This window comes from Trachypithecus francoisi, unplaced genomic scaffold (assembly GCF_009764315.1).
Source record: "Trachypithecus francoisi isolate TF-2019V2 unplaced genomic scaffold, Tfra_2.0 Lachesis_group12, whole genome shotgun sequence".
Lineage (NCBI taxonomy): Eukaryota > Metazoa > Chordata > Mammalia > Primates > Cercopithecidae > Trachypithecus > Trachypithecus francoisi.
In genome coordinates, this window is record NW_022681457.1 from 78860726 (window position 1) to 79146747 (window position 286022).

At 44.7% G+C, this 286022-nt stretch overlaps 7 protein-coding genes and 1 non-coding gene across 26 annotated transcripts; 5 read left to right on the forward strand and 3 right to left on the reverse strand.

Moving 5' to 3' along the window:
• The first annotated feature begins 10185 nt into the window (after positions 1-10185).
• Positions 10186-21325, forward strand: PRDX1 (peroxiredoxin 1). Of its 2 annotated transcripts, none has more exons than XM_033226616.1 (6): positions 10186-10370; positions 13304-13420; positions 16210-16363; positions 17318-17440; positions 17677-17807; positions 20953-21325. In XM_033226616.1, the coding sequence occupies exons 2-6, from the start codon at positions 13315-13317 to the stop codon at positions 21036-21038; spliced, it is 600 nt and encodes a 199-aa protein (XP_033082507.1). In that variant the 5' UTR covers positions 10186-10370; positions 13304-13314; the 3' UTR covers positions 21039-21325. The 2 variants fall into 2 exon arrangements, with proteins under 2 accessions (XP_033082507.1, XP_033082508.1); XM_033226617.1 differs by lacking the exon at positions 10186-10370 and adding an exon at positions 10451-10560.
• Positions 21326-22880: 1555 nt separating this feature from the next.
• Positions 22881-32454, reverse strand: MMACHC (metabolism of cobalamin associated C). Its single transcript, XM_033226618.1, has 4 exons — positions 32183-32454; positions 24632-24826; positions 23827-23979; positions 22881-23383 (listed from the first exon to the last, which is right to left on the reverse strand). The coding sequence occupies exons 1-4, from the start codon at positions 32261-32263 to the stop codon at positions 22964-22966; spliced, it is 849 nt and encodes a 282-aa protein (XP_033082509.1). The 5' UTR covers positions 32264-32454; the 3' UTR covers positions 22881-22963.
• Positions 32455-32981: 527 nt separating this feature from the next.
• CCDC163 (coiled-coil domain containing 163) lies at positions 32982-36727 on the forward strand. The gene is given in 6 exon segments (XM_033226619.1): positions 32982-33059; positions 33104-33181; positions 34171-34228; positions 34231-34254; positions 35995-36110; positions 36362-36727. Coding segments are annotated over 6 exon segments (462 nt in total). The 3' UTR covers positions 36470-36727.
• A 3879-nt stretch (positions 36728-40606) lies between these two features.
• On the forward strand, positions 40607-200688 carry TESK2 (testis associated actin remodelling kinase 2). 3 transcript variants are annotated; one of them, XM_033226620.1, is made up of 11 exons: positions 40713-41233; positions 80916-81223; positions 121809-121930; positions 158152-158200; positions 188374-188520; positions 195937-196019; positions 196244-196328; positions 196897-196980; positions 197180-197266; positions 198576-198693; positions 199011-200688. In XM_033226620.1, the coding sequence occupies exons 2-11, from the start codon at positions 81002-81004 to the stop codon at positions 199730-199732; spliced, it is 1719 nt and encodes a 572-aa protein (XP_033082511.1). In that variant the 5' UTR covers positions 40713-41233; positions 80916-81001; the 3' UTR covers positions 199733-200688. The 3 variants fall into 3 exon arrangements, with proteins under 3 accessions (XP_033082513.1, XP_033082511.1, XP_033082514.1); XM_033226622.1 differs by lacking the exon at positions 188374-188520 and having other exon boundaries at positions 40607-41233; XM_033226623.1 differs by lacking the exons at positions 40713-41233; positions 80916-81223 and adding an exon at positions 94908-95003.
• LOC117094110 lies at positions 185265-185365 on the forward strand. The gene has a single exon (XR_004441429.1). It is a non-coding gene; the product is annotated as a small nucleolar RNA U13 (small nucleolar RNA).
• On the reverse strand, positions 200600-205098 carry TOE1 (target of EGR1, exonuclease). Of its 2 annotated transcripts, none has more exons than XM_033226640.1 (8): positions 204262-205098; positions 203351-203493; positions 203225-203265; positions 203000-203096; positions 202463-202621; positions 201932-202191; positions 201573-201732; positions 200600-201493 (listed from the first exon to the last, which is right to left on the reverse strand). In XM_033226640.1, exons 1-8 carry the CDS (start codon positions 204311-204313, stop codon positions 200873-200875), a joined length of 1533 nt encoding a protein of 510 aa, XP_033082531.1. In that variant the 5' UTR covers positions 204314-205098; the 3' UTR covers positions 200600-200872. The 2 variants fall into 2 exon arrangements, with proteins under 2 accessions (XP_033082531.1, XP_033082532.1); XM_033226641.1 differs by lacking the exon at positions 204262-205098 and adding an exon at positions 203961-204137 and having other exon boundaries at positions 200604-201493.
• On the forward strand, positions 204096-217170 carry MUTYH (mutY DNA glycosylase). Of its 15 annotated transcripts, none has more exons than XM_033226628.1 (16): positions 204096-204347; positions 209555-209675; positions 210507-210658; positions 210747-210786; positions 210900-210973; positions 211111-211152; positions 211236-211307; positions 211383-211496; positions 211582-211679; positions 211760-211904; positions 211984-212047; positions 212221-212412; positions 212517-212653; positions 212739-212891; positions 214956-214997; positions 216977-217170. In XM_033226628.1, exons 1-16 carry the CDS (start codon positions 204312-204314, stop codon positions 217106-217108), a joined length of 1614 nt encoding a protein of 537 aa, XP_033082519.1. In that variant the 5' UTR covers positions 204096-204311; the 3' UTR covers positions 217109-217170. The 15 variants fall into 15 exon arrangements, with proteins under 15 accessions (XP_033082519.1, XP_033082520.1, XP_033082530.1 ...); XM_033226629.1 differs by having other exon boundaries at positions 210510-210658; XM_033226639.1 differs by having other exon boundaries at positions 210574-210658.
• A 1011-nt stretch (positions 217171-218181) lies between these two features.
• On the reverse strand, positions 218182-219998 carry HPDL (4-hydroxyphenylpyruvate dioxygenase like). Its single transcript, XM_033226642.1, has one exon. The coding sequence runs from the start codon at positions 219546-219548 to the stop codon at positions 218391-218393; it is 1158 nt and encodes a 385-aa protein (XP_033082533.1). The 5' UTR covers positions 219549-219998; the 3' UTR covers positions 218182-218390.
• Between the last annotated feature and the right edge of the window lie 66024 nt (positions 219999-286022).

The following is a 286022-nucleotide window of genomic DNA, read 5'->3' on the forward strand; positions in this document are numbered from 1 at the left end:
TAGAGACCTCAAACTGGGGTCCGTCTGTCAGGCCTGACGTTTCTCTAGGGGAAGGTGGAAGGAGAGAATTAGAGATGTCTCTAGTTGCAGAATTATGGCCTGCAGTGGGCCAAAGGAACATGACTAAGACCTCACCAAAGACAGGATTCTATCTTGTGGTGAGGGGTGTGGTTGGGATAGGAATGAATCAGAGTGAAGCATTCTTGCCTAGAGGTAAAGCTCTCCTTTTTCATGTGTATGCTTTTTCAGAGCCTTTTGTCATTTGTCAACCTGACAAATTTTGGGCAGAGTGGTGCTCAAGAGCAATATGAAGACAGATTACAGTGGGTGTGAGTCTTTCTAGTCCCAACATCATCACTCTCCTAATTGCAGTGCTTTTGGCAAGCAAGCTTCCTAATTTCTGGAAGCTTTGGCCAGGATGGATAGCTAGAAGTAACGTAGTCATACGTGGAAGAAGTAAAAGATTTTTCCCCTGCCTCTAGGCAGAGCTGACCCTGCCAGCCAGGACAAACAGGACAAATAGGTCAGAAGTTTAGATAGACTAGGAGTCGTCTAGTCATTTTTTTGACCTTCTCTAACTCAGCAGTTCTCAACCTGGGGAGACAGTTAGCACTGTGTGTGGGGGGTGCTACTGGCATCTAGAGGAAAGAGGCCAGGATACTACTAAACATCCTATTACATATAGGACGGCCCCTCCATAACAAAGAATTATCAAACCTAAAATGCCAATAGTGTTGAGATTAAGAAATAACCGAAAAGTGCTTCTGCTTATAGAGACTTGGTTCTAGAAAAAATAATCTGAGAATTAATTAGTTGCTGAAGCATCAGGTAGCTAGAGGTAAAAACCAACGTTAGTGTTCCAAGTCAGCTTCATGATTGATCCAATTTGGACATGTTCCCTTTACTGCTCTGGTTTAGACTGTATCTGAACATTCATTCTTGATCCCCTAAAATTGGAGGGGAAAGAAGATGGAGAAAAAGAAGAAAAAATCAGTATTTTATGTTTCTAGTTTCATCTTCTAGGAAGATGAAAACTTGAGGCTAAAATCCGTAGAGTCCAATATCCTAAATGGGTGCCTTATTTAATAATGAAAAGCAGCATAGTATAAAACAGGACAACAGGCCGGGCGCGGTGGCTCAAGCCTGTAATCCCAGCACTTTGGGAGGCCGAGACGGGCGGATCACGAGGTCAGGAGATCGAGACCATCCTGGTGAAACCCCGTCTCTACTAAAAATACAAAAAAACTAGCCGGGCGAGGTGGCGGGCGCCTGTAGTCCCAGCTACTCGGGAGGCTGAGGCAGGAGAATGGCGGGAACTCGAGAGGCGGAGCTTGCAGTGAGCTGAGATCTGGCCACTGCACTCCAGTCCGGGCGACAGAGTGAGACTCTGCCTCAAAAAAAAAAAAAAAAAAAAACAGGACAACAATAGAAAAACAATTATCAAATCATATTTGAATTTAAGGTTGGTATCTGATAGAAAATATAAGCATTGAGGCTGGGCGTGGTGGCTCATGCCTGTAATCCCAGCACTTTGGGAGGCCGAGGCGGGCAGATCACAAAGTCAAGAGATTGAGACCATGCTGGCCAACATGGTGAAACCCAGTCTCCACTAAAAATACAAAAATTAGTTGGGCATGGTGACACATGCCTGTAGTTTCAGCTATTCAGGAGGCTGAGGCAGGAGAATCGCTTGAACCCCAGAGGTGGAGGTGGCAGTGAACCAAGATCACACCACTGCACTCCAGCCTGGCAACAGAGCAAGACTCTGTCTCCAAAAAAAGAAAAAAAAAAAAGAATTGAAATGTCAGATTTGTAAAAATAAAAAACAAAATAATGAGTGGAAGTCAATGTAAACCCAGAAACAAGTTCAAGCCTGGCAAGGTGACATACTCCTGTAATCTCAGCTATTCAGGAGGCTTAGACGGGAGAATTCACTTGATCTGGGGAGTTTAAGGCGCAGTGACCCATCATCAGCCACTGCACTCCAGCCAGGGTGACAGAGCAAGACCCCATCTCTCTTCTTTTTGGTTGTTTTTGGAGACAGGGTCTCACTCTGTTGCCCAGGCTGGACTGCAGTGGCATGATCACAGCTCACTGCAGCCTTAACCTCCCAGGCTCAAGCAATCCTCCCACCTCAGCCTCCCAAGTTCCTGGGACTACAGGTACATACCACCACACATAGCTAATTTTTAATTTTTTGTAGAGATGGGGTCTTACCATGTTGCCCAGGTTGGTCTTGAACTCCTGGGCTCAAGTGATTCCACTGCCTTAGCACCCTGAAAATGCTGCAACTATAGGCATGAGCCAGCACTCACAGCCTGCTTCATCTCTCTAAAAAAAAAAAAAAGCCAGGTGCAGTGGTTCATGCTTATAATCCCAGCACTTTGGGAGGTCAAGGTGGGTGAATCACTTGAGCTCAGGAGTTCAAGACCATCCTGACCAGTACGGTGAAACCCTGTCTCTACTAAAAATACATTAGCCAGGAGTGGTGGCAGGCACCTATAATCTCAGCTACTCGGGAGGCTGAGGTTGGAGAATTGCTTGAACCCGGGAGGCAGAGGTTGCAGTGAACCAAGATTGAGCCACTGCATTGTAGCCTGGGCAACAGAGTGAGACTCCATCTCAAAAAAAAAAAAAAAAAGAAACTCAGGCTTCTTTTTCTTTTTTTCTTTTTTTAAGACAGAGTCTCCCTCTGTCACCCAGACTGGAGTGCAGTGGCGCAAGCTCAGCTCACTGAAACCTCCAACTCCCTGGTTCAAGCGATTCTCCTGCCTCAGCCTCCCAAGTAGCTGGGACTACCGGCATGCACTTCCATGCACAGTGTGGTGGCTCATGCCTGTAATCCCAGCACTTTGGGAGGCCGAGAGGTCCCCATCTGAGGTCAGGAATTAGAGACCAGCCTGGTCAACATGGTGAAACTCTGTCTCAACTAAAAATACAAAAAGTACCCAGGTGTGGTGGTGCATGCCTATGATCCCAGCTACTCGGGAGGCCGAGGCAGAAGAATTGCTTGAACCTGGCAGGCAGAAGTTGCAGTGAGCTGAGCTTGTGCTACTGTACTCCCGCCTGGTCAACAGAGCAAGATGCTGTCTCAAAAAAAGAAAAGAAAAGAAAAGAAAACTTCAAATAAATATTAGGTAGGCTGGGTGCAGTAGTTCACACCTGTAATCCCAGCACTTTGGGAGGCCAAGGTGGGAGGATCTCTTGAGCGCAGGAGTTCAAGACCAGCCTGGGCAATATAGATGAGGTCTCATCTCTTAAAAAAAGACTAGGTAAAGAACGACTTATATACATTTATTTATTTATTTTTTTAATGAATTTACATTTTTTTTTTGAGACTGGGTGTTACTATGTTGTCCAGGCTGGAAGTAGAGCAGATATTTTGTGACTGTAGGGTTATAAAAATAAAAGTAGGCCAGGCTCACGGCTGTAATCCCAGAACTTTGGGAGGCCGAGGCGGGCAGATCATGAGGTCAGGAGATCGAGACCATCCTGACCAACACAGTGAAACCACATCTCTACTAAATATACAAAAATTAGCTGTGCATGGCGGTGTGTGCCTGTAGTCCCAGCTACTCAGGAGGCTGAGGCAGGAGAATTGCTTGAACCAGGAAGCTGGAGGTTGCAGAGAGCTGAGCTTGCACCACTGCACTCCAGTCTGGGCGACAGAGGGAGACTCTGTCTTAAAAAAAAAAAAAAAAAAGAAGAAGCCTGAGTTCCTGATAGCAGTGTGGAATGATCATACCAGTTTTTAACTTTTTTTTTTTTCTAATAAAAAAACCTGTATAGTCACAGCACTTTGGGAGGCCAAGGGAGGAGGATTGCTTGAGCCCAGGAATTGAAGACAAGTCTGGGCAACATAGTGAGGCTCTGTCTAAACAACAAAAAAAATTTTTTAGGTCGGGCCTGGTGGCCAGCACTTTGGGAGACCGAGGCGGGTGGATCACCTGAGGTCAGGAGTTTGAGACCAGCCTGGCCAACATGGTGAAACCCCATCTCTACTAAAAATACAAAAAATTAGCCTGGTGTGGTGGCGAGTTCCTGTAATCCCAATTTCTCAGGAGGCTGAGACAGGAGAATCTCTTCAACTCAGGAGGTGGAGGTTGCAGTGAGCAGAGATTGAGACACTACATTCCAGCCTGGGCAACAAGAGCGAAAGTCTATCTCAAAAAAAAAATTTTTTTTTTAATTAGCCAGGCATGGTGGCACCCATCTGTAGTCCCAGCTACTCAGGAGGCTGAGGTAAGAGGATTGCTTGAGCCCAAGAGTTCCAGGCTGCAGTGAGCTATGATCGTGCCACAGTACTCCAGCCTGGGCAACAGAACAAAACCCTGTCTCTAAAAAAACTAAAAGATAATGTGTAAAGACACATTTAGTAGTGTGTTAACTATATTAAAAAGACAGTATATAGTTTAAAAACAAGGCCGGGCGCGGTGGTTCAAGCCTGTAATCCCAGCACTTTGGGAGGCCGAGATGGGCGGATCACGAGGTCAGGAGATCGAGACCATCCTGGCTAACACGGTGAAACCCCATCTCTACTAAAAATACAAAAACGAGCCGGGCGAGGTGGCGGGCGCCTGTAGTCCCAGCTACTCGGAGGCTGAGGCGGGAGGATGGCTGGAACCCGGGAGGCGGAGCTTGCAGTGAGCTGAGATCTGGCCACTGCACTCCAGTCCGGGCGACAGAGCGAGACTCTGCCTCAAAAAAAACAAAAACAAAAACAAAAACAAAAACAAATCCTACTTTTTTTTTTTTTTGAGATGAAGTCTCGCTCTGTCACCTAGGCTAGAGTGAGATTGCGATCTCAGCTCACTGCAATCTCTGCCTCCTGGATTCAAGAGATTCTCATGACTCAGCCTCCCAAGTAGCTGGGATTGCAGGCACACACCACCACACCCAGCTAATTTTTGTATCTTTGTAGAGATGGGGTTTTGTCACGTTGGCCAGGCTGGTCTTGAACTCCTGACCTCAGGTGATCAGCCCACTTTGGCCTCCCAAAGTGTTGGGATTACAGGCATGAGCCACCGAGCCCGGCATCAATTTTTTCTTTAAAGGGAGTAATTTGTATACAGAAGAGTTAAATGCTTTTTAGACAGAGAAAAAAAATGTGATAGAATCAACTTATTAATCATCTTCATCTTCCTCCTCCTTCTCCCCTTCCTTCTTTCTCTTGCTTTTGAAAGCCTTGATGACTCCCTTTTTTTTTTTTTTTTTTTTTGAGGCGGAGTCTTGCTCTGTCGCCCGGACTGGAGTGCAGTGGCCAGATCTCAGCTCACTGCAAGCTCCGCCTCCCAGGTTCACGCCAGTCTCCTGCCTCAGCCTCCCGAGTAGCTGGGACTACAGGCGTCCGCCACCTCGCCCGGCTAGTTTTTGTATTTTTAGTAGAGACGGGGTTTCACTGTGTTAGCCAGGATGGTCTCGATCTCCTGACCTCGTGATCCGCCCGTCTCGGCCTCCCAAAGTGCTGGGATTACAGGCTTGAGCCACCGCGCCCGGCCTTCTCCTTTTTTTTTTGAGACGGAGTCTTGCTCTGTCACCCAGGTTGGAGTGCCGTGGCGGGATCTCAGGTCACTGCAACCTCTGTCTCCCGGGTTTAAGTGATTCTCCTGCCTCAGCCTCTTGAGTAGCTGGGATTACAGGTGCCCGCCACCACGCCCAGCTAATTTTTGTATTTTTAGTAGAGATGGGTTTTCAACATGTTGATCAGGCTGGTCTCAAACTCCTGACCTCGTGATCTGCCCGCCTAGGCCTCCCAAAGTGCTGGGATTACAGGCATGAGCCACCACGCCTGGCTTTCGTTCTTAAATTAGATAAATAAACTCAAGTGCCCATCCCAATGCCTGGCATATGGTGAATACAATAGGTGGCAATTTTCTTTAGGCTGAAGTATGACTGTGTGTACTGTGTATTGGTTTAGCCTGCCCATAGCCAATAACCATCCATTATTAAGCTCTGAACTTTTATGCTGCCCTCGCTCCTGCAAGAAAGAAAGGGGAGTCTCTCTGAGCTTACACTGGCTCGGGTGGCTGCCTGATAAAAAAGAATAAAAGTTACACAAAATTTAAAAAAACGAATAATGCCAAATAACTATTCAGCCTCAGGCAAAGAAGGAAAAAGCAAATAAATCACTTCTATGCAAAGCAGTATGATAAATAACAAAAATTGAGATGCTCAATGAGCATGACACAGCACTTCTTCATTCATTATCCTACTGTAAGAGCCAAGGCAGTTGGTGGGGGAGCTGGGGACAGAAAGAGAAACATAATACTATTGACTGAATGCTCACTGACTGAGCTCCTATTTTATATCAGATGCTTTGTTGTGACTTGGGGGACACAGAGACAGATGTCACCCACATCCTGCTCTCCAGAAAGTCACTCTAGCAGGCAGAGGCAGAAATGTAAAACTAAAATTGCTGAAAATATATTCTTGGCTATACAAGCTATTGTTTGGACACAAAGGAGGGGAATTGTAAGTCCTGGGAATGAGTGAAGGTTAAGAAACAGCCGGAGAAGGAGTAATGCTTCAGCTGACTCTTAAAAGACATGTTTTCTCTAGGGAAAGAGTTTTCCAGGTTTGAACAAAAGTCTGAAGGCAGCCAGGCGCAGTGGCTCACTCCTGTAATCCCAGCACTTTGGGAGGCTGAGGCAGTTAGATCAACTGAGGTTAGGAGTTTGAAACCAGCCTGGCCGACATAGTGAAACCCCGTCTCTACTAAAAATACAAAAAATTAGCCAGGCGTGGTGGTGGGTGCCTGTAATCCCAGCTAATTGGGAGGCAAAAGCAGGAGAATTGCTTGATTGCTGGAGGTGAAGGTTGCAGTGAGCCAAAGTCGTGGCATTACACTCCAGCCTGGGCAAGAAAAGCGAAACTCTGTCTTAAAAAAAAAAAAGAGTCTGAAGTCTTGAAACAGCTACACTGTGTTCTGGGTGTTATAAGTGTGAAGGATGAAAGAATTATAGTAATAGTAGCTAATATTTCTAATTTATAATAAGAACTAAACACTGGCTGGGCTCAGAGGCTCACGCCTGTAATCCCAGCACTTTGGGAGGCTGAGGCGGGTGGATCACCTGAGGTCAGGAGTTTGAGACCAGCCTGGCCAACATGGTGAAACCTCATCTCTACTAAAAATATAAACATTAGCCAGGCGTGGTGGCAGGCACCTGTAATCCCAGCTACTTGGGAGGCTGAGTCAGTAAAATTGCTTGAACCCGGGAGGCGGAGACTGCGGTGAACCAAGATCACGCCACTTCACTCCAGCCTGGGTGACAGAGTAAGACTCTGTCTCAAAAAAAAAAAAAAAAAAGAAACAAGTACTGTACTGAACTACATAATCACAATAAAGTATTAATAGTATTCCCATTTTACAGTTGAGAAAAGTAAGATTTAATGGGTTGAAGACTTGCCCAAGTTCACACCTAAAATTACAGTGAGGAGTTTTTGTGTGTGTGTGTGTTTTTTTTTGAGACGGAGTTTCACTCTTGTCCAGGCTGGAGTGCAATGGCGCTATGTCAGCTCACTGCAACCTCTGCCTCCCCGGTTCAAGCAATTCTCCTGCCTAAGCTTCCAGAGTAGTTGGGATTACAGGCATGTGCCACCACACGTGGCTAATTTTGTATTTTTAGTAGAAACGGGGTTGCTCCACATTGGTCAGGCTGGTCTCGAACTCCTGACCTCAGGTGATCCACCTGCTTCAGCCTCCCAAGTACTGGGATTACAGGCATGAGCCACTGTGCCCGGCCCTGACAGTGAGAAGTTTTTTTTTTTTTTTTTTGAGGCGGAGTCTCGCTCTGTCGCCCGGACTGGAGTGCAGTGGCCAGATCTCAGCTCACTGCAAGCTCCGCCTCCCGGGTTCACGCCATTCTCCTGCCTCAGCCTCCCGAGTAGCTGGGACTACAGGCGCCCGCCACTTCGCCCGGCTAGTTTTTGTATTTTTAGTAGAGATGGGGTTTCACCGTGTTAGCCAGGATGGTCTCGATCTCCTGACCTCGTGATCCGCCCGTCTCGGCCTCCCAAAATGCTGGGATTACAGGCTTGAGCCACCGTGCCCGGCCCGACAGTGAGAAGTTTTAACTCAGTAAATTGACTACAGAGCCTCAGCTTTTATTTATTTCTTTTTATTTTCTTTTTAAATTTTATCTTATTATTTCTTTAGCCTCAGCTTTTAAACCACAAATAAGAGTGACATGATCAGATTTCAGAAAAATTTCCTTCGGCTGCAGTGGAAGGGATGGATAAGAGATAGTGTTAATTGAAATGAGTGACTAAACAGACTAAACCATGTCACAGACGCTTCTGTGGCTGCTTACTCCGGAGAGGTTCTCAGGAGGTTTTTAGCATTTATACATTTTCCTTGAAAAGTGGGGGTGGGAAAGTGAGGTGAAGACTTTAGCTAATGCTCAGTAAATCTACATTTTGTTTTTTGAGACGGAGTCTTGCTCTGTTGCCAGGCTGGAGTGCAGTGGTTATCTCGGCTCACTGCAACCTCTGCCTCCAGGTTCAAGCGATTCCCCTGCCTCAGCCTCCCAAGTAGCTGGGACTACAGGCGCGCCACCGCGCCCGGCTCATTTTCTGTATTTTAGTAGAGACGGGGTTTTACCATGTTGACCAGGATGGTATCAAACTCCTGACCTTATGATCCGCTCCCCCGTCCGCGGCCTAAATCTACATTTTTACACAAGATAAGGTGAATGTTTGAGGAAAATGGGTATAGCGGAAGAAAACAATTATGTGGTGGACTCAGGGTAATCTAGTAGTAAGGTACTACTAGAAAGGTAGAAAGTAGTCTAGTAGAAAGGTAATCTAGTAGTCAACGTTTATGGAATTTGTGGAATAGAGGCCAGGTGAGGTGGCTCGCGCCTATATTCGTAGCACTTTGGGAGGACAAGGTGGGTGAATCACCTGAGGTCAGGCGTTGGAGGCCAGCCTAGCCAACATGATGAAACCCCGTCTCTACTAAAAATGCAAAAAATTAGCTGGGCGTGGTGGTGCGTGCCTGTAGTCCCAGATACTCTGGAGGCTAGGCGGGAGAATCGCTTGAGCCCGGGAGGTGGAGGTTGCAGTAACCCTACACCGTGCCACTGCACTACAGCCTGGGCGACAGGGTGAGTGAGACTCCGTCTCAAAAAAAATGTGGAATACAACAAACTTTCGTTTTAGGAACTAGACTTTAGATTGCAGATCTAGTTACAATTGACACGTCCTTGTTTTATGGGAGGTTACATACTTTAAAGGTTTCCAAGGTAGCAAATAATTGTGATTTTGTGTATGTGTGTTTGTGGGGGGTAATCAGGAAGTGTCTGAGGCCTTTTGCCTTACTGTGTGGGTCTGGCTAATGTGTAATGTTTTGACTCAAGATTGTAAAGTCAAGTTATTTATCCGGGGAGAGGATGGTCGTGTAGCTGAGTCAGCGTCCCAAACTGAACTTTCCCTTTGGCATAAGTTTAGGAGTCCTGGTATTTTATTTTCCTTTACAACAGAAAGCAGCAACCCTGTAATCAAAGAGAACAATGAAGGAAGCTATCTAACCCATGAGGGTTACTGAGGATCTGCGCTGGGGTTAAGGCTGCTTAACTTAAGAAATATTCGGACAGACAGTTCTCATGGCTTGATGTGGTTAGACGTGGTCCTCCGTGGGCAGCAGCTAGGACGCTTACTCCGGTTTGGGCATTGAGGGCACAGTGCGTAGTGGTCCTGGAAGTAAAGAGAATCCTGGTTTTTCAGGGCCGGGCGCGGTGGCTCAAGCCTGTAATCCCAGCACTTTGGGAGGCCGAGACGGGTGGATCACGAGGTCAGGAGATCGAGACCATCCTGGCTAACACGGTGAAACCCCGTCTCTACTAAAAATAAAAAAACCTAGCCGGGCGTGGTGGCGGGCGCCTGTAGTCCCAGCTACTCGGGAGGCTGAGGCAGGAGAATGGCGTAAACCCGGGAGGCGGAGCTTGCAGTGAGCTGAGATCCGGCCACTGCACTCCAGCCCGGGCGACAGAGCAAGACTCCGTCTCAAAAAAAAAAAAAAAAAAAAAAAGAGAATCCTGGTTTTCCGCAGAGACCTTGGATTAACCTAAGCGTTTGGCTTTGCGAGCGGCCACAAGAGCGACTAACTCCAGCCTCAGTCACCCGCAGCAAGGAGGGGGATTAGTATTTCCGCACCCGCCCCCACGAAGAAAAGCGCCGAGTCATTCCGGTGGGGCGCGCCGGGCGGGGCTCGGGTCACATCCCCCTCCTCTTTCTCCTCCTCCAGAACCCCCGGTCCGCTCCGACTCTCGCGAGAGCCCTACTGGCTATAAAGGGAGCGCCCCGGGCGGATTTTGCGCGTTTTGTTCTTGCCTGGCTTCGGTGGTTTGTTTCTGTGACTTGTGTTAGGACTGGTGAGTGTGGGCAGCGCGGCCTCTGCGGAGTAAGGCGCGGCGCGCCCTTCTTGCCTGTTGCCTCTTCCTCCTCCTGTCCGGGGCTCGTCCGCCCTCGGGTGGGGGTACTGTGATGCGTGAGGCAGCCAGGGGAGACCCGGAGCCCGAGACTGCCTGAGCGCTACGCGCATCCCTTTCGTGGGCCCCCCACGTAGGTGCGGGGACGTGGTTGAACCCCAAGGCTAGCGTGGACTCGAGTCGAGTCGTCCCCCAGCAATTTGAGCACGTGGCGCGGCATCTGGGCGGGCTGGTGGTGGGGTCTCCAAGACTAGCCTCCTGCCGGGCGGGGTGGGTTTGGGAAGCTTCTGGAATGGACCTGTATCTGGACTCGTGGCTGTAGAAGACAGCCAGTATTTGTCTAAATGCTGTTGCGGGTCCTGAGCCTTGACTAGCTGCGGAGCTTCGGGTACCCTTTCCCCGTCTTTATTTTCCTGTACGTAGAATGGAGTTAGTGATGTGCCCAAATGTCCCCGCTGAAGCAGTCTTTCTGCTGGTACTTTACCCAGTGCTGGGGAGGGACGGGGGTACCTGAAGTGGGGTTTAGGGGTGTGGCCCTCGGCACTGGGCAGATCCCCTGAAGGGGCCCGTCGCCGGCCTGAAGCAGCCTTTACCCCGAATTGGTTGGGTTTTGTACTTGGGGGCCACCTGGGAAAGTAGGATGGGACGAGAAGGCCATTTGGGGACACCCAAGTTGCAGCATGCGTTAGTTTTTGGTTTTTGTTTTTTGTCGTTGAAGGTGTTAAGGACTTTTTAAAAAACAGTTTTTAAAGAACTTTAAGACTTGGAAAAACTTTTAGACTGCGGCTTAGAGGGTTAAAACTCTGTTTTTTGAGACAGAGTCTCGCTGTGTCGGCCAGGCTGGAGTGCAGTGGTGCGATCTTGGCTTACTGCAACAACCTCTGTCTCCCGAACTCAAGCAATTCTCCCTCAGTCTCGCGAGTAGCTGGAATTACAGGCGTGTGCCACCAAGCCCCGGCAAATTTTTGCTGTTTTTTTTTTTTTTTCTTTGAGATGGAGTCTCTCGCTTTGTCGCCCATGCTGGAGTACAGTGGTGCGATCTCGGCTCACTGCAAGCTCCGCCTCCCGGGTTCACGCCATTCTCCTGCCTTAGCCTCCGGAGTAGCTGGGACTGCAGACGCCCGTCACCACGCCCGGCTAATTTTTTTTTTTTTTTGTACTTTTAGTAGAGACGGGGTTTCACAATGTTGGCCAGGCCTGTCGCGAACTTTTTATTTTTTTTTTTGAGAGGGAGTCTTGTTCTGTCTCCCAGGCTGGAGTGCAGTGGCGGGATCTCGGCTCACTGCAGCCTCCGCCTCCCGGTTTCAAGTGATTCTCCTGCCTCAGCCTCCGGAGTAGATGGCACTACAGGCGCATGTCACCACACCCGGCTTTTTGTATTTTTGTTAGAGACGGGGTTTCACTATGTTGGCCGGGCTGTTCTCGAACTCCTGACTTGAGGTGATCTACCTGTCTCAGCTCCCAAAGTGCTGGCATTACAGGCCAAGATCTCGATGCTTATCTTGGTGTTGATCTGGGTGAATCCAGCGCAACCTTCTTTTTCAGCAGTAAATTGATTCTTGTTCTACTTCTTTTCACCCTGGGATATTAGCCCAGAAATCAGGAACCCATTTGTGAAGGGACTTCTAGGGCTTACACAATACCTAAAGATTTGAAATTAAGCAGAAGCCAATATCTTGGTCTTCCCGCCCCCGCCCACCTGCTTTTTTTTTTCTGCACTGTATCGCCCAGAGTGAAAAGTCTCACTCTGTCGCCCAGGCTGGAGTGCAGTGGTGTGATCTCGGCTTACTGCAACCTCTGTGTCCCGGGTTCAAGCGATTCACCTGCTTCAGCAGCCTCCTGAGTAGTTGCGATTACAGGCATGCACCACCACTCCCGGCTAATTTTTGTATTTTTAGTAGAGACAGGGTTTCACCATGTTGGCCAGACTGGTCTCGAACTCCTGACCTTGTGATCCGCCTGCCTCGGCCTTCCAAAGTGCTGGGATTACAGGTGTGAGCCACTGCGCCCAGTGGTCTTGCCTCTTAAAAGTTGGACTGGCTGGAAGGGTGCAGTGGCTTATGCCTGTAATCCCAGCATTTTGGGAGGCTGAGTTGGGCTATCACCTGAGGTGAGGAGTTCGAGACCAGCCTGACCAACATGGAGAAACCCTGTCTCCAATAAAACTACAAAAAAATTAGCCGGGTGTAGTGACGAGCACCTGTAATCCCAGATACTCCGGAGGCTGAGGCAGGAGAATCACTTGAACCCTAGAGGTGGAGGCTGCGGTGAGCCGAGATAGCGCCATTGCACTCCAGCCTGGGCCCCAAGAGCGAAACTCCATCCAAAAATAAATAAATAAATAAAACAAGTTGTGTTAGTTATAGGTCGTGTGCTGTCTTGGACAAAGCTACCTGGAGAAAAGTCAAATATGCTTCTGACGTTATTAAGGCGGCAGGTGGAGGCACAGTAATGGGAAAGGTCAACATGACTTTATGAGCCAGACAAAAGTGTTTGTGGCATTGTGCATTTGGATTCTGGTTTGAGAATCTTCACCTGCCTCCCTCTCTGCTTCTGTATAATGAATAAGATGCCACTGCACTAATTATGGTTCAGAAAGAGTGAGAGGTTATCTTAGTATATAAAGAAATTGCCTTGTCGTTTTTAAATGAAAACAAAGGCTGAGATTCAGAGACTTGTTTTGTTTCAAAAGTTGGAAAGCTCTGATTGTGACCCTTGACTGCTAGCCTGAGCTTCTTACTAAAATAACATTTAATGTATTCAGGGACACTGGACAATGCTTTGATTGTTCTACAGCTAAGTCTCTTAAGTAGGTGAAGGCTGCTGGTTATCTAGAAAATTAAGGCTTGTTTCTAATTCATTTCTGTTATTTCTAGCTGATAGGAAGATGTCTTCAGGAAATGCTAAAATTGGGCACCCTGCCCCCAACTTCAAAGCCACAGCCGTTATGCCAGATGGTCAGTTTAAAGATATCAGCCTGTCTGACTACAAAGGTAAGAGAATTTACACTGGGCTCAGTGAGATGGAGTTATTTTATATTCTAGGGATGGCTTGTTAGATTTGTGTCAGTGTTATGTTTGACTGTAAAACGTTTTGTCTCCTAGAAAGAAGTATTTAGGTTGTTACCTTCATGTTGAAGTGGTGATTATCAAGTGATTACAGGGTATATATCCTAGGACCAAACCACTTCTGGAGAAACCACATGCTTCATTATGTCCGGACATACTAGCTCAATTATCTTTTTAGTATTCCTTCTCTATTTTCTTTATTTATTTTTATTTTTGAGACAGGGTCTCATTCTGTCACCCAGGCTGGAGTGTAGTGGCGCAGTCATGGCTCACTGCAGTCTCTACCTCTCTGGACTCAAGCAGTCCTCCCACCTCAGCCTCCCGTGTAGCTGGGACTGTAGGGGCATGCCACCATGCCCGGCTCATTTTTGTGTTTTTTGTAGAGATGGGCACCATGTTGCCCAGGCTGGTCTCCAACTCCTGGGCTCAAGCCCTCTACCTGCCCCAGCCTTTCAAAGTGCTGGGATAACAGGTGTGAGCTACTGCATCTGACCCTCCTCTATTTTATTGTTGGAGAAATTTGCATTATCTCTTGTTATAAGAGACATTCTACATTTAAAGTCTCAGAACTCATTCAACTCTTGGAGCTGTGACACTGCTTGTTCAGTTTGTTTGGGTCACGTATATATTACAGCTGTTAATATTAAGCTGAGGGCTAGGCACTTCCCCTTGCCTGTTTTGACCCCAGAGGAGGGTTGATATTACAGATGGAACAACTCTCCTTTCTGTTGTCATAGTTTCATGCAGACACTTGGCAAGTTCTGTTGAGGCTCCTCCTTCCTTTACCTTGTAGTCCCAGAGCAGCTGGATCTCCTGGGACAGTTGAGGATATAGATTCCTTAGAATGCAAACCTGAAACTCAGGTGTCAAGTGTCCTTTTCTCAGTGGTGTAGCATCAGTTCCTGAAGTTAGTTTTTGGTAGAACATTTGACTAGGTTTCCTGACATAATCACAGTTTGTTGATGGGGCTTCTCCTAGCAAACAAGGTAAGTTGCACCGTAGGGAGGTGACCTTGGCCCAGGAGTATAAGCAGGAGGTCTAGGAGGAGCTGCTCTCTGCCCTCCAGGGTTTGACTTGCTGAGGCCCCATGGTGCTTGTTAGGCAGAGCCCTGCAGGGGTTGTTTAGATGAGTTAGTTTCCAGTGATACTGCAAAGTGGTAATGTCAAAAAGGGCTGCTTGTTTGACTTTTTTTTTTTTGAGATGGAATTTTGCTCTTGTTGCACAGGCTGCAGTGCAGTGGCATGGTCTTGGGTCACTGTGACCTCCATCTCCCCAGTTCAAGTGATTCTCCTGGCTCAGCCTCCCGAGTAGCTGGGATTTCAGGCCCCCGCTATCACGCCCAACTAATTTTTGTATTTTGTTTTTTTTTTTTTTTTTTTGAGACGGAGTCTCGCTCTGTCGCCCGGGCTGGAGTGCAGTGGCCGGATCTCAGCTCACTGCAAGCTCCGCCTCCCGGGTTTACGCCATTCTCCTGCCTCAGCCTCCCGAGTAGCTGGGACTACAGGCGCCCGCCACCTTGCCCGGCTAGTTTTTTGTATTTTTAGTAGAGACGGGGTTTCACCGTGTTAGCCAGGATGGTCTCGATCTCCTGACCTCGTGATCCGCCCGTCTCGGCCTCCCAAAGTGCTGGGATTACAGGCTTGAGCCACCGCGCCCGGCCTAATTTTTGTATTTTTAGTAGAGACACGTTTCACCATGTTGGTCAGGCTGGTCTTGAACTCCCGACCTCAGGTGATCCACCTGCCTCGGCCTACCAAACTGCTGGGATTACAGACGTGAGCCACCATGCCAGGCTGAGCCAACACACCCAGCCTATTTGACTTTGCAAACATTGCTGCTACCTGGAAATGAGTGAATATTTGGAATTGTTCTAGTATTTAAGCCCGCTGGGTGTGGTGAAAAGGCTAGGCTGCCTGACCAGTTTGAAGACCTGTTATTTCAGTGGCTAATCCCGGTGACTTCATTAAAATTGCAGCTAGAAGTTCTGTTACTCACTAGTACTTTTGTCTTTTCTTTCTCTCTCTCTGTGTATATGTATATATATATTTTTTGTTGTTTTGAGATAGTCTTGCTCTGTTGCCCAGGCTGGCCTCAAACTCCTGGGGTCAAGGGATCCTCCCACCTCAGCCTCCCAAGTAGCTGGGACTACAAGCACGCACCACTGTGCCTGGCTTAAAATTTTTCCTGTCCTGTCAGGCACGTTAGAAACACATGTGATCACTTAAACCATGCTTGTTCCATTACTGTGGTTCATCACGGGAGAAGTGCAAAGGCTCTGACTTCTTATTGGTGTCTTATCTCTACAGCAGAGGAGTGCTGCAATTCAGCTTCTCTGGGCACTGTTTGTTAAGCGTTGGTATTAGGCCATGCTTATAAGTGCATCCTTGCTTTTGCTATCTTTGGAGAACTTGGTGTTTATGCTAATTTTAGCCACTCAGAAAAGATCAAAATTAGACTGAACAGTGTTTATTCTGTGGTTGGCAGCTAAGAATATGGAGGCAGGAGAATAAAGCATAGGATTGGAAGTTTCTTTCATTCAGGTCTTCCTAATGCACCAGGTTCTAAAAGTAGCTACTAGGAGACATCTTATATCGAGCATCTTGGCATTTAGTGGTTATTGTGGCAGCCATCAACTTGCTTCTTTTTGTATAGGAAAGTATAAAGCAAGGAAGTCTGTGTCAAATGCTAACCATGACTCCTGTTTTTCCCCCAGGAAAATATGTTGTGTTCTTCTTTTATCCTCTTGACTTCACCTTTGTGTGCCCTACGGAGATCATCGCTTTCAGTGATAGGGCAGAAGAATTTAAGAAACTCAACTGCCAAGTGATTGGTGCTTCTGTGGATTCTCACTTCTGTCATCTAGCATGGTAAATCTCTTGGTTCATTTGGCATATGAACTTTTTTTTTATTTTTTGAGATGGAGTCTCGCTCTGTCGCCCAGGCTAGAGGGCAGTGGTGTGATCTTGGCTCACTTGCAAGCTCCGCCTCCCGGGTTCCCGCCATTCTCCTGCCTCAGCCTCCAGAGTAGCTGGGACTATGGGTGCCCACCACCAGCCCGGCTAGTTTTTTGTATTTTTAGTAGAGATGGGGTTTCACTGTGTTAGCCAGGATGGTCTCGATCTCCTGACCTCATGATCTGCCCGCCTTGGCCTCCCAAAGTGCTGGGATTACAGGCGTGAGCCACTGCGCCCGGCTGGCATGTGAACTTTTTTTTTTCTTTTTTTTGGAGACAGTCTTGCTCTGTTGCCCAGGCTGGAGTGCAGTGGTGCGATCTCCGCTCACTGCAAGCTCCGCTTCCCGGGTTCACGCCATTCTCCTGCCTCAGCCTCCCGAGTAGCTGGGACTACAGGCGCCCGCCACCACGCCTGGCTAATTTTTTGTATTTTTAGTAGACATGGGGTTTCACCGTGTTAGCCAAGATGGTCTCGATCTCCTGACCTCATGATCTGCCCACCTCGGCCTCCCAAAGTGCTGGGATTACAGGCGTGAGCCACCGCGCCCGGCCGCATGTAAACTTTAAAACAGCAACTGGGAAGCTTTGGCAATAGACTTTCAAGTATTGGCTTCTCATGGAAGAAGTGCAAAGTCTGACTTTCTCTTACTGCTCTCGTGACCTGGCAGCAGAGAAGCAGCAGCTTCAGTTGCAGTTGAGTGTACCCTAGTAACCTACTTTAACTGTTCTCAGCATTCACTTTATTGCTGGAAAAGGAAAATAACAGTTTTTTTGGAAAGTTAGATTAGGAATATGGGAAAGGGGGAAAGAGGAATAGGTACAGTTAAGTGAAGAGTTTGCATGTAACTGTGTTTGCCTTTTGCCATAGGATCAACACACCTAAGAAACAAGGAGGACTGGGACCCATGAATATTCCTTTGGTATCAGACCCGAAGCGCACCATTGCTCAGGATTATGGGGTCTTAAAGGCTGATGAAGGCATCTCATTCAGGTTTGTCATCAGGACAAGTATCCAGTTGGCTGAAAGCCTTTTATTTGGAGAAATCTAGAGCCCTGATCTGTAGAGACTCCTTCATCATTTCATTCCCTTATGCAGGGGCCTTCTCACTAAGCCCAGGCCAGTACGAATGTGGAGACCAGTCCATTTCCTTAAGACTTCAAGCTTCTGTATTCTAACAAAGCACATCTCTAAACCTGTATTGCTTTTCTTTTCATCTCTTTTCCCAGGGGCCTCTTTATCATTGATGATAAGGGTATTCTTCGGCAGATCACTGTAAATGACCTCCCTGTCGGCCGCTCTGTGGATGAGACTTTGAGACTAGTTCAGGCCTTCCAGTTCACTGACAAACATGGGGAAGGTAAGCCATCTGTCTAATAAAAGGACAACAGAGTGGTGGTAGAATGGGAAAGATAGTAGGAACAGAAGCTACCAAATAAGAAAAGGGGTATCTCTTCAAGATATTGAAGCCCCTGGATTACAGTGTATGAGGGTGAGGGTAATGGAAAAGCTTGGGAAGGAGAATATAAAGACTTTTTATTCGAAGTGTACATACTCCTCTCTTCTGCCCTGCTCATTTAGAATCAGTCACTCCTAAAGATCTAAATGTAGGATGATCTCACAGATGTATTAGGGCAAAACAAAATGGTTGGGAATCACATCTAGAGATGAAGCAGGCCATTTTAAAAATAACTTTGTTGAGAGAAGAGGTTAATCCATATAGTTCATATTTGTATTTATTGATTGATTGATTACAAGACAGAGTCTTGATCTGTTGCCCAGGCTGGAGTGCAGTGGCGCAGTCTTGGCTCACTGCAACCTCCACCTCCCATGAGCCATCACACCCAGCCCAGACTAGCTTTCTAAGGCCCATTTTAGCTCTGATCCTGTGATTTAAAGAAAATGAAGTTACTAGAGTCTGGATTAGTGGTATATGTTTGGGAAGACCCAAAGGTGCTAGTTTGGCTAGCGCCAAGTAATCTTTTTACAGGGATTACTTTTTAATCCCTGTAAGAGTCTGATTATATAGGGATCAGTGAGCACTGATAACCAGGAGGTACCCTTTTCAGAAGGATGTGTGGGCAGTTAGTCTGGACAGATAACACATGGCTCAGCTGACACCTGCTGAGACTGCCCCCTTGTGGGAGATGAGGTTCAGCATTAAGAAGGAGCGGGCAGTGGCAAAGTAGGCCCTTTAACTGGACTTTCCTGGGAACCTACATATAGGTTAGTCTCCCAAACACAAGCTTTCATGACTCAGAAGCTTGCTTCTTCAGGCTGTTGGTCTCTTCTGCTTCCCATCCCACTGGAACATGTACAGCTTCTTAAATAGGCACCATTTAAGAGCCTGTGAATGCCAAACACTATATATATATATATATATTTTTTTTTTTTTTTTGAGACAGAATCTTGTTTTGTTGCCCAGACTGGAGTGCAGTGGTGTGATCTCGGCTTACTGCAGCCTCCACCTCCTGGGTTCAAGCGATTCTCTAGCATCAGCTTCCTGAGTAGCTAGGACTACAGGGGCCCACCACCACGTCCCACTAATTTTTGTATGTTTTGTAGAGATGCGATTTTGCCATGTTGGCCAGGCTGGTCTCAGAACTCCTGAGCTCAAGCTCAAGCAGTCCTCCGCCTTGGCCTCCCAAAGCACTGGGATTATAGGCATGAACCACTGTGCCCAGCTGCCAAACACTTTTTTTTTTTTTGAGATGGAGTCTCGCACTGTCATCCAGGCTAGAGTGCAGTGGCGTGATCTCAGCTCACTGCAACCTCTGCCTCAAGCAATTCTCCTGCCTCAGCCTCCCGAGTACCTGGGATTACAGGCGCTCACCACCACGCCCAGCTAATTTTTTTTTTTTTTTTTTTTGAGATGGAGTCTCGCTCTGTCGCCCAGGCTGGAGTGCAGTGGCTGGATCTCAGCTCACTGCAAGCTCCGCCTCCCGGGTTCACGCCATTCTCCTGCCTCAGCCTCCCGAGTAGCTGGGACTACAGGCGCCCGCCACCTCGCCTGGCTAGTTTTTTGTATTTTTTAGTAGAGACGGGGTTTCACCGTGTTAGCCAGGATGGTCTCGATCTCCTGACTTTGTGATCCGCCCGTCTCGGCCTCCCAAAGTGCTGGGATTACAGGCTTGAGCCACCGCGCCCAGCCCCCTAATTTTTTATATTTTTAGTAGAGACGGGGTTTCATTATGTTGGCCAGGCTGGTATTTATTTGCTTTTATGCTGTTCTTTCCAACTTGTTTATCTTTAGGACCTGTATTGTAACCCTTTGATATCACTAAAGCCAATAACTAACAATCAGATGGAGATTTTAGGAAAATAATGGCAGCTGGTCCTTCTATTTAGCTCTTGTTCCATCTATACCTTGTGCCTAGAGAGCTGTTTGTAGAGTCTTGATATCTGAGGTTATGATATCCTTGGACCAAAGAGGGGCCTCCCTATGTCTCACTTGAGCAATTGAGACTCTTGCTGCTCTTGCTGGACTTTGATGATTACGTGTCTTGTAGAATATGACAGCACATGGCGGTGGAAAAATCAGGCCAGGTGCGGTGGCTCACGCCTGTAATCCTAGCACTTTGGGAGGCTGAGGCAGGCAGATAACCTGAGGTCAGGAGTTTGAGATCAGCCTGGCCAACATCGTGAAACCCCATCTCTACTAAAAATATAAAAATTAGCCAGGTGTGGTGGCGGGCACCTGTAATCCCAGCTACTTGGGAGGCTGATGCAGGAGAATCGCTTGAACCTGGGAGACCAAGGTTGCAGTGAGACAGAGGTGGGGATCACGCCACTGAACTCCAGCCTGGGCAACACAGCGAGACTCTATATCAAAAAAAGAAAAAGAAAAATCAGAGATTAGTCCCCTTGCCTCATTTTCTTCAGGCTAGCCTGAGACACATTCTTAGGCATTGTCAGGAAAAGGTTGAAGGCTGTGCTTTCTGTATTTACATTCATGAAAAATCTCAAACTTTGCCTTTTGCTTACCGAGGGGTAGATGGCAGTTACTTAATGAAACAAGCAGGGGCTTCTGTTAAGTTCTTGATCCTTTATAAGGTTCAGGCTATCCAGTTTGGTAGAGTTAGAAGAATGCTGAGAAGGCAGACTGAGGTTGCTGCCTTCAGAGTTCTGAAGGGCTGTCAGAGGGAAACAGTTTAGTGTTAAGGGTTTACATAGTTCTATGTGTATCATTTATTTAGCTTTTTTTTTCCCCTTAAGGATTGGAGAGTGTTGGCAAATCATTTAAACTTGCCTTTTTTGTGGAAAATTTAAATTTTAAGTGCTACATGAATAAATTAGGCATAATAGTATTTTAAGGCTGTGGTGATGATTATATAATGTTTGTAAAATTGTTAGGTTACACTAAAAGGCTGAATGATCTTAGACCGATTGCAGGGGTAGGTTTCCTGGGGTAGGCTCTTTAGGGTGCAGAACTGGTTTTGTCCATAGGAGAATGGTGGTGCATACCATTGAGAAGGTTATTAATTAGTGGTACCTTTCTTTTGCAGTGTGCCCTGCTGGCTGGAAACCTGGCAGTGATACCATCAAGCCTGATGTCCAAAAGAGCAAAGAATATTTCTCCAAGCAGAAGTGAGCGCTGGGCTGTTTTAGTGCCAGGCTGCAGTGGGCAGCCATGAGAACAAAACCTCTTCTGTATTTTTTTTTTTCCCCATGAGTAAAACACAAGACTTCAGATTCAGCCGAATTGTGGTCTGTTAGAAGGCAGGCCTTTCCTACATGGGGTGGAGAGACCAGCCTTTCTTCCTTTGGTAGGAATGGCCTGAGTTGGTGTTGTGGGCAGGCCACTGGTTTGTATGATGTATCAGTAGAGCAACCCATTAATATTTTGTAGTTTGTATTAAACCTGAACTGAGACCTTGATGAGTCTTTATTTTAGGATGTATATTACTAGCTTTTGATTTTAAGAGGAATTTACTCTGCTTTCCCTGTTTAGGGAAAATGAGAGCTGCCTCCAAATCGGGATTATATTGACACAGGTAGACACAGGGAATGGAACTGAATGAACCCAAGGTGTTAACATTTTGTTTCACTACACATGAGGGAGAAGAATAAGCCCTGCTATAGTGTTGGCCGGAGCATGGCGACTTACGCCACAGGCTAGGTTGCCAGTTAGTCTCACTGTGACTACTTGGACACCTATTTTTACTTGGACACACTATTCAAAGGGCTGCATGGGAACCAGAAACTTGGCCTCTTCTGATAAATGCCTGGTACCTGCTATGTAAAAGAGAGTTGGAGGTTTCTGTTTCTTTTGAACTGATAGAGGAAAGAGGAAGACAGAAAGGGCTGGTGGCCTTGGGTAGGGCTTTCAGTAGTTGTATAGTACTGGGCAATTCTTAGCCTGCTCTGGGTTCTAGCCTTGATTAGAGATAGTCTTTTTTAGTGTCACTATGTTGTCCAGACTGGTTCTGAATTCCTCGCCTGAAGTGGTCCTCCGCCTCAGCCTCCCAAAATGGTGGGATTAGAGGTGAGAGCCATAGTGCCTGGCCAAAGCCCGTTTTGAGCCTCGTTCATATGTCATTGTCCTTAGAGAGGTTGTCAGCTGGGAAAAGTTATTCTGGGCCCTTGAGGCCAGGGTAGATTCAGAACTGAGGATACTTCTGTGTATCATGTGATACCATTCCAGCCACTTGTCTTCTTCAGCTACTCCAACCTGCCCACCCCTCTAGAACCCAGACTACACCTATGAGCAGCAGTACAGAATTCCCAGGGCCTTTCATAACAGCCAACATACAGCTTACTATATGTCAGGTACCTTCCAAAGTGCTGTACACATGTTAATTCAGTTCCCACGTGAGGCAGGTACTTTTTTTCTTTTTTTGAGACAGTCTCACACTGTCGCCCAGGCTAGAGTGCAGCTGTGCAATCTCGGCTCACTGCAACCTTTGCCTGCCTGGTTCAAATGATTCTCCTCAGGCCTGCGCCACCATGCGCGGCTAACTACATTTTTAGTAGAGACGGGGTTTCACCATATTGGCCAGGTTGGTCTCAAACTGACCTCATAATTCACCTGCCTCCGCCTCCCAAAGTGCTGGGATTATAGGCGTGAGCCACCATGCCCTGCAACGACATTGGGGCACTGCTTAGAAATGGGAACAGATGAAGAGTCTTGGCTGAGCGCCAACAAATTAGCCAGATGTGGTGGCAGGCACCTGTTGTTCCAGCTACTCGGGAGGCTGAGGCAGAGAACGGCTTGAACCCAGGAGTCAGAGGTTGCAGTGAGCGGAGATTGCGCCACTGCATTCCAGCCTAGGTGACAAGAGTGAGACTTGGTCTTAAAAAAAAAAAAAAAATCGCATTTGAAGGGAGATGGGAATTCTGGTTCCCTGGCCTTTATCTTGGCCAAACCTAACTAACTTGAGCCTTGTTACCTTCATGGAAGATCTCTACGGTATTATCAAAAATAGTAATCTTGTACTCAAAACCTTTTCTTTTGCCAAAACCAATTAAGTCCTAGCAAGTACCTCCATGAATCAGGGTCTACATGGGAGAAAGGTATCAAGGGCCAGGGGATGCAGGTGGTGAGACCCTGGGGCTGAGCCAGCTCCGGGCTCTGCTGGGATTCCCAGGCTTCTTGGGGGTGTGTGTGGTAAAAGGAAAGTCTGGGGAGGGAGAACTAGGCTTCTCTGAGGGCTGAACCAAGCCCAGCAGGGCCAATCGTTGGGCAGGCGGAGTGGAGAAGTAGGCCTTCTGCTCTTCTGAGTAGCGCTCCTGGGGTGTCACAGCATCCCGGTAAGTCCAGTCTCGCCAGTGGAAATTGAAGCCTTCGAGTAGGGCGATACGGGCAGCTCTTGTAGGTACACAGTCATGAGGTTTTCTGGGTGGCAGATCTGGCACCTCTATCCCTGGCAGCAGCACTACCCCTCGAATGGCAAACCAGCCCCCAAATCGGGGGTGTATGCACACACCTGATATGTGCTGGGGAGAGGGTGAAGAAAAGCAAGGTCATAGAGGTCCCCTTGGCACCAAGTCCAACTGCCATCATTGCAAGCTAGGCCTGTTCATTTATTTCCCACTCAGTGTACACTGACTACATAAACTTCTGTCCCTTTCTTGGCAAACCCTTTCATAAACTATTCTGAGCACAAGGAAGGGCTTGGGCTTCCCAGTCTCACCACTATTTGGAACACTGCTGTGCCCCTTCTATCCTAAGATGGTTCTGCAGACTAGGTTTTCTGATCTCACCAAGTTCCCAGTCAGACAATCACATGTGACAGGACTGCCCCCTTGTCCAGGACAAAGCTTATTTGTTCTGGGTTGTGTCAAACAAATCCATCCAGGGAAGGCTGAGGAATGTGGGACCTGGTAGGGAGAGGCCTTTACCAGTCTGTCTCAGTCTCTATTTACATTTTCCCTCTCACCTGGTTCCCCCATGGGTCAGCCTCCACATCTTGTCGTTGGTAGTAGTAAGCAGCCCCTGCCACATGGGCTGCTGTCTGGGCCAGGATCTTAGGGCGTCGGTTGGGGTGCACTTCGTAGTCAGCAATGACTTCTATCTGCAGCTCTGGGAGGCTCTGGAACAGTGGACAAGATACAGGTACTGTCAGCATGAGGGGAGTTATGACCTTATCCTAGGGAGCCCTAGTTTGTTTGTGAACATGGTCCTGTCCTCAGAAAGGAAAACATGACCTTAACTTGGAAGGCTCCAGTGTGGACATAGTTATAGTTATTTCCAGAAGTGCCCATGTTTGAAGGGAAATACCCAAGTCCTGATGTGGAGGAAGGCATGGCCAGCTTTGGGGAGATCCAGTGGGTGTGTACATAGTTATGTGTATATGTGAGTGTTTGTTGGGAGAATATTGTTCTGTCCTCAAAAGGACAGCATAAAGCTTGCAGATCTAGGGCAAAGCAACACCTGGGGAATGTTGGACTCGTTCCTATTCCACTTGGAGGCCAAGGAAAAGCTGGTCTGAGGTTCATATAGTTGCCCATCAGTGTAGGGTGAGAGAGACTGATTACACAATGGGGTACTGGTAGAGGAGGGTGGTGGAACTTGGGTATGTGAGAAGGCAGAATGAGGAAAGATCACAGAATGTCAAGCCTGACTTTAGGACATTATTTCACCTTTGAAGTGGCTCCTAGCCCTAGGTCTAGATCCTGCATTGAGCCTGGAGGAACTGGAGGCAGCTGTGGCTTTGGGAGATGGGGGAAAACAGCCTTCCTCACCTCTCTAACACGGCCCAGATGGTAGGCCACACACTGGTCCACTGGGTCGGTCAGCATTCGGAGGTGGCAGCTCTGCAAGAAGGGCTTGAGGGCCTGATCAAACATGGCAGGTGTGCTGAGTACCAGGAAGGCCAGGGTAGGTCCTGGCAGCAGTAGGTGGAAGGCTGGAGGCAAGAGTTCATTGTACCATGCCACCTGAAACAGAAAGTTCAGGCCAGGCTGGAAAAGGCCAGTCTAGGCCTGGCCCACACCTTAACCTTCAGGCCTCCCACTTTTGCCCCAGCCTCCAGCTCACTCATTCAGTGAATTTTCACTGATGCTATGTGATTTATTTTTACGAGCAATTCAACTGAATTTGACAGGGAATTAATTATTTTTTGAGACAGTCTTGCTCTGTCACCCACGCTGGAGTGCAGTGACATGATCTTGGCCCACTGCAACTTCGGCCTCTCAGATTTCAAGTGATTCTCGTGCCTCAGCCTCCCGAGCAGCTGGGATTACAGACGTGCACCACCATGCCTGGCTATTTTTTGTATTTTTAGTAGAGACGGCGTTTCGCCATGTTGGCCAGGTTGGTCTAGAACTCTTGGCCTCACTAGGACCCACCTGCCTCGGCCTTCCAAAGTGCTGGGATTATATAGGCGTGAGCCACCGAGCCTGGCCCAGGGAATTATTTATTTATTTATTGAAGGACTGACTGATAACAAATAATTCAGGCCTCATCCAACTACAAATGAACCAATGAAAATGGAAAACCCTGCTGGGCGTGGTGGCTCACAGCTATAATCCCAGCACTTTGGGAGGCTGGGGCAGGTGGATCACCTGAGGTCTGGAGTTTGAGACCAGCCTGGCCAACATGGTGAAACCCCGCCTCTACTAGAAATACAAAAATTAGACAAGCATGGTGGCGCTCGCCTGTAATCCCAGCTACTCAGGAGGCTGAGGCAGGAGAATCGCTTGAACCTGGGAGGCAGAGGTTGCAGTGAGACAAGATCGTGCCACTGCCCTCCATCCTGGGCGACAGAGTGAGACCCCGCCTCAAATAATAATAATAATAAAAGAAAACCCAGGAATGAGGCCCCACAGAGCAGAGTTCCTAAATCCACAACTGACTGAGGTGCATGAGGGCACAGGAACAGTCAAAGTGGCTGTCAATGCACTTGTCCTCCAAGTTCAACACCTTGAAGGTATTCTAAGACAAAAGCAAGATTGGAGATTTCTCAAAGCAGAATCAACATATGTTGCTATAACAGTTGTTCAGAAAAGTATTGTTCATCTGGAGAAGCATGTTGCTGCAGCCGAGCCTGAGAGGGAGAAAACCACCTGCCCTCAATGCTGTTTATGCCACAGCCCAACTCATCCTCAAATGACACAAAACGATGTGGTTCCACCAGTCTCTTCCCAACCAGCACTTCTTTACCCTTTTGATATGTCGCCAGGGGAAACTATCAGCAGCAGCAAGCTATGTCTCCGTTGAAGATCAAGAGGTTATAATAGATGAAAACTTCACTATGTCCAGAGCATCTCCATATAGACAGATCAAAGACAACACCATAGTTCCAGGCTATATAACCCTAACTCTAGAGATGAATTTGGAGAGAACAGGCAGTTTCTTTCTTTTTTTTTTTTTTTGAGACGGAGTCTCGCTCTGTTGCCCAGGCTGGAGTGCAGTGGCGTGATCTTGGCTCCCTGCAACCTCCGCCTCCCGGGTTCAAGTGATTCTCCTGCCTCAGTCTCCGGAGTAGCTGGGACTACAGGCGCGTGCCACCACGCCCAGCTAATTTTTGTATTTTTAAGAGAGACAGGGTTTCACCATGTTGGCCAGGATGGTCTCGATTTCCTGACCTCATGATCCACCTGCATTGGCCTCCCAAAGTGCTGGGATGACAGGCATGAGGCACTGCGCCCAGCCCAGGCAGTTTCTTAAAATATTGTTTTTAGGCTGGGCATGGTGGCTCACACCTGCAATCCCAGCACTTTGGGAGGCTGAGGCAGGAGGACTGCTTGGGGCCAAGAGTTTGAGACCAGCCTGGGCAACAGAGCAAGAACCTGTCTTTATTTTTTTATTTTAATTAATTTTTTTTTTTTTTGAGATGGAGTCTCACTCTGTTGCCAGGCTGGAGTGCACTGGTGCAGCGTCGGCTCATTGCAACCTCCACCTCCCAGGATTCAAGTGATTCTCCAGTCTCAGCCTCCTGAGTTGCTGGGACTATAGGCGTGCGCCACTACGCCCAGCTAATTTTCGTATTTTTTAGTAGAGATGGGGTTTCACCATGTTGGCCAGGATGGTCTCGATCGCTTGACCTCATGATCCACCTGCATCGGCCTCCCAAAGTGCTGGGATTATAGGCGTGAGTCACCGCGCCCGGCGAGAACCTGTCTTTAAAAACAAAACAAAGCCCCCCCACCCTTTTAAAAAAATGTATACAGTCTCACTGTCACCCAGGGGCTAGGGTGCAGTGGCATGATGTTGGCTCATTGCAACCTCTGCCTCCTGGGTTCAAGTGATTCTTGTGCCTCAGCCTCCCAAGTAGCTGGGATTATGGGCGTGTGCTACCAGGCCTAGCTAATTTTTTGTATTTTTAGTAGAGACAGGGCTTCGCCATGTTGGCCAAGCTGGTCTCGAACTCCTGGCCTCAACTGATCTGCCCACCTTGGCCTCCCAAAGTGCTAGGATTACAGGCGTGAGCTTCCATGCCAGGCCAAAAAAACCATTTTTATCAGCTGATGAACTGACGCTGACAAACAGGCTAGAAATATACTTAACCTCTGACTTGAGCCCATCAGGGGTTTTCCTGCTTTTTTTTTTTTTTTTGAGACAGTCTTGCTCTGTCACCTAGGCTAGAGTGCAGTGAGGTGATCACAGCTCACTGCAGCCTCAACCTTCCTCCCTCAGGCAATCATCCCACCTCAGCCTCCCGAGTGGCTGGGACCACAGGTGTGAACCACCACACCTGGCTGGCTAATTAAAACAAAAAAATAATTTGTTATAGAGACAGGGTCTCCCTATGTTGCCCAGGATGGGATTTTCCTCCTTTTGACAGACTTTCTTGTTACCACGCTCAACACCCCTAACAGGAATCTTGTATTTGTTTTTTTTTTTTTTGAGATGGAATTTTGCTCTTGTTCCCCAGGCTGGAGTTTGTGGCGCGATCTTGGCTCACTGCAACCTCTGCCTCCTGGGTTCAAGATATGTCTGATTCAGTTTTATTTTGTTTTTGAGATAGTCTTTCTCTTGCCCAGGTTGGAGTGCAGCGGTGCCATCTCAGCTCACTGAAACCTCCGCCTCCTAGGTTCAAGCGATTCTCCTGCCTCAGCCTCCCGAGTAGCTAGGATTACAGGTGTCTGACAGCACGCCTGGCTCATTTTCTGTATTTTTAGTTGAGACGGGGTTTCGTCATGTTGGTGAGGCTGGTCTTGAACTCCTGACCTCAGATGATCGACCTGCCTCCGCCTTCCTAAAGTGCTGGGATTACAGGCGTGAGCCACCGTGACTGGCCAGCAAGCTTATGTTTTTGAGGTTGACCAATCAGCAAAGCAAATATGTGATTAATGTAAACTTTATTTTCAGTTTTAGAACACACAATATTTGCTTTTGTCCACTTGGCCTGGACATCCAAGAAATTGGATTCACCTATAACACACTGTCTACACCCACATTTACGCACTGAACATGGAGAAGAACTGTCACAAGAAGCCTGAACCAAAGACCTGTAACATAACCTGCAATGAACTTGCTAAATCACATAGTTGTGGAGGTTGCTGCTGTTCACACGAAGTGCTATGGATATACCTGCATCACTTACTGGGGATTTCTGACTCATAGTGCAGAACACTTGACACAGGTCTACACAGGCTACCTGGGGTTGTGCATTACTGGGACAGAGTGGGATGACCATTACTCGTTTGATTGTAGCTGGTTTTACTGCTGTAACAGATAAGTGAAGTCTGTGTCGGTGCTCAACTAATAATGTGACTGTTGTGGTTAGGTCTCTTCCCCTCATATCTACTATAGGTTCATGTATTATATGACAGGGAACTTAGAATAGAGAGGCAGAAATCCCAGCTACTCAGGAGGCTGAGGCAGGAGAATTGCTTGAACCCAGGAGGCAGAGGTTGCAGTGAGCCGAGATGGCGCCATTGCACTCCAGCCAGGGCAACAGAGTGAGACTCCATCTCAAAAAAAAAAAAAAAAAAAAGGAAGAAAGGCAGAGAGTTATTGAGTTATTATTATTACTATTTTTGAGATGGAGTTTCGCTCTCTTGCCCAGGCTGGAGTACAATGGTGCAATCTCGGCTGACCACAACCCCCACCTCCGGGGCTCAAACAATTCTCCTGCCTCAGCCTCCTGAGTAGCCAGGATTACAGGTGCACACCACCACGCCCAGCTAATTTTCTATTTTTAGTAGAGACGAGATTTCACCATGTTGGCCAGGCTGGTCTTCAACTCCTGACCTCCAGTAATTCACCCACCTTGGCCTCCCAAAGTGCTGGGATTACAGGTGAGAGCCACCACGCCCGGCCACAGAAAGTTCTAATAGGCAGAACCAACTAAGAACAGCAGAAATGACTGTACTATAGCTAGTACAATGACAGGGTCAGATGGGGTCCTCTGAAATTAGAAAAGGCTTCCTTGTGGCTGGGCACGGTGGCTCATGCCTGTAATCCCAGCATTTTGAGAGGCCGAGGCAGGCAGATCACCTGAGGTTGGGAGTTGAAGACCAGCTTGATCAACATGGAGAAACTCTGTCTCTACTAAAAAAAAATACAAAATTAGCTGGGCGTGTTGGTGCATGTCTGTAATCCCAGCTACTCTGGAGGCTAAGGCAGGAGAATCACTTGAACCTGGGAGGCAGAGGATGCGGTGAGCTGAGATCACAACATTGCACTCCAGCCTGGGCAACAAGAGCAAAACTCTGTCTCAAAAAAAAAAGAAAAGAAAAGAAAAAAAAAGAAAAGAAAAGGCTTTCTTGGATGCTAAGTCTTGAAGGCTAGAAAGTCAACTGGTCAACTGTCAGGTTGATGTGGGGAGGAGAATCTGGTGTGCATTTATTTATTATTTATATTTCACCAAAAAAGGCATAAACTCACTGGTATGTATTTTAAAAAGAGGTCACAGACTGAGTGCGGTGACTCATGCCTGTAATCCCAGTGCTTTGGGTGGCCAAAGCAGGAGGATCACTTGAGGTCAGGAATTCAAGACCAGCCAGGGCAACAAAGTGAGACACTGAGTGTTGGTGCATGCCTGGAGTCAGTTACTTGGGAGACTGAAGTGGGAGGATCACTTGAGCCCAGGAGTTTGAGGCTGCAGTGAGCTATGATTGCACCACTGCACTCCAGCCTGGAGGACAGAGTGAGACTTTGTCTCTAAATAAATAAAGAATAAAATAAACAGAAGTCACAGCATAAGCAAACACACTGGCAGAAAATTCCTGGGCATATTTGAAAATTGTCTAGTTTGGTGGAAGTGAAGGGTCTGTAGAGGGAATCAGAGGGAGAGAAGGCTGGAGAGATCAATAGGAGTGAGATTTTGATTGGCTTTGAATAACAATTTAAAGAATATGGATTTAATTTGGTGACAGTGAAGAGCCACTGATGATTTAAGAAGTAAACTAGGGCCGGGCGCGGTGGCTCAAGCCTGTAATCCCAGCACTTTGGGAGGCCGAGACGGGCGGATCACGAGGTCAGGAGATCGAGACCATCCTGGCTAATATGGTGAAACCCCGTCTCTACTAAAAATACAAAAAACTAGCCGGGCGACGAGGCGGGCGCCTGTAGTCCCAGCTACTCGGGAGGCTGAGACAGGAGAATGGCGGGAACCCGGGAGGCGGAGCTTGCAGTGAGCTGAGATCCGGCCACTGCACTCCAGCCTGGGCGGCAGAGCAAGACTCCGTCTCAAAAAAAAAAAAAAAAAGAAGTAAACTAGCATGATCAGTTTTAGATCAAACTGGCTGCAGTGTGGAGGATGGACTGGAGGTAAAATGACAGCAAGGAAGTTATTACAGTAATCCAAGTGAGAAATGGTGGCCTGGACCACAGCATAGACAGGTGGAATAGAAGGGAATGGACTTGGGAGATTCAGTAGACAGTCTTATAGGTCTTGTGGCTGATTGGATGTGGGGGTAGGGAGGTGAGAGGTAGGAGCCTAGGGTGACCGGCAGGGCTGCAGTTGGCTTTGTTCAGTACAAAAACTCCTAATACCTAGGTCTACTCAACTTGCCAGATAGGTATTTTCACTCTCCCACATACCTGCCATCCACTGAAACAGTGTCTCAAAGAGTTAAAGGTTGATCTGCAACAAATAGCTTTTGTTTTCTCAAAAACCCAGTGTCATAATATTGGCTTCTAGCACATCAGGCATCAAGCCCTTTTACTTAGTAACACCACACCACTATCTCCACACTTTTACTCAAGCCTTTTCTGATATTTGGGATGTACATAACCCTCCTTCCTTCCAATCTATCTTTTCATATATAGCTCAATTCCATTTTTTCTGGCAAGACCAGTCTCAAGCTAGACCCAACCTACTTCTCCCTCTATATCCTCTCCCAGGTCTGCTGTGAGCCACTCGGTGGAAGGAATGGGAAGTGGGTAGTCTCTTAAGCAACAGGCAGAGGGTTCAAGCTGAGTTGATTTAGCTTTGTAACTTAACTGCTCACTGCACAGGGCACTGATGTGGGGAAATGTAACTGTGTAAATGGGGGTCGGGGTGCGGTGCTGAGATTGCCGTGCCAGGCGAGTGTACAAAGTTTCATTACCCAGTCCAGCACTGATGACTGAAAATATCATGAATTATCCTTCTGTTGGTAGAGGGAACAAACCAGCCAATTGTTTGCCTGTTCATCACCAGGAATGCCCGTCCCTCTTCAGCTGACCTAAATCATAGTTATGCAAACCTTCTAGGCTTTGACCTCTCCTAAATCCTTTAGGAAGTTCCAAGGTGACTCTGCCTCACAGGTCCCTTTCTTCTTGTAAATTATATAGGTGACAATCTGAGCCACACACGTTACAGGTCATATGGTGTCTCCTGTTAACCAATCCAGCATTATACTATATGGGGGTAAAAGGACAAACATGGGACAACTTTTTTTTTTTTTTTTTTGAGACGAGTTTCGCTGGTTGCTCAGGCTGGAGTGCAATGGTGCAATCTCAGCTCACTGCAACCTCCGCCTCATGGGTTCAAGCGATTTTCCTGCCTCGGCCTCCTCAGTAGCTGCGATTACAGGCATGCACCAATACGCCCGGCTAATTTTGTATTTTTAGCAGAGATGAGGTTTCACCATGTTGGCCAGACTGGTCTCGAACTCCTCACCTCAGGTGATCCGCCTGCCTCGGCTTCCCAAAGTGCTGGGATTACAGGTGTGAGCCACCACGCCCGGACTCGACCATTATCTTTTTAACCCAAGCCCCCACTGAAACCCTGTCCCTGTTGTCACATGGACACTGGGCTGCAGGAACCCAGGAGGAGCAGAGGCTCCCGAGGCCTCACGCCAGTTGCAACGAAGCCAATCATATATCTCGCTCTAGAGCAGCAGGAGGGATAAACTAACCTGGAAGGGGTAAACCTCGAAGCCAAAAGGACATAGCGTGTCCTCGATCTTCTGCTTCAGCTCTGCGACTTTCGGCTCCATGGCGCACGTTATACGCTGAGCTTGCCGGGGAATGAAGTCTCAAGGACAATTGTTACGTTTTGAGTCAACTTGGACTCCATTTCCCAGATAGGAAATGGGTAAAATAGCGGGACAGGATTGGCTATGCGCGATGCTTCATGGGATGCGTAGTTTGTTTGATCCCTGGAGACAGCTATACGGAATCAGGAAGACTCAGTTTCCCGGCAAGCTACACGGTGGGGGTGTGCACGTACGTGTCTCTTCCAGGGAAAGGTAGTTCCACCACCTCCATCGCCAGTTGTGTTCGCGAGAGGCGAACTCAGTTTCCCAGGTGGCGCAGCGGCAGCCAGTCCAAAGTCGGACTTTCAAAACCAACCCGAAGTTTTGAACCCGGCGGCGGTAGTTGTCACTGGCACAGGTTTGGCGTCGTGGCGCCAGTGTACTGCTTCTGGGGAGGTCTCGACCAGGTTCTGGCACCTTCAACCCCCACCTGATATCTGCGTATCATCAGGGTATCCCGCTTTCCCCCCAGTTTCCCAAGAGCGTCCTTCCTTTCCCTAGTCCCAGGATCGCAGTTTTCGTCTGATAGTGCATGCCCCTACTCCAAGTTGCATCCCCACTACCCTCTTTCCATCTAACGTGGTGGCTTTTCCTGGGCTGTACCTTGGGTATCCCCCGCTGAGAGAGTAAGCACAAGACACCAGGGAGCCAGACCCCTGCCGCTCCCCTGCCACAAGATATGAGTAGGAGCCTCAGCTGGTTTGAGCAGCCGGATGTGCTTCTCAACACTACTGATGGAAATGTGGCCCGGATTAAGGTGAGGGGTTGGTGGAAGTCCCCAGTTTGCGTGGGCAGGCTAAGGGACTCTCAGAGCTCATTGACCTGTGCAACTGTTTCTTTTGTAGCAGTGGCTGTATCCTCTTGGGGTCTCCACCTCAGGTAAGTAACTCTTTCTACTTCCAAGCCCTTTCTCTTTCTGTGCCTTCCTCCAGTGCCTGTATCATCCATTACTCCTTCCAAATTCCAACTCTGTCCTTTCCTTAACTCTGTTTCCCCACACAGACCCTGCACTTAACCCTTCCTTATTCCCTCAGCCGGGGACCTGGCTGGGACCTGGATTTCCTCTCATCACTTGCCTCTGCAGTCAGGAGTCCAAGCTCGACAGCCTTGGGCTTTAGAGACTCCCACAGTCCTACAAAGGCTGAGCTGCCCTGAGTCCTAGAGCCCATCCTCTCTCTGGGATGAGGTTACTATTCTTTGATCCCAGCTTCAATCTCAGGCTCAGGTGAGGCTTGGAATCCTTGGTGTGTATATGTGATGTTTGTGTGAGATGAGGATACTAGGGATTGGGAAAAGCTGTTATACAGTAGCTCATATGTTTTTTTCTGCCTGGGTAGGTGACTGAGGTACTAAGGTAGGCAGTGCAGGGCCTGCTAGAAGAGTGAGAGCAGCAGAAGTACCAGATCAGTATCTTGGAATGTATCTGGCCAGTTATTTTCTTCATATACACAGCTTCATACATATGCACACAATTTTGCCACACACCTGTTGTGTGTGCACATGTGTCTTGTTTTGCAAGTAGAGTATCTAGGGTCTTGTGAAACTCTTAGAGAGGATGATTCCCAACTTGTCCCACTACAGCATCACTAAGGTGGCTGCAGGGGGCCCCAAAGGGGAGGGCTCTTCTCCTGGAGGAATGCCTGGAGGAGCTGAGAAGGTAACTGCAGGGCCTTCGGAGCCAGGTGTGGGAGCAAGCCCAAGCCCAGATGCAAACAGGACCAGGAGAATGCAGTACTACCAATGGCCTTCCTCAGGAGCTGCAGACTGAATAAGTGATGGGCAAGACCTTGCCTTCTTGAGGCCTTTGAACTTTTGGCATTCTGGGAGGCTGGTGGCCTTCTTACTCTGGATTTGTTGATTCACTCTAGAATAGCACTGCTGTCACTCCTACAGTGCTGTGGAAGGAGTCAGAGATTATGCAGAAGGAATGAAGTTGCTGCAGTACCAGCTGAGTAAGTAAAAGGTTGGGGGTGAATATGTGTTTCCTTGTCCGCTTTTCTGGAAAGTCTTCTTCTTCTTCTTCTTCTTTTTTTTTTTTTTTTTTTATGAGATGGAGTCTTGCTCTGTTGCCCAGGCTCACTCTGTTGCCCAGGCTCTGTTGCAATGGCGCAATCTTGGCTCACTGCAATCTCTGCCTCCCGGGTTCAAACGATTCTTCTGCTTCAGCCTCCTGAGTAGCTGGGATTACAGATGCCCGCCACCATGCCCGGCTACTTTTTTTTGTATTTTTAGTAGAGATGGGGTTTCACCATGTTGGTCAAGCTGGTCTCAAACTCCTGACCTCAAATGATCCGCCTGCCTCAGCCTCCCAAAGTGCTAGGATTACAGGTGTGGGCCACTGCACCCGGTCTGGAAAGTCTTCTTGCTCTCCCATTAAGTGGCCATGGCTCCAACTGCCTGAGCTACTGAGAAGTGTGGCCAAGTATTTTGTTGCACTCTTTGCCTCTCATGGTGTGAGTTTAGTCTTTTCAGTCAGCTTGGAAGCTTCCCAATGGCTGAGCCAGAATGTTTCTGTCTCAGTTTTCGGCAGCAGGCTGGTCACAGGCAGGGAGGGAGAAGGAAAGAAGTTGGGGAACAGCCCCCTTACATTCTCTCTCATCTGCGGGCCAACGCCAGCAACTGCTGCTGAAACTGAGCTGGCTAAGGGATGACAGGCTCAGTTTGGCAGTTGGAAGGTAGGACTAGGTTCATACTTCTCTCTGCATATTTCTCTGTGGAGGACCCTTCCTTTCTCTGTCTATGCTGTTCTGCAGGGAGGCCAGGATACCCTCTCCTGCCCCTGTCTCGATTAATCTCTTCCCTGTGCTGACTCTCTCTCCAGAGCTCTTCTTCCTAACCCTTCTGCTCCCGGCCATGAAAAACTGTCCTTGCCCACATGAGGGTTCCAAGTGTGCTGAAGGGGACAGTCATGGCGAGGGAGAGAGGGAGAGGTTTGGTTCCACCTGAGCCCATGATCTGGCAGATGTTGGAGCAGCTGCAATATGGCCAGGAAGGCAAGGTTCATACCCTGGAGGCTGCCAGGACAGAGGACCAAGATGCCTGGAGGGAACACAACCTCCTCAGGTCAGGGGGTGTGGGTGCTGTGCCAGTGGAGGGGAATTGTCTCACAGGTCAGACACTGGGGACCAAAGTTCAGCTATCCTAGATTTGGCATGGGCTGATGGGGGCAGTATGAGTATCTGGTTGTAGCCCATAAGGGCATTCTCTACTTGATATAGAGTCACTGAGGTACCTTTGTATGTTTGGATGTTAAAGAGGGAGGAGAGATCGGCAGGGCGCAGTGGCTCACGCCTATAATCTCAGCACTTTGGGAGGCCGAGGTTGGCAGATCACCTGAGATCAGGAGTTCAAGACCAGCCTGGCTAACATGGTGAAACCCCATCTCTACTAAAAATATGAAAAAAAGTAGCCGGGCATGATGGCGGGCACCTGTAATCCCAGCTACTTGGGAGGCTAAGGTGGGAGAATCGCTTGAACCCAGGAGTCGGAGGTTGCAGTGAGCCGAGATCATGCCATTGCACTCCAGCTTGGGTGAGAGAGTGAGACTCCATCTCAAAAACAAAATAAAACAAAACGAAAAAAGAAGGAGGAGACCAGAGTCCTAGCCTCAGGAAGGAGGACAGTTCTGTGCTGGTAGGGCCCCCTTGACACATCATCATCATCTCTGTTTCTGGTTCTGTTCCCCTTTCCAGGACCTCCATACATGTTCTCCAATCTAAGCTGCCTCTGGCCACTACCATTACCATGTCTGTTTCTTCATTCAGTCTTCTGGACAGTAACAGTAGCTGGGAACTTTTATGGAAGCCAGGTGAGGATAAGGACAAGGATTTCCGTTTTGGGGGAGGCTAAATCTGAATGGTACCTGAATGCCAGCTGCCTAATTATTGAACGCTAGGTAGAATGGAGTCTCTGCCTTTCTGTGAATTCATTGATATCTGTTGCTATTTATCCTGTCAGTCCTGTATGTCCCTCTCTATTAGAAAGGTCTAGGGCGTAGTTCTGTGCATATCACAATACTTGCTGATGACTTGTTTTCTCTTCCCTTTTCCTTCCTCTTAGATCCCCAGAGGAGCACCCTTTCTATACTGGAGCCTGGCAGCTTTCAGCTCCATGCCCAGAGTCTTAAGCAAGAGGGCCTATTCCTTTGGGGCCTCAAGATGCTCCTGAATGACTTGTAAGGACTCGTTAAGAGTAGTGGGATGAAGGCTTCTTTGCCCACCCTCCCCACCAAGGCCCTGTTTCTGGACTGCCTGCCTCTACCCTCTTGATGTAGCTATTATCTGTCCTCTCTACTGAGGCTTTTCACAGCTTGCCCATCCTTGTTGCCCGGCTTCAGTAAAATGGTTTAACTCTCCCTGATGTGTTTTCTGTGAGTCAGCACCCACATGGGATAGAATCAGCTGTACCTGTTTATCTTCCTGTTACTTGAAGTGCTTTTTTTTTTTTTTTTTTGAGACGGAGTCTCGCTCTGTCGCCCAGGCTGGAGTGCTGTGGCCGGATCTCGGCTCACTGCAAGCTCCGCCTCCCGGGTTCACGCCATTCTCCTGCCTCAGCCTCCCGAGCAGCTGGGACTACAGGCGCCCACCACCTCGCCCGGCTAGTTTTTTGTATTTTTTAGTAGAGACGGGGTTTCACCGTGTTAGCCAGGATGGTCTCGATCTCCTGACCTCGTGATCCACCCGACTCGGCCTCCCAAAGTGCTGGGATTACAGGCTTGAGCCACCGCGCCCGGCCTGAAGTGCTTTCTATAACCTCTACCCCTGAAATCCAAGTTCATAGACATTTATAGCTATATCTTTTTTTTTTTTTTTTGAGATAGAGTCTTGTTCTGTTGCCCAGGCTGGAGTGCAGTGGTGCCATCTCAGCTCACTGCAACCTCTGCCTCCTAGGTTTAAGTGTTTCTCCTGCCTCAGCCTCCCAAGTAGCTGGGATTACAGGTGTACGCCATCACGCCTGGCTAATTTTTGTATTCTTAGTAGAGACAGGGTTTCACTATGTTGGCCAGTCTGGTCTTGAACTTCTGACCTCAAGTGATCTGCCCACCTTGACCTCCCAAAGTGCTGGGATTACAGTTGTGAGCCACCGTGCCCAGCCTATAGCTGTACCTTCTGAGTGCAAGCTCAGTTGAACTTGAAAAGTAATGGGAGCTCCCATTCTGATGAGGAGAATGAGGTAGGACACTGCTCTGGGGAAATAGTGCTAGGGGGTGCAAAGGAGGATGAGATATTCTGATGGGACCTGGATCTGGACAGTAGGAGGCTACCTTTCCTCATCTCCAGCGTCTGGCATTTTTTTTTTTTTTTTTTTTTTGAGACAAGGTCTTATTCTGTTGCCCAGGCTGGAGTGCAGTGGCATGATCTTGGCTCACTGAAGCCTCTGCCTCCTGGGCTAAAGCAATCCTCCCACCTTAGCCTCCCAAGTAATAATATATGGGACTATAGGCACACGCTATCATGCCTGGCTAAGTTTTAAATATTTTTTGTAGAGACAGGGTTTCACCATGTTACCATGGTGCAACTGATGCACCAACTTCAGGCTCCCAAGTGTTCGGATTACAGGTGTGAGCTCCTACCATGCCTAGCCCCAGCTTCTGCTGCTTGAGGCTCTCTTTGGCATCTCCACACATCATCCTTAGCAGCCCAGATTGCATTTCTGTAGCAGCCTGTTCCCTGGTCTCTTCTTTTGCTCTCTCTGCCTCTAATACAGTGGCTTTAAGAATTTTTTGGCTGTGACTTCCAGTAAGAAATACAATTTACATTGTGACCTAGTAAATATGTGTGTAGATTTATTAACTGAAACAAAAATGTTATGATTTAATTTTTATCCTTAGTAGGAGTGATATACAGATATTTTCTATTATATTTTATTAAAAAATGCCTTGTGACTAATGATCCTGATCCTTTCACTACTTGGACATCACGGAACATGAACTGCATGGGTCCACTTTTTTTTTCTTTTGAGATGGAGTTGTACTCCGTTAGCCAGGCCGGAATGCAGTGGCGAGATCACAGCTCACTGCAGCCTCAACTTCCCGAGCTCAAGCGATCCTCCCACCTCAGCCTCCCATGTAGCTGGGACCACAGGCATGCGCCACCACACCCGGCTAATTCTTTGTTCTTTTTGTAAAGATAGGGTTTCACCATCTTGCCCAGGCTGGTCTCGAATTCCTGGGCTCAAGTGATGCTCCTGCCTCAGCTTCCCTAGTAGCTAGTACTACAGGCATGTGATACGACACCCAGCTAATTAAAAAAAGATTTTTGTTTGTAGAGATGTGTGTCACTATGTTGCCCAGGCTGGTCTCAAACCCTTGGGCTCAAGAGATCCTCCTACCTCAGTTTCCCAAAGCCCTTGGGATTACAGGTCTGAGCCCACACACCCAACCTCAACAGAAATATTAAACAGCAATATGGAAAATTGTTATTTGAGCTGTCACCAGGTGGCAGCACATGATTTGTTGCCAGAAGAATGGTACCAAAAAGCCTTTGGTCAGGGGAACTGGGCTGGGGTGATCTCTCTTCTACCTTCAGAGATCCTGTGAGCTACCAATTAATCTTCCTAAAACACTGCCCTGTTTAGTTTATGGTCCTGCTCAAGAATAGTGCTCACAGCATAAAAAAGGACAAATTTGAATATTGGCATTTAAACCCAACCCGCATGCAGCCTCTTCTTTCTCCAATTATCTCCTACCACATTTCTTTCTTTATTTTTATATATTTTTTGGGACAGGGTCCTGCTCTGTTGTCCAGGCTGGAGTGCAGTGTCACCATCCACAGCTCACTGTAGCCTTGACCTCTAGGCTCAGGTGATCTTCTGGCCTTAGCCTCCCATGTAGCTAGGACCACAGGTACATGCCACCATTCTGGACTATATATATTTTTTTCTGTACAGACAGGGTCACGTTATGTTGCCCAGGCTGGTCTCAAACTCCTGGCTTCAAGTGATCCACCTTGGCCTCCCAAAGTGCTGGAATTACAGAAGTGAATCACCATGCCTGGCCATATTTCTTTCTTTCTTTCTTTCTTTCTTTTTTTTTTTTTTGAGAGGGAGAGTTGTTCTGTCACCCAGGCTGGAATGCAGTGGTGCGATCTCGGCTCGCTGCAACTTCCGCTTCCCGGGCTCAAGCGATTCTCCTGCCTCATCCTCCTGAGTAGCTGGGACTACAGGCGCGTGCCACTACACCCGGCTAATTTTTGTATTTTTAGTAGAGACGAGGTTTCACCATGTTGGCCAGGATGGTCTTGATCTTCTGACCTCTTGATCCCCCTGCCTCGGCCTCCCAAAGTGGTGGGATTACAGGCGTGAGCCACTGCTCCTGGCCCTGGTCATATTTCTTAAACTTTACTGCCACCAGGAATGCATACCACCTATACTTTTCCAGGAGGATGGAAGTCTTAAGATGTCTGAGAAGGGGTCTCTAACCCCTGGGAGTTTTAATACAGTAAGGCCCATACTGCTTGCTCTTGCCCTCTTTCTGTTCCAGTCTCTTCAGGCATGAGATTATGAGCTCCTGATGTCCAGGCACGTGCAAAGAGAGAATAAATATGTGCCTTGAACAGTGGGCAGAATTCTTAGCTGGGAGCAGTAGCTCACGCCTGTAATCCCTGCACTTTGGGAGGCCGACATGGACAGATCACTTGAGTCCAGGAGTTACAGACCAGCCTGGACAACATGGCAAACCCCGTCTCTATAAAATATACAAAAAATTAGTCGGGCATGCTGGCGTGCCCTTGTAGTCCCAGCTACCCGGGGAGGTTGAGTTGGGAGGATCACCTCAGTACAGGAGTTTGAGGCTGCAAGTGAGCCATGATCGCGCCACTGCACTCCATCCTGGGCGGCAGAGTGAGACCCTTCCAAAAAAAACAAAACAAAACAAAACAAAAACACACACACAAAAACCCAACAGAACAAACAAAAAATCCCAACTTATTCCCCACCAGCTTTCTTTCAAAATCTGTTTTCAAGCTAGCTGAAGTGTTACCTCCTCTAAGCCTTCACTTAACCGAATCTCATAGTCCTGATTAATTTCTTCCCTAGCATTTTTTTAGCTCTACTGATTGCTCTTACTATTTCAAGTCGCTATTATTTATATATTTTTTCCTCACTATACTGAGACCCTGTGGGATGCCGCATTCTTACCGCTTTTCCTTACTCAGCTATACCTTGACCAACCCGAAAGCCGCGCCAGTCTAGTCCATTTTCAATTGGCTTTATCAATTACCAATCATTTCTGTGTTTAACATTTTTATTGGTCCATCTTGTGTTTACTGCCCCGCCCTCTAAGAGCCGCCTGGGCTTGGGTTTCCCCCAGGTGTATTCCCTCCTCCTCCGTTCCGCCTTTCCCCACACACTGCTTCTTCTGTTTTTACCTCGACTTCCTTCCTATTGGTTCCTTTCTTCCTCCGGAGTTGGCGCCTACGCCTGTTGATTGGCTTTTCTGGACGCCCATTGTGCCCACCCTCAGACCACGTGGCATTCCTAGCGCTAATTGGGTAATCCCACTAGCTCGTTTGTCAGGAGTTGACGGTTGATTGGCTACTCTGAGGGAGGGCTTGAGGGAGGGGCGTGGTCAATCGAGACCCCGCCCCCAGCCCCCCTGCTGGGCGGGGTAGGCGTTTCAGTCTCTCGCTGCCCGGGAGCTCAGTAGCGTTACCAGCTGCCCTCTTGGTTTCGCTGGTCGGATTGTCCTCCTGGCCCCGCCAAACAGGCGGGGGGAGCGGCCCCGACTGTGGGGCCATGGCAGTGGTCTCCTCGTTCTCCGCCGCCACTAGCCCAGCTGAGTCGCCGGCTTCTGCGCTAGGGGCTCCCACCGCCTCCGCAGGCTAAGGAGCCGCTGCCACCAACGAGCTGTGAGGGTTACTATGTTCCCTCTTTGCCGGCGTCTCCTCCTCTCGCACGCGCAGGCACCCCTCTGGCTGCTCAGTCCTGCCTCAGGTAACGTGAAGAGAGGACGGGGGACACAAACTCGGGCATCCTGCCCGTCCCGCGCGCGCGGCCGCTCCACCTCCTCTGCCCCGGAGCAGAGGCGCCTGCGCCCCTCCGCACCCGACGGGACCCCTCGGCTTCCTAGAGGTCCCCCTCTTAGCGGCGGCGGACGTTCCCTTCTCGGCCGCTTTCCCCTTTCCTTCTCACTTCCCTCAGGCTCCCCGCCACGTCTGCTCCCCCTTAGAACCTGGGAACCCATTAGAAGTTACCTCGCTCGCATTAGGGATCTTTCGTTTTCTCGGAAAACTCTTGTTTCAGGGACTTCCAGCTCCCCACTGAGCGCCTCCCTGCTCGCATACCCGCTCCGGCCTCAGAGTTCTGGGTTCCTTCACTTGACTTCCCTCCGACACACTCTTCCCTCGAAAACATTCACCTCTACCCGGGAAAACAGTTCCCTCCCCTCAGACCCTACTGCCTTCCCCCTCTTCTTTCCTCCCTTGTCATCATCTCCCTTCCTTTCCCCTCTCTGCTTTTTACTCTTCACTATGAAGACTGGACTAAGCCAGTGTTCAGATTTCGCTACAAGTGCAACCCAGGTTTGTGTAATGTAAAAATCTTTAAATTGTATACCTCTGAGAAGAACTTGCTGAGGAATTTGGACTTTATGCTGCAGGCATGGGGAGCCGTTGAAGGTTTGGTAAGCAGAAGCTTGGTATGATTGCATTATCTCTGGTGAAAATATAGAGGAAGGATTGAAAGTGAAGACCGTGTGCAGGCGGAAAGGCCAGGTAGGCAGAAAACGAGTGTGCTCATCTAGGCGGGAGGGAATGGCACGAAATTCCAAGAGGTTTCAAAATAGAGTTGAGAGGAATAGTAGGACGTTTCTGACATGGCTGATGGTGTGAATCGGTAGTGTTAATTGAAATAGGGAACACAGTCTCTGGTCATACCACCCTCAACGCGCCTGATCTCGTCTGAAATAGGGAGCATAAAGAAGCAATTTTGAGGGAAGGTAATGAACTTGGTTTTGAACAAGTTAAGTTTCAGGGTTTTTTTTTTTTTTTTCTAACGAAGTCTCGTTCTGTCACCCAGGCTGGACTGCAGTGGCGCGATCTCAGCCCACTGCAACCTCCTCCTCCCAGGTTCACGCGATTCTCCTGCCTCAGACTACCGAGTAGCTGGGATTACAGGCATGCGCCACCACACCCGACTAATTTTTGTATTTTTAGCAGAGACGGGATTTCCCCACTTTGGCTAGGCTGGTCTCAAAAGTCTGACCTCAGGTGATCCGCCCACCTCGGCCTCCCACAGTGCTGGGATTACAGGCGTGAGCCACTGCTCCCAGCCGAGTTTGAGGTGTTTTTATATCACTGTGGGTAGCTGGAAATTTGGGTCTGAAAATTGGGAGAAAGCTTGGAGCTGGATACATAAATTTTGAGGGTCAAGAGAATATATGGGGGATATTTGTATGCCTTAGTATTTGGAATGGTAATACTGAAAGATGAGAAGAGCTGTGGACCAGAAGGAGCATCATTGTTTGAAAGGTAATAGACACTGAAAAACAGAGATTAAAGGAATGGGACAAGAACTAGAACATAACAGCATTATAATAGGAGCCAAAGAAAGGATTTCAAGAAGGGAGGGGGATGACTGTCAATGTCATGTGCTCCCGAGGTCCAGCTGAATGAGAATTAAGCAGCTTTTTTTTTTTTTCTTTGGTAGCAGGGTCTCACTCTGTCGCCCAGGCTGGAGTGCAGTGGTGCAATCTCAGATCCTCCCACCTCAGTCTTCTGAGTAGCTGGCATCACAGGCAGGAGCCACCACACCCAGATAATTTTTTGTATTTTTTTGTAGAGACAAGGTTTCTCTGTATTGCCCAGGCTGGTCTTGAACTCCTGAGCTCAAAGCTATCTGCCTTCCCTGGCCTCTCACAGAGCTGGGGTTACAGGCATGAGCCATCATGCCCGGCCTGCCCTGAATTTAGCAATCAGGAGGTCACTTGTTTCCTCTGAAATGCAGTTTTGGTAGGGTGGGGATGGCAAAGAAGGCAGTAGTGAGATCTTGATGGATTGAGGAAGAAATGAGTAAAATTATTCTCCAGAGTTTGGCTGTGAAGGAGAGCTGGTTCTAGTGAAACTCATTTTTATTGAGAATATACTATATGCCAGGAACATAAAGATGCTTTATAGATCACAACAGCCTGTGGTTAAGATGTCAGGCAGTGTCCCTCTTTTACAGTTGAGAATACTGTGGACAAGGATTTGAGCAGGTATGTCAAGTTCTGAAACCTGTGTTCTTTCCATTATGGCACATGTGTGTTTTTCTTTTCAGTACAGGTGAACAGTTCTGTAAGTGAGGGGAAAGTTTATCTAGGAAATATGTCAGTCAGGCATTTCGTCCTTTGACATCAAAAGGATAGAAGTGAAGACGGGGCCGGGCGCGGTGGCTCAAGCCTGTAATCCCAGCACTTTGGGAGGCCGAGACGGGCGGATCACGAGGTCAGGAGATCGAGACCATCCTGGCTAACACTGTGAAACCCCGTCTCTACTAAAAAATACAAAAAACTAGCCGGGCGACGTGGCGGGCGCCTATAGTCCCAGCTACTCGGGAGGCTGAGGCAGGAGAATGTCGTGAACCCGGAGGCGGAGCTTGCAGTGAGCTGAGATCCGGCCACTGCACTCCAGCCCAGGCGCCAGAGCGAGACTCCGTCTCAAAAAAAAAAAAAAAAAAGAAGTGAAGACGGATAATGATGTGGTAGAAGGGAAGGAAAGTGAGGGAGTTTGACAGATGGCCTTATTGATGTGATCACTTATCTGTGGAGAAGTCAGTTTGGAGACTGAAGACACTATGGTGAGTTTCTGACTTGAGTCAGAATCTTTATATTCCTGGAGGCTGAGGTTGCGGTGAGTCGAGATTGTGCCACTGCACTCCAGCGAGCGGGGGCAGGGGGGAAGCAAAAGAAACTCAGGAGCTAAAAGATTGTTGACCACATTGAGGGTCCCGCTACTTAGAAATAATATATTTGTAATGGGCCCAGTAGCATGGATTTTACACTTTATTCAACAACCTAAGAATAATAGTAGGACAGAAAAGATGGTTGGATTGATTCAAAATGGAAACTTGTAGGACAGAAAGATAAAATGGGAAGCAACTTTACACTGCTATTGATAGTGTAGGAGATACGTTTGATTCCAAGGGACCAAGCTGGGAGTGATAAGAAGCAAAATCTGTAGGGAGGCTGGTGTACTTAGAGAATAAAAAGACAATCATAAATGTGGTTGAAGACCAGATTTTGTAAGAAATCTATAATTGGACAGCTCAGAGTTCATTATTTCAAGGTAAAGACAAAAACTGGCTTAACTGTCTCAATGCTGTTGAAAGGGAACGGAGGAGGTCAGGCGCGGTGGCTCACACCTATAATCCCAGCACTTTGGGAGGCCGATGCAGGTGGATCACGAGGTCAGGAGATCGAGACCATCCTGGCTAACACTGTGAAACCCCATCTCTACTAAAAATACAAAAAATTAGCCGGGCATGGTGGCAGGTGCCTGTAGTCCCAGCTACTCGGGAGGCTGAGGCAGAAGAATGGCATGAACCCAGGAGGCGGAGCTTGCAGTGAGCCGAGATCGCGCCACTGCACTCCAGCCTGGGCGACAGAGCGAGACTCCGTCTCAAAAAAAAAAAAAAAAAATTAGCCGGGTGTGTTTGTGGGCACCTGTAGTCCCAGCTACTTGGGAGGCTGAGGCAGGAGAATGGCGTGAATCCGGGAGGCAGAGCTTGCAGTGAGCTGAGATAGTGCCACTGCAGTCCGGCCTGGGCGAAAGAGTGAGACTTCCATCTCAAAAAAAAAAAAAAAAGGGAATGGAGGTGTAGGTTATTGAAGTAGTGGGAGATTAAGGGGCTGTGTTGAATATGTCATCTATATCAATGTCACAGTTGTCCAGCATGATAGCAGGAGATTGAGCAGAGGAGACAGTAAGTCCTGCAGATGAGCCTGCTCTCCAAGGAGGGACCCAGAGTTGGATTGGTGGTTCTTTGGCACTTGTTGAAAAGTAGTACCAAATGGTACAGATGTTTGTATATGAATTAATGGTGATATCCTCAGATACTTGATGCCCTGGATGTATGATGTGTTATTCTCTCTTACAGATATATGTTTGGGATAGACCCTCAAACATAAAAATTCCTTTGTAAGCTTGACATATGATGGGCTTTGATTCTGTTTAAAATATATGTGCTGGCTGGGTGTAGTGGCTCACGCCTGTAATCCCACCACTTTGAGAGGCTGAGGCGGGTGGATCACCTGAGGTCGGGAGTTCAAGACCACCCTGACCAACACGGAGAAATTCCCTCTCTACTAAAAAATAAAAAAATTAGCCGGGTGTGGTGGCGCCTATGTGTAATCCTAGCTACTTGGGAGGCTGAGGCAGGAGAATTGCTTGAACCTGGGAGGTGGAGGTTGTGGTTAGCCGAGATCGTGCCACTGCACTCCAGCCTGGGCAACAAGAGTGAAACTCCGTCTCAAAAAAAAAAAAAAAAATATATATATATATATATATGTGTGTGTGTGTGTGGTGTGTGTGTGTGTGTGCTGGGAGGCTAGGGACTCTCTACCTCAGGATCCTCAGTAACTTTTTTTTTTATGGTTTTAGTTAATTGTGTGTGTGTGGTGTGTGTGTGTGTGTGTGTGTGTGCTGGGAGGCTAGGGACTCTCTACCTCAGGATCCTCAGTAACTTTTTTTTTTATGGTTTTAGTTAATTGTGTGTGTGTGTGTGTGTGTGTGTGTGTGTTTTAATGGAGTCTTGCTCTGTCGCCCAGGCTGGAGTGCAGTGGTGAGATCTCGGCTCACTGCAAGCTCTGCTTCCCAGGTTCACATGATTCTCCTGCCCCTCAGCCTCCTAAGTAGCTGGGATTACAGGCCAGGGCCACCAAGCAGGGCTAATTTTTGTACTTTTTGTAGAGATGGGGTTTCACCATGTTGGCCAGGCTGGTCTCAAACAGTTTTAGTTAATTGTAAAAATAAAATTGCACATTACATGTGCTTATCCTAAACTTATTTTGAGGAGAAAACTGACTTGCTTTTATGCTTTCTTCCCTGTATAAAAGTATTTACAGATATATTCTTAGTGTCATACATTTCATTTTGTTTTGCAAAAAGAATGTAGTGTTGGAATTTGAAACCTATGATAAGGGCATTTATGGGAATTTCATCTCCTTCTGGTAGATGAAGCCCAATTATTACATTGTATTGTGTGGGTGATGGTGAATGTTTTGACCCAACAATGGCTATTATACTATTTACCAAGTCATCATATGGAGATGACTTCAGTGTAGTCTCACTAATGTTATTTTCCCTGAACAATCAGAGGCAGTGGCTGTTTCAGAGAAAAGCCTGCTTGTAATGAGTTTTATGTCTTCCATTCCTGAAAATTTCCAAAAGACAGTGTGATGAAAGGAACATTAGGAAAATCTTAGTCGTATTCAACTCTATTGTTATTAACTATATGATGGTTAATACAAAGGCAAATTACTTATCTTTTGTGAGCTTTAGTTTCTTTTTTAAAGACACATTTAATCTTTGAATAGATAATACATTCAATTGGTTATTAAATGTAAACATTTTTTAATATATAAATTTAGGGCTGGGTGCTGTGGCTCATGCCTGTAATCCCAGCACTTTGGGAGGCTGAGGCAGGTGGATCACTTGAGGTCAGGAGTTTGAGACCAGCCTGGCCAAAATGGTGAAACACCCTCTCTACTAAAAATATGAAACATTAGCTGGGTGAGGTGGCATGCGCCTGCTATCTCAGCTACTTGGGAGGCTGAGACAGGAGAATCGCTTGTACCCGGGAGGTGGAGGTTGCAGTGAACCAATATCACGCCACTGTACTGCAGTCTAGGCGACAGAGTGAGACTCCTTCTCAAAAATAAATAAATAAATAAATAAATAAATAAATAAATAAATAAATAAAATAAACAAATTTATATAACAGTGAAAAGTCGGCCGGGCGCGGTGGCTCATGCCTGTAATCCCAGCACTTTGGGAGGCCGAGGCGGGCGGATCACGAGGACCAGCGATCTAGACCATTCTGGCTAACAGGGTCAAACCCTTCTCTACCAAAAATAGAAAAAATTAGCCGGTTGTGGTGGCGCATGCCTATAGTCCCAGCTACTCAGGAAGCAGAGGCAGGAGAATGGCGTGAACCTGGGAGGCGGAGCTTACAGTGAGCCAAGATCACACCACCGCACTGCAGCCTGGGCAACAGAGAGATTTCGTCTCAAAAAACAAAAAACAGTGAAAAGTCTTCCTCCGATCCCTGTTCCCTATTACCTGGTTCCATGCCCTCTCCTAAACACTTTGAATAGTCTCTTTATATTCTTTTAGATATTCTTTTTTTTTTTTTTTTTGAGACGGAGTCTCACTCTGTAGCCCAGGCTGGTGTGCAGTGGCGCCATCTCGGCTCTTGCAACTTCCACCTCCCGGGTTCAAGCTATTCTCCAGCCTCAGCCTCCTGAATAGCTGGGATTACAGGCACCTGCCACTACGCCCTGCTAATGTTTGTATTTTTAGTACAGATAGGGTTTCACCATGTTGGTCAGGCTGGTCTCAAACTCCTGAACTCAGGTGATCCACCTGGCTGGGCCTCCCAAAGTGCTGAAATTACAGGCTGGAGCCACCGCGCTGGCTCCGGCTAATTTTTTTTATTTTTAGTAGACAACGTGGTTTCACCGTGTTGGCCAGGCTAGACTTGAACCCCTGACCTCAAGTGATCTGCCCGCCTCAGCCTCCCAAAGTGCTGGGATTATAAGCATGAGTTACCGCACCCAGCCTCTTTTAAACTTTCTTTAGGCAAATGCTTACAAATAAGAATATACGGCTGGGCGTCATGGCTGATGCCTGTAACTCCAGCACTTTGGGCGGTGGAGGCTGGTGGGTCACCTGAGGTCAGGAGTTTGAGACCAGCCTGGCCAACACCGTGAAACCCCATCTCTACTAAAAAATACAAAAATTAGCCAGGTGTAGTGGCAGGTGCCTGTAATCTCAGTTACTCGGGAGGCCGAGGTAGGACAATCACTTGAACCTGGGAGGCAGAGGTTGCAGTGAGCTGAGATTGCCCACCACTGTACTCCAGCTTAGGCGACAAGAAGGAGACTCCATCTCAAAAAAAAAAAAAAAAAAGAAGAATAAAAAAAGAATATACAGTTGGCCCTTGAACAAAACAGGAGTGGGGAAGCCAACCCCTGTGCAGTAGAAAATCCAGGTATAATTTTTTTTTTTTTTTGAGACAGAATCTCTTGCTGTTGCGCAGGCTGGAGTGCAGTGGCAGGATCATGGCTCACTGCAGACTCAACTTCGTAGACTCAAGTGATCCTCCCCTTTTAGCCTCCTGAATGAGTAGCTGGGACCACAGGTGCATGCCACCATGCCTGGCTAATTTTATTTTTTGTAGAGACAGGGCCTCCCTATGTTGCCTAGGCTGGTCTCAAACTCCTGGGCATCAACAATCCTCCCATTTCAGTGCCTCCCAAAGTGCTGGAATTACTGGCATGAGCCACTGTGCCTTGGCCCCAAGTATAATTTTTGACCCCCCTCCGCCGCCCCCTCCCGGCAAAACTTAACTACTGCTGTTGTTGTTGGTGTTGCATAGCCTGGCTTCTTTAATTTCCTTTTTTTTTTTTTTTTGAAATGGAGTTTTGTTCGTACCCAAACTGGAGTGCAATAATGCGATCTCAGCTCACTGCAACCTCCACCTCCTGGGTTCAAGCAATTCTCCTGTCTTAGACTCCTGAGTAGCTGGGATTACAGGGGCCCGCCACCACGCCCAGCTAATTTTTGTATTGTTTTTTTTTTGAGACGAAGTCTCACTCTGTCGCCCAGGTTGGAGTACAGTGGCCGGATCTCAGCTCACTGCAAGCTCTGCCTCCTGGGTTTATGCCATTCTCCTGCCTCAGCCTCTGAGTAGCTAGGACTACAGGCGCCCACCACCTCGCCTGGCTAGTTTTTGTTTTTTTTTTGTATTTTTTTTTAGTAGAGACGGGGTTTCACCATGTTAGCCAGGATGGTCTCGATCTCCTGACCTCGTGATCCGCCCGTCCCGGCCTCCCAAAGTGCTGGGATTAACAGGCTTGAGCCACTGTGCCCGGCCAATTTTTGTATTTTTAGTAGAGACAGGGTTTCACCATGTTGGCCAGGCTGGTTTCAAACTCCTGACCTCAGGTGATCCACCCGCCTCGGCCTCCCAGCATGCCTGGATTACAGGCCGGAGCAACCATGCCTGGCCCCAGGTATAATTTTTGACCTCCCCCAAAACTTAACCGCTGCTGCTGTTGGCATTGCATAGCCTGGCTTCATGAATTTCCTTTTTTTTTTTTTTTTTTTTTTAAAGTGGCTGACCACTACTGCTGCAGATCTCAATCTGTGGTACACATCATGCAATTCAAATTTTTATTTATTTATTTTTTTGAGGCAGGGGCCGTTGCCCAGGCTGGAGTGCAGTGGTCTGATCATAGCTTACTATGGCCTCTTCCTCCCAGGCTCAAGCCATCCTCCCATCTCAGTAGCTGGGACTACAGGTGTGTGTCACCACTCCAGGATAATTTTTATTTTTTTGTAGAGGCATGGTCTCACTATGTTACCATGGCTGGTCTCAAACTCCTGGGCTCAAGCGATCCTCCTGCCTCAGTCTCCCAAAGTGCTGAGATTATAAGTGTGAGCCACCATGCCTGGCCAACTTTTTCTTGTAATGTCATGACTTTTCTGTGTCTTGAGAGCACTTCCAGCATTAGCGACACTTGGTATGGATCTCATGGTGTTATTCAGGGTTTACAGTATTGCACTAAGCATGATGAAAAATACACATGAACTTTGAGAGATCACTTTTTACTGTGACACTTTTTACTGGAGGAAGGAACTGCTCACGTGGAGATGATTAGCATCACACAGCATTTTAAGGGATACTCAACACTTGCTCAGTGAAACAGCAACAGGAAGTGGCTCCAGAATTATTACAGAAGTACAGTATGTACTACAGTTAATTTTATGTAGTTACGATTTAATACTGTATCTTTCCATTTGTTTACTGTTGACTATGAATGGTACCATGTATGGTTTGTATTTGTGTGCATAAGTTTTTATAAATTTTAACTTTTTATAATAGATTTGTGTATATCTTATAGTAAGTTATAAAATAGATTAGTATCTACATATATTTTTTGCATTCATGGCATACTTAATGTTTTCTTAATTTATTTTTGATATTTCTAGGCTAGGTGTTTTGTTTGTGAGTTTTTTCAAAGTATTACACATCTCCAAAAATTTAAAAAATATATTTGTTGAAAAAAATCTGTATGTAATACAGTTTTGCCTGTAGTTTCAGCTACTCCAGAGGCTGATGTGGGAGGATTACTCGAGACCCGGAGTTTGAGACCATAGTGTGCTATGATCACACTTGTAAATAACTACAGCGCATGAGTGGACGCATATGGTTCAAACCCATGTTGTTCAAGGATCAATTGTATAATCCTGTTTTTCCCACTTTTCATGTAAAGTTGCCCATGGTTCCCCACTAGTCTGCACTTCCCACCCCCAATCTTGCTTATTTACTTTATATGTCTTAGAGACCTTTCCAGATCAGTACATGGAGAGCTTCCTCATTCTTTTTTTGGTTATATATATTAATATTATTGTTTTTTTGAGACAGAGTCTCACTTCATCACCCAGGCTGGAGTGCAGTGGTGCAATCTCGGCTCACTGCAACCTCCATCTCCCGGGTTCAAGCAATTCTCCTGCCTCAGCCTCCTGAGTAGCTGGGATTACAGGCGTGTGCCACCACGCCTGGCTAATTTTTGTATTTTTAGTAAAGATGGGGTTTAATCATTTTGGCTAGGCTAGTTTCGAACTCATGACCTCAGGTGATCCACCCACCTCGGCCTCCCAATGTGCTGGGATTACAGGCGTGAGTCGCTGTGGCCTATATATATTATTTATTTATTCATTATTATTATTATTCTCTTTTTAATCACCTGCATAGTATTCCATTGATTGGATGTATCATAATTTATTTAACTAATTCCTTATAATGGACATTTATGTTTTCAGCGTTTTGATATTATAAACAATACTGTAAAAAGGACCTTTGAACATGTCATTTTATATGTGTGCAAGGATATTTGTGGGATAAATTCACAGAAGTGAGATTTCTTTTTTTGTTTTTTTGGAGATAGAGTTTTGCTCTGTTGCCCACGCTGGAGTGCAGTGGTGCAATCTCGGCTCACGGCAACCTCCACCTCCTAGGTTCAAGCAATTCTTCTGCCTCAGCCTCTGAAGTAGCTGGGACTACAGGCGCGTGCCACTACGCCCAGCTAATTTTTGTATTTGTAGTAGAAATGGGGTTTCACCATATTGGCCAGGCTGGTCTTGAACTCCTGACCTCGTGATCCGCCTACCTCGGCCTCCCAAAGTGCTGGGATTACAGCCGTAAGCCACTGCGCTCGGCAGAAGTGAGATTTCTGTTTTTTTTTTTTTTTTGAGACGGAGTCTCGCTGTGTCCCGCAGGCTGGAGTGCAGTGGCGCGATCTCGGCTCACTGCAAGCTTCACCTCCCGGGTTCACGCCATTCTCCTGCCTCAGCCTCCCGAGTAGCTGGGACTACAGGTGCCCACTACCGCGCCTGGCTAATTTTTTTTTTGTATTTTTGGTAGAGACGGGGTTTCACCGTGGTCTCGATCTCCTGATCTTGTCATCCGCCCACCTCGGCCTCCCAAAGTGCTGGGATTACAGGCGTGAGCCACCGCGCCCGGCCTTTTTTTTTTTTTGAGGTGGAGTCTCACTCTGTCGCCCAGGCTGGAGTGCAGTGGGGTGATCTTGGCTCACTGCAAGCTCCGCCTCCCAGGTTCACGCCATTCTCCTGCCTCAGCCTCCCAAGTAGCTGGGACTACAGGCGCCTGCCACCACGCCCGGCTAATTTTTTCTATTTTTTAGTAGAGACAGGGTTTCACTGTGTTGGCCAGGATGGTCTCCATCTCCTGACCTCGTGATCCGCCTGCCTTGGCCTCCCAAAGTGCTGGGATTACAGACATGAGCCACCGCACCCGGCCAGAAGTGAGATTTCTAAGTTAAAAGATGTATAGGCCGGGTGCCATGGCTCATGCTTGTAATCTCAGCACTGTGGGAGGCTGATGCGGGAGGATTGCTTGAGTCCAGGAGTTCAAGACCAGCCTGGGTAATATAGTGAGACCTTGTCACTACAAAAAAATTTAAAAATTAGCTAAGCATGGAGGTGCACACTGGTAGTCCCAGCTACCTACTAGGGAGGCTGAGGTAAGAGGCTTGCTTGAGCCTGAGAGGCAAAGGTTGCAGTGAGCTGAAATCACGCCACTGCATTCCAGCCTGGGAGACAGAGCGAGACCCTGTCTTTAAAAAAAAAAAAAAAAGGATATATGCATTTATTTCTATGAAATATATTGCTAAATTGCCTTCTTTATGGATTGTTTTATGTTTCCTATTTACTCACTAACATTGACTATGTCATAGCTAATACCTACACAGTGCTTACTATGTGTCAGGTGCTGTTCTAAGTGCTTTATATACATTATCTCATTCAATCTAATAACATTTCTTTGAGGTAGGTACTATTATTATCTCCTTTTTTCAGATGAATACATTTGATGAATAGAGAATACAAGTGACTTCCCCATATCCCATAGCCTCTAAGTCGCAGAAATTCAAACTAAGCACTCTGACTACAGGATTAGTGTTGTTAGCATTATGCCTTGGTGTTATGGTACTTGGATTTTTGCCAGTCTGATAGAAATGATAACTCAGAGTATTTTAATTAAAAAAAAAATTTTTTTTTTGTTTTTTTTTTTTGTTTTTTTTGAGACAGTCTCACTCTGTAGCCCAAGCTGGAGTGCAGTGGTGTGATCTTGGCTCACAGCGGCTTCTGCCTCCGGGGCTCAAGCAGTTTTCATGCCTCAGCCTCCTGAGTAGGTGGGATTACAGGCATGTGCCACCATGCCTGGCTCATTTTTTGTATTTTAGTAGAGATGGGGTTTCACCATGTTGCCCAGGGTGTTTTCAAACTCCTGAGCTCAGGTGATCTGCCCACCTTGGCCTTCCAAAGTATTGGGATTACAGGCATGAGCCACCGCGCTGGGCCTTTTTTTTTTTTTTTTTTTTTTGAGATGGAGTTTCGCTCTTGTTGCCCAAGCTGGAGTGTAGTGGTGCGTTCTCGGCTCACTGCAATCTCCACCTCCCGGGTTCAAACTATTCTCCTGCCTCAGCCTCCCGAGTAGCTGGGATTACAGGTGTGCACCACCATGCTGGCTAATTTTTTTGTATTTTTAGTAGAAATGGGGATTCACCATGTTAGCTAGGCTGGTGTCGAACTCCTGACCTCAGGTGATCCTCCAGCCTTGGCCTCCCAAAGTGCTAGGATTACAGGCGTGAATCAGCATGCCTGGCCTAAGTATTTTAATTTTTAAGAACATTATCTGAAGGTTAAGCTTCTTTACACACGCACACACACACTTTTTTTTTTTTTTTTTTGAGACAGGGGTCACTCTCTTGGCCAGGCTGGAATGCAGTGGCTTAATCACAGCTCACTGCAACCTTGACCTCCTGGGCTTAAGGGATCCCCCCACCTCAGGCTCTTAAATAGCTGGATCTGCAAGCATGCACCACCATGCCGGGCTAATTTAAAAAAAAAATTTTGTAGAGACAAGGTCTCGCTATGTTGCCCAGGGTGGTCTTGAACTGCTGGGCTCAAGCGATCCTCCTGCCTCAGCCTCCCAGAGTGCTGGGATTACAGGTGTGAGCACTGTGCCTGGCCAATCTTTTTATATTGCAGTCACTCATATTTCCTTTTCTGTGAACTGCTGTTTAAATCCTTTAAACAGCATTTAACCTGTTTTTCTGTTGAGTCATAGGTCATTTTCCTATTGAGTTTTAGGAATTTCTCTATATAAAAAGATAAATATTTTATCTGTGATATGTATTGGAGATATTTTCCTCAGTTTTATATTTGTCTTCTGACTTATTTCATTTCCAAGCAGCTGGATTACAGGTGCCCACCACCATGCCCGGCTACTTTTTTTCATATTTTTAGTAGAGATGGGGTTTCACCATATTGACCAGGCTGGTCTCGAACTCCTGACCTTGTAATCTGCCCACCTCGGCCTCCCAGAGTGCTGGGATTACAGGCATGAGCCACCACGTCTGACCCTCAGTTTTTTTTTTTTTTTGGTAGCTTTTGGATATTGAGTAAGAAATATAGAAGAGCCTGGCTGGGTGTGGTGACTCACGCCTATAGTCCCAGCACTTTAGGAGGCCGAGGCGGGTAGATACATGAGGTCAGGAGTTCGAGACCAGCCTGAACAACATGGTGAAATCACATCTCTACTAAAAATACAAAAATTGGCCGGGTGTGGTGGCATGTGCTTATAGTTCCAGCTACTTGGGAGGCTGAGACAGGAGAATTGCTTGAACCTGGGAGGCAGAGGTTGCAGTGAGCCAATCTCGCCACTGCACTCTGGCCTGGGCAACAGAGTGAGACTCCATCTCAAAAAAAAAAAAAAATAAATAAATAAATAAAAATAAAAAAAAGAAGGGCCTTCTGCATTTCAGTCCTTTATTTTTTAATCTATCGAATGGGAACAAGAAAACAATTATTGTGAAGGTCAAAGTGCTCTGTGAACTGTAAACTGTAAATCATTATACAGATTAAATATGGTGTTATTATTCATTTGTCTTTGGAACAAGTATGGAGGCTACTCTCTCTTCCTCAATTAAATAAAATAGAATAATATATATTTTTTTGGACCGGCATGGTGGTGCATATCTGTAATCCCAGCTGCTTGGGAGGGTAGGGCAGGAGAATTGCTTGAACACAGGAGGCGGAGGTTGCAGTGAGTTTAGATTGAGCCATTGCACTCCAACCTGGGCAGCAAGAGCAAAAACTCTGTCTCAAAAAAAAAAAAAAAAAAAAAAATTTTTTTTTCTTTCTGCAGTATGGAAAACTAGGATGGTATTGATCTGTGGTCAGTGTTTTCCTTGGACAATTGCACGGAATCTTCTTCACAATGACTTCCACAATGATTTCACTGTGGAAATCATAAAGTTTTTTTTTATTCTTTATTCTCCTTATTCTTTGTATTAGGTGTAACTAGAATCTGACTGAATGTTCTCAACATTTGTTTCACTTTCACATTGCATAGTATTTACTTTGGGTTTTGTATTGCTACTATTTGGTAGGAATTTGTATTTTGGAAGAATGTTAAAAATTTTTTGGCGATTATAAAAGTAATGCATATTCATTAAGGAAGAATTGGAAAATAGAGAAGATTTTAAAGGAGAAGATATACATTATTCATAATTTGCCCATGATTCAAAAAGTTAAAAACAGGCTGGGTATGGTTGCTCACCCCTGTCATCCCAGCACTTTGGGAGGCTGAGACAGGCGGATTATGTGAGGTCAGGAATTTGAGACCAGCCTGGCCAACATGGTGAAACCCTGTCTCTACTAAAAATACAACAATTAGCTGGGCATGGTGGTGTGCACCTGTAATCCTAGCTACTCAGGAGGCTGAGGCCGGAGAATCGCTTGAACCCAGGAGGCAGAGGTTGCAGTGAGCTGAGATCATGCCACTGCTCTCCAGCCTGAGCAGGCCATGGAGTGAGACTCTGTCTCAAAAAAAAAAAAAAAAAAAAAGTTAACAACTATTGTTAACATTTTGGACTGTATCCTCTCAGAATTATTTGTCTGTGTATGTCTATATTGTCATCACCACCTCTCTAGGATTTGGCATAGTGCCTGGCCCGTAAGAAGTGCTAAATAAATATATGTTGGCTGAGTGGATGAAAGAATGAGTATGTTTTTTACATTGAAAATGTGGAATCTTGATGTCCTATTTATTTAATTTTTTCCCCACTGTACATTTTGACTCAGTATTGTTAGTATTACACTTTGTATTGCCATAGTTTGAAGGTAAGTTTGAGTCCAAACCCTTATGAAGCTCATAGTCCAGTGAAAGAGATGATAAGCAACAATTAAAATACTATATGATGACTGTAATAACTAAGACTTGTGCCAGGTGATATCAAAGCATAGAAAACGAGATTGAGGGGTCAGAGAACACCTCCCACATGAGATGATTACTGAGAGAGTCATGTGGAAGGATCTGGGAAGAACACACCAGGGAGAAAGAATATTACATGCATAGATATTGAAGTGTGAGCAGGGCTCTACAAATATAGCAGTTCTCTATGTTTGGAGTAGATCGTAGCTGTGGATAGAGGAATGGAGATAGATTGGTGATGTGGGTAGGGGTCAAATGAGGCAGAACTTTTGTATGACACATGAATGATTCTCAGAAGTTTACTTAGCCTGGTGAAACAGATTGGAAAAGGTGTGAGAGTGGAGCTAGGAAGACCAAAAAGACATTAATTGAGTGCCAAGTAAGTAGTATAGTCAGATTACTACAAGAGCTAGAATGACGTGAACATCATATGAGCTGAGGCAGGAAGTCAACACTACATCAGAAAGCTACGTTAAGTGTGGGGAATAATAATTAGGCTAATTATAGTGGAGCAGAGTCTACGAATGCCAGGCTAAAGAATTTTATAAGCAACAGATACCACTGAAGTTTTTTAACTGTAACCTGTATTGTGTGAACAGTTATAGGTTGCAATATGCTTCCTTCTGGCTAGTCTGAAATGCAGTTGAAATCTTTCTTTTTTTTTTTTTTTGAGACGGAGTCTTGCTCAGCTGCCCAGGCTGGAGTACAGTGGTGTGATCTCTGCTCACTGCAACCACCATCTCCCGGGTTCAAGCAATTCTCTTGTCTCAGTAGACAAGAGTAGCTGTCCCGAGTAGCTGGAATTACAGGCACCCGCTATCATGCCCGGTTAATTCTTATATTTTAGTAGAGAGAGGGTTTCACCATGTTGGCCAGGCTGGTCTTGAATTCCTGACCTCAGGTGATCCACCTGCCTCGGCCTCCCAAAGTGTTAGGAGTACAGGCATGTGACCCTGTGTCCAGCCCAATCTTTCATACCTGTGAAATAGTAGAAATATTACTAAAGAAAATTATATCTTAAAAGGAGTAGAATTTTGGACTGAAAAAGATACATATCATGCAGGAAAAAGGCATCAAGTTAAAAAATATATATATGAAAGACTTATGAAAATTGGCATTAGGTGGAAATACCTTTTATAATAAAAATTTGTGCTTGTCTCCTTTGGATTTTTTTTTTTTTTTGAGACAGGGTTTTGCTCTGTCACCTAAGCTGGAGTACAATGGCATGATCACAGTTCACTACTGCAGTTTCAATCTCCCAGGATCAAGCAGTGCTCCCATCTCAGCCTCCCGCATAGCTGGGATGACAGGTGCATGCCACTACACCTGGCTGATTTTATTTTTTGTAAAGATGAGGTCTCACTATGTTGCCCAGGCTGCTTTGGATTTTTTTTTTTTTTTTTTTTTTTTTGAGACAGCCTTGCTCTGTTGCCCAGGCTGGAGGGCAGTGGCGTGATCTCTTCTCACTGCAACCTCCGCCTCCTGGGTTTAAGCTATTCTCCTGCCTAGTTCAAGCTATTCTCCTATCCACAGCATCTGGGATTACAGGCATGTGCCACCACACCTGGCAAATTTTTGTATTTTTAGTAGAGACAGGGTTTCACCATGTTGGCCAGGCTGGTCTCAAACCCCTGACCTCGTGATCTGCCCGCCTTGGCCTCCCAAAGTGCTGGGATTACAGGTGTGAGTCACCATGCCTGGCCTTGCTTTGGATTCTTAAGACTGGATAACTCTCCTAGCATGGTAAAGTTCTGGCCTTGTTGAGACTTCACAACTAGTTTAGGAAAATCACATTGAAAGCCCTTTTAAAGCTCTTTAACTATATTACAAAGTACATTCTTAACTGAAACTGAAATTTACTTTCCTGAACTTTTATCAGGAAAAAACATTAAAGGAAGCAAACCTCTACCAGAAAGTGAAAGAAATTCCATCTGTTATATATCAGTTAGTATGAATTCAGTTTAATGACTATATCTTTTGTATTTGATTTTTTAATTTATTATTTTTTTCTTTTTTGAGACAGAGTCTCACTCTTTTGCCTAGGCTGGAGTGCAGTGGCGCGATCTCAGCTCACCGCAACCTCTGCCTCCTGTGTTTAAGCAATTCTCCTGCCTCACTTAGGCTCCTTGGTAGCTGGAATTATAGGCATGTGCCACCATGCCTGGCTAATTTTTGTATTTATTTATTTATTTTTTTGGTAGAGACACGGTTTCACCATGTTGGCCAGACTAGTCTCGAACTCCTGACGTCAGGTGATAACGCCCACCTTAGCCTCCCAAAGTGCTGGGATTACAGGTGTGAGCCACTGTACCCTGCCGTCTTTTGTATTTGTATTTCTGTGCACTCATAATTGAATGTTTTAAGACATCTGGGCTGGACATGGTAGCTCACACCTGTAATCCCAGTACTTTGGGAGGCCAAGGCAGGCGGATTATTTGAGGTCTCAGGAGTTCAAGACCAGCCTGGCCAATATGGCGAAACCTCATCTCTACTTAAAGATACAAAAATTAGCTGGGTATGGTGGTACACACCTGTAATCCCAGCTACTTGAGAGGCAGAGGCAGGAGAATGGCTTGAACCCGGGAGACAGAAGTTGTAGTGAGCTGAGATAGTGCCACTACACTACAGCCTGAGCAACAGAGCCAGATCCTGTCTCAAAAAAAAAAAAGACCCAGTTTCAGTATACATTGTGAAATTATGTGCACTATGCTACATTTATTACGTCAATAAATTGATATTTTTATAATTGTCAATGCTGTATAACATAGAAAGTTTAGAATAATGGTACAGAATAAGTTGTAATCCTTTCACCCCCAAATAATATTATCATTTTGGTGTAATTTTTTAATTTTACCAAATATTTGGTATAATTTTATTCAGTGTATAATTTTCCACACTCATGATCGTTGATTTTCTTTGGTGCATAAGGTTACACACTTACAATCATTGATTATTCAATTTTTACATTCTCTGCCCATCCATCTTCCTATTTAACATTATATCATACATTTTATCTTATGTAGCTGCTAGTCTGAGCTACTATGATGGGAAGGGGAAAGAATGATTTTTAGTTATTCTAACCTTTTTATCTTTTTTTAAAAAAGTAATGTGTGACTTTTTTTTTTTTTTTTTTTTTTTGAGACAGGTTCTTGCTTTGTTGCCCAGGCTGGAGTGCAGTAGCATGATCAGGGCTCACTGCAGTCCCAACATGTTGAGCTTAAGCAATCCCCCACCTCAGCCCCCTGAGTAGCTGGGACTACAGGTCATGCCATTATGCCCAGCTAATGAAAAAAAAAATTTTTTTTGAGGCAGAATCTTGCTCTGTTGCCCAGGCTGGAGTACAGTGGTGTAATCTCGGCTCACCGCAACTTCTGCCTCCTGGGTTCGAGCGATTCTCATGCGTCAGCCTCGCAAGGAGTTGGGACTACAGGCGCGTGCCGCTGTGCCCAGCTAATTTTTGTATTTTTAGTAGAGACAGGGTTTCACTATGTTGGCCAGGCTGGTCTTGAACTCCTGACCTCATGATCTGCCCCACCTTGTTCTCCCAAAGTGCTGGGATTACAGACAGGAACCACCATGCCTGGCCAATTTTTAAATTTTTTGAAGAGGCGAGGTCTTACTATGTTGACTAGATTGGTCTTGAACTCCTGGGCTCAAGCTGTCCTCCTGCTTCAGCCTCCAAAGGGCTGGGATTACAGGCATGAGCCACTGCGCCCAGCTGCATGACCATTAATTTTAGTCAACCTTACAGAAATGTATTCTATAAAAAAGCAGCCGCACGCAGTGGCTCCCGCCTGTAATCCCAGCACTTTGGGAGACTGAGGTGGGTGGATCACTTGAGGTCAGGAGTTCGTGACTCGCCTGGCCAACATGGTGAAACCCCATCTCTACCAAAAATACAAAAATTAGCCAGGTGTGGTGGTGTACGCCTGTAATCCCACTCACCTGTAATCTACTCAGGAGGCTGAGACAGAAGAATCGCTTGAACCTGGGAGGTGGAGGTTGCAGTGAGCCGAAATCATGCCACTGCACTCCAGCCTAGGCAACGCAGCAAGACTGCATTTCAAAAAAAAAAAAAAAAAAAAAATTCTTATAAGCACCTCCTTCACCAAGATGACATTCCTCTAAATTGTTGTCCAGGCTTTCAGTAATGCTTACTAATATATTAAAATGTAAAAACAAGATCACTGTACATTCTATTCTGCAGCTTGCTATTGTCACTTAGCCATGGAACTTGGATATCTTTCCATGTTAGAGTATGCATAAAATTTACCCCATTCTTTTTTAAAACAGTTTTTATAGAGATGGGGCCTCACTATTTTGCTCAGGCTGGTCTAGAACCTCTGGGCTCAAGGGATCCTCCCCCTTGATCTCTCAAAGTGGTAGGATTACAGGCATGAGAGACTGTGCCTGACTACTTCATTCTTTTTTTGAGATGGAGTCTTGGTCTGTCACCCAGGCTGGAGTGCAGTGGTGCGATCTCGGCTCACTGCACCCTCCACCTCCCGGGTTCAAGCAATTCTCCTGCCTTGGCCTCCCAAGTAGCTGGGACTACAGGCGCGTGCCACCATACCTGGCTAATTTTTTGTGTTTTTAGTAGAGACAGGGTTTCACTGTGTTAACCAGGATGGCCTCGATCTCCTGAACTTCTGATTCGCCCACCTTGGCCTCCCGAAGTGCTGGGATTACAGGTGTGAGCCACTGCGCCCGGCCAGCTACCTCATTCTTTTAATGACTACATAATATTAAGTTGTATGGATGCATATAGATTGATTGATTGGTCTTGCTTTAGTGCCCAGGCTGGAGTGCAGTGGTGTCATCTTGACTCATTGCAACTTCCGCTCCTGGGCTCAAGCGATCCTCCTCCCTCAGCCTCCCAAGTAGCTGGGACTACAGGCATGGGCCACCACACTTGGCTAATTTTTGTATTTTTTGTAGTCACAAGGTCTCCTCATGTTGTCCAGGCTGGTCTCAAACTCCTGAGCTCAAATATCCACCTGCCTCGGGCCTCCCAAAGTGCTGGGATTACAAGTGTGAGCCATTGTGCCTGGCCTGTACTGTAATTTATTTAATCTATCTCTATTTTTGGATATTTGGATTGTCTCAATTTTTCTGTTACTGTATTAGTCAGGGGTCTCTAGAGGGACAGAACTAATAGGATATATGTATATACGAAAGGGAGTTTATTAAGGAGAATTGGCTCACATGATCACAAGGTAAAGTCCCACGATAGGCCGTCTGCAAGTTGAGAAGCAAGGAAGCCAGTGACAAATCAGTCCAACTTCCAAAACCTCAAAAGTAGGGAAGCTGACAGTACAGCCTTCAGTCTGTGGCTAAAGGCCTGAGAACCCCTGGCAAATCACTGGTGTAAGTCCAAGAGCCCAAAAGCTGAAGAAGTTGGAGTCTGATATTCTTGGGCAGGAAGCATCCAGCATGGGAGAAAGATGAAGGCCAGACGACTCAGCAAGTCTGCTCTTCCATCTTCTTCTGCCTGCTTTATTCTAGCCACACTGGCAGCTGATTAGATGGTGCCCACCCAGGTTGAGGGTGGTTCTACCTCTTCCACTCCACTGACTCAAATGTTAATCCCCCTTGGCAGCACCCTCACAGACACACTAGGAACAATACTTTGCATCCTTCAGTTCAATCAAGTTGACACTCAATATTAACCATCACAGTTACCAACAATGTATACTTTAATATTCTTGTACATATATCTTGCTGATAGCAACTGTCATTTTTCATGTCTATAAAAATATTCTCGGCCGAGCGCGGTGGCTCAAGCCTGTAATCCCAGCACTTTGGGAGGCCCAGACGAGTGGATCACGAGGTCAGGAGATCGAGACCATCCTGGCTAACGCGGTGAAACCCCGTCTCTACTAAAACAATAACAAAAAACTAGCCGGGCGAGGTGGCGGGCACCTGTAGTCCCAGCTACTGGGTAGGCTGAGGCAGGAGAATGGCGTAAACCCGGGAGGCGGAGCTTGCAGTGAGCTGAGATCCGACCACTGCACTCCAGCCTGGGCGACAGAGCGAGACTCCATCTCAAAAAAAAAAAAAAAAACATTCTCTTGGCTGGGTGTGGTGGTGGCTCACGCCTGTAATCCCAGCACTTTCAGAGGCCGAGGTGGGTAGATCACTTGAGGTCAGGAGTTCGAGACCAGTCTGGCTAACATGATGAAACCCCATCTCTACTCAAAATAAAAAAATTAGCCAGGCGTGGTGGCACATGCCTCTAGTCCCAGCTACTTGGGAGGCTGAAGCAGGAGAATCACTTGAACCCAGGAGGTGGAGGTTGCAGTTAGCCAAGATTGCGCCACTGCACTACAGCCTGGGCGACAAAGCGAGACTCAAAAAACAAAACAAAGCAAAAGTCCGGGCTAACACGAGGAATCTAACTTCCTCTTTCCTCTTGATTGCTTTCTTTGCCACAGTCTCTGAAATAGCCCTCTAACATCAGAAGAAGAGGTGAGTTGCCTGTTTTTTGTTTTTTTTTTTTTGAGATGGAGTCTTGCTCTGTTGCCAGGCTGTGCACCCAGCCCGTGAGTTGCCTTTCTGCCCCAAGTGGTCCTGTTCAGGCCTTCTCATATTTACCTAGAAAAATTGATCAAAGGAGATGTTATCCTAGAAATTAATAAATCCACCTAGTGCTTTACCATCTCACATTATTTGCATCGGGTCCAATATTAGTTAGTTTTGTGTTATTTCATATTCCAGCATATAAAGTTATAGATACATTTAGTATACACAGAAGATCAGAAACTGCATTAAAAAAAAAATAGAGATGGAGGCCTGGTGTGGTGGCTCATGCCTGTAATCCCAGCACTTTGGGAGGCCAAGGTGGGAGGATCACAAGGTCAAGGGTTCGAGACCAGCCTGACCAACATGGTGAAACCCCATTTCTACTAAAAATACAAAAATTAGCCAGGCGTGATGGTACGCGCCTGTAATCCCAGCTACTCAGGAGACAGAGGCAGGAGAATCGCTCGAACCCAGGAGGCGGAGATTGTAGTGAACTGAGATCATACCACTGCACTTCAGCCTATGCGACAGAGAAAGATTCCATCTCAAAATATAATAATAATGATTAAAAAAGAGATGGGGTCTTGCACTCCATCCTGGGCGACAAAGCGAGACTCAAATGTTGCCCAGGCTGGTCTCAAAGTTTTGGCCTCAAGCAGTCCTCCTGCCTTGGCCTCCCAAAGTTCTGGGATTACAGGAGTAAGCAACTGTGCATGGCCCAGAAAATTTCTTTTTGAAACAGAGTCTCACTCCATCACCCAGGCTAGAGTGCAGTCTTGGCTCACTGCAGGCTCTGCCTCCTGGGTTCAAGTGATTCTCATGCCTCAGCCTCCTGAGTAGCTGGGACTACAGGCATGCACCACCACACCCAGCTAATCTTTTGTGTATTTTTGGTAGAGATAGGGTTTCATCATGTTGGCCAGGCTGGTCTCGAACTCCTGAGCTCAGGTGATCTGCCTGCCTCGGCCTCCCAAAGTGTTGGGATTACAGGTGTGAGCCACTGCACTTGACCAAAAAATGTCATATATAATCTTAATATCATTATTATACTTAACTAAATTAACAGCAATTTTCTACTATTATCTAGTAGTAGTGCTTATTAAAACTTTCTCAACTGACTGGTCATGGTGGCTCATGCCTGTAATCCTAGCACTTTGGGAGGCTGAGGCGGGAGGATTGTTTGAGCCTAGGAGTTTGAGGCTGCAGATGAGCTATGATTGAGCCATTGCACTGCAGCCTGGATGACAGAACAAAACCTTATCAAGAAAAAAACAAAACAAAACAAAACCCTAATTGTCTTTTATAGCTGGTTTGTTCAAATCAGGATCTAGCTAAGTATCACTATTGCATTTGGTTGTTTTAACTGTTAATTCTTCAGAGTCAGAATTTGAACACAGTAGTGTGTACTCCAATGCCTTTGCTTTTTGTTGTGTTGTTGAAAAGAAGAAAAGCTTTTTAACAACCAGAACTTTGCAATAATAGAAGAGACTGCTCTAGTGAGCTCTTTATTACTGGTATTGTTTTAGTAGGCCAGGCTGACTCTGCCTTCTGTAGTGTCCAATCCAGTGGACAGTTTTCTTCATACCGTATACTACTTTGTGGTATTTGATATGTTTGCTGGTTCCACTTTTGGTTTCTGTGACATATTAGGTTGGTGCAAAAGTAATTGTGGTTTTTGTCATTACTATCAATGGCAATATACTTTCTTCTGGTTTTGCTTTTTTCCTTTTTAGTGTCATTTGTATACTCTTCCTTTTTTTGTCCTGTATATGTTTATGTTCCCTTGACCACTTATCTGCTTTTACCTAAGCATAACAAGAAGGGGCCTGGGCTTTGGTACGTAGTAGGAACTCAGTATTACCTATGGTCATATTCTCTACTTTGGGAAATTCTTTAGTAAGTGCTAGTGACTTTCTTTTTTTTTTTTTTTTTTTTGAGATGGAGTCTCACTCTGTTGTCCAGGCTGGAGTGCAGTGGCATGATCTCAGCTCACTGCAAGCTCCGTCTCCCCAGTTCATGCCATACTCCTGCCTCAGCCTCCCGAGTAGTTGGGACTACAGGTGCCTGCCACCATGCCCGGCTAATTTTTTTGTATTTTTTTTTTTTTTTTTAGTAGAGACGGTGTTTCACCATGTTAGCCAGGATAGTCTCGATCTCCTGACCTTGTGATCCACCCACCTTGGCCTCCCAAAGTACTGGGATTACAGGCGTGAACCACCGCACCCAGTGTGCTAGTGACTTTTAAGTGTACATCTTCAGCCTAGTCCTCTCTCCTAAGCTCCAGTGTGGTGTCTCCAACAACCTCCTGGACATTGTTAACTGGTGTTCCTTCAGGCAACTTAAACTCAGTAAGATCTGAGAAGAATTCGCATCTCCTTACACATCATATCCTTTAGGTGAATGGCTAGCCATTCTCCCAGTTACCCAAACCAGAAACATGGGAGGGATTCTAGTTAAACTTGGAGTCATCTGGGTACCTCTTGTACCTCATATATCCAGTTGATCACCTTTTTTTTTTTTTTTTGCTTGAGATGGAGTTTTGCTCTTGTCCCCCAGGCTGGGGTGCAATGGCGCGATCTCGGCTTGCTGCAATTTCTGTCTCCTGGGTTCAAGCGATTCTCCTGCCTCAGCCTCCCGAGTAGCTGGGATCACAGGTGTCTGCCACCATGCTTGGCTAATTTTTGTGTTTTTAGTAGAGATGAGGTTTTACCATGTTGGCCAGGTTAGTCTCCTGACCTCAGGTGATCTGCCCGACTTGGCCTCCCAAAGTGCTGGGATTACAGGTGTGAGCCACGGTGCCCGGACTTGAACACTTTTTTTTTTTTTTTGAGATGGTGTCTTGCTCTGTCGCCCAGGCTGGAGTGCGGTGGTGCTATCTCGGCTCACTGCAAGCTCCGCCTCCCGGGTTCGTGCCATTCTCCTGCCTCAGCCTCCTGAGTAGCTGGAACTACAGGTGCCTGCCACCATGCCCAGCTAATTTTTTTGTGTTTTTGGTAGAGACGGGGTTTCACCGTGTTAACCAGAATGGTCTCGATCTTCTGACCTCGTGATCCACCTGCCTCAGCTTCCCGAAGTGCTGGAATTACAGGCATGAACCCCCGCGCCCGGCCAGAACACCTTTTAAAAAATGTCACTTATCTCTGCCCAGCATGGTAGTGCTGAGGAGGCCGAGGCAAAGGGGATCCCTTGAACTTAGGAGTTTGAGGCTGTAGTGTGCAATGATCATGCCTGTAAAGTCCAGCCTGGGCAACATAGTGAGACCCCCATCTCTAAAAAAATAGGTCACTTATCTTCTCTCACTTCTTTTTCCTCACTGCTAGTACTTTAATTAAGCCTTCTCTCTTATCTGTCATTAACAATTATCTTGTTCAGGCATGGTGGCTCATGCCTATAATCTCAGCACTTTGGGAAGCTGAGTCAGGCAGATCACCAGGTCAAGAGATTGAGACCATCCTGGTCAACATGGTGAAACCCCGTCTCTACTAAAAATACAAAAAAAGTTAGCTGGGCATGGTGGTGCGTGCCTGTAGTCCCAGCCACTCGGGAGGCGGAGGCAGGAGAATCGCTTGAACCTGGGAGGCGGAGGTTGCAGTGAGCCAAGATCGCATCACTGTACTCCAGCCTGGGTGACAGAGCAAGACTCCATCTCAAAAAAAAAAAAGTTATCTTATTGCGCTGTACTATATTCATTGATTTACATGTATCTTTCGGGAGACTGAGCTCTTGGAAAGGTGGAGTCATGTTTTATTCCATTTTGTACATCCTCCTACCAGAGAGGCAATATTAACATAGGGATTAAGAGTACAGGCTCTGGGTTTGAATTCTGGCTCCTCCACTTCTTTTTTTCTTTGAGACGGAGTCTCGCTCTGTCGCCCAGGCTGGAGTGCAGTGGCGTGATCACAGCTTACTGCAACCTCCGCCTCCCGGGTTCAAGCGATTCTCCTGCCTCAGCCTCCTGAGTAGCTGGGACTATAGGCACACACTGCCATGCCTGACTAATTTTTGTATTTTTAGTAGAGACGGGATTTCACCACATTGGCCAGGATGGTCTCGATCTCCTGACCTCGTAATCCACCTGCCTCGGCCTCCCAAAGTACTAGGATTTACAGGCATGAGCCTGTGTGCTCAGCCTTCTACCACTTCTTGGTTATGAGATTCGGCAAGTTAATATCCTTAATGCCTTCGTTTACACATTTGTAAATTGGGGGTAATAATAGTATCTATTTTATGGGACTGTTGTGGATATTAAATGTAAAGCACTTGGAAAAGCATCTGGATTATAGTAAACGCTCAGTAAATACTATAACATCTGTCCTGATGCCTTGCACCTAGTGGCTACCCAATTAACATTTGAGTCAGCTAATAGAGGGGATTCCTGAATTGGTCGAAAGATTAAACTAGTTCATCTCTAGCTGCCTTTATAACTTTCACCCTAAGTTTCTGTTTTATGTCATAGCTTAGGGCCTGGTCGATTGAAGTTACACAGCAAATATGATGCTTATTTAGAAGAGCTAATACGCTTTTAAGAACTGGCTTTTGATCTGTCTGGTACTAATATATGCCATTGTGTATATTCGTGGTTAATTAGTTAAGGGATGCCAGTTTTTATGCTAGATTGCCTTTGATTTGAATGGAAACTGCAACTCATTATTTCACAGCAGGATGGCAAGCTCAGCAGTATTGCTTTTATTTTTAATTAGACAGTCATCCTGAAATGTGTCTGTATTAGCTGTGTTGGTCCATAGACAGGATAACAGCTGAGCAGACTTGTCATGTAGATTTCCCATGTGTTTGGTATTGATACCCAGCTAATGTGCTTGTCAGTATTCCCATTCTAGAAAATAAATGGCCAGTTTTTGGGGCTACATATTACTCATAATGAATCCTTAATTTATTTTGGATTAGGTGGGGACTTTTTATGATTATAGAAAGAAAACAATGTGATGTATATTATGTTTGCAGTCTTTTTCTACTCTTTATATCTAGGGTGAAAAATCCACTGAATTCTCAGAAATCCTTTCTGATGACTTTGTGGGATAATATTACCAACTTGGTGCACACATGATTCCATATTTGGATGGACATTGACAATTTTTGATTGCTGGCTGACACTTTGCCAAATCCAGCTACCTGTTGGTAGATAGCTTTCGAGTGCATTGCAGGATTAAATTTGTGTCTGGACTATTGTGAAGTTTTATCTACTTTGTTTCGGTGAAATGAAAGGGTGAGAAACAACAGATACTGTGCATTAGAATGGAAAATAGAGAATGATTGGGATTTGGCATATTTTCCCTGTCAGCATGGCATCCATTCTTTAGAAATTCTGTTTAAATCAATATTAATTTTTCTGTCTGTAGAATGTGATTGAATGAATGAAGGAAGGCTTTTGCCTCATAGACTGGTAGAGCTATCATTTGTACACTTTTTAGTTTCCCTGTTGAGGAAAGTTGGGGCATAGCAGTAGCTTTCTACATAGCTAACCCACAGATCATTTTTCACAGAAATTTGACTGTATTTCTGAAGGAAACATGTTATAATGGGAAGTGTTTAGGTTTGAAACTACTGGATTTGATTCATGAGTCTCACTAGTTGTTCATGTTTGGAGAAATCATAATCTCTCAGGATTTTGATTTCTTTCTTTAAATTAGAGATGATAATACATGCTTTGCAGAGTTGTCACAAAGATTAGCGATAACATACAAAACCCTTGGTAGAATGCATGGTCTATAGTAAATAGTGGCTGCAGTTTTTATTTCCAGAAGCATATTTCATACAGGAGTGTGGTCTGAGAGTCCTAAAAATTTCCTTGATTTTTCTGAAAAATGATTTTTGGAATTCTTTTTTTTTTTTTTTTGAGACGGAGTCTCGCTCTGTCGCCCAGGCTGGAGTGCTGTGGCCGGATCTCGGCTCACTGCAAGCTCCGCCTCCCGGGTTCACGCCATTCTCCTGCCTCAGCCTCCCGAGCAGCTGGGACTACAGGCGCCCACCACCTCGCCCGGCTAGTTTTTTGTATTTTTTAGTAGAGACGGGGTTTCACCGTGTTAGCCAGGATGGTCTCGATCTCCTGACCTCGTGATCCACCCGACTCGGCCTCCCAAAGTGCTGGGATTACAGGCTTGAGCCACCGCGCCCGGCCGATTTTTGGAATTCTTACTTTGAAAAGATAAAAAAAAAAATTGAAGATAGACTATTTAGTTCACTAACTTTTTTTAATTGGTAGCTTTTCAAATTACTTTCCCCAACCACAGTTTTTAATTGTATTTTCTTTGTGAAAAACAAATCAACTCCTATATAAATGAAATTAATATTTGAAAAAACAAACCTACCTATGTAGAAAAGAAAAAGTTTTGAACTTCCAAGTTTTTAGTATTTAAGTTGAGAACATAGTTACTAAAAAATTACTTGTATCCTTATAAGCCACATAATTTGGGCATTTTTGAAAGACTGCTAAATGCTATTTCCTAGTTTAAGAGCAAAAATGATTAAGCTTTTCTAACACAGTGTTTCTCAACCAGGACACTATTGGCATTTAAGGCAGGACAATTCTTTGTTTTGTGCATTGTAGGACATTTAGCTTCCCTAACCCCTGCCCACTAAAATACCAGTAGTGCTCATCCCACATCCCCATCATTGTGACAATAACGCCTTATGTTTTTCTGGTAATGTGATGGTAACTGTAGTTATCTCTGTTCCAAAAAAAAAAATGTATATTAATACTTTAAGGGACACTATTAGTATCAATAGGTAATAATAAATAAGACCAAGAGAGGTAATCCAGAGGCAGAAACCATCATAAAATGTCATATATTTCAAATAAAGTATTTTTTTTTTTTTTTTTTTTTTGAGATGGAGTCTCGCTCTGCCGCCCAGGCTGGAGTGCTGTGGCCGGATCTCAGCTCACTGCAAGCTCCGCCTCCCGGGTTCACGCCATTCTCCTTCCTCAGCCTCCGAGTAGCTGGGACTACAGGCGCCCGCCACCTCGCCCGGCTAATTTTTTTGTATTTTTTAGTAGAGACGGGGTTTCACCGTGTTAGCCAGGATGGTCTCAATCTCCTGACCTCGTGATCCGCCCGTCTCGGCCTCCCAAAGTGCTGGGATTACAGGCTTGAGCCACCGCGCCCGGCCATGTTTGTGGACTTAAATAAGTTAGGCTATCCAAAAATTCACCCATGATTTTGAAGTTTTAGCCTAAGATATATATATTCCTAGGACCAAAAACTACAGTGGAAATTTAGCAGAATAAAAGTTTGAGAGTCTAGAGGCTTGGCTTGCACACTGTTATGCTGTTTATTTGCCAAATTGTTCTCAATGTTTTACCTTAAACATGCTACGTAGCTGTTGCATTAGCAATAGACTTAAAAAAAAAAAAAACCTGTGAAGGCCGGGTGCAGTGGCTCACGCCTGTAATCCCAGCACTTTGGAAGGCCGAGGTGGGTGGATCACGAGGTCAGGAGTTTGAGACCAGCCTGATCAACATGGTGAAACCCCGTTTCTAGTAAAAATACAAAAATTAGCTGGGTGTGGTGGCTCACGCCTCTAGGGAGGCTGAGGCAGGGGAATCCCTTGAACCTGGGAGGCAGAGGTTTGGTGAGCCATGATCGCACCACTGTACTCCAGCCTGGGTGACAGAGCAAGACTCCATCTCAAAAAAAAAAAAAACCTGTTAAACTTTTTTGAAATTAAAAAAATTTAAATGCAGAAAAGAGTACAGTATAATAAATACCACCCAGAATAACAAATATTTATTAATGAAAAATGGTAAAATTAACAAATATATCATTTTTCTTTGTTTGCCATAGGTTTATTTTTCTTTTTTTTTTTTTTTTTTTTTTTTTTTTTTTTGAGACGGAGTCTCGCTCTGTCGCCCAGGCTGGAGTGCAGTGGCCGGATCTCAGCTCACTGCAAGCTCCGCCTCCCGGGTTCACGCCATTCTCCCGCCTCAGCCTCCGAGTAGCTGGGACTACAGGCGCCCGCCACCGCGCCCGGCTAGTTTTTTGTATTTTTTAGTAGAGACGGGGTTTCACCGTATTAGCCAGGAGGGTCTCGATCTCCTGACCTCGTGATCCGCCCGCCTCGGCCTCCCAAAGTGCTGGGATTACAGGCTTGAGCCACCGCGCCCGGCCAGGTTTATTTTTCAATAAAAGGAAACAAAAATATTATTGGCAGTCCATCACCTTAACCACTTGGCCACTTCATCACATTAAGGAAACAAAATCTTATTGGCACAGTGGATGTCTCTTTTGTTTCCCTTCCTTGTCATTTCACTTCCTTCCCCCGAGACAAATACTGTTATGAATTTAGTGTCTACATTTTTAGTTCATGCTTTTAGGTGTTCACTATAAATATGTAATGTCTTTAATAATTATAATAACAAACAGGAGTTGAATGCTTATTGTTTATTAGGTACTATCCATTTAATCAATAACTTTGTGGTTATTGTAAGGATTAAATGAGTTAGTAGATATAAAATATAATGTAGGCACTGTTTTTATTTTCATTTTACAGATAGTGAACTAGAGAGGAAGAGAGGTTAAATAACATATCCAAGTTCATATAACTAGAAATTATGGAGCAAGGATTTGAACCCAGATTGTTTGGCTGTAGATGTAGATGTCATACCGTTCATCACTATGCTATTCTGCTTTTCTATAATATATAATATATAATATATATTATCATTATTATTTGAGATAGAGTCTTGCTCTGTTGCCCAGACTAGAGTTCTGTGGTGTTATCATGGCTCACTGCAGCCTTGACCTCCTGGGGCCCAACTAATCCTCCTGCCTCAGCCTCCTGAGTAGCTGGGACTACAGGTGCATGCCACCATGCCTGGGTAATTTTTGTTTTTGTTTTTGTTTTTTTTGAGATGGAGTCTTGCTCTGTTGCCCAGGCTGGAGTCCAGTGGCATGATGTCAGCTCACTGCAACCTCTACCTCCTGGGTTCAAGCTATTCTCCTGCCTCAACCTCCTGAGTAGCTGGGACTACAGGTGCGCACCACCATGCCCAGCTAATTTTTGTATTTTTAGTAGATACGGGGTTTCACCATGTTGACCAGGATGGTCTCAATCTCTTGACCTTGTGATCTGCCTGCCTGGGCCTCCCAAAGTGCTGGGATTACATGTGCAAGCCACCACGCCCAGTCAATTTTTGTATTTTTTGTGGAGATGAGGTTTAACCATGTTGCTCAGACTGGTCTCGAACTCCTGGGCTCAAGCAATCCACCGCCTCAGCCTCTCAAAGTGTTGGGATTATAGACATGAGGCACCGCGCCTGACTAGTATATATTATTTTGTGTATTTTTTAAATACATTTTTATAAAAATGGTATACTATAGGGGTGGTTGTGCAGTTTTTTTTAATAACTTCTTTAAAAACCTTTTTTTGAATTAAATTTTAATAATATTGCTAATTACAACTTGCTTTTCCTCCCAACTCTACATTACTTTTTAAATACATCCACATTGCTACTTATAATTTATTCATCTAAGTGCTGTATGTTTTATTGAGAAATATGCTACAGTTTATTATCTATTGCTCCTACAGATGAACTTTAGGTTGTTTCCTTTCTTTCCCCTAATTACCCACAGTGGTAAAATGAAATGAATATCTTTATTCAGGCCTCTTGTGTTTATGTGCAAGAGTTTCTCTATGCATATAACATTTAAGAAATACATTTATACCCCTTGAAAAGTGCTGTGAGCCAAGATACAAATACCAAAATTTAGTCTATTGTGCTATTGTAAAACTTCTAACAGGACTCCTACCAAAGCAACTCAGTTGCAATTAGCATTTCGTCCCCTCCCCTCCCCTCCCCTCCCCTCCCCTCCCCTCCCCTTCATTCTCTTTCTTTCTTTTCTTCTTTCTTTCCTTTTTGGAGTCTCACTCTGTCACCCAGGCTGGAGTGCAGTGGTGCCATCTCAGCTTACTTCAACCGCTGCCTCATGGGTTCAAGTGATTTTCTTGCCTTAGCCTCCTGAGTAGCTGGGACTACAGGTGCACACCACCATGCCTGGCTAATTTTTTTTTTCTTTTTCTTTTTTTTGGAGATGGAGTCTTGCTGTATCTCCTAGGCTGGAATGCAGTGGCGTGATCTTGGCTCACTGCAACCTTCACCTCCTGGCTTCAAGTGATTCTCATGCCTCAGCCTCCTGAGTAACTGGGATTACAGACATGCGCCACCACACTGGAGAAGTTTTGTATTTTTAGTAGAGATGGGGTTTCACCATGTTGGCCAGGCTGGTCTCGAATTCCCAACCTCAGGTGATCTACCTGCCTTGGCCTCCCAAAGTGCTAGGATTACAGGCGTGAGCTACTGTGTCTGGCCTAATTTTTGTATTTTTAGTAGAGACAAGGTTTTGCCATGTTGGCCAGACCAGTCTAGAACTCCTGACCTCAAGTGATCCACTTGCCTTGGCCTCCCAAAGTGCTAGGATTACAGGAGTTAGCCACCGTGCCCTGCTGCAATTAGCAGTTTCTTACCTCCTCCTAGCTAGCTGAGAATGTAAAACCAGACCCGTTGAGCTGCAATGAGCAATTCTGTCTTCTGTGCTGTAATATGGAAAACTAGGATTTGCCACTCTCAGGGAACCCTGAGGGCATTGAGGAGGTTAGTAAGGTATTTTGTTAGCAATGAAACATATCTTGATAAACAATTCAGTAAAGTTGTAGGATACAAAATCAGTATACAAAAATCAGTAGCATTTCTGTATGCCAACAGCAAACAATCTGAAAAAGAAATCAGGAAGGTAATCCCATTTACAACAGCTTCAAATAAGATAAAATACCTAGGAACAGTCTTTCTTTCTTTCTTTTTTTTTTTTGAGACAGAATCTCTGTCAGGCTGGAGTGCAATGGTGCGATCTTGGCTCACTGCAAACTCTGCCTCCCGGGTTCACGCCATTCTCCTGCCTCAGCCTCCTGAGTAGCTGGGACTACAGGCGCCCGCCACCGCGCCCGGCTAATTTTTTGTATTTTTAGTAGAGACGGGGTTTCACCGTGGTCTCGATCTCCTGACCTTGTGAGCCGCCCACCTCAGCCTCCCAAAGTGCTGGGATTACAGGCATGAGCCACCACACCCGGCCACCTAGGAACAATCTTAACCAAGTAAGTGAAAGATCTTTACAATGAAAAGTGTAAGACCTTTTTTTTTTTTTTGATCCAGTGTCTTGCTCTGTTGCCAAGGCTAGAGTGCAGTGGTGTGATCTTGGCTCACTGCAACCTCTGCCTCCCGGCTTCAAGCGATTCTTGTGCCTCAGCTCCTGAGTAGCTGGGACTACAGGTGTGCCACCATGCCTGGCTAATTTTTGCATTTTTAGTGGAGACGGGGTTTCACCACATTGGCCAGGCTATAAACTATAAAACATTGATGAAATTGAAGAGGACCCCAAAAAATGGAAAGATATTGTTCATGAATTGAAAGAATCGATATTGTTAAAATGTCCATACTACCTAAAACAATCTGCAGATTCAGTGCAGTCCCCATCAAAATACCAGTGACACTCTTCACAGAAATAGAAAAAATAATCCTCAAATTTTAGAACCACAAAAGACCTAAAATAGCCAAAACCATCCTGAGCAAAAAGAACAAAACTGGAGGAATCACATTACTTGACTTCAAATTATACCACAGAGCTATTGTAACCAAAACAACATGAGAATACTGGCATAAAAACAGACACATAGGCTGGGTGTGGTGGCTCATGCCTATAATCCCAGCACTTTAGGTGGCCTAGGAGGGTGGATCGCTTGAGCCCAGGAGTTTGAGATGAACCTGGGCAACTTGGCGAAACCTTGTCTCTACAACAAAAAGTACAAAAATTAGCTGGGTGTGGTTGTATGCACCTGTAGTCCCAGCTACTTGGGAGGCTAAGTTGGGAGGATCACCTGAGCCTTAGGAGGTCGAGGCTGCAGTGAGCTGTGATCACACCACTCCATTCTAGCCTGGGCAACAGAGTGAGACCCTGTCTCAAAACAAAACAAAAACAAAAAACCAGACACACAGACGAATGGAACAGAATAGAGAACCCAGAAATAAATCCATATACCTACAGTTAACTCAATTTCTTTTTTTTTTTTTTTGAGACGGAGTCTCGCTCTGTCACCCAGGCTGGAATGCTGTGGCCGGATCTCAGCTCACTGCAAGCTCCGCCTCCCAGGTTCACGCCATTCTCCTGTCTCAGCCTCCCGGGTAGCTGGGACTACAGGCGCCGCCACCTCACCCGGCTAGTTTTTTGTAGTTTTTAGTAGAGATGGGGTTTCACCGTGTTAGCCAGGATGGTCTCGATCTCCTGACCTCGCGATCTGCCTGTCTCGGCCTCCCAAAGTGCTGGGATTACAGGCTTGAGCCACCGCGCCCGGCCAACTCAATTTCAACAAAGGTGCTAAGAACGTACACTGGGGAAAGGACAATCTCTTCAATAAATGGTGCTGGGAAAACAGGATATCCATATGCAGAAGAAAAATCTAATAACAAATCTGATAAAAATGGATTAAAGACTTAAATCTAAGACCTCAAGCTACTACAAGGAAACATTGGGAAAACTTTCCAGGATAGTGGTTTGGACAAAGATTTATTGAGTAATATCCCCAAAGTACAGGTAACCAAAGCAAAAATGGACACGTGATCACATGAAGTTAAAAAGCTTCTGCACAGGAAATGAAGCAGTCAACAAAGTGAAGAGACAACCCACAGAATGGGAGAAAATATTTGAAACTACTCATTTGACAAATAATTAATAAGCAGAATATATAAAGAGTTCAGACAACTCTATAGGAAAAAATCTAACAATCTGATTAAAAAATGGGCAAAAGATCTGAACAGACATTTCTCAAAAGGAGGCATACAAATGGCAAACAGATCTATGTAAAGTTGCTCAACATATTGATCATCAGAGAAATGCAAATCAAAACTATAATGAATTATCATCTCACCCTTAAAATGGCTTTTATTCAAAAGATGGGCAAATAATGCTAACCAAGATGTGGAGAAGAGGAAACCTTTGTACACTATTGATGGAAGTGTAAATTAGTACAGCCACTATGGAGAACACTATAGAGGTCCCTCAAAATGGTAAAAATAGAGCTACGATGTGATATAGTAATCCCACTGCTGAATATATACCCAAAAGAAAGGATATCAGTATATCGAAGAGACATTTGCACTCTCATGTTTATTACAGCACTGTTTACAATACCCAAGATTTGGAAGCAACCTACATGTTCAATAGATGAATGTGGCACCTATACAAATGGATTATTCAGCCATAAAAAAATGAGATCCTCTTTTTTGCAACAACATGGATAGAACTTGAGGACATCATGTTAAGTGAAATAAGTCAGGCACAGACAAACTTTGCATATTCTTACTCATTGCTAAAGCTAAATATTAAGACAATTGAACTCATGGAGATAGATAATAGAATGATGGTTACCAGAGGGTGGGAAGGATAGTGTGTTGGGGTTGTTGAGTGGGAAATGGGATGGTTAATAGGTACAATAATATAGTTAGATAGAATGAATAAGATTTAGTATTTGATAGCACAACAGTGACTACAATCAGCAATAATTCATTGTATGTTTTAGAATAACTGGGAGAGTACAATTGGAATGTTTGTAACACAAATAAATGATGAATGCTTGAGGTGATGGATACCGCATTTACCCTGATGTGATTATTACACATTGTATGCCTGTATTAAAATATCTTGTGTATCCTATAAATATATATACCTACTATGTACCCATAAAAATTAAAAAGAGTATATATCTCAAAAATGAAAAAGTCAGTTGATGGCAAATTTATCGAATTGTTCAGTTTCGCAGACAACTATGTTTTATATAGTCAACAATGTTTTATGTACTTTACATATGTTTTGTATATTACTTTAATATCTTTTAGTTTTCTAAAGTTTCTTTTTTCTTTTCTGTCTCTGTTCAAATTATAATCAGCCTAGCCTTCCTCTGCACTTAAGTCTCTGTTCTTTTTTCTACCCAGATGATTAACTTAACTCCTACAACTCTCATAGTGGAAAAATACTGAGCGAAGTAATAATGAAATGGAAGAAGTTTGAGCTTTGGTGCTGGATAGAACTTGGTTCCAGTTCTGGTTCTACTAGCTCTGTGTCCTTAGGCAAGTTACTTCATCTTCTGAGCCTATATTTCTTTTTTTTTTGAGATGGAGTCTCGCTCTGTCGCCCAGGCTGGAGTGCAGTGGCCGGATCTCAGCTCACTGCAAGCTCCGCCTCCCGGGTTTACGCCATTCTCCTGCCTCGGCCTCCCGGGTAGCTGGGACTACAGGCGCTGCCACCTCGCCCGGCTAGTTTTTGTATTTTTTAGTAGAGACGGGGTTTCACCGTGTTCACCAGGATGGTCTCGAACTCCTGACTTCGTGATCCGCCCGTCTGGGCCTCCCAAAGTGCTGGGATTACAGGCTTGAGCCACCGCGTCCGGCCTAGCCTATATTTCTTTTTCTGTAAAATGGAGATCAGATCTATCTTGCTGGTTTTTGTTTTTTTTGAGATGGAGTCTCGCTCTGTCGCCCAGGCTGGAGTGTAGTGGTGTAATCTCAGCTCACTGCAATCTCTGCCTCTCAGGTTCAAGGAATTCTCAAAGTGCTGGGATTACAGGTGTGAGCCACTGTGCCTGGCCACATTTTGAGATTAAATGAGGAAATGCTTGTAAAATTCCTGATGTTTAAAAAAAAAACAGTGGCCAGGTGCAGTTCACACCTGTAATCTTAGCACTTTGGGAGGCTGAGGTGGGAGGATCACTTGAGGCCAGGAGTTCAAGACCAGCCTGGGCAATATAGTGAAACCTTGTGTTTCAAAAAAAAAAAAAAAGCTATCAAGGGTGAGACCTATGACTCTGGGTTTTAAACAAGCTTCTCAGGTAGTTTGAAGCACATTATCAAGAGATATACTTTGAGAAATGCACTATCCTTGGCTCCTTGGTTTCAAGTCTAGCTTTGCTAGTAAATAGGTTATAGCATTGACTTTTAGCATTTCCACTTTCTGGGCCTTGTGTTTCTTCAAATATAAAATGAATGACTGAAGTTGATGTTTTCTACTGGCTCTAAAATTAAGAAAATTTGTTTTTTAAAATTATTACTTTTTTTTAGTGATGGGGGTCTTGCTGTGTTGCCCAGTCTGGTCTTGAACTGTCAGGCATGATGGCACACGCCTGTAGTCCCAGCTACACGGGTGGCTGAGGCAGGAGGATTGCCTGAGCCCAGGAATTTGAGGCTGCAGTGAACTGTGATAGCACCACTGCACTCCAGCCTGGGCTTGGATTACAGGAATGAGCCCCTGCACCCAACCCTATTTTATTTTATTTTTATTGTTATTATTTAATTTATTTACTTTGAGACAGAATGTCGCTCTTGTTGCCCAGGCTGGAGGATAATGGCATGATCTCGGCTGACTGCAATTTCTGCCTCCCGGGTTCAAGCAATTCTCCTGCCTCAGCCTCCTGAGTAGCTGGGATTACAGGTGGCCGCCACCAAGCCCAGCTAATTTTTTTGTAATTTTAGTAGAGACAGGGTTTTGCCATGTTGGCCAAGCTGGTCTCGAACTCATGACCTCAGGTGATCTGCCTGCCTCAGCCTCCCAAAGTGCTGTGATTTTACAGGCGTGAGTCATGTGCCCAGCCTCTATTTTATTTTTAAAATTCCATTTATATTTTAGATTCAGGAGGTATGTGTGCAGGTTTGTTACAAGGGTGTATTGTGTGGTGCTGAGGTTTGGGCTTCTATTGATCCCACCACCAAGATAGTGAACATAGTGCCCAACAGGAAGTTTTTCAGCCCCTGCCTGCCTCCCTCGTTTTGGAGCCTCCAGTGTCTGTTGTTCCCAACTTTATGTTTGTGTGAACCCACGATTTAGCTCCTAGTTATAAGTGAGAACATGCGATATTTGGTTTTCTGTTTCTGCTTTGGTTCACTTAGAATAATGGCTTCCAGCTGCATGTTGCTGCAAAGGACATGATTTCATTCTTTTTTGTGACTGCAAATTTTTTGTCTTATAACCCTAAAATTTTTTGAGACAGGGTCTTGCTCTGTTGCCCAGGCAGAGTGCAGTGGTTCTATCACAGCTCACTGCAGCCTGAAACTCCTGGGCTCAGGCAATCCTCCTGCCTCAGCCACCTGTGTAGCTGGGACTACTGGCATGTACCATCATGCCTGGCTAATTTTTACATTTTTTCATAGAGATGAGGTCTCACTATGTTGCCCTGACTGGTCTCAAACTCCTGAGCTCAAGTGATCCTCTTGCCTTGGCTTCCCAAAGTGTTAGGATTATAGGTATGAGCTACTGTGGCCAGCTAACCCTAAATTTTTGTTCTTGTGGATGTAAATATATTTGGTCTGGTGGTGCTGATGCCACTTTTTGGCATAGGTTCAATAGAGGTACTTAAATGTTTTGTTATTTGAGAACTCAGAGTGTTCTTCCTCCTTTGAAGACTGTGGTAGAACTAGATTAACTAGATTCAGGGAGATCTCATGGAACCTCAGGATGCAGTTAGGCCTTAAGATTTGGGGATTAGAGCAGAATAGGGAATTCAAAAAGTTCCCTTTCTTTCTTTTTTTTTCTTTGAATATTGGCCCAATCTCTTGACTTCTTCTGCCTTCAGACTGTATTATAGAAAATGGCCCTGGCCGGCAGCTCCTGAGTTTACATGGCTTCTATTTTAGAAAGCCGCCATATTGAGACTGGACTATCTTAATTCCAATTGCACATTGCCAGGAAAGAAACTGTGGTTGTACACACTGGGTACAGTGCTGACTTCTGGCAATGGATAAGGAGGCAGACTCATGTTGCTAAGATGGCCCTGGGATTCCTGCCACTTTTCTTTGAGTTGCAGAGCTGGTTAGAAGTGGTGGTGGTAAACTGAGTAGGTATCCACCTCCTTTATGAAAGCATTTCACTAATTGAGGAGTCACAATATTGTATTTTGCATAGAACCCTTACAATTGAGTCTCATGGAAAAAAGTAGAAATAGGGAGAGACAGGCTAAAAGAAAAAGTAGGATTGTGCTTTTATTCTTAGTTATGTACCAGATGGGATGGAGCCTTCTATAATTACTTCTACTGGACTATGCTTTTTCATCAACAGTGAATTTTTAGATTGCTTTTGGATATAGTTTTCTTTTTAAAAAATTATATAATATGTAATTTTGAAGTTTCCTTGTAATGTTTGTTTTATATATTTGGACAGATAGAAAGTCCGGCACGAGGAGGTAACCGCTTGAGCTAACTCCGACCCTGTTTTATATATTTGGAATTAATTTTTGAAATAAAGAGAAAATTAAATGAGGCTATAAAGGGTATTGGTAGAAAGAAGCACAGGCTTTTGAGTCAGACGGGCTTTGTACTTTAATTTTTTTTCTTTTCTTTCTTTTTTTTTTTTTGAGACAATGTCTCACTCTGTTGCCCAGGCTGGAGTGCAGTGGCACAGTCTTGGCTCACTGGAACCCCTGCCTCCTGGGTTAAAGTGATTCTCCTACTTCAGCCTCCTGAGTAGCTGAGATTACAGGTGCTTGCCACCATGCCTGGCTAATTTTTATATTTTTAGTAGAGATGGGGTTTCACCATATTGGCCAGGCTGGTCTCAAACTCTTGACCTCAAGTGATCCACCTGCCTTGGCCTCCCAAAGTGCTGGGATTACAGGCGTGAGCCACTGCACCCAGCTTCCATTTTAATTTTATCTCTGCCTTTTAGTGACTGATTTCTTGATCTCTCTGTGAAATGAACATAATCCTTATATCATGGATTATCTGAGAATCAAATGACATATGTCAAGCTCTTATACTATGTTTCCTAGAAAGTAGGTGCTCAATGAATGATAGATATTATCATTGTCATTTTGTTTCTTAGAATGTAATTGGTGATCTTCATGATATTCTACTCATGGTAAAGACTGGCTATATCTTGGTCTTTAAATATATCAGTGTTATTTGAGGGTAAAGACATACAGCATTTTTTAGATCTGAAAACCAGAAGCTAGAATGTGAAAGGAAATATTTTTGCATTGAGTATTTACTGCTTTGCATGTATTTATTTATTAAAGATTTCAGTGGAAATTTTTTTGATCTCTTGTTTAGTGTCAAACCAGAAGAGAAGTACAATTCAACAAAAATTTATGTGTGGAGTTCCTTCTTAAAAGAAGAAAAAAGTGATTATTGAGACTATGGATCGGAGCAAACGGAATTCAATTGCAGGTTTTCCTCCACGTGTGGAGCGTCTTGAAGAGTTTGAAGGAGGTGGTGGAGGAGATGGAAATGTGAGCCAGGTGGGAAGAGTTTGGCCATCTTCGTATCGAGCTCTTATAAGTGCCTTTTCCAGACTGACGCGTTTGGATGATTTCACCTGTGAAAAAATAGGGTCTGGCTTCTTTTCTGAAGTGTTCAAGGTGAGTGATACTTCAGCTTTTCTCATATTGTCTTGCTGTGGTCACATTTACTGCAGGTTGACAGCTGTGTTTAATTAGGATGTAGGATTTGCCTAATCAAGGTGCTGTGGATCTTGAACACCGTTCTAAATTCTCCTTTCAAGCTATTTATTAACTTATGTTAAGATATTTTGTTTGAATCCCAAAAATAATGTGCTGGTTAAAAATTCAAATAACATAGGGGTCTCTTCCACCTCACCTCTACCCCCAGCCACACATGTGTGTATGTATCCACACATACATTCTCCAGTAATAACCACTATTAACAATTCGGTGTGTATACTTCTGAACTCTTTCTGTGCTTATACATATATTATTCACACACCTTATATACATATATTAAAATTATATATATACACACCCACATATATAGTTTTTGTTTGCTTATCTTCAGTAAAATTGATAGCTGGGTGCGATGGCATGCACCTGTAGTCTGAGCTACTCAGGAGGCTCGCTTGAGGCTGTGAGTTTGAGAGCAACCTGGGCAACATAGCAAGGCCCTGTCTCAAAAAAAATATGAGCTCATAATGCTCCTGAGCAATCATATTTCTCTAGTTCACTCACTCCCTCAAGAGAGTATTTGGTACCTTTTCTTCTCTCATCAAATCCCGGTATTTCCTCTCTAGTCCTCATTGTCAGTAATTAATGAATTGCTTCCCAATTCACTGAGAAAATTGAAGCAAGCAGAAGATAACTTCCACAGACTCCCATTACTACAAATAGCTATCAACACACATCTTTACCCAGTTACTTGGCCTTTATACCTTGTGCTATGGATCAACTACCCATGCTCCTAAGTCCATTATTTCTGTTTATATTGTACATTCCATTTCCACTTGCCTACTAATAGACATTGCCTAAGAAATTCTCCCCTCTCTTTTCTGCATTGTATTTTCATTACTGTTACCATTAAAATGTTAAAAAAATTCTTTTTTTTTTTTTTTTGAGACGGAGTCTCGCTCTGTCCCCCAGGCTGGAGTGCAGTGGCCGGATCACAGCTCACTGCAAGCTCCGCCTCCCGGGTTCATGCCATTCTCCTGCCTCAGCCTCCCGGAGTAGCTGGGACTACAGGCCTCCCGGAGTAGCTGGGACTACAGGCGCCCGCTACCTCGCCCGGCTAGTTTTTGTATTTTTTAGTAGAGACGGGGTTTCACCGTGTTAGCCAGGATGGTCTCGATCTCCTGACCTCGTGATCTGCCCGTCTCAGCCTCCCAAAGTGCTGGGATTACAGGCTTGAGCCACCGCGCCCGGCCAAAAAATTCTTTTAAGGAAACAAACAAACAAACAAAAAAACCCCAACATTTTGGCTCGGTTATTTCCCCTTTATTTTATTTTATTTTTATTTTTATTTTTTTGAGATGGAGTCTCAGTCTGTCGCCCAGGCTGGGGTGCAGTGGCACAATCTTGGCCCACTGCAACCTCTGCTTCCCAGGTTCAAGCAATTCTCCTTCCTCAGCCTCCCTAGTAGCTGGGATTACAGGTGCCCGCAACCATGCCTGGCTAATTTTTATATTTTTAGTAGAGACAGAGGTTCACCATTTTGGCCAGGCTAGTCTTGAACTCCTGACCTCAAGTGATCCGCCCACCTCAGCCTCCCGAAGTGCTGGGATTAAGGCATGGGCCACTGCACCCGACCTATTTCATTCTATTATTTTATTTTATTTTTTGAGACAGGGTTTCGTTCTGTCGCCCAGTCTAGAGTGCAGTGTGGTATGATCATGGCTTACTGTAGTCTTGACCTCCCTGGGCTCAGATGATCCTCCCCCCTCAGCCTCCAGAGTAACTGGGACTACAGGTGCATCACACTATGCCCAGCTAATTTTTGTATTTTTTGGAGATTTGGGGTTTCACCTTGTTGCCCAGGCTGTTCTTGAACTCCTGAGCTCAAGTGATCAGCCTGCCTTGGCCTCCCAAAGTGTTGGGATTACAGGAAAGAGCCACCACATCCAGCTCCTATTGTTTCTTTTATTAATAGGTATACTTTCCTATGTCTTGTTGTTGGTTTTTTTTTTTTGGACCAAAACAACTCCATAGAGTTGTCTCTATGTACCATTTCCAGCTTCTTTCTTTCTAGTCTGTCTTTCTCTAAAATATTTTTTATTGTAGTAAAATATATATAACATAAATTTACCATCTTAGCCATTTTTTAAATGTGGAGTTCAGTGTCATTAATTACATTTACAATGTTGTACAACCATCCCCATTATCCTTTTCCAAAACTTTCTCATCATCCTAAACAGAATCTCTGTACCCATGAAACATTAACTCACTAATTCTCCCTTCTGTAACTGTAAATAGGTTCATTGCCCAATGCACACAGCAAGTCAATAAGCTGAGACACCAGGTTGCAGCAGAGAAAGGTTTAATCATAGGGCCACCAAATGAGGAGATGGAGGGAAACCTCAAATTCATCTCCCCTAGAAGACTGGGGCTAAGGTTTTTTTTTTTTTTTTGAGACTTAGTCTTGCTCTGTCGCCCAGGCTGGGGTGCAGTGGCCGGATCTCAGCTCACTGCAAGCTCCGCCTCCCGGGTTCACGCCATTCTCCTGCCTCAGCCTCCCTAGTAGCTGGGACTACAGGCGCCCGCCACCTCGCCCGGCTAGTTTTTTGTATTTTTAGTAGAGACGGGGTTTCACTGTGTTAGCCAGGATGGTCTCGATCTCCTGACCTCGTGATCCTCCCGTCTCGGCCTCCCAAAGTGCTGGGATTACAGGCTTGAGCCACCGCGCCCGGCCGGGGCTAAGGTTTATAAGGGTTTGAAGTGGGCTGAAGTGTGGCAATTGTTTATTTGTTAAAGAGTACAGGCTGAAGTCATGGGACAGGGAGATGAAGAAGCTGTATTCTCTTGCAGATCCTGTTCCTCTGTGGGGGTCTTCAAACTGGTTGCTGGAATTCAGGGGTGTGAAAAACATATTAAGCAATCCGTAAACAAAAGCCTTACGATTATGTCAGAGATCCTGTTATAGGAAAGATGGGGATGGAAATAAAATCTTAAATTTTATGACCCTAATGTCAAAAATCCTATTCTGTAGGAACAATGGGGATGCAAATAGTCAGTATCTAGTGCTATATGACTTTTTAGCAACCAGGAAGTGGGCCAAAGTGAGTCCTGATTAATGCTTAATTATAACTATATTTCTGTCCAGAACCTGGCATGCACTCCTTGTGAACCCCATGGGGCGGTTTCACTCCCACCCCCTAATATCTTCTTTCTATTTTTATGAAATTTGCTTATTCTAGGTACCCTATGTAAGTGGATTAATATAATATTTATCCATTTGTGTCAGAGTTAATTCACCTAGCATAATGTTTTCAGGGTTATTCATGTTGTAGCATATATCAGAATTTCATTCCTTTTTATGGCTAATACTGCTTTGTATGTATAGGTCATATTTTATCTGCTTGTTGATGGAGTTGTTTCCACCTTTTGGCTATTTTGAATAATGCTGCTATGAATACCGATATACAAGTATCTATTTTGTTCTTTGCTTGCAATTCTTTTGGGTATTTAGCTGTAAATAGAATTGCTGAGTCATATGAGTAATTCTGTGTTTAACTTTAAGAAAAGATTATGGTAAAATACATACAAAATTTACCATTTTGCCTGGGTATCGTGGTTCACACCTGTAATCCCAGCACTTTGAGAGGCCAAGACAGGAGGATTGCCTGAGCCCAGGAGTTTGAGACCAACCTGGGCAACATGATGAAACTCTGTCTCTGGGGGAAAAATAAAATAAAAATAAAAAATAAATAAATTTTTTTTCTTACTATCTTAACAGTCTTTAAGTATGTTAAGTACATACTTAACACAACTATTAAGTATGTACACATGGATGTGCCTCCAAACTCCAGAACTTTTTCATTTTGCAAAACTGAAACTCTGTACCCATTAAACAACTCCCCATTTCTCCATTCCCCCCAACTCCTGGCAACCACTATCCTACTTTATTTCTAAGAGTTTGATTACCCTAGATATCTCATGTAAGTGAAAACATACAGTATTTGTCTTTTTTTGACTGCCTTATTTCACCTAGTCAGTCTATGTTTAACTTTTTTCCGTAGCAATTGTGCCATTTTACAGTTCTACATAAGGGTTCTAGTTTCTCCACGTGCTCACTGGCACTTATTTTTCTTTTTCATGATAATAATCCTATTTGGTGTGAAAAGTGGTATATCATTGTGGTTTTGATTTGCATTTTTCTAAACAACTAGTGATATCTAGCATCTTTTCATGTGCTTATTGACCTTTTTTGTATATCTTCTTGGAGAAACGTGTTTTTGAATCCTTTGCTCATTTTTGAATTGCGTTGTATTTATATATTTTATATATAGGGAATATTTATCCCTTACCAGATATATGATTTGCAAATATTTTCTCACAATTTGTAGTTTGTCTTTTCACTCCCATGATGGTGTCCTTTTTTGCACAGAAATTTTAAATTCTGATTAAGTCAAATTAATTTTTTCTTTTGTTACCTTTTGCTTTTTATGCCAATCCAAGGAATCATCACCAAATCCAATATCATGAAGATTTTCCGCAATGTTTTCTTCTAAGAGTTTTATAGTTTTAGCTCTTACATTTAGGTTATTGATCATTTTAAGTTAATTTTTCAATATTGTATAAAGTAAAGGTCCTATTTCATTCTTTTGCTTGTGGATAACAAGTTTTACAACACTATTTCTTGAAAAGACTGTCCTTTCCCCATTGAGTGATTTTGGCGCTCTTCATGTCACAATCATGTTAGCGAGGGTTGATCTCTCTCTCTCTCTCTCTCTCTCTCTCTCTCTCTCTCTCCCTCTCCCTCCCTCCCTCCCTCCCTCCCCCCCCCTTTTTTTAAGACAGGGTCTCATTCTGTTACCTAGGCTGGAGTGCAGGGGTGCTATCTGACTGCAGCCTTGACTTCCCAGACTCAAGTGATCCTCCCACTTCAGCCTCCCGAGTAGCTGGGACTACAGACACACCATCATGCCTGGCTAATTTTTGTATTTTTTTGTGTGTACAGTTGTGGTTTCACCATGTTGCCTAGGCTGATCTTGAACCCCTGGGCTCAAGTGATCAGCTTGCCTCTACCTCCCAAAGTGCTGGGATTACAGGTATGCACCACCTTGCCCAGCCTCTTTTTTTTTTTTTTTCTTAGAGACAGGGTCTCACTTTGTCATCCAGGCTGCAGTGCAGTGGCATGGACATAGCTGACTGCATCCTCAAATTCCTGGACTCAAGTGACTCTCCCATCCCAGCCTCCCAAGTAGCTGGGATTACAGGCATGTTACTGTCACGTCAGCTAATTTTAAAGTGTTTTGTGCAGATGGAGTCTTGCTGTATTGCCCAGGCTGATCTTGAATTTCTGGGCTCAAATGATCCTCCTGCTTCAGTCTCCCAAAGTGCTGGCATTATAGGCATGAGCCACTGCACTCAGCCTTTTCTTATTTTTTTGAGACAGGGTCTCAGCTCACTGCAAGCTCTGCCTCCTGGGTTCATGCCATTCTCCTGCCTCAGCCTCCCGAGTAGCTGGGACTACAGGCGCCCGCCACCTCGCCCGGCTAATTTTTTGTATTTTTAGTAGAGACGGGGTTTCACCGTGTTAGCCAGGATGGTCTCGATCTCTGACCTCGTGATCCGCCCGTCTCGGCCTCCCAAAGTGCTGGGATTACAGGCTTGAGCCACCGCGCCCGGCCCCTGATAGTAATTCTTTTTTGAAGTCATTATTATGTTAATTTGGCTTCTAGATACTTTCTTATTCAAGCCACCATTGCATTTCATAGTGAAAAACACAAAGCCTCTCCAATGTATTTGCATACATTTAATGCAGAATTTGATCCCAACACTCTAATCAATAAACATCTAGGAAAATGTGGTGAATATTACTGATAAAATAATGGGAAGAAACTGAAGAATTTTGTGCAGGCTGAGTTTTAACTAAGACTTAATTTTTTTTTTTTTTTTTTTTTTTTTTTTTTTTTTTTTTTTTTGAGACGAAGTCTCGCTCTGTCGCCCAGGCTGGAGTGCGGTGGCCAGATCTCAGCTCACTGCAAGGCAAGCTCCGCCTCCCGGGTTTACGCCATTCTCCTGCCTCAGCCTCCCGAGTAGCTGGGACTACAGGCGCCCACCACCTCGCCCGGCTAGTTTTTTGTATTTTTTTAGTAGAGACGGGGTTTCACCGTGTTAGCCAGGATGGTCTCGATCTCCTGACCTCGTGATCCGCCCGTCTCGGCCTCCCAAAGTGCTGGGATTACAGGCTTGAGCCACCGCGCCCGGCAAGACTTAATTTTTAATTAAAAGCAAAACTTACATTTTCAAAAGAGTTTGCCCGTCCAAAAACAACAGATTAGATAGCTTCTAAACTATATTAAATTATGCCAAATAAATTTTTTTTTTTTTTTCGAGACAGAGTCTTGGTCTGTCTCCCAGGCTGCAATACAGTGGTATGATCTTGCTCACTACAACCTCTGCCTCCCGGGTTCAAGTGGTTCTCCTGCCTCAGCCTCCTGAGTAGCTGGGATTACAGGCACCCACCATCATGCCTGGCTAATTTTTATGTTTTTGTAGAGACAGGGTTTCACCACGTTGGCCAGGGTGGTCTTGAACTCCTGACCTGCGGTGATCTGCCCACGACCTCCGGTGATCTGCCCACCTTGGCCTCCTGAAGTGCTGGGATTACAGGTGTGAGCCACCACTCCCAGCCACCAAATAAAATTATTATAAAACAAAGGTTAGTGCTTCAAAGAAACCACCTCCATAAATGTCGAGCCAGTTCAAGTGCTGCCAATAGAATCCTAAAGAGTGATGTCTCTGGTTCATGTGAACAATTTCCGCAGTCCATGTGCTTTGAGGACAATTCAGGCCCTAAGGCAGACCATGCTCTACAGAGCTGCCCCTTCCCCACCCCAGTTACCACCCTACCTTGTGCTGGGCAGGCAGCACGTGGCTAGGAATGCTGCCTCCCTCAGGCGTCCCAAATCAAATCAAGTGCATATATGGCTCAGCCACACTTTTGCACTCGTGTTTACTACATACTTCTGCTTAACTTTACCGGTGAAAAATCTTAGACGGTTTGCTGTCACACATCACCTGCTCCAGATGAGTTATGTGGATGTAGCAATGGGCACATCCTCAAACACAGCATGAAAAGGGTACAGGAAGACTCTGGTCTAGCCCACTCCCACTTCAAAATAATTTGGCCTTGGGTTCTTCCTCTAAAAACACAGGTAGATATAAACTCTAACTATAAAATCATGAATCTATAGAACTTTAGAATAATTAACAGCTCCCAACACTAAAGTCCAGCTGTCAGGCTGTGTTTGTGCATGTTGATGAGGCACCATCAGCACCAAACCCAGACTCCAGTGTGCTGGGGACATCTGACGCCTGCCTGATAGTAATTCTTTATTACATATGTTGCAAGTATTTTCTCCCTGCCCATCTTTTATCATTTTAGTTTTTATATAGTTAAACCTTGGCTTGGCAGTGGTAACTTACACCTGTAACCCCAGCACTTTGGAAAACTAAGGCAGGAGGATTGCTTGAGCTCAAGAGTTCAAGACCAGCCTAGGTAACAGTGAGACCCTGTCTCTAAAAAAAGAAAAATAAATAAATAACACAAAATAAACCTATCAGTCTCTTCATTTACAACTTGTGGATTTTGCGTATAGCCCAAGAGGTTTTGAAAATATTGTTTTCCTCATGCTTTTATGATAGATTTCATTGAATATAAGATGCCATTGATTATAAGATGTACTTCTTGCCAATTAAACTATGACAATTCCTATTACTTAGAAGTTTAATTTTTTATTTAAGAGATCTTTATGGGCTTGATGCAGCATAGTTGTGGGTTTTGTGAGTCTCCTATTGTTGTCCAGGGTAGAGTGCAGTGGCGTGATCTCGGCTCACTGCAGCCTCGACCTCCCGGGTTTAAGCAATTCTACCTCAGCCTCCCAAGTAGCTGGGATTTCAGGCACATGCAGCCACGCCCAGCTAATTTTTGTATTTTTAGTAGAGATGGGGTTTCATCATATTGGTCAGGCTGGTCTCGAACTCCTGACCTCAGGTGATCCACCTGGCTCAGCCTCCCAAAGTGCTGGGATAACAGGCATGAGCCACTGTGCCCAGCCTATTAATTTAAAAAAATTAATTCTTCCATATTCTGCTATAGAGCTTTTATAATTTTAATTTTCATATTTAAATTTTTGATCCATTTGGAATTTATCCTAGTATAAGCTATAAAACATTGATCCAATTCTATTTGCTTTTCAGATGACTACCTAGTTATGTTAACATCTTTTGACTAGTTCATCTTTTCCTTACTAAAGAAACTATCTCTATCATACGCTAAATTAGCATATATATTTGAGCCTATTTCTGGATTTTCTGTTTTATTCCATTGTTCTGTCTATTCAAATGTCAATCACACCAGAATTCAAGGATAAAAATGAAATTTCAACCCACTGGGGGGAGAGTAGACTAATTAAAAAATTGTATTTAGACAATTAACTTTCTGAAAAAAGATGAAATTAGATGTTTATACCTAATTTCAAACACTGAAATAAACTCGAGATGAGTTAAGCATAAAAAACTGTCTACTACATTTCATCATTTCTAACACTTTCAATATTTTGAAATTGAGATGTCTTAAAATTACTTCCAGGCACCTGTACATGTGCATCAAAACTTGTGAAATGGGTGTCAGTGGTTAAAGAAACACCTGGATATAATAATGTAGCAATCTCTTAAGAAATTATGCATCACCACACTCTTGATAGCTTGAAATTAATTAATTAATTAATCTATCCTCCATGCTTTTTCATGGCTTAATAGCTCATTCCTGTTTAGCACTGAATAATATCCTATTGTCTCAATCTACCACCGCTTATCTGCTCACCTATTAAAGGACATCTTGGTTGCTTCAATATGTTGACAATTATGAATAAAGCAGCTGTCAACATGCATGTGTGGGTTTTTTTGTGGATATAAGTTTTCAGTTCATTTGGGTAAATATCACAGAGTGCAATTGGTGGATTGTATGGTAAAAATATGTTTAGTTTTTTTTTTTTTTTTTTGAGATGGAGTCTTGCTCTGTCACCCAGGCTGGAGTGCAGTGGCCGGATCTCTGCTCACTGCAAGCTCTGCCTCCCGGGTTTACGCCATTCTCCTGCCTCAGCCTCCCAAGTAGCTGGGACTACAGGCGCCCGCCACCTCGCCCGGCTAGTTTTTTTGTATTTTTTAGTAGAGACGGGGTTTCACCGTGTTAGCCAGGATGGTCTCGATCTCCTGACCTTGTGATCCACCCATCTGGGCCTCCCAAAGTGCTGGAATTACAGGCTTGAGCCACCGCGCCCGGCCAGTATGTTTAGCTTTATAAAAAACTGCCAAACTCTTCCAAAGTGGCAGTACCATTTTGCATTCCTTTTTTTTTTTTTTTTTTTTTGGAGACAGAGTCTCGCTCTGTCTCCCAGGCTGGTGCGCAGTGGTGTGATCTTGGCTCACTACAACCTCTGCCTTCCGCATTCAAGCAATTCCCTCCCTCAGCTTCCTGAGTAGCTGGGATTACGGATGTCTACCACCACGCTCAGCTAAGTTTTGTATTTTTAGTAGAGATGGGTTTCACCATCTTGGCCAGGCTGGTCTTGAATTCCTGACCTTGTGATCCACCTGCCTCAGCCTCCCAAAGTGCTAGGATTGCAGACATGAGCCACCATGCCCTGCCCCAGTTTGCATTTCAACTAGGAATGAATACAGAGTTCCTGTTGGTCCATATCCTTGTCAGTATTTGATGTCAGTGTTCTGGATTTTGGCCAATCTAATTAGTATATAGTAGTATCTCACTGTTATTTTAATTTTCAAATATCTAATGGTATATGATATAGTTTGGATGTTTGTTCCCTCCAAATCTTGTGTTGAAATGTGATTTCCAATGTTGAAGGTGGGGCCTAGTGGGAAGTGATTGGATCATGGAAGTAGATCCCTCATGAATGGTTTAGTACCATCCCGTTGGTGATAAGTGAGTTCTTGCTCAGTTTGTTCATGTGACATCTGGCTATTTAAAAGAATCTGGGACCTCCCCCTACTCTCTCTTGATCTCACTCTCCCCATGTGACATGCTGGCACCACCCTGTCACCTTCCTCCATGATTGTAAGCTTCCAGAGGCCCTCACCAGAAGTAGATGCTGGCACTGTGTTTCATATGCAGCTTCCAGAACAGTGAGTCAATTAAACCTCTTTTCTTTATAAATAACCTGATCTCAGGTGTTTCTTTATAGCAATGCAAGAATGGCCTAACACAACATATGATGTTGAATATTTTCTCAGATACTTACTTGCCATATGTGTGTCTTATTTGGTGAGATATCTGTTCAACTTTTTAAGGGGAGTTGCGCTTATTTTTTTTTTTTGTCTTTTTTTTTTTTTTTTTCCTTTTGTGGAGAACGGGGTCTTGCTGTATTACCCAGGCAGGTCTCGAACTCCTGGGCTCAAGCTATCCTCCCGCCTCTGCCTCCCTGAGAGCTGGGATTACAGGCGTGAGCCACCGCGCCCGGCATCTGTTCAACTTTTTAATCAGGGTTTTTTTCGTTTTTTATTTTTTTGAGACAGAGTCTCACTCTGTCTCCCAGGCTAGAGTGCAGTGGGGTGATCAGGGCTCACAGAAGCCTTGAACTACCAGGCTCAAGTGTAAAGACAAGGTCTCTACAAAAAAAAAAAAACAAAAAACAAACAAACAAACAAAAAAACACACATTCAGTCTTCCTATCTGTTAACATGAAATATCTCTCCATTTTATTTAGTTCTTCTTTGATGTCTTTCATCAGAGTTTTGTGGTTTTTCTCATATAGATCCTATATATACAGTCATAATGACATTTCAGACAATGATGGACTGCTTATAAAATGGTGGTCCTATAAGGTTATAATAGAGATGGAAAATTCCTATGGCCTAGTGACATTGTGTACCTGTGTACCTGTTTGACATCGTAGTGCAATGTATTACCCATGATGGTGGTATTGCGGGTGCTAATAATCCTACCACAGTGCCAGTTGTATAAAGAATAGCACATATAATTATGTACAGAATGTAATAATTGATAAAGATAATAATTGGCTATGTTAATGGTTTATATATATACTACATTATACTTTTAATAGTTATTTTAGAGTATACTCCTATTAATTAAAAAAAAAAAGTTAACTGCAAAACAGTCTCAGGCAGGCCCTTTAGGAGATATTCCAGAAGGCATTGTTACCATAGGATATGATAGCTCCATGTGTGTTATTGTCCCTGAAAACCTTCTGGTGAGGCAAAATGTGGAGATGAATGACAGTGATATTATGATCCTGACCCACTGTAGGCCTGGGCTAATGTGTATGTTTGTGTCTTAGTTTTTAACGTAAATGTTTAAAGAGTAAAAAAAAAAAATTAATAGAAAAAACTTACAGACTAAAGAAAGAAAATATTTTTGTACAGCTTGGTACAATATGTTTGTGTTTTAAGTGTTACTGTGAAAGAATCAAGCAATTATATTTTTAAATTTCATTTTGTTTTGTTTTTGAGATAGATCTCACTCTGTCACCTAGTCTGGAGTGCAGTGGCATGATCTGGCTCACTGCAGCCTTGAACTCCTGGGCTCAGGAGAGCCTCCTGCTTCAGCCTCCTGAGTACCTGGGACTACTGGTATACTACTGTGCCCGGCTAATTTTTAAAATTATTTGTAGAGTTGAGGTCTCACTATGTTGCCCTTGCTGGTCTTTAACTCCTGGACTTACATAATCCTCCTACCTTGGCTTCCCAAAGTACTGGGATTATAGGTGTGAACAACTGTACCTGGCTGAGGCCCCATTTTAAAAAATCACACTTAACACAAATTTATGTTTTCTTTCAAAGGATACCCCTTCTTTCTTTTTTAAAACTAGCTGTGGTTTATTGATGAATGGAAAGCTTAAAAAATGGATTCTGGAGGTAGGGGTATTTGGTTTTGCCCCTGTACCTGCCTTAGGGAAGTTTGACTTTGTATATTTGCCAGACCTACTGATAGCTTTACCCTGGGCAGAACCTGACAGTCAAATAATTACTCTTTGATTGTACTGATTATCTACTGTTTGCATGCATTTTATAGTTCATTGTTTTCTAATTCTATCTTCAGTTACTTTCTTTTGCCTACTTTCTTGGGCCTATTTTTTTGTTCTTTCTCTAGGATCTGTAATGTTATTCTTATCTCAGTTTTTCCTAATATTTCATATTTTCTAATACATGCATTTAAGTTTTAATATTTCCTCGTTTTTATTTTTATTTAAAAATTTTTTAGAGACAGAGTCTATTTCTGTTGCCCAGGCTGGAGTGCAGTAGTGCGATCATAGCTCCCTGCAGCCTCCGGCTCCTTGGCTCAAGGGATCCTCCTGCCTCAGCCTCCTGAGTAGCTAGGCCTGCCTACAGGTGTGCAATAATATACCCAGCTAATTTTTTTGTAGAGATGGAGGTTCACTATGTTGCCCATGCTGGTCTCAAACTCCTGGCCTCAAGTGATCTGCCTACCTTGGATAGCTTGAGCTATCCTGGGCAAAATAGTGAGACACCCTGTCTTAAAAAAAAAAAAAAAAAAAAGAAAAAAGGAAGTTTTTTTTCTTCTATGCTTTGAACCAGCTTAAGTGGTATTAAAATGATTTATTTCTTAAATATTTGGTAGAATTTCACTGTGAAATTCTGTGCCAAGTACTTGGAAAACTTTTCCTATTCTTCTAGGATAATTGGTCTATTTAAGTTTTTGTTTCTTCTGAGGCCAAGTTTTGTAAATTATATTTTACTAGAAAATTATAATTTCTTATAACTTTTCTAATGTACTTGCAAAGAGCTGAGTAAAATTTGACCTTTAAAATTTTTTTTGTTAAATCCTTTTCAGATTAGTTGCAACTCTTAGAGTGTAGATCATAAGTTTGGCTATTAATTGTGTTTACTCATACTTTTTCATGGTTTATTTATTTATTTCTTGGACACAGGGTCTTGCTCTGTCACCTAGTTTGGAGACAGGGTCTTGCTCTGTCACCTAGTTTGCAGTGTGGTGATGTGATCATGGCTCACTGTAGCCTTGACTTCCTGGGCTCAGGTGACCCTCCTGCCTCAGCCTCCCAAGTATCTGGGATCACAGGTGTATGCTGCCATGCCCACCAATTTATTTTTTATTTTTATTTTTGGTAGAGACAGGGTCTCATTATGTTGCCCAGGGCTGGTCTTGAATTCCTGGCCTCAGGTGATCCTCCCGCCTCAGCCTCCCAAAGTGTTGGGATTACAAGTCTGAGCCACTGCACCTGGCCTTGGCTTTTTGTTTCTCCTTTGATTTTTAATTTTTTATTGAAAGCCGATCTTCAAGGGTAGATGCTTTTGTAATTGTCCAACTGGTTCTTCTTACCCATTTCTCAGAAAAGCCAATAAACTGAGAACAGCAGGAGTTGCAGCAGAGAAATAATTTAATAATCACAGGGCAAGCCAAGCAATGAGAATGAGAGATATTTCTCAAGTCTGTCTCCCTAAGTATTTAGAGGTTAGGGTTTTTCGAGGATAGTTTGGCAGGCAGGGGGGGGCTAGGGATTGGGGAGTGCTGATTGGTTGGGTCAAGGATGAAATCATAGGGGGTTGAAACTGCCTCTTGCACTGAGTCAGTTACTAGGTGGCGGTGGTGGGGAGTGTCACAAGAGCAGTCAAGTTGGTTTCTTGTTACAGGTTGCCAATCCAGGTGGTGCCATCTGGTTCATCAGAATGCAAGGTCTGAAAAATACCTCAAACACCAGTCTTAGGTTTTACAATAGTGATGTTATCTGTAGGAGCAGTTGGGGAAGTTACAAATCTTGTGACCTCTGGCTACATGACCCCTGAACCATAATTCTTTTTTTTTTTTTTTTTTTTTTGAGACGGAGTCTTGCTCTGCCACCCAGGCTGGAGTGCAGTGGCCGGATCTCAGCTCACTGCAAGCTCCGACTCCCGGGTTTACGCCATTCTCCTGTCTCAGCCTCCGGAGTAGCTGGGACTACAGGCGCCCGCCACCTCGCCCGGCTAGTTTTTTTTTGTATTTTTAGTAGAGACGGGGTTTCACCGTGTTAGCCAGGATGGTCTCGATCTCCTGACCTCGTGATCCGCCCGTCTCGGCCTCCCAAAGTGCTGGGATTACAGGCTTGAGCCACCGCGCCCGGCCCTGAACCATAATTCTAACTGTGTGGCCAGTCTGTTAGTTTTACAAAGGCAGTTTCATCCCCACGCAAGCAGGGGATTAGTTTCCTGAAGGGACTGTTTTTTTTTTTTTTTTTTTTTTGAGACGGAGTAGTTTCGCTCTGTCGCCCAGGCTGAAGTGCAGTGGCCGGATCTCTGCTCACTGCAAGCTCCACCTCCCGGGTTCACGCCATTCTCCTGCCTCAGCCTCCCGAGTAGCTGGGACTACAGGCGCCCGCCACCTCGCCCGGCTAGTTTTTTGTATTTTTTAGTAGAGACGGGGTTTCACCGTATTAGCCAGGATGGTCTCGATCTCCTGACCTCGTGATCCGCCCGTCTCGGCCTCCCAAAGTGCTGGGATTACAGGCTTGAGCCACCGCGCCCGGCGGGACTGTTATCATCTTTGTTTTAAAGTTAAACTATGAACTAAATTCCTCCCATAGTTAGCTTGGCTTATGCCCAGATACGGGGAGGGACAGTTAGCTTATGTGGTTAGAAGCAAGATGGAGTCAGCAATGTTAGATTTCTCTTACTGTTACAATTTTGCAAAGGCAGTTTCATTTTCCCTGGGAGTTATTTTATTCTAGGTTGTGGATATGTTCCAATATGGTGAGCTCACTTTTGCCTCTCCTGGGGTCAAATAGATTCTGGATCTGAACCTAAATGCTTTATTTTTATTTATTGGCACAGTCTTTCTGTACAGTGTGTATGGTTCAAATTTGAAGCCTAAACCTGAATCTGATAGTTGGCTGTTATTCCTCATTCGAGGCAATAGGGATAGCATTATCCCACTATGAATGCCTATTACAAAATAGGAGAAAGCTAATTAAATGTATTTTGTGGTGTTTTAGAAAGTAATTATTTAATTTTATGGTGAAAACATTATCACTGGGAAAGCGGAGAATAGGTCTGTTTATTTTTGGTTGCATGTAGTATAGTCTGATACAGTATTTGGTAAACTACAGCCTTTGGACCAATGTTTTAGAAATACAGTTGTATTGGAACACATCTGTACTCATTGAGTACTTTGTAACAGAGACCATATGTCCCTCAAAGCCTTTTTTTTTTTTTTTAAATAGAGTCTCATTTTGTCACACAAACTGGAGTGCAGTGGCATGATCATAACTCAGTGTAACTTTGAACTCCTGAGCTCAAGGGATCCTCCCATCTTAGCTTCACAAATAGATAAGACTACAGGCGTGTGCTACCACACCCAGCTAATTTTTAATTTTTTTTGTAGAGACAGTGTATCGCTATGTTGCCTAGGCTGGTGTCAAACTTCTGCCTCAATCTGTCCTCCCACTTTGGCCTCTCAAAACATTGAGATTATGGGCATGAGCCACTGTACCTGGCCTTCAAAGCCTAAGATATTTACTGTTTTACCCTTTGCAGAAAAAAGCTTCCAACTCCTGATCTAATAGCTGCAGTGCACAGATAGGTGATGTTTAGTTTTTATCTTTGATTATAAAGTACAGATGATTATCGAGCTTTAAAGGTCAGGTTAAATAAAAAGTATATCCGTGGTGATAAAAGGAAATGTTTGACTTCTGGTATAGGATATACAAATTGCACAGATAACTTAAGGACTTTTAGTTGTCCTAGATAGCAAAATAAAGATTGGTTGATGGATTACTTTACAATTAGAGTGTGGATTTATGTAGTTTATTTGTATACCTCTTTTTTTTTTTGAGATGGATCTTGCTCTGCCACCCAGGCTGGAGTACAGTGGCGTGATCTCAACTCACTGCAAACTCCACCTTCCGGGTTCAAGCGATTATCCTGCCTCAGCCTCCCAAGTAGCTGGGACCACAGGCACGCACCACCATGTTCGGCTAATTTTTTTTTGTATTTTTTAGTAGAGTCGGGGTTTCACCATGTTGGCCAGGCTGGTCTCGAACTCTTGACCTCAAGTGATCCTCCTGCCTCGGTCTCCCAAAGTGTTGGGATTATAGGCATGAGCCACCATGCCTGGCCAGTTTATTTGTCTTCCTTTAAAATAATTTAGTGGGCCAGGCACGGTGGCTCACGCCTGTAATCCCAGTACTTTGGGAGGCCAAGACGGACGGATCACGAGGTCAGGAGATCGAGACCATCCTGGCTAACACGGTGAAACCCTGTCTTTACTAAAAATATAAAAAAATTAGCTGGGCGTGGTGGCGGGCGCCTGTAGTCCCAGCTTCTTGGGAGGCTGAGGCAGGAGAATGGCGTGAACCTGGGAGGCAGAGCTTGCAGTGAGCCGAGATCACGCCACTGCATTCCAGCCTGGGCAATAGAGCGAGACTCTGTCTCAAAAAGAAAAAAAAAATAATAAATAAAATAAAATAATTTAGTTTTGGAATTCAGGATCATCTGGTCATCCTTAAAAATAGACCTTAGTTGGCCGGGCACGGTGGCTCATGCCTGGTCTCAAGTGATCCCCCAACCTTGGCCACACAAAGTGCTGGGATTACAGAAAATCTCTTTTAAGTGTATTTAGCTTCTTAGAAATAATGAGAGTAGGCCGAATGCGGTGGCTCACTCCTGTAATCCCAGCACTTTGCCAAGACAGGCAGATCACCTGCGCTCAGGAGTTCAAGACCAGCCTGGCCAACATAGTGAAACCCCATCATTACTAAAAATACAAAAATTAGCCGGGTGCGATTGCACATGCCTGTAGTCCCAGCTACTTGGGAGGCTGAGGCAGGAGAATTGCTTGAACCCAGGAGGTGGAGGTTGCAGTAAACCCAGATCACGTTGCATTGCAGCCTGGGTGACAGAGAGTGACTGTCTCAAAAAAAAAAAAAAAAAAAAAGGAAAAGAATATTGGAAAGGTTTGGATGTTAGGGAAGAATTGAAGTATGTGGAAGTGGAAGTGGCACATGTGTGTGCATTTGTGAGAGACGGTAAAAGCAAATGGCATAATTGTGCCAGCTTCTACCCTCTAGTAAGTGGAAAAGCTTTTCAGCTGCAGTGTAGCAGTGGCCGACAACCTGTTTAATCTTTCAGATTAAGAGTGCTTCTGTTGAGGATGTCCAAAAGAAAAAAGAGTGGTTCTATTGGGATACAGTAAAAGGCTCTTGCTTTCTTTTTATAATAGTCCTAGTTTTGTTTGGGAGTATAATTGGAAACTTCCTAGAAAGTCTCCTTCCTTGAAATCTTGTAAGAAAATGATTGTTCTAGTCTCATGAGATAATTCACGTACACATCATTACCCATGAGGTAAGTCTGTTGGTATGTATTGTGAAACTGTAAAACCTGAAATCCCATCCTAGAGCAAAGTATCAATGTAAATTTAAAAAAAAAAAAAAAAAAAAGCTTTAGTGAGAAATAATTCACATACCATAAAAGTCTTTCTTTAAAAACGAACAATTTTGGCCAGGCACAGTGGCTCACACCTGTAATCCCAGCACTTTCGGAGGCTGAGGCGGGCGGGCCACCTGAGGTTGGGAGTTCGAGACCAGCCTCACCAACATAGAGAAACCCTGTCTCTACTAAAAATACAAAATTAGCTGAGCATGGTGGCACATGCCTGTAATCCCAGCTACTCGGGAGGCTGAGGCAGGAGAATCGTTCGAACCTGGGAGGCGGAAGTTGTGGTGAGCCAAGATAGCACTATTGCACTCCAGCCTGGGCAACAAGAGCAGAACTCCATCTCAAAAACAAAACAAAAACAATTTTGCTGAGCATAGTGGCTCATGCCTGTAATCCTAGCACAGCACTTTGGGAGGCTGATGCAGGTGGATCACTTGAGATCAGGAGTTCGAGAGCAGCATGGCCACATGGTGAAACCCCGTCTCTAGTAAAAATACAAAAATTAGCCGGGAATGGTGGCACCCACCTGTAATCCCACTAATCCCACTACTTGGAGGCTGAGGCAGGAGAATCATTTGAACCTGAGAGACGGAGACTGCAATGAGCTGAGATCGCACCACTGTACTCCAGCCTGGGCAACAGAGTGAGACTCTGTCTAAAAAGAAAAAAAAAAAAAAAGAATTTTGGCTGGGTGCAGTGGTTCACGCTTGTAATCTTAGCACTTTGGGAGGCTGAGGCAGAAGGATTGCTTGAGGCCAGGAGTTCAAGACCAGGCTAGGCAACATAGCAAGAGTCTGTGTCTATTAAAAAACAACAGGCTGGGCATGGTGGCTCACGCCTATAATCTCAGCACACTGGGAGGCCGAGGCAGGCGGATCACCTGAGGTCTGGAGTTCGAGACCAGTCCAACCAACGTGGTGAATGGTGAAACCCCATCTCTACTAAAAATACAAAATTAGCCGGCCATGGTGGTAGGCACCTGTAATCCCAGTTACAGAGGAGGCTGAGGCAGGAGAATTGCTTAAACCCGGGAGGCGGAGGTTGCAGTGAGCCGAGATCATGCCATTGCACTCCAGCCTGGGCGATGGAGGGAGACTCTGTCTCAAAAAAGAAAGAAAGAAACAAACAAAACTACAACAACAAAGCAATATTACCACAAATGTGGTGATTTAAAAGAACATATATTTATTGTATCTGTTTCTGCAGTTTAAGAGTCCACTGGATTACTGGATTGCCTTCTTCAAGGTCTCTCAAAGCTATAGTGAAAGTGTCAGTCAGAGCTGCTCTCTTATGTGAAGTTCAGCTGGGGAAGGATCTGCTACTAACTTTATGTGGTTGTTGGAAGCATTCAGTTCCTTGCAGGTTGCTGAACTGAGGGCCTCAAGTTCTTGCTGAAGGCTGCCTTCAGTTCCTTGCCATTATGGCCTTTTCTCTATGACAGCACACATGTGGCTGCCTGGTTCATTAAAGTCAGCAAACGAGAGTGTCAGGATCTCGCTCTGTGGCCTGCAGTGGTGCAAATATATATATATATATATATATATATATATATTTTGAGACCAAGTCTTGCTCTGTCACCCAGGCTGGAGTGCAGTAGTGCGATCTTGGCTCACTGCAGCCTCTGCCTCCCAGGTTTAAGTGATTCTCCTGCCTCAGCCTCCTGGGTAGTTGGGAATACAAGCACACACCACCACGCCCAGCTAATTTTTAAATATTTTTAGTAGAGGTGGGGTTTTGCCATGTTGGCCAGGCTGGTCTTGAACTCTTGGCCTCAAGTGATCCACCTGCCTTGACTTCCCAAAGTGCTGGGATTATAGGCATGAGCCACTGCGCCCAGTTCCTGGCCCTACTATTTTTTAGATGTGATTTTATTTTTGATGATTATATGAAATGAGATGCCTTGTTTTCTTACCATTATATTTTTCATAGCATGATTGATCATTCCCTTCTTTGTCCCTTCTGTATGTTTTATACAGACTTTTATTGGAGCAATGATACCTTTTTTTGGGGGGCCTTGGCCAGGTGTGGTGGCTCATACCTTAATCCCATCACTTTGGGAGGCAGAGCGGGGCAGATCACGTGAGGCCAAGAGTCTGAGCTCAGCCTGGCCAACGTGGTGAATCCCCATCTCTACAAAAAGTACAAAAGTTAGCCAGGTGTACTGGGGCATGTCTGTAATTTCAGCTACTCCGGAAGCTGAGGAATGGGAATCACTTGAGGCAGAGATTGCAGTGAGCCAAGATCATGCCACTGCACTCCAGCGCAGGTGACCTAGTGATACTCTGTCTCAAAAAAAAAAAAAAAAAAAAGTTGGCGGGGGGGCGCTTGCTTTGTTGCCCAGGCTGGACTGCAGTGGCACAATTTTAGCTCACTGTAACCTGGAACTCCTGGGCTCAAGTGATCCTCCTGCCTCAGCCTTTTGAATGGCTAGGACTACAGGCATGTGCCACCAGCATGCCTGGCTAAGTTTTAAATTTTTTTGAGAGATGAGGTCTTACTATGCTGCCTAGGCTTGTCTTGAACTCCTGGGCTAAAGCAGTTCTCCTGTCTCAGCTTCCTGAGTAGCTGGGACTACAGGTGTATGCTACCATGCCTGGCTGGGTTTGAGTCTTGACTCTACCACTTACAAACTTTTTGACCTTTCTGTGCCTCTGTTTCCTTATCTGCAAAGTGAGGATTGTAATAATATCTACCTTTAGAGTTGTTGAGAAAATATAATGAACTAGTATATGTAAAACATTAGAATAATGTTATAAATAATTCACCCTATTTAAGGGCTAGTTATTTCTGTTAATACAGGTAGCTAATATCTATGGAGCTATTTCTTTGAGCTAGGTATTGTATTAAGAACATGTGTACATTTTCTTGCATAGTATCTGTAACAATCTTGTAAGTAGTTACACTTTCATTTCATAAATGAGAAAACTGAGGTTCAAAGATGTATAAATTAAAAGAGCTAGTATCTGCCATCTGCTTGATACTGAAAAATTGATTCATTGGCGTTCATGGTTACACATTTATTATTTAGTGCATATGCAATTTGTCATGCAAACTGTAAATTTCTTGCAGTGTTGTAACAGTTGTGGTTTAAGGAAAGTAAGAGGAACATTTTAATAAGTGAATGTTATTTTGTTTTGGGATATTTTATTTTTGTGCTTGGATGTGTAAAGGTTTTATATTTTCTGTTGGGGAGCTTTGTCTGAGAGGTTAGATACTGGATCTCAAAATGCTGGTGCTTCTGCAGTGGCCTCAGTGTCACAACTGTATTAAAAACTGACTAATTTTTTAATCTTCCAAACAGTAACTTATGAAATTGTCTAGATAGTGAATCTTTTCTCTTTTAAATGTGATTATTGTCTGAATCTAAAATACTTAAGGATTTTCCTCAAATTATCACTGTCTTATTTCATGATTGTGTTTGTTTCTCTATATGCCTTTCTGAGACCTCACTGTAAAAGTTTTCATCAAACCAAATACTACATATTCTCATTTATAAGTGGGAACTAAATGGTGAGAACACATGGACACATAGAGGGGAAGAACAAACAATGGGGCCTATCATAGAGTGGAGGATGGGTGGAGGGAGAGGATCAGGGAAAATAACTAATGAGTTAATACCTAGGTGATGGAATAATCTGGGCAACAAACCCTCATGATACAAGTTTACATATGTAACAAATCTGCAGGTGTACCCTGATCTTAAAAGTTAAAAAAGTGTCTTCAACGGTGTGTGATATTATTTTAACAAGATGCAGTGCTTGTTTTTTTTTTTTTTTTTTTTTTTTTGAGACAGAGTCTTACTCTGTCACTGAGGCTGGAGTACAGTAGCACCGTGTCGGCTAACTGCAACCTCCGTCTCCTGGGATCAAGCAATTCTGCTGTCTCAGCCTCCCAAGTAGCTGGGATTACAGGTGCCCACCACCATGTCTGGCTAGTTTTTGTATTTTTAGTAGAGATGGGATTTCACCATGTTGTCCAGGGTTGTATCCAACTCCTGACCTCAGGTGATCCACCTGCCTCAGCCTCCCAAAGTGCTGGGATTACAGGTGTGAGCTACTGTGCCTGGCCAGTGCTTCTATGTTTTAATAACTACTCTATCAGAAAAGAGTTTAGCTCTATAGTCATGGAAATATGTAAAGCAACTTTTGTTAAGATGGCTAAGAACTGGGCAGTAAGGATGATGTGAAATGGTAGATGTTCTACTTGAAGGTAAAAGTTAGGAGAAAGCCTATTAGGTATTTCTGACATCAGTTTTCAGAGTGTTTGCTCTAACTGAGATGTCAGTATATACCAAGACTATTTGGGGAACAAAAATTAAATGCTCCCAAAAAGACTACTTGGGAGTATTGAGAACCATCCCCAAACCCAATATCTATGAACAACATGTATGTGTGTCTATAACCAAGAAGGTTTGCTTGTCTGTCTCGAAGGTTTGCTTGGCTGTCTCTGAACCAGCCGGTTCAGAATTTAACTGTTCCAGGTAGTCAGAGAGTTAAGGTAACCTTCAAAATCTAGAAAAAGTATTTTATAAAATTCAACATCCCTTTATGATAAAAGCTCTTAACAGACTAGTCATAGACAAAATATACCTCAACATAATAAAGGCCATCTATGACAAATCCACATCTAATATCATACTGATAGGGAAAAGCTGTGAAAGCCTTTTCTCTGAAAACTGGAACAAGGATGCTCACTTTCACCACTCCTATTCAGGATAGTACTGGAAGTCCTAGCTGCAACAGTGAGGCAAGAGAAAGAAAGAAAAAGCATCCAAATGGGAAAAGAGGAAGTCACATCATTCCTCTTTGCAGATGAAATGATGTTATATCTAGAAAAACCTAAAGATTCCACCAAAATCTTTTAGATCTGATAAATTCAGTAAAGTCACAGGATTCAAAATTCAATGCACAAAAATCAGCATTTCTATACACCATTAATTAGCTGAAAAAGAAATCTAGAGGCCAGGCGCGGTGGCTCAAGCCTGTAATCCCAGCACTTTGGGAGGCCGAGACGGGCGGATCACGAGGTCAGGAGATTGAGACCATCCTGGCTAACACGGTGAAACCCCGTCTCTACTAAAAAATACAAAAAACTAGCCGGGCGAGGTGGCGGGCGCCTGTAGTCCCAGCTACTCGGGAGGCTGAGGCAGGAGAATGACGTAAACCCAGGAGGCGGACCTTGCAGTAAGCTGAGATCCGGCCACAGCACTCCAGCCCGGGCGACAGAGTGAGACTCCGTCTCAAAAAAAAAAAAAAAAAAGGAAATCTAGAAGGCAATCCCAATTACAATAGAACTGCAAAAAATATCATAAAATACCTAGGAATAAATGTAACCAGGAAGGTGAAAGATCCTGCAAGAAAAACTACAAAACACTAATGAAAGCAATTGAAGAGGACGCAAACAAATAGAAAGATATCTCATGTTCATGGATTGGAAGAATTACTATTGTTAAAATGAGCATGCTACCCAAAAACAATCTACAGATTCAATGAAATCCCTATCAAGATACCAATGTTGGGTCAGGTGCAGTGGCTCACTCCTGTAATCCCAGCATTTTGGGAGGCCAAGGTGGGTGGATTGAGGCCAGGAGTTTAAGACCTGCTTCGCCAACATGGTGAAACCCTATCTCTACTAAAAATACGAATATTAGCCAGGTGTGGTGGCACATGCCTGTAGTTCCAACTACTTGGGAAACTGAGGCGGGAGGATGGCTTGAGTCTGGGAGGCAGAGGTTGCAGTGAGATCGTGCCACTACACTACAGCCTGGGTGACAGAGACTGTCTCAAAAAAAAAAAAAAAAATACTAATGCTGCACTCCAGCCTGGGTGACAGAGACTCTGTCTTAAAAATAAATAAATAAATAATAAAAGATACTAATGTTGTCTGGGCGCAGTGGCTCACCCCTGTAATCCCAGCACTTTGGGAGGCCAAGGCGGGAGGATCACCTGAGGTCAGGAGTTCGAGACCAGCCTGACTAAAATGGAGAAAACCTGTCTCTACTACAAATACAAAATTAGCTGTGTGTGGTGGCACGTGCCTGTAATCCTAGCTACTCGGGAGGTGAGGTAGGAGAATCGCTTGAACACGGAAGGTGGAGGTTGTGGTGAGCCAAGATTGGGCCATTGCACTCTAGCCTGGGCAACAAGAGTGAAACTCCGTCTCAAAAAAAAAAAAAAAAAAAAAGCTAGGCACGGTGGCTCACGCCTGTAATCCCAGCACTTTGGGAGGCCGAAGTGGGAGGATTTTCTGAGGTCAGGAGTTTGCAACCAGCCTGGCCAACATGGTGAAATGCCATCTCTACTAAAAATACAAAAATTAGCCAGGCATGGTGGTGCATGCCTGTAAACCCAGCTACTCGGGAGGCTGAGGCAGGAGAATCGCTTGAGCCCGGGAGGCGGAGGTTGCAGTGAGCCAAGATCATGCCACTGCACTCCAGCCTGGGTGACAGACTGCATCCCCCCCCCCAAAAAATAAATAAGATACCAATGTCATTTTTCACAGAAATAGAAAAAGCAATCCAAAAATTTGTATGGAACCAAAAAAGAGCCCAAATAGCCAAAGCAGTCCTGAACAAAAAGAACAAAGCTGGAGGCATCTTACTACCTGACTTCAAAATATATTACAAGGCTATACTAACCACAACAGCATGGTATTGGTATAAATCAGACACATAGACCGGTGGAACAGAATAAATACACGTGTTTACAGCCAGCTGATTTTAAACAAAGGCACCAAGAGCATACATTGGGGACAAGACACTTTTTCTTGAATAAATGGTGCTGATAACATGGTATATTCTATATGCAGAAGAATGAAACTGGATCTCCATCTCTTACCATATACAAAATTCAAATCCAGTCATGCCAGTACACTCCAGCCTGGGCAACAGAGTGAGACTCTGTTTCAAAAAAATAATAATAATAATAAAATAAAACCAAGATAATTTAAAGACTTAAATGTAAAATCCCAAACTACAAAACTGCCAGAAGAAAACATAGGGGTTTCAGCATGTTATTCTGGGTCTTAAAAATAATAATTAAAAAAGAATACTGGGCAACATAGTGAGACCTTGTCTCTACAAAAAAAAAAAAAAAAAAAAATTAGGCCACAGTGGCTTACACCTATAATCCCAGTACTTTGGGAGTCTAAGGCAGGAGGATCATGTGAGCCCAGGAGCTCGAGATGAGTGTGGATAATATAGTGAGACCCCGTCTTTAGAAAAAAAAAAAAATTTGGCTGAGTGCAGTAGCCCATGCCTGTAATCCCAGCACTTTGGGAAGCTAAGGCAGGCAGATTGCCTGAGCTCAGGAGTTTGAAACTAGCCTGGCCAACATGGTGAAACCCTGTCTCTGCAAACAATACAAAAAAATTAGCTGGGTGTGGTGGCATGTGCCTGTAGTCCCAACTACCTAGGAGACTGAGGTGAGAGGATTGCTTGAGCCCAGGAGGTTGAGACTGCAGTGAGCTGTGATCACACCATTGCACTCCAGCCTGGGTAACAGAGTGAGACCCTGACTCAAAAAAATAAAAATTAGCCAGCCATGGTGGTGCACACCTGTAGTCCCAGCCTGGGGAGGCTGACGTGGGAGGATTTCTTGAGCCTAGGAGTTCAAGATTGCAGTGAATTATGATCAAGCCACTGCACTCCAGCCTGGGTAAGAAAGAAAGACCTTGTCTCAAAAAAAGAAAAGAAAAAAAAAAAAAAAAAGAAAGAAAACAGAGGAAACGCTTCAAGACATTGGTCTAGGCAAAGATTTTATGGCAAAGACCTCAAAAGCATAGGCAGCAAAACCAAAAATCGACAAATGGGACTATATTAGACAGCAAAGGAAACAATAGAGTGAAGAGACAACCTTTTGAATGGGAGTAAATACTGGTAAACTCTTCATCCAAAAAGGGGCTAATATTCGGAATATACAAGGAACTCAAACAACTCAACCGTAAAAAATAAAAAACCATCTCTCCCCACCCTGATAATCCCATTTAAAAATGAGCAAAGGACATGCACACAAATTTCTTGAAAGAAAACATAGGAATGGTCAACAGGTATATGAAAAATGCTCAACATCATAAAAATTGCTAATCAGGGAAATGCAAATCAATACAATGAGATAGTATCTTACCTCATTTAGAATGGCTACCATCAAAAAGACAAAAAAGACAAAAAGACCCCATCTCTACAAAAAAAAAATTAGCTGGATGTGGTGGTGCACACCTGTAGTTCAAGCTACTTGAGAGGCTTAGGGAGGAGGATCGCTTGAGCCCAGACTGATGCTTCAGTGAGCTGTGATCGTGCCTCTGCACCCCAGCCTGGCAATAGAGCAAGACCCTGTCTTAGACAAACAAACAAACAAAAACAGGCCAGACATGGTGGCCAGTGCCTATAATCTCAACACTTTGGGAGATCAACGCAGATTGCTTGAGCTCAGGAGTTCGAGACCAACCTGGGCAACATGGTGAAACCTCGTCTCTACCAAAAATACAAAAATTAACTGGGTGTGGTGGCACATTCCTGTAGTCCCAGCTACTCGGGAGGCTGAGGCAGGAGGATCCCTAGAGCCAGGAGTTTGAGGCTGCAGTAAGCTATGATCATACCACTGCACTCCAGCCTTGGAGACAGAGTGAGACCGCATCTCAAAAACAACAACAACAACAACAAACCCCAAAACCCAAAAAATGAACAAACAAAAAACAAACCAGATCTGATGAGGATATGGCATAAAGGGAACTCTTATACTCTTGGGGGGAGTGTAAATTAGTATGTTCACTATGGAAAACAGTATGGAGTTTTCTCAAAAAAGTAAAAATAGAACTACTGTATGATCCAGCAATCTCATTAGCGGATATTTATCTAAAGGAAGGGAAATCAATATACCAAAGGTATACTTGCATCTCCATGTTTATTGCAACACTATTCACAGTAGCAAATCTATGAAATCAACCTAAGCATTCAATGATGGATGAGTGGAAAAAGAAAATGTGGTGTAAATACACAGTGGATCACTATTTGGACATAAAAATGTATGAAATCCTGTCATTTTCAGCAATATAGATGGAACTGGAGGTCGTTGTGTTAAGTAAAATAAGCCAAGCACAGAGAGACTAATATTGCCTGTTCTTAACTTATATGTGAGACCTAAAATAGTTGATCTCATAGAGGTAAAGAGTAGAGTGATAGTTACCAGAGGCTGGAAAGGGTGCGTGGGATAGAGAAAGTTGGTTAATAGGTACAAACATATAGTTGGATAGAAAGTGTAAGTTATAGGCTGGGCACAGTGGCTCATGCCTGTAATCCCAGCTCTTTGGGAGGCCAAGGAGGGTGGATCACTTGAGGCGAGGAGTTCCAGACCAGCCTGGCCAATATATAGCAAAACCCTGTCTCTACTGAAAATACAAAAAAAAAAAAAAAAAAAAAAAAAATTAGCTGGGTAAAGTGGGTATGTGCCGGTAGTCTCAGCTACTTGGGAGGCTGAGGTATGAGAATTGCTTGAACCCAGGAGGTGGAGGTTGCAGTGAGCTGAGATTGCACCACTGCAACCAGCCTGGGTGACAGAGTGAGACTCGGTCTTAAAAAAAAAAAAAAAGAAAAAAAGAGGCTGGGCGTGGTGGCTCATGCATGTAATCCTAGCACTTTGGAAGGCCAAGGTGGGCAGATTGCCTGAGCTCAGGAGTTTGAGACCAGCCTGGGCAACACGGTGAAACCCTGTCTCTACTAAATTACAAAAAATTAGCTGGGTGTGGTGGCGTGCGCCTGTTGTCCCAGCTACTCGGGATGCTGAGGCAGAAGAATTGCTTGAACCTGGGAGGTGGAGGTTGCGGTGAGCCGAGATCACGCCACTACACTCTAGCCTGGGTGACAGAGCAAGACTCCATCTCCAATAAATAAATAAATAAATAAATAAATTTTTTAAAAGTTATAATATTCAATAGGAGAGTAGGGTGACTATCATTAATAATGTATTATATATTTCTAAGTAGTTAGAAGAGCGAACTTGAAATGTTCCCAACACATATAAATGATAAATACTCAGCCTAGTGTAGTGGATTACACCTGTAATCCTAGCACTTTGGAAGGCCGAGGCAGGAGGATCACTTAATGCCAGATGTTCAAGACCAGCCTGGGCAACAAAACAAGATCCTGTCTCTACAGAAATAAAAATAGTCAGGTGTAGTGGTGCATGCTTGTAGTCCCAGCTACTTAGGAAGCTGAGGTGGGAGAATTGCTTGAGCCTGGGAGGTCAAGGTCACAGTGAGCCATGATTGCACCACTCCAGCCTAGGCAAATGAAATCCTGTCTTAAAAAAAAAGAAATGGCAAATACTCAAGGTGAGGGAAACCCAAAATACCCTAACTTGATCACTGCACATTCTATGCATGTAACAAAATATCATGTGTACTCTATAAATATATGCAAATATTTTATGTCAATTAAAAAATAAGGTTAAGAAAGAACAAACATAGGGAAAATGATGAATTGTACAATATTACTCTGACATAAAGTCATTGTTATTGAGAGCATTTTTAACTATCAGAAAATGTTTTGAATGTCAGAAACAGTCAAGGAAAAGACTGAATAGAGAAGACTAGAGCAATAGGAACTGAACCTTGAATCTCTCTATTTGGGGGAAGGTGTAGAGAAGAAGGAAAAGAAATATAATACAACATCTGTCCAGTTCATACTTAAATGAAGCAAAATAGTTAGAGAGATGAGCCACAGTCAGAGATAGGTTCCTAAAGATGAGTAAAGTTGCCAAATCTCCCAAACATATATTCCAAGGGGCTGAAACCATATTGCAGGAATTTACAAAAGCAAATAAAGAGGGAAAGCAACTTACCTCCCCACCTCTTACGACCCTTTTAAAAAGATTTTGGCATTGAAAAGCCTGGGACGAAAAGGATTGTAACAGTTCAGTGCTTCTTGGGGCTCTGCACCTTGGAAATGGTCTTCATTGCATATCCTTATTACTTCTCAAACTACTTCTTGCTAAATTTCCTATTATTTTTCCTGTTGCATTTATCTGGTTTTGTAACCCCTTTGAGGTACAGGGGTTTCAGAGACAAAGCTTTCCTGGGAAGATTCAGTGTTTTGGGGGTGTGAATTGATGTGTTTGAAATGAGACCTTCCTCATTTGTATCACATGTGTATTTAAGGTTCACACAAAACAGTGTGTTTTTGGTCAGTTTCAGTATATTTTGCATTTGCTCCAGAGCTGATGAGGGAAGTATTTCTTTTTTGTTGTTTTAATTTTTGTGGGTACAATATTAGGTATATATATTTATGGGGGTACATGAGTTGTTTTGATATAGGCATGTAATGCATGATAATCACATCATGGAAAATGGGGTACCCATCCCCTCAATTTATAACACAAAAGGGTTATAAACAATCCAATTCGTCCTTTCTATTTTTGTGTACCCAGGCTGGAGTGCAGTGGCGTGATCTCGGCTCACTGCAGCTTCAACCTCTCGGGCTCAAGTGATCCTCCCATCTCAGCCTCCCAAGTATCTGGGACCACAGGCATGTGCCATCACGCCTGGGTAATGTTTTTTGTATTTTTTGTAGAGATGGGGTTTCATCATGTTTCCCAGGCTGACCTTGAACTCTTGGGTTTAAGTGATCCTCCTGTCTCAGCCTCCCAGAGTGCTGGGATTACAGGCATGAGCTACTGTGCCTTGCCCTAAAAATCTTTTATTTTCTGGTTCTTGCTTTCCATGCTAGACTCATCACAAACTTGCAATTCCTTTACATGTAGCCACTAGGCCTTGAGCCAAACCCAGTTTCTCACCATTCCTTAGAATATCCCATGCTGTTATTCCTTTGAGCCTCTGCACATGCTTTTACACCTGCTCAGTATGCCCTTTCCTTGCTTGTTCCATTTGACAAACTCTCTCTTATTCTTTAAGAAAACTGGGCCAGGCGTGATGGCTCACGCTTGTAATCTCAGCACTTTGGGAGGCCGAGGAGGGCAGATCACAAGGTCAGGAGATCGAGACCATCCTGGCTAACACAGTGAAACCCCGTCTCTACTAGAAATACAAAAAAATTAGCCAGACGTGGTGGCGGGTCTCTGTAGTCACAGCTACTCAGGCAGCTGAGGCAGGAGAATGGCATGAACCCGGGAAGGTGGAGGTTGCAGTGAATTGAGATGGCACCACTGCACTCCAGCCTGGGCGACAGAGTGAGACTCCATCTCAAAAAATAAAGAAAGAAAGAAAACCGAAGGATGACTTCCTCTGGGAATACTTCTCTGACCCTTTTTACTGGTGGCCAGTAAAAGGTTGAGTATCCCTTATCCAAAAACTGGGAACCAGAGTGTTTTGGATTTTGGAAAATTTTTTTTGAATATTTGCATTATACTTACTGGTTGAGCATCCCTAATAACTACTCTTGATGCACGCATCATGTCTTTGTTCCAGACTATAATAAGGGAGAAGGAAAAAGTACAATTTCTTCAAGAAATTAATAGCATCCCCAGAAATTCCATGTAGCATGTAGCAATTCCCACTGGCATCTTTTTTTTTTTTTTTTTTTTTTTTGAGATGGAGTCTTGCTCTGTTGCCCAGGCTGGAGTGCAGTGGCACAATCTTGGCTCACTGCAACCTCCACCTCCCAGGTTCAAGCGATTCTTCTGCCTCAGCCTCCTGAGTAGCGGGGACTACAAGCACATGCCAACATGCCTGGCTAATTCTTTCGTATTTTTAGTAGAGACGGAGTTTCACCATATTAACCAGGATGGTCTCGATCTCCTGACCTCGTGATCCGCCCACCTCAGCCTCCCAAAGTGCTGGGATTACAGGCATGAGCCACTGTTGGCCTCTTGCATCTTCTTACTTGCAGTATGTTACATGGACTCTCCTAGTTGGAAGGAAGATTGTCAGGTTGGTTTTCTTTCAGTCACAAAAAAGAAGAAAATTGGTGTTGGGTAAATAATTAGTATTGTTTAATCTGCTTACTTTTCAGTAAATGGGTTCTAGGCCATAAGCTCAATTTTTGTACAGGAAGTGTAAGTCACTGGAGGATTATCTCCAGAATTTTTTGGGTGATTCTGCCTTATAAAATTGTAGCTTTTTATGCTAACTACAAATATAATGCAATCTATATTTCTGTCTGTCTATATATTAGTAGCAAGTGAGATGTAACCCACATTTCTGTCCAGCCATATTCTTGGGGGCTTGGTTCAAGCCTTTAATAAAACCACACATGAAATGTCTCCAAAGAGGAAGCAAAAAGATGCAACCCTTGCCAGTGACTTGTCAGCCACCACAAACCCAAAAGTCATGTGCCATGCTACAGTACAAAGTAACCCTAGCTATCTTATCATCAAGTGCTCTCTCACAGCAGAAACTAACCCTTGGTACCCTAAGGCAAAGATATCAGAGAGATCAAAGGCAAAAGAGAGCAGAGCTCAGACCTGAGAGAGCTTTACTCACAACTCTATTTTTTCTGTTTGGTTGTTTTAGATAGGGTCTCACTGTGTTGCCCAGGCTGGAGTGCAGTGTCTTGATCATGGCTCACTGTAGCCTTGATCTCCTGGGCTCAGGCGATCCTCCCACCTCAGCCTCCTGAGCATCTGCGACCACAGGTGCGCATCACCACACCCAGCTAATTTTTGTATTTTTTTATAGAGATGGGTTTTACCATGTTGACCAGGCTATCTTGAACTCCTGGGCTTAAGCAGTCTACCTGCCTCGGCCTCCCGAAGTGTTGGGATTACAGCTGTAAGCCACCATACCCATCTTCGCAACTCTTTAGGCTCCATGAGAAGGCAGAGATTCTCCTCCAAAAGGGGGTTAGCAGAGCCTTTCTGTGTTCCTCCAAGGGTCTCAGGGTCTTCAGCAGTCTCCTTCAGGTCCCTTTGTGGTCACCAGATCTGTTAAAGGACATAATTAGAATAAATATAGTTTAAAGATTATAGTTGTCTTTATTGCTATTCTAGAGTCCAGCAACTCTTCATTTCCTAAAATAGAATAAGTGTACCAATGAGCTGAGTGGAAGAATTTGGCTTTATACTCAGAGAAGGGCTTAAAAAAGCAGAAGCAAAGACCTGAAAGTATATTATTAGCCCTTTAAAAGTTAGCAAAGGCAGGGATATAAAACAACAGAAAAGTAACTGATTTGTTAGTATCAACTTACTTCAGGCTACTTATTTTGTGTAAGAGTTAAAGCGGAGGGACTTTAGTTATGCCAATTGAAAATTGAAGCTGGCCAGTTTGGGTGATTTGTTGTTATCTCTCTTTCCTGATTTCTTGGAAAGTCAGATAACAACTCAGTGGAACAACTTAGTAGAACTTTAGCATGGGTAACTCCGTTTTCATTTTTAGTGTTGTCTGTTGAAGCATAGTGCAGGAACTCAATCCAAAACTGTTATGGCCTCCTATAATTTTTGTTTAGTAGCATTTTGATAAATTTTGTCATATATACTTTTAAAAAATGCCTGCCTTTGAGGAAGGATTAGAGCAAACATGCCAATTTTGTTATTGAAATGTTCCATATCCTTACTAATTTCTTGTCTTCTTGAGCTTTGAGGTTTAAAAAAATGTTTTTAAATATTTTTTTTAGATGGAGTCACGCTGTGTTGCCCAGGCTGGAGTGCAATGGCATGATGTCGGCTCATTGCAACCTCTGCCTCCCAGGTTCAAGCGCTTCTTCTGCCTCAGCCTCCCAGGTAGCTGGGACTACAGGCGCATACCACCACGCCTGGCTAATTTTGTATTTTTAAGAGATGGGGTTTCACCATATTGGCCAGGCTGGTCTTGCACTGCTGACCTCATGATCCGCCTGCCTCGACCTCTCAAAGTGCTAGGATTACAGGCGAGAACCACTGCACCTGGCGAGCTTTCAGTTTTTGAGAGATGTGTTAAAATGTCTCATATTTTATGAGCCTTGATCTCCTGGGCTCAAGCGATCCTCCCACCTCAGCCTCCTGAGTAGCTGTGACCACAGGTGCGCATCACCACACCCAGGTAATTTTTGTATTTTTTTGTAGAGATGGATTTTACCATGTTGACCAGGCTATCTTGAACTCCTGGGCTTAAGCAGTCTACCTGCCTCAGCCTCCCGAAGTGTTGGGATTACAGCTGTAAGATTTAGGGGCCGATGCAGGCAGATCACAAGGTCAGGAGATTGAGATCATCCTGGCTAACACGGTGAAACCCCGTCTCTACTAAAAATACAAAAAATTAGCCAGGCATGGTGGCACGTGCCTATAGTCCCAGCTACTCAGGAGGCTGAGGCAGGAGAATGGCTGAACCCGGGAGGCGGAGCTTGCAGTGAGCCAAGATCATGCCACTGCACTCCAGCCTGGGCAACAGAGTAAGACTCTGTCTCAAAAAAAAAAAAAATTGTGGATTTAGAGCTGGGTGCAGTGGCTCATTCCTGGCCAAGGCAGGCAGACTGCTTGAGCCCAGGAGTTTGAGACCAGCCTGGTTAACATGATGAAACCCTGTCTCTAAAAAATATATATAAAAATTAGCTAGGCATGGTGGTGCACACCTGTGGTCCCAGCTTCTCAAGTGGCTGAGGTGGGAGGATTGCTTGTTCCCAGGAAGGGGAGGCTGCAGTGAGCTTAGGTCATGCCACTGCACTCAAGCATGGGTGACAGAGCGAGACCCTGTTAAAAAAAAAAATAAAAATAAAGATTATAGATTTGTCACATGTGCCTTACATTGTCAGTTTTTGTTTTCTATATTACAAGACCATGTATTACAAGACCATGTTGTGAGACACATACAAGATCATGAGTATTATCCCTTGGTAGAATGATTTTTATGCAATGTTCACAGTGCTTTTTTTCTTGAATCAGTTAGTCTGACTGTATCAGGCTCAATATTCTTTGCATAGTTTGTATTCAAATTGTGTCTCTGCCATTTACTAGATGTATGATCTTGAGAAAGATTTAATCTCTCTGTGCCTCAGTTTCCATGGCTGTAAAAGGAGGTTATTTAGCGATACTTGCTTCACAGAATTATCTTGAAGATTAAATAAGTTAATATGTATAAAGCAGTTACACAGCAGTACCTAGTATGTAGCAAATGCTGTAAATGTTAGCTATGTTATTGCTGTTTCGTAACTGCGTGTGATGGTGGGGACATCTTTTTTAAACTTTTATTTTTATGGGTACATAGTAGACAATATTTATGGGGTACATGAGATATTTTGATACAGCCATACAGTGTGTAATAATCACATCGGGGTAAATGGGATATCCATCACCTTAAGCATTTATCATTTCTTTGTGTTGCAAACATTCCAATTATACTCTTAGTTATTTAAAAATGTACAATTAAATTATTGTTGAATGTAATCACCCTGTTGTACTAAATCATCATTCTATCTAACTATATTTTTGTACCCATTAACTGCTCCCACTCCCCCACACCCTGCACTACCCTTCCCAGCCTCTATTAACCATCATTCTACTCTCTCTCCATGAGTTCAATTGTTTTATTTGAGCTCCCACAAATAAATAAGAACATGTGAAGTTTGTCTTTCTATGTCTGGATTATTTAACTGAACATAATGCCCTCAAGGTCCACCCATGTTGTTGCAAATGACAGGTTCTAATCCTTGTTTATGACTGAATAGTACTCCATTGTGTGTATGTACCACATTTTCTTTATCCATTTGTTTGTTGATAGACACTTAGGTTGCATCCAAATCTTGGCTATTGTGAATAGAGCTGCAATAAACATGGAAGTGCAGATATCTATTTAACATACTGATTTCCCTTATTTTGGTATATACCCAGTAGTGGGATTGCTGGATCATATGGTAGCTCTATTCTTAGTTTTTTGAGGAATCTCCAAACTGTTCTCCATAGTGGCTATACTAATTTACATTCCTACCAACAGTGCACGAGGCTTCCCCCTTTCTCTACATCTTTGCAATAATTCTTTTTTTTTTTTTTTTTTGAGACAGAGTCTTGCTCTGTTGCCCAGCCTGGAATGTAGTGGCATGATCTTGGCTCACTGCAACCTCTGCCTCCCAGGTTCAAGTGATTCTCATGCCTCAGCCTCCCAAGTAGCTGGAATTACAGATGTGCATCACCATGCCTGGCTAATTTTTGTATTTTTAGTAGAGATGGGGTTTCACACCATGTTGGCCAGGCTGGTCTCCAACTCCTGACCTCAGGTAATCCTCCACTTCAGCCTTTCAAAGTGCTAGGATTACAGGCATGAGCCACTGTGCCCAGCCTGCAAGAATTCTTTATTGCCCTTCTTTTGGATAAAAGCCATTTTAACTAGGGTGAGATGATATCTCACTGTAGTTTGAATTTGCATTTCTGTGATGATCAGTGATGTTGAATACCTTTACATATACCTGTTTGCCATTTGTATGTCTTCTTTTGAGAAATGTCTGTTCAGATCTTTTGCCTATTTAAAAAATCTGATTGTTAGATTTTTTTTTCCTATAGAGTTGTTTGAGCTCCTTACATATTCTGGTTATTAATCCTTTGTCAGATGGATATTTTGCAAATATTTTCTCCCATTCCATGGATTGACTCTTCACTTTGTTGATTGTTTCATTTGCTTTGCAGAAGCTTTTAACTGGATGTGATCCCATTTGTCTGTTTTTGCTTTGGTTGCCTGTGCTTTTGGAGTATTACTGAGAAATCTTTTCCCAGACCAATGAGAGAGTTTCCTCCAATGTTTTCTTGTAGTAGTTTCACAGTTTGAGGTCTTAGATCAAAATCTTTAATCCATTTTGATTAGATTTTTGTATGTGGCTACAGATAGGAGTCTAGTTTCATTCTTTTGCATATAGCTATACAGTTTTCCCAGCAATATTTATTGAAGAGACTTTCCTTTCCCCAATGTATGTTCTTGGCACTTTTGTTGAAAATGAGTTTATTGTAGATTTATGGATTTGTTACTGGATTCTCTATTCTGTTCCATTGGTCTATGTTTCTGTTTTTATGCCAGTACCGTGTTGTTTTGGTTACAATAGCTCTGTGGTATAATTTGAAGTCAGGTAAAGTGATTCCTCCAGTTTTTTTTCTTTTCTTTTCTTTTTTTTTTTGAGACAGAGTCTCAGCTCTGTCACCTAGGCTGGAGTGCAGTGGTGCAATCTCGGCTCACTGCAACCTCTGCCTCCCGGGTTCAAGCCATTCTCCTGCTTCAGCCTCCCTAGTAGCTGGGATTACAGGGTTGTGCCACCATGCTCAACTCATTTTTGTAGATCTCTACAATGAAAGTTATAAAAAAAAGCTGGGCCAGGTGCGGTAGCCTCCCAAAGTGCTGGGATTACAGGCGTGAGCTACCGCACCTGGCCCAGCTTTTTTCTTTTCCTCAGGATGGCTTTGGCAATTCTGGGTCTTTGTGATTCCATAGAAAGTTTAATATTTGAATAGTATGGAAATTTTTAAAATACTGATTCTTCCAATTCATGAACATGGAATATCTTTCCATTTTTTTTTTGTATCTTTTTTAGTTTCTTTTTTTTTTTTTTTTTTTTGAGGCAGAGTCTCGCTCTGTCGCCCGGACTGGAGTGCAGTGGCCGGATCTCAGCTCACTGCAAGCTCCACCTCCCGGGTTCACGCCATTCTCCTGCCTCAGCCTCCGAGCAGCTGGGACTACAGGCACCCGCCACCTCGCCCGGCTAGTTTTTGTATTTTTAGTAGAAACGGGGTTTCACCGTGTTAGCCAGGATGGTCTCGATCTCCTGACCTCGTGATCTGCCCGTCTCGGCCTCCCAAAGTGCTGGGATTACAGGCTTGAGCCACCGCGCCCGGCCTATCTTTTTTAGTTTCTTGCATCAGTGTTTTATAACTTTCATTGTAGAGATCTTTTTTATTTGTTTGTTTTTGAGACAGTCTTGCTGTGTCACCCAGGCTGAAATACAGTGACACGATCACAGCTCACTGCAGCCTGGACCCTCGGCTTCCCACTTCAGCTTCCCAACTAGCTGGGACCACAGGCTTGAGCCACTAAGCCCAGTTAATTTTTTTTTTTTTTTGTATTTTTTGTAGAGATAGTGTCTCACTATGTTGCCCAGGCTGATCTCGAACTCTTGGACTGAAGTAATCCTCCTGCCTTGGCCTCCCAAAGTATTGGGATTATAGGCGTGAACCACTGTGTCTGGCCTTTTAGAGATCTTTTACTTCATTGGCTAACTTAATTTCTAGGTATTTAATTTTATTTGGAGCTACTATAAATTGGATTACTTTTTGGTTTCTTTTTCAGATTGTTTGCTCTTGGCATATAGAAATGCTACTGATTTTTGTATGTTGATTTTGTATGCTGTAACTTTTCTGAATTTATCAGTTCTAATAGTTTTTTTTAGTGTAGTCTTTAGGTTTTTCCAAGTACGAGATCATATCATCTGCAAACAAGAATAATTTGGCTTCTTCCTTTCCGATTTGGATGCCCTTTTTTTTTTTTTTTTTTTGAGACGGAGTCTTGCTCTGCCACCCAGGCTGGAGTGCAGTGGCCGGATCTCAGCTCACTGCAAGCTCCGCCTCCCGGGTTTATGCCATTCTCCTGCCTCAGCCTCCCGAGTAGCTGGGACTACAGGCGCCCGCCTCGTCACCCGGCTAGTTTTTGTATTTTTAAGTAGAGACGGGGTTTCACCGTATTAGCCAGGATGGTCTCGATCTCCTGACCTCGTGATCCGCCCGTCTCGGCCTCCCAAAGTGCTGGGATTACAGGCTTGAGCCACCGCGCCCGGCCTTGGATGCCCTTTATTTCTTTCTCTTGTCTGATTGCTCTAGCTAGGATGTCCAGGACTATGTTGAATAACAGTGGTGAAAGTGGGCATCCTTTTTGTGTTCCATATCTCAGAGGAAAGGCTTTAAGTTTTTCTCCATTCAGTATGATACTACCTTTGGGTCTGTCATATATGGCTTTTTGAGTTATGTTCCTTTTATACCTAGTTTTTTGAGGGTTTTTATCATGAAGAGATGTTGAATTTTATCAAATGCTTTTTCAGCATCAAATGAAATGATCATATGGTTTTTATCCCTCATTCTGTTGATATAATGTATCACATTGATTGATTTACATATGTTGAACTATCCTTGCATCCCAGGACTAAATCCCACTTGGTCAGGATGAATGATCTTTTCATGGAAAAGAAGTGAAGAGTGACTTTCAGATGGAGAGTCCTTATTAAAACACAGATGTCTTCTGTAAATAGAGTTGGAAAAATACTGCCAGTGAGCTCTTTGTTTATAAATGTTTCTTTTAACTTACCCATGCAGGATCTGAAATGGAAAGCTACTTCTCTTTCATCAGTCAAGAGGTACATTACAACAGAATCATTGATGCACTGAGAAGAGAGCTGGGTTCCAAATCTCACTCAGTGATCTAGGAGAGGAGAGGCAGCCAGTGTTCTGCCTGCCTTAGTTTTCCGATCAGGGTTCCTGTGGCTCTTTGTGTTTTGGCCTGGCCTCCCCCTCAACAACCTTCCCTCTTCTGCCTGGCCACTCTGAAACATTATTTCTTTGAATTCTAAGATAAGCTATGATGTCTGACCTGTATTAGTAGCTATGATAAACTTATGGAGCTATTGTCATTTCAAGGAGTTTTCGGATATTGAAGAGTTTAAGTAAGTTGTCATGTTTATTTTGGAATTCCCATTTGATCAAGTACAGCATACTGAAAGGATACTCCTGAAGTCCATAGGATAATGACATTTTTGCATAGTAAAGTCCCCGTTGTACAAGATATGAAATGAATTTTTTTTAGCCAGAAAGATCTTTGTGACTTCATGATTTTTCTACTGCCTCATTCATAATTCCTAAGTAGGAAACACATGTATCTCATTTTCGCTTCTTTGAATCAGACAAAATGTTTTGTCTGGTGGTCTTAGTGTGCTACCAATGAGACCACATTCACAGGGTGAAAACAATCTCAAGTAAAGTGTTATGGTTTATGAAACCTGTGGAGTGTGCATTGAAATGATAAATAATATTTACACATGCACAATAGATTGAGTTCTATAGAGGGTGAATGCTTTTAGAAGTAGACTTTCCTCTGTGCATATGGGTAATAGTGTGAGTCGTGTGGCCCATGTTTCTTGTTATTTAACTTGAGTGTGTTTAAATGATTATAAGGTGCTTTGGGTAGAGTTACTACAATATTAGCTCCAAAAGGTTCACGGACTTCTTTCTATATTTAGCATGAAATTTTTTTTTCTTATAGTTTTTTTTTTTTTTCTTGATACGGAGTCTCACTCTGTTGCCCAGGCTGGAGTGCAGTGGTGCAATCTCGGCGCACTGCAGGCTCCACCTCCCAGGTTCATGCCATTCTCCTGGCCTAGCCCCCCGAGTAGCTGGGACTATAGGCACCCGCCACCATGCCTGGCTACTTTTTGTGGTTTAGTAGAGACGGGGTTTCACTGTGTTAACCAGACTGCTCTCAATCTCCTGACCTCGTGATCTGCCCACCTCAGCCTCCCAAAGTGCTGGGATTACAGGCGTGAGCCACCGCGCCCGGCCTATAGATATATTTTTATGGTACTTGGGGGAGACTTTGAGTATGTGGGTTTAGCATCTTATAAAGACAGTTTTATTAAGTGTTATATAAGGCTTATGCATATATCCTCTTTTTGCACACTTAGAATGCCACAGAAGGGACTCTTTTCTGTTGATGTCTTAAGACTCACCAAGGTCAGCCATGAGGAATCAGCCTAAAATTTTTCCCTCATTTTTTTCCCTAAGGCATTAAAAACAGGCTGGGCGCGGTGGCTCACACCTGTAATCCCAGCACTTTGAGAGGCTGAGGCTGGTGGATCACGAGGTCAGGAGTTCGAGACCAACCTGGCCAACATGGTGAAACCCTGTCTCTACTAAAAATACAAAAATTAGCCAGGCACAGTGGCAGGCACTTGTAATCCCAGCTACTTGGGAGGCTGAGGCAGGAGAATCACTTGAACCCGGGAGGTGGAGGTTGCAGTGAGCTGAGATCACGCCATTGCACTCTAGCCTGGGTGACAAAGCAAGACTCTGTCTCAAAAAAAAAAAACAAAACCAGACATGATTGGCTGGGCATGGTGGCTCACACCTGTAATCCCAGCACTTTGGAAGGCCGAGGCAGGCGGATCACCTGAGGTCAAGAGTTTGAGACCAGCCTGGCCAACATGGTGAAACCCTGCATCTGCTAAAAATACAAAAATTAGCCGGGTGTGTTGGCACATGCCTGTAATCCCAGCTACTCAGGAGGCTGAGGCAGGAGAATCACTTGAGCCCAGGAGACGAGGTTGCAGTGAGCCGAGATTGTGCCGCTACATTCCAGTCTGGGTGACACAGTGAGACCCTGTCTCAAAGAAAAACAACAGCGGCAACAAACCATACATGATTTCTTTTATTTATTTATTTATTTTTTCTTTATTTCTTCTTAAAAAAAAGAAAAAATGGGATACATGTGCAGAACGTGCAGTTTTGTGCCATGGTGGTTTGCTGCACCTATTGACTAAGTTCTAAGTTCCCTTCCTTCAGCCCCCACCCCCTAACAGGTCCTGGTGCGTGTTGTTCCCCCCTCTCTGTCCATGTGTTCTCAATGTTCAACGCCCACTTATGAGTGAAAACATGCGGTGTTGGTTTTCTGTTCCTGTGTTAATTTGCTGAGGATGATGGCTTCCAGCTTCATGGTACCCAGGAGTTAATGGGTACAAAAATGTAGTTAGATAGAATGAAGAAGATTTAGTACAACAGGGTGATTACACTCAACAACAATTTAATTGTACATTTTAAAATAACTAAGAGTATAATTGGAATGTTTGCAACACAAAGAAATGATAAATGCTTGAGGTGATGGATATCCCATTTACCCCTTCCCTGCAAAGGACATGACCTCATTCCTTTTTATGGCTACTTAGTTTTCCATGGTGTATATCAGACATGATTTATTGAGATGTTATTAACATTGTTTTTCTGGCCAACTCAATGTGAAATAATACTGGTCTTGGGTAGAATAATTCGTCTTCACTCATGGAAGTGATGCTTTAATGTAATTAGATGTATATTTTATCTAAAGTGGCACAAAAATATCTTGGCATATTGTACATTTGGAGATGTTGACCTCATATATAGCTGTTGCCCTTGACCCTCTTTTCTTATTCTATTTAATATTCTAGGTACGACACCGAGCTTCTGGTCAGGTGATGGCTCTTAAGATGAACACGTTGAGCAGTAACCGGGCAAACATGCTGAAAGAAGTACAGCTCATGAATAGACTCTCCCATCCCAACATCCTTAGGTAATGGCTTTTCCTTCCTTCTGATCAGTGAGAAAACTGAAACATTGGAGGCTTGCTAGAATAGCACTAATAGCAAAAAAAGGAGGGATTCAGGATTTATCATGCTGAATCTATCTTGCTGGGGTTTAGTGGTACTCTAGGTCGTTTTCTACCCATCGAGAATTAATTTATTGGTAATTAACTGCATTTAATAAAGCAACTTCCTCTGTCTGTCAAGTTGCTTTACTCTCATTAGAACAGTTGTTTTCCATTGCTGACTGGTAATTTATCAAAGAGGAGAGATTGTTATTTAATTTTCCTGATTACTTTATGGGAAATTGTAATTAAATCAGTGAGTGACAATAAAAGTAAAATTATGCCCTCAAGTTATCTATCCTTAACTTTTAGCACTCACTTGAGGAGACACATTTTGCCTTTGAGAATTATTATTATTTTTTTGAGATAGGGTCTTACTGTCACCCAGGCTGGAGTATAGTGGCATGATCCTGGTTCAACGCAGCCTCGACCTCCAGGGCCCAATTGATCTTCCCCACCTCAGACTCCTGAGCAGCTGGAACTACAGGTGTGCCACCACATCCAGCTAAATTTCACATTTTTTGTAAAGTCAGAGTTCCGCCATGTTGTCCAGGCTGGTCTCAAATTCCTGGGCTCAAGCAATTCGTCCTCCTTGGCCTCCCAAAGTGGAGAATTATTTTTATAAGTTTATATAATTGTCACTTTTTAATAATCTGTATCAGAATCTTTCTTGCTTTAATTGTTTTGATATTTTAGTCAGGCAAGTATATTTTCTTTTTTAAAAAAAATTTGGCTGGGCTTGATGGCTCACGCCTTTAATCCCAGCACTTTGGGAGGCCGAGGTGGGAGGATCGTGAGGTCAGGAGATCGAGACCATTCTGGCTAACGCGGTGAAACCACATCTCTACTAAAAATACACACAAAAAAATTAGGCGGGCGTGGTGGCACGTGCCTGTAGTCCCAGCTACTCGGGAGGCTGAGGCAGGAGAATTGCTTGAACCCAGGATGTGGAGGTTCCCTTTGGGAACCGAGTGCAGTGAACCAAGATTGCGCCACTGCACTCTAGCCAGGGCGACAGAGCAAGACTCCGTTTCAAAAAAAAAACAAAAAAATTTTATTTGGCCAGGCGTGATGGCTCATGCCTGTAATCTCAGTACTTTGGGAGGCCAAGGTGGGTGGATCCCATGAGCCCAGGAGTTTAAGACCAGCCTGGGCAACATGGTGAAACCCTATCTCTACAAACAACAGCAACAACAAACAACCAAAAAAATTAGCCAGGTATAGTGGCATGTGCCTGTAGTTTCAGCTACTCAGGAGGCTGAGGTGGGAGGATCTCTTGAGCCCATGAGTTCACAGCTGCAGTGATCCATGATTGCAACACTGCACTCCAGCCTGAGTGACAGAGTGAGAGAGACCCTGTCTTAAAAACAAAAATTATTTTATTAAAAAAAAGACTTTGTTTTAATAAGACAAGGTCTCACTGTGTTATTCAGGCTGGGATTACAGGTGTGATCCACCACACCTGGCCAAGTATATTTTCAAATGAGACCAAATAAGACAATTTAATTCAATGTATATTTAGTTAGGGTTTATGTGCAGGATGCTTTCAAAAGTTTAAAGTGCTATTTACTTAGGGTCATTTATTGCTAATTTTTATATGTTTATATTGGGCTAGAGAGAACTCATATGGCTTAAGTATGACTTACATGTTTGGTCAATGGTATTAAATTATGGAATTAAATTATACTGCTTACTTGAAACTTTTTATCTTTATATAGAATTATTGGCTTCCTAGTCTACCTCAAAAATATTCAGCCAGTATTTTTATTGTGGTGACTTTCTTTCAAATTTATAAGTCAAAATAACACTTTTTTTTTTTTTTTTTTGAGACGTAGTTTCGCTCTTGTCACCCAGGCTGGAGTGCAATGGCTTGATCTCAGCTCACTGCAACCTTCACCTCCCAGGTTCAAGTGATTCTCCTGCCTCAGCCTCCCAAGTAGCTGGGATTATAGGCGCTCGCCATCATGCCCAGCTAATTTTTGTATTTTTGGTAGAGACAGGGTTTTCCCGTGTTGGCCGGGCTTGTCTTGAACTCCTGACCTCAGGTGATCCACCTGCTTCGGCCTCCCAAAGTGCTGGGATTACAGGTGTGAGCCACCGCACCTGGCCAGATTAACACATTTTTTGAGCATATGACTGGTGATATATTCAGACATCAGAAAGGTATCAAGATATATATAAAATGGAGTGTCTGCTAGCAAGGAATTTATACTTGCTCTACTTACATTGATGGAAAGAGAACTAATAAATTAACTAAGACACCACCATTTGAGTAGAATAAACTCTTAAGTGCTGTAGGAGTTCAAATGAGTGAGGGGTCATATTAATTTTGAAGAGTCAGGGAAGGCTGGTCATGATGGCTCACGCCTGTAATCCCAGCACTTTGGGAGGCTGAGGCAGGCAGATCACAAGGTCAAGAGTTCGAGACCATCCTGGCCAACATGGTGAAACCCCGTCTCTACTAAAAATACAAAAATTAACTGGGCATGGTGGCACGTGCCTGTAGTCCCAGCTACTCGGGAGGCTGAGGCAAAAGAAGCTGTTGAACCCAGGAGGCAGAGGTTTCAATGAGCTGAGATTGTGCCACTGTATTCTAGCCTGGTGACAGAGCAAGACTCTGTCTCAAAAAAAAAAAAAAAAAAAAAAAAAGGAAGAGTCAGGGAAGCCTTCTAGCAGGGGACTTGAACTGGACTTTGAATTTTTTAAAAATTACGTTTAATTTTTGTGGTTACATAGTAGATATATATACTTATGGGTTACATAAGATATTTTGATGCAGGCATGTAGTGCATAATAATGAACCTTGATTTTTAATAGGATTTTAGAATATAGAGGAACTCAGAGCAAATAGTGACATAGAAAGCACAGATACAAAAATGCAAAGCTTTTTGAGGAGTCAGTGAATAAAATCTTATTTGGCTAATAATGACAATAATAATAATGACCATTTATTGAAGGTATGTTGTATACTAGGTGTGTTACTTATTTAAAGATTTAATCTTCACACTCACTGTCCATTGAGGCCAAGAGATTATGTATGGGCCAAAGTCTCCTCTGAGGCCTGGGTTCTTTCTACCAGGCTTCTCTTAGAAGAACTGAGGATTTGATAGGATAGTATTGGTAGATAAAGGTGGAAAAGTAGAATTGGGTCAAATTATCCAGAAATGGTTTGCATAAATCCAAAGGATTGTAGTTTATGATCTGCGATTGGATTCTGAGCAGAAACTAGAATGATAAGGTAATTGATGACAAGATGCAGAATGGTTTAGTGTTAGAGAGACTGGTAGCAAAGATATGAATTAGGGGGCTTCCACTATGTTTAAGAGTGAGGTAGAGGCCGGGCACGGTGGCTCAAGCCTGTAATCCCAGCACTTTGGGAGGCCGAGACGGGCGGATCACGAGGTCAGGAGATCGAGACCATCCTGGCTAATACGGTGAAACCCTGTCTCTACTTAAAAAATACAAAAAACTAGCCGGGCGACGAGGCGGGCGCCTGTAGTCCCAGCTACTCGGGAGGCTGAGGCAGGAGAATGGCGTAAACCCGGGAGGCGGAGCTTGCAGTGAGCTGAGATCCGGCCACTGCACCCCAGCCTGGGTGGCAGAGCAAGACTCCGTCTCAAAAAAAAAAAAAAAAAAAAGAGTGAGGTAGATGAGGCTTTGATATTCTGCTTAGGAATTTTTAAGATGATCATATTTTAAGTAATATCATCTAGCTTAAGAAGTCATGTTTTAATTTTTTATTATTATAGAGGTGATACATAATTGCAATGCAAACATTTCGAAAATAGAGTTAGTAAGAAAAAGAAAATAAAACTTGCCCTTAATCTCAGCATGTAGGGCTAAAACTAGTATTAGCATTTTGGCATCTTTCTTGCCAATCTTTTTGTTTTACCATTCCTTTTCTTATTCTCTTCACTATGAACTGAACTAGCAAATGCATGGAAAGTTGACTTTAAATAAATTTTATTCCATTACAGCAAAATCTTTAGATGTACTTGTTATATAATAAAATGGTGGCCGGGCGCGGTGGCTCAAGCCTGTAATCCCAGCACTTTGGGAGGCCGAGGCGGGCGGATCACGAGGTCAGGAGATCGAGACCATCCTGGCTAACACGGTGAAACCCCGTCTCTACTAAAAATACAAAAAATTAGCCGGGCCTGGTGGCGGGCGCCTGTAGTCCCAGCTACTCGGAGGCTGAGGCGGGAGAATGGCGTGAACCTGGGAGGCGGAGCTTGCAGTGAGCCGATATCGCGCCACTGCGCTCCAGCCTGAGCAACACAGCGAGACTCCGTCTCAAAAAAAATAAAAATAAAAATAAAATAAATAAAATAAAATGGTATAGTATAACCTGAAACTGTAAAACTACTAAAAGAAAAGGCTGAGTGTGGTGGCTCACACCTGTAATCCCAGCACTTTGGGAGGCCGAGGTGGGCAGATCACGAGGTCAAGAGATCGAGACCATCCTAGCTAACACGGTGTAATCCCATCTCTACTAAAAATACAAAAAATTAGCTGGGCGTGGTGGCAGGCACCTGTAGTCCCAGCTACATGGGAGGCTGAGGCAGTAGAATGGCGTGAACCTGGAAGGCGGAGCTTGCAGTGAGCCGAGATTGCGCCACTGCACTCCAGCCCAGGCGACAGAGTGAGACTCTGTCTCAAAAAAAAAAAAAAGAAAGAAAAAGAAAACATAATAGAAAAATCTCCATGAGATTGGGTAGACAATTTTTTTGGATGTGCACAAGCAACAAAAGCAAAAATAGACAAATGGGATTGCATCAAACTAAAAGCTTGGAAGGCCGAGGCAGGTGGATCACCTGAGGCTGGGAGTTCAAGACCAACCTGACCAACTTGGAGAAACCCCATCTCTACTAAAAAATATAAAATCAGCCGGACGTGGTGGCACATGCTACTCAGGAGGCTCAGGTACTCAGGAGGCTCAGGCAGGAGGATCACTTGAACCTGTAAGGCAGAGGTTGCAGTGAGCTGAGATCGTGCCATTGCACTCCAGCCTAGGCAACAAGAGTGAAAATCTTTCTCAAAAAACAACAAAAAGGAAGGAAATACTGTCATTTGGGACAACTTGGATGAACCTGGAGGATGTTACACTAAATGAAATAAGCCAGACAAAGACAAATAACTCATGATTTCATTTATGTATGAACTCTAAAACAGTCAATCTCATAGAAGTAGAGAGATGAGGCTGGGCGCAGTCGCTCATGCCTGTAATACCAGCACTTTGGGAGGCCGAGGTGGGTGGATCACAAGGTCAAGAGATCGAGACTATCTTGGCTAACACGGTGAAACCCTGTCTCTACTAAAAATACAAAAAATTAGCTGGGTGGAGTGGCATGCGCTTGTAGTCCCAGCTACTCAGGAGGCTGAGGCAGGAGAATCACTTGAACCCGAGAGGTGGAGGTTGCAGTGAGCCAAGATCACGCCACTGCACTCCAGCCTGGGTGACAGAGCGAGACTCTGTCTCAAAAAAAAAAAAGAAAATTTGGAGAGAATGGTGGTTACCAGAGGATAGGGGTGAGTGGGGTGGGATGGGGAGGAAATGGGAGGATGTTGGTCAGAGACACAGTTTCAGTTACATAGGAGGAATACTTTTCTGAAATCTGTTGCACAGTATGGTGACTATAGTTAATAATAATGTGTATTTCAAAAAAACAGAAAAAATAGAACTGCTGTGTAATCCAGCAATAGGAGTAAATTTCAAATATGTCACCACAGAAAATGATGTGAGGTAATAGATATGTTAATTAGCTTGATTTAATCATTCTACACTGTATACATTTATGTTTGATCTATTTTAAAAAGTAGTCATATAGTATGATTAAAAATGAAGGCTTTAGGTTGGGTGTGCCCACACCTGTAATCCCAGTACTTTGGGAGGCTGAGGCAGACAGATCCCTTGAGCTCACAAGTTCAAGACCAGCCTGGGCAACATGGTGAAAACATGGTTTTCTCTACAAAAAATACAAAAATTAGCTGGGCGTGGTGGTGTGTGCCTGTAGCCCTAGTGACTTTAGAGGCTGAGGTAGGAGGATGGCTTGAGCCTAGGAGGCAGAACTTGCAGTGAGCCGAGATCACACCACTGCACTCCAGCGTGGGTGATAGAACCAGAGCTTGTCTCAAAAAAAAAAAGAAGACTCTAGATTAGAGGTGTCCAATCTTTTGGCTTCCCTGGGCCATATTGGAAGAAGAATTATCTGGGATCACATATAAAATACACTAACACTAACAATAGCTAATGAGCTAAAACAAACAAACAATTGCAAAAAAAAATCAAAATGTTTTAAGAAAGTTTATGAATTTGTGTTGTGTCACATTCAAAGCTATTCTGGGCTGCATGTGGCCCGTGAGCTGTGGGTTGGACAAGCTTGCTCTAGATTCTAGATCAAACTGTCTGGATTCAAATCCTGGATCTTGGGAAAGTTTAGTTAACCTCTCTGAGCCTTAGTTTTCCCATCTATAAAATGAGGGTATTGACAGTAAATATTTTATGGAGTTGTTACGGAAGATTAATTAAATTAGTACATGTAAACCACTTAGAATAATACCTTGTATGTGGTAAGTGCTCAGTAAATGTTAGCTATTATTATTAGTTTATTTTCCTCTGGATGCTTCTTTCAGTGGCCTATTTAATAGCCTATCTTTGTTGTTGTTGTTATTTAGTTTTTATTTCATAATCATAAACTTAATTTAACTCTGCAATGCAGCTAGGCATGGAAGGGAACAAGGAAAACGTGGAACTCAAAGGGAGCTGCAGCGAGAGCACAAAGATTATGGGATACTGTGAGCAAATGGGGTGGAGGAGTGCTCTCCTGAGCTACAGAAGGAATGGTCTGGTGGTTAAGATAAAACACAAGTCAAATTTATTAGAGTTGTCCACAGTCAGCAATGGTGATCTTCTTGCTGGTCTTGCCATTCCCAGACCCAAAGTGCCCCATGGCCTCCACAATGTTCATGCCTTCTTTTCACCTTGCCAAAGACCACATGCTTGCCATCCAACCTGACACATAAACCCTGGAATAATTTTGTGAAAGCAGGAACTCTTATAACCAAATCCTTTCTCTCCAGTGGTCAGAGCACAAAAGTTTTCTGCTGTCTTTGGAACTTTGTCTGCAAACAGCTCGAAGGAGACGTGGCCCAAGGGCTCGCTGTTTGACTGTGATGTTGAAGAACATGGTGGGGTTGACCATGGCTGATAGTACAGGGCTCCCAGCGGTGGCAGCAGCATCTGCAAAGCACCTACCATTTTTTTATTCATTTACTCACCAAACACGTGTTGAGTGCCTACTGCTGCTTTTAATAGATTCAATGGTTTTCTACTATTGTTGTCCAATAGAACCTTCTGCAGTGATGGAAATGTTCTATATTTCTGCTGTTGAATAGCCACATATAGCTAATAAGCATTGAAATATGGCTAATGCAAATGAGAAATTAAAATTTTATTTGAATTGGTTTAAGTTTAAATTGCCACATGAAGCTAGTGCCTACTGTATTTGATAATGCTGGGCTACTTACGTCTTTGCTTTTGTTTTGCTACAGGTATATGTGTTCCAGCCTAGAAACATGTAGGGTTGTGATGAGACCAACATTACCATTCCTATTCTGTATCTTCTTGATATACTTTCTTAGCTTATCTCCTTTTGATACTTTTGCTTAGGAATGATCCCCACCTCCACCCTCATCCCCCTTAACTTAAAAAAGTAATATTTTTTGCTCTCAGCCAAGTTTTCTAATGTATGAAAGGTAGCATTCAGTCTATCTAAATCTTCCCAATAAGCCCACAAAAGAGATAATATATATAAAGCCTCTGGCACAGGAACTGTCACACTGCAAGTATAGTACATGAGAATGATAATTATTGTTAACCACGTGGGTTTGCCCTTTGATGGTGACCATTTTTGTTCTGTATAAGCCATCTGTCTCAAATATACTGTGGTTTAAAAGCCTGAAAGTGGATTACTTTTTAAAAGAAGCTTCTAATTATTTATATCTTTTATGTTTTTATGTCTTCACTTTCACTATATATTTTGAATACAACAAAAGGAAATTATTCTAACCAGTGGCCTAGAGCAAACAAAGTCCTCTTGGCTTTTGTTACCCAGAGGAGTATTAATGTAGTAGAAACATTTATTATACTTCCCTGTGACTCCTTAAATGTCAAATCAAGCATGACTATGTTTTGTTCTCAAGGTTCTTAGAATTTGTATTTTCTAAATGCTTTCTGGTTGTCTTAGCAATTTGCTGTTAATACTTATGATTTAAATTTTTTGGTTGCTATTTGTTGGTATGGCTCTTAGTCTGTTTTCAAGTTGTAAACATTATAAGCTCTCTTTTATATGTGTAGAAGTATGAACCACCATTTTCCCCCAAATTGAGATTAGATCTACATTGGGAAGAATCCATCTCTTGGAACCCTAGGATTATACAGATGTGCCTTCTCAGGTGCTGGCCCAGGTGGGAAGTTGCTGAGTAGATGAGGCTTCTGTTCTCTTGGCTTCGTCTAGTCAGAACAATTCCCCTTTTTATCTTTTTTATATTGAACTTCTGTATAAGAGTTTTGAAGAAAAGGTCTCTTGCTTAAAAGAAAGAGAGAGAGAAATGAAGGAAAGAAAAGAAGAAAGAAAGAAAAAGAGTGTGCTGAAAATTACTCTGTTAGTGCTTTGGAAAGTCTACTTGGGAAAGAAGACTATCTGCATGATCTGCCAGATGGTAGGCATTTAATCCTCTGGGCATACCTTGGTTCTCTTCTGCCAGAGCTATTGTGTGCCCAGCAGGAGTGAGTGAGCTGAACCTTTGTAGTTCTCTTTTTCTTGACCCCAACCTCCCAGTTTCCCTTTTTCCCTGTATCTCCCTTCCTCCTAAGATTTCTATTTGGAAGGAAAAGTGTGGGCCTGGTAAGTCATAGAGGTAGTACTTGCGTACATTTTGTTCATGTGTATGTTTTCTGTTTATACATGGGCCCAGTGAAGATGGGTTGTTTTATCATCAGTTGCTCAAAGTTATCAGTTAAAAAAAGGAACAATAAAGTACTTTGTTGAGTGCAGGGACTGATTGTTTAGGTCTCTTGTGAATAAGGTTGTTTATGCCAGGAAGTCTTATGCTCAAGATCTGTAACCCAGTTCCATGCCCCACTCACTTCCACTCCCTGGTGGCCTTTCTAAGGAACTATACACTCAGGTTTGTTCTCATACCTCCCCCCGACCCCGATACAGGGTCTCACTCTGTTGCCCAGACTCACTGCAGTCTCTGCCCTCTGGGCTCTAGCAGTCCTCCCACCTCAGACTCCTGAGTAGCTGGGACTGCAGGCGGATGCCACCACACCTGGCTAATTTTGAACAAATTTTTGTAGAGAAAGGTCTCACTATATTGCCCAGGCTGGTCTTGAATTCCTGAGCTCAGGCTGTCCTCCCACTTTGGCCTCCCAAAATACTGGGATTATAGGCTTGAGATACTGCACTGGGCCCCTCTTTTTTGTTTTTTATGCCATGAGAAATTTAATATTTCTTTTAGACTCCTCCTTCAATGCACCAAGTATGAAATTGAAGAGTATGCCTTCAGTTCACAAATATTTACTTGGAACTACTCAGTCCCTCCCTGTGCTAGGTAATATCATGATTAATGCAAGAGAAATAGAGGCTTCTTGTCTCCCAGAGAGTCTCCTTAAGAAGTAAACTATACTATGTTGGAAATAGACTAGCATTAGCTAATGCTGTGAGAATATGGCAGGATATTTTCCCAGTCTCAGTTATTAAGACAGCCATCTTTCCAGTTATCCATCCTGAAAATTCCATCCTTTTTTTTTTTTTTTTTTTGAGGCAGAGTCTCGCTCTGTCGCCCGGACAGGAGTGCAGTGGCCGGATCTCAGCTCACTGCAAGCTCCGCCTCCTGGGTTTATGCCATTCTCCTGCCTCAGCCTCCCTAGTAGCTGGGACTACAGGCGCCTGCCACCTCGCCTGGCTAGTTTTTGTATTTTTAGTAGAGACGGGGTTTCACCATGTTAGCCAGGATGGTCTCGATCTCCTGACCTCGTGATCCACCCGTCTCGGCCTCCCAAAGTGCTGGGATTAGAGGCTTGAGCCACCGCGCCCGGCCACAATTCCATCCATTTTTGATTATCATGTATTCCTTGCTTCTAATGAGAAGCTAAGCTGTGATTCTAAATATTCAAAGACTTTTGCATCTATTCCTTCCCTCATATGTGTGCTGTAATTCAGCCTTCTTCACTTTCACCTGGAGTGAATTATTTTCTCTGCCTCTTTGCCCTCTTTTTCACTCTTCCTGATACACAACTCTAGTTGTATAGTTTATTTCTTAAAACTTTTTGTGGCTCACATTGGTTTCAAAATTGAGTCAGAAATTCTTTAGACTGACAGTTAAGGTTCGATCTGTTTTTCCAACCTTTTCTTCCACTCTTTCTCTTGTATAGTTCACACAGCTCCACCATTTCCTAATTATATTTTCTAGGACAAGTTATTTAACCTCTGTGCTTTGATTTATTCTGTTTAATGAGAATGGACCAGATCAGTTGTTAGAAATCACATTGGGGCAGGGCATGGTGGCTCACACCTATAATCCCAGCACTTGGGAGGCTGAGGCGGGAGGATCATTTGAGCCTAGGAGTAGTGAGCTATGATGGCTTCTTCCTGCCAACTGCACAGACAAAATCAATTCCCTGAGATTGTGGCATTGCAGTAAGAAAGAGTTTAATTGACTCAAGGCCAGCCATGCCAAAGAAGCAGTTATCACTTAAATCAGTCTTCCTGAAGCCCTCTAGAGGTTAGAGTTTTTATGGACAATTTGGTGGGCAGGGCTGAGGGAATGGGTGCTGCTGATTAATTGGGGGTGTGGAAAAGTCCTTGTGCACTGAGTGTACCTCTGTGTAGGGCTACAACAGGAGTCCTCAACACCCAGGTTATAGACCGGTACCAGTCTGTGGCCTGTGAGGAACTGGGCCACACAGCAGGAGGTGAGCAGGTGAGCAAGCATTACTGCCTGAGCTCTGCTTCCTGTCAGATCAGTGGTGGCATTAGATTCTCATAGAAGCGTGAACCCTGTTGGGAACTGTGCATACGAAGGTTCTTGGTTGTGTGTCCCTTATGAGAATCAAACACCTGATGATCTGAGGTGGAACAGTTTCATCCCAGAACCATCCCTCCACCTGCCCCTCCCCCAGTCTGTGGAAAAATTGTCTTCCACAAAACCAGTCCCTGGTGCCAAAAACGTTGGGGAACGCTGGGCTACAGGACCAGTTGAGTCATGAGTCAGAAGTCTGGGTGGGGTCAGTCTGAAAAAATCTCTCAGAAAACCAGTCTTAGGTTCTATAATAGTGATGTTATCTATAGGAGCAGTTGGAGAAGTCATAAATCTTGTGATCTCTAGCCACATGACTCCCAAGCAGTAAAAGATTGTAGAGCTATACTTACATTTTAGCAGAATTCTGGGCCCCTCCCATAATCCTAACCTTGTGGCCTTTCCTTAGTTTTACAAAGATGGTTTAGTTTTGGGAAGGGCTATTATCATCCTTGCTTTAAGGTTAAACTGTAAACTAAATTCCTCCCAAAGTTAGGTTGGCCTATGCCCAGTAATGACCAAAGACAAACAGCTTGAGGTTGGAGGCAAGATAGAGTTAACTATGTCAGATTTCTCTTTTGCAAAGGTGGTTTCAGTTGTGCTGCTGAACCACAGACCGCGTGATATAGTGAGACCCTGTATGTAAAATAAATAAATAAATAAGAAATCAAATTGAATTAAATGTTGAATAATTTTTAAATAATCAGGTTTTTGAAATATCTTAAGGGTGAATGAATGTGGATGTGGGGTGTGTTCCAGAATAAATGGACAGTGTTTTAAAATTTTTTTTTTTGAGATGGAGTTTCGCTGTTGTTGCCCAAGCTGGGGTGCAATGGTACAATCTTGGCTCACTGCAACCTCTGCCTCCCAGGTTCAAGTGATTCTCCTGCCTTAGCCTCCTGAGTAGCTGGGATTACAGGCGCGTGCCACCATGCCCGGCTAATTTTTTGTATTTTTAGTAGAAATGGGGTTTCACCATGTTAGCCAGGCTGGCCTTGAACTCCTGACCTCAGGTGATCCATTTGCCTCGGCCTTCCAAAACACTGGGATTACAGGCATGAGCCACTGCTACTGGCCTAAAATGTTTTTTTGCATCTGTTGAAAGTTGAAAAAAAGTAATAAAGTGGATCTCTGATTTTATCATTGTAATCCTCGTGGGTAACTAGGTGAAAGACTCTCAAGAGAGTTCACAAAGCATCTTTTGTAACACTAGCATATTGGTAAGGTGGTCTTAAATTTTTTTTTTTTTTTTTTTTTTTTGTGATGGAGTCTCACTCTGTCACCCAGGCTGTAGTACAGTGGCATGATCTCTGCTCACTGCAGCCTCCAACTCCCAGGTTCTTGTGCTTCAGCCTCCCAAGTAGTTGGGATTACAGGCATGTGCCACCACACCCAGCTAAGTTTTGTATTTTTAGTAGAGATAGGGTTTCACCATGTTGGTCAGGCTGGTCTCAAACTCCTGGCCTCAAGTGATCTGCACCCCCTTGGCCTCCTAAAGTGCTGGGATTACAGGTGTGAGCCACTGTGCTTGGCTGAAGATTTTTAATATAAACAATGATTACTAGTTATTGAGTACCCTTTATGGACCACTATTAATTTCCTGCCGCACTCCATTTCTTCCTTTCCAGACCTCTCCCACCATTCATCTATCACTTGAGACAAAAGCTTACCATTCTTATTATCTTTCTCTTATACCCTATTTCAAACCATCAAGTAGTTCAGCATTATCTTCAAAATATGTCCTGAATCTCTTTGCCACCTCTACATCTACTACTGTAGCCCAACCATCCTAATTGATCTCTTATCTTCCCCCTTTGCCCCACAATAGCCAGATTGAATTTTAAGAAGGTAAATCAGATTATGTCATTTCCCTGCTGAATTTCCTAATACAGCTTTTTGTCATTCTTCAAAGTTCATACTCTGGGCTTTAACCTATCAGGCCCTAAATGATTTGGCCTACCTGGCTCTGCCCATATTTCCAATAATTCTTCCTTTTTCTTACATCATTCTAACCACACTCACTAACCTTCTTGTTTCTCAGATACATTAAGCTTTTTACCCTGCTTCAGGGCCTTTGTACGTACTTTATTCCAGAATCATATGATATATTTTTGCTGAGATTCTCCTGCCTTAGCCTTTTGCCCCTCCTCAAAGAAATCTTTTTGACTAGTCTAAAATAGACATCGGCCGGGCGCGGTGGCTCAAGCCTGTAATCCCAGCACTTTGGGAGGCCGAGACGGGCGGATCACGAGGTCAGGAGATCGAGACCATCCTGGCGAACACTGTGAAACCCCGTCTCTACTAAAAAATACAAAAAACTAGCCGGGCGAGGTGGCGGGCGTCTGTAATCCCAGCTACTCGGGAGGCTGAGGCAGGAGAATGGCGTGAACCCGGGAGGCGGAGCTTGCAGTGAGCTGAGATCCGGCCACTGCACTCCAGTCCGGGCGACAGAGCGAGACTCCGCCTCAAAAAAAAAATAAAATAAAATAAAATAAAATAAAATAGACATCGATATCACTATATATATATTTCCTCTTATTGTGCTTTGTTACAAGTTCTCATTGCTTCTGAAAAGAACCTTATTCATTTGTTTACTTATTGCTTAAAGCCTCCAGTATTGAGTGAGCTCTCTGAGGGTGGAAGTTTATCTTTTTCACCATCGTATTTGTAGTGCCTATAGTGTAGTATCTCTAGAAGCTGATGCCAATTAGAACCAAGCCAGTTTGCAAAACAGAAACTTACAAAAGCTCAGTAACTGAAGGTGGGTGTCAGGCTTGGGCTAAAAATAAGAGGGCTATTCAAAGTCTTTTAAGGGGTAACTGGGCCTGAAAGTCAACATCCCCATTTCTTGTAACTATTCAGTTAAATATCACCCACCCCAAAAAGACATGGTTTAGTTTTGGAGAAAAATTGAATCAGAAATACTTCATACTAGTGAACATCTGATAGAATATGGGGAAGAATGCAATACTTAAAAGAGGAGATGGGGGGATAACCTGCATACTGGAATGGTGAGGTTCATAAGACTTCTAGTCACCTTCCATCACCTGGCGCTCAGGCAGGCAAAAATCATTCCTATCCTACCCTCAACCCTGCCACTTGCCAGGAAATTGATGGATTTTTTCCTGGAGAAAATGAATAGCCCCAAATAAAGGAAGACAGTTTTTTTTTTTTAAAAGTGACAACCTTTGTCAGAAGTATTTGACTTTGGCAATATAATAAAAATAAAACAATTTTAAAAATTTAAAAAGTAACAACCAAAAAATCTGAACAGTTGTTGTCCTTTTAGGAGGTTAGAGAAGATACTGCATCCATGAAACAAGAATAGAATACTATAAAATGTGAATAGAAAACCACACAGATTATTGTTTTTGGAAATTTAAAAATATGATTTAAAAAGTCAATAGATGGTTAAGGAGATGAAGTTGAGGAAATCCTCCATTAGTCGGAAAAGATAAAAGAAAATAAGAGAAAAGATACGAAAATTTAAAGATGAACCTAGGAAGTTTAATTTTGATTGATAAGAAAACATCTTCTAGAACCCAGAGAGCGTGAGTCTATGGCCATACCACCTAAGATCTTAACTAAGATCAAATGGGATGAGGCACATTGGGGTGGAGTTAAGATCAAATGAGATGAGGCACATTGGGGTGGTATGGTCATAGGCTCATGCTCTTTGAGTTCTCACCATTCAGTATGCAGACTAACCCATTGTGCTGGGCCTCGCTAATACCTGGAGGGGAGAACCAAAGGACATGTGCTTCCAGAGCATATCATTGTGAAATTTTAGAATATGGGTAATAAAAATATGCTAAACATTTCCACAGAGGAAAAAATTTTTTTAAAAATCTTACCTGTCATTTTTTATTATTGTTATTACTACTGTCATAATAATCTGAAGTATCATATATTGAGGCTGTATAGCTTAAAGTTTAAGAGTTAAAAATTCACTCCCTGACTCTTCCATTTGCTCATTGTGTGCCATTAGGTGAGCCACTTAATCTTTATTTTTCTTTTTTTTTTGAGGCGGAGTCTCGCTTTGTCGCCCGGACTGGAGTGCAGTGGCCGGATCTCAGCTCACTGCAAGCTCCGCCTCCCGGGTTTACACCATTCTCCTGCCTCAGCCTCCCAAGTAGCTGGGACTACAGGCGCCCACCACCTCGCCCGGCTGGTTTTTGTATTTTTAGTAGAGACGGGGTTTCACCGTGTTAGCCAGGATGGTCTCGATCTCCTGACCTCGTGATCCGCCCGTCTCGGCCTCCCAAAGTGCTGGGATTACAGGCTTGAGCCACCGCGCCCGGCCTAATCTTTATTTTTCTTATCTCTAAAATAGAAATAGGCCTGGTGTGGTGGCTCAGGCCTGTAATCCTAGTACTTTGGGAGGCCAAGGCAGGCAGATCCCCTGAGTTCAGGAGTTCGAGACCAACCTGGCCAACATAGTGAAACCCTATCTCTAATAAAAATACAAAAATAGCCAGGCATGGTGGTGCATGCCTGTAATCCCAGCTACTCGGAAGGCTGAGGCAGGAGAATTGCTTGAACCCAGGAGGTGGAGGTTGCCGTGAGCCAAGATTACGCCACTGCACTCCAGCCTGGTTGACCGAGTGAGACTACATCTCAAAAAAATAATAATAATAATTAAATAAAATAGAAATATACTTATCACATATTTTTATAAGGATTAAATGAGATAAGCTCTGTAAAAGTATTTACACAGTGTGTCTGACACATCCTTAGGTGCTCGGTAAATGTTATACATCACCATCATTGTTTGTTTCCTTGAAGGAGGAAACATTACATTTCTTCCTTTTTTTTTTTTTGAGACAGAGTCTCGCTCTGTCGCCCAGGCTGGAGTGCAGTGGCGTGATCTCGGTTCACTGCAAACTCCGCCTCCCAGGTTCACGCCATTTTCCTGCCTCAACCTACCCAGTAGCTGGGACTACAGGCGCCCACCACAACACCCAGCTAATTTATTTGTATTTTTAGTAGAGACATCGTTTCACCTTGTTAGCCAGCATGGTCTGGCTCTCCTGACCTCGTGATCCACCCGCCTCGGCCTCCCAAAGTGCTGGGATTCCAGGCGTGAGCCACCGCGCCGGACCATCACATTTATTTCTATAGCCCCCACTTAATCCCCTTTGCATGGCACTGTACTTAATATATATGTGAAAGACAGTACAAAAGTTTCAAGTATTCTAATATTTATGGAGAGCACAAACCTTGCACATACTAATTGCTTGATACATGCTTATTAGATTGATGTTTTCTTTCCTCTATACATTTCATTCACTTTGGGATAGGGAGAAGAAATAAATCATTGTGAGAGTATTGTTTCAGAAGTATGCTCACATAGATTGAAGTCAATATTTCTATTATGTTACTTTGGTGTAAATTTATAAGTAATTTTAGAATAAAGGAGAAATTTGGGAAGGAAGAAGAAACTTTTTTAGGGCTTGGGGAGACAACTTAGATATGTGAGTTTGTGATTATTAGTTCTCTTTTGAACTTCTTGGATTAAGAAAAAGCTTTTTGGCCATATTTAAAGTCACCGTATGTACATGTATTAATAGTTCTGCCTTTGTCAGGAGACTTTTTGTTTTGTTTTTGTTTTTGTTTTTTTTTTTGCTTGCATGGCAGTTTTGAGCATTGTGATTTAAAATTTTTGTTAAACTACTTATAAATTCATTCTTTGTTTAATTTCAGTTTGTTATTCAAGATAGAGGGTATATATTTTCCTCCCAGAAATCTTGGGTGTTTTTTATTTATTAAACTATTTTAATATTTGTAAGCAAGCAGATCTGACTTTAACTTTTTAGATCTTTGTATTGCTTCACCCCAAAAAAGTAAAATTGGACCATGAACTTGATTGGGCCTCTTGTTATTATGTGTAGTGCTATTGACATGATCTGATTGCTGAGCCATGTTTGTTCTGCCTTTGGCTGTCTTAAAATTGGACTGTTAAAAACCATAGGCAAAAAGGAGAAAGCGAGACTGAACCAGCTCTGCCTAGTGTCACCTGATGTGAGACTCTGGTGGTTAATCTCTGTTCAGCTGAGTTTTCCTTAGGAGTTCTCATATCTAGGACCTAGCACAACCAGTTTTCCATGATGTAATACCTCTAAAACATGTTTGAACTGCAGCGAGCCTTACCCAAGGATATTACTGCCTTTTTATAGGTTTAGATTCATAGTTCTTCTGTGACTTGAGATCTGAGCCATTGCCTTCCCTCCTCCTCCTTCTCTTCCTCCTCCTTCTCCTTCCTTCTTCCTTCTTCCTTCTTCCTTCTTTCTTTCTTCTTCTTCTCCCCCCCCACCTTTTTTTTTTGTCTGCACAGCTCACTGTAGCCTTGACCTCTCAGGCTCAAGCCTTCCACTTCAGCCTCCTGAGTAGCTAGGACCACAGGCATGCCCCACACCCAGCTGTTTTTTTTTTTTTTTTTTGATATTTAGTAGAGATGAGGTCTCTCTATGTTGCCCAGGCTTATCTTGAACTCCTGGGCTCAAGCAATCCTCCCACCTCAGCCTCCCAAAGTACTGGGATTACAGGTGTGAGCTGCTGTACCTGGCCTTTTTGTTGTTGTTATTGGTGATTTTTTTTTCTAGCCCAAGTCCAAGAATGATGGTATCTTTGTATTATTTGGGAGTAAAATGCAAAGCAATTTATTTTGTGCTACATGTTAAAGGTTAGTGGAGTCTGGTAGAGTATGTTACAGGTCCCTTTATTCCAAAATTATGAGAGGAAATTAGATAAAAATTCTGGAAAAACATACTTTTTAAAAAAGAATAGGCCGGGCACATTGGCTCATGCCTATAATCTCAGCACTTTGGGAGGCCAAGGTGGGTGGATCACTTGAGGTCAGGAGTTCGAGACCAGTCTGGCCAACATGGTGAAACCCCATCTCTACTAAAAGAATACAAAAAATTAGCGGGGTGTGGTGGTGCACGCCTCCCAGCTACTGGGGAGGCTGAGGCAGGAGAAAAGTTTGAGCCCAGGAGGTGGAAGTTCCAGTGAGCCAAGATCACGCCACTGCACTGCAGCCTGACCAACATGGGGAAACCCCGTCTCTACTAAAAATACAAAATTAGCTTGGCATGGTGGCGCATGCCTGTAATCCCGGCTACTTGGGAGGCTGAGGCAGGAGAATCACTTGAACCCAGTAAATGGAGGTTGTGGTCAGCCAAGATAGTGCCATTGCACTCCAGCCTTGGCAACAAGAGTGAAACTCCGTCTCAAAAAAAAAAAAAAAAAAATAGTAAACCAATTTATGTAGATTTCATCAATCTTTGTATGCATCTGTTTTTCTTCTTCTTTTTTTTAAAAGACAATGTCTTGCTGTTTTGCGCAGGCAGAGAAGTGCAGTGGTATGATCATAGCTTACTATAACCTTGACCTTCTGACCTCAAGTGATCCTCCTGGCTGTCTTCTGAGTAACTGGGACTACAAGCACACACCACCATGCCTGGCTAATTTAATTTTTAAATTTTTTTAGAGATAGGGTCTCACTGCATTGCCCAGGCTGGTCCTGAACTCCTGGCCTCAAGTGGTCCTCCCACCTTGATCTCCCAAAGTGCTGGGATTACAGGTGTGAGTCACTGTGCCCGGCCTCTTTTCTTTTCTTCTTCTTTTTTTTTAATGGTTATTTTTCTTAGCAGAGTTTCAGTGTTTTAGATGTAGGCCTTTTAGAAAACATAAGTATCAAAATTATGTTCACGTTTTAACATTGTATTATAGGTTTACTTAGGCCTCTTAATCGTTGTTACCATAACCTTTAGAATCAGACATTTTTCTGGAAAGACCAGTATGGGTCGGAAGAACCCGTATGATATGGATGCTGCTTACTGCTCAACGTTGGCAGCAGAAAAGCTCGTAAAGCAAACCAGGTAGATTTTCATTGGTTCATAGATAGGCAGTTCTTTTTTATGAATCAAAAATCAAAAGTGATTTTATTGAACCGCTGGCCTTTTTTTCTTTCATAGTCATTATCACAGGGCAAAACATAGACTTTGGAGCCAAACATCCAGATTCCAGTACCCTCTTTAATGTTTGTCAACTCATTTAAATACTTCAAACCTCATTTTCCTAGATGATAAAGTGGGGGTGATTTCATCTCAGGTAATATATTTATAAAGCAACTAGCACAGTTTCCAGGTATATTATAGGTAAGCAGTAAGTAATTTTCTTGACAGCTTTGATACAGTGGCCACAGAACTCTTCCTACCAGGTGCTATTATTCAGCCTTCAGGAGGTCCATGAACAGGAGTAATAGTACTGTTGTTGTTATTATTATTATTATTATTATTTTGAGAGGCAGTTTTGCTCTTGTTGCCCAGGCTGGAGTGCAATGGTGAGATCTCGGCTCGCTGCAATCTCCGCCTCCCAAGTTCAAGCAATTCTCCTGCCTTAGCCTCCTGAGTAGCTGGGATTATAGGCGACTGCCACCACGCCTGGCTAATTTTTATATTTTTAGTAGAGACAGGGTTTCACGGTCTCAAACTCCTGACCTCAGGTGATCCACCCACCTTGGCCTCGCAAAATTCTGGGATTATAGACCTGAGCCACCATACTTGGCCAGTAGTGTCAGTGTTTTTTAAATCAGAGTAAGGGCAGCTAGGTATGTTTTAGACTATGTCACACCTCTTTCTTCACTTCTTTTTTCACTTCTTTTTTTTTTTTTTTTTTTTTTAAGACAGAGTCTCACTCTGTCGCCCAGGCTGGATGGAGTACAGTGGCATAATATCGGCTTACTGCAACCTCTGCCTCCTGGTTTCAAGCAATTCTTGTGCCTCAGACTCCCAAGTAGCTGGGATTACAGGTGTGTGCCACCGCATCCGGTTAATTTTTATATTTTTAGTAGAGATGGGGTTTCACCATGTTGGCCAGGCTGATCTCGAACTCCTGGCCTCATGTGATTCACCTGCCTTGGCCTCCCAAAGTGCTGGGATTGTAAGTGTGAGCCACCATGCCTGGCTCTTGGTTCACTTGTTTGTTTAGGTAATAAAGTTTTGAGGGAGGATATTTATGCTTTAATGTTTAACTCTGAGCTTTATACAGAACTGTGAATTTGATAAATATTTGACTGACTGAGTGTGAATGCCACCAAGGAATGTGTTAATGTTACTTTCCTTATGCTAGTTTACAAAGAGTCAAAGTCTAAAATTTGTTTTAAATCTGTGAACATTATATCACAGGGGAGTGACCCATGCAATTTTTTGTATTATGTACCTATTGTTAGTTTTCTGTGGCTATCATAATGAATTACCACAAACTTAGCTTAAAACAACACACGTTTATTTTATCTTACTGTTCTATAAGTCAGAGGTCTGGCAAGAGTCTCACTGGGCTAAAATCAAGGTATCAGCAGGGCTGCATTCTTCTCTGGAGACTCTAGAGGAGAATCCATTTCCTTACTTTTTTCAGCTGCCAGTAGCTGTTTGCTTTCCTCGGCTCATAGACCCCTTCCATCTTCAAACCCAGCAATGAGTCTTTCTCACATTGCATCACTCTGATATTGACTCTTCTGCCTTCCTCTTCCACCTATGAGGACCTTGTGATTACTTTGGGCCCACCTTAATAATCCAGGATCATCTCTATTTTAAAGTCTTCTGACCAGCAACTTTAATTGCACCTACAATTTTGATTTATTTCCCTTGCCATGTAATGTGACACAGTCACAGGTTCTGGGGGCATAGACATCTCTAGGGGGCCATTAGTCTGCCTACCTCAGTATCCTATTAGGAAGGCATTTTTGAGCACATCCCCATGTGCTACTATTAATCCATAATTAAATATTAGTAAAAGTAACTTTCTCTTTTTATCAAAAATAAGTAAAAGTTTTAATTTTCTTCCCATACTCCAATGGATAACGCAGCTCATTACCCATTTTGGAGACTGCTGGCTAATAGTAGGTCCTAGGATAAGACCTGCCTTGGAATAAGAATTTCAACTTTTGGCCGGGTGCGGTGGCTCAAGCCTATAATCCCAGCACTTTGGGAGGCCGAGACGGGCGGATCACGAGGTCAGGAGATCGAGACCATCCTGGCTAACACGGTGAAACCCCGTCTCTACTAAAAAATAAAAAAAAAAACTAGCCGGGCGTGATGGCAGGCGCCTGTAGTCCCAGTTACTCGGGAGACTGAGGCAGGAGAATGGCTTAAACCCGGGAGGTGGAGCTTGCAGTGAGCTGAGAGATCTGGCCACTGCACTCCAGCCTGGGCAGCAGAGCCAGACTCCATCTCAAAAAAAAAAAAAAAAGGATTTCAATTTTGTCAGGACGCAATGTCTTCATGCCTGTGAAATCCCAGCAATTTGGGAGGCCGAGGCAGGCAGATTGCTTGAGCACAGAAGTTCAAGGCCAGCCTAGGTAACATGACAAAACCCCATCTCTACAAAAATACAAAAATAAGGCCTGCCACGGTGGCTCATGCCTATAATCCCAACACTTGGGGAGGCCAAGGCGGGCGGATCACCTGAGGTCAGGGATTTGAGACCACCTTGACCAACATGGAGAAACATCATCTCTGCTAAAAATACAAAAATTAGCTGGGCATGGTGGCACATGCCTATAATTCCAGCTACTTGGGAGGCTGAGGCAGGAGAATCGCTTGAACCCAGGAGGCAAAGGTTGCAGTGAGCCGAGATCGCGCCATTGCACTCTAGCCTGGGTAACAAGAGCAAAACTGCATCTCAAAAAAAATACAAAAATTAGCTGGGCATGGTGGCGTATGCCTGTAGTCCCAGCCACTTGGGAGGCTGAGGTGGGAGGATCGCTTGAGCCCAGGAGGTGGAGGCTGCAGTGAGCCAAGATCGTGCCTGGGCAAAAGATGGAGACTTTGTCTAAAAAAAAAAAGAATTTCAACTTTTATTTAAATTCAATGAATATTGAGCACTAACTATGAACAAGGCAATGTTTTAAGTATATGGAGAGACACAAAACTATGTGGTATATGTTGTCCAGGTGGACTAACTATTGGCTTAAAGACTTGTTTTTTTTTCATGTCCTAGTCCAATGAAGGTTGAGTGGAGGTGGAAGGGGAGCTCATTTTCACCTAGAACAGGGCCTTGGATTCCTCCACTGGATCTTCTGCATCTACTGGCAGATGAAGGAAGAAGGTGTGGAAGATGGTGTTGAGGTTTTATGGAACAGGCCTAGAAATGACATAATCATTTCTACCCATATACCACTGGCCAGAACTTAGTGTTACAGTCTTAACCAACTATAATGGACACTGGGAAATGTAATCTGCTTCGGGAGGAAAGGGAAGCAATTTGTTGAACAAGTAGCTATTCTCTTCCACACACAGGATCCCTGCCCTCAAAGGGTATTGTGGAAGAGGTAGACATTAGGTAAAACTTGATGTAGAAGGCAGGGCCTCATAAGTGCTCCAGTAGAGGTTTATTTTTATTTTTATTTTTACTTTTTTGAAATGGAGGCTTGCTCTGTCGCCCAGGCTGGAGTGCAGTGGCAAAATCTCGGCTCACTCCTGCCTCTGCCTTCTGAGTAAGTGGGACTACAGGTGCAGGCCACCACACCTGGCTAATTTTTTGTATTTTTGGTAGAGATTGGGTTTCGCCATGTTGGCCAGGCTGGTCTTAAACCCTTTTTTTTTTTTTTTCCTTTTTGTGGAGAACGGGGTCTCGCTATATTACCCAGGCAGGTCTCGAACTCCTGGGCTCAAGCTATCCTCCCACCTCTGCCTCCCTGAGAGCTGGGATTACAGGCGTGAGCCACCACGCCCGGCTGTCTTAAACCCTTGACCTCAAGTGATTCACCCACCTTGAGAAAGATTAATCTTGATTGGAAATATTTGAAATTACATTTCTGAGCTAGAGATTCTTATAACCAACTTCAAAGAGCTATTTTAAGAATTAAGTGACAGGCCAGGCACAGTGGCTCCCACCTGTAATCCCAGCCCTTTGGGAGGTTGAAACAGAAGAATTGCTTGAGACCAGGAGTTCAAGAGTAGCCTGGACAACATAAGGAAACCCCATCTCTACAAAATATTTAAAAATTAGCCAGGTGAGATGATGCATGCTTGTAGTTCCAGCTATTTTGGAGGCCAAGGTGTGAGCCCATGAGTTCAAGTCTGCAGTTAGCTATGATCACACCACTGCACTCCAGCCTGAGTGATAGAGCAAGACCGACCCTGTCTCTAAAAAACACAAAAAGAGTTAGGTGATTTAATATGTGGACGTGTCTGGCACACTAAATGCTATATAAATGTTTGGTGCTATTACTGTTGTTATTTGGAGATGTTCTTGAGCCAAGTTTTTAAGGATTCGTAGAGCTTTGAAAAATGGATTCCAGACAGAGAGACTCATTCTCGCAACAATATGGAAGTGGGAGGATTCAGGACATATTTAGAGGTGCAGGTTATATAACCGAAACATAGGGAAGGCAGGTGGTGCCTGTGGCCTCAGAGCCTGCAGGCGTTGCTAGCTCTGGGTCCAGGCTGGAAAAATAAAAATTTTATAAAATGTAAAATAAAAAGAAAAGAGAGAGAATGCAGGTGGATGTAACAGGAGATAAAGCAAGAGAGGTTTGGATCAGATCATTCAGACCTTTGAATAACATGGTAAGGAATTTGGACTTTAATCGGGATCTGTAAGCTGCCACAAAAGCTTTTTGAGTAACAAACAGTTTCTCAAGGGAAGAGATTGTGTCTTGCTCATCTTTATATACTTTTTATAACTATATGGAGAGGTAATATAGCATTGTGATTAAGAACCCAGACTCTATAATCAACTGTTTAGGTTTGACTCCTGGCTCTGCCTTTTATTAGCTGTATAACTTGGGGCAAGTTACTTAATCTCTGTGTCTCAGTTTCTTTATTGGTATGATTGGAATAATAAAAGTACTACTTCATTGGATTATTATGAGGATTAAATGATTTCATATAAGGTAAGGTGCTTAGAACAGTGGCTGCATAGTAAGTGCTCATTAAGAGTTAGGTGAGCCAGGCGCGGTGGCTCAAGCCTGTAATCCCAGCACTTTGGGAGGCCCAGACGGGCGGATCACGAGGTCAGGAGATCGAGACCATCCTGGCTAACATGGTGAAACCCCGTCTCTACTAAAAAATACAAAAAACTAGCCAGGCGAGGTGGCGGGCGCCTGTAGTCCCAGCTACTCGGGAGGCTGAGGCAGGAGAATGGTGTGAACCAGGGAGGCGGAGCTTGCAGTGAGCTGAGATCCGGCCACTGCACTCCAGCCTGGGCAACAGAGCGAGACTCCGTCTCAAAAAAAAAAAAAAAAAAAAGAGTTAGGTGATACCAGGCTGGGTGTGGTGGCTCACGCCTGTAATCCCAGCACTTCAGGAGGCCGAGGACAGCGAATCACTTGAGGTCAGGAGTTTGAGACCAACCTGGCCAAAATGGTGAAACCCTGTCTCTAATAAAAATACAAAAATTAGTCAGGCTTGGTGGTGCACGCTTGTAATCCCAGCTGCTCTGGAGGCTGACGCAGGAGAATCCTCTGAACCTGGAAGGTGGAGGTTGCAGTGAGCCAAGATTGTGCCACTGCACTCCAACCTGGGCAACACAGCAACAGAGTGAGACTCTATCTCAAAAAAAAAAAAAAAAAAAAAAAAAGTTAGCTGTTCCCAGGCTGGGCGTGGTGGCTCACGCCTGTAATCCCAACATTTTGGGAGGCCGAGGCAAGTGGATTACCTGAGATCAGGAATTTGAGACCAGCCTGGCCAACATGGCAAAAACCTGTCTTTACTAAAGTTATAAAAATTAGCCAGGCATGGTGGCAGGCGCCTATAATCCCAGCTACTCGGAAGGCTGAGGCAGGAGAATTGCTTGAACCTGGGAGGCAGAGGTTGCAGTGAGCTGAGATTGAGCCACTGCACTCCAACCTGGGCAACAGAGTGAGACTCTATCTCAGAAAAAAAAGAGTTACCTGATACCATCATCATTATCATCGGTGCCAGTTCCTGGCACATAATAGGCACTGAAAAAATTTTGAGTTGTGTTTTAAATTTACCCAGTGAAGGCTGGGCACAGTGGCTCACACCTGTAATCCCTGTACTTTGGGAGGCCGAGGTGGGCGGATCACTTGAGGTCAGGAGTTCAAGACCAGCCTGGCCAACATGGTGAAATCCTGTCTCTACTAAAAATACAAAAATTAGCCGGGTATGAGGGCACACACCTGTAATTCTAGCTACTTGGGAGGCTGAGGTGGGAGAATCACTTGAACACGGAGGTGAAATAGCGCTGCTGCACTCTAGCCTGGGTGACAGAGCAAGACCCAGTCTCAAAATAAAAATAAATAAATAAAAATAAATTTGCCCAGTGAAGAATCACTTGATCCCAGGAATTTAAGGCTGCAGTGAGCTATGATGGTGCCACTGCTCTCCAGCACAGTTGACCGAGTTAGATCTTGCCTTAAAACAAAAACAAAAACCATAATTTCCACAGCAAGTGTTTTTTTATTTATTTTTAGCCTCCTTCAGAGAAAGACTAAGAAGTGTTTATATATTGCCATATGCCAGGCAAGAGAATGACATCTTGCTGTTAAGAAGCTTGTGGTCTAGTAAAAAAGTTATAAGGCATGTGATAAGACATAGTTAAAGGTTGGAAATGATGCTATAGGAAGGTGATATAGGCTGGGCATAGTGGCTCACACCTGTAATCCTAGCATGTTTGGGAGGGTGAGGCAGAAAGGTTGTTTGAGCACAGGAGTTCAAGGTTGCAGTGAGCTGTAATTGCAACACTGCACTTCTGCCTGGGTGACAGAGTGAGACCTTGTCTCAAAAAAAAAAAAAAAAGGAGTGTAAATGGGTGCCTTGGTAGTTGAAGAACATGGGAAGGAAGTATTTGAACTGGTATTTGAGGATGAGTAGACTCTAACTACAGTCATGCACTGCATAAGATATTTTGGTTAACAGCAGACCGCATACATGATGGTGTTTCCATGAGATTATAATACCATATTTTTGCTATACCTTTTCTATGTTTAGATGTGTTAAGATACACAAATACTTACAATTTTGTTGCAGTTGCCTACAGTATTCAGTACAGTAATATGCTGTACAGGCTTGTAACCTAGGATCAATAGACTCTACCGTATAGCCTGAGGGTATTGTAGGCTATACCATCCAGGTTTATGTAAGTACACTCTATGATTATGCAACCACAAAATCACCTAAGAATGCATTTCTCAGAATGTGTCCCCATCATTAAGTGAGGTATGTGGAAATGAAGAGAGGGACATTTTAGGTAGTGGGAACAGTCTGAGAAAAGGCAAAGATGTGGAAAAGCTTAATAATGACACTTTATGGGGAATGGTAAATCATGCTATGGAAAAGACTCTAGTCTCTAGACAGAGTCTAGTTTACCAGTAGTATCAGAGTTAAGAGTTCCCTGTTGGGGCCAGGTGCAGTGGCTAATGCCTGTAATCTCACCCTTTTGGGAGGCCAAGATGGGCGGATCAGTTGAGGTCAGGAGTTTGAGACCAGCCTGGTCAATATGGTAAAACCCCATCTCTACTAAAAATACAAAAATTAGCTGGGTGTGGTGGCGGGCGCCTGTAATCCCAGCTACTCAGGAGGCTGAGGCAGGAGAATCTCTTGAACCCAGGAGGCAGAGGTGCAGTGAGCCAAAATCGAACCATTGCACTACAGTGTGGGTAACAGAGTGAGGCTCTGTCTCAAAAAAAAAAAAAAAAAAAAAAGAGTTTCCTGTTGGTCTTACTATCTTTAGAGCAGTGATAAACAGTCCTTTGTTTAGACAAGGCCTTGCTACTCACTACATGTAGTCGGTAGACCAAGCGACATCAGTATCACCTGGAAGTTTAGAAATTCAGATTCTTGGGCCCATCCCTGACCTACAGAATGTGAGTCTGCATTTTGACAAGATCCCTCATGGGTTTGTTTCACAGTGGTCTAAAGTACAAAAGCAATCCTTGGCCTACTGTGGTGGCTTACTTTGGGAAGCCAAGGCAGGAAGATCACTTGAGGCTAGGAACTTAAGACCAGCCTAGGCAACATAGTGAGACTCTGTCTCTACCAAAAAAAAATAGCCAGCTGTGGTGGTGTGTGCCTGTAGTCCCAGCTACTCAGGAGGCTGAGACAGGACAATCGCTTGAGCCCAGGAGGTTGAGGCTGCAGTGAGCTTATGATCACACCATTGCACCATGCCACTGCACTCTAGCCTGGGCGACAGAGCAAGACCTTGTCTCAAAAAAAAAGTAACCCTCCTTCTCAACATGAATCTGTATGTCATATGAAACTAAAAATAACAAAGTTGAGTAATCACTTGCTCTCAGAGCACATGCAGTAAGAAAGTACCCCCCTTTCTGAGTTAAGTAATTCTAACTGGTATGATTTGGAGTGGGATATGGGGATAGGGGAATAAAAATCATTCAGAATATAAATTTTTAAGGTCTTATCTTGTGACATGACAATGATTTGAGGCTTCATTTCGATTTTTGATATAGTTAGCAATAAAAACTTAAGTGAAAACTTATTGTTGATGTTACGTTCTTTTCTAGACACATGTCACTTCCCTGTCAAGGATGAGTAATAGTTCCTCTTTATAGTATATATTTTTATAACATTTAATAGCTCTATTAAAGCTCTTCTTCTTTTTTTTTTTTTTTTTTTTTGAGACGGAGTCTCGCTGTCATCCAGGCTGAAGTGCAGTGGCATGATCTTAGCTCACTGCAACCTCCACCTCCCGGGTTCAAGTGATTCTCCTGTCTCAGCCTCTCGAGTAGCTGGGACTACAGGCACCCACCACCACGCCTGGCTAATTTTTGTATTTTTAGTAGAGATAGGGTTTCACCATGTTGGCCAGGATGGTCTTGATCTCTTGACCTCGTGATCCGCCCACCTTGGCCTCCCAAAGTGCTGGGATTACAGGTGTGAGCCACCATGCCCGACCGCTCTTTTTCCAATATAAAGCTAATGCATGTCTCAGCTTGCCAGCTCTGTGACACCATTTTGGATGTGGTGGTGGTGGTGGTGGTTTTCTGTTAGGAATGAGTCGGGAGAGGTCAGGCAGTAAAGTTGCACATAGAAGTAGAATTATGTGACACAACTGTGATACGGTTATTTGAGTAGAGGGTGGGAAGAAAGCAGACAGAAAACTGTCCTATGAAGCCAGTGCCTGCCTGGATGTGCTGTGAATCCCTGTAGATGGCATGGTCAAAATGATAGTGGGCCCGGGAGGAAGAAAAGCAAGGGTGTGTCACATCCAAACCAGGTCTTTTCAGCTTCTAGAAAAACCCATGATTTAAAAATGTAGCCATTGTTTTTCTAGTAGAACCCTATTGCCTGACTTCTTTATAAATATTTGATTAAAGAAAATCAAATACCTCTTGGCTTTACTGCCTTGTACCTGCCTCTAATGTTCTTCATTGTAACACGAGTTTACATTGTGAAGTTAATTTGGTGATTATTGCTTCTTCATTCAATAAATATGTGTTTAGCAACTTGTGTACAAACCATTTTGTGTGAGACATTGTATATAGAAACAAATGAGACAAGATCTGTACTCTTAAAAGCCTTGGCCCAGCATGATGGCTCATGCCTGTAATCCTAGCACTTTGGGAGGCCGAGGTGGGAGGATCACTTGAGCCCAGGAATTTGAGACCAGCCTGGGCAACATAGCAATACCCCATGTCTAAAAAATAAATTTCTTTTAAAAATATTCTTTTTTTTTTTTGAGACAGAGTTTCACTCTTGTTGCCCAGGCTGGAGTGCAATGGCATGCTCTCGGCTCACCACAACCTCCACCTCCTGGGTTCAAGCAATTCTCCTGCCTCAGCCTCCCGAGTATCCGGGATTACAGGCATGTGCCACCATACCTGGCTAATTTTGTATTTTTAGTAGAGACGGGGTTTTCCATGTTGGTCAGGCTGGTCTCAAACTCCCGACCTGAGGTGATCCACCTGCCTCTGCCTCCCAAAGTGCTGGGATTACAGACATGAGCCACCATGCCCGGCTAAAAAATATTCACATAGGCTGGGCACGGTGGCTTACACCTTTAATCCCAACACTTTGGGAGGCTGAGGTGGGCGGATCACCTGAAGTGGGTGAATCACCTGAGGTGAGGAGTTTAAGACCAGCCTGGCCAACGTGGTGAAGCCCTGTCTGTACTAAAAATACAAACATTATCTGGGTGTGGTGGCAGTTGCCTATAATCTCAGCTACTCAGGAGGCTGAGGCAGGAGAATTGCTTGAACCTGGGAGGCGGAGGTTGCAGTACGGCAAGATTGCACCACTGCACTCCAGCCTGGGTGACAGAGCGAGACTCCATCTCAATCATTCAATCGGTCAATACCTTAGATTCCAGTCTGGGGAAGGAGTCAGAAATGTTAGAGTAGCAAGAATAGCTAACATTTTCTAGTGCTTATTATGTTCCAGGAGCCCAAGTTATCTCATTTTATCTTCACAATAACCATGTGGGTTAGGTAATATTAATATTTACATTTTGCATGTGAAGAAACTGAAGTGCAGAGAGGTCATCAGTAAATGGTAGAGCCAGGATTCAACTCAAAGCAGTCTAAATCAAGATCCAGACAACTTAATACTAATTAGCAGTCATTCAAGGTAGGGTGAAAAGTGCTAGTTGTACTGTGGGAGGTAGGGAGAGACAAAAGAGAGAGAGAAGGGATTAATGCTAAGGGCATTCGGGAGATCCTTTGTATAGCAGATGAAATTTTAGCTGATCTTGGATGATTTTCAGTAAGTATAGTATTCCAATTCAAGGAAGGAACTTCAACCAGGTTTCCAAGTCATAAAAATCATTCATGCCATTTAATAAATCTTTACTGAGAACTAGCTTACTGTGTGCTAGACACTATACTAGGTAGTAGAAATGCAGAGATAAATGAAGCTCTGAATTTTCCATAGTGAGAAAAGTTACAAGAGTGATATGGGGCCAACGCAGGAGGATTGCTTGATGCAAGGAGTTCAAGACCAACCTGGATAACAGCAAGACCCCATCTCTATTTTAAAAATTAAAAAATTAACTCGGTGTGGTGATGTGTGCCTGTAGTCTTAGCTACTCAGGAGGCTGAGGTGGGAGGATCACGTGAGACAATGAGGTTGAGGTTGCAGCGAGCTATAATCACACTGTTGTACTCCAGCCTGGACAACAAAGCAAGACCCTGTCTCAAAAAAAAAGAGCCGGGCACAGTGGCTCACACCTGTAATCCCAGCACTTTGGGAGGCCAAGGTGGGCGGATCATGAGGTCAGGAGATCAAGACTATCCTGGATAACACGGTGAAACCCCATCTCTACTAAAAATACAAAAATTAGCTGGGTGTGGTGGCACGCGTCTGTAGTCCAGCTACTCGGGAGGCTGAGGCAGGAGAATTGCTTGGACCCAGGAGGCAGAGGTTGCAGTGAGCCGAGATCACGTCATTGCACACCAGCCTGGGCGACAGAGGGAGAATCCGTCTCAAAAAACAAAACAACAGCAACAACAACAAAAAACTCTCAAAGGAGTGATGTGGGAATAAGGCAGATTAAAATGAATTTAGGAATCAGTGAAGATTAAAGAAATGTAGCTAGAGACTGGGTGCAATGGCTCACACCTGTAAGCTCAGCACTTTAGGAAGCTGAGGTGGGAGAATTTCTTGAGACCAGGAGTTCCAGACCAGCCTAGGCAACATAATGAGACCCTATCACTATAATAATAATAATAATAACAATAATAATAATACCAAAATTAGCCAGGCGTGGTGGTGCACACCTATAGTCCTAGCTGCTCATGAGGCTGAGGTGGGAGGATTGCTTAAGCCCAGGAATTCAAGGTTGCAATGAGCAGATCACACCACTGTACTCCAGCCTGGGCAACAAAGTAAGACTCTTTTTAAAGAAAAAAAAGAAAGAAACCTAGAAACATAGATAGAGAATGTAACCTATTCTTAAAGTTTGGTAACAATTTAAAAAAGTGAATTAGATTCATATTTTAGCGAGTGGACAAGGGAAGATTTTTATTTGTATTTTTTAGACAGAGTCTCATTCTGTCATCCAGGCTGGAGTGCAGTGGCACGATCTTGGCTCACTGCGACTTCTGCCTCCCTGGCTCAAGTGATCCTCCTGCCTCAGCCTACTGAGTAGCTGGGACCACAGGTATGCCACCATGCCTGGCTAATTTTTGTATTTTTTGTATAAAAAATACAATTATTATTTTGTGTTTTTTGTAAAGATTCTATTTCGCCATATTCCCCAGGCTGGTCTCAATCTCCTGGGCTCAAGAGATCTGCCCGCCTTGGCCTCCCAAAGTGCCAGGATTACAGGTGTGAGCCACTGTGCCTGGTGGAGGAATTTTTTTTTTTTTTTTGAGACGGAGTCTTGCTCTGTCGCCCAGGCTGGAGTGCTGTGGCGCAATCTTGGCTCACTGCAAGCTCCGCCTCCCAGGTTCACGCCATTCTCCTGCCTCAGCCTCCAGAGTAGCTGGGACTACAGGCTCCCGCCACCACGCCCGGCTAATTTTTTGTATTTTTAGTAGAGACGGGGTTTCACCATGTTATCCAGGATGGTCTCGATCTCTTGACCTTGTGATCCGCCCGCCTCGGCCTCCCAAAGTGCTGGGATTACAGGTGAGCCACCGCCCCCAGCCGGAATAATTTTTTAAGATGAGGGAAATTTAAGTATATATTTGTAGGTTAGGATCATAGAACCCAGAGGAAAAGGACAGATGGGTGAAAAATAAGGCTCATGGGAAAATGTAAAGTTTCAAAGATAAGTTGGAGTGGATCATGGGAAGTTTTAATGTTATTCTGTAGGCAGAAGGGGATCATTGAAGTGTTATTAACAAGAGTGACATATTTTATGTTTTGAAAAGGTAACTCTCATAGCCATGTAAAGGATGATGTAATTTAGGATTGTTAATAATGATAAAATAAAAACCACTGACCTTTATTTGAGCATGCACTAGGCATTGCTAAACAGTATACTTGAAAATATCCCATTTAATTATCATAACAGCCTTTTAAGGTAATGTTATTTTTCTGTCCATTTTCATAGATGAGGAAATTGTGATTTATAAAGATTAGGTAACTTTCTTTTTTTTTTTTTTTTTTTTTGAGACGGAGTCTCGCTCTGCCGCCCAGGCTGGAGTGCAGTTGCCGGATCTCAGCTCACTGCAAGCTCCGCCTCCCAGGTTTACGCCATTCTCCTGCCTCAGCCTCCCGAGTAGCTGGGACTACAGGCGCCGCCACCTCGCCCGGCTAGTTTTTGTATTTTTTAGTAGAGACGGGGTTTCACTGTGTTCACCAGGATGGTCTCGAACTCCTGACCTCGTGATCCGCCCGTCTCGGCCTCCCAAAGTGCTGGGATTACAGACTTGAGCCACTGCGCCCGGCCAAGATTAGGTAACTTTCTTAATGTCTCCCAGGTGGAAATGGATAGATATCCCTGTGTTCTAGAGCAAGGGTCAATGCCTTAGTGTTTTCTATTGCTTAGAATACCAGAAACTGGGCAATTTATAAAGAAGAGGAAACTATTTCTTACATTTATGGAGTCTGAGAAGTCCAGGGTTGAGGGGCCACATCTGGTGAGAGCCTTCTTGCTGGTGGGGACTCTCTGCAGTGTCCCGAAGTGGCTCAGAGCATCACTTGGCAAAGGGGCTGAGTATGCCAACTCAAGTCTCTCTTCCTTTTTTTTTTGTTGGAGACAGGTCTTACCCTGTCACCCAGGCTGAAGTACAGTGGCATGATCTTAGTTCACTGCAGCCTCAACTTCCTGGGCTCAAGTGGTCCTCCCGCCTCAGCCTCCTGAGTAACTGAGACCACAAAAGTGTGCCACCACACCAAGCTAACATATGTATATGACAAAGTCTCAGGTCTCCCTATATTGCCCAGGCTAGTCTTGAACTCCTGTGTTCAAGCAACCCTCCTGCCTTGACCACTCAAAGTGTTGGGATTATATGCATGAGCCACTGTGCCCAGTCTCTTCCTCCTCTTATACAGCTACCAGACTCATTCCTGCAGTAATCCATTAATCCATGAATGGATTAGGCAGAGCCCTCATGACCCAATCACATCTTAAAAGCCATACCTCTCAATACTGTCACACTGGGAATTAAGTTTCACTATGAGTTTTGGAGTGAGCAAACATTCAAACCATTGTAGTCAGTAGACTTTTTCTAAAAAGGGCTACATAGTAAATATTTTAGTCTTTACATAAAGTCTCTGTCACAACTATTCAACTCTGCCATTGTAACATCAAAGAAGCCATAGATAATACCATAAGTATGCTCTAGTAAAACTTAATTGATAAAAACAGGTAGTAGTTGGCCATAGTTAGCCAACTCCTGCTAGTACCCATCATAGTTTGGAAAGCCTTAATCAAACAGGAAATGTAGCTTATCATATTTTACTTTAACTGTTTTTGTTATAGTGAGATAATGGGAATAGAATTATTCCTAGGCAGGGATATCATTTAATTTCAGAGAAGCAGTCTTTATAAAAGAGGCTAGTCTAGAAATAGCAGTTCATGTATACAATTTAACCACATTCTGCATAATTTATCTTTTTGTTATAATTGCCCTCCAACAGAATGACCCTAGAATGAAGGTTTTTATTTACTCTCTGTCCTTAATACTTTCAACATAGCAGTCATTCAATAAATAATTGTTTAATAAATTAATGGCATACCCTCATAATTCTAGTGATTGGGGAGTTGTATGAACATTTAGAGAAAAATGGCCTATCTTATTTTATTTTTATTATTAATTAATGTATTTATTTTTGAGACAGAGTTTCACTCTTGTTGCCCAGGCTGGAGTGCGATGGCATGATCTCGGCTCACTGCAACCTCCACCTCCTGGGTTCAAGTGATTTTCCTGCCTCAGCCTCCTGAGTAGCTGGGACTACAGGCACCTGCCACCATGCCCAGCTAACTTTTGTATTTTTAGTAGAGACAGGGTTTCACCATTTTGGCCAGGGTGGTCTTGAACTCCTGACCTCAGGTCATCCACCCCCCTTGGCCTCCCAAAGTGGTGGGATATTTCCATATTAGTTGAAATGTGGAAGCAGCATGTTTTAAAAACTCTGCTGTGATATTACAGCCAACCAGGCATTCTCCTTTGTTTCTTCTCACTCAGCAATCATTTACTGAATTTGCTTACTCTTTGTTTACTAGGTGGTGTTAGGTTCTGTGAACACAGGGAAGAATATGACATAGACCCTGTCTTCCTGGAAATTTTATCGTCCTTTCTAACACAGTCACTGCTGTGCCTTGCACTCTGCTTGTAGTCAGTCTCTTCCCATTCCTTTGCTCTTCTAAACTAGGACTTACTTGGGACTTGGGTATTGTTAATGGCTTTAAGACATTTATCTTCTCCTACTTTGTGATCATTATCAGTTATACTCATTGATTTATGGTTTTTATTTAAAAATCATTTATATATATAAGTATAACCTGTTGGTTGAGAAAAACGTCAAATATCACTGAAGTATGTAAACTAAAAAGAAGTTAGTGACTTGTGTGTGTGTCTGTGTGTAAGCATGTAGTCATGTAATGGCAGAGCTGAAACCAGCATAAAACTTACTTCCGGCCGGGCGCGGTGGCTCAAGCCTGTAATCCCAGCACTTTGGGAGGCCGAGACGGGCGGATCACGAGGTCAGGAGATCGAGACCATCCTGGCGAACACTGTGAAACCCCGTCTCTACTAAAAAAATACAAAAAAACTAGCCGGGCGAGGTGGCGGGCGCCTGTAGTCCCAGCTACTCGGGAGGCTGAGGCAGGAGAATGGCGTGAACCCGGGAGGCGGAGCTTGCAGTGAGCTGAGATCCGGCCACTGCACTCCAGCCCCGGCGACAGAGTGAGACTCCGTCTCAAAAAAAAAAAAAAAAAAAAAAAAAAAACTTACTTCCATTTGGGGCTTTTTCCATTATACCATGCTGTTTTCAAGACTTACTACTCTCCTTCTTCCACCATTGCTTTTTACCACCAGGTCTTGCTACAACCAGATATTTCATGGTAAATTTAGAAATTTATCAGCCTGGCATATTAATAAAGAGTAAGAGTCTTATGCCAAATCTTAGGCAAAGGCATGAGAATGATATAATGAACCTTGAGGACCTGGGGGGAAAGGTTGGGAGAGGGACAAGGGATAGAAAACTACATATGGGGCCGGGAGCGGTGACTCATGTCTGTAATCCCATCACTTTGGGAGGCCGAGGCAGGTGGATCATAAGGTCAAGAGATTGAGACCATCCTGGCCAACATGGTGAAACCCCGTCTCTACTAAAAATACAAAAATTAGCTGGGTGTGGTGGCACGTGCCTGTAGTCCCAGCTACTCTGGAGGCTGAGGCAGGAGAATTGCTTGAACCCGGGAGGCGGAGATTGCAGTGAGCCAAGATCGTGCCACTGTACTCCAGCCTGGCAACAGAGCGAGACTCCATCTCAAAAAAGAGCAACAACAACAAAAAACTACATATGGGGTACAATGTATAATGCTCAGATGACAGGTGTTCCAAAATCCCAGAAATCACCTGTAAAAAAAACTTATCCATGTAACCAAAAACCACCTGTACCCCAAAAACTCTTGAAATACTTTTTTTAAAAAAAGATTAAGAGTCTACAGGGCTGTACAGGATAGCAGGGAGCTTCACAGGTTCTTTCCTCCTCCCCTCCCCCTCCTCTTCCCTCCCCTCCTCTTCCCTCCCCTCCTCTTTCCTTTCCTTTCTTTTTTTTCTTTTCTAGCTATCTTTTTTTTTTTTAGATGCAGTCTCCCTCTGTCACTCAGGCTGGAGTAGTGCAATCTTGGCTCACTGCAACCTCTGCCTCCAAGGTTCAAGAGATTCTCCTGCCTCAGCCTTCTGAGTAGCTCGGACTACAGGCGCATGCCACCACACCTGCCTAATTTTTGTATTTTTTAGTAGAGACGGGGTTTCACCATGTTGGCCAGAATGGTCTTGAACTCCTGACCTCAGGTGATCTGCGCACCTCTGCCTCCCAAAGTGCTGGGATTACAGATGTAAGCCACCGTGCCCCACACCCCACAGGTTGTTTCTAATGCATGGATAACTAACCTAATTTCTCTATATGACATTTATGTTTGTGTCCTTTTCACTTGTTAAATAATTCTGTTTTGTTCTTTAGGTTCATGGGTGTGTGTGTTCATCAAGGACAATTGCATGCACTTACAGAGGTAAGACATCAGTAAGTGTTGAAGTAACGTATTTGCCTTAGTTTCAGCATTTATAGTTCCACAGTAAGTGTTGCTTGCATATGTAAACAAAATGTATGTGCATTTCTGTTTATGCAAAAATGGTAGTGTTAATAATGCTTTCTTCTGTTGCCTGGGAACAATGGCAGTATTTCTTTATACATATATATATATATGCCTTAAGTTCTGGGGTACATGTGCAGAATGGGCAGTATTTCTTAATATCCTTGTATTCCCTCATAATACTTGGTGAATACTCTGAGAATATGAGTGCTCAAGTATTAAAGTATTAAATTGGCTCTTGCTGCCCAGGTATGACTCCCTCCTAAGCCAAGGGATGACAGCACTTGACTGCAAACTCTCTATGGCAACAAATTACCAGACCACCTGGTAATGTTTGGTGTCCGGATCTAGAATTCCACAGTCCCTGCTGTTATTTCCTGATTGGTCGTATTACTTGTTGGAATCAGTTTATATCTTCATTCTCATTTCATTTCCAGCCTCTGCTAGGCAGAATATGTGATAGTCATTATTCATCCTCTGAGGATCAGATAATTCTCTTTAGAGCAAATTCAGGTGCCGAGTTATCAGCTGCAGACCTTGCTTGGGTGCTCCTTGGAAACACAGATTCCTGGAATCTTCTAGGTTTAATAGGTTTGTATAGGGCCTATTACATCTATATTTTTAAGAGTTCCTCAGATTATTTCATGAGCATCTAGATTTGAGAATCTGTGTTCTAGATTCTTTTCACATTCCTCCTTGAGAAGCAATTACCAAAGTACAAAGTGAAGAAACATAGGAAGGAGAGTTGTTGAACAGAATTTGCAAGAGTGTTGGTTTTGTACTGGCTTGGTATCTGGTCTTAGTCCTTAATATCTTATGAAAGAGGATCCCATGTGCCTCAGTCTCTCTCTTCTCAGTTACTGAAGGCACTAGAATGTGGAATGTGTGCAGCTATGCCCTGTCTCTTAAATGGAAAGCCAAAGAAGGCAGAATGGTGAAGAGGTTAAGAGCATGGCCTCTGAAGTCTTGATTGCATAGGTTTGAATCTCTCTGTATCTCAAAGTTTCCATCTGTATAATGGGAATAATAATAATTAATGATAATGCCTGCCCCATGGAGTTTAGGTAAAGAAGAGGACCAAGAGCTGAGCCCTAGAGTATTTAAATTTTAAATGTCTAGGGAAGGCCGGGTGCTATAGCTCACACCGTAATTCCATTGCTTTGGGAGTCTGAGGTGAGAGGATTACCTGAGATCAGGATTTCAAGACCAACCTGGGCAATGTAGTGAGACTCTATCTCTAAAAAAAAAAAAATTAAAAATTAGCTGGGTGTGATGGCATGTACCTGTTGTCTTAGTTACTCAGGAGCCTGGGGCAGCAGGATTGCTTGAGCCCAAGAGTTTGAGGCTACAGGGAGCTGTGACTGTGCCACTGCACTTCAGCCTGGGCAACAGAGTGAGACCCTGTCTCTAGATAGATAGATAGATAGATAATAAATGAAAGTCTGGGGAGAAGGGCAGACTGAGAAGGAGCAGTTAGTGAGGTAGGTAGAAAACCAGAAGAGCATGTTGGTCTGCAATGGAAAGGAAAGAGTTTCAAGGAGGGAGTATTAATTGTGGCAAATGCTGTTGATATAATGTTGACCTCACAAGGATGTTGTGAGGATGAAATATAAAATACTTATTTAGTACAGTGCCTGGCATATAGAAATTATTTAATACATGTTAACTCTTTTAACTTTTATTAACAGTAACTAGTCCCTCTTCTGAACTCTGAATTGTTAATATTTTTCATTTTGTACTTAGTTTATACTGCTGTTAGTGTCATTAAATTAGACTTTTTACTGAAGTATAACATATCAGAAAAAGTATACATATGAAAAGTGCAGCTCACTAAATTTTTACAAATGAACACACTCATAACCAGCACCCCAGATCAAGAAACATTTCCCATGTATTTCTTTTCTTGGGAGTGAGTCTATAAATTCTTCAGAGATAAAGTTCTCCCCTTCCTTCTATCTACCAGAGTTCTGACGCTAATAAGCGTAAAAGTATTTGTTGCATTCCCTGCATATGTGATTGTTCTCTGAAATGTGAATTCATTGAAAGGGCTGGTATGTTAGTTTTGCTGACAGAGAAGAACATCCTTTAAAATCTGTGTTAAGTTGCATGTTTTAAAGCAGGATGTGGTGGAAATAACAGTAATGGGTGATAATGCAATATTCTCTTGGCCATGTTGCACTTAATCTGCTGCTTGCTAGCTTGTTTATAGCCATATACAACATACAATGTATACTTTATGAAAGAGTATTTATTGCCAGTCTTTCCAGAAGCATTAATGAGATTTTGACATAACTTATGATATTAGTAATTTTTAATATGATGTTAATAGACTGATGGTGATGAAGCCCAAATAGCCAAATGCTCTTGGTTATTTTTAGAAGGGGATCAGCAAAGGCCTTGATGGCATAGGTCTTTGGAGACTTCTAGGTTTAATTGCCTTATAATTTGACTTGGCAGCACAACTATATGGTAAGGATCATAAAAAATAAATTATTAACAATATCTAGCACAGTCCTTGAAACTTAGATGGCATTCAGTAAATACTTTTCAGTTGGTGGAATGCTTGTCCTCCAAAGTAATGTGAGTACCATTCCTCATTCACATTTATTTGTCAATAATTACAGTAGACAAGGATAGCACTCATAAAACACATATAGATAGCACTATAAAACACTGACATTATTAGGAAAAATATTTCTCATATACATTAGTGATCTGGACTTTCCTGGGCTTGAACCATTTCCATGAGTCTTCTTTGTAACTGTAGACATTAATTGAACTTGGAACAGTCATACAGTTAGGTTTTTATTTTGTTTTTGTTTTTAACCTACCTGTAGTAAGGATAGACTCAAGATTTTATTTTTTTTGAGACGGAGTTTCACTTTTGTTGCCCTGGCTGGAGTGCAATGGCCGGATCTCAGCTTACCGCAATCCACCTCCTAGGTTCAAGCGATTCTCCTGCCTCAGCCTCCTGAGTAGTCGGGATTACAGGCATGTGCCACCATGACCGGCTAATTTTGTATTTTTAGTAGAGACGGGGTTTCTCCATGTTGGTCAAATTGGTCTTGAACTCCTGACCTCAGGTGATCCGCCTGCATCGGCCTCCCAAATTGCTGGGATTACAGGCATGAGCCACCATGCCCGGCCAGCTGAATCAAGTTTTTAAGCAAACTAGTATTTGTTAAAGTGAAAGCGTAGGCTGGGCATAGTAGTTCATGCCTGTAATCCCAACACTTCCAGAGGCCAAAGTGGGCAGATGGCTTGAGCTCAGGAATTTGAGGCCAGCCTGGGCAACATGGCAAAAGCCTGTCTCTACAGAAAATACAAAAATTAGTCAGTTGTGGTAGCGTGCACCTGTAGTCCCAGCTATTGGAGAGGCTGAGATAGGAGGATCACCTGAGCCCAGGAGGTTGAGGCTGCAGTGAACCATAATTGCACTACTGTATTCCAACCTTGGTGACAGAGCAAGACCCTGTCTCAAAAAATATATAGTGAAAACGGTTTGGTGAAAGGTCACATGAAACCTTTTAAATTTAATGAGTTGAAATAAGAATCTGGATTGAGGCTGGGTGCAGTGGCTCATGCCTATAATCCCAACACTTTTAGGAGGTGGAGGCAGAAGGATTGCTTGAGGCCATGATTTTGAAACCAGTGTTGGCAAGGTAGTGAGACCCAGACTCTACAAAAAATTAAAAAATTGGCCAGATGTGGTGATACACACCTATAGTCTCAGCTACTTGGGAGGCTGAGACAGGATGATTGCTTGAGCCCAGGAGGTTGAAGGTTGACAGTGCAATGAACCATGATTGTACCACTGCACTCCAGCCTGAGCAACAGAGAGAGACCTCTAAAAAAAAAAAAAAAAAAAGAATAGGAATGTACCATAAGTATGTCTTTCATTCTGTCTTTCTTTCATAAGACCTAACCATGTCTTTCACTTAGTCACAAGTATCAGGGAAGTGTAAATCTTTGGTTTTTTTAGACAGAAAATAGAATTCTGTGTATTGGTTAGCTGTTGCCCTCCAGCCACAAAACCTCAAAAGCATACAATAAATGTTTATTTCTCGTACATTTCCAGGGTTAGCTGAACTGAGTGGGGCTAGATTGGGCAGTTGTGCTGATCTCACTTAGGCTCACGCATGCATCTGCAGGTCAGCTGGTGGTCTGCTCTAGGCTGGGATTTGCTGGGAAAGCTTTGCTCTAGCTCATCCTTCTGGGGCCAGTGCGCTAGACTCGACTTGTCCTTTTTAAGATGATACCAGAATAGCAAGAATATGCCAGTCCATTTGCAAAACTGCTTTTCATGACTCTCCTTTTGTTCAGATTTGCTTGGTCAACATCCCATTGGACAAAGCAAGTCACATGATTGAGTCCAGGGGTAGGAAATATGCTCTGCCCTTATCAGGAGTATGCTGCAAAGTTATGTGTCATAAGGTACAGATTCAGTAGGAGGTGAAGAATTGGAACCCTTGACAATCACCCATGCCCTATAAATATCCCAGTCAGCAGATCATAAGTATTTGTATTTTCTGCCCCATTGGAGGGTGAAGAATTTCTCCCATTTCTTAAACCGTAACAACTATTAGTTATTAAACTCCCACTATGGGCAGAATTCTATGGTTGATACTTTGTATTAACTATAATTCTCACAATGCTATAATCTTATTTCTTCCTTTTTGTGGATGAGAAAACTAAAACTTAGAGAAATTAAGTTACTTCCCCAAAGTAGGATTGCATCCAGGTTCATCTGACTTCAAAGTCTATTTCTATTACAACATGCTGTGCTTAACTGATTTTTATATTCCTCACTAAGTGTAAGCACAAGATCTTATATGTGTAGCATGCAGAGTGTTTGTAGAATTCAATTCACTTTTTATGTATTCTGGGTTATTTGGAAAAGATACTTCCTTTCTGGTCATTGGGTATATTAGAATATGTTTGGGAGCAAGTAACAGAAAAAAGTTAAATGGCCTTTAAACAACAAAAGGACTCATATAACTGGAATTTTAGCAGTTTATTAGATTACGTATTGATATAATTCAGTGGTTAAATTGGTGTTGTCCAGAGACCTTATTCTCTTTGCCCTGTCTTTATGTTGTCAATTTCATCCTAAAATAAAGATGTCTGTCACTCATAATCAAAAAGTAGCTGCCAAAAACTTACATGGTATATGTTTTCTCTTCTATATCCAAGATGAGTGGGAGGTTGGGATAGAGAGGAGAGAGGGAGAAAGAAAGAGAGGAGAGAAAGAGATGCCTCTGGGTAGATTGTGTGTCATTTCAAAGCGCTTTTTCCTTTTAATATTGTTAAGAAAGGCACAGAGAAGGAAATACCATCACAGTCAAGCCATTTGGGAACCTGTTAGTGCAGAACCTCTCAGTGACTAGAAGACTGGGGAATTGGGTAAGGTATATGGTTGTGGAGAGGGATCACTAATGGCAGTACTCTCTAATCAGGGGAGTCAGCATTTGAATTGCTTGGTGAGCAGGATGTTTTGGGGGTCTCGCCTTTTCTGCCATGAAGAAGACTATCTGGCCAGGTGCAGTGGCTCATGCCTGTAATCCCAGCACTTTGGGAGGCCAAGGCGGGTGGATCACTTGAGGCCAGAAGTTTGAGACCAGCCTGGCCAACATGGTGAAATAAAAAATACAAAAATTATTTTTTGTATTTTTGTCTCTACAAAAAATACAGAAATTAGCCAGGCATGGGTGGCACATGCCCATGGTCCCAGTTATTCCAGAGGCTGAAGCAGGAGAATCACTTGAACCTGGGAGGTGGAGGTTGCAGTGAGCCGAGATCATGCCACTACACTCTAGCCAACAGAGCTCTAGGAAACAGAGCGAGACTCCTGTCTAAAAAAATAAATAAATAAAATAAATAAACTATTCTTATTTTCTTCTGTGGCAATGAGAACCACTGAGCCAATTCTGCAGTTGCAGAATATTCCTTGGCCTAGTCGAGGTGATTCAGTCTTTTTACAACAGAGCCACCTCAATCAAGCAGATGTTTGGTACTGAAAGAAATGCTTTTAGCTAAAGGCTATTGCAGAGCGTTTTTTATTCACATAGCCCTGATCCTGATGTCACTCCCTATTCCCACACAACCATACATCTTCTTTCTTTATTAAGAGTATTAGCCGGGCGCGGTGGCTCACGCCTGTAATCCCAGCACTTTGGGAGGTCAAGGCGGGCGGATCACGAGGTCAGGAGATGGAGACCATTCTGGCTAACATGGTGAAACCCCGTCTCTACTAAAAAAAAAAAAAAAAACAAAAAATCAGCCAGGTATGGTGGTGGGTGTCTGTAGTCCCAGCTACTCAGGAGGCTGAGGCAGGAGAATGGCGTGAACCTGGGAGGCGGAGCTTGCAGTGAGCCGAGATTGCGCCACTGTACTCCAGCCTGGGTGACAGAGAGAGACTCCGTCTCAAAAAAAAAAAAGGAGTATTAGTGACTTTGGAAATTTCTTGTTTATGCGGGTTGATATGTATTGCTTCTGAGTTGGTTTTGTCAGACTTATAAGAAGCCTTATATAATCAGACTTGCATTATTTGTCAGTTTATAAATAATGCATGAGTACCAGGGAACCACTATGCCTGGCCCTTATCATTATTAGAATCCTTGTTCTCAGCCAGGTGCGGTGGCTCACACCTGTAATCCCAGCACTTTGGGAGGCCGAGGTGGGCGGATTACCTGAGGTCAGGAGTTCGAGACCAGCCTGGCCAACATGGTGAAACCCTGTCTCTACTAAAAATACAAAAATTAGCCGGGCGTGGTGGCACATGCCTGTAATATCAGCTACTCAGGAGGCTGAGGCAGGAGAATCACCTGAGCCTGGGAGGCGGTGGTTGCAGTGAGCCGAGATTGTGCCACTGCACTCCAGCCTGTCCAACAGAGTGAGACTCTGTCTCAAAAAAAAAAAAAAGAGAATCCTTGTTCTCCCGTTAGAATCCTTTGTACTTTGGGATTAGTTTTGATTTTTTTCTCATCACTTGAATTTAATCAGTCCCCAGTCTTATCCTGTTTTCTTCTTTGTGATATCTTTCTGATTATTCTTCTTTCTCTTCATTCCAAGGCTATATTATTCCATGCTTCAATTCCTATAAATACTTTTTTTGTTTTGTTTTCTCTTAAGAGTCAAGGTTTTGCTGCTCTGTCACCTAAGATGGAATACAGTGGCACCATCATAGCTCACTGCAGCCTCAAACCTTTGGGCTCAAATGGTCCTCCTGTCTCAGCCTCCTCATTAGCTGGAACTACAGGTGCATGCCACCACACCCAGCTAATTTTTACGTTTTTTGTAGGATGGAGTCTCACTATATCACCCAGGCTGGTCTCGAACTCCTGACCTTAATGGATCCTCCCACCTGGGCCTCCCAAAATGCTGGGATTACAGGTGTGAGCTATCACACCTGACCTCTTTTCTTCATTTTGACATACTACTATCTGAATAATCGTCATCAAGCACACTTAATAATGTGATGCTTCTGTCTAAAAAATTCTCTCTAATCTTGTTTGATAATATGAATCCCTCCTTTAGTTACATGGGTCTTTTTGCTCTCTTCTATACATTCTGGCTTTGGGTATCCCTTCCAAGACTAGGAATGTCCTTATCTCTCTTATCTCCAAGCTGTGTCAAATCCCAGGTTCTCTAATTGGAACTAAGTCTCCTAGATAGGGCCTATAGTAATACTCTGTGTGGCTGGGCCCATAGTACATGCTTAGTGTGTTTGTAGTTGATGGTCTAGTGTAGACCCAGCTCTAAGAAAGCTGAATTAGTCCTAGTGGAAAGAGCCAGAAATCAAAAATAATGTGAAGGCGAGGCACAGTGGCTCACACCTGTAATCCTAGCACTTTGGGAGGCCAAGGCAGATGGATCTCTTGAGGTCAGGAGTTCAAAACCAGCCTGGCCAATGTGGTGAAACCCTGTCTCTACTCAAAATACAAAAAAAAAAAAAAAAAAAAAAAAAATTAGCCAGACATGGTGGCGGGGGCCTGTAATCCCAGCTACTTGAGAGGCTGAGGCAGCAGAATCGCTTCAACCCTGGGGGTAGAGGCTACAGAGCCGAGATCACACCACTATACTCTAGCCTGGGTGACAGAGTGAGACTCTGTCTCAAAAAAAAAAAAAAAGAGAGCGAGAGAAAGAAATGTCACATCTCAAATCCTTTCATAATTAGAAGTTTATTTCACTTAAACTTCTATGTGCAAAAAATATTTCTACAAATACAGTTTGACATATACTTTGCTTTTGGAAAAAGTAATTTTTATTTAATTTTTTTGCTTTGCTCTTTTAGTAATAAAAAACTCTCAAACTGTGGTACATTTCTGTTCTTATTTTTAGTAACTCCCTGTGACATTTGAGAAACAAGAATTTGAGGTTGGCAAGCTAGCCCACAAATAATAGAAGAGTTTATTTAGTTTACTTTATCCTTAAAACAGTTTTTCTCTGACTCGCTTGCTTGCTTTTGGCTCATTTATTCATCCAAAAGATATTTATTTGGCTCCTACCATATCTGGCACTATTCCAGGTACTGGGAATACAATAATGAACAAATAAAAATCCCTGTCCCACATTTAATTTTTTTCTTTTAAGTTTAACTTTATTTTATTTTTTTTATTTTTGGTAGTGAGAGGGTCTTGTTATGTTGCCCAGGCTGGTCCTGGGCTCAAGTGATCCTCCCATCTTGGCCTCTCAAAGCACTGGGACTACATGCATGAGCCACTGTATCCAGCTGGAATTTATATTTTAATCAGCAGGGGGTGGGCAGAGGAGTTAAACTAAACAAGGAAACAAATTGTAATATATATGATGTTAAGTGCTAGGTGGTTTACAATTTTTTTTTTTGAGACGTAGTCTCGCTCTGCTGCCCAGGCTGGAGTGCAATGGTGCGATCTCGGCTCACTGCAACCTCTGCCTCCTGGGTTCAAGCAATTCTCCTGCCTTAGCCTCCCAAGTAGCTGGGATTACAGGGACCCACCACCAGGCCCGGCTAATTTTTGTATTTTTAGTAGAGACGAGGTTTCACCATGTTGGTCAGGGTGGTCTCAAACTCCTGACCTCGTGATCCGCCCACCTCGGCCTCCCAAAGTGCTGGGATTACAGGCGTGAGCCACTGCGCCGGACAGAAGATTACAATTTTCAACATGTAGACAGGGAAGGCATCACAAAAGAGGCTAAAATTTAAGAAGGTGGGTCGGGTGTGGTGGCTCACAAAAAAAAAAAAAAATTTAAGAAGGTGACGAAACTAGCTGTGTGGATATGAAAGTGTTGTAGGTAGTTGGAATAGTATGTGCAAAGGCGTAGAGGCAGAAGTGTGCCTGGTCTGGGTGAATAACTCCAAGGTGGGTGATGTGACTGCAGTGGAGAGCATGAAGAAAACAGTAGTAGATGGAGTCAGAGAGGAAACACTGGCTAGATCAGAGTCTCATATATACTGCTGTAAGAGCTTTAGATTTTACTCAGGATGAATTATGAAATCTTTGAAGGTTTTTGTGACGTTCTTTAATGGGATCATCCTGGCTACTGTTTGGTGAATGATTGAAAAAAGAGAAAGGATGAAAGCAGGAAAACCAGTTAAGAGACTGTTACAATAAAGTCTGTGCAATAGATAAAGACTGCACAAAAGGTGAGAGTTGATGGTAATGGACCAGAATGATAGCAGTGGAGCTGGGAGTTCTGGATCCATTTTGAAAGTAGAAGAAAAACAAAAAAAAATAGGCTTTCCTGATGCATTGGCTGTGGGGTATGAGAGGATGAGAGAAGTCAAGGATAGGCCGGGGGCGGTGGCTCAAGCCTGCAATCCCAGCACTTTGGGAGGCCGAGACGGGTGGATCACGAGGTCAGGAGATCGAGACCATCCTGGCTAACACGGTGAAACCCCGTCTCTATTGAAAAAATACAAAAAAACTAGCCGGGCGATGTAGTCCCAGTTACTCGGGAGGCTGAGGCAGGAGAATGGCATAAACCCGGGAGGCGGAGCTTGCAGTGAGCTGAGATCCGGCCACTGCACTCCAGCCCGGGCTACAGAGCGAGACTCCGTCTCAAAAAAAAAAAAAAAAAAAAAGAGAGAAGTCAAGGATAACTCTGAGGTTTTTGGCCTGAACACCTAAAAAAATAGAGTTGCCATTAATGGAGATGGGGAAGACTATAGGAGGTACACAATGGGAGATGACCAAGAGGTCATTTTTGAATAGGTTCAGTTTGAGATATTTATTGAACATTCCAGTTGAGATATCTTCATAGAGTACTGGTGTCTGAAGGAGTACTCTGAGTGATACCTTCCTTGTTCATATCCTGTTTATCAACATTTTCATTAGAGAGTGTTTCATTGATTTGGAAGGAGGCATTTTTCAACTGCTCTATTATGTCCTGAGTAACAAAAATAAAAAAAATCATTAAGTGATTTTTCATAGTAAATGTTTTCTATGTGCCAGGGTCTGCTAAGCTTTTTTTTTGCTCCCTCTCAATATATATTATTTAATTAGCATGCAATCCTATGAAATAGGTAATATTTTTCCCATTTTACAGATGACAAATCTGAGGCTCAGAAAGAGATTAAGTTAGCTAAAGTCTCGTAGCTGAGCTAGGATTTAAATCAAGTTTTGGCTGACTATAATCCTGTACTTACAGGTTTATAGATTTTGAGCTCCTTGTGCTTGGCTATTGTTCACTGCTGAATTGTCAGTAACTGGAGCATAAAGGCATGCAATAAATATTTGTTGGGTAAATGGAAAATGGATAAATGAGGACTCCTTCCCAACACTTGAGCTTTTAACAGTAAACTGTTAGCTGCAAAGATATCTGCCTCTTTCAAGGTCGTTTTGGCCATCCATTTGATGAATCTCTTTACAGCATTGGTAGTATGAGGACAGCAGAAGGATTTAGAAAGTTCTTCAGAGGATTTCTAGCTAATCTTTCTCCTAATCCCTTCATGATTGTTAAACTAGTGCAACAGTTGAATTCACAGAGTTCTTTTTGAGTTTAGGCTAGATGTGTTTCTAATAGATTTGCCAAGTGTAATTTTTGTAACTTGATAAGTGGTATCATTCCCAGGACTTGGTTCTATGTTGGCTCCTGGGAGCTGTTCCAACTTTGGAATCTGTAGCAAGTAGGACCATGGAAGGAGGGTGTCCCGATATACCTCTCACACATTGCTACTACTCAGGGGCAGTTCTGCATCCCTGTGCTGATACATAATCACTGTCTACACTTTCTGTATTTACTTTCTTTTTCTCTTTATGTGGTTTTTTCTTGTTATCCTGGTCACCATTATTTGCTTAGATAATAAATTCTTAGATCAGTGGTTTCCAGAGTCAATCATAGGCATTTATTTCCTTACTTGCTCATTTTAGCTCATTTCAATGCAATTGCTTGTGTCTGTTTCCTACTTAACAAATAATTATTAAGCAGGTACTGTGTCAAGGGCTAGTTTAGTGAACTTCAAAAAATGAGAAGCTGTTCTATGATAGTGGCAGAATGATTGTGTAAAATCTTCTGTAATACTAGTCACAAGTGGCTGCTCAATAAATGTTTGTTAAATGAATTAATAACTTGCAAAAGTATTAATACAGTGCTTGACTCTTCTACAAATGATAGTTTCCTTTTCTTTTATCCCTAATCTATCCCTTTTCCAAATCTTATCAATCACCATGTCCTGTTCATCTTACCTCTTTACTGTCTTGAACTATTTATCTTACACCATTCCTTCTGCCATCATCATCTCTTGCCATAACCTTTTAACTAGTCTCTCTGTCAGTCTTGTTTCACACTTTAAATCTATAGTCTATATTGCCAGCTGGAGTGGTCCTGAAATACAAATCTTTTTTTGTTTGTTTTGAATCATCTTAGCCATTTTTAAGTATATAGTTCAGTAGTTAGTATTAAGTATTTTCACATTGTTGTGCAACAGATCTCCAGACCTTTTTCTTTTCTTTTTTGTTTTTGAGATGGAATCTCGCTCTGTTGCCCAGGTGGGAGTGCAGTGGCCGGATCTCAGCTCACTGCAAGCTCCGCCTCCCGGGTTTATGCCATTCTCCTGCCTCAGCCTCCCGAGTAGCTGGGACTACAGGCGCCCGCCACCTCGCCCGGCTAGTTTTTTGTATTTTTTGTATCTTTTTAGTAGAGACGGGGTTTCATCGTGTTAGCCAGGATGGTCTCGATCTCCTGACCTCGTGATCCACCCGTCTCGGCCTCCCAAAGTGCTGAGATTACAGGCTTGAGCCACTGCGCCCGGCCGACCTTTTTCTTTTCTTTCTTTTTTGAAATGGAGTTTCGCTCTTGCTGCCCAGGCTGGAGTGCAATGGCACGATCTTGGCTCACCGCAACCTCCGCCTCCCAGGTTTAAGCAATTCTTCTGCCTCAGCCTCCCAAGTAACTGGGTTTACAGGCATGCACCACCACACCCAGCTAATTTTATATTTTCAGTAGAGACAGGGTTTCTCCATGTTGAGGCTGGTCTCAAACTCCTGACCTCAGGTGATCCTCCCGCCTTGACCTCCCAAGGTGCTGGGATTACAGGCATGAGCCACCGTACCTGGCCGTTTTTTCTTTTTTTTTTTTTTTTTTTTTTTTTTTTTTTGAGACGGAGTCTCGCTCTGTCGCCCAGGCTGGAGTGCAGTGGCCAGTTCTCAGCTCACTGCAAGCTCCGCCTCCCGGGTTTACGCCATTCTCTCGCCTCAGCCTCCCGAGTAGCTGGGACTACAGGCGCCCACCATCTCGCCCGGCTAATTTTGTATTTTTTTAGTAGAGACGGGGTTTCACCGTGTTAGCCAGGATGGTCTCGATCTCCTGACCTCGTGATCCGCCCGTCTCGGCCTCCCAAAGTGCTGGGATTACAGGCTTGAGCCACCGCGCCCGGCCGTTTTTTCTTTTTTTTAAGAAAGAAGCAGAGTCTTGCTCTGTTGCCCAGGCTGGAGTTCATAGTGCATTACAGCCGCAAATTCTCGGGCTCAAGCAGTCCTCTTGCCTTAGCCTCCCATGTAACAGGGACAGTAGCTACGGTACCAGGCCAGATCTTGTTTTGTTGTTGTGGTGGTTGTTGTTGTTGAGACAGAGTCTCACTTTGTCACCCAGGCTGGAGTGCAGTGGCACAATCTTGGCTCACTGCAACAACCTCTGCCTCCTGAGTTCAAGCGATTCTCCTGCCTCAGCCTCCTGAGTAGCTGGCATTACAGGCATGCATCACCACACCCGGCTAATTTTTTGTATTTTGTAGTGGTGAACCATGTTGCCCGGGCTGGTCTTGAACTCCTGAGCTCAGGTGATCTGCCCGCCTCGGCCTCCCAAAGTGCTGGGATTACAGGCGTGAGCCACTGCGTTTGGCTGCCAGATCTTTTTCATCTTTTTTTAATTGTTATTGTTTCAAAAATAAGATGGGTCTCACTCTGTCACCCAGGCTGGAATGCAGTGGAGTGATCATGGCTTACTGCAGTCTTCATTTCCCAAGCTCAAGTGATCCTCCTGTCTCAACCTTTCAAGTAGCTAGTACTACAGGCATGTGCCACCACATGTGGCTAATTTTTTATTTTTTGTAGATATGAGGTCTTGCTGTGTTGCCCAGGCTGGTCTCAAACTCCTGGGCTCCAGCAATCCTCCCACCTTGTTCTAAAGTGCTGGGAGTATAGAAGTGAGCCACTATGGCTGGCCTTTTTCATCTTGTGAAACAAACTCTATACCCATTAAACAACCACTGCTCATTTCTCCCTCTTCCCAGCTCCTGGTAACAACCATTCTATTTTCTTTTTTACTTTTGAAACAGGGTCTCGCTGTTACCCAGGCACCCAGGCTGGAGTGCCGTGGTGTGATCTTGGCTGCCTGCAACCTCCACCTCCCAGGCTCAAGCGATTCTCCCACCTCAGCCTCCCAAGTAGCTAGGACTACAGCCGTGCATCACCATGCCCAGCTAATTTTTTTTTTTTTTTTTTTTGTATTTTTTGTAGAGATGGGGTTTCATCATGTTGCCCAGGCTGGTCTCGAACTCCTGAGCTCAGGCAATTCGCCCACCTCAGCCTCCTAAAGTGCTGGGATTTACAGGCATGAGCCACCACACCCAGCCTATACTTTCAGTTTCTATGAATTTGACTAATTTTGATACCTCATATAAGTGGAATCATATGGTATTTGTCTTTTGGGGATTGCATTATTTCACTTACCATAATGTCCACAAGGTTCATCCATGTTGTTGCATGTGATAGTATTTTCTTCCTTTTTATGGCTGCATAAATATTTTATTGTATGTATATACCATACTTTGTTTATCCATTCATGGGTCGATGAACATTTGTGTTGCTTTCACCTCTTGGATAGTGTAAATCATGCTGCTATGAACATGGGTATGCAAATATCTCTTTGAAACCCTACTTTCCAGACTTTTGGGTACATACCCAGAAGTAGGATTGCTGGACTATATAGTAGTTCTATTTTTAACTTTTTGAGGAACTGCCATATTTTTTTTCTGCAGTTGCACCATTTTACAATCTCACTGACGGTGCATAAGGGTTCCAGTTTCTCCACATCCTCACCAATACTTGTTATTTTCTTTTTTTCTTCTTCTTTTTTTTGATAGCAGCTATCTTAATGGATGTGAGGTGATATCTCATTGTGGTTTGATTTGCATTTCTCATTTGTTGCAAAGACTGTCCTTTCCCAATTGATAGGTGTTTATTTCTGTGCTCTCTATTCCATTACATTGGTCTATATGTCTGTTTTTATGCCAGTACCATTTTGTTTCTCCCTGAAAAAACCCTTCTATGGCTCCTCATTGTCCTCAGGGTAAAGTCAAAACTGATCTTGGTACTGCTTATCTCTGTGGCCTCACTGCTCACTTCTCTTGCCTCTCTGCTCCTGTCTCAGCTGTGCGCTACAGCTGTACTGAACCTCTTTCAGTTCCACAAATGGAACATGACCCTTTCCACCTTTGGAGCTCTGCACCAGATTTTTTCTTTGCCCAGAACACACCTCTTCATCGCCCCGGCCCAACCAATTCTGCAGGCCCCAGCTTAGAATTCAATTTCTCTGGGAAGCCTTTTCTGATCTTCCAAGATTAGTTTGGTACCCCTTCTATGTGTTCCCATAATACAGTAGAATTTATCTTTGATTTCAGCTGACTGTTCATATAGATTATAAATTCCTTGAGGTCAGGGATTGTTTTATTTACATTGACATCCTTTGGTTCCTAGCACAGTGCCTGACAAATGGTAGCTGCTTATCATATTTGTTGATTGAATAAATAAATTAACAATCAATGGCATTTCCTGGCTCAAAAACCTTCAGTGATTTCCTCATTGATTAAAGTCTTGGGTGAGATGCAAATATCTGTATTTAAAAATAAATAAATAAAGTTCTACAAATTATTTTGATTCACAGCTAGAGTTTAAAAATGGAATTCAGGATAAACTCAGCCTGATATTCTAGTCCTTTATACCCTACCATAATACTACTTTTCTCCTAGTTCTCCTCTTCTTTAACAAGTACTCTATAATTCAGGCAAACTAGATTTCTTATTGTGTGCTGAACATGGTCTGTGTTTTCCTGCCTCTTTATCTATATTGTTTCTTCAACCTAGAATATACTCTTTCCCTCTGTCCCATATAAATTATCTTCCCTGGCTGGATGTGGTGGCTCACGCCTGTAATCCCATCTCTTTGGAAGGTCGACGCAGGTGGATCATGATGTCAGGAGTTTGAGACCAGCCTGGCCAACATGGTGAAACCCCATCTCTACTAAAAACACAAAAATTAGCTAGGTGTGGTGGTGCACACCTTTAATCCCAGCTACTGGGGAGGCTGAGGCAGGAGAATTGCTTGAACCCAGGAGGTGGAGGTTGCAGTGAGCCAAGATTGTGCCACTGCACTCCAGCCTGGGTGACAGAGCAAGACTCCATCTCAAAAAAAAAAAAAAAAAAAAAAATCATCTTTCCTTCAGGACCTGGCCTCAAAGTCCACTTATTTCCCCATAAAACCTTTTCTGATTATTTTTCTCGGCTGCATCCTCTCTACCCGCCTCCACTGCCACCACTCATTTGATCATAATATTTCCTTCCATTAATCTTCTCCTATATAGAATTTTTGTACCTTTGTTATTACACATTCTTTCTTTTATTTTATTTTATTTTATTTATTTATTTAGAGACGGAGTTTCACTTTTGTTGCCTAGGCTGGAGTGCAGTGGTGCAATCTCAGCTCACTGCAACCTCCACCTTCTGGTTTCAAGTGATTATTCTGCCTCAGCCTCCCGAGTACCTGGAATTACAGGCACCCGCCACCATGCCCAGCTAATTTTGTTGTAGAGGCAGGGTTTCACAATATTGGCCAGGTTCATCTCGAACTCTTGACCTCGTGATCCGCCTGCCTCGGTCTCCCAAAGTGCAGGGATTACAGGCATGAGCCACTGCAGTCAGCCCCATTCTTTCATTTATTAAAGCTTTTTTTGCTTTAACTTCTCTACATAAGTGTACACTCCTAGGGTAGAAGAAACCCAGGCTTTGAGGTCGCAAGGCTTGGATGCAAATCCAGGCTGTACTATTTACTAGCTGAATAATCATAGGCAAGTTATGTAAATTCTCTGGGCCGGCCTAGTGGCTCACACCCATAATCCCAGCACTTTGGGAGGCCGAGGCAGATGGGTCACTTGAGGTCAGGAGTTTGAGACCAGCCTGACCAACATGGTGAAACCCCATCTCTACTAAAAATACAAAGTTAGCCAGGCATGGTGGCACATACCTGTAATCCCAGCTACTTGGGAGGCTGAGGCAGGAAGATTGCTTGAAGCCAGGAGGTGGAGGTTGCAGTGAGCCAAGATGGCGCCATTGCACTCCAGCCTGGGCAACAAGAGCAAAACTCTATCTCAAAAAACAAACAACCAGCCAGGTGCGGTGGCTCATGCCTGTAATCTCAGCACTTTGGGAGGCCAAGGCGGGTGGATCACTTGAGGTCAGGAGTTCGAGACCAGCCTGACCACCAATGTGAAACCTCCGTCTCTACTAAAAATACAAAAATTAGCCGGGCGTGGTGGCAGGCGCCTGTAGTTCCACATACTCAGGAGGCTAAGACAGGAGAATTGCTTGAACCCAGAGGCAGAGGTTGCAGTGAGCTAAGACTGCATCACTACAGCACAGCCTGGGCAATGGAGCAGGACTCCGTCTAAACAAACAAACAACAACAACAACAAAAACAAAAATGAAAAGATGACAAGAATGTTTCAAGATATTATAATAATCAGGCCAGGTGAGGTGGCTCACACCTGTAATCGCAGCACTTTGGGAGGCCAAGGTGGGTGGATTACCTGAAGTTAGGAGTTCAAGACCAGCCTGGCCAATATGGTGAAACCCATCTCTACTAAATATACAAAAAATTAGCCGGGTGTGGTGGCGGGCGCCTGTAATCCCAGCTACTCGGAAGGCTGAGGCAGGATAATTGCTTGAACCCAGGAGGTGGAGGTTGCAGTGAGCCAAGATCGCACCATTGCACTCCAGCCTGGGCAACAAGAGTGAAACTCCATCTCAAAAAAAAAAAAAAAAGATATTACAATGGTCAAATGAGGTAACTATGAAAGTGCTCTGCCGGGTGTGGTGGCTCATGCCTGTAATCCCAGCACTTTGAGAGGCTGACTGAGGTGGGCAGATCACCTGAGGTCAGGAGTTTGAGCCCAGCCTGGCCAACATGGTGAAACCCTGTCTCTACTAAAAATAAATTAGTCAGGCATGGTGGCAGGCACCATCTCAAAAAAAAAAAAAAAAAGAAGAATGAGGAACCAAATGATGCCCAGTTTCTAGGTGGATGGCGATGCCATTTACTGAAATGTAGAAAACTTGGAGGGTGCAGCTGGAATACTTCCTTCTTTCAGCTGTGTATGCATTACTTTGGAATTGGTTTTTTTTAACGTAACACTAATCAACATGGTCTCCTCAATGTAGAAGATCAGACTCAGTCTTTTGCCTGAGCCTTTCTTTGTCTGAGTAGACATTATTGAACATTTTATTTTATTTTATTTTATTTATTTTTGAGACAAGGTCTGGCTCTAATGCCCAGGCTGGGGTGCAGTGTTGCAATGTTGGCTCACTGCAACCTCTGCCTCCCCAGCTCAAGCCATCCTCCCACCTCAGCCTCCTGAGTAGCTGAGACTACAAGCATGCACCACTATGCCCGGCTAATTTTTGTATTTTTTGTAGAGACAAGGTTTTACCATGTTACCCAGGCTGGTCTCGAACTCGTGAGCTCAAGCAGTCTGCCCACCTTGGCCTTCAGGAGTGCTGGGATTACAGGCGTGAGCCTCTGCACCCAGCCAGCATTATTAAATATTTGTTTTTGCATGATATTTATTGGAAAGTTCCTCTAAACGCATATTTCTCTTTTATATCTTAAATTACATTTTAATGATTAAATTGAGGGGTGGGCTTCCAATAAAAGAGGGAACTTAAAACCCACCTCCATTTATTTAAATGCACTTACTTATGCATTTGTTTGTTCAACAATTTCACTGAGTTTTACAAAGGGGCTTACAAAATTGAGCAGGACCTAGTTCCTGCCATAAATGTTATAGTACAGTGTGATGTGTGATGAACAATAGTAGAAACATGTGCAGGATGCTAAAGTGGCACCAAGAATGGGCTCAAACTCCTGGGCTGAAGCAATCCTCCCTCCTCAGCCTCCCAAAGTACTGGGATTACAGGCATGAGCCACTGCGCCCAGCCTAGCACAAAAAATGGGATGGGGTATCAACGAATGCTTTCCATGAGTTCAGAAGGATGAATAAGTGGCTGGCTGTGGTGGCTCACACCTGTAATCCCAACACTTTGGGAGGCTGAAGCAGGCAGATCACTTGAGGTCAGGAGTTTGAGACCAGCTGGTCAACATGTTGAAACTCCGTCTCTGCTAAAAATACCAAAAATTAGATGGGTGTGGTGGTCCGTGGTTGTAATCCCAGTTACTCAGGAGGCTGATGCAGGAGAATTGCTTAAACCCTGGAGGTGGAGGTTGCAGTGAGCGGGGATCGCACCACTGCACTCCAACCTGGGAGACAGAGTGATACTCAGTCTCAAAAATGAATAAATAAATAAATAAGGCCCAGTGTGGTTGTTCATGCCTGTAATCCCAGCACTTTGGGAGGTTGAGGCAGGCAGATCACCTGAGGTCAGGAGTTTGAGACCAGCCTGGCCAACACGGTGAAACCCCGTCTCTACTAAAAATACAAAATTAGGCCAGGTGCAGTGGCTCACGCCTGTAATCCCAGCACTTTGGGAGGCCAAGGTGGGCAGATCACGAGATCAGGAGTTCAAGACCAGCCTGACCAACATGGTGAAACCCCATCTCTACTAAAAATACAAAAATTAGCTGGGTGTGGTGGTGCACACCTGTAATCCCAGCTACTCAGGAGGCTGAGGCAGGAGAATTGCGTGAACCCAGGAGGCAGAGGTTGCAATGAGCTGAGATTGCGTCACTGTACTGTAGCCTGGGTGACAGAGTGAGACTCCATCTCAAAAAAAAAAAAAAAAAAAGAAGAAGAAGAAGAAGCCAGGTGTGGTGGTGCACTCCCATAATCCTAGCTACTCAGAGAATCACTTGAACCCAAGAGGAGGAGGTTGCAGTGAGCTGAGATCGTGCCATTGCAGTACAGCCTGGGCGACAAGAGGGAAACTTTGACTCAAAAAAATAAAATAAAAATGAAAATAAATAAATAAATGAGAAGGATGAATAAGTATTAGCAAAGCCATGAAGGAGGGCATAAAGAAGGGTATTCAGTAAGCATATATGAAGGCCAAGAGTTAAACACTTAAATATTCTGAAATATATTTTGGGTTATTAAGAACATTTTACTCTGTGGCTAGATCTAGTGTTCCCTTTTTCTTTTTGAGTCAGCTCATTACTACTGACTGTTTCAGTTAGGCAAGCCCTGGTGAACCTCCTGGAGTGGTAAGCAAATTCAGTCCTTGGCAAATATACGGATGTACGCTTGTAGTGGCTGTGGATTCTTGAGCTGAGAACAGGAGGCTTCTTTGGAGCACAAGCCTCCCACAGGGCACTCTTGGGATGTCTGTCCTGGAATTACCCAGAGCAGTAACAAAGCTTTCTTTTCTTCTTTAACCCAAGCCAGCAGGATGGGATGTCGGCTAGCCTTTGTGTTTGAAGCCTACCAACAAACATACAGTGGCCAGCACAAAAGCATTGTTGGGCTACAGTGAAAACTAGGTCGGGGCCCAAACCCTTTTTTGCAAAGAGCCCCTCCAAAGAGTAGAGTGCCAACGAGCCACTGATTTGGCTGTTTGACATTGATACTGGTTTATGACAGGTTTCTGACTTACTGATGGCACATCGAGTCGTTTAAGATTCTGAAATATTTTTCCATTGCTGTCTGAACCTTTCAATTTGGAATCTCTGAGATGTCTTTGACTCTTTTTTCCTCATTTCTCATATCTATCACTCAGTTGCTAAAAAGCTTTATATTCTGACTATAGCCAACTTTTTATTGCCCATAAATAGCACTGTTAGTTATATGTTTGGTCACCTCTCATCTGGCTGTTGCAGTACCCTCCAAACCTGCCTCTAGTTCCTTCTCTATCCTGCTACCAGAATGATCTTTCTAAAAGGCAGTTTGGGTCATGTATTAGTTTCTTAGAGCTGCCATAGCAAAGCACTACAATGTGGGTGACATCGCAGAAACTTCTTATCTCAGAGTTCAGAAGACTGGAAGTCCAAAATCAAAGTGTTGGTAGGGCCCTGTTCTCTCTGAAGGCTCTACGGGAAGATCCTTCCTTGCCTTTTCCTAGCTTCTGGTAGGTTTTTGGTGTTCCTTGCCTTGTAGATGTCTCAGTCCAATTTCTGCCTCTATCTTAACATGACAATTCTCCCTGTGTGCCTGTATCTCTTGCCCCTCTTTTTATAAGAATTCCAGTCATATTGGATTAAGGGCCTGCCCTACTCCAATATGACCTCATCTTAACTTGATTACATCAGCAAAGACCCTATTTCCAAATAAGGTCACATTTATAGTTATCAGGGTTTAGGACTTGCATGCATCTTTTGGGGGGATATAATTCAACCCTCATTAGATCATATTATACCTTTACCTATAAACCTTCAGTGGCCCATGTGGTTTGCTGAATTAACTGTAGATGCTTTCTCTTGGTATTCCAGACCTTCGGCACTAATAACAAATATAATAATAATAGAAATAGTCATAACTGACATATTGAGGACTTTCCTTGACATTATTCTTAGCATTTTACGTGTATCAACTTACTGAATCTTCACAACAACTCTGTGGGTTAGGCACTATTATTATTCCCATTTTATAGATGTATATTAAACAAACTGAGTAACTCAGGGCTCTGCGACTATTATAGTCTGAGATGAGATTCAATCCTAGCCAGTCTTAACTGCAGTCCCCACTATATTATACTGCCCATCTTAACTTTGTAGCTTCATCCTTTCTCCCCTACTTGTACAGAAAAAAAATAATTACTAATCTCTGTGCTTTGTTATCTTTGTGTTCCTTTTACATAGACTATCTTTCTTATCCCCAACCCTGCCTATGGGTAACCATGAAATGGAATTAAATCCTCAACAATGAGTGAATATTAGCCAGGCCTAGGTGGGGAAAGGGGAAGAATATTACAGGTAAAGGGACCAGCAATGTGTACAGATGTGCAGGTGAGCAGGAGTCAGACTTTTATAAGCAGGAGTGAAAGGCTTTGTGTGCCTTTCTGAGGATTGTGGGTTTTATCCTACAAGTAATAGAGTGTCACTGAATAATTTTAACAAGAGAGTGGCTTCAGGTTGGCATTTCAGAAAGACTGTCTTTGCTATATTGTGAAAAATGGATTGGAATGAGGGCTAAATCTTTTCAAGATGCAAAAGCAGGCAAGAAAACAGGTTAGAAAGCTAACGGAATAACCTAAGGGAGGGGTGAGAATGGTAGGTTATTGATAGTGGGTTCTACCTGTTGTAAAAAATGAAAACAAAATTTAAAAAGATACTGTTAATTGGAAGAATGAGTTGTGTACTGTGAGCTAAACACCATACTAGAGTGACTTTGTATTTATACCTTATCTCTTCAGTTACTCCTTGCCTTTGAACAAACACCAAATCTTGATTCTACCTCTAATGTCTCTTAGATATTAACCTCCTTTCCATTCTTGCTGCCATTGTCTTATTCAGGCCTTGGTTATTTTAACTCTTCTCCCAGCCTCAGTTTCTGACCTTTTCATACAATTTTTATACTACCGTTAGAATGATATTTCTATGTAGCATATCTGATCATGTTATTCTCCTGTGTGGAAGAAAAAGTGTTAGTTGATTGTATGGCATCTCTACTAGACCATCTAGGCTAGACTAGTCTCTATGGGCAGAGATTGGCCCCATTTATCTTTGTGTTTCACATTGTAGGTTTTCAGTGTTTGGGTAGGTGAATAGAAGGATGGATGAATCTTTCTCAGTACCATGTTGCTAATTAGATGGTAGCAAATGATCTCTGCTAGTTGGATGGCAGCACAGTTATCTTCCTTGGGTAAGTGGCCTAACTCCTGGCCAGTTGGGTAGATTTTTCAAAAGGGAATAATAATTCTTACAGTTGATATTTTCTCCAGACCTTCTCTGAATGCCTTTGAGCCACTGTTCAGAGATAAGCTTATTTGGTTGCAGGTATCAGTACAATGATAATTCAAAAATTTTTAAAGCTACTATGTTGTCTTATGTTCTGAATAGTTATGACTGGTTGAGACTACTGTAGCTTACTAGAATCAGCAAGAATTGGGAACTGGAGTCCTAGGTACATATTCCCTAGAGCCACTCCAGAATATTCTCTGTATGGATGTGTTTATGTGCTTGTCTGTGCCTGAATTGGTACCTACCAGACCCTATAGGGAATATGTGGGAAGAACCTATACTCTTTAGCCTAGGCAGTTGTCTTAGTCCATTTGTGCTGCTATAAGAATATATCATAGACTGGATAGCTTATAAACAACAGAAGTTTATTTCTCACACTTCTGGAGTCTGAGCAATCTAAGATCTAGGCACAAGCAGATTCAGTGTTTGGTGAGGGCCTACTTCATGGTTCATAGATACCTGTCTTTTTGCTATGTCCTTACATCGTGGAAGGGACTAAAGAACTGTGGGGACGCTTGTACACACACACTCTCTCTCTCTATCGTGGTAAAATACATATAACATATAATTTATCATCTTTTTTTTGAGAGGGGGGTCTTGCTATGTTGCCCAGGCTGGTGTTGAGCTCCTGGCCTCAAGCGATCCTCCCACATCAGCTTCTCAAAGTGCTGGGATTACAGACGAGAGCCACTGTGCCTGGCCAAGAGACAAGTTCTTACTCTCATATGGAAGTGGCAGTAGGGGAAGGAATGCTCAATAAATGTTTGTAGAAATAACCTGAATTGATATTCCTGAGTGGAGAACTGAGTGTCCACCTCTCTGTGCCTTTGGTGATATTAAAAAGATGTGGGCATATGATTTCTTGCATTTTAGTAATAAAGGTTTATTTACATAATATAGTTGAATTACCAATACACTTTTTTTTTTTTTTTTTTTTTTGAGACGGAGTCTCGCTCTGTCACCCAAGCTGGAGTGCAGTGGCCGGTTCTCAGCTCACTGCAAGCTCTGCCTCCCGGGTTTATGCCATTCTTCTGCCTCAGCCTCCGAGTAGCTGGGACTATAGGCGCCCGCCACCTCGCCCGGCTAGTTTTTTTTTTTTTTATTTTTTAGTAGAGACAGGGTTTCACCGTGTTAGCCAAGATGGTCTCGATCTCCTGACCTTGTGATCCGCCCGTCTCGGCCTCCCAAAGTGCTGGGATTACAGGCTTGAGCCACCGCGCCCGGCCACCAATACACTTTTAAAAGTTACTGAGTGCCTTCTAGGAAAAGGCTGTGTATATGTAATGAAACCAAGTATCAAACACAAATGAAATGCAAGAAACTCTGTTATTTTATTAGACCATGAGGAAGTGAGGCAGGTTTTGGTATAGTTAAAATTGGTATAGAAAAAGGTAACAGCCACTGAGAGGTATTGAAGTACCTGTAACACATTTTATTGGCTGTACTATAGTTTCTAACTTAAACGTTTAAAATAACAACAATTAAAAATGTTAAAACTTCTGTAATAATTAACTGTATTACCAATGCCTTGGGTTGTTTTATAGGGCTGACCGAGGGAGTGGTCTAGCTGAAAATGAAAGCAAAACAGCTGTTATCCCTGTCCGGGAAAGCTGAACATGCTAATACAGTTGCTCTTGTCTCTGCTTCCTGCAGAGGGATTTGTTTAGAAGCCACACCAGCTGAGTCTGCACTGGGAGTTGCTTATGGAGAAGTGAACATTCCAGCTAATAGGCACAGAGACTGTGTAGAAATCTTCTGGCTGGGTGCGGTGGCTCATGCCTGTAATCCTAGCACTTTGGGAGGCTGAGGCGGGTGGATCACCTGAGGTCAGGAGTTCGAGACCAGCCTGGCCAACATAGGAAAACCCTGTCTCTACTAAAAAAAATACAAAAATTAGCTGGGCCTGGTGACACGAGCCTGTAATCCCAGCTACTCGGGAAGCTGAGACTGGAGAATCACTTGAACCTGGAAGGCGTGGGTTGCAGTGAGCCGAGATGGCGCCACTGAACTCCAGCCTGAGTGACAGAGTGACTCCATATAAAAAAAAAAAAAAAAAAAGAAGTCTTCCTTGTTGGCAGATCTTAAATTTCCTTTTCTCATACATGTAAAGGTCTTGAAACATTGAGAAGTGGTTTCTGAGGGCCGAGAGGCTTATTAGCCCAACTAATTTATTCACCAAAGGCAGGCAAGAGAAATGGGTTATAAAAGCAAATTCCATTTGTTTTTCCTCCCTTATCCTTTGTTTGCGCTTTTTCCATCTTGCCTGGAAAAGCCAGAATCTATTAGCCAAGTGTGATTCCTCATCTTTTGTCACCTTTTCCTGTGCTCTCCACCCTCTGGCTTTGCATATGGATTTCCAGGGCCTTCAGAGACATTGCTGAACAGAGTAAACAAGTGTTTCCCAGAGCCAAGAGTCCTGGCCTCACCTGGCCTATAGAGAGTGCACATACAGTCTTTTCATTATAGTGTCTTCTGCCTGGCACTCAGTTGGGAAACCTGAGTGGTTCCTGAAGACAGGCCTGACATATCACACTGTCATCATGCTAAAGAAGTGAACCACTGCCTACCTTTTGACTTTCAGAGCTAAAGAAACCTGCCTGCATGATTAGACGTCAGCTTCATTGCCCACTTATAACTTGAAGTTCACAAGCTCAGTTTCTTTTCAGCAAATGGGCACCTCAAATGTGAACCTTAGGCAGATTCAACTAGAATGAAGAGAGCAAGGTGCTGTGCTTATGCCGTCATTATGCCTTATTTTAAGATTTTCAAAGATGGATTATCAAGCAGGATGAAGCAGATCAACAAGTTTCCCTTTTGAGAAGTTAGAAGATTTATTTTTAGTCATTTTTTCTGCCTTGCCAAAACTGATCCACGCTTCCAAGGATCTGAAGTGCTGCATGGTGCTGCCCCCAACTGGTTCTTTTTGGTGCATGACATTTAAATTTTTTTTTAAACATTTTCATATGTTTTATTTTATTATTATTTTTTGTTGCCCAGGCTGGAGTGCAGTAATATGATCTCTCTCACTGCAACCTCTGCCTCCCAGGTTCAAGCGATTCTCGTGCCTCAGCCTCCCGAGTAGCTGGGATCACAGTCGTCTGCCACCATGCCCAGCTTATTTTTGTATCTTTAGTAGAGACGGGGTTTTACCATGTTGGCCAGGCTGGCCTTGAACTCCTAGCCTCAGGTGATCCACCTGCCTCGGCCTCATAAAGTGCTAGGAATACAGGTGTGAGCCATCTCGCCTGGCCAACTTTCACATATTTTTTTTCGAGACAAGGTCTCACTCTGTTGCCTAGGCTGGAGTGCAGTGGCTCAATCTCGCTTCACTGCAGCCTCCACTTCCCGGGTTCAAGCGATTCTCCTGCCTCAGCCTCCCAAGTAGCTGGGATTACAGGCACTCACCACCATGCCTGGCTAATTTTTGTATTTTTAGTAGAGATGGGGTTTCACTATGTTGACCAGGCTAGTCTTGAACTCCTGACCTTAGGTGATCTGCCCGCCTTGGCCTCCCAAAGTGCTGGGATTACAGGCATGAGACTTTCACATATTTTATTAGATTCTCATAACACTGCAAATTAGGTGAATCAGGGATTATCATACCTACTTATAGTTGAGAAAAGTGAAAGATGGATAGCCTTATTAGTAGATTTGTCCAAGTTAAATGGCTATTAGGAGGCTGCATTGGGCTAGAATTCAGATATTTCTCCTCTTAACCCATTAAGTTCCCTAGTCCTTTGTAAATTCAATAGTACCCCAAAATATGTATTAAGATATAAATTTTAGGCTCAGAGGAATTTCTGTCTTTTTCTCCCTTGGGAGGAGGAGGGAAATAATACATCATATAAGGTTTGAGTAAATTCATTTTTGAGCTCCTGTGCTGAATGAGCCTCTCTGACTCAGATGCTGTGGTCTCTAACTCTCCAGTGCAACGTAGTGATAAAGAGTATGGACTTGAGCCAGACTGCGGAGTCTGCCAGTCTCTGCCACTTAATAATTGGATAATCGGCCGGGCGCGGTGGCTCAAGCCTGTAATTCCAGCACTTTGGGAGGCCGAGACGGGCGGATCACGAGGTCAGGAGATTGAGACCATCCTGGCTAACACGGTGAAACCCCGTCTCTACTGAAAAATACAAAAAAACTAGCCGGGCGAGGTGGCGGGTGCCTGTAGTCCCAGCTACTCGGGAGGCTGAGGCAGGAGAATGGCGTGAACCCGGGAGGCGGAGCTTGCAGTGAGCTGAGATCCGGCCACTGCACTCCAGCCTGGTCGACAGAGCAAGACTCCGTCTCAAACAAAAAAAACAAACAAAAAAAAAAATTGGATAATCTTAAGCAAGTTGCTTAATTTCTAAATGCTTTCTCTAAAATAGGAGTAATAGTATATAGTCCTTTTGTAGTCCATAGCATGATTATTGGATTTTCATGTGCATGTGTGAGGTTTATTACCCTCAAACCTTATTAATGTCTGCATGTTGCCTGTCTGACATGAAAAAAAAAAATAAAAGGAAAAAATGTAACAGTATACCTACAGGGTTATTGTGCAGATTAAATGAGATAATATATGCAAAACTCTTAGAACAGTGCCTCAAACAATTTAAGTACTATATAAATAACAGCTGCTATTATTATCTATAAATAAATATACTGGGTCTCACTCTGTTGCCCAAGCTGGAATCTAGTGGCACAATCATGGCTCACTACAGCCTTGACCTCCTGAGGTTCAAGTGATCATCACAACCTCAACCTTGTGAGTAGCTGGGACTATAGGCACACACCACCACACCCAGCTAATTTTTTTTTTTTTTTTGAGATGGAGTTTCACTCTTGTTGCCCAGGCTGGAGTGCAGTGGTGTGATCTTGGCTCACTGCAACCTCCGTCTCCTGTGTTCAAGCAATTCTCCTGTCTCAGCCTCCCGAGTGGCTGGGATTACACACACCTGCTACCATGCCCAGCTAATTTTTTTGTATTTTTAGTAGAGACAGAGTTTCACCATGCTGGCCAGGCTGGTCTTCAACTCCTGATGTCAGGTGATCCGCCTGCCTCGGCCTCCCAAAGTGCTAGGATTACAGGCATGAGCCACCGCGCCTGGCTGTCCTTCTGAACGTTTAGAATGTTTTCCTATTGACATTCTTGCCTGTTCCTTGGGATTCTGTTAATTTTCCATCTTACATGTTAAACCCTGGGCATGCATGACCTTGGAATGCAAGACTGCTTCAGCTCAATGTTTTTGCCTCCTAAATATTAAGTCTCTCACTTAGATTTTGTTCTTAAACTTCAAACTGACTGTATTTAGATCATTTCCACCTTGGTTGTCCAATAAGCACCTGCACCTTTAATAATTTAACTTCTCCCAGCTGAACTCACTATCTTTTTTTTTTTTTTTAAAGACAAGGTCTCACTCTGTCACCCAGGCTGGAGTGCATTGGCATGATCTTAGCTCACTGAAGCCTCAACCTCCCAGGCTCAAGTGATCTTCCATGTAGCTAGGACTACAGGTGTGCACCATCATGTCCAGCTAATTCTGTTTATTTATTTATTTTGAGATGGAGTCTCGCTCTGTTGCCCAGGCTGGAGTGCAGTAGCGCGATCTCGGCTCACCACAAGCTCCACCTCCCAGGTTCATGCCATTCTCCTGCCTCAGCCTCCCGAGTAGCTGGGACTACAGGCACCCGCCACCAAGCTTGGCTAATTTTTTGTATTTTTAGTAGAGACGGAGTTTCACTGTCTTAGCCAGGATGGTCTCATTACTGTGTTAGCCAGGATGACCTCATGATCCGCCCGCCTCGGCCTCCCAAAGTGCTGGGATTACAGGCGTGAGCCACCACGCCCAGCCAATTCTGTTTATTTTTTGTAGAGACTAAGTCTCTCACTATGCTGTTCAGGCTGGTCTGAACTCCTGAGCTCAAGTGATCCTCCTACCTCTCAAAGTTCTAGGATTATAGGCATGAGTCACCATACCTGGCCTGAACTCACTGTCTTTTAACATTGCCTCATCTTGGCCGGGCGCGGTGGCTCAAGCCTGTAATCCCAGCACTTTGGGAGGCCGAGACGGGCAGATCACGAGGTCAGGAGATCGAGACCATCCTGGCTAACACGGTGAAACCCTGTCTCTACTTAAAAATACAAAAAAACTAGCCGGGCGACGAGGCGGGCGCCTGTAGTCCCAGCTACTCGGGAGGCTGAGGCAGGAGAATGGCGTAAACACGGGAGGCGGAGCTTGCAGTGAGCTGAGATCTGGCCACTGCACTCCAGCCTGGGTGGCAGAGCAAGACTCCGTCTCAAAAAAAAAAAAAAAAAAAAAAAAAAACATTGCCTCATCTTCTAAACACCTACTCCTCTCCTTACTCTCTGGGTATTTAATAATGATATCCAGGGACCAATAGCCTATTGCTCTCATTCTCTAATCCAGGTAATTATCAATTTTTTTTTTTAACTCTGCCATCTAAATACATTTTGAATCTTGCTTTCATTCCAGTGCCTCTACTATTGCCATGATTCAGATGCCCTGCTCTCACCAGGATTATTGCAGTAATCTCCTATTTCCCTTTCTCTGTATTTTTCACTCTAATCCATCTATCATACCATTGCTAAAATAATATTTTCTTTCTTTTTTTTTTTTTTTTGAGACGGAGTCTCGCTCTTTCGCCCAGGCTGGAGTGCAGTGGCCGGATCTCAGCTCACTGCAAGCTCTGCCTCCCGGGTTTACGCCATTCTCCTGCCTCAGCCTCCCGAGTAGCTGGGACTACAGGCGCCCGCCACCACGCCCGGCTAGTTTTTTGTATTTTTTAGTAGAGACGGGGTTTCACCGTGTTAGCCAGGATGGTCTCGATCTCCTGACCTCGTTATCCACCCGTCTCGGCCTCCCAAAGTGCTGGGATTACAGGCTTGAGCCACCGCGCCCGGCAATATTTTCTTTAAAAAGCAAATATAACCATGTGGCTCTCTTGCTTAAAATGCTTCTTTTGTTTCCTATAGACAGGATAAAGTTTACATATCTTAGCAAAACATATCAGCCTCACTTCCTGACTCATCTATAAATGCACTCTGGCCATATCGAAGTAAATTAAGTTCCTGAATGCATCATGCACTTAACCTGTAACTTTGTATATGCTGCTCCCTCTGTGTCCCTCTTTCCTGCTACTCCGGGTCATCCTTTCTGACTCCTTATTTCCTCTCTGCATCTTCCTCTGAAATGCCTTCACAGTTTAGCTTTATCCTTGGTACTGCTTGATGTTGTCCTACCTGCACATAACTATATTTTAATATTTATTATATGATATTGTTTGTCTATGTCCCTTAATAGATTGTGGTCTCCTTAAAGGAAAGTGTCATTGTGTGCAGCACCTACCATAGTGCTTGGAGACAGAATAAGCCCTCAATAACTTAAAAAAAAAAAAAAGTCTCTGTCTTCTAGGTGTTTACTCTCTAATGGTTTCACCACTAGCCTAAACATTTCTGATAAATGGTAGCTGGGTTTTCCTTCTGTTTTGCAGTATATCAACTCCGGGAACCTGGAACAGTTGCTAGACAGTAACCTGCATTTGCCTTGGACTGTGAGGGTAAAACTGGCCTATGACATAGCAGTGGGCCTCAGCTACCTTCACTTCAAAGGCATTTTTCATCGGGACCTCACATCTAAGGTATGAAGGCTTTACTTTCACAACTCATTGAGAGATACCACCCTTCTCTTTTGCCAAGAAAGCTGTCAGATTTAACATTTAATCACAGAGGACATAATTCATTACATTTTATAGTTAGTCCTTAGAAAGCCTACATCTTTTCCTTCTGTTTTTGAGATAGTGTCTCACTCTATTGCCCAGGCTGGAGTGCTTCTGCCTCCTGGGTTCAATGATTCTCGTGCCTCAGCCTCCTGGGTAGCTGGGACTAGAAATGCGCATTACCACACTTGGCTAATTTTTAGTAGAGGAAGAATTTTGCCATATTGGCCAGGCTGGTCTTGAACTCCTGGCTGCAAACAATCCACCACGTTGGCCTCCCAAAGTGCTGGGATTACAGGCGTGAGTCACTGTGCCCCACCATAAGCCTATATTTTCTTACAGAAGATTCCTTTCAGTGCTGAGTGAGCCAACACATATACGTTTTTTTTTTTTTTTTTTTTGAGACAGGGTCTCACCTTGTCACTCAGGCTGGAGTGCAGTTGCGTGATCTTAGCTCACTGCAGCCTCCATCCCATGGGCTCAAGCAATCCTCCTACCTTAGCCTTCTGAATAGCTGGGACCACAGGTGTGCACCACCATGCCTAGCTGTATTTTTGGGTTTTTTGGGGTTTTTTTTTTTCTGCTCTTATTGCCCAGGCTGGAGTGCAATGGCGTGATCTTGGCTCACTGCAGCCTCCACCTCCTGGGTTCAAGCAATTATCCTGCCTCAGCCTCCTGAGTAGCTGGGATTACAGATGCCCGCCATCACCCCTAGCTAATTTTTTGTATTTTTAATAAAGATGGGGTTTCACCATGTTGGCCAGGCTGGTCTCAAACTTCTGACCTCAGGTGATCCACGTGCCGTGGCCTCTCAAAGTGCTGGAATTTCAGGCGTGAGCCACTGTACCCAGCCTTTTTTTGTATTTTTAATAGAGATGGGGTCTTGCCATGTTGCCCAGACTGGTCTCAAACTCGTGAGCTCAAGCAGTCCACCTGCCTCAGCCTCCTAAGGTGCTGGGATTACATGCGTGCACTGTGCCCAGCCAACGCATACATCTTGAGAGCCTTCATGTTTAACTTCAATCTCCTGAATATGTGTAACAAGAGCAAATGACATGAGAAAGGTTAATAAATTCTTGCCTTATAGGAGTGACAGCAGTCAAGGCAGTATAGGGGCCTATCAGTTTTCTTTCCTGTGGCCCCCAGGATGTAGTTCTTAGTTAAGAGCAGGAGTTCAGTGATTTTTAGTCACTTGAATGCAGGTTTTTAGGGCCATAATGTACTGACCCATTTTCTGCCTGTGTGATTGAGTTTCTGCTGCCCTGCCAGTTCCTCTTTGGCATCAGCTGATCTCTGTAGCACTCTTGCTGTCCAAATTGCTGTGTGACCAGGTTAGAAAAGAGTCTCTTTCAGAGGAAGTTGGCCATGCCACAAAACAGGCACCTCATAGCCAAATGGCCTAAGATACCATCATGACAAGGTTTATATAAATAGTACTGTTTGATTATTGATGGGGGAACTGTAAGGCGATCTAACATATCTAATATGACTTCTGCCCAAGAACTGAATTAAAGTCTGCTAGGGAGGTGTATGAGAGTTTTGTACCTGCTTAAGAATAGCTGTCACTTCATTCCCCACCCTCAATACCTACATGTACACATATTCACACATGCATGCACATACTTCTCCTCCTTCTGCCCTAGATGAAGGGGAGGGGAGCCTGTCTTAAGAAAAAGCTTGAAAGGGAACAGAAGTAGCAGTACTCTGAGTCAATAAAGCCTAAAGCAGTAAGTACCTGGATGCCTCACATGGAATGGTTTCAGTGTGTGGCAGATTCATTTGTAGTCAGCTGCACTGTTCCTGAAGGAGCACAAGACTGGCAAGTAGAAACTGGGAACCAACTGAGGCCTAGTTATAAGGAGCCCTTTATCTACTTTACTGTCTGTAAGAACTGGACAGTTAGGCAGTTGGGACCTGAAAGGTGATATCTTATCTCTTCATTAGCCATTTCTTCTCCCCCAGAATGTTTTAGAAAACCAAAACTAAGACGAGTGCAGGCCAGGCGTGGTGGCTCACGCCTGTAATCCCAGCACTTTGGGAGGCCGAGGTGGGCAGATCACCTGAGGTCAGGAGTTCAAGACCAGCCTGGCCAACATGGTGAAACCCTGTCTCTACTAAAATACAAAAATTAGCTGGGCACGATGGCGGGTGTCTGTAATCCCAGCTACTTGGGAGGCTGAGACAGGAGAATCGCTTGAACCCGGGAGATGGTGGTTGAGGTGAGCTGAGATCGTGCCACTGCACTCTAGTGTGGGCAACTGAGTGAGACTCCGTCTTGAAAAAATAAAAATAAAAATGCATTTGTTCCAGGTAAATGGATGGGGTTGAATCAATTTAGATATCAAATCTTTGCTTCCTACTCAGAAAGCACCATTTTTTCTAAGATAGAGGGAGTTTGTGACAAAATATGTATCAGTTACACAGATATCCACCCCCTGCCCCCCCCCCCCACACACAAGTGTCTCCTGTCTCTGGCTGCAATGATGAAAGAATATTAGAAAAGAGGAACTTCTGACCTAGAGGTACATACAGTCTTGTTGGCAAATAACTAAAAAGTAGTGGACAGCATTTTATAATTGTTTAGCTACATAGACGACAAGTTTTCAGAGCAGGAAAGATCACTCTGGGCCAGGGTAGCTACGCTTCCTCAAGGAAAGCCTCCACTCCCTAAGAGATCATCATATTCCCTTCTGTGCCCTGAAAGCACTTTGTCCCATTGCACTAGTATCCAAGTGTGGTTCTGTCCGGGCTTGTTGTGCTGTATTACAAAAATAATTAACCTTTTTGGACTATAGGATAAGACCACTATCCTTTGCTTTTCCTAATGGGGAATGAGTATTCCCAGTGTCAATTGGCTTCAGACAAGAAACTAGGAACATAGGAAAAATAACTCCCTATATTTCTGGGCTGTACTTTCTTGGGTCTGGACTTTAATGAGGTTTTGAGGATACTTCCAGGTGGTGAAAGCAAAGGACTTTTGCAAACTCTAGAGGAAGGCTGGGAAGTACACTATAGGGGATCTCAAGTTGAAAACAAACAAGTGAGTCTTATGAACCAGACTGTCCAATTTGAGATACTGTCTGTGTTCATTGCCCTTTTATCATCTCTGAGATTTATCAAGTTTTGTCTGAATGTTTCAGCCTCACTGTAACCGTGTTGCAGGAATTAGGGAGAGGAGTGTATGTCTACACCTAGGCCAGAGCAGCCCCACCCAAGATACCTGTGTGGTGGTGGCAGTGGCCCTAAGAACAAAAAGTCCCGAGGGAGAAATAAAGCAAAAGGGACAGTAGAGGGCTCTGAGGTTTCTAAATTATCTCTTCATAGTCCATCTTGGGTCTGTGTTTTATTTCTTTAAGGACAGTATCAGGTTTTCTTATATTTTAATATTATACACTCCATATCACTTGATTGTTCTGTTGTGTCTGTATCTCCCACCAGCATATGAGTTTCTCAAGTGCTCCTCTTATTTACTTTTGTTTTCTTAGCACCTAGCATAGAGCCTATGAGAGTAAAGGCTTCCTGGGCATATTTCAGGGAAGGGCTTCATAGCAAAGAGGCTGAAACGCCTGCTCCAGAGCTGAGATTCTGGGTCCCAGGCCTAGTTTTGTCCTCATCTCTGAATGACTTCAGTGACCTTGGAACTCTGTGCTCCCAGTCCGTAAAATAGATGCTGTCCTTGACTTTGCAGGAGTGATCAGTCCAGTCCACATTGCTCAGACCAGAGCTGACAGGAGGGATTTAAAGTAGAGGTAACATGTTCCATGTGGGTAAACCAGGACAGAGAGAAGTAGATGCCTTTTTCCAAATGATCCTGAGCCTGTGGTTGGAAGCAAAAAGATCCCAAGTTTCCTATCAACGTGCCTCGTGAAAGTAGTATTGCCTTTATAGGATTCATGTCTGCAGCTACTGCAATAATGCTCTAAGAGTAAAATGTCTGTCAGATATAGCCGTTCAGTCTCATTTTGTAATTACTTCTAAGAAACAGCCTGAAAGACTTTTACAGTGGCAAGGCTAAGAACTTACTTAGAAGGAAGTGGGAGGCAGTGTGGCTTTAAAAATACTCAGTTCATGAGCACTATGAAGAAATGCCAATAGCCACACACAGGCTTTTATCAGTAGCTCTAGGAGTAACCAGTACACATATACCCGAGCCTTGGCTCTTGGGGGCAGCTGAGAAAGTAGTTGCTTCTGCTTAATACCATCACTGCCCAACATCAGGAAAGTACTACTGATCTTCAGTGGTTACTGTTGGGAAAGAGTATGAATTATGAATTGCACCTTTAGTTCTTTTCTGTTGTTATTGTTGACTGCATAGAAGCCACTTAGGTGATTTCACTAGAATGAAAAGCCTATTCAGTTATGGTCTTAGGCTATGCCACACAATGAGGAATAGAAAATGCCAATTTTCAGAGTGAAGAGAACATGAATTAGGAACAATGTTGAATGCTGGAGGGATGTAGAGAATGACTGTTAGTGTACCCTGCAGTTAATTTTTATAATTAAAACCATCAGCAGCTTCTGGGAACTATTTATGCTATTTAGAGGGCACAATATTGGGGAATCCAATCTCTACCTTTCATGGGCTCTACTCTAGTTGTGGAGATATTTAAGTCAGCAGGTCATTACACAAGAGCTATGGTAAAGGTACGGGATCACATGGTGGGATTGAGGGTAAGGGATGGGACATATCACACCAAAACAGATAATCCTCTAAGAGACTTGAAATATAGCAGTCCCTGAGGCATTTAGGAGTCCAGCAGTTCGGTCACTGATCTCCCTGTGCTATGAAAAGAACTGTTCAGTCTTTCAGTAGAATCAGTCTTTTCCTGCCTGATCCTAACTGAGTTTATGGAGTCAGTTTGTTGGGGGTGAGGGGAAAGAGGTGAAGTCACATAGAAAGTGTTTTGTCGTAGAAACAGCTTTAGAGTGAACATGAATTAATAGACTTGGCATTTCTCCACTCAGGTGGCTTTATTCAATGTTAATACTGACTGTGCAGCTGTTCCAGGACACCTCAGGTACTTCTCTCAGGTGTCTGATCTGGCCCAGTTCTGAAGAATTTGTGTAGGTTTCCAGGAAATGCATCCATGGCCACCCGTTTGAGTCTCTTGTCATCTCAGTCCTCACTATGGAGAGTGGAATGTATGATTATTGTATACATTTGACACACGCTTTTTGTAATTTCAATTTTTGAGACAGAGTCTCACTGTTGCCCAGGCTGGAGTGCAGTGGTGTGCTAACTGCAACCTCTGCCTCCTGGGTTCAAGTGATTCTCCTGCCTCAGCCTCCCGAGTAGCTGGGATTACAGGTGCCCACCACCACACCTGGCTAATTTTTGTATTTTTAGTAGAGACAGCGTTTCACCATGTTGGCCAGGCTGGTCTTGAACTCCTGACCTCAGGTGATCCGCCTGCCTTGGCCTTCCAAAGCTGGAATTACAGGCATGAGCCACCACACCCAGCTTGACACATGCTTTTAAAAGAAGCCCCGTTGCTTCAGTCATCAGACCAAACTTCCATTTAACACACTTTTGCCAAGCTCCTTCTGGGTGCCTGTGCTAGGTTACAGATACAGAGACAAATGAAATCATTCCTTGCCCGTGAAGAGGCAAACATGTAAGTCACTGCTGCAGTGTGATATAATAGGTGTGAGGACAATGAGGAATGGGAACCAGGCAGCAGTAGTGCCTGGGCTGCTTTTTGAAACTGAAAAGGTCACCTCTTGCCTCAGGGAAATCAGAATTGGCCTCTCTTACTGCTTAGTGTAGGCAGGGCTATGTCACTCAGAAGTCTTCTGGGAGGGAAGAGACATAGGTGACATATTTGAGCTGCCACTGCCTCACAGGCTGGTGCCCTATAGCTGAGGCTTTGGCTAATAGGAAAGCTGGCCTAGGGCCCATCTTCTCACAGTCAAAATCAGGGAGCGGGGGGTGCTGAGCCAGCAGGACTGATGAGAGAGCCAAAGCCAGGACAAGCACGAGGACTGTCCTTCCTGGAAGCCAGAGATGAGGCATGTCTACCTGTGATCCAGGGTAGAAGTGATGAAATCACGGCTCCTTCCAGCTTGGGGAAGGGGAATGGTGTAATCATGTCAAGGCCAGAGTAAGGGATTGATTTGTACCTGACAGGAATAAGCAGGAAGTGACCTGGCCATGTCTTAGCAACTAGATACTAAGGCTGGCAAGGAAAAGGGAGGGCTGGTTTGGGTCAGATGGGGCCTTGCTGGCTCCAGAAGTGTTTCTGTGAGCCAAGGATCCCTGCTGTCTGCTATTCTGAAGGAAGGGGGTGGGGTGAGGTGCCTCTTGAGCCAGAGCAGTGTAGGGCTATTTTGAAAGCAGCTATTTGGGGAGAGGTGGTTGCTGCTTTGTTTATTTACAGGTCATTTGGGTTGACCTGAAGACAGCATTTGTTCAGTGAGCATATTCTCAGCCTGCCTCATGAATTGAAACCTGTGAGGAAGGAAGGACCAAACCAGAACTTGCTCCTGAGGGGTTCATAGCTTTTCTGCTAGACTGTAAGAGGAGTGTCGTAGAGGAGGAGCTAAAGGAGTTGAGATGAGAGAGAGAGAGAGAGAGAAAGATGAGGTCATGGCTAAAAAGGTAGCTTGCCTTGAAAGACAAAATTTTCTTAGGTGAAAAGGATAATTGGGAGGATATTTCAAATGGAAGGGAACAGTGTAAGCAAAGGCAAAGGCTTGAAGGAACTGTTCAGGTTTGGTAAGTCAAGCTTGTCTGTGACAAGTTTGGATTAGGGTATGTGCATAGGGGCACCAGGAACAGGGGGACAGCAGCTAGGCCAGTTGGATAAAGCCAGATCATAGACTTTTAATGCCAGAGAAGAGGTTGGTTGTGATCTTGTAGACAGTGAAGGTTAGTGTAGGCTTAGACACTTGTCTTGTGCTTATATGAAGTTGGCAAGGTCAGGCCTGGGCTTTGGGTCTGTTTCTGAGGAAGGAGGAGACCAGGGGCCTGAGAGTCTGTTGTTCTCCCCTATATTGCAAGCTCCAAGAAGACAAAGGTTTTGGTTGTTTTCATCTAGCTATTTCTAGCACTTAAAACTATGCCTAGCACTTAGAAAGCAAAGACGAGTAATTGTGTTTGGAATGTGAAGTGTATCGTAGGGCAGCCTAAGTGTAACCAAGACCCAGGATTAACTAATCTCACCTGGCTGTATTAGAGCCCCTGATCTGACCAGTGGGGTCAGCTTAAGAGTGTGGTTCACCAAGAAGGAGAGGACAAGGTGCCCTGTGGTAGGAAGGGAGGAATGGGTGGTAACTCTGTGGCTGACTGATCCCCACTTCTGAGCCACATTATTTTCTCTTCCTTCCTGGGAATCCTAGAACTGCCTGATAAAGAGGGATGAGAATGGTTACTCTGCAGTGGTAGCTGACTTTGGCCTGGCTGAGAAGATCCCCGATGTCAGGTGTGTAGCCCTACTGGATGCTGGAGTTCAAGGGACAGGGGGCTGAAGCTAAGGGAAAATTCTAGCCTCCTCCCCAGAGGCCAGGACTTGGTCACAGCTCAACTTCAGCTCCCTAAATTTGGTTAGTCCTTGCCTATACCCATCCTTGGGGTGGAGGAATGGTCAAAAGATTCCATTGCACCAGCCAATGGCAAGCTCATTTTCTGTATAATCTCACCCCACAGCATGGGGAGTGAGAAGTTGGCTGTGGTGGGTTCCCCATTCTGGATGGCACCTGAGGTTCTCCGAGATGAGCCCTATAACGAAAAGGTAAGTTTTGAGGATCTCAAGGCCTGATTCTCCTTTTTTTTTTTTTTGAGATGGTCTCACTCTGTTGCCTAGGCTGGAATGTAGTGGCACGATCTCGGCTCACTGCCTCCCGGGTTCAAGCTATTCTCCTGCCTCAGCTTCCCAAGTAGCTGGAATTACAGGCATGCGTCACCATGCCCTGCTAATTTTTTTTATTTTTAGTAGAGACAGGGTTTCACCATGTTGGCCAGGCTGGTCTCAAACTCCTGACCTCAAGGGATCTGCCTGCCTCAGCTACCTGAAGTGCTGGGATTACAGGCATGAGCCACTGGTGCTCAGCCCTGATTCTCCTTAGAATCTACTCTTAGCAGAGTGTCCAAGATGTTCCTACTAAGAACAGGTAGATGTTCCTACAAGGTACCAGGGGTGGTACCTGGCAGCTGCCCAGTGACTGACTTGGATGAAATATGGGCAATATTAACCCAAGCCTGGGTTGTTAGATGGGGGGGGTGGGGTGAGGCAGGGGCAGGGGCAGATACCCTACCCCTCAACTCATTAAGAGGGAAACCAAAGTCTGACTACCCACCAGGCAGATGTGTTCTCTTATGGTATCATCCTCTGCGAGATCATCGCCCGCATCCAGGCCGATCCAGACTATCTTCCCCGCACAGAGGTGAGCTGCAACTATGGGGATCATTGCCACTGATGGGGCTGGTTTGAAGCAATGAAACTGTTCTGTCCTTGGGGTGGACTTGCTGGAACTGTCTGTTGCTGGTTGTCAGGGGCAGCTCCCAACCTCTTCTACTGAGTTGACTAGGATGGGTCGGGGGATTAATGAACTGTCTACCTAGGTTTTCCATACCCATCCATAGAATTTCGGGCTGGACTACGATGCCTTCCAGCACATGGTGGGAGACTGTCCTCCAGACTTTCTGCAGCTTACCTTCAACTGCTGTAATGTGAGTGTCTTTCTCCCTCTGCCTTTCATCAGGGGCTGGTTGAACCCTTTTCATCTGGTTAGGACTATACAGAGAGGCTGCTAATTAGCTTCATGAGGGACCTCATTTTCTTTTTTTTTTTTTTTTTTTTGAGGCGGAGTCTCGCTCTGTCGCCTGGACTGGAGTGCAGTGGCCGGATCTCAGCTCACTTCAAGCTCCGCCTCCCGGTTTACGCCATTCTCCTGCCTCAGCCTCCCGAGTAGCTGGGACTACAGGCGCCCGCCACCTCGCCCGGCTAGTTTTTGTATTTTTAGTAGAGACGGGGTTTCACCGTGTTAGCCAGGATGGTCTCGATCTCCTGACCTCGTGATCCGCCCATCTCAGCCTCCCAAAGTGCTGGGATTACAGGCTTGAGCCACCGCGCCCGGCCTTTTTTTTTTTTTTTTTGAGACGGAGTTTTGCTTTTGTTGCCCAGACCGGAGTGCAATGGTGCCATCTCGGCTCATTGCAACCTCCACCTCCCAGGTTCAAGCAATTCTCCCGCCTCTGCCTCGGCCTCCCGAGTAGCTGGGATTACAGGCATGTACCACCATGCCCGGCTAATTTTGTATTTTTAGTAGAGACGGGGTTTCTTCATGTTGAGGCTGGTCTTGAACTCCTGACCTCAGGTGATCCACCTGCCTCAGCCTCCCAAAGTGCTGGGATTACAGGAGTGAGCCACCGCGCCCGGCCAAGGGACCTCATTTTCACTGTAGTGACAGCAACCACACCTCCTTCTCCTCCCTCTGGCTCTTAGCTAACCTATTCGGAGCCCTGGACCAAGGAAAGAAAAAAATTGCTTTGTATTATCTGGTCCTCAGCCTGTAGGATAGACCCATCACTCCTTGCCTTGGGTGTTGATGGAACTCTGGTCCGGTTTTATTGTTGGACTGTGGATCCAACTGGTCCTGAGGCATATGAGAAAGGCTCTTCTTGGCCTTCATGTTAGCTCTGGGGCTAGACCTTATCTGTTAGGATCAAGGGGTAGGTGGGCTTTGTTCAGATACCTCCCAGAAACACATTAGGAGCAGAACTCAAGAACAGAATAAACTAATATGAGCATACTTTTGGAAGGTTCTGTGACAAGATGATAAGACAAACACTAAGACAGGGAGGGCAGTAGACAATAGTGTTTTCCCTGACCTGAACTGTATCTTCATTGTCTGGGGCCTTTAGAAAAGGTCTCTTAGCTGCACATCTGAATCTTCAAAGATGCCAGAAATAGACTCAAATGCCATCTTTGGGGTGGGAGATGGAGGGCAGGGCTCATGGCTGTTGTGTATACCTACAGATGGACCCCAAACTGCGCCCATCTTTTGTGGAGATTGGGAAGACCCTGGAGGAAATTCTGAGCCGCCTACAGGAAGAAGAGCAGGAGAGGGATAGGAAGCTGCAGCCCACAGCCAAGGGTAAGAGATTAGACCAGGGAGCCAAACCTAACCCTAAGAGAGGAAATTCGGATGTAGGGCTTTCTCCTCTTAGGATTGTGATTGCCAGGATCCCAGGTCCAGAAATAAAGGGGAGGGGAAGGAGATAACACAGAAAGTAGTGGCCTCTTTAAGAGCTGTGGCTTAGCATACTGCTTCCCATCTCCGAGTCTGCTTCTTCATTGGTGAAACGGGGCTGTGGTATCAACTTGCTTTCATGAGTGAAAACATTATGTGGTAAAATGCTGCTTCTATTTGTTATGACTAGTGAGAGTAACCCAGACTTAATTATTCTTCAGGATTCTTGGAGAAAGCACCTGGGGTGAAGCGACTAAGCTCACTGGAAGATAAGATCCCCCACAAGTCACCATGCCCAAGACGTACCATCTGGCTGTCTCGAAGCCAGTCAGACATCTTTTCCCGTAAGCCCCCACGTACAGTGAGCGTCTTGGACCCATACTACCGGCCACGAGATGGTGCTGCCCGCACCCCCAAAGTCAACCCTTTTAGTGCTCGCCAGGACCTCAAGGGGGGCAAGATCAAGTTTTTTGACCTGCCCAGCAAGTCTGTCATCTCTCTGGTATTTGACCTGGATGCACCAGGGCCTGGAACTATGCCCCTGGCTGACTGGCAGGAGCCCCTGGCCCCACCTATTCGCCGGTGGCGTTCCTTGCCTGGTTCGCCTGAGTTCTTGCATCAGGAGGCTTGTCCATTTGTGGGCCGGGAAGAATCGCTATCTGATGGGCCCCCACCACGCCTAAGTAGTCTCAAGTACAGAGTTAAAGAGATCCCACCATTCCGGGCATCTGCCCTACCAGCTGCTCAAGCCCATGAGGCTATGGACTGCTCCAGTCTCCAGGAAGAAAACGGTTTTGGGTCCAGGCCCCAGGGGACCAGTCCATGCCCTGTGGGTGCTTCTGAGGAGATGGAGGTAGAAGAAGAAAGGCCAGCAGGCTCAACTCCAGTCACCTTTTCCACCTCAGGCATAGGCCTGCAAACCCAGGGAAAGCAGGATGGGTGAGGGGGGTTAGTCCCTGCCTCACCTTGGGGATGGACCTTCAGCTGAAACCATATGGCCCCCTAGGTGCACACCCTTGATTCTTCCCTGGAGCCTACAGAGTAGGCAGGCTAGGCCAACCCAGGCTCAACTTCTAGGTTCCCAGTGCCCATTGGCTGTGTATGACAGGGGAGGCAGGAGTGAGAGGCCTTCCTAGTTAGGGCCAACAGCTGATATCAAGCCTCTGAAATCCGGCAAGGAGGTCTGCCTCCCACTGGACCCCCTCCAGTGCACTTCCCCAGACAGGACCAGAGGATGTCTAGTTCTAGGCTGAGCTGGCAGGCAGCTATTACCCCGGTTCTTTCCCCACCCCAGGTCTGTCTCTTTCCCTTTCTTGGGGCATGTAAGCTATTGAGTGGAACATGGAGCTGACTAAGAGGCCATAACGGGCATGGCTGTTTCCCAGACCTGAAGATTGGGGTGCTTCTTGCCAGTATTCTAAGACACTTGAGTAATTGCTGTTTGCACTTACTGCATGGTCAGACCACGTCACTACGTTTCTATGCAAGGGGAGAGCAAGGCAGTGTTGTGGTCATGGCTCTTAGCTAACCTATTCAAAGACCTTTTTCCCGTTGATTAATCTATTTTCATATTTATAAAGGAGTCTTAATGTTCTGCCCCATAAGACTTTCAACCTTGTGGTTGGGAGTGGGGCTGGTTTTGTAGGCCCTAGGGCCTGCTTCTATGTATTTGTCAACATGTGATACATTCAGTTGATTAAATGGTTTATACATGGACTGATTTTCTTCCCTTCCTGCCATGGCTGGAACTTTGGGAACAGTCTGTCCTTACAGAGCTGCAATAAGAAATAACCAAAGATGAAGCTGGTCAAATATTTTCATAACTTGCTTCTGTTGATTTTTTTTGTAAAACTTTCCCAAGACATTTTCACACTTAAAAATAAAGTCGGTGTTACAGGTGCTGGTCAGCCTTCTTACTTGTACCTCAGACACTGAGATAAAGGAGGAGGTCCAGGGCAATGCAGTAATATGTCTGTCAGGACACTCCCCTTCCCCTAAACTCAGTAGTAGTTGAGTATGACATTTACAGGCTAGAAAGACCCAAAATACCTCCGTTCCACCTGAGTGCTAGGTGGAAGTTGCATCAGCTGCTGCCCCAAGCGAGCTTCATCTTCTGATTATGGGCTTTTGAGGAACGGGAGAACTGGCTCTTGGCCACTGTGAGGGGTACAGCTTTGCCACTCAAATATACCTTATTGTGGCATTCAGGGAGCCAGGGTCCAGAGCTGCCGGGCTGGGGTCCCTGGCTTACTTCTACATAGGCCATCACATAACCTGTCATAAAGGCATCAAAACCAGCCCGGTGCAATCCATCCCCAGGTACTGGGTTAGAACTGGCTTGGCTCCCTGGCACTTCTGAGGTAGCTGTATCAGCTATTTCAGGCCTTGTTGCTGTAACCCCCATCTCTAAGTCATTTTTGTTGCCTTGGTTGAAGTGAGGCAGGTTCCTAGTTTCATTCTCAGCCACCTCCTGCTCGGTTTCTTCAGCCTTGAGGCTATCCCCACAGACCTGCTTCTTGGGAGGACCATCCTTAGCTTCCCCAGAGGTCTGTGTCCCCGGTAGGTTCAACAAAGCCCTCTTCCGTTTTTCCCTACGTCGTCGCCGTCGCCGCTTGTCCTCTGCTGCAGCCTCATCAGTGTCAATGATAAGGTCAATATCGTGGGACTGAGGACACTGTGGTCCCAGGGGGCACCAGCCATAAGCCTAGGGGTGGGAAAGAGGCTTAGAAAGAGGCTCCAGGCATCAGAACCTCCCCTCCCAAGAAATAGGTGGGTGCTCTCACCGAGAAGTTGTCACAGATGCTGGTGGGATGAGGACGGTGGGTTGCTGGGGGCAGGCAGCAACGGTAATCAATATGGTCCCTCATGCTGGAAGGATAGTTGCAGAACTCCAGGGTCAGATGTGGGCTGCCAGCTGCCCGCTGCTTCCCATTTTCCCGTTCACTGCAACAGCGCAAGAGGGTAATGGTCCACTAGCATATAAGCTCCATAAGAGCAGGGTTTTTTGGTCTGTTTTGTTCACTGCTGAATCCTCAGCACCTAAAACACTGTCTGGGCACATGGTAGGAGCTCAATAAATATCTTAAGTGAATGAAATAAACTCATATCAGGCCCCACCCCTTTCCCTCAACCATTTCCTCACCATTTCCGGAAGGCATATTCTAAGTAGGAGGCCACGAAGCGGGCATGAAACTCAGCAGCATATTTGGTGTCATAAATGCCTGCTGGGAACATCTCACACAGGTCAGCAGTGAAGGTTCCCAGACTCTCAGGGAGGTGTGCATAGAAGTTCTGGTACAGGAACACCAAGTCTATAAGGCCATTGTGTAGCACCAGGGGCCGGCGGGCTCGGATTAGCTCCAGGAATAGGGTCCGTACTGACTGGCTCTGGCTCTCATCACCCTAGGTGAAAGTAAAGGGGTCAATGAGGAGGACAGAGTCCCTCAGGGAGCCTCTTCTGCTGGGCATTTATCCCAGGCTTGCCCACTTGGAATGCTCTCTCTCTCTCTACCCAATGCTACCTACCCTCCTAGCAGTCTTGTTTCCCAAGCCCTGTCACTAGTGATTCCCCATACTCCCTAAGAAGCAGGTTCTCCCCAGGCATCCAGCCTAGGGTAGGAAGAAATAAAGTTACAGAAGGGCAGACTCAAGGCTAGGGAGTCTGGAGGCCTACCTTGTCATTGCCCTTATGGTAGGGGATGCCTTGGGCATACTGCTGGTTGAAGTTGAAGCCATGCTGTATCAGGAACTGCACAGACTTTGGTTCTATGACATACTCCTCCATGCACAGCAGAGTGAGATTGAACACCTGAGTCAGATAGGAATGTTCACCCTGGGAGAAAGAGAAAGTCTGCTATATCAAGATTTGGGAGAGCCAAGTTAGGAGGATGCAAAAGCTTAAGAATGATACAATGGACTCGGCGGGGAAAGGGTGGATGCAGGTGAGGGATAAAAGACTACACATTGGGCACAGTGTACACTGTTCAGGTGATGGGTGCACCAAAATCCCAGAAATCACCACTAAAGAATTTATTCATTTAACCAAACACCACCTGTTCCCCATAAACCTACTGAAAAAAAAAAAAAACTATCAAGTTAGAAAAAAAAAAACAGATTTGGGAGAAAAAAGCTTCATATCTGATGTTCCCCAGAATCTCTCTACCCTCCTCCCCACAGCCAGACCTAGGATTGGGGTGAGATCAGCTCATACCTTGTCTGGCTGTCGCTTGAAGCAGGCGAGGCCCAGGGAGAGGATAGAACGGGTCCTGGCAGCATGACACACAGCCTTGTAACGTTCCTCGATGCACCTTGGGGTTGGGTTAGGGGTTGCTGTGGCTGGGAGTTAGCCTTATGAAGGACCCAAACCACCCAGGTCAGTGACCGCCCCCCTCCACAGTTGAGGGCTGACACTAAAGAGAACAGGGCTTATACTTACTGGTTCAGCAAACTCTTCCTGTCCCCAAGCCCACTCAGCTCCTGTGAGGAGGTAAAGGGAGGGTTGACAGGCCTCTAGCACCAGCCCCTTCACAACCACCTGCCCTCCTCATTTTCCAACTCTCACCGTGTCCACAGCCACGAAATTAGCTGTCTTTATGGCTAGCAGGAGGGATGGCCACATCTCTTTGAAGTTGTTGCTTTGCACATCCACTACGGGAACCCGGACTACTAGCTCCTCCCCAGATGTTGTGCTTTTGCTGACACCACCTGGGGGTTAAGAGGGTGATGGATGTTCATGCTTAAGGAAAGAGCCCAGGGGAACAGACAGCAAGCTAGGCCACGGTGATCGTGGTGAGGGGGGTAGTTTCCATTGGCAGCTTTTCCCACAAGCCTTTGTATCCCACGTGTTCTACACACAGGCCTTGGAGTGGAGAGTGCCCTGAATTTGGGGAGGAAGCGTGGGTCTTCCCGTGGCTTGTATGAGTCTGGGTAAATTACTTCCCACTTCGCTGTCACAATATATAGAGGAGAAAGTTGGACTAGATGACCTTTGAGATTCTTTTTTCCCGTGTCCTGCAGGGAACATTTTGCAGGGCTTGAGGATCTCAGCTCCCTTAATATTCCACAGGGATCCACACTACTGTTCTCATGGTGCCCCAGCGCCATAAGCAACAGTTCCCAGTAAGCCCCAGAGCCTGATAGTGCCACACACCAGAGCTGCCAATACGTCCTACCTTCCTTTGGACCACAATGCTCAATCCACTCCACTGAACTGAATCACAACTATTATTAGTAACCGTTATGAGCTCCAGACTACATCTCCCGCCATGCCTCCATCAGCTGCATGCTCCCAACGCTCCAGGCTTTTGCAGCCCGAGCCGCGGTGTACAATGGGACTTGTAGTCTCCTCGTGGCTAGTTCAGGCGGAAGGAGCAGTCCTCTGAAGCTTGAGGAGTCTCTAGAACTATGAGCCCGAGGCCTTGCCCTCTCCCAGAGCGCAGAGGCTTTGAAGGCTACCCCTGGGAAGCCGCTCACCGTCGGAAGCTGCGGGAGCTGAAGCTGCGCCATCGTCACTGTAGGCGGCCATGACACCGCTCGTCTCCCGCCTGAGTCGTCTGTGGGTACGCTGGACTTGCGTCGCTCCGTCTCCTGGAGCGGTTCAGGCAGTCGGGGATGGCGCGGGGTCTAGCCGTCAGGTCGCCGAGGGGTCGGACTTCCGTTCAGACCTCCCGGGTCCGGCGCGGGGAAGGCAGCCCGGCGCGCGCTAATTGCCTATTGGCCGGTGCTGCCGCCTCGCCGCCGGGATGGGCCCGAGCCACGCCCCCTGAAGTGCGCCGGAAAGCTGGGCGCGCTAGAGCTCGCTGGAGGTAAATTTTCTTTCCGGCACTCGCGGCGGGAACGCGGACCTTCGGTGTACTGCTCTCTTCATCAGCGTGGGCCGGGGGTGGGGGGATGACTGGGTTTGGGCTTTCCAGAGAAGGTGACGCTGCCTGAGCTGAGCTTAAAGCACGCCCAGGAGTTAGGCTAGGAGGGGGTCGTGTGGAGGAAAGAAAGGTGTTCTGGGCATCGGTAAATTCCCGGAGAGGATGGAGAGCGCAGTGCTCTCCAGAAAGTGAAAGAGGCGGGGAGTAAGCCGTCGGAGGAGGCTGGGGAGGGTGTAGGACGACCGACTGGTAGGGAAGCTTTTGAAATAATCCAATCAAGTGATAATGTGGACTTGAATTAAGGCTGGCAGTATGGATGGCGAGGAAGGGACAAATTGTGAAGCAACTAGGCTGTATAGTCGACCAAAAGGGTGATTGAGCTTGAAAGAGATTTCTAGGCCGGGCGCGGTGGCTCACGCCTGTAATCTTAGCACTGTGGGAGGCCGAGGCGGGCGCATTACCTGAGGGTAAGTTCAAGACCAGCCTGGCCAACGTGGTGAAACCCCGTCTCTACTAAAAGTACAAAAAAAATTAACGGTATGGTGTGGGCGCCTGTAATCCCACTACTCAGGAGGCTGAGGCAGGAGAATCTCTTGAACCCGGGAGGCGGAGGTTGCGGTGAGCCGAGATCGCGCCATTTTGCACTCTAGCCTGGGCAACAAGAGCGAAACTCCGTTTCAAAAAAAAAAAGAGGTTCCTATTGGAGACTAGTACCTCCCTAAACACTCCGATTCCCATCCACCTGTGCCTTCCAATGCTCCTTTGTTACTCTTTGTTTATAGTTCATCTTCAGCTTCTCTCAGCTCAGCCCATTTCATCATTATTCAGAACTGCTTGGGCCTGGCGCAGAGGCTTATGCCTGTAATCACTTTAGGAGGCCGAGGTGGGAGGATCGCTTGACCCCAGGAGTTCAAGACCAGCCTGGGCAACATAGTGAAACCTTGTCTCTACAAAAAAAAAATTAAAAATTAGTTGGGCATGGTGGTGCGCACCTGTAGTCCCAGCTACCTGGGAGGCTGAAGCGAGAGGATGGCTTGAGCCCAGGAGATCGAGGCTGCAGTGAGTCATGATCTCCCCACTGCACTCCAACCTGGGTGGCAGAGCAGCAGAGTGAGGGACACACTGTCTATAAAAACAACAACAAAAAAACTGTTTGGATTTCTCCTATCCTAAAAAAGGGAAACTCTTTTGACTATCCCCCATCCCATTAATTCATTTAACAAGTATTTATTGTGTACAGTTTACCTGGCACTGACTTTGGACACACACCAGTCAACAGAAGAGAATCAGTCCTTGCACTCAAGTCATTTTTTACAGTCAAATTCAGGAAGTACACACTGATGGAAAAAATCAAAGTAATGTGAAATTACATTGGGGTAAGAGCTACAAGGCAGAAATATGTGATAGGATAAGATGAGGGGACCTGATCTGGACATTTCAGTCAAGACTTGAAAAATGATTAGATGTTAGGTAAAGCATGAAAAAGTCCAAACAGGAAATTGATTGTGTGAGGCCCCAAGATGGACAGACACATTTGAGGTATTGAAGCAACTAAATTCAGTCAACCTTGGCTGGAGCACAGTGAGAGGGGATGAGGCGGATGGTGCCCGAATTATTGGACCCACAAGGCTGTAGTAAAAGGACTCCCTTCTATTCTAAGAGCAAGGGTGTGGCAGCCAAATCACTCCAATGGCCTATAAGGGACTTTGTGACCCTCCCCTCCCCACCTCATCTGGTTTACTTCTCTGACCTACCACTCAGCCCCATCTGATTCCATTCTAACCACATTGGCCTATTTACTGTACCACAGACATACCAGGCACCCTCCTTGGGGCCTTTGCACTCACTTAGAATGCTTTGGGTCTACCTTGACGACAGTCTTTAAAATTACAACATTAAACCTCACCTTGGCACTCTTTTTTTTCCCCACTTGTTCTAATTTTTGCTTTTCATGCTAATATTTATCACCTAACATGTTATGGAATTTACTTATGTTCATTATTCCTTTTCTGTCCCCATTAGAATATAAGCTCCCTGAGGGCAGGAACTTTTGATGTTTTATTTACTGAAGTATGCCAGGTGCCTAAAACTGCATGGCATCTATTAGGGGCTCCATAAATATTTGCTCAATCTTTTCTTTTCTTTAAGAGACAGGGTCTTGCTGAGCCCAGGATGGAGTGCAGTGGCACAATCATAGCTCACTGCAGCCTCGACCTTCTGGGTTCAAGCTGTTCTTCACTTCAGCCTCCAGAGTAGCGGGATTACAGTGTTGAGCCACCACAACCAGCTTGCTCAAGAATTTAATGACCCGTAGTAAAGGCCTAGAGTATTTAAAAAAGAAAGAAAAAGGAAAAAAGGAAGGAAGGAAAGAGCGGGGGAGAAAAGAAAGAAAATAAAAGAATATAATGGGGTGCCACCCGGCGCCGTAGTTCATGCCTGTAATCCCAGCACTTTGGGAGGCCGAGGCGGTTTGATTGCTTGAGCTCTGTAGGTTGAGACTAGCCAGGGCAACATGGTGAAACCCTATCTCTAACAAAAATACAAAAATTAGGTGAGTGTGGTGGTGGTGTGCGCCTGTGGTCCCAGCTGCTTGGAGTTGGGGTTGGGTATTGGGGTGGGAGGATTGCTTGAGCTGAGGAAGCAGAGGTTGTAGTGAGCCAAGATCACACCACTGCACTCCAGCCTGGGTGACAGAGTGAGACCCCATCTCCCGCCCCACCAAAAAAAGAATGGGAAGCCATTGAAGGTTATAAGGAAGGAAGTGACATGATCTGGAAAAGGTTCTTTTGCTCTTTGGATAATGGATTGTAGAATGAATGTGAAAGTAAGCAGGTTTGGTAAAGGAAGTTTGGCTATGAAGGGAAGGAGTGTACGAGTCAAGGAGAAAATCTTTACCTTTGCCCTCTGAAGATCTGCTGAAAAATCAGCTCACAAATAGCAAGTTAACTGGAAAAAAGGCATACAAATTTATTAACATGCACACTAGGAGAATCACAAAGTGATTACCCATCCCCCTACAGAGTTTGTAAGTTTATATACCATCTGACAAAACAGATTATGGGAGGGGTAGAAGAGAAATTCTGTTTTTCTGTTTTTGTAGAGACTTAACTATGTTGCAAGCCTAATCTCGAACTCCTGGGCTCAAGCAATTCTGCCTTGGCCTCCCAAAGTGCTGGGATTACAGCCCTGAGCCAGCATGTCCAACACTATTTGTTTTTAAATAAACTGAACTTTGGCCAGAAGGAGATTCTGTTGAAGGGCAATAAAGGGTTACTAGGGAGACTGGAATGGGGACAGAGAATGGAATTGTTAATAGTTCTCTTTGGAATTTGAATGATCCTGAGGTACACAACACCTTGTGAAAGGGTTTGTTCAGGTATGGTTACATGTTAGTCTTAGCGAGAGGGGAAGAAAACACAAGTATTCTTTTTAGTGAGTTTGGACTGTAGGCAGATAAAGAGTTCCAGAGGAACAACTTTGTCCTGGCTTTAGGAGAGTCTGTGGGGTAGAAGGAGCAGAGAGACCTTGAGGCTTCTTAAGTTCAGCATGTCAGAGTGCCATATTTTGGGGTATTGGTTTCTTTCTTTTCTTTCTTTTTTTTTTTTTGAGACAGAGTCTTGCTCTGTCTCTTTCGCCCAGGCTGTGCAGTGGCATGATCTCAGCTCACTGCAAGCTCTGCCTCCTGGGTTCAAGCGAGCACGTCCAGCTAATGTTTTTGGATTTTTAGTAGAGATGGGGTTTCACAATGTTGGCCAGGCTGGTCTCAAACTCCTGACCTCAAGTGATCTGCCCGCCTTAGCCTGCCTTAGCCTCCCGCAGTGTTGAGATTACAGGTGTGAGCCACTGCGCCGGGCCTGGGGTATTGGTTTCTGAGTTCCAGCAGTTAGACGGGATTGGAGGAGCAGGACCCTGAAGAGGAGGAGGGTAGGACAGTGCAAATGGAGGTCGATTTGAAGTTTTTGTTTTTTGTTTTTTTTTTTCTGAAGGAGGAGGCAAGCTCTTTTGATGAAAATGAGGTGGTAAAGTCAAAGTTTTGGGGGGAGAGTTTGATACAGAGGCTTAGCAGGGACTGCATTTTATCACAGTGTAAGAATGCTGGTTGTGGATTTGAAAGAACAAGTTGCTTAATCTCCATAAACTTCAATCTCCTTATAAGTAAGATGGAGGTGATACTAGTGCATACCTCATGGAGTCACCAGGAGATTGAGAGATCCAGTAAAGCTCTTCATGGGTTCTGACATAGAGTTGGCACTCACAAAGTATCAGCTAATTTTAGCTGTTAGAGAAAAGGCGGCCATTATAACAGTCTGGGAGCAGTGAAAATCAACCAGGCACATTTTCTCATTGTTGATGGTCAGCCACCTATGGTTTACTAGATCAGGAAAAGATTAGGAATAAAAATAGCTAATCTCTTATTCTCCCACTGATTTGCCATCTGTTCTCAGACAGATCTTTTGTCCCTCTGATCCCTGGTTTCTTCCAGGATAAAATGAAGGTTTTGGACTAGATGACTACTAAAGGCTGTTTCAGTGTAACCATGCTACATCTCTAAGAGGCAGAGAAACCTCCTACCCCCATTCTCCCAGACACACCTAAACACCTAAACACACAATCACAGTAAGCATCAGGGATACACAAATGCTCCCAAACAGGAGGCTTTGGTCCTTGACCCATCCCAGCCCTGGCCTCTGTTTTTGCATGTCTCCAGGGCTGTAACGCTGGCCCCCTTGAGGCCACTTGCTCAGCTATACTAGTTGTATCTCAGTGCTGCAGCCAGCCAAGAGTAAACTCATGAGCATCTTGAGAGTGCTTGATGGTGGATCAGACGGAGATGGCTATCACCCTTGGAAGGCCTCAAGATTCTGCCTCATTGTGACTGCTTTGGCTGGGTCTTTTTGTTTCAGGCCATCATGAGGAAGCCACGAGCAGCCGTGGGAAGTGGTCACAGGAAGCAGGCAGCCAGCCAGGAAGGGAGGCAGAAGCATGCTAAGAGCAACAGTCAGGCCAAGCCTTCTGCCTGTGATGGTAAGGAACTTGGTTGTGGCCCAAGGCTCACTGGCCATGGAAGGGGGCAGATTCAGGCTGGGAAGGGATTGTGAAAAGTATCAAGACATTAAGAGACTTACTAAGGGCCAGGTGTGGTGGCTCACACCTGTAATCCCAGCCCTTTGGGAGGCCGAGACGGGTGGATCCCTTGAGCCCAGGAGTTTGAGATCAGCCTGGGTAACATGGCGAAACCCCCTCTCTATGCTCGCATGGTGGTAAGCGTCTGTAGTCCCAGCTACTCGGGAGGCTGAGGAGGGAGGATCGCTTGAACCTGCAAGGCAGAGGTTGCAATGAGTTGAGATAGTGCCACTGTACTTCAGCCTGCGCAACAGAGCCAGACTCTGTCTCAAAAAAAAAAAGAGACTCACTAAGGGTGTAATTCTGACTATATTGCTGTGTGACGTTAGGATAATTGCTCTGGATGGCTGTTTTCTTACCAGTAAAATGGAGCAGTAGTTCAGCATTTCCTCCCTCGTGGCTTTCATGGGACCAAATGAGTTTATGAACCTGAAAGTGTTTTGTAAATAGGAAGGTCCTGCACCAGTATATATTATAGCTGGCTAAAACTATTAGGTTTTCATTATGGCTCAGAGACAAAGAAGCCAGCAGTACCACCCTGAGAAATTAAGGCCAGAAATTTAGCCACAGCTACACACAATTACATAACTCTGGTCTGACTCCAGCTCCAAAGCTTAAAGGGGTTTGTTGGGGGAAGCCCTAACTGGGAGCATACTGCCACAGACTGCTGTGTGCCAAGACCCTGGTACCCAGGCTATGCAGGGATGATTCCTGAGTGTCCTGGGGCCCCAGCAGGCCTGGCCAGGCAGCCGGAAGAGGTGGTATTGCAGGCCTCTGTCTCCCCATACCATCTATTCAGAGACGTAGCTGAAGTCACAGCCTTCCGAGGGAGCCTGCTAAGCTGGTACGACCAAGAGAAGCGGGACTTACCATGGAGAAGACGGGTAGGCAGGCAAGGAGCAGGGACAGTGGGTGGGAGGCAGGCACCCAGCCCCCTCCATCCTAACTCCTCATCTGGGGTTGCATTGACAGGCAGAAGATGAGGTGGACCCAGACAGGCGAGCATATGCTGGTCAGTACATCTCCTGAGAGCAGGGCCACTTTGCCTCGAGGCCCTTGGGTCTGGGGGCTGTGGGCCAGGTAGGGCAGGTCAGCAGTGTCCTTATGCCAACCCCTTTCCCCTAGTGTGGGTCTCAGAGGTCATGCTGCAGCAGACCCAGGTTGCCACTGTGATCAACTACTATACCGGATGGATGCAGGTGACTCCAGGGGAGGAAGGGAAGGGTCATGGGTCGGACCCCAGATGAGAGCCTTTACTTTGGGGTGGGTGTAGAGAAGGCTTCCTCTACCACCCTCACCCTTGACCTTGTCTCTTTCTGCCTGCCTGTGGCTATAGAAGTGGCCTACACTGCAGGACCTGGCCAGTGCTTCCCTGGAGGTGAGAGCCACCCTAGGGTAGGGGAAATAGGAACGATAGAGGGACTGATGGGTGATCTCTCTGACCTCTGATCCTACCCACAGGAGGTGAATCAGCTCTGGGCTGGCCTGGGCTACTATTCTCGTGGCCGGCGGCTGCAGGAGGGAGCTCGGAAGGTAAGGGGATGGCAGGAGGGTAGGAACCCAGGAGTCTTGGGTGTCTCATAATCTTGAGTCTTGCACTCCAATCAGGTGGTAGAGGAGCTAGGGGGCCACATGCCACGTACAGCAGAGACCCTGCAGCAGCTCCTGCCCGGCGTGGGGCGCTACACAGCTGGGGCCATTGCCTCTATTGCCTTTGGCCAGGTGATCCCACAGCCTACCCCCACTTTGTGCATGCCCAGCCTTCTTCCTCCCAGCCCAGGCTAACTCTTTGGCTCCTCTGTGCCAGGCAACCGGTGTGGTGGATGGCAACGTAGCACGGGTGCTGTGCCGTGTCCGAGCCATTGGTGCTGATCCCAGGAGCACCCTTGTTTCCCAGCGGCTCTGGTAGGATGTTGGGGTAACAAGGGTGCTTCAGGGGTGTCTCCAAAGGAGCTCTGGCTCACAGCAGTGTTCCCTTCTTTTAGGGGTCTAGCCCAGCAGCTGGTGGACCCAGCCCGGCCAGGAGATTTCAACCAAGCAGCCATGGAGCTAGGGGCCACAGTGTGTACCCCACAGCGCCCACTGTGCAGCCAGTGCCCTGTGCAGAGCCTGTGCCGGGCACGCCAGAGAGTAAGCCTACTGGGGAAGGGGCACTGAGAAGTCCTAAGGGGTGACTCTGCCCTATGATACCCAACCCTGTGCCTCTCAGGTGGAGCGGGAACAGCTCTTAGCCTCATGGAGCCTGTCGGGCAATCCTGATGTGGAGGAGTGTGGTGAGCACCAAACCTAGCCCCCACCCCAGCCCTTCCTGGCCCAGTCAGAAGCCCCACTCCAGTTCTTCCTCTAACCTGAGTAAGATTCTGCAGAACTTGGCCAAAGCCTGCTGTCTAGATTGGCCCCTAAAGCCCTCTCGGCCTGAGTAGGGTTTGGGGATCTCGGTTCCCAGCTCCCAACACCGGACAGTGCCAGTTGTGCCTGCCTGCTTCAGAGCCCTGGGACCAGACCCTGGGAGTGGTCAACTTCCCCAGAAAGGCCAGCCGCAAGCCTCCCAGGGAGGAGAGCTCTGCCACCTGTGTTCTGGAACAGCCTGGGGCCCTTGGGGGTGCCCAAATTCTGCTGGTGCAGAGGCCCAACTCAGGTACCTGGATACTGGGCGTGGAAGGCAGTGGCGTGAGTAACAAGGGAGAATGGAGGGAATGGGCAGCTGAGGCCTGACCCCTGCCTGGCTGCCCTCCTTCTCAGGTCTGCTGGCAGGACTGTGGGAGTTCCCCTCCGTTACCTGGGAGCCCTCAGAGCAGCTTCAGCGCAAGGCCCTGCTGCAGGAACTACAGCGTTGGGCTGGGCCCCTCCCAGCCACGCGCCTCCGGCACCTTGGGGAGGTAAGTGAGCAGCGGAACGCCCAAGGATGGTGGCCTTTGAGGCTATATCCACAGGCCTATTTGAACCTCTTGGCCCTTCCTCCAGGTTGTCCACACCTTCTCTCACATCAAGCTGACATATCAAGTATATGGTCTGGCCTTGGAAGGGCAGACCCCAGTGACCACCATACCAGCAGGCGCTCGCTGGCTGACCCAGGAGGAATTTCACACCGCAGCTGTTTCCACCGCCATGAAAAAGGCACTACCTTTGTTGTCTTTGTTGTACTTCCTTGTGTTTCCTACATGAACACAAGCATGTAAACAGGAAAAAAAGCATTTTTGGGCCGGGCGCGGTGGCCCAAGCCTGCAATCCCAGCACTTTGGGAGGCTGAGACGGGCGGATCACGAGGTCAGGAGATCGAAACCATCCTGGCTAACACAGTGAAACCCCGTCTCTACTAAAAATACAAAAAACTAGCTGGGCGAGGTGGCGGGCACCTGTAGTCCCAGCTACTCCGGAGGCTGAGGCAGGAGAATGGCATAAACCCGGGAGGTGGAGCTTGCAGTGAGCTGAGAACCGGCCACTGCACTCCAGCCCGGGCAACAGAGCGAGACTCCATCTCAAAAAAAAAAAAAAAAAAGCATTTTTTTTTTTGGAGATGGAGTCTCGCTCTGTTGCCCGGGCTGGAGTGCAATGGCGCTATCTTGACTGACTGCAGCCTCCGCCTCCTGGGTTCAAGTGATTCTGCTGCCTCAGCTTCCTGAGTAGCTTGGATTACAGACGCCTGCCACCACGCCTAGCTATTTTTTCTATTTTTAGTAGAAACGGGGTTTCATCATGCTGGCCAGGCTCATCTCCAACTCCCGACCTCAGGCGATCTGCCTGCCTCAGCCTCCCAAAGTGCTGGGATTGCAGGTGTGAACCACTGTGCCCAGCTATTATTATTATTTGTTTTTTGAGATGGAGTCCCTGTCACCCAGGCTGGAGTACAGTGGTGCGATCTTGGCTCACTGCAACCTTTGCCTCCTGGGTTCAAGTGATTCTCGTACCTCAACCTCCCGAGTAGCTGGGATTACAGACGTGTACCACCATGCCCAGCTAAGTTTTATATTTTTTGTAGAGATGGGGATTTCACCATGTTGGCTAGGCTGGTCTCAAACCCCTGGCCTTAAGTGATCCACCCGCATCGGCCTCCCAAAGTGCTGGGATTACAGGCATGAGCCACTGTACCTGGCCAAAAAAATCGCTTTTTTTTTTTTTTCTTTTTTTTTTTTGAGACGGAGTCTCACTCTGTTGCCCAGGCTGGAGTGCAATGGCATGATCTTGGATCATTGCAACCTCTGCCTCCCAGGTTCAAGTGATTCTGCCTCAGCCTTCCAAGTAGCTGGAATTACAGGCGTGTGCCACCATTCCTGGCTGATTTTTTATTTTTTAATTTGTATTATTTGTATTATTTTTATTTTTGGGGGGGAGAGACGCTGTCTCCCTCTGTCACCAAGGCTGGAGTGCAGTGGTATGATCTCAGCTCACTGCAAACTCTGGTTCCCAAGTTCAAGTTATTCTGCCTCAGCCTCCCGATTAGCTGGGATTATAAACTTGCGCCACCACACCCTGCTAACTTTTTTTTGTATTTTTAGTAGAGATGAGGTTTCACTATGCTGGCCAGACTGGTCTCTAACTCTTGACCTCAAGTGATCCACCCGCCTTAGCCTCCCAGAATGCTGAGATTACAAGTGTGAGCCACCACACCCAGCCATGATGTTTTGTATTTTTAGAAATGGGGTTTCACCATGTTGGCCAGGCTGGTCTCGAACTCCTGGCCTCAAGTGATCCACCTGCCTTGGCCTCCCAAAATGCTAGGATTACAGGCGTGAGCCACCATGCCTGGCCAAAAAAACATATTTTAAACAAAAGTACTGGGACATGAAGTTAAGGGCAGAACACCGGCCGGGCGCGGTGGCTCCAGCCTGTAATCCCAGCACTTTGGGAGGCCGAGACGGGCGGATCACAAGGTCAGGAGATCGAGACCATCCTGGCTAACACGGTGAAACCCCGTCTCTACTAAAAAATACAAAAAAAAAACTAGCCGGGTGAGGTGGCGAGCGTCTGTAGTCCCAGCTACTCGGGAAGGCTGAGGCAGGAGAATGGCGTAAACCCGGGAGGCGGAGCTTGCAGTGAGCTGAGATCCGGCCACTGCACTCCAGCCCGGGCGACAGAGTGAGACTCCGTCTCAAAAAAAAAAAAAAAAGAGCAGAACACCGGTTTATCTCTTTTGAAAAAAGGAAGCAGTGCCAGCCCTCACCTCCCCGTCTTCTTGTCTAGGTGTTCCGTGTGTATCAGGGCCAACAGCCAGGGACCTGCAAGGTAAGTCTCCTAGGCCTCTCCCAACCCAGTCTCCCCAGGCCTGAGGCCATGGGTTTTTAGTCAGTTAACTGACGAATGTTTGGGTGAACATTCTCCACTCCAGGCTTCACTGGAGAGAGGAATAATTCTTGACCTGGAGAACTTGCATTGTGGGGTGCAGGGAAGAGGGAAAGGAAAAAAATGATGAGGACTTTCCAGTGTCACAGGTGTGTGAAATGCATGTACTGGATTTTGTGGGATATGAATTGTGGAGCCATCAGTTCTTTTTGTTTTGTTTTGTTTTGTTTTGAGACAGTCTTGCCCTGTCACCCAAGCTGGAGTGCAGTGGCCCAATCTCGGCTCACTGTAATCTCCGACAACTAGATTAAAGTGATTCTCCTGCCTCAGTCTCCCAAGTAGCTGGGATTACAGGTGCCTGCCACCACACCCAACTAATTTTTGTATTTTTAGCAGAGACAGGGTTTCACCATGTTGGCTAGTCTGGTCTCAAACTCCTGACCTCAAGTGATCTGCCCGCCTTGGCCTCCCAAAGTGCTGGGGTTATAGGCGTGAGCCACCACATCCATCCATGGGAGCTGTCAGTTCTATCTGGGAGACAAGGATCAGGAAAGGCTGTTTGGAGGAAGCAGCTGGTAATCTTGTAATACCTAACCTTGTTTTAGACTCTCCCTTAATCACCTAGCCTTGTTTCCACATGAATAGGCTCTCCCTTCACTGAGAAAGCCAGACAACTCCATTTGGCTCCTTCTGTAAATGAAGCCTTGCAAATAGGTTTCAAGGACTCGTCACCCACCCCCTTCCTCAAGGAGTTAACTTGTGTATGCTGACTCTCAACATATCAAAGAGTCCAATTAACTGATAAGGTACTGAAGCAAGCAATGTTTGAAGTTCCCAGGATTTTGCTCAAGAGATAACACCATAAAGCCTTGAGTTTGTGTCCAACAGAACCCACATATATAACATCTTATGAAAGATTTAGAGTCCCTGCACCTGGAAACTGTTTGTTTCTCTGTAACCATTTGCCTTTTTAACTTTTTTACATGTTTTTACTTCTGTAAAATTGTTGCAGCTGAACTCCCCATCCCCTTCTTAAACTGAAGTATAAAGAAAATCGAGCCTTCCTGGGGCGGAGAGAATTTCGAGCGTTAGCCATTTCTCGCTCACCGGTTAATAAAGGACTTTTTTTTTTTTTTGAGACAGTCTCGCTCTGTCGCCCAGGCTGGAGTGTGGAGTTTAGTGGCGCAATCTCGGCTCACTGCAAGCTCTGCCTCCCGGGTTCATGCCATTCTCCTGCCTCAGCCTCCTGATAGCTGGGACTACAGGTGCCAACCACCAGGCCCGGCTAAATTTTTGTATTTTTAGTAGAGACGGGGTTTCACCGTGTTAGCCAGGATGGTCTCGATCTCCTGACCTCGTGATCTGCCCGCCTTGGCCTCCCAAAGTGCTGGGATTACAGGCATGAGCCACCGCACCTGGCCAGGACTCTTAAATTCGTCTCAAAGTGTAGCGTTTCTCTAACTCGCTTGGATACAACAATCTGGGTCCTAGAAATGAATCATTTTCTTCAGGTTTGGGAGGGGAATCAACCGTAGCGATGTTCTTTCCAGTCCCAAGAGTAGTGTGAGCAAAGGTCGGGCCCAGTGCAGGCTGCAGTGCTCAAGGAGCTGTGAGCAGTTGGTTTAGCTGGAAAGGTCAGCAGGGTCTGCTGGGTCAGTCAGGGTGTGAGCCCTGGGCTGCTGACCCATTTTAGGTGGAGAGGAGTCAGATTCATATTTTTAGGACAATTTGATTCCCTCAGGCAGCCTTTTGGAAGGTTGATTGATAGGGCAGTTACTTGAGGCAGGATGAAAGCTCTACAGCATTCCAGGCTAAGCCTGAGCTAGATCAGTAGAGTCAGGGAAAGGGAGGGAGAACAAGGAGAGGATTCTCTGCTCCCCCTCCCCTAACTACAAGGCCTCCTGCCTTCCATTTTTTCACAGGGTTCCAAAAGGTCCCAGGTGTCCTCTCCATGCAGTCGGAAAAAGCCCTGCATGGGCCAGCAAGTCCTGGATAATTTCTTTCGGCCTCACATCTCCACTGATGCACCCAACCTCAACAGTGCAGCCCAGTGACACCTCTGAAAGCCCCCATTCTGAGAATCCTGTTGTTAATAAAGTGCTTATTTTTGTAGTTATTTTGTGTTGTATTTTTTTGAGATAGGGGTCTTGCTATGTTGCTCAGGCTAGTTTCGAACTCAGGTGATTCTGGCCTCAAGTGATTCTCCCACTTCAGCCTCCTAAAGGGCTTGGATTATAGGCATGAGCCACCACGCCCGCCCTTTTATAGCTATTTTGGAGAGGCTTCCACCCTCTCCCTAGTCCCTCACTCCTCACATCTGAAGGAGGGACCCAGAAAAGTGGTGACGTTCTGCTTGGTCCTGACTTCCTCTGGCTGAACTCCCAGCCAACCCTGGGCAGATGGGGTCGGTGGGTGGGTGTTCTGTCCAGACTGATCTGTCCTCCATCCCCCAGGAGAAAGGCAAGGCAGCTACAGGGAGTACCTGCCAGTGGCTGACACCCAACACCCTCCGTCTAGGTCTCAGGTCAGCTCTGATTGGAGCGGTGGCATCACTCTGGAGAAGGTAGTTGGGCTCAATTCCCACCCAGCCCCTTCCCACCTGCAGTCGCTCCCTAGGGGGAGAGGAAGCACAGGAGAAGATTTGTTCTGTTTTAAATTCCTACTTCAAATATGAAATTATTAGGCCGGGCGCGGTGGCTCAAGCCTGTAATCCCAGCACTTTGGGAGGCCGAGACGGGCGGATCACAAGGTCGGGAGATCGAGACCATCCTGGCTAACACGGTGAAACCCCGTCTCTACTAAAAAAAATACAAAAAACTAGCCGGGCGAGGTAGCGGGCGCCTGTAGTCCCAGCTACTCGGGAGGCTGAGGCAGGAGAATGGCAGGAACCCGGGAGGCGGAGCTTGTAGTGAGCTGAGATCCGGCCACTGCACTCCAGCCCGGGCGACAGAGTGAGACTCCGTCTCAAAAAAAAAAAAAAAAAAAAAAAGAAATTATTTAGGGTTATGTTACATACAGAGTGAAACAATACAGAAAAGCAAAGGGCTAATAATGACAGGATTTGAGGAGTGGGTGGGAGGAAACAATCACAGTGGGACACAAGGAGGACTCGAAAGTATTGGTTATGTTCTGTTTCCTAGTGTGTAATTCTTTTATTGTTTTTTGTATCTTATATATTTATTATAGACTGTATATAAGAAATGTTTTAGTTTTTAAAAATCCCACCTCTTTGGAGCCCAGTGAGAGACAGCTTCTGGCAGGCACTGATGAGATGGAAGTCACACCTGCCTCCTGGAGGCAAAGTCTTTCACTAGTTGGGCCTCCTGCAGATGTTCCTCAGTTCTGCAGAGTTCTTCCAGTTCTCAGCTCTGGGCATCCTTCGGCTTCCTGGCTCCTGGCAGCTTGCTCCTGTACAGACTGCCACAGAGCTCTGATGTTGCCCTGACCAAAGCCAGTGGCCCCCTGCCTCTGAATCAGCTCCAGGAAGAAAGTGTCCTCAGTGAAAAGGGACTTGGTGAAGACCTGAAGCAGAAACTTGCCTTCATCACCATCTAGCAGGATGCCCTGTCCAGCAAGCAGATGAGGCTTGTGCCCTGCAGCTCGGATCTGCCTCTCCTTTCCTGGCTGCTGGTAGTATGCCCCAGGGGGAGCCAGGAACTGGCCTCCAGCAGCTGCCACCCCCTCAGTGGCCTCCACAATATTAGGCGTATACAGCCCCACGTGCTGCAGGCCTGGCCCCTTGTGCCGGGCCAGGAACTGCTCCACCTGGTCCTGTCCTGTCATCGCCCCCGGCAGAGACTCAGCCAGCACGAGAGTGGGAACAATGCTGCCCGGCTGGGCCTGCAGGGCTGTGAGCCTCAGTCCCCCAAGCCCAAACCCTGCTGTTATTTCCAGGCCCAGCTCGGGATCCTCATCTGGGCTCAGCGGCAAGTGGCAAAAGCCCAGGCAGTTGTGGAACCAGCGCAAAAGTGTGGGGGAGCTGCCGGCGGTGCAGGCCAAGGTCAGGTGGTCCACGTGGCTGACCCACCCAGGGCCAGGCGCAGAGGGCACGGGCCTGAAGCCGGGCAGGAAGGGTCCGCGGTAACCGGCCCGCTCCAGCAAGGTCAGGCTGATGTTGCCGGCGGGCGAGCTGACCACGGCGTAAGTGGCGGCACCCTGCGTGTCCCCCACGCGAACGGGAGGGACAGGCACGCTGCAGCCCAGCGCTGCCAGCTCCCGGGTTGCAGCGCCGACGTCCGCCACGTCGAAGCACAGGTTCGTGGCGCTGGGGACGGCGTGACGCGGGTCCAGGCCATACAGCGGCTCTCCAGACCCTGGGCCCTCGTTCACCAAAAAGACAGCGTCGCCGCTGCGCAAGGCCAGCTGCCGCCAGCCGTCCACCTCCCGCGAAGCCAGGGGCTGGAAGCCGAAGAGGCTCTGCAGGTCCCGGGCGAGGGGCTGACCCGCGGGCACGTGGAAGGCGATGTGGCACAAACGAAGGGCGGGCGCAGCCATGGCGCTCTGGACAGCGACCTAGACTTGTCCTTCTGGGGCTGCTCACTTGTGGTTGGGGACTTCGAGACTCTCAGTCCTGGGCTGATCGTCCGGAGTTGGGGAGTCCAGTTCACCCCGCAGAGCAAGTTTCTCGCTTTCTTTCGGAAAGAAGTCACCCGCCGACCCCTGAGAGCTCGCGGTTCTCCCTGCAGCGCCACCCCAGCCAGGAGCAGCCCCTGGAGCACAGGGTCTCACTGAGCCGAGCTGCTAGTTGTGAGAACCACGCGGAGCCTGTGCTCGCGCCAAGCTGGAGAAAGGGGGCGGAGCCCGTGACTCCGCCTTTGACTCCTCACCCTCCCGCCCACACCCTGTCGCCTAGGATACTGCGGGGTTGCTGCGCTGTTCTTTCCCTGGGCCTCACGCCGGGTCACATCCTTGGGCACTAGGCCTCCCTTCCTCAGGTCAGGAACTCACAATGGCTGCCTTCATTCGGCGCCAGGCGCTGGGCGCCCACTCATCCCCACAACCTCACAGCGAAGGGACTCAGCCCGGGTTCAGGGAAAGAGTTGGAATTGTCTCTCCACAAGCACGGAATTTCTTAGCACTTTCATGTTTTGTCTTTAAGTTCTGGAGTTTGCCTCTAAGTCTTAATGTTCCCTGGAATACACACACACACACACACCACACACACACACACACACACACAGGTTTATATGTTTTGAGACAGGGTCTCGCTCTGTCACCCAGGCTGGAGTGGTACAATCACAGCTCACTGCAGCCTCCATCTCCTGGGTTCAGGCGATTTTCCTGCCTCAGCGCACAAATAGCTGGGACCACAGGCGGACGCCACAATACCTAGCTAATTTAAAAAATACACACACACACACACACACACATACATATATATATATATAAAATAATTATTTTTCTTTTTTAGAGATGAGGTCTTGCTGTATTGCCCAAGCTGGTCTTAAACTCCTGGGCTCAAGCCATCTTTCAACCTCAGCGTCTCAAAGTGTTGGGCAATCTCTCAACCACTCGTATCTCTTTCTTCAATCCCACTTCTGTCAACATCATTTAAACCCTTGTCCCAAGCAAGATTTGGAGGAAAAATCTGACAGTTCGGGATCTGAAAGGAACAGCTGCCTGGCTGTCCTTCCCCTTCCTCCTCCTTTAAGGACTGGAACTCAGGCCCTCCTTGCTCTTTGCAGCTTCCTGACTTGGCACTGAGCCAGAGATTTCTGTGGTGGGGGCACCTCTGGCTCTGGAACCCAGAATTGTGTGAGATGACTGGATTGAGGAATTTGGAGTCTTCTGGAACTTCAGCTGAGTGGCTCTTGCAGGGTTAGGGAAGGGCATCCAAGAAGGGCAAAAGGCATAAGCAAAACCCAGTAAGAATGTGAGCCAGATTCGTAGAGGAGCCATGGGCCATGCTGTTAGGGAGGCATTTAGGATGAATGCCACAGTCCAAGGCATCACAAGATGCCTTTTTGTCAGGCAGCCTGATCTATTGGGTTTCATTGGCAGGAGGGAGAAGGATGTCACAGGGGACAGGGGCTAGCTGGATGTCATGGTGTTGAGGCCTGCAGGCAGGAGGGCAGTACCCAGGAGCTGGTCAGGGTGGTAAAAGGTGCTTGGTGCTACTCTGCAGACCAGTGAATGTGAGGACACGAGTTCCAAACGCCAGATGGACCTGCATTTGAATCACCAGCAACACTTACTGTCTGTATGGGCAAGTTGCTTAACGCCTCTGAGCCTGTGCTCATCTGTAAAAATGGAAATAATAGTACCTACTTCAAAGAGTTGTGATTAAATGAGGTGGAGTAAGTGTTCAGTAAATAGTAGCTGTTGCTATTGTAGTTACTGTTTTTTAAAATTAATTTTAGTTTCCCACATGTTCTAATATTTATTTATTTTAAAAAGTTTTTTTTTTTTTTTGACCAGGCACGGTGGCTCACGCCATCTCTACTAAAAATACTCTAAATACTCTACTAAAATACTACTAAAAATACTACTAAAAATCAGCCGGGCGTGGTGGCGAACGCTTATAGTGCTAGCTACTCGGGAGGCTGAGGCAGGAGAATGGTGCAAACCTGGGAGGCAGAGCTTGCAGTGAGCCGAGATTGCGCCACTGCACTCCAACATGGGTGACACAGAGAGGCTCCGTCTCAAAAAAAAAAACAACAAAACAAAGGTTTTTTAGGGCTGGGCGCAGTGACTAACACCTATAATCTCAGCACTTTGGGAGGCTGAGGCAGGCAGATCACCTGAGGTCAGGAGTTCAAGACCAGCCTGACCAACATGGTGAAACCCCATCTCTACTAAAAATACAAAAAATTGGCTATAATCCCAGCTACTCGGGAGGCTGAGGCAGGAGAATCACTTGAACCCGGGAGGCGGAGGTTGCAGTGAGCCGAGATCACGCCATTGCACTGTAGCCTGGGCAACAAGAGAGAAACTGTCTCAAGAAAAAAAAAAGAAAAGAAAAACGGTTTTTAGAGATGAGGTCTCACTCTGTCACCTAGGCTGGAGTGCAGTGGCATGATCATAGCTCACTGCAGGCTCCAACTCCTGGGCTTAAGCAATCCTTCCACCTCAGTCTCCCAAGTAGCTTGGGACTACAGGTGCACACCACCATGCCTGTAATTTAGTTATTGTTTTATTTTATCTCATGATACAATGCCAGTGGAACCTCCCAGAAGGTGTTGTGTGGCCTGCTGGAGAGATGGGGACAGGGGCTTCACTGGCATGGGCCAAAGGCTAGGCAGTCTAGTCAATGAGCAGCTCACCCCAAGGAATCCTGGGTAGTAAGAAAGGAAAATAGGCCGGGCGCGGTGGCTCAAGCCTGTAATCCCAGCACTTTGGGAGGCCGAGACGGGCGGATCACGAGGTCAGGAGATCGAGACCATCCTGGCTAACACTGTGAAACCCCGTCTCTACTAAAAAATACAAAAAACTAGCCGGGCGAGGAGGCGGGCGCCTGTAGTCCCAGCTACTCAGGAGGCTGAGGCAGGAGAATGGCATAAACCCGGGAGGCAGAGCTTGCAGTGAGCTGAGATCCGGCCACTGCACTCTAGCCCGGGCGACAGAGCGAGACTCCGTCTCAAAAAAAAAAAAAAAAAAAGAAAAAGAAAGGAAAATAAATCTTGGGGGCCCCAAATCACTAAGCTAAAAGGAAAAGTCAAACTGGGAACTGCTTAGAGCCAATCTGCCTTAAAGTCACAGTAAGAGTTAAAGAAAGAGGAAGGCCGGGCGCTGTGGCTCAAGTCTGTAATCCCAGCACTTTGGGAGGCTGAGACGGGCGGATCACAAAGTCAGGAGATCGAGACCATCCTGGCTAACAGGGTGGAACCTCTTCTCTACTAAAAAACATACAAAAAACTAGCCGGGCGAGGTGGCGGGCGCCTGTAGTCCCAGCTACTCGGGAGGCTGAGGCAGGAGAATGGTGTAAACCTGGGAGGCAGAGCTTGCGGTGAGCTGAGATCCGGCCACTGCACTCCAGCCTGGGCGACAGAGCGAGACTTGAGCGAGACTCCGTCTCAAAAAAAAAAAAAGAAAGAAAGAAAGGAAAAAAAAAAAAAGGCCGAGTGCGGTGGCTCATGCCTGTAATCCCAGCACTTTGGGAGGTTGAGGTGGGTGGATCATCTGAGGTCAGGAGTTCAAGACCAGCCTGCCAACACAGTGGAAACCCCATCTCTACTAAAACACAGAAATTAACCAGGTGTGGTGGGCGCATGCCTGTAATCCCAGCTACCTGGGAGGCTGAGACATGAGAATCACTTGAACCCAGTAGGCACAGGTTGTAGTGAGCAGAGATCATGCTACTGCACTCTAGCCTGGGTGACAGAGTGAGATTCTGTTTAAAAAAAAAAAAAAAAAAAAAAGAGGGGCGGCATGTTCTTTCTGGCTTCTTCCTGCTGAAGGGGATGGAGAGTTTTCTGGTCTCAGATTGACTGTAGGAATAACGCCATCTGCAGATGTTTTGGGGTAGTTCTCTGTGAAATGGCCATGATCCTGTCAGTTACAAATCCTTGAAACAAGTTAATTAGGCAGGGTAAGAAAATTAGTCCTGGGTATGTTATTAGGAGAAGGCCCAGAAATGGGGATGACTCATGATACAATTTTATTCCCAAACCAAGAATCTATTTGGTTGTTTTGGTATTCCCTTAGCTTTTTAGTCCTTTCTTCAAGTTTTTCAGCAGTGTCTCTTACTAGGCCCGATTGGTTGAGATAGAAACAATATTCCTCACCCAATGAGAGGCAGAGGTGCATGTTTGGAAAGGCCTATGTGTCATTTTCTGTTATAACCATTATTCCTGCGATGAGAATAATAATTAACCAAAATGCTACAGTAATTGAGATTCTCTGTCCGATATTCCACCCTGAGGGTGCTACAGCATATACTCCTACTGCAAATAGCAGAGTGAGTAAAGCAGTTCCCACAGGGGTGGCATAGTACATAATTTTCTTTTTCTTTTCTTTTTTTTTTTTTGAGGCGGAGTCTCGCTCTGCCGCCCAGGCTGGAGTGCAGTGGCGCGATCTAGGCTCACTGCAAGCTCCGCCTCCCGGGTTCACGCCATTTTCCTGCCTCAGCCTCCTGAGTAGCTGGGACTACAGGCGCCCGCAACCGCGCCCGGCTAATTTTTTTGTATTTTTAGTGGAGACGGGGTTTCACCATGGTCTCGATCTCCTGACCTTGTGATCCGCCCGCCTCGGCCTCCCAAAGTGCTGGGATTACAGGCGTGAGCCACTGCGCCCGGCCCATAATTTTCATTAAAAGTTTTAATATTTGGCTTAGAAGGCGAGGTAGGAACAACAGAAGTATTTGGTGAGGTAAGGGTGAGACCGGGTAAGATGAGTAGTTCTCAGTTACTTATCTTTTTATGATTTTTCAGCTTAAGATTTCCTATTTCTTTATTTCCTCCTGTGAGGGTCAGGGAGCTTAGAGGCAGCACCTGCTGAAATATCTAGTTTTCAATTTATAGGGCTTTAAGAAAGCACAGCTTATTTTGGAAACTTGTAGCCAGAAAAATTAGAATTTAATTTAAACAGTACAAATAATAAAAATGGAAAAACATTAGGCAACACTAGAATTTAACAACAGGTGTGCTATAGTTTTTGAAACATAATTTTCTCTCTCCAGTTTCCCATTTTTATTAAAAGACAAATTATGGTAGGACTGGTTTGCTTTATTATACTTGGCTTAATTATTTGCATACAGTGCCGCAAGAATAATTATTTGTTAAATAGGCCTTTTAAATTGTCTTGTTCCGTAGAAGGAATCTAAGATAACACCTTTTTAGAGCCAAGCCCGGCCATGGATTTGTACCACCAAATACCTATGAGTTGAGTGAATTCCTCTCCTCTTGAGGTTCCTAGATAAGCTGGGTTCCCGGCCTGCTAGAAAGTGACATTCTTTACTTACTGCAGATCAGAAACCCTACACAGAGACTGTGCACCCAAAATATGAGGCCCATTTCCCAAGGGCTTTATTGGCTTCATAAGTCAAGTTTGATTCCTCAAAGGAAAGCACACCGTTGCAGTCAAAGCCATGGAAAAATAACCAGTTTCTCCAATTGTGTCCTATTAAAAAGAAAACAGATTCTTATTACTTTTTTTTTTTTTTTTTGAGATGGAGTCTTGCTCTGTCGCCCAGGCTGGAGTACAGTGGCCGCATCTCAGCTCACTGCAAGCTCCGCCTCCCGGGTTTACACCATTCTCCTGCCTCAGCCTCCCGAGTAGCTGGGACTACAGGCGCCCACCACCTAGCCCGGCTAGCTTTTTGTATTTTTTTTTTTTTTTTAGTAGAGATGGGGTTTCACCGTGTTAGCCAGGATGGTCTCGATCTCCTGACCTCGTGATCCGCCCGTCTCGGCCTCCCAAAGTGCTGGGATTACAGGCTTGAGCCACCGCGCCCGGCCGATTCTTATTACTTTTATGCAAATAACTATATTGCCATAACTTAAGAACACTCACAGATAGTTTCCAAATTCTGGAGAAAATCAGGCTCTACCTGAATTTGGGAAACAAGTATGCTCCCAATTTCATTCATGGTAGTATACTAAATTGTTAAAAGCTGTCAATAGCTCAAAAGAAAAGTTTGACTTTGAAAAGCAAAACAAAGGATTAGCAGTATTTTAAGCAAAATGTTAAAAAGATCACTCCAGGCCGGGCGCGGTGGCTCAAGCCTGTAATCCCAGCACTTTGGGAGGCCGAGACAGGCGGATCACGAGGTCAGGAGATCGAGACCATCCTGGCTAACACGGTGAAACCCCGTCTCTACTAAAAATACAAAAACTAGCCGGGCGAGGTGGCGGGCGCCTGTAGTCCCAGCTACTCGGGAGGCTGAGGCAGGAGAATGGCGTAAACCCGGGAGGCGGAGCTTGCAGTGAGCTGAGATCCGGCCACTGCACTCCAGTCCGGGCGACAGAGCGAGACTCCGCCTCAAAAAAAAAAAAAAAAGATCACTCCAGTCTCCTATTAGTTTAGTTCATGCAGTTAATTTATGTTCTGTTTGATATTAATTAACTTTTATTTTATTTTATTTTTTTGAGAAAGCGTCTCGCTCTGTTACCCAGGCTGGAGTGCAATGGTGCAATCTCAGTTCACTGCAACCTCCACTTCCCCGGTTCAAGTGAGTCTCATGCCTCAGCCTCCCAAGCAACTGGGACTACAGGTGCGCACCACCATGCCTGGCTAATTTTTTGTATTTTCAGTAGATACAGGGTTTCACCATATTGAACAGGCTGGTCTCGAACTCCTGACCTCAGGTGATGCGCCCGCCTTGGCCCCTTAAAGTGCTGGGATTGCAGGAATGAGCCACCGCACCTGGCCTTAATGAACACTTTAGCTCTTCAAGAGTCCTGAACATTTTTCCTCCATTCTGATGTAATAATCTCCAAAGTTATCAGAAACCTGCATTCAAGAGCACCTGTTAGAGCTTTATAGCTGATTATAAAACCACCTTCTAAAGAGGACCAAAACAAGACAACAATTGTTTATGGATGACGAAAAGTTTTAGGGTAGCCATAAAGTCACAATCGACAAGGATATCTGTTCGTACTTCAGTCTCTAGAAGACCAAAAATAAGATAACAATTGCTTATGGATGAAAAAAAGGTAGTCATAAAGTTATGGTTGACAAGGATTTCTGTTACCTTTGTGGCACACAATAATTTCAATCTAACAATTATAATTATTACTGATAATGTACACTAAGATATATCAGAATTATAGGAGTCTCCTATAACTTTGGAACACATACCAATAATATATTTATACAAATATAGCTCTAAAAACACCATTTTATATTTGACAATGCTGCCTGTATTATTTTATAACAAATAAGCCAAATTTTATCTTTATATTAGTGTGCTATTAATGTTAAACTCAATTTTAATAAAACCTTGTAAATATATTTATCCAATTTTAATGTTTGACCATAAGGTAAAATTTTTATAGACCCTTTTTAACCCGTTATAATTTTTGTTAAAGAGCAGATTAACCGGGCGCGGTGGCTCATGCCTGTAATCCCAGCACTTTGGGAGGCCAAGGCGGGCGGATCAGGAGGTCAGGAGATCCAGACCATCCTGGCCAACACGGGGAAACCCCATCTCTAGTAAAAATACAAACAATTAGCTGGGCGTGGTGGCAGAAGCCTGGAGGCTGAGGCAGGAGAATGGTGTGAATCCGGGAGGTGGAGCTTGCAGTGAGCCGAGATCGTGCCACTACACTCCGTCTCAAAAAAAAAAAAAAAAAGAGCAGATTAGTGGTTTAAGAGAAACCCATTGTGCTTTTATTTTAATGCTCAATTTACAGAAAAGCTGGATGATACCCTTTCAACTTTAGCCCATATGTTTACACACAGAATTTCCTTTACAATTAACCTTTCAAAACTTGCTTAAACCTTCAACACTATTCTTCAACCTTTTAATCTAGGTAGAAACCCACATTCTCATGCCTCCTTATAATCTTTTTACCAAAAGTACATGTAAACTGTTTTTTTCAGTAGTCTTAAATACATGTTACGCTGTTACCTTTTAGCAATTTATACTTTCGTTGGTAAGTTTGGGATTTTATTTATGTACTAGGTGTAGAGCCTGGGACCTAGACAGAGTGCAGAGAGGGTCTGACTTGTCCCAGCATTTACTCCATGTGTCCCACATCTTACCTAGCTGCAAAGCAGGCAAGCCGTACAGCTAAGAGTTACAGGGGTGTTTTATAAAGCATTCGGCAGGCCTAATCACTTTTTAATTGTACAACATTTCTTGTATAAATTCCCTTTTATAAATTTTTTTCACGATTTACGCTGACAATTTCTGACATGCCTTGGCTTTCTGACTTGTTGTAAACATCCCTCTCTTTAAACAATCAGTTAATTTACTTTAGAACAAGAATTTACCATATAAGATTCTTTTTATATAAATTCTCTCTTCTTTAATATCAAAGATGATACCAGTCCTTTCCCAAAACAAATTTCCTTCACGTGTATTAGACTGCCTAAGGCCACAAGATTAGAAGTTAGGGTATTTCACTAAATAGTTCAAGATGCAGCTCTTTATTAAACTAATATTAATGTTTCATTTATTACACAAGCAAAGTTTATTCTGTTTGGGCTGAGTTACAGTTTTTTAGCCTCAATGCCAAATTTTGACACCTTATAGTATTTGGCAGAGATAAGTATGAAATTGCTTGATCAATAAATGCAAACAAAAATGTTTGCTGGCAGCTCTTAAGACACTTCTAATTTTACTGTACCAGTAAGTTTTAAAGATTAAAGTTACATGAACTGAAAGGTCCTACAGCTTTTACTTTTCCCTTAAAAATATTTTATTTAAGCGCTTATTTTTCTTATGGCAATTAAGTAGAGCTCTTTTGATAGACATTGCACACATAACACATATATAGCCACACAGACAATCAGAAGAAGATTCAGTAGTTACAAGATTTTTTTCTGTCGATTTCCCAACTGGATTATTGGTTTTCAGGTGAGGCCCTTTAAGAACAGGGCTAGGAAAATTAGCCGGGAGCGGTGGCCGGCGCCTCAGTCCCAGCTACTCAGGAGGCTGAGGCAGCAGAGTGGCGTGAACCCAGGAGGCGGAGCTTGCAGTGAGCCGAGATTGCACCACTGCACTCCAGTCTGGTAGACAGGGCGAGACTCTGTCTCAAAAAAAAAAAAAAAACTTTTATATGATCAAGTTGTCACATTATTACTAACTTTTGGTTTGCTAAGGAAAAAACAGATACTTTTTTTTTTTAAATTAAGGTTATGACATCGGTGTATCTCTCTGTATGTGCTTTTAAAGTACTTGTGACATTGAGGCCAAGTGCAGTGGCTCACGCCTGTAATCGCAGCACTTTGGGAGGTCGAGGTGAGTGGAGCACTTGAGGTCAGAAGTTCAAGACCAGCCTAGCTAACATGGTGAAACCCTACTAAAAATACAAAATTAGGCCAGGTGTGGTGGCTCACGCCTGTAATCCCAGCTGGGAGGCTGAGGCGGATGGATCACCTGAGCTCAGGGTTTACGAGACCTGTCTGGCCAACACGGTGAAACCTCGTCTCTACTAAAAATACAAAAAGTAGCAGGGCATGGTGGCATGCACCTGTAATCGTAACTACTTGGCAGATTGAGGCAGGAGAATCATTTGAACCCGGGAGGCGGAGGCTGCTAACTGCTGAGATTGTACCACTGCACTTCAGCCTGGGCAACAGAGCAAGACTCTATCTCAAAAACAAAACAAAAGAAAACAAAACAAACAAACAAGCAAAAATTAGCCAAATGTGGTGGTGGGTGCCTGTAATCCCAGCTACTCGGGAGGCTGAGGCAGGAGAATCACTTGATCTGGGAGGTAGAAGTTGTAGTGAGTTGAGATTGTGCCACTGCACTCCAGCCTGGGCAACAGAGCAAGACTCCATCTCAAAAAAAAAATTAGCTGGGCATGGTGGTGCACACCTGTAATCACAGCTACTTGGGACACTGAAGCAGGAGAATCACTTGAACCTGGGAGGCGGAGGTTGCAGTGAGGCTAGATCGCTGTACTCCAGCCAGGATGACACAGTGAGACTCTGTCTCCAAAAAAAAAGTACTTGTGACATTGAGTTACAGGACTTGGACTCCTGGGTCTGAAAAGGACACCAAGTCCTGCTAAATCTTAAACACTGACAGCAATTAAAGCCCCATCTTTAGGTCTGGAAGAAGATGCCAATCAAAATAAACTACATTCCTGAGACACAGGGCCGAAAATTAAACCCATTCAATACCGCAAGGCCCCGGGACTATCATGGAAGAGGTGGGAGCATGAGATTGTAAGGGCCAATTTGAATGATAAAATAAGTTTAGTTTCTCTATAAATTAATTATTAATGTCAAAGGTGCACTGATGCAAGGCCATCATATAGGCCACTGTGTCATATTAAAAAGATATTTTTGGCCGGGCGCGGTGGCTCAAGCCTGTAATCCCAGCACTTTGGGAGGCCGAGACGGGTGGATCACGAGGTCAGGAGATCGAGACCATCCTGGCTAACACTGTGAAACCCCGTCTCTACTAAAAAATACAAAAAACTAGCCGGGCGACGTGGCGGGCGCCTATAGTCCCAGCTACTCGGGAGGCTGAGGCAGGAGAATGTCGTGAACCCGGAAGGCGGAGCTTGCAGTGAGCTGAGATCCGGCCACTGCACTCCAGCCCAGGCGACAGAGCGAGACTCCGTCTCAAAAAAAAAAAAAAAAGGTATTTTTGTGTATGTGTGTGTTTTTTTTTTGAGACAGAGCCTCATATTGTTGCCTGGGCTAGAGTGCAATGGCTCCATCTCGGCTCACTGAAACCTCCACCTCCTGGATTCAAGCAATTCTTCTGCCTCAGCCTCCCAAGTAGCTGGGATTATATGTGCCCACCACCATGCCCAGCTAATTTTTTGTATTTTTAGTAGAGATGGGGTTTCACTATGTTGGCCAGGCTGGTCCCGAACTCCTGACCTCGTGATCCACCTGCTTCAGCCTCCCAAAGTGCTGGGATTACAGGCATAAACCACCACGCATGGCCTTAAAAAGGTATTCTTGAAGCATTATCTGACTGCTAAATAAAAATTATAAAGGTTATAAAAGGCTTATGGAAGTTATATCTTATGATCAAGATTAAAATTTTATAGATTGTTTATAAAATTTGGAAAAATGGGTCTGGGCGAGGTGGCTCATGCCTGTAATCCCAGGACTTTGGGAGGCTGAGATGGGAGAATCACATGAGGTCAGGAGTTTGAGATCAGCCTGGCCAACACGTTGAAACCCTGTCTCTACTAAAAATACAAAAATTAGCTGGGTGTGGTGGTGAGAGCCTGTAATCTCAGCTACTCAGGAGGCTGAGGCAGAAGAATTGCTTGAACCCGGGAGGCGGAGGTTGGCAGTGAGCCGAGATCACACCACTGCACTCCAGTCTGGGCATTAAGAAGGAGACTCTGTCTCAAATAAATAAAATAATTTGGAAAAACAAATTTAATTCCTTCAGGCTGTTTTTATTAGGGCTTCTTGCTTAGAAAATTCAGTCTCCTCTCAAGGACTGAAGGTTTTTGCCCTTTTTTAAAATCCTTGAGTTATCACTTCGGTTAAATGAATGACTTATTTTACAATGAACTTTCATATCAAGTGTTTTAAACCTTTTATATTTGAGAAACTTTCCAAAATCAAATGATAAATTATGTCTTTTTCTGATCTAATTAATCCTTTAAGATATTAGGGTCCCTAAAAATCCAAAAATGACATAATTTTGCTTATTTGGTATAAAATTATACAGGAAACATTGTCAAATATGAAATGGTGTTTGGTTTTCCTTAGGCTGTATTTGTATAAATATGTTATTGGTATGTGTTCCAAAATCATGGGAAACTCCTATAGTTCTGATACGATGTAGTGTACATTATCAGTAATAATTATAATTGTTATGTTAAATTATTCTGTGCCACAGGGGTAACAAATTTCCTTGTCAACTGTGTCTTTGACTACGGCTTCCCTAAAACCTTTTGTTATCCACGGACAATTGTTGTCTCGTTTTGATCCTCCTTAGAAGGTGGTTTTATAATCAGCTATAGAACTCTAACAGGTGTTCTTTTTTGTGTGTGAGATAGAGTTTCACTCTGTTGCCCAGGCTGGAGTGCAGTGGCGTGATCTCAGCTCACTGCAACCTTCGCCTCCCAGATTCAAGCAATTCTCCTGTCTTAGCCTCCCGACTAGCTGGGATTATAGCCACATGCCACCACGCCAGGCTAATTTTTGTATTTTTAGTGGAGGCAGGGTTTTACCATACTGGTCAGGCTGGTCTCCAACTCTTGACCTCAGGTGATCCACTCACCTCGGCCTCCCAAAGTGCTGGGATTACAGACATGAGCCACCATACTCAGCCTCTAACAGGGTATTCTTAAATGCAGGTTTTTGATAACTTGGGAGATCGTGACACTAGAATAGAGGGAAAACCTTTCCAGATTCTCATGGAGAGCTGAAATAATCATGAATATCAAGCAGAACAAGAGTTAACTGTGTAAGTTGAACTAATAGAAGACTAAAGTAAACTTTTTAACTTTTTGCTTAAAACATTGCTGATTCTTTGTTTTGTTTTCTTTTTTTTTTTTTTTTTTTTTTGAGACGGAGTCTCGCTCTGCCGCCCAGGCTGGAGTGCAGTGGCCGGCTCTCGGCTCACTGCAAGCTCCGCCTCCCGGGTTCACGCCATTCTCCTGCCTCAGCCTCCCGAGTAGCTGGGACTACAGGCGCCCGCCACGTCGCCCGGCTAGTTTTTTGTATTTTTAGTAGAGACGGGGTTTCACCATGTTAGCCAGGATGGTCTCGATCTCCTGACCTCGTGATCCGCCCGTCTCGGCCTCCCAAAGTGCTGGGATTACAGGCTTGAGCCACCGCGCCCGGCCCTTTGTTTTGTTTTCAGAGCCAAGAAAACTTTTCTTTTAAGCTGTTAACAACTGAGTAAAGTATACTCTTATGGGCAAAATTTGGAGCATATTTTTTCCTCTCTGATTTCTCCAGAATTTGGAAACTATTTGTGAGTGTTCTTATGGCAATACAGTTATTTGCATAAGTGCAATAATAAGCTGTTTTCATTTGTAACAGGACACAATTAGAGAAACTGGTTATTTTATCAAGGCTTTGGCTGGAATGGTGTGCTTTTCTTTAAGGAATCAAACTTGATTTATGAAACCAATAAAAGCCCCTTGGAAAAACTTGCCTCATATCTTTGTCTACACAGTCCCTGTACAGGGTTCCTGACCCATGGCAAGTAAAGACTGTCACTTTCTGGCAGGCCCAGGAATCCCAAGTTTATCTTAGAACCTCAAGAGGAGAGGATCATCCAACTCATGGGTATTTGATGGCACAAACTCATGACTGGGCTTAGCTTCAAAAAAAAATCTTATCTGAATGGTCAGGCACAATGGCTCCAGCCTATAATCCCAGCACTTTGGGAGGCCGAGGCGGGCAGATCATCTGAGGTTGGGAGTTCAACACCAGCCTGACCAACATGGAGAAACCCCGTCTCTACTAAAAATACAAAATTAGCCAGACGTGCTGGCGCACACCTGTAATCCCAGCTACTTGGCAGGCTGAGGCAAGAGAACTGCTGAACCCGGGAGACAGAGGTTGCGGTGAGCCGAGATCGCGCCACTACACTCTAGCCTGGGCAATAAGAACGAAACTCCATCTCAAAAAAAAAAAAAAGAGGCCGGGTGCGGTGGCTCAAGCCTGTAATCCCAGCACTTTGGGAGGCCGAGACGGGCGGATCGCGAGGTCAGGAGATCGAGACCATCCTGGCTAACACGGTGAAACCCCGTCTCTACTAAAAACTACAAAAAACTAGCTGGGCGAGGTGGCGGCGCCTGTAGTCCCAGCTACCTGGGAGGCTGAGGCAGGAGAATGGCATGAACCCAGGAGGCGGAGCTTGCAGTGAGCTGAGATCTGGCCACTGCACTCCAGCCTGGGTGACAGAGCGAGACTCCGTCAAAAAAAAAAAAAAAAAAAAAAAGAATCTTATATGAGATTCCTTCATAAGGAACAAGTTTCATCAAAGCCAATTTAAAAGTCTATGTAAGAAAATATTTTTGCTCCACTGTATACCAATAATTTGGCCAAGTATAATAAAGCAAACCAGTCCTAGCATGATTCATCTTAAGTAAAAATAGGAAACTGGAGAGAAAAAAATTATGTTTCAAAAACTATAGTAAACCTGTTGTTACATTTTAGTCTTGCCTAATGTTTTTCCACTTTCATTATTTTCTACAGTTTGGACCAAGTTCTGATTTTTCTAGGCTACAAGTCTTCAAAATAATGTTTTAAATTTTTTTCTTCTTTTCCCCCCCATTTTTCCTAATCTGGAGTAAGCTAGACAACTTAAATTTCAGAAAAAAATACCAGCAACCTATTTACATACATAAGCCACTTTCATATCTGCTTACTGATGTATAGACTTCAGAGTAAGGTGGCCTATATCGATTTTCCAGAATTTTTTTTTTTTTTTTTTGAGATGGAGTCTGGCTCTGTCACCCAGGCTGGAGTGCAGTGGCACAGTCTCCACTCACTGCAAGCTCCGCCTCCCGGGTTCACACCATTCTCCTGCCTCAGCCTCCCGAGTAGCTGGGACTATAGGCGCCCGCCACCACGCCCGGCTAATTTTTTGTATTTTTTAGTAGAGACAGGTTTTCACGGTTTTAGCCAGAATAGTCTCCATCTCCTGACCTCGTGATCCGCCTGCCTCGGCCTCCTAAAGTGCTGGGATTACAGGCATGAGCCACTGCACCCAGCCTCCAGGATTGTTCTTGTGTTTGTTGTTGTTTTTCTCCCTTCCTCCCCCATTTTTCTTCATAGGACATGAAACTTCACAACCTGCTAAAAATGAGCTGTCCTAATATCCCAGGACCTGCCTGTGTAAGAATAAACCCTCTAGCCATAAGAGATTAGATGAAACGTGAGACCAGAGACTCATTTTGTTGTAAAATGCTTTCTCCCAAAGATTTTTTAAAAGCGAGGGCCAGCACTTTGGGAGGCCAAAGCAGGTGGATCATGAGGTCAAGAGTTCAAGACCAGCCTGGCCTATATGGTGAAACCCCATCTCTACTAAAAATCCAAAAATCTAGCCAGGCATGGTGGCACACGCCTGTAGTCCCAGCTACTCGGAAGGCTGAGGCAGGAGAATCACTTGAATGCAGGAGGCAGAGGTTGCAGTGAGCTGAGATTGCACCACTGCACTCCAGCCTGGGTAATAGAAGGAGACTCCATCTCAAAAAAAAAAGTCGGGGGAGGAAATGTGTGTGGACCCCCAAAATGTGAGACAGGTCTCAGTTAATTGAGAAAGTTTATTTTGCCAAGGTTGAGGACACAGCCCCGTGACACAGGCTCAGGAAGTCCTGATGACATGTGCCCAAGGTGGTTGGGACGTGGCTTGGTTTTATACATTTCAGGGAGACATGAGACATCAATCAATACATGTAAGAAGTACATATATGTTCCATCCAGAATGGTGGGAACAACTCGAAGTGGGGAGAGGGCTTCCAGGTCACAAGTAGATAAGTGACAAATGGTTGCATTCCTTTGAGTTTCTGATTAGCCTCTCTAAAGGAGGCAATCCAATATGCATCTATCTTAGTGAGCAGAGGGATGAATTTGAATAGGATGGGACGTAGATTGCCCCTCAGCAGTTTCCAGCTTGTTTTTTCCCTTTAGCTTTAGTGATTTGGCGGGTTGGGGGGGGGGGAGATTTATTTTCTTTTCACAAAGCCACTTGTGTCTCACCTACCTGTGACCTGGAAGCCCCCTCCCACTTCCAGTCTTCCCAAGTTTGATTCGAGTTGTCCCACCTTTCCAGACTGAACAAATGTCCATCTTGCATATGTTGATCGATGTCTCATGTCTCTAGAATGTATAAAACAAAACTGTGCTCTGACAACCTTGGGCACATGCTGTCAGTACCACCTGAGGCTGTGTCACTGGCATGTGATCTCAACCTTGGCAAAATAAACTTTCTAAATTAACTAAGACCTGTCTCAAATTTGCGGTGTTCACATTTTGGTAACCACAGAGGGATTCTCAGTGGAGGTGCTCCCGACCTTTGACAAATCTCCTATTAGTGCTTGGTACCAGCACGATCTAACTTTATGGCTCAAGAAAATAGGACTGTCAGGCCTCTGAGCCCAAGCTAAGCCATCATATCCCCTGTGACCTGCACAAATATGTCCAGATGGCCTGAAGTAACTGAAGAATCACAAAAGAAGTGAAAATGGCCTGTTCCTGCCTTAACTGATGACATTACCTTATGAAATTCCTTCTCCTGGCTCATCCTGACTCAAAAGCTCTCCCACTGAGCACCTTGTGACCTCCACCCCTGCCCGCCAGAGAACAACCCCCTTTGACTAATTTTCCTTTACCTACCCAAATCCTATAAAATGGCCCCACTCTTATCTCCCTTTGCTGACTCTCTTTTCGAACTCAGCCCGCCTGCACCCAGGTGAAATAAACAGCCTTGTTGCTCACACAAAGCCTGTTTGGTGGTCTCTTCACGTGCAAGCGAGTAAAACAGACAATTTTTCTTTTTTTTTTGAGACGGAGTTTTGCTCTGTCGCCCATGCTGGAATACAGTGGTGCAGTTTGGGCTCACTGCAACTTCTGCCTCCCAGGTTCAAACGATTTTCCTGCCTCAGCCTCCTGAGTAGCTGGGACTATATAGGTGCATGCCACTATGCCCAGCTGATTTTTGTATTTTTAGTAGAGATGGGGTTTCACCATGTTGGTCAGGCTGGTCTGGAACTCTTGACCTCAGGTGATCTGTCCACCTCAGCCTCACAAAGTGCTGGGATTACAGGCGTGAGCTACTGTGCCTGGCCCCCAAAAGGACAATTTGCTGAGGTCTAGGAGCATGCCCTCCAGAGAATCCCTGATTTCCTCAAGTTTGGTCAAGATCTAAAGCTTGTTTTGCTGTACAATTCCTCCAATTTTTTTTTTTTTTTGGAGTTTTACTTGCTTCCAACATAAGGCAGGCAAGTTTTCCTGTTTCCATAATGATGGAATGCAAGTAAGTCCTCCATGGGGGTTGAACTTGCTTCCAACAAGGAAGATGAAGTTTTTTTCCTGCTTCTAGGATGGTACAGAACAGTCTGCAGCCTGAGACTCATTCCTGGGTAAGTATCTGAATTGGTTTTTTTCTTGGCTAAAGTTAACAACCAGCTGTTCTTAATTTCTCCTTACCATTAGAGCACTCGGTAATCATATAAGTTGTGCGATCATTTGTTTTGCTTAAATGTTTTGTTGTTGTTTGCTTGTTTTCGTTGTTGTTTCGGTCTTTTTCCCATTGGTTTTGACCAACTCGATCTGACTTGATCAAATCCAAAGGAAAGTTCCAAATTATGTGGAACAAAGCCTCTCAAATGGTTGAATTAAAAAAAAAGAAAGGTGGTGTGGTAAGGCAGAAAAACGGCCTGCAAAAGGAAAAAAAGAGGACAGATTTTTGATTTTGACTACGTTAGCCCCTTCAGGGGCTTTATTTACATAAGAAGGCCACCTTTTTGCTAGCCAGGCCAAACTGAAAGAGCAATGGCTGTACTTCTGAAACGGCAGCAATTTGTCCCAGCTGAAATATGGTAATGAAATTTAAAAACATTTTTTAAAAGGAGCTCCATGGTTAAAGTCAGCTTAATTGAAAGCTAGCAGCCAAGATGTGTGCGTGTATGTGCGCATATGTGTGTGTTTGTATTTAAAGGCAGTCACTTTTTCTCTCTCCTAGGACCTTGTCCCTTATTTTTGAGAAAAGTTTTCTTCTAAGTTGACTGAATTCTGTTTTCTTCATTTACTTCTCCTATCTCTCCTTTCTCTTGTACCCTCTGCTGCATGAGGGACCTAAAATAGTTTATAATAGCCTGGGGTTCCTTTAAGAAAACGGAGAAGGCCTGGCACGGTGGCTCACTCCTGTAATCCCAGCCCTTTGGGAGGCTGAGGAGGGCGGATCACGAGGTCAGGAGATCGAGACCATCCTGGCTAACACAGTGAAACCCCATCTCTACTAGAAATACAAAAAATTAGCCAGGCGAGGTGGCGGGCGCCTGTAGTCCCAGCTACTTTGGGAGGCTGAGGCAGGAGAATGGCGTGAACCCGGGAGGCGGAGCTCGCAGTGAGCCGAGATCACACCACTGCACTCCAGCCTGGGTGACAGAGCGAGACTCCGTCTCAAAAACAAAACAAAACAAAAAAAAAAAAAACGGAGAAGTTGCCAGATTCCCTTTGGGGTAGATAGAAACTTGTTTTTCCTTATAGAACCCCAAATGTGTAAACAGACAAGTTCATCTCAGCCTTTAAACTGCTTGCTTTTCTACTGTTACCTGATATATTGACTATAATAATTATTGCAACACAGGGTACTCTGAGTTTTTAAAGAAGGATATAGTTTAGACACTTAGAAATATTTTTGTTTAAAAAAATTTTTTTTAAGTGCACTGTAAAAACATCAGGTAGTCTAACCTCAGAAGAATTCTCCCAGTTTGGAAACACAGGATTCAGTGTGGGCTCTGCCCAGAGCTCAGAGAGCCAGTTAAAAGATGGGTAGTCTGGCTGGCGCGGTGGCTCACACCTGTAATCCCAGTACTTTGGGAGGCCAAGGCGGGTGGATCACCTGACATCAGGAGTTCGTGACCAGCCTGACTAAAATGGTATAAACCCCATCTCTACTTAATACACAAATATCAGCCGGGTGTGGTGGTGCATGCCTGTAATCTGAGCTACTTGGACTGAGACAGGAGACTCACTTGTACCTGGGAAGTGGAGGTTGCAGTGAGCTGAGATTTTGCCATTGCACTTCAGCCTGGGCAACAAGAGTGAAACTCCATCAAACAAACAAAAAAAAGGTAGTCCATATCTAAATAAAATTGGTCTTCTTATACAATCCTATGATAGATTTTTATAATTTTTTTTTCTCATACAAAGCCACCAAACAGGCTTTGTGTGAGCAATAAAGCTTTTTAATCACCTGGGTGCAGGTGGACTGAGTCCCAAAAAGAAGTCAGCAGAGAGAGTTAGGGGTGGGGCAGTTTTACAGGATTTGGGTAGATAGTGGAAAATTACAGCCAAAGGGGGTTGTTCTCTAGTGGAAAATTACAGCCAAAGGAGGTTGTTCTCTGGCGGGCAGGGGCTGGAGTCACAAGGTGGGGGAGCTTCTGAGACTCATTGTCCAGGAGAAGGAATTTCACAAGGTAATGTCATCAGTTAAGGCAGGAACTGGACAGCTTCACTTCTTTTGTGGTTCTTCAGTTCCCTCAGGCCATCTGGATGTATACACACAGGCTTGGGCTCAGAGGCCTGACTCGAGTAGCTAGGATTACAGGCGTGCACCACCATGCCTAGCTAATTTTTGTATTTTTAGTAGAGATGGGGTTTCACTATGTTGGCCAGGCTGGTCTGAAATTCCTGACCTCAAGTAATCTGCCCGCCTTAGCCTCCCAAAGTGCTGGGACTACAGGTGTGAACCACTGTGCCTAAAAATTTTTATAATTTTATGTTTGATTCGGCATCCATCTTTTATTTATTTATTTATTTATGTATTTATTTAGACGGAGTTTTGCTCCTGTTGCCCAGGCTGGAGTGCCATGGGACGATCTCAGCTCACCACAACCTCTGCCTCCCAGGTTCAAGTGATTCTCCTGACTTAGTCTCCTGAGCAGCTGGGATTATAGGCATGCGAGACCACGCCCAACTAATTTTGTATTTTCAGTAGAGACAGGGTTTCTCCATGTTGGTCAGGCTGGTCTCAGACTCCCGACCTCAGGTGATCTGCCTGCCTTGGCCTCCCAAAGTGCTGGGATTAAAGGCATGAACCACCGCACCTGGCCAGCATCCATCTCTAATTTCCCCCAAGCACACCAGACTTTTTAATCTCTGTAGCTTATGATATAAATTTTGTTATTTGATTTTTACCCAACTTGTTTCCTTTAATCTGCAAATTTGAGGCTATTTAGTTGACAGTTGCCTAGGGTTATGAAACAATTTATCAATAATCTGAAAGTCTAAGAAACTATAAGATGTACATCTATCGGGATGCCTAATATGTGTATGTATTTATGTGTTGTGTATATAGTGGTTCACTACTAAAAATACATAAAAGACCTCTAATTAATTGGCTAAAAAAAGGCACTTAAATCAGATACTAAAGAAAAACGAGTAGTCAAAAGCTTTTCCAAGTTCACGTGACTTAAGTAAAATAATAAATAAGCTGGGCTGAGTGCACCTGTAATCCCAGCACTTTGGGAAGCCGAGGCAGAAGAATTGCTTGAACCTGGGAGGCAGCGTTTGCAGTGAGCCGAGATCACGCCACTGTACTCCAGCCTGGGTGACAGAGCAAGACTCCATCTCAAAATAAAATAATAAAATAAAATGAAATAAGATAAAATAAAATAAAATACCATACAATACAATAGCTGGAGTTAAGAGTTGTAGGTAGTGGTACTGATGGATGCTCTGAATTGAGTTGTAAAGCTCAAAATGAAAAAAGCCAAGAGACTCCATGAGAGAGAACCAAAACTCAAAGAAAAGATTTAAAACTATTGCATACTTGTCCCTGCCAAATACTGTAAGGCATCAATATTTGGCACAGGGATTACAAAACTATAAACCCAGCTCAAGACAGAATGATCTTTGCTTACATAATCTTTAGTAAATAAACCATTGATATTTGTTTAATGAAAACAGCTTTATTGAATTTAGTAAGGAAGTTTGCTTTGGGAAAGGACTTTCACCATTTTTGTTTCAAAGCTAACCTATAAACTAGTTGAGCCTATGCCCAGGAATGAACAAGGACAGCTTGGAGGTGGGAAGCAAGATGGACTCAGGGCAGATCTTTTTCTTTTCTCTTTTTTTTTTTTTGGAGTTGGTGTCTCCGCTCTGTGGCCCAGGTTAGAGTGCAGTGGCGTGATCTTGGCTTACTGCAAGCTCCGCCTCCCGGGTTCACGCCATTCTCCTGCCTCAGCCTCCCCAGCAGCTGGGACTACAAGCACATGCCGCCACGCCCAGCTAATATTTGTATTTTTAGTAGAGACGGGGTTTCACTGTGTTAGCCAGGATGGTCTCAATCTCCTGACCTTGTGATCTGCCCGCCTCCGCCTCCCAAAGTGCTGGGATTACAGGCGTGAGCCGCCGCGCCTGGCCTAGGGCAGATCTTTTTCACTGTCTCAGTTGTAATTTTGGAATGGCAGTTTCGTAACTTTAAATGATGACTATCACAATTGTCATAAATAGTCTAGGTAAACGATTATAATAAAATAGGTAAAAGAAATGTGATAAATACTTGCAGACAAACTTGTCATAATTTAGAATCTAAAGTTATATTAAATAATAGATATTTCATTATTTGGGTATTTTCAAATAAAATAGATATTGTAGGAAAACATTCTTGCTTAAAAAAAGTGAATTCACCTTTAATAAGGTGAATCATTTTTGTCTAATTCAAAGATTATTTATGTATGACATAAGATAGAAAGTTATAAAAACAAAGAGGTTTGGCCAGGCACAATGACTCACGCCTGTAATCCTAGAACTTTGTGAGGCCGAGGCGGGTGGATCACCTAAGGTCAGGAGTTCAAGACCAGCCTGGCCAACATGGTGAAACCCTGTCTCTACTAAAATACAAAAATTAGCTGGGCATGATGGTGGGTGCCTGTAATCACAGCTACTTGGGAGGCTGAGATGGGAGAATCGCTTGAATCCAGGAGATGGTGTTTGCAGTGAGCCAAAATCATGCCACTGCACTCCAGCCTGGGTGGCTGAGCGAGACCCTGTCTCTAAATAAATAAGGCCAGGTGCAGTCTCTAAATAAATAAATAAATAAGTCCAGGTACAGTGGCTCATGCCTGTAATCCTAGCACTTTGGGAGGCTGAGGTGTGTGGATCACCTGAAGTCGGGAGTTCAAGCCCAGTCTGACCAACAAGGTGAAACCCCCGTCTCTACTAAAAATACAAAAATTAGCCAGGCATGGTGGTGCACACCTGTAATCCCAGCTATTTGGGAGGCTGAGGCAGGAGAATTGCTTGAACCCAGGAGGAGAAGGTTGCAGTGAGCCAAGATGGCACCATTGCACTCCAGCCTGGGCAACAGAGCAGGACTCCATCTCAAAAATAAATAAATAAATAAAATAAAAATAAATAAATAGTTTTTTTGTTGTCAGGAAGCTTAAGGAGAAGTAATTTCATATGAGAAAGAGAAATTTCATTTGAGGAAATGACTAGTTGTTTAAGAAGGAGAGATGTTCAGGACAAACCAGCATGTCATGAAGAGTCTGAAATTTAAGTTGAGTAGCTTCAGTTCATACGGCTTTAAGAAAGCACAGCTTAGTTTTCAGGGACTCCAAATTAGGAAAAATGGGGGAAAGAAAGAAGGAGAAAAAAATAAAAACATCATTTTGAAGACTTGTAGCCAAGAAAAAATTAGAATTCGGTCCAGATTGCAGAAAATAATGAAAATTGGGCTGGGCACGGTGACTCACACCTGTAATCCCAGCACTTTGGGAGGCTAGGGTAGGAGGATCACCTGAGGTCGGGAGTTTGAGACCAGACTGACCAAAATGCAGAAACCCCATCTCTACTAAAAATATAAGATTAGCCAGGTGTGGTGGCACATACCTATAATCCCAGCTATTTAGGAGGCTGAGGCAGGAGAATCGCTTGAACCCAGGAGGCAGAGGTTTCAGTGAGCTGAGATCACACCATTGTACCCCAGCACGGGCAACAAGAGCAAAACTCTGTCTCAAAAAAAAGAAAAATGAAAATAAAAATTGAAAAAACATTAGGCAAGACTAGAATCTAACAACAAGTATACTATAGTTCCGAAACATAATTTTTCTCTCTCCAGGTTCCCATTTTTACTAAACACAAATCATGGTAGGACTGGTTTGCTTTATTATACTTGTCATAATCATTTGTATAAAGTGCAGCAAGAATAATTATTTTTTACATAGGCTTTTATTTATTTAATTTTATTTTTTGAGATGGAGTTTTGCTCTTGCTGCCAAGGCTGGGGTACAATGGCAGGATCTTGGCTCACTGCAACTTCTGCCTCCCAGGTTTAAGTGGTTCTCCGCCCTCAGCCTCCTGAGTAGCTGGAATTATAGGCGGCCACCACCACGCCTGGCTAATTTTTTTGTATTTTTAGTAGAGACGGGGTTTCACCAAGTTGGCCAGGCTGGTCTTGAACTCCTGACCTCAGGTGATCCATCCACCTCAGCCTCCCAAAGTGCTGGGATTACAGGTGTGACCCACTTTTTTTTTTTACATAGGCTTTTAAATTGGCTTTGATGGAACTTCGTTACATAGGAGGAATCTCAGATAAGACTTTTTTAAAGCTGAGCCCAGCCATGGATTCATGCCATGAAATATCTATGACCTGGGTGAATTTCCTTGCCTCTTGAGGTTCCAAGATAAACCTGGGATCTCTGGGCCTGTCAGAATGTGACGTTATTTACTTACCACACATCAGAAACGCTGATGTGATAGGGACTGTGTACACAAAATATGAGGCCAGTTTTCCCAAGGCTTTTATTGGCTCCATAAATCAGGTTTGATTTCTCAAAGGAAAGCACACTGTTCCAGTCAGAGCCTTGGTAAAATGACCAGTTTCTCCAATTGTGTCCTGTTACAAATGAAAACGGATTCCTTTTTGTTTTTTTAGACGGAGTCTCGCTTTGTCTCCCAGGCTGGAGTGCAATGGTATGATCTCAGCTGACTTCAACCTTTGCCTCCTGGGTTCAAGCGATTCTCCTGCCCCAGCCTCCCAAGTAGCTGGGATTACAGGCACGCGCCACCACACCCAGCTAATTTTTGTATTTTTAGTTGAGATGGGGTTTCTCCATGTTTGTCAGGCCGGTCTCCAGCTCCTGACCTCAGGTGATCCATCCGCCTTGGCCTTCCAAACTGCTGGGATTACAGCCATGTGCCTCCACACGTGGCCAAAAACAGATTCTTATTGCACTTTTGTAAATAACTGTCTTGCCATAAGTTAAGAATACTCACAAATAGTTTCTAATTTCTGGAGAAATCAGGTAGAGAGAAACAAATATGCTCCAAAGTTTTTCATAGGAGTATATTAAATTGTTAAAAGCTGTCAATAGCTCAAAAGAAAAGACTCTCAAACACAAAACAAACGTTCAGCAAACTTTTTTTTTTTTTTTTTAGAGACGGAGTCTCACTCTGTCACCCAGGCTGGAGTGCAGTGGCCGGATCTCAGCTCACTGCAAGCTCTGCCTCCCGGGTTTGTGTATGACACAAGATAGAAAGTTATAAAAACAAAGAGGTTTGGCCAGGCACAATGGCTCACGCCTGTAATCCTAGAACTTTGCAAGGCCGAGGCCATTCTCCTGCCTCAGCCTCCCGAGTAGCTGGGACCACAGGCGCCTGCCACCTCACCTGGCTAGTTTTTTGTATTTTTTAGTAGAGATGGGGTTTCACTGTGTTAGCCAGGATGGTCTCGATCTCCTGACCTCGTGATCTGCCCATCTCGGCCTCCCAAAGTGCTGGGATTACAGGCTTGAGCCACCGCGCCTGGCCTTCAGCAAACATTTTAAGCAAAAAGTTAAAAAGATTAGTTCAGTCCATGCAGTTAATTGCTGTTCTGCCTGATACTCATGAACATTTTAGCTCTCCATGAGTCCTGAAAGTTTTTCTTCTATTCTGATGTCACACTTTCCAAAGTTATCAGAAACCTGCATTCAAGAGCAACTGTTAGAGTTCCATAGCTGACTATAAAACCATCTTCTAAAGAGGACCAAAACAAGACAACAATTGTTTGTAGATGACAGAAGGTTTCAGGGCAGCCATAGTCAAAGACAAAATTGACAAGGAAATTTACCTCTGTGGCATACAATAATTTAATATAACAACTATAATTATTACTGATAATGTACACTAAGTTATATCAGAATTATAGGAGTTTCCCATAATTTTGGAACACATACGAATAACATAATTATAGAAATATAGCCTAAAGAAAATGAGACACCATTTCATATTTGACAATGCTACCTGTATCATTTTTATGCTAAATAAACCAAATTATGTCATTTTTGGACTTTAGGGAACCTAATCTCTCAAAGGATTAATTACATCAGAAAAAGACCTAATTTACAATTTGATTTTAGAAAGCTTGTCAAATATCAAAGGTTTAAAACACTTGATATCACAAAACAGGATCACAGGTCATTGTCAAATAAGTCATTCATTTAACCAAAGTGATAACTCAATGATTTTTTTTTTAAAAAAAACCTTCATTCTTTGAGAGAGGCAAGTTAATTTTCCAAGCAAGAAGCCTTAATAAAAACCGCATGAAGCCAATTAAATTTGTTTTTCAAAATTTTATAAGTGATCTATAAAATTTTAATGTTGACCATAAGATAGAGCTTCCATAAGCCTTTTATAACCTTTATAGCCTTTCTTAAGGAGTCAGTTAATGCTTCAAGAGGCAGGAGAATTGCTTTTAATCTGCCGCAGGGGCCCATATACTGGTCTTTCATCAGCACATTCAAGTGCCTTTGACATTAGTGATTAATGTATAGAGAAATTGAACTTATTTTATCTTTCAAAATCAGCCCTTAGAATCTCATGTGCCCACCTCTTCCATGATAGTCCCTGGGCCTTAAGGAGTTGAACGGCTTTAATTTTTGGCCCTGTGTCTCAGAAATGCAATTTATTTTGACTAGCATCTTCTGCGGAGCCTGATGAGGCTTTAATTGCTGTCAGAGTTTAAGATTTAGTAGGACTTGGTGTCCTTTTTGACACAGGAGTCAAAGCCCTGTAACTCAAGGTCACAAGGACTTTAAAAGTGCATACAAGAAGATACATGGACATAATAACCTCAATTAAAAAATTTTTTGGACTGAGGTTGGTGGCTTATGCCTATAATCCCAGCACTTTGGAAGTCCAAGGCAGGTGGATCACTTGAGATCAGGAGTTCAAGACCAGCCTGACCAACATCGTGAAATCCCGTCTCTACTAAAACTACAAAAATTAGCTGAGTGTGGTGGCATGCACCTGTAATCCCAGCTACTCAGGAGGCTGAGGCAGGAGAATTGCTTGAACCCGGGAAGCAGAGGTTGCAGGGAGCTGAACATTACTCCTTCTTAAGCAACTAGTCATTTTATTTTAGGACTAAATTTACCATTCAAGATTTTCTTTTTAATAAGAGCTTTAATTTTTTAATTTTTTTTTTTTTTTGAGACGGACTCTTGTGCCGTTGCCCAGGCTAGAGTACAGTGGTGAAATCTCGGCTCCTGCAATCTCCACCTCCTGGGTTCAAGCAATTATCTGTCTCAGCTTCCTGAGTAGCTGGGACTACAAGTGCATGCTGCCATGCCTCGCTAATTTTTGTTTTTTTAGTAGAGATGGGGTTTCACCATTTTGGTCAGGCTGGTCCAGAACTCTTTACTTCAGGTGATCCACCCAACTTGGCCACCCAAAGTGCTGGGATTACAGGCATAAGCCACTGCTCCCAGCCATCATACAAGATTCTTTCTTGTATAAAATTATTTCTCTTTAAGCTTTCTTACCACAAAAAACCTTTTTTTTTTTTTCCTGTCTTTACATCTCTTTTTATTTCCTGGTTTCTTTTACCTTGTTTTATTCACAACCTTAAAATAATCTTTGAATTACACAAACTTCTTCACCTTTTTTAAGAAAGTTCACAATTTTTAAAATCAAGAATGTTTTCCTATATTATATCTTTTATTGGAAAATACCCAAATAATGAAATATCTATTAATTTAACTTTATATTATAAATTAAGACAAGTTTGTCTACAAGTATTTATCCCATTATATTTACCTTTTTTTTTTTTTTAAATTGAGACGGAGTCTTGCTCTGTCGCCCAGGCTGGAGTGCAGTGGTGCGATCTCGGCTCACTGCAAGCTCCGCCTCCCGGGTTTACGCCATTCTCCTGCCTCAGCCTCCCGAGTAGCTGGGACTACAGGCGCCCGCCACATCGCCCGGCTAATTTTTTGTATATTTAGTAGAGACGGGGTTTCACCGTGTTGGCCAGGATGGTCTCGATCTCCTGACCTTGTGATCCGCCCGTCTCGGCCTCCCAAAGTACTGGGATTACAGGCTTGAGCCACCGCGCCCGGCTAATTTTTTTATTTTAATGGTTTACCTAGATTATGAAAACCACAAGTCATGATTTTTTTTTTTTTTTGAGATGGAATTTTGTTCTTCTTGCTCAGGCTGGAGTGCAATGGCGTGATCTCAGCTCACTGAAACCTCTGCCTCCCGGCTTCAAGTGATTCTCCTGCCTTAGCCTCCCGGGTAGCTGGAATTACAGGCACGTGCCACTATAGCTAGCTAATTTTGTATTTTTAGTAGAGACAGGTTTCTCTATATGGTGGTCAGGCTGGTCTCGAACTCTCGACCTCAGGTGATCTGCCTGTCTTGGTCTCCCAAAGTGCTGGGATTATAAGGGTGAGCTACTGTGTCCAGGCCCAAAAGTCATGATTTAAAGTTATGAAACCACTGGGCGTGGTGGCTCACGCCTGTAATCCAGCACTTTGGGAGGCTGAAGTGGGCAGATCACCTGAGGTAAGGAGTTCAAGAGCAGCTGGCCAACATGGTGAAACCCCATCTCTCCTAAAAATACAAAAATTAGCTGGGTGTGGTGGCGGATGCCTGTAATGCCAGCTACTAGGGAGGCTGAGGCAAAAGAATCCCTTGAACCCGGGAGGCGGAGGTTGTAATGAGCCACGATTGTGCCACTGCACTCCGGTCTGGGTGACAGAGTGAGACGCCATCTCCAAAATAAAATAAAATAAAATAAAATAAAGTTATGAAACTGCCATTGCAAAATTATAACTGAGACAGTGAGGAAGATACGACCTAACTGACTCCATCTTGCTTCTAAACTCCAAGCTGTCGTTGTTCATTCCTGAACTTTGGGAGAAACTTAGTTCATAGTTTAGCTTTGAAACAAAAATGATAATAGTCCTTTCCCAAAACAAACCTACTTACTGTCTGTAGATTAGACTGCCTAAAAACACAAGATTAGAAGTTAAGGTAATTTTACTAAATAATTCAAGATGTAACTATGTTCATTAAACTAATATCAATATCTTATTTGCTAAAGATTACACAAGCAAGATCATTCTGTCTTGGGCTGCGTTTATAGCTTTGTAACCCCTATGCCAAATTTTGACACCTTATAGTATTTGGCAGGGATGAGTATGAAAGTGCTTCATTAATACATGCAAAGAAAAATGTAGGTGGGCAATTCTTAAGACATTTCTAATATTACCTTACCATTAATTTTAAAGCTAGCTTATTTATTAAAAATTTTACTTAAGTTACATAAACTTGAAAGAGCACTTCCCTAGTCTTTTCTTTTGTAGTATATGATTTAAGCGCTTTTATTTCATTATTTTAAGCCAATTAATTAGCACTTTTATATATTTTTAGTAGTGAAACATTGTGTACACGACACATGAATACATAGACGTATTAGGCATGCCGATAGAAGTACATTTTACAGATTTATGAAAACCTTTTTTTCCCCTATTTTAGACCTTCAGATTCTTGATGACCTATTTCATAACTGACTTGTTTTTCTAAGACCACCAGAGCGGGCACAAAAGAACCAGCGACTAGGCAAGTGTAGGAGCAAAACTGCAAGTTTATTTTGGTCACCTAAGGTGTGGGGAAGAGGTCTGTCGGCCTCCGGCAAAGAAGGCGGACAGAGTCCCCCCGTGGGGCTCTCCAACGGCGTTCCTGGAGTCCTGACATCCCGACAGGAGTGAAGGACTGAGGAAGGCCGCGAGTGGCGTCCCTCCGGAGGGGCTTTTCTAGGAATGGGAGGGCAATAGGCGGGGCACGGGCGTGTCGGGGGGCGTTCCACAGGTGCGACCAGGTAAATATTGGTCTCTTCGGATTGACATCACCTGGCGCATGCCTAGTTGGTCTGCGCCTTCCCGGGTCGCCGGCTGCATTTTCGCGCGCGCGGGAAAAGTTGGGGGGGGGGGGAATGAAGAACCCGGAAGTGCACCATCTTGCCTCCGCTCATCCAAACAATAACCCTGGGGAGTTTTCAGCTAAATAGCCTTAAATTTGCATAGTAAAGAAAACAACTCAGGTGAAAGTCAAATAGCAAAATTTACATTATAAGGTCGGAAAGAAAATGTTTGGTGTGCTAGAGGGAAATTAAAACAGACTTAATTGCCAATTAAGCATAAAATTGTAGAAATTATAAAGGTTTTTAAAATATATATACACACACACAGTCACACACATAAACAAATATCCTATAGCTTTTACTTCAGAACTTTTAGCCATGAGATAAACACAAATTCGCTAGCCTGCAAAAAGAATTTGTTGGATACAGTGGTTTTTATCTTAATAGAAAAATAACAGCAGATTTAGAGCAGGCAGAAAATAAAAAAATAGAGAAAAAGAGCACTTAGGAACTCTATAATTTGCAGGTCGATCTTAGGGCTCTTTTTCCTTAATGTAAATGTGCACAAAGGCCATATTATTTCCATTTTACATAAACTTTGGCAAGCAGAGGTGCCATCAAATCTATGGAGTGCTCGAAAGGGGGTCATTCTCCTTGTTTACTCCTCATTCTTAGATTGTTTCCCACTTTTTTTTGTCTTAATAGGAGGAACTGAACTGTGGCCCAGGTTTTTTTTTTTTTTTGTGGTGGATTGATATGTGCTGCTTGTGGGCAGGAGGCTACAGTGTGTCATCGCTGAGTCGTTTCCACCCTCTTACATGTCTCAGTTTCTCTCTCCAGAGGTTTATAACCTCAGAGAGGGCTCAGAAAGCTGGGTGATCAGCCCTTATATGCGTCTCCTGGATGAGCCATTTTTAAAATTAATTTTTGTTGGGGATTTCCCTCCAGGGCGCTGCCTGTCGCAAGAGGTCAACCCCCCCAGACACTCCCATGAGGTCCCCAGTCACCCACGGGCGCTTCCAGGTGGGAGGAGTAAATGCCCTTTCTCTTTGGAGCTGAGAAAACTGTCATTAACTTATAAAAACAACAGTTCACTTCTTCACGCAAATGCACACAGACAAACCGAATTAAGTTTAAATTTGGGAGAAAAAGCAATAGAGAAGACCCTTTAGAATGCATCTCTGAACTAGAATTAGTATCCTTTTTTTTTTTTTTTTTTTTTTGAGACGGAGTCTCGCTCTGTCGCCCGGCCTGGAGTGCAGTGGCCGGATCTCAGCTCACTGCAAGCTCTGCCTCCCGGGTTTACGCCATTCTCCTGCCTCAGCCTCCCGAGTAGCTGGGACTACAGGCGCCCACCACGTCGCCCGGTTAGTTTTTTGTATTTTTTAGTAGAGACGGGATTTCACCGTGTTAGCCAGGATGGTCTCGATCTCCTGACCTCGTGATCCGCCCGTCTCGGCCTCCCAAAGTACTGGGATTACAGGCTTGAGCCACCGCGCCCGGCCTAGAATTAGTATCCTTAAACAACAACTTCAGACCGGAACAAAAATAACAACAAAAAACCAACAGTAAGATCCACTGGGGCCGGGCGCGGTGGCTCAAGCCTGTAATCCCAGCACTTTGGGAGGCCGAGATGGGCGGATCACGAGGTCAGGAGATCGAGACCATCCTGGCTAACACGGTGAAACCCCGTCTCTACTAAAAAATACAAAAACTAGCCGGGCGAGGTGGCGGGCGTCTGTAGTCCCAGCTACTCCGGGAGGCTGAGGCAGGAGAATGGCGTAAACCCGGGAGGCGGAGCTTGCAGTGAGCTGAGATCCGGCCACTGCACTCCAGCCTGGGCGACAGAGCGAGACTCCGTCTCAAAAAAAAAAAAAAAAAAACGGCCGGGTGCAGTGGCTCTAGCCTGTAATCCCAGCACTTTGGGAGGCCGAGACGGGCGGATCACGAGGTCAGGAGCTCCAGACCATCCTGGCTAACACGGTGAAACCCCATCTCTACTAAAAAATACAAAAAACTAGCCGGGCGCGGTGGCGGGCGCCTGTAGTCCCAGCTACTCGGGAGGCTGAGGCAGGAGAATGGCGTGAACCTGGGAGGCAGAGCTTGCAGTGAGCTGAGATCCGGCCACTGCACTCCAGCCTGGGCGACAGAGCAAGACTCCGTCTCAAAAAAAAAAAAAAAAAAGATCCACTGAGCGCTCTAATGGTAAGGAGAAATTAAGACCAGCTGGCTGTTAATCTTAACTTTATCCAAGACAAACCCCAATTCAGTTACTTATCTAGGGATGGGTCTCAGGCTGAAGGTTGCTTTCTACCATCCTAGAAGCAGGAAAAAACTAAAAAACAAAAAGAAGCAAATTCACCTGCCCTGTTAGAAGCCAGCTCAAACTCCATAGGAGTTACTTGCATTCTATTGTCATGGAAGCAGGAAAAAAGTTGCCTTCCTTGGGTTGCAATCAAGTAAAACTCTAGAAAAAAGAGGAGCTGTACAGCAAAATAAACTTTAGCTCTTGACCAAATTTTGGGAGATCAGGGATTCTCTGGAGGGGTACTCTTATTGTCTCAGCAAATTGTCTTATTGGTTTGAGCCATAAAGTTAGCTCATGCTGGTACAAAGCACCGATAGATTTGTCAAAAGTCAGGGGCATCTCCACTCAGAATCCCTCAATGGTTACCAAAATGTGAACTCGGAAAATTTGAGACAGGTCTCAGTTAATTCAGAAACTTTATTTTGCCAAGGTTGAGGATGCGTGCCTGTGACCCAGCCTCAGGGAGTCCTGACGCCATGTGCCCAAGGCGGTCGGGGCACAGTTTGTTTTCATACATTTTAGGGAGACATGAGACATCAATCAACATACGTAAGAAGTACGTTAGTTCCGTCCAGAAAGGCAAGGACAACTCCAACCGGGAAGGGGGCTTCCAGGTCGCAGGTAAGTGAGAGACAAACGGTTGCATTATTTTGTTTTCTGATAAGCCTCTCCAAAGGAGGCAATCAGGTATGTGTCTATCTCAGTGAGCAGAGGAGTGACTTTGAATCAAATGGGAGGCAGGTTTACCCTGAGTAGTTCCCAGCTTGACTTTTCCTTTCAGTTTAGTGATTTGTGGGGCCGAATTTTTCCCACCAGTGAAGCGAAAATATCTCAAACTCCCCCCAACCCCACCCCGGCCCCAAATCACTAAGCTCAAAGAAAAATTCAGGCCGGGCGCGATGGCTCAAGCCTGTAATCCCAGCACTTTGGGAGGCCGAGACGGGCGGATCACGAGGTCAGGAGATCGAGACCATCCTGGCGAACACGGTGAAACCCCGTCTCTACTAAAAAATACAAAAAACTAGCCGGGTGAGGTGGCGGGCGCCTGTAGTCCCAGCTACTTGGGAGGCTGAGGCAGGAGAATGGCGTAAACCCGGGAGGCAGAGCTTGCAGTGAGCTGAGATCCGGCCACTGCACTCCAGCCCGGGCGACAGAGCAAGACTCCGTCTCAAAAAAAAAAAAAAAAGAAAAAGAAAAATTCAAGTTGGGAACTGCTCAGGCCACACCTGCCTCCCATTCTATCCAGTCACCCCTCTGTTCATGATAAACAGAATGCTGCTGAACCCTGGGGTCGCTGGGGCCTTAAATGACTTTGATGATGAGAGATTGGGCATGGAGAGCTAGGGGCCCTCATCTCCCTTCCCCAGCGAGTCGGAAGCGACCCCATTACTAATTCTTAGACTGTGCTGAGATTTCTCAGGTTGCGGTGTACAGCTGGGAGTTGCAGCCTGGCAGGAGGCCCAGGTTTTAGCCTGTGAACCTATGTAGGCCAGGGTGGCTCTGACCTGGCACTCTGTGGAGCCAGGGCAGACATAGCAGCAAAGGCCATGGGGTCACAAAGAGAGAGACTGCAGAAGGATGAGGAATAACAGACATAATGGGGCTACTCTTCCCTAGGCCTGAACACTGGGAAGGCACTGGCAGGGCCCTGGTTTTGATGGTGGATTCCTGGGACAGGGGCCTTGGTAATAAGGTTCTGAGTGTGGGGCAGAATGGGCTATCTTGACCCTTCATAGTCAGGGTCCCAAGTGAGCAATCCTGGAACCTCCAGTTCTTTGGTCCAACGGCTGGGGCTTCCACTCAAGGGCCACAGGTACAGACAGAGGGAGCAGAAACAAGCCCCCCGGCCTTTCACTTCCCACCTGCTCCAGAGGGAGAGAGTAAGGTTTCTGGGGGTAGGTGGGGGCTATCTGAAAGAAAAAGGTGATTTTGGCTGGGGCTCGGTGCCCTACAAGAGCCGTGTGCTTGACTTTGATGCAAGGCACAGACTGGGCTCTGAGGAGGGAGGCTGGGGGGCAGACGTCATCATGGATGTTGGGTCTCCCTTCCGGCCGTGGCCCACGTACGACCCCTTTTCCCTTAAAGTCAGGACCTCGGGGAACTTTCACAAGATGGGTCCTCGGAGCCTGGCTGCGATTGCCCTCCCAAGGGGTCCTGCTGCGGAGGATAGGCGCGCTGGTCAAGACCAAAGCGAACGGGATGACGCCACCGGAGGGCGCGCGGGGCCGCGGGGTAGGGCGGTTCTGCTGCTGCAGACTTCAGGCCTCTTCTGCCTTCTACAGCGGCCAGGTCAGCAGAGGCGGAGGACGAGCTGTGGATGGCCGAGGAGCCGAAGTTGTGAAGCCACGTTCCTCCTACTGCTCTTAACCCAGGCGCGGCGACTTGCCGACCAGCTCCCCTCACTCCGAAACCGTGAGCCTCGGCCCTTCCCTCTCTTGCCTATCCCAACGGGCGCCGGCTGACACCCCAAAATCCCAAACGCTCTCCTTCCTGGTCCCGCCCCCTCTAGGCTCCCTCCCCTTTTCCTTCCCGTGGAGGCGGCCTCGGAAGCTCCCGCCTTTCTGGACACGCCCCTGCCTCCCCCACATTACTCCGACTCTCTTCCGGTTTGTGGAGGGCTTGACATTTTACCTAGGGATGGCCCAGAAAAACCTCGCAGAGATGGTGACTTTAAAAAATTCTTTTTCGGCTAGGTACAGTGGCTCACGCCTGTAATCCCAGCGCTTTGGGAGACCGAAGTGGGCGGATCACTTGAGATCAGGAGTTCCAGACCCGCCTGGCCAACATGGTCTTTACAAAAATACAAAAATTAGCCGGACGTGGTGGCGCAGGCCTGTGGTCCCAGCTACTCGGGAGGCTGAGGTGGGAGGATCTCCTGAGCTGGGGGAGGTTAAGGCAGTGAGCTGTGATCGCACCACTGCACTTCAGACGGGGCGACAGGGCAAGACTGCCTTAAAAATAAAAAATTGTTTTGGTAAAATACACATAATATTTACCATATGTACTTTTTTTTTTTTAAATGGAGTCTGGCTCTGTTGCCCAGACTGGAGTGCAATGGCACACCACTGGGTTCAAACGATTCTCATGTCTCAGCCACCCAAGTAGCTGGGATTACAGGCGTGCGCCACCACGCTGGGCTAATTTTTGTATTTTTAGTGGAGATGGGGGTTTCTGCCATGTTGGCCAGGCTGGTCTGGAACTCCTGACCTCAGGTGATCTGCCCCCCTTGGCTTCCCAAAGTGCTGAGATTACAGGCTGAGCCACTGTGCCCAGCCCTACCATGATTTTTTTTTTTTTTTTCTGAAACAGACATCTCACTCTGTGCCCAGGCAGTGACATGATCTCGGCTCATTGCAACATCCGCCTCCGGGGTTCAAGTGATTCTCCTGGCTCAGCCTCGCGAATAGCTGGGATTACAGGCACCCGTCACCACGCCCGGCTAATTTTTGTATTTTTAGCAGAGACGGAGTTTCGCCATGTTGGCCATGCTGGTCTTGAACACTTGACCTCAGGTGATCGCCTGCCTCGGCCTCCCAAAGTGCTGGGATTACAGGTGTCAGCCACTGTGCGCAGCCTACCATGATATTTTTTTTTTTTTTTTTTTGAGACGGAGTCTCGCTCTGTCGCCCAGGCTGGAGTGCAGTGGCTGGATCTCAGCTCACTGCAACCTCCGCCTCCCGGGTTCACGCCATTCTCCTGCCTCAGCCTCCCGAGTAGCTGGGACTACAGGCGCCCGCCACCTCGCCCGGCTAATTTTTTGTATTTTTAGTAGAGACGGGGGTTTCACCGTGTTAGCCAGGATGGTCTCGATCTCCTGACCTCGTGATCCGCCCGTCTCGGCCTCCCAGAGTGCTGGGATTACAGGCTTGAGCCACCGTGCCCGGCTACCATGATATTTTTAATGGCCACATAATACCCTGTTGTGTGGATGTGTTATATTAATTTAACCAGCCCTCTATTGATTAACATTGTAGCTGTTTATCAAATGGTGTAGTAAACAGCCTTTCTGTGGGTCTTTGTGCACATGTGGAGTATGTTTGCAGGCTGATTTCTTGGAAGCAGAATTGTTGGGGTAAAAGCTATGTGTGTGTTTAATTTATGATTTTACCTATTTACCTTCCCATTGGTGACTTGTTTAGCTACATTTATTCAAATTGTCTGCACTCACTTTCTCCACCGCCTTACCTCCTACTCACTCCACAACTCATTCTAATTTGGCTTCTCTCTATCACTCCACCTTCAAAGGCTCTAAGGTCACCAATGATCTTCATGTTGTCCTATGGACAATCTTCAGATCTCATTTCACTGCTTCTCAAAAAGACTTTATACAGTTGACCATTCTCTCCTTTTTGAAACATTCTTGTGCCAGAGGAAAAACACTTGCCTGGTTTTCCTCTAACCATGTTGTCTTTCCTCTGCCCACTCTGAAATGTTGGTGCTGCTCAGAGCTTTGGTTATCATCTATATGCAGTTGGTCCACACAGTGAAGTCTCCCTTCCTAATCTTTATTCAACTACTTATTTGTCATCTTGAGTTGAATGTCCCACAGGGACCTCAAATCAATCATACCCACCATTATCCTCCCCCTTTTCGTGCTCCCATCTCAGTAGCTGTTCCACTGCTCTCCTAGCCAGAAACCTACAGGTCATTTTTGAACCTCCCTGTTCCTCAATCCACACCTCTAGTCAATCACTATGGCCCTGCCCATTCTATTTCCATAATCCCTTTCCCTTTTTTTTTCTTTTGAGGCAGGTTCTCGCTTTTTTTTTTTTTTTTTTTTTTTTTTTTGAGACGGAGTCTCGGCTGGGCACAGTGGCTCAAGCCTGTAATCCCAGCACTTTGGGAGGCCGAGAGGGGCGGATCACGAGGTCAGGAGATCGAGACCATCCTGGCTAACACGGTGAAACCCCATCTCTACTAAAAAATACAAAAAGCTAGCCGGGCGAGGTAGCGGCCGCCTGTAGTCCCAGCTACTCGGAGGCTGAAGCAGGAGAATGGCGTAAACCCGGGAGGCGGAGCTTGCAGTGAGCTGAGATCTGGCCACTGCTCTCCAGTCCGGGCGACAGAGCAAGACTCCGCCTCAAAAAAAAAAAAAAAAGAGACGGAGTCTCGCTCTGTCGCCAGGACTGGAGAGCAGTGGCCAGATCTCAGCTCACTGCAAGCTCCGCCTCCCGGATTTACGCCATTCTCCTGCTTCAGCCTCGGAGTAGCTGGGACTACAGGCGCCCGCCACCTCGCCCGGCTAGCTTTTTGTATTTTTTAGTAGAGACGGGGTTTCACCGTGTTAGCCAGGATGGTCTCGATCTCCTGACCTCGTGATCCGCCCGTCTCGGCCTCCCAAAGTGCTGGGATTACAACTTGAGCCACCGCGCCCGGCCGATTCTCGCTCTTTTGCCCAGACTGGAGTGCAGTGGTGCAATCATGCCTCACTGCAACCTCAACCTCTCCGGCTGTAAGTGATCCTCTTGCCTTAGCCTCCCGAGAAGCTAGGACCACAGTCACATACCACCATGCCTCGCTAATTTTCCATTCTTTCTTTTTTTTTTTTTTCTTTTTGAGATGGAGTCTCGTTCTGTCGCCCAGGCTGGAGTGCAGTGGCGTGATCTCGGCTCACTGCAAGCTCCACCTCCCAGGTTCACGCCATCCTCCTGCCTCAGCCTCCTGAGTAGCTGGGACTACAGGCGCCCACCACCACGCCCGGCTAATTTTTTGTATTTTTAGTAGAGACGGGGTTTCATGGTGTTAGCCAGGATGGTCTCGATCTCCTGACCTCGTGATCCACCCGCCTCGGCCTCCCAAAGTGCTGGGATTATAGGTGTAAGCTACCGTACCCAGCCAGTTTTCCATTATTTCTTACCAACGGTCACCTTTCTTTTCCTCCCCTTGTCCCCACCTTCTGTACCACCTGGACACTGCAATGATATTCTAGTTGCCTCCTTGGCTTTAGGCTTGCTACTCTTTTGTTTGTTTGTTTGTTTTTGAGACACGGTCTCACTTTGTCCCCCAGGCTGGAGTGCCCTGGCGTGATCTCAGTTCACTGTGGCCTTGACTGCCCGGGTTGAAGTGATAGGCTTGCTACTCTTTAAACCAGCCTCCATCCTGCAGCCAGAGTTAACTTTGAGAAATGCAGCTCTAATTATGTTACTATCCTGCTTTTTAAACCCGTTCAATAAGTTCTGATTGCTCTTAGGGTAAAGACAGAAACTTTTCCGTGGCTGATTAGGCTCGGACAAACTCTCCAGCTTTTTTTGGTTACCACTATCCCCTTCCCCATGCTGTAATTTGTTTTTTGAAGGTTTTCTGTTCCTTCACACTCAGGGCTTTTTTCTTTGCTGTTCTCTCCATCCTGGAATGCTCTTTCTTTCCCTCCCCCCTTAACCTGGCTAACACTTTTTTTTTTTTTTTGAGACGGAGTCTTGCTCTGTCGCCCAGGCTGGAGTGCAGTGGCCGGATCTCAGCTCGCTGCAAGCTCCGCCTCCCGGGTTCACGCCATTCTCCTGCCTCAGCCTCCCGTGTAGCTGGGACTACAGGCGCCCGCCACCTCGCCCGGCTAGTTTTTTGTATTTTTAGTAGAGACGGGGTTTCACCGTGTTAGCCAGGATGGTCTCGATCTCCTGACCTCGTGATCCGCCCGTCTCGGCCTCCCAAAGTGCTGGGATTACAGGCTTGAGCCACCGCGCCCGGCCAACACTTTTTAAATCACCAAGCCTCAGCATAAATTTCACTTGCCCGCGGATGCCTTCCAACACCCCCGAGACTTATGCCCAGTGTTGAGAGCACAATAAATATATGAATATGTTTATTCACAATACATATATGAATATATGAGCCACAATAAATATATGAACGAACCACTTATGGGCCAAGTGGGTGATTCCTAGGCTGCAGTTTTTTCACATGACCTGTAGATGTCATCATTGGCCTCAGCTTAACTCAGTCTAGGCTGAGTGGTCCCTAGCCTGGTGTGTTCATCCAGCAAGCTGGGAAGGTTGTCAAAAAGCCCAGCTTCTTCCCGCAGGTCTGATACCTTTCCATCTGTCTTGGCCAGCTGCCTTGATAGGATGACCAACTATCCCAGTTTTCCCAGGACTGAACTTTCAGTGTTCCAAGGACAAGGAATTTTCAGTGCTAAAGCTGGGATAATCCCAGGCAGTTGGGAGAGTTGGTCACCCAACCACGGACAAAATAGCCAAAACTCCCATATCTGCCCTGGACCAAAGTCTAGGCCCAGCAAGCGGGCTTAGCTTCAACCCAGCCAAGCCCCTCACAGCAACATCTGTAGTGGGCAGACCCTGCATACAGCCTGGTGATTGTAAGAATTAAGAGAGAAATAGTATTTACACTGTAAATAAATATGAAGAGACTCACCTTTGTCAGGCAATCGCTACCATTTAGTGAGTGCCACTGGGTATAACACACTTACACATATTGTTTCTAATCCTTATAGAAATCCTAAGAGTACAGATTACTCCCCTTTTAGAAATGAGAAAGACTCAGGGATTAAGTGACCAGCCCAAGTCACACAGGTGTTAAGTGGTGAAATTCAAACCCATGTCTGTCCAACCACAGAGCTCCTGCGATTTTCCCTGAACCTGCAGCCTGGCCATTTTTCTGCTGCTCTGATCTTCATTTGGGAACCCAGGGATGTGAATGGGAAGCAAGAGGAAGGTGTGGGTGGAAGCGGTTGAGGAAGGAGGCCTGTGATCAGAGCTTGGGGAAGGGGATGGGCACATGGCATTGACAGCTTGCTTGCCTTTTCATGAGTGGGCTCTGCCACCTTGAACTAAATGTGGACATAGCCTGGGGACATCCAGGGAGGCTCTTTCATGAGCCCTTATTCTGACACCAAGCTGGGTCCCAATTGAGGAGCCAGGGCTATCTTTCCCAGAGTCTAGGATGGACCTAGCCCATGCCCATATGATTGCAAAGGGACGTCTGGACATGGGAGAGCACAGGAGTTAGCCATCAACTGGAAGGACAAGTGCTGGGTGGGGGCTGTGACCAGGGTCATGCTCAGTGAATGGTTGCAGCTAATTGTATAGCCAGGCTTCTCTCCTTCCCAGGGACATTGTAAGGCTGAGTTTTATTTTGCCCAGGCAGTCACTTAGGAATTAAGCTGCTTTTGAATATTGAACAAAAGTTGCTTTTGTTGTGATGGGCAGTGGTCTGGCAGCCAGATGTCCCCTCCACAGGAGGTGTAATAAGCCAGACTCTGGGATTCCTTCATATTAAAAAACAAAATACATCCTTCAGGAATCTTAAGTTCCCTGGCAGGGAGCTGCTATTCAGATGCAATGGGCTTTAGGTTGTGCAGGTTGACTGCATTTCCTTGACTCTGTCCAAGAGTCTTAGGGTGCAAAAATCTGCCAAGGCCACCTTGACCCCAGACCTACCCAGCACCTGTGCCTGGTGTGACCTGTTGCCCTGTGGCCAATTTCTGCCCTGTGGCTCCACTCAGCCAGCCACATCATCGGATAGGTGGTGGAGCTTGAGCAAGTCCTCAAGCTTCCACCTTCTACCAGAGAACTGGGCCTTGCACATCTAGGGCAGGCTGAGCATAATGCAGGGCTGGAGTGGACAGAAATGATTGATGAAGCTGCCTTGTACTCGGGACTCCTCTGTCCTTCATTCTGAAAACACCCAGTGCCTTCCAACTATGACTAAAGGGAAGAGGGAACTGTGAGACAGTCATCAACAATGTACCCTTACATTGACCTGGGGCTTCTTGCCAGAAGCTCATGGAAGACAGTCACCTGGTGCAGTGGAAGCGTAGGACTTTATAGTCAGACAGAACTGGGTTCTGCTATTTTCTTGTGGGTGACCTTGGGAAAGTTACTCAACCTCTCCGAGTCTTGAGTTCCTAAACTGGTAAATAGGAATAATAATATCTATGTCACAAGTTTGTTTTGAGGTCTAAATTTGCTGATCAATGTCTATAAAATGTCTATAAAAATAAAATCTTCATTGAGTGCTTATCATGTGGCAGGCCATATTGAAGTGCTTTCTAAGCATGGTGTGAACTCGTATACCCTATGAGCTGTGTACTTTCATTATCTGTGCTTTACAGGTGCAAAGATTGAGACAGGAGAGCTTGAGTAACTTGCCTGAGGTCACAGAGCTAGTAAATAGCAGAGCCAGGATTTGGACCCAAGCACTTAGACTCCAGCTCACACATACTTAGCTACCAAGCCATGGTGCCATATGGAGTAGGGCTGAATAAAGACTAGTTATTATGATCATTGTAATTTAGCATTAAGTGCTTTTTATATCCATGGTGCTACGTGTTAATTATTAGCATATTTGGATGCAACGTTTATCCTTTTTGTTCCTATTTTTCCACAGCCATGGCAACAAAGGGCCTTGTGCTCACTCTAGCAGAGCATCCTGCCTTTGTCTCTGATCCAGCCTGGTGCGTCAGTCTCTGCAAACAAAAGATGTGGTCACCCGGCCACTTATCCCTGCCCCCACCAAAGCAGTAATGAAGGCTGAGGCCTCTCCAATTGAGCTGAGCCAGGAGAGCAGCAGACAGGTACAGATCAGCAGGCCAGGAGCAGGGCTCACAAAAGAGAGGTCATGCTTAATAAACCTGATTAATTTCTTGGAGCGGCAACAATGCAAGTGGACAGAGGTGAAATGAGGGACAGTAACTCATCCTGATTCTGAGGCACAGAAGCACAGGTAAAATCAACAGAGAGATTTTGTGGAGATGCTGCTGGGGCCTGAAAGGGTCTGGTGGGGCTCAGTTCTGGGGGAACCTGGATGGAAACTCAGTGAAGGGAAGAGGTACTTCTGAGCAGGGACAGAACACAGGCTGCCCAAGCCACCTGATTGAGACGCAAAGCTGACCAGGACGCTTTCCTGCTTAGATCCCATCCATTGGCCTCCCATCACCTAAATATGATAATCATGTGGACAATAATAACTGTATTATTTGATATTTACTATGTATAGGGTGCTTACAGAGGAAGAAACTGATTCATAGAGCTTACGTAACCTGCCCAAAGTCACACAGTTATTAAGACACAACTGTAAACTGCCTCCAATGCAGTTTATTGTCACAGGCTGACCCAACTACACTTTGGGTCCATCTGTAACTGTATTTGATGGTGGTCTCTTCCATCAGACAGGAAGCCCTTCTGCAGCAGGAGCTGTAACTGATTCAGTCTCTGCCTCTGTAACCTTCCAGTTGAGCTGGAGATGCTGAAGCTCCTGGGTCCTCTGTGCTTCTTCCTCTGAACACTCTCTGGGTGAGCTCATCCATGCTTTCAGCTTCAATTCCCACCTCCCAGAGGAAGACTTCTAGAGAAGGCATAGGGTTGACTCCCTAAGCGTGATCTTCCACCCCACATGATTGATCTTAGCCCATCACATTCATTCCATCCTTCTAGCCAGTAGTTGGTTTAGGAATGAAGATATGTTCCAGTCCTGCTCAGTGAGATGAGAAGGACCATCTTAGTCAGTTCAGGCTGCTATAACAGAATACCATAGACTGGATGGTTTAAATAATACACATGTATTTCTTACAGTTCTGAAGTCTGGGGACCAAGATCAAAGGATGGGAAGATTCGGTGTCTGGTGAGGGCCTGCTTCCTGGTTCATTGACTGTCTTCTTGCTGTGACCTCACTTGGCAGAAAGAGGGCTAGAGAGTTCTCTGGGGGCCGGGCACTGTGGCTCACACCTGTAATACCAACATTTTGGGAGACCAACGCAGGAGGATTGCTTGAGGCCAGGAATTCAAGACCAACCTGGGCAACATAGTGAGAACCTGTAGGTCCAGCTACTTGGGGGCTGAGGCAAGACCATCGTTTGAGGCCAGGAGCTCAAGGCAGCAGTAAGCTATGATCATGCCACTGCACTGCAGCCTGGGTGACAGAGCAAGACCCTGTCTCTAAAAAAATAAAAATAAAATAAGAAGAGAGCTCTTTGGGGGTCTCTTTTATAAGGGCACCCAACACCTAATCACCTGACCCAATTGCTCCCCAAAGGCCCCATCTCCTAATACATACCGTAGGGGTTAGGATTTCAACGTAAGAATGTTGGAGGACACAAACGTTTATTCCATAACAAGGACGTTTGGTGAAGGCCTTCTGCGAAAGGTTTCCTCACCGCTAGGTGAGAGCAATGTAAACAGCAGTATCTCTTTTTCCTGGGAATGTTGTCAGGTCTGAGGGTGTCCTGGAACTGCTGCAGCTGTTTGGCTAACACCTGAGGATGCAGCCATCTGTAAAGATGGCAGAGCGGAGAGCTGGAAGGAGTCTTTGACCTTTAGGGCACTCGATCTGCCAACCCTGAAGGCCACACTAACGCTGAACTTCCTCACACAAGGGAAATTAAACATTGTCACTGTTGGAGCCATTGCCAGTAGGTTTCTGTTATAGCAGAAAGCATGTTTATTGTTACAAACAGAGCAGCATTAAGACTTTTGCGGGCCCCTTCCTATGTAAACTTTTTTTTTTTTTGAGACAGAGTCTCACTCTGTTGTCCAGGCTGGAGTGCAGTGGCGTGATCTCAGCTTACCACAACCTCCACCTCCCGGGTTCAAGCGATTCTCCTGCCTCAGCCTCCCGATTAGCTGGGACTATGGGCACACGCTACCATGCCTGGCTAATTTTTGTATTTTTAGTAGAGATGGAGTTTCACTATGTTGGCCAGGCTGGTCTTGAACTCCTGACCTCGTGATTTGCCCGCCTTGGCCTCTCAAAGTGCTGGGATTGCAGGCATGAGCCACTGCGCCCGGCCTGTAAACATTTTTTTAACGTTATATTTTATGACTGCATTAGCACAAAATAAATTATATTAATATTATTTATTAAAACATCTTTTTTTTTTTTTTTTTTTTGAGACGGAGTCTCACTCTGTCGCCCGGGCTGGAGTGCAGTGGCCGGATCTCAGCTCACTGCAAGCTCCGCCTCCCGGGTTTACGCCATTCTCCTGCCTCAGCCTCCCGAGTAGCTGGGACTACAGGTGCCCGCCACCTCGCCAGGCTAGTTTTTTTGTATTTTTTAATAGAGACGGGGATTCACCGTGTTAGCCAGGATGGTCTCGATCTCCTGACCTCGTGATCCGCCCGTCTCGGCCTCCCAAAGTGCTGGGATTACAGGCTTGAGCCACCACGCCCGGCCTATTAAAACATCTTATTTGCCAGGCGCAGTCAAGCCTGTAATCCCAGCTACTTGGGAGGCTGAGGCAGGAGGGTCACTCAAGCCCAGGAGTTTGAGGCTGCAGTGAGCTACTATCAAGCCACTGCACCCCAGCCTGGCCGACAGAGCAACTCTGTCTCTTAAACAGTCTGTGTGCAGTGGCTCATGCCTATAATCCCAGCACTTTGGGAGGCCGAGGCGGGCAGATCACTTGAGGTCAGGAGTTCGAGACCAGTCTGGCCAACATGGTGAAACCCCGTCTCTACTAAAAATACAAAAATTAGCTGGGTGTGATGGTGTGCACCTGTAATTCCAGCTACTTGGGAGGCTGAGGCAGGAGAATCGCTTGAATACAGGAGGTGGAAATTGCAGTAAGCCAGGAGCACGCCACTGCACTCCAGCCTGGGTGATGGAGCGAGACTTTGTCTCAAAAATAAGCCAAAAAACCTTTGACTTAAAAGTTTGTTTTTTCTTCTGATTTAAAGGGAATTGTATTAGGGTGTTCTTGCACTGTTAGAAAGAAATTCCTCCAGCCTGGGCAACATAGAGAAACTTCATCTCTACCCAAAATTACAGAAAAATAAAAAATTAGCCTGTTGTGGTGGTGTGTGCCGTTAGTCTCAGCTACTGGGGAGGCTGAGATGGGAAGATTGCTTGAACCCAGGAGGCGGAGGTTGCAGTGAGCTGAGATTGTTCCATTGCACTCCAGCCTGGGCGACAGAGCAAAATCCTGTCTAAAAAAAAAAAAAAAAGAAAGAAAGAAAAAGAAACACCTGAGACTGGTAATTTATAAGAAAGAAGTTTTGGCTGGGCATGGTGGTTCATGCCTGTAATCCTAGTACTTTGGGAGGCTGAGGCAAGAGGATCACTTGAGTCCAGGAGTTTGAGACCAGCCTGGGCAACATGGCAAGATCCCATCTCAATTATTTTTAAAAAATGAAAAAGAAAGAGAAAAGAGGTTTAATTGGCTCATGGTTCTGCAGGCTGTACAGGAAGTGTAGTGGTATCTGCTTCTGGGGAGGCCTCGGGAAGCTTCCAATCATGGTGGAAGGTGAAGGGAGAGCAGGCCTATCACATGGTGAAAGCAGGAGCAAGAGGGCGGGGCAGGGCAGGAGAGGTGCCACACACTTTTAAATGACCAGATCTTGCAAGAGCTCACTCACTATTGTGAGGACAGCACCAAGAGGATGGTGTCAAACCATTCATGAGAAGTTCACCCCCATGATCCAATCACCTGCTACCAGGTCCCACTTTTAACACTGGGGATTGCAATTTGACATGAGATTTGAGTGGGGACAAACATCCAAACCATATGAGGAATTAAAGCATTTTTGTCAGCCCTAAAAGTACGGGGGCACTCATGTCTCTACTGTGCTTAGTGGATGGGCTGGTCCTGGTTACAGCTCCCAAATACGTACCTCCGGCCCACACCTCTGTTTTGACTTTCGAGCTCCCATGTCCAACTGTCTTTTGGATAATTCCCCTTTGGTGTCTTACTCAAATCCAACATCTCTCAAGCTAAACACGCTTTCCCCCAAATCTTTTCTTTGTCCAGCATCCCCTATCTGAGTGAAATATGTACCACCCAGCTAGTTGCACCAGCCAGAAACCTGGACCTCAACCTCTCCCTCACCCCATAGCCATATCCAGTCACCAAGTGCTGCCAATTTTCTCTCTTACATGGCTCTTGAAAGCATCCACTTCTTTACATTTTCACTTCTATCTCTACTGCTGTTGTCCTAATCTGCGTTACCAGCGTCTCTTGCTTGGATTACCACCATGGACCCTAATGGTCTCCCTGCATTTCACTCTCCATGCAATTATTTATCTACATTGTCCCAGAAGAATCTTTTCCAACTGCTTAAAACCTACTGATGGCTTCACCTCATTATTTCTCTGTTTAAAACCAGCTGATGGCTTCCTGTTGCTCTTATAACAGAGATCCAAAACTTCAGGGAGGCCTTCAAGGCCTTGTCTAGCCTGGCCTCTGCCCCATCTTGCTCAGCTCTCTTCTTACCCTGCTTCAGCCACATGATCTCTCAAACACACATGCTCCCTCCTGGTGCAGGACCTTTGCACATGATACTCATCTTAGTCCATTTGGGCTGCTATAACAAAATTCTATAGACCAGGTAGCTTATAGAACAAAATAACTTTATTTCTCACAGTTCTAGAGGCTGGAAAGATCAGGGTGCTGGCAAATTTGGTGTCTGGTGAGGGCCCTCTTCCTGTTCACAGATGGCGCGTTCTTGCTGTGTCCTCACATACTGGGAGGGCAAACAAGCTCCCTTGAGCTTCTTTAATATGAGCTCTAATCCCATTCATGAGGAACCCTCATGATCTGTTTCTCTCCCAAAGGTCCCCCACCCAATACCTTTCACCTCGGGAGTTAAAATTTTAACATATGAAACTTAAGGGACACAAACATTCAGACCATAGCAATATTCTTCTATTTTCTACTCCTTCAGCTCAAAGCTTCTCAAGGAAGCTTTCTCTGACCCTAGTCTAGGTCAAGTATCACTAACCATGTGGCATTAGGCAAGTTTCTTTTATTTATTTATTTAATGAGACAGGCGCCTTCCTCTGTCGCTTAGGCTGGAGTACAATGACGCGATCGTGACTCACTGCAGCCTTGAACTCCTGGGCTCAAGTGATGCTCCTGCCTTGGCCTCCCAAGGTGTTGGGAATACAGGTGTGAGCCACTGTGCCTGGCAGAGGGAAGTTTCTTTACTGCCTCCGTTTTCTCATCTGTAAAATGAAGATATAATAATGCCTAACTCACAGGTTTGTTGTGAGGATTAAATAGAATGTCACATGTGAACTGCTGTGAGGGCAGCTGGTGCAGTGCCTGTTGGCCTAGTTGTCCTGGCCCCTGGCTAGCTCTCTAGAGAGGGAAAGTGGTGGAGAGATCCCTCCCAATTAACACTAGTGGGAGATGTTGGGGTGATATAGGTTCTAAAATGTGAGGATTTCAGGGAAGGGCATCTCTACAAGGGCACAGATTTCTGAGTTAACTGAGTGAAAGCAAAGAGCTAATTGTGCCAGGGAGTCATTGACAATGCCTGGGGTTGGGCTGGGTACTCGGAGAAAGAGGTCAAGAGAACTCACAAAGGTCAGGGAGAAAGGGGAGGTGAGTGGGAGTATACCACATTTCTGTCAAATCTTTGAGTAGCCCAGAGGTCTCTGTGTCAAGCAAACCTGGGCTGTCATCCCTAGCCTGTCATTTATGAGCTGAAGGAGCGGGAAAGTCATGTCACTTCTCTGTGTTTCAGTTTTCTTTTTTTTTTCCATTCCACAATCACATCCTTTATTTCTATTCTTATTTTCAAGATAGTATTAAGTGTCCATATTTCTTAAGCCACATTCAAGGAAATCATGTCTTAGCTATTTTGGATGTTGCCTCTCCTTCATCTTGCATATGAAACTCCAGCAGATTTAATATTGGCATCCATCATCTAGTCGAACCTCTCACATGTTCTTTAAACCAATCAAATTTGGGATTCTCAACATTTTCTGTCTCAATAAAAGGTGTTGAATTGGTAGATTCGACGAAGACCTGTTTTTCCTTGCCACACTGGACTTCCAGACGCCATTTGGATTGGGTTTAGAAGATGGGGAAGTTTAGATGTTTCTTGGCCTGAGTCTTTTAATAGTAGAGATGTAGAAGAGAGAGTGAGACCACGAAGAGACTGGCTGTTGACTGCAGGGCACCACTAACCGCCTTGGTGGTGGCATTAGCTGGATTTGGGGCCGTCGAAGTACTCTGGGAGGAGTTACTTGAAACTGTTACAACAGTTGTTTGACTGGAATAAATCTGTGTGGGTAGGAGCAGTCCCAGCAGCAGCAGCCCCAGCCCGAGCCTGGCCACCATTGCTCTGCCCATGTCCCCTCTGTCGGTGCGCGACGTGTCTCGCTGGATGCTGGGTGCTTGGAGAACCGCTGGCTCCGGGCGGGCGCAGGCAAGGTCTCAGTTTTCTTACCTATACAATTGAGCTAATGAATTGACTTTGCAGGGTCAGTGGGAGGATTAAATGGGGCTATATTAGTTTGCTGGGGCTGCCTAATGGCTTGAGCAGAGATGTTGGTCTTCTCTGGCCCTTAGACTGGGACTTACACCATCAGTGCTTCTGGTTCTCAGGCCTTTGGACTGAAGCTGAAATCTATATCACTGGCTCTCCTGGGTCTCCAGCTTGCAGATAACAGATCACAGGACTTTGCAGCCTCCATAACTGTATGAGTCATTTCCTTATAATAAATCTCATTGTACTCTCTCTCTCTCTGTGTATGTGTATACATATATATGTATACACATATACACACACACACTGTATATATATATACATATACACACACACACACACATATATACACATATACACACACACACACATACACACACACTGTGCCAGGCCGTGTTTTGTTTAATCTACAGATGATTAATTGCGTATCTAATATTCATTTTTTCCCTTCGTTAGGAAAAATTTACAGGCCGCATGTCTAGAGGAAAAATTTTACATCCTAACCTCTCTTTTAGATAGGGTGGCCAATGAGCTATAAGCAGTAGGGCTTCCAGAGAAGCCCTTTCACTGAAATTCTCTTACTTTCATCTCCCTGCCCAGAACTATGATATGATGGCTGGAGTGCCAGTAGCCATATTTTAACCTTGAAGATAGAAGCTGCATAAAGAATGGTGAAGCACAAAAATAGAATCCTAGGTGACTTTCTAGAGCATACCAGTCTTAGACTGCCTGCCTCTGGAATTCTCTTATGTGTGAGAATAAATTTGTACAAGCCATCATCATTAAATCTGTATTACTACTCACCAACTACAATCCCTAATAAATAAACATGCCCCCGCCTTCTGCCTACTCAGCCTAGAGTTCCAGGAACTTTTTTTTTTTCTTTTTTTCTTTTTTTTTGAGACAGAGTCTTGCTCTGTCATCCAGGCTGGAGTAGAGTTTGCAATCTTGGCTCACTGCAACATCTGCCTCCTGGGTTCAAGCAATTCTCGTTCCTCAGCCTCCCGAGTAGCTGGGATTACAGGCGTGCACCACCACGCCCAGCTAATTTTTGTATTTTTAGTAGAGACAGGTTTCACTATGTTGGCCAGCCTGGTCTCGGACTCCTGACCTCAGGTCATCTGCAGGACTTGGTCTCCCAAAGTGCTGGGATTACTGGGGTGAGCTGCCGTGCCTAGCCTCTAGGACTTTATGTGGGCATTTCTATGAACATCCAATCATTCCTGAAGAAAAAAGGTGCTTATTACACCATATGGTGTAAGAACAAAGATCACTTTCTTTTTTTCTTGGAGACAGAGTCTCTCTCTGTTGCCCAGGCTGGAGTGCAGTGGCCCGATCATGGCTCACTGTAGCCTTGCCCTCCCAAGTTCAAGCAATCCTTCTGCCTCCGTCTCCCAAGTAGCTGGGACTACAGAAGCTTGCCACCATGCCCGGAACATTTTTGTGTTTTTTTGTAGAGACTGGGTTTTACCATGTTGCCCAGGCTGGTCTTGAACTCCTAGGTTCAAGTGATCTGCCTGCCTTGGCCACCCAAAGTGCTAGGATTACACATGCGAGCCATCATACTTTCCTTTTTTTTTTTTTTTTTTTTTTTTGAGGTGGAGTCTTGCTCTGTCACTCAGTAGCTCCTTATGCGCCACCACGCCTGGCTAATATCTGTATTTTTAGTAGAGACAGGGTTTTGCTGTGTTGGCCAGGCTGGTCTTGAGATTCCTGACCTCAAGTCGTCATCTGCCTCAGCCTCCCAAAGTCCTGGGATTACAGGTGTGAGTCACCAAGCCTGGCCCAAAGATTACTTTCTATTCTACTTTATATCCCCAGTGCCTACATCATTCTTGGCGCATTACTCAATAAATGCTGGGTAAAAAAATGAACAGATGAATGGATGGATGCTTAATCAAAATATTGAAGAAGAAGAAGAAAGTGCCAAATATTAATGTATTGCTTCATAGCTCTAGAGTCATCATTTTTTGCCCTGCTTTGTCATACTGGATGGTAGGACTGGGAGACAAAATTCTAACTTGAGTCAACAGAGTAAAGAATCATGGACATTCACTCAGTTTCCAGAAGTAAGCCAGTTTTCAGACCCAAAGCCCCTAGATTAAAGGGGAGGCTGAGTCCCTTTAAAAACAACCCTGTAAGCCTGGACAACATGGCGAAAACCCATCTCTACATAAAGCAGAAAAATTAGCTGGGTGTGGTGGTGCATGCTTGTAGTCCCAGGTACTTGAGAAGCTGAGGTGGGAGGATCACCTGAGCCCGGGGAGGTCAAGGCCGCCGTGAGCCATGATCACCCCACTGCTCTCTAGCTTTGGCAACAGTGAGACCCTGTCACAAAACAAAACAAAACAAAACAAAACAAAGCAAAACAAAACACAAGCCTGAAGAATTGCTACAATATATGATTAAATGTCCCTCTGAGTCTTCTTTAATGAGACTTAATGCCATTAACTAGAGATCCAGGCCTTTGGGAGGTGACTAGACACTATGTCTGGATTGATATAACTCTTGGGGGCCCAAAAATGCCACTGTGGCCTACCAAATATGGAACCAGCTGGTCTATGGGCTTATCCTGTCATTATTTCCCCAGTTCCTGAAAGAATAATTGGAACAGACATTCTTGACCAGAGGCAGAATTCCTGCATTGGCTCTCTAAATCCATGGGATCAGGGTCATTATGGCAGAAAGAGTTAAGTGGAAGTCCTCCTGGAACTTTCCCCTTCTTACCAACATAGCAAACTAGAAGCAATGCTGTATTCCTAGGGGAATTACAGAGAGTAGTGTCATCACATCAAAGACTTGAAACATGGGAATATCTATCATATACCCATTTAATTCCCCTATTTGGCTTGGGCAAAAGCAGAATGGATATTGGGAAATGGTTGTGGATTTCAGAAAACTTAGTTCAGGTGTGACTCCAATTGCAACTTCTATTATAAATTAGTATCTTTACTAAAGCAAATCAACAGAACCTCTAGCATTTGTTATGCAGCTGTTGATCTGACTAATGCTTTTCTCTCCATACCAAGTTGCAAGGACTAACAGAAGCAGTTTATTTTTATCTAGCAAGGTCAACAGTACACATTCACTGTCCTGTCTCGATGCTTCTGTATCAGCTCTCAAGCTCTCTGCCATATTACAGTGAGCAGAAATCCTGATTGTCTTGACATTACACAAAACATGACTCCTGTCCATTACATTGACCTTATGCTTGCTAGATCTGATGAACAGAAAGTAGCAATCAATTTGGAAGTCTTAGTAATATATAAGCAAACCAGAGAATGTGAGATAAGCCTGAGGGGCCTGCCATCTCAGCCACCTCAGAGAAGTTTCTGAGGATTCAGTGGTCTGACCCTTGTTAAGATAACCTTTCTAAAGTGACAGAAGTTGATGCACCATCTACCATGATTAAACACTTGGTAGACAGTGTTGGATTTTGGAGGCAAACACATTTTTAGCTTAGACCTTCTAAGGAGTCACACATAAGGCTGCTAATTTCAAATGGAGATCAGAGCAAGAAAAGGCTCTGTAGTATGTCTAGGCTATAGAGTAAGATACTATTCTACTTGGTCCTTATGATCCAGCAGATCCAGTGATACTCAAGAGTGTGTATCAAATGTGGATGGTCAATAAAACCTTTGGCAAAACATCATACTGAATGGGGAAAAGCTGGAAGCATTCCCCTTGAAAACCAGCACAAGACAAGGATGCCCTCTCTTGCCACTCCTATTCAACATAGGATTGGAAGTCCTAGCCAGAGCAATCAGGCAAGAGAAAGAAATAAAGAATATTCAATCCTGTTTGCAGACATGATTCTATATTGAGAAAACCCCATAGTCTCACCCAAAAGCTCCTTCAACTGATAAACAACTTCAGCAAGGTTTCAGGAAACAAAATCAATGTACAAAAATCACTAGCATTCTTATCCACCAACAGCCAAGCCAAGGGCCGAATCAGGAATGCAATCTCATTCACAATTGCCACAAAAAGAATAAAATACCTAGGAATACAGTTAACCAGGGAGGTGAAAGATCTCTACAATGAGAATTACAAAACACTGCTCAAAGAAATGAAAGATAACACAAACAAATGGAAAAACATTCCATACTCATGGATAGGAAGATTAAAATGGCCATACTGCCCAAAGCAATTCACAGATTCAATACTATTCCTATTAAACTACCAATAACATTCTTCACACAACTAGAAAAAACTATTTACAAATTCATATGGGGCCAGGCATAGCAGCTCATGCCTATAATCCCAGAAATTTGGGAGGCTGAGGCAGGTGGATCACTTGAGGCCAGGAGTTTGAGACCAGCCTGACCAACATGGCAGAACCCTGTCTCTATTAAAAATACAAAAAATCTCTATTAAAATACAAAAATTAGCAGGGCATGGTGGGCACACATCTGTAGTCTTGGCTACCCAGGTGGCTGAGGCACGAGATTCACTTGAACCTGGGCGGCAGAGGTTACAGTGAGCCAATATTATTCCACTGTACTCCACTCAAACACACACACACACACACACACACACACTCATATGGAACCAAAAAAGAGCCTGAAAAATAACCAAGGTAATCCTAAGCAAAAAGAACAAAGCTGGAGGCATCACATTATGCAACTCCAAACTATGCTACAGGGCTACAATAACCAAAACAGCATGGTATTGGTATAAAAACAGACACACAAATCAATGGAACAGAATAGAGAGCCCAGAAATAAGGCCACACAACTACAACCATCTGATCTTCGACAAAGCTGACAAAAACAGGCAATGGGGAAAGGGCCCCCTATTCAATAAATGGTACTGGAATAACTGGCTAGCTATATGCAGAAGATTGAAACTGGATCCCTTCCTTACACCATATACAAAAATCAATTCAAGATGGATTAAAGACTTAAATGTAAAACCCCAAACTATAAAAACCCTGGAAGACAACCTAGGCAATATCATTCTGGACATAGGAATGGGCAAAGATTTCATGCTGAAGATGCCAAAAGCAATCACAAGAAGCAAAAATGGGATCTAATTGAACTTAAGAGCTTTTGCACAATAAACTATCAACAGAGTAAACAGACAACATACAGAATGGGATATTTGCAAACTATGAACCTGACAAAGGTCTAATATTCAGCATCTATAAGGAACTTAAACAAATTTACAAGAAAAAAACAACGCTATTAGTGAGCAAAGGACATGAACAGACACTTTTCAAAAAGACATATATGTGGCCAACAAACATATGAAAAAAAGCTCAATATCACTGATCATTAGAGAAGTGCAAATCAAAACCACAATGAGATACCATCTCATACCAGTCAGAATGGCTACTATTAAAAAGTCAACAAATAACCAGGTGTGGTGGCTCATGCTTGTAATCCCAGCACTTTGGGAGGCTGAGGTGGGTGGATCACGAGGTCAAGAGATCAAGACCATCCTGGCCAACATGATGAAACCCTGTCTCTACTAAAAATACAAAAATTAGTTGGGCGTGGTGGCATGCACCTATAGTCCCAGCTATTCAGGAGGCCGAGGCAGGAGAGTCACTTGAACCTGTGAGGCACAGGTTACAGTGAGCCAAAATAGTGGCACTGCACTTCAGCCAGGCAACAGAGTGAGACTCAGTCTCAAAAGAGAGAGAAAAAAAGTCAACAATAACAGATGCTGACGAGGTTGTGGAGAAAAGAGAATGATTATACACTGTTGGTGGGAGTGTAAATTAGGTCAACCGTTGTGGAACGTTGTGTGATGATTCCTCTAAAAGCTAAAAACAGAACAACCATTTGACCCAGCAATCCCATTACTGGGTGTATACCCAAAGGAATATAAATCGTTCTACCATAAAGACACATGCACTCGAATGTTCATTGCAGCACTATTCACAACAGCAAATACATGGAATCAATCTAAATGCCTGTCAATGATATTAGATAAAGAAAATGTGGTACATATACAACATGGAATACTATGCAGCCATAGAAAATAATGAGATCATGTCTTTTGTGGGAATGTGCATAGAGTTGGAGGCAATTATCCTTAACAAACTAAAGTGGAACAGAAAACCAAATACCACATGTTCTCACTTACAAGTGGGAGCTAAATGATGAGAACATATGGACACTTGGAGGGAACAAGATACTGGGTCCACTTGGGGGTGAAGGTGGGAGGAGGGAGAGGTTCAGAAAAAGTAACTATTGGGTACTGGGCTTAGTACCTGGGTGACAAAATAATCTGTACAACAAGCCTCTGTGACATGAGTTTACCGATATAACAAACCTGCACGTGTACCCTTGAACCTAAAATAAAAGTGAAAAAAACAAAAACAAAAACAAAAACCAAACAAACAAAAATACCTTTGGCAAGCACCAGTAGGAGAATCACAGTACAGACTTCTAAGATTTTGGAGCAAATCTATGCCCTTTCATCAGCCACTCCAATGCTTGTTTATTTATTTATTTTTTTTTTGAGACGGAGTCTTGCTCTGTCGCCCAGGCTGGAGTGCAGTGGCCAGATCTCAGCTCACTGCAAGCTCCGCCTCCCGGGTTTACCCCATTCTCCTGCCTCAGCCTCCCCAGTAGCTGGGACTACAGGCGCCCGCCACCCCGCCCGGCTAGTTTTTTGTATTTTTTTTTTTTTAGTAGAGACGGGGTTTCACCGTATTAGCCAGGATAGTCTCAATCTCCTGACCTCGTGAGCCGCCTGTCTCGGCCTCCCAAAGTGCTGGGATTACAGGCTTGAGCCACCGCGCCCGGCTCCAATGCTTGTTTAATGGACCCATGAGCAAAGTGGCTATTGTGGTGAGGGTGAAGACTGCATGGGCTCAGCAACATGGATTTCCCCTAAGGAAGCTATTCCGAACATTCTGGGCCCAGACGTGTCTTTAGCTCCTCACATCTGCATCATTAAAAAGAACTGTCCATTTAATATCCTCGGGTGAATAATTGTTGCAAAAAACTATTAGTGTCATTAACTTTAAAAAAGATTGTCAAAAGAGAAGTAGGGGTAGTTCTTGACTTAATTACAACCTGTACTTTTGTGCATTACACTTTGATATCTCTAAATAAAGCACACTTGCTTTTTTTTTTTTTTTTTTTTGAGACAGAATCTGGCTCTGTTGCCCAGGCTGGAGTGCAGTGGCATGATTTCTGCTCACTACAAGCTCCACCTCCCGGGTTCACGCCATTCTCCTGCCTCAGCCTCCCAAGTAGCTGGGACTACAGGCGCCCACCAACACCCCGGGCTAAATTTTTTGTACTTTTTTTTAGTAGAGACGAGGTTTCACTGTTTTAGCCAGAATGGTCTCGATCTCCTGACCTCGTGATCCACCTGCCTCGGCCTCCCAAAGTGCTGGGATTACAGGCGTGAGCCACCGCACCCAGCCTAAATAAAGCATGTTGAATGTTTGCACATCTGCTGATAAGTGAACATTTTTATCTCACACTGTGCTAAGCAACAGTCTGATTTTGCCAACTTTGTCAGTACAAGACAATTTGTACAGCTATTTGAATTTTTTGTGCATTTTACTGGTATTTTATATAAATAAGTGGGAAGGCCGGGTGTGGTGGCTCATGCCTGTAATCCTAGCTTTGAGAGGCTGAGGTGGGCAGATGACGAGGTCAGGAGATCGAGACCATCCTGGCTAACACGGTGAAACCCGGTCTCTACTAAAAATACAAAAATTTAGCCGGGCGTGGCGGCGGGCGCCTGTAGTCCCAGCTACTTGGGAGGCTGAGGCAGGAGAATGACGTAAACCTGGGAGGCGGAGCTTGCAGTGAGCCGAGATCGTGCCTCTGCACCCCAGCCTGGGTGACAGAGCAAGACTGTATCTCAAAAAAAAAAAAAAAAAAAAAGTTAATAAATAAATAAGTGGGAAATGGAAAAATGAAGTTGCTGATAGTGGTGACAAAATGTATGTTTTATAATTTATTACAATTGAAATCCAGTGGCCACCATTAAGTTATGCTGAAAGTGCTGACTCTTCCTTCTCATTTGGATGCCCACTGGTGTTTATTCAATTCATTCTGTGTTGATTTGCAAGGGAAAAAAATTAAAGAACATGTACTCATACAACTTAATAGTGAGAAAACAAATAACTAAATTTAAAAATGGGCAAAGGAGTCTCGGCACAGTGGCTCTTGCCTATAGTTCCAGAACTTTGGGAGGCTGAGGTGGGAAGATCGCTTGAAGCCAGGAGTTTGAGACCAGCTTGGGCAACATAGTGAGACCCTGTCTCTATAAAAACCATTTTTTTTTTTTTTAGATGCAGTCTCGCTCTGTTGTCCAGGCTAGAGTGCAGTGGCGCCATCTCAGCTCACTACAACCTCCACCTCCCAGATTCAAGCGATTCTCCTGCCTCAGCCTCCCATATAGCTGGGATTACAGGCACACACTACCACGCCCAGCTAATTTTTGTAATTTTAGTAGAGGCAGGGTTTTATCATGTTGGCCAGGCCGGTCTCAAACTCCTGACCTCAAGTGATCTGCCTGCATAGGCCTCCCAAAGTGTTGTGATTACAGGCGTGAGCCACCGTGCCTGGCCTCTACAAAAATTTTAAAAATTAGTCAGACGTGGTGGCATGTGCCTGTAGTCCTAACTACTCAAGAGACTGAGGCAGGAGGATCACTAGAGCCCCGGAGTTCGAGGTTGCAGTGAGCTATGATCACTGCACTCTAGCTTGGGTAACAGAGGGAAACCCTGTCTCAAAAGCAAAAACAGAAAGAAAGAGAAAGAAGAAAGAAAGAAAAGAAAAAAAAGAAAGAAAGAAAAAAAGAAAAGTAAAAAGAAAGAAGGAAGAAAGAAAAAGGAAGGAAGGAAGGAGAAAGAAGAAAGAGAAAGAAAAAAGAAACGGAAAGAAAGAAAGAAAAGAAAGCCGGGCTCGGTGGCTCAAGCCTGTAATCCCAGCACTTTGGGAGGCTGAGACGGGCGGATCACGAGGTCAGGAGATCGAGACCATCCTGGCTAACACGGTGAAACCCCGTCTCTACTAAAAATACAAAAAACTACCCGGGCGAGGTGGCGGGCGCCTGTAGTCCCAGCTACTCTGGAGGCTGAGGCAGGAGAATGGCGTAAACCCGGGAGGCGGAGCTTGCAGTGAGCTGAGATCTGGCCACTGCACTCCAGCCCGGGCGACAGAGCAAGACTCCATCTCAAAAAAAAAAAAAAGAAAGAAAGAAAGAAAGAAAGAAAAGAAAAAGGAAACCATAAACTTTGTGAAAACACTTCAAAAGGTTGTTTTTTTTTGTTTTGTTTTGTTTTTTGAGACGGAGTTTCGCTCTGTCGCCCAGGCTGGAGTGCAGTGGCCAGATCTCAGCTCACTGCAAGCTCCACCTCCCGGGTTCCCACCATTCTCCTGCCTCAGCCTCCCGTGTAGCTGGGACTACAGGCGCCCGCCACCTCGCCCGGCTAGTTTTTTGTATTTTTTAGTAGAGACGGGGTTTCATCGTGTTAGCCAGGATGGTCTTGATCTCCTGACCTCGTGATCCGCCCGCCTCGGCGTCCCAAAGTGCTGGGATTACAGGCTTGAGCCACTGCACCCGGCTCAAAATGTTTTTAATAAAGCACTAAAAAGAAAACAACAAAAATGACCAATATGTTAGGGGTTAAACGTATGACATTTTTTGGAAGATTGGGGCTGACGAAATATTTGCTTTGCTAACCTGCAATGTATATGGGAATGCTATGGGAAACTAGCATTAGAGTCAACAACAAAAGTAATTATTAAAGTATTAGTGCCATAGCGTATAGTTACCTGTTTTTACCTTAAAACCAAATCTCGATAAATGTGAGCATTCCTTTCCCTAAATTTGCTACTTACTTACGATGTGAAAGCAGCTCTTTTCCAAATGATCTAGAGGAGAATTTTGAAAAATCAGAAGAATTGTGTTGTTAGCTATTAGCTACTATTGAAGCTATTTCACTTGCAGAGGAAGGAAAGCAAACCCACAAATGTTGAGCAAATGCCAAAATGCCAAAAAGGTCTTACAAAATGGTACAGAGACCACAGGAAAACAGCTGGGTTTCTGACAAGCAGCGTGCTCCATCCTGAAAATACAGGAATTAAAGGAGTTAATGAACATGAGGAAGGAAAGGGAAGTATGATCCAGTCTTGGCTAACTTTCACCTTGGAGGAGCTAATAACAATTCTAGAAATAAAGCAGCAGGAGGAGAAACTACTGGTAATGGTAGCTCAGAATTTGAGGCCCATGAGATTAAATTTGAGCCAATTTTGCTTTATTTTTGCTAAAAATTTTTTTGCAGAGATGAATGCTGTTTGTATTTGAGAGTTGAGAACACATTATTTATTTATTCAGTCAGCAAATGTAAGAGGTGCTGGGGATGGTAATGTGAGACTTGAAGTTTTGTAGGATGGACGGGCCAAGCAAGGGTGTTGGGGAGTGTGTGGGGTGTTCCAGGCAGAGGGAACAGTATATGCAGAGGCACAGAGGAGGGGCAGATGATGGTAAAGGAATGATTTTCTCTATTTAATAGTGGGAAGGAAAAACGTTGCTTTTCAGAAAGATAATTCCTGGCTTATTATGACTTCCAGGGAAGGGACAACATTAATGGCACAGATAGGTGGTTCTTTTTTTTTTTTTGCTTGCTTTTTCACTCTTGTTGCCCAGGCTCTAGCCTGGCATGATCTCAGCTCAATGCAACCTCCGCCTCCAGGGTTCAAGCTATTCTCCTGCCTCAGCCTCCCGAGTAGCTGGGATTACAGGCAGGTGCCACCACGCCCAGATAATTTTGTATTTTTTTTTTTTTTTTGAGACAGAGTCTTGCTCTGCCACCCAGGCTGGAGTGCAGTGCCCTGATCTCAGCTCACTGCAAGCTCCGCCTCCCGGGTTTATGCCATTCTCCTGCCTCAGCCTCCCCAGTAGCTGGGACTACAGGCGCCCACCTCGTCGCCCGGCTAGTTTTTTGTATTTTTAAGTAGAGACAGGGTTTCACCGTATTAGCCAGGATGGTCTCGATCTCCTGACCTCGTGATCCGCCCGTCTCGGCCTCCCAAAGTGCTGGGATTACAAGCTTGAGCCACCGCGCCCGGCCTAATTTTGTATTTTTAGTAGAGATGGAGTTTCACCATATTGGTCAGGCTGATCTTGAACTCCTGACCTCAAATGATCCACCCACCTCAGCCTCCCAAAGTGTTGGGATTATAGGTGTGAGCCATTGCGCCCAGCCAGGTGGTTCTTTTTATTGAGGAAACAGCCAATGATTCTTGGGAGGGGTGAGGAATGGAGGGGGAGGTATGAGATAAAGAGAGCAGAATTGCTCTGCTCAAGAAAGTAAGAAGTGGCCGGGCGCGGTGGCTCAAGCTTGTAATCCCAGCACTTTGGGAGGCCGAGACGGGCGGATCACGAGGTCAGGAGATCGAGACCATCCTGGCTAACACAGTGAAACCCCGTCTCTACTAAAAATACAAAAACTAGCCGGCCGAGGTGGCGGGCGCCTGTAGTCCCAGCTACTCGGGAGGCTGAGGCAGGAGAATGGTGTAAACCCGGGAGGCGGAGCTTGCAGTGAGCTGAGATCCGGCCACTGCACTCCAGGCCGGGCGACAGAGTGAGACTCCGCCTCAAAAAAAAAAAAAAAAAAAAGAAAGTAAGAAGTGAGAGGAATTTGGAGTTTGGGGCAGCCTGGGGGAATAGTACTGAGAAAGTTGGAGAGAGTGGGTCAGTGAGGAGAATAAATGAGAAGATGGGAAAGTCCAAGGAAGAACCTTGAGCCAAATAGAGAAGTCATTATGCTCTGGAGAACAGGAGAAGCAGAGATAAGGGGTACAGAGATTTTTCCAAGGAATATACAAAACACAAAGTTTTTTGGCACAGACTTCCACATTGTGTGGGACAGGGCTTGAGTAATTTGTTTTTTTTTTTTTTTTTGGTCACTGTGTCTCGCTTTGTCACACAAGCAGGAGTGCAGTAGCATGATCATGGCTCACTGCAGTCTCAAACTCCTGGGCTCAAGTGATCCTCCTACTTCAACCTCCAGAGTAGCTGGGAGTACAGACCCCCACCACCACGCCCAGCTAATTTTGTATTTGTTTTTTGTGGAGAAGGGTCTCATTATGTTGCCCAGTCTGGTTTTGAATTCCTGGCCTCCAGTGATCCTCCCACCTCAGCTTCCCAAAGTGCTGGGATTACAGGTGTAAGCCATCACTTATGGCCTGAATTTTAAATTTTTTTTTTTTTGAGGCGGAGTCTCGCTCTGTCGCCCGGACTGGAGTGCAGTGGCCGGATCTCAGCTCACTGCAAGCTCCGCCTCCCGGGTTTATGCCATTCTCCTGCCTCAGCCTCCCGAGTAGCTGGGACTACAGGCGCCTGCCACCTCGCCCGGCTAGTTTTTTTTTTTTTTTAGTAGATACGGGGTTTCACCGTGTTAGCCAGGATGGTCTCGATCTCCTGACCTCGTGATCCGCCCGTCTCGGCCTCCCAAAGTGCTGGGATTACAGGCTTGAGCCACCGCGCCCGGCCCATCCTGAATTTTTAATGAAAGTTTGAGAAGCACTGATATTAGTTCTTTAAATGTGTGGTAGAATTAACCAGTGAAGCCATTATATCTAGGGAGTTTCTCTCTCTTTTCTTTCCTTTCCTTCCTTTTTCCTTCCTTTCCTTCCTCTTTCCTTCCTCTTTCCTTTCCTTTCCTTCCTTCCTTCCTTCCTTCCTTCCTTCCTTCCTTCCTTCCTTCCTTCCTTCCCTCCTTCCTTCCTTCCTTCCTCCCTTCCTCCCTCCCTCCCTCCCTCCCTCCCTCTCTCTCTCTCTCTCTCTCTCTTTCTTTCTTTCTTCGACAAGGTCTCACTCTGTTGCCCCTCTGGAATGTAGTGGCACCATCTTGGCTCGCTGCAACCTCTGCTTCCCGGGCTCAAGCCATCCTCCCACTTCAGCTTCCCAAATAGCTGGAACTACAGGCACATACTACCATGCCTGGCTAATTTTTGTTGTTGTTGTTTTTGTAGAGACACAATGTTTTTAAACATTTAGCCAGGCATGGTGGCATGCACCTGTCCTAGCTATTAGGGAGGCTGAGGTGGGAGGAGCACTTGAACCTAGAGTTTGAGGTTACAGCAAGCTATGATCATGCCACTGTACTCCAACCTCAGGTGACAGAGCAAGATACTGTCTCAAACTAATGATAGTATTAATAATAAAGTCTATATTGTCTGGTATTTGTTTTGTCTCTTTTGGTTACTATTTGCATGGAATACCTTTTCCATCCTTTCACTTTCCATTTGTGTGTGTCTTTGGATCTAAAGTGAGTTTCTTGTAGACAGCATATAGTTGTGTCATGTGGTTTTTAATTATTTTGTTTTGTTTTATTTTATTTTAGAAACAGAGTGTTGCTCTGTCACTCAGGCTGGAGAGCAGTGGCATGGTCATAGCTCACTGTAACCTCAAACTCCTGGGCTCAAGTGATCCTCTTGCCTCAGTCTTCCAAGTCATTGGGATTACAAGCATGAGCCACCATACCTGGCCTGCTTTTCTGTATATTCTATGACCTTTTTCTTACCATAGGGATTATATTTAACATCTTAATGTAATAACACTCTAATTTGATTTTGCACTAGCTTAGCCTCAATAACACACAAAAACTCTGCTCCTTTACAGCTTTTTCCCCACTCTTTTCAGTTACTGATTTCACAAAATTATATCTTTATATCCTTATGCCACAAAACATAAACTAATCATTTTTAAAAGTGCATTTATCTCTTAAAGTATGTAGAAAACAAAATGTAGAGTTAGAAACCAAAACTACAATAATACTAGCCTTTAGACTAATTATTATTATTATTTTTTGAGATGGAGTCTCACTCTCTTGCCTAGGCTAGAGTGCAATGCTGTGATCTCTGCTCACTGCAACCTCCACCTCCCAAGTTCAAGTGATTCTCCTGCCTCAGCCTCCTAAGTAGCTGGAACTACAGGCATATGCTACCATGCCCAGCTAATTTTTTTTTTAGTAGAGACAGGGTTTCACTATATTGGCCAGGCTGGTCTTGAACTCCTGACCTCAAGTGATCCACCCGCCTTGGCCTCCCAAAGTGCTGGGATTACAGGCATGAGCCACCATGCCTGGCCTTGACTAATTGTTTTTTAATGTATTAATTTCTTAAAGTGTGTAGAAAACAAAAAGTTTGGCCAGGTGCAGTCACTTACACCTGTAATCCCAGTACTGTGGGAGGCCAAGGTGGGAGAATTGCTTGAGTCCAGGAGTTTGAGACCAGCCTGGGCAACATAGTGATACCTTATCTCTACTAGAAAATAACAAATAAAAATTAGTTGGGCATGATGGCACATACCTGTAGTCTCAGCTACTTGAAAGGCTGAGATGGGAGGTTGACTTGAACCTAGGAGGTCAAGACTGCAGTGAACTGTGATCACTCTACTGCACTCCAGCCTGGACAACAGAGAGAAACCTTATCTTTAATTTAAAAAATAAAATAAAGAAAACAAAAAGTGGACTTATGAACTATTGTTACAATAATACTAACTTGTTATAATTTTCTACGTATTTACTTTTAATGAGGTATTTATTTCTTCATATACCTTCAAGTTATTGTCTAGTGTTTCTTCATTTCACCTTGCAGGACTCCCTTAAGCATTTCTTGCAAAGCTGGTCTAGTGGTAATTAACTCCCTCAGCTTTTGTTCATCTAGGAATATCTTAATTTCTCCCTCACTTTTGAAGGACATTTTGTTTGTTTGTTTGTTTTGAGATGGAGTTTTGTTCTTTTTCCCAGGCTGGAGTGAAGGGGCATGATTTGAGCTTGCTGCAACCTCTGCCCCACAGGTTCAAGTGATTCTCCTGTCTCAGCGTCTCGAGTAGCTGGGATTATAGGCATCTGCTACCACACCCAGCTAATTTTTGTATTTTTAGTAGAGATGGGGTTTCACCATGTTGGCCACGCTGGTCTCGAACTCCTGACCTCAGGTGATCTGCCCACCTCAGCCTCCCAAAGTGTTAAGATTACAGGCATGAGCCACCACACTTGGCTGAAGGACAGTTTTGACAGATATAGAATTCTTGGTGTATAGTTCTTTTCTTTTAGCACTTTGAATATATCAGCCCACTGCCTTCTGGCCTCCGAAGCTTCTGATGAAATACGTACTGATAACCTTATTGAGGATCCCCTGTATGTGATGAGCTGTTTCTTGCTGTTTCAGGATTCTCACTTTGTATTTGGCTGTTGAAATTTTTATTATAATGTCTCAGTGTGGGTCTCCTTGAATGCATGTTACTAGGATATCATTGAGCTTCTTGGATGTTTACATTCATATCTTTAATCAAATTTGGGATTTTTTTGTCATTATTTATTCAAATATTCTCTCCTTCCCCCTTTCTCTCTCTTCTTCTCCTTCTGAAAATCCTACAGTATGTATGTTGGTCAGCTTCATGGTGTCCCAAAGGTCCCTTAGGCTTTGTTCACTTTCCTTCAACTTTTCTTTTTTTTTCTGTTCTCTAGACTCACTAATTTTCATTGTCCCACTTTCAGTTCACTGACTCTTCTGCCTGCTTAAATCTGCCTTTGAATCCCTCTAATGAATTTTTCATTTCAGTTATTGTACTTTTAAGCTTCATAATTTACTTTTTGTAGATTAAAAAAATCTCTTTATTTATATACTATTTTGTTCATACATTGTTTTCTTGGCTTTCTCCACGATCTTCCTTTCGTTCTTTGAACATATTTAAAACTGTTGTTTTAAAGTCTTTCTTGCCAGCACAGTGACTCATGCTTGTAATTCAAGCTACTCAGGAGGCTGAGAAGGGAGGATCACTTGAGCCCAAGAGTTCAAGGCTGTAGCGCATTGTGATCACAACTGTGAAGATCCACTGCAGGTGGGGTACTGTGGCTCATGCCTACAATCTTAGCACCTTGGGAGCTGAGGCAGGAGGATCACTTGAGGCCAGGAGTTTGAGACCAGCCTGGGCAACATAGCAAGACTCTGTCTCCACAATAAAATAATAAATAAATAAATAAGGGCCACTGCACTCTGGTCTGAGTGACAGAGCATGAAACCTTATCTTTAATAAAATAAAACAAAGTCTTTCTCTAGTACATCACCCATCAAGTGTTTTTCAGGGATAGTTTCTGTTGATTTATTTTTTCCTTTGGGCCATATTTTCCTGGCTTTTCAAAAATGTTTTGTGAATTTATTGTTGAAAACTGGACATCTGCATCTAATGTGGAAACTCTGGAAATCAGATTCTCCTCAGGGTTTGCTTGGGTTTGTTATTGTTTTTGTTTATTTATTTATTTATTTAATTTTGCAGGCAGTCTTTGTGCCAAAGATCAGCCTGAGATGAAAACTTAAGGTCTTCCTGGGTCTTTTCTGAAACTGCACCTTTTCCTAGGCATGCACACTTTTAAATTTTAATTTATATATTTTAACATATAAAAACCAATTTATATGCAATTGTTTTTTAATGTCCTAGTCTTCAGTGTCTGGCTCCCAAAAGGAGAAAAAATTGAAAGAGAGAAGAAAAGGGTCCTGGCTGGGCCTTTAAATCTCCAGGAAGTCACTTCAACTGTAGAGGAGGGACTTGTGGCAATGGAGGGAGGTGCAACAACAATGGCCCTGTGACTCTCTCTGCACATCTGTGACCAGAAGCAGTAATGAGCAATCAGAGCACAGATCCCTGACATCTGGAGAATAGAGCCATCCTAATTCCCACAAACTACGTGCAGGTTGCTCCAGGAACACATTGTATCATTCTCCTTGGGGGTGGGAGATAGGTAGCTGCTCCTGTGCTAACAGTTGAAATTTACTGAAATTAACTACAGTTTATCACCAAGTCTTCCCCTGGAAGTTGCAAGCCTTCAGTAGACCCTGGAGTTCCAAAATAGTTACTTTAGACAGAATCTGACAGTGCAATTGTTGTCTAGGTGGGGAGATATATTCTTGGTTCTTCCCACTCTGCCAACTGCCCAGAATCATCTCCAGATTTTTGTTTAGATAGAAGTGTAGGTTCCACTCTAAGAAAACCTTGGGGATGTAGGTATCTGAGGGAGTTTGTAGGTCTTAGAGTGGAAGTTCAAGAGGATACAGAGGAGTGATTGGGGACCAAAGCAAAGAAGGAGGCTGGGTCAGTTGAGAGGATGTATAGAACAGGTAGAGAGTTAAAAGGAGAGTTAGAAAGGTAAGGTGACACCTTTGGGTGGAATTCATCTTAAGCATTCCTTGGTGAAAGAGGTACACACAGGCCAAGTGTGGTTGAGAGCCTTTCTCTAGTGATTTGGTAATAACAGGGTACTGGGCTCCTGCAGCTTCATATGTGGGTGCAATATAAAAAGAGGGGGTTAGGTGGCCCGGAGCATCTGTCCCAGGGTCACATGGTCACTCAGACCCAGGACCCAGTTTGTGGGGGGTCCCTGCCTCCCTCTCCAGTCTTCATTGCACTCTGCTCCAGACACAATAGCCTCCTTTTAGACCCTCCATCATGCCATGTTCTTCCTTACCATAGGAGGCACATGCCCTTCTTTCTTCCTGGGATGCCCTTAGTCTTCCTTCGGATCTTGACTAAAACATCATTTCTTTGGATATACCCTAGATCCCCCATCATTCTCTCTCATCACATTGTGTATCATTCCTTCAAGAACTTATCACAGTTGTAATTTTACATTTATTTGTGTGTTCATTTGATTAAAGCCTCTCTCCTCTTTCTTGTCTGTAAGTTTCAGAAGGACCATGCCTGTTTTATATACTGGGTCTCCCAGCATTTATCCCAGTACTTACACAAAATAGTTGTGGTAGCAAAAAAATGTCCACAGGCCAGGCACAGTGGCCCATACTTGTAATCCCAGCACTTTGGGACGCCAAGGCGGGAGGATTGCTTGAGCCTAGGAGTTCAAGACCAGCTTAGGCAACATAGTGAGACCCTCATCTCTACACAAAAATACAAAAATTAGCCAGGTATGGTGGTGCATGCTTGTAGTCCCAGCTACCCAAAAGGTTGGGTTAGGATAATCACTTGAGCCCAGGAGGTTGAGGCAGCAGTGAGCCTCATGGCGCATGCTACCAGGCCTGGCTAATTTTTGTATTGTGCCACACTGCACTCCAGTCCAGGCAACAGAGTGAGACCCTGTCTCCAAAATAAAAAATAAAAAAAGAGTCCACAAATGTTTTAACACTCTTGTTTTTTGTTTGTTTGTTTGTTTGTTTTGAGACAGAATCTCGCACAGTCTCTGGGGCTGGAGTACAGTGGTACCATCTCGGCTCACTGCAGCCTCCGCTTCTCGGGTTCAGGAGATTCTCCTTGCCTCAGCCTCCCAAGTAGCTGGGATTACAGGTGCCTGCCACCATGTCTGGCAAAAAAAATTTTTTTTTTTTTTTGTATTTTTAGTAGAGATGGGGTTTCACTATGTTGGCCAGACTGGTCTCGAACTCCTGACCTCATGATCCATCCACCTTAGCCTCCCAAAGTGCTGAGATTACAGGCGTGAGTCACTGTGCCTGGCCCAACACTCTTTTTTTCAAAGGCACTCTTTTTTTCTCTTCCTCGTGAATGTAAGGCCAGACTTAGTGACTTCCTTCTAACAAATAGACTGTGGTGGAAGTGACTGTGTGTGACTTCTGAGGCTAGTGTGTGACTTCTGAGGCTAGGTTAAAGAAGATACAGCTTCCTCCCTGCATTTTTCTCACTCTTGGATCACTCATTCAGGGGAAGTCACACCATGCTGTGAGGTCACTGAGGAAAACCAGAACACCCCTGTGGTATTCTGTCATAGCAACACAAAGTGGATTAAGTCAATGCCAAACCAAAAGAAAACAAACAAAAATTGTTCATAAATATGCTAATTCGTTCACTCAGCATTCATCGCAAAATTATTGTATTATTATTCATCTATTGCTACATAACAAATTTCCCCAGAACTTAGAGGCTTAAAACAACGATAATAATTTACTATCTCTCACAGGATATAACTTGGTATGGTGGCTCTGCTAAGAATTAGCCAGATTCTGTGGGAGGCCTCAATTCCTCTCCAGATATCACCTAGAGAGGAATTGAGGCCTCCCACAAACAGCCAGCACCCACTTGCCAGCGATGGGAGAAAGCTACCTTGAAAGTGGATCCTCCAGCCCCAGTCAGGCTTTCAGATA

What these genes read in the sequence shown, in the direction of transcription:
- PRDX1 (XM_033226616.1), top strand. Translation starts at nt 13,315, where the DNA reads ATGTCTTCAGGAAATGCTAAAATTGGGCACCCTGCCCCCAACTTCAAA. An exon ending in CAGCCTGTCTGACTACAAAG is followed by an intron (nt 13,421 to 16,209) that starts GTAAGAGAATTT and finishes TTTTTCCCCCAG; the next exon opens with GAAAATATGTTGTGTTCTTC. An exon ending in CACTGACAAACATGGGGAAG is followed by an intron (nt 17,808 to 20,952) that starts GTAAGCCATCTG and finishes TTTCTTTTGCAG; the next exon opens with TGTGCCCTGCTGGCTGGAAA.
- MMACHC (XM_033226618.1), bottom strand. Translation starts at nt 32,263, where the DNA reads ATGGAGCCGAAAGTCGCAGAGCTGAAGCAGAAGATCGAGGACACGCTA. An exon ending in TCGAGGTTTACCCCTTCCAG is followed by an intron (nt 24,827 to 32,182) that starts GTTAGTTTATCC and finishes TTTCTGTTTCAG; the next exon opens with GTGGCATGGTACAATGAACT. An exon ending in ATCTGGGCCGTGTTAGAGAG is followed by an intron (nt 23,980 to 24,631) that starts GTGAGGAAGGCT and finishes CCACTGTTCCAG; the next exon opens with AGCCTCCCAGAGCTGCAGAT.
- TESK2 (XM_033226620.1), top strand. Translation starts at nt 81,002, where the DNA reads ATGGATCGGAGCAAACGGAATTCAATTGCAGGTTTTCCTCCACGTGTG. An exon ending in ATGAGCCCTATAACGAAAAG is followed by an intron (nt 196,329 to 196,896) that starts GTAAGTTTTGAG and finishes ACTACCCACCAG; the next exon opens with GCAGATGTGTTCTCTTATGG. An exon ending in TTACCTTCAACTGCTGTAAT is followed by an intron (nt 197,267 to 198,575) that starts GTGAGTGTCTTT and finishes GTATACCTACAG; the next exon opens with ATGGACCCCAAACTGCGCCC.
- MUTYH (XM_033226624.1), top strand. Translation starts at nt 204,312, where the DNA reads ATGACACCGCTCGTCTCCCGCCTGAGTCGTCTGTGG. An exon ending in CCCGCCTGAGTCGTCTGTGG is followed by an intron (nt 204,348 to 209,554) that starts GTACGCTGGACT and finishes TTTTTGTTTCAG; the next exon opens with GCCATCATGAGGAAGCCACG. An exon ending in GGTGCAGAGGCCCAACTCAG is followed by an intron (nt 212,413 to 212,516) that starts GTACCTGGATAC and finishes CCTCCTTCTCAG; the next exon opens with GTCTGCTGGCAGGACTGTGG.
- TOE1 (XM_033226640.1), bottom strand. Translation starts at nt 204,313, where the DNA reads ATGGCCGCCTACAGTGACGATGGCGCAGCTTCAGCTCCCGCAGCTTCC. An exon ending in AGCTCCCGCAGCTTCCGACG is followed by an intron (nt 203,494 to 204,261) that starts GTGAGCGGCTTC and finishes CTTAACCCCCAG; the next exon opens with GTGGTGTCAGCAAAAGCACA. An exon ending in ACCATAAGGGCAATGACAAG is followed by an intron (nt 202,192 to 202,462) that starts GTAGGCCTCCAG and finishes ACTTTCACCTAG; the next exon opens with GGTGATGAGAGCCAGAGCCA.
- HPDL (XM_033226642.1), bottom strand. Translation starts at nt 219,548, where the DNA reads ATGGCTGCGCCCGCCCTTCGTTTGTGCCACATCGCCTTCCACGTGCCC.